The 219393-nt window shown below is 30.2% G+C and overlaps 34 protein-coding genes and 5 long non-coding RNA genes across 110 annotated transcripts; 19 read left to right on the plus strand and 20 right to left on the minus strand.

Moving 5' to 3' along the window:
• Window positions 1-30198: 30198 nt before the first annotated feature.
• On the minus strand, window positions 30199-31411 carry LOC100642304 (exosome complex component CSL4). The gene is made up of 5 exons (XM_003401505.3): window positions 31270-31411; window positions 31084-31199; window positions 30619-30867; window positions 30461-30542; window positions 30199-30406 (listed from the first exon to the last, which is right to left on the minus strand). Exons 1-5 carry the CDS (start codon window positions 31304-31306, stop codon window positions 30294-30296), a joined length of 597 nt encoding a protein of 198 aa, XP_003401553.1. The 5' UTR covers window positions 31307-31411; the 3' UTR covers window positions 30199-30293.
• A 380-nt stretch (window positions 31412-31791) lies between these two features.
• LOC100642422 (TBC1 domain family member 7) lies at window positions 31792-33494 on the plus strand. Its single transcript, XM_003401506.4, has 5 exons — window positions 31792-31933; window positions 32047-32396; window positions 32488-32772; window positions 32846-32975; window positions 33055-33494. The coding sequence occupies exons 1-5, from the start codon at window positions 31892-31894 to the stop codon at window positions 33139-33141; spliced, it is 894 nt and encodes a 297-aa protein (XP_003401554.1). The 5' UTR covers window positions 31792-31891; the 3' UTR covers window positions 33142-33494.
• Window positions 33284-41516, minus strand: LOC100652259 (hippocampus abundant transcript 1 protein). 4 transcript variants are annotated; one of them, XM_012317443.3, is made up of 7 exons: window positions 41213-41516; window positions 37426-37827; window positions 37127-37348; window positions 36646-36929; window positions 36202-36505; window positions 35970-36126; window positions 33284-35507 (listed from the first exon to the last, which is right to left on the minus strand). In XM_012317443.3, the coding sequence occupies exons 1-7, from the start codon at window positions 41336-41338 to the stop codon at window positions 35401-35403; spliced, it is 1602 nt and encodes a 533-aa protein (XP_012172833.1). In that variant the 5' UTR covers window positions 41339-41516; the 3' UTR covers window positions 33284-35400. The 4 variants fall into 4 exon arrangements, with proteins under 4 accessions (XP_012172833.1, XP_020722378.1, XP_020722377.1 ...); XM_020866719.2 differs by lacking the exon at window positions 41213-41516 and adding an exon at window positions 38049-39547 and having other exon boundaries at window positions 35991-36126; XM_020866718.2 differs by lacking the exon at window positions 41213-41516 and adding an exon at window positions 38049-39547.
• A 151-nt stretch (window positions 41517-41667) lies between these two features.
• Window positions 41668-58338, plus strand: LOC100652059 (protein split ends). Of its 10 annotated transcripts, none has more exons than XM_048412444.1 (22): window positions 41668-41895; window positions 42242-42536; window positions 44206-44773; window positions 44924-45063; window positions 46354-46615; window positions 46700-46970; window positions 47054-48204; window positions 48277-48449; window positions 48532-48910; window positions 49006-50831; window positions 50906-51134; window positions 51215-51412; window positions 51830-51904; window positions 52585-54788; window positions 54868-55312; window positions 55380-55511; window positions 55599-56000; window positions 56087-56243; window positions 56316-56401; window positions 56479-56546; window positions 56629-56801; window positions 56902-58338. In XM_048412444.1, the coding sequence occupies exons 3-22, from the start codon at window positions 44540-44542 to the stop codon at window positions 57576-57578; spliced, it is 9282 nt and encodes a 3093-aa protein (XP_048268401.1). In that variant the 5' UTR covers window positions 41668-41895; window positions 42242-42536; window positions 44206-44539; the 3' UTR covers window positions 57579-58338. The 10 variants fall into 10 exon arrangements, with proteins under 10 accessions (XP_048268401.1, XP_048268402.1, XP_048268399.1 ...); XM_048412445.1 differs by having other exon boundaries at window positions 56138-56243; XM_048412442.1 differs by having other exon boundaries at window positions 55383-55511; window positions 56084-56243.
• On the minus strand, window positions 45169-46820 carry LOC125386386. The gene is made up of 2 exons (XR_007226482.1): window positions 46688-46820; window positions 45169-46601 (listed from the first exon to the last, which is right to left on the minus strand). It is a non-coding gene; the product is annotated as an uncharacterized LOC125386386 (long non-coding RNA).
• Window positions 58339-60910: 2572 nt separating the features above from the next.
• Window positions 60911-62842, minus strand: LOC100652176. Its single transcript, XR_132301.4, has 2 exons — window positions 61634-62842; window positions 60911-61189 (listed from the first exon to the last, which is right to left on the minus strand). It is a non-coding gene; the product is annotated as an uncharacterized LOC100652176 (long non-coding RNA).
• Window positions 62843-62991: 149 nt separating this feature from the next.
• Window positions 62992-67269, plus strand: LOC100651937 (zinc finger protein 425). Of its 5 annotated transcripts, none has more exons than XM_003401502.4 (7): window positions 62992-63128; window positions 64073-64880; window positions 64957-65157; window positions 65255-65488; window positions 65560-65810; window positions 65885-66278; window positions 66530-67269. In XM_003401502.4, the coding sequence occupies exons 2-7, from the start codon at window positions 64113-64115 to the stop codon at window positions 66800-66802; spliced, it is 2121 nt and encodes a 706-aa protein (XP_003401550.1). In that variant the 5' UTR covers window positions 62992-63128; window positions 64073-64112; the 3' UTR covers window positions 66803-67269. The 5 variants fall into 5 exon arrangements, with proteins under 5 accessions (XP_003401550.1, XP_012172828.1, XP_012172829.1 ...); XM_012317438.3 differs by having other exon boundaries at window positions 65885-66215; XM_012317439.3 differs by having other exon boundaries at window positions 65885-66131.
• Window positions 67270-67688: 419 nt separating this feature from the next.
• LOC100645271 (prestin) lies at window positions 67689-72282 on the plus strand. 4 transcript variants are annotated; one of them, XM_020867799.2, is made up of 11 exons: window positions 67689-67874; window positions 68220-68427; window positions 68504-68776; window positions 68990-69165; window positions 69227-69391; window positions 69472-69576; window positions 69650-69783; window positions 69861-70023; window positions 70104-70304; window positions 70424-70672; window positions 70752-72282. In XM_020867799.2, exons 2-11 carry the CDS (start codon window positions 68325-68327, stop codon window positions 71187-71189), a joined length of 2007 nt encoding a protein of 668 aa, XP_020723458.1. In that variant the 5' UTR covers window positions 67689-67874; window positions 68220-68324; the 3' UTR covers window positions 71190-72282. The 4 variants fall into 4 exon arrangements, with proteins under 4 accessions (XP_020723458.1, XP_048268410.1, XP_048268409.1 ...); XM_048412453.1 differs by having other exon boundaries at window positions 68220-68240; XM_048412452.1 differs by lacking the exon at window positions 67689-67874 and having other exon boundaries at window positions 68290-68431.
• LOC100651023 (phosphate carrier protein, mitochondrial) lies at window positions 72049-75254 on the minus strand. 2 transcript variants are annotated; one of them, XM_012317440.3, is made up of 6 exons: window positions 75095-75254; window positions 74863-75023; window positions 73748-73908; window positions 73166-73402; window positions 72712-73008; window positions 72049-72625 (listed from the first exon to the last, which is right to left on the minus strand). In XM_012317440.3, exons 2-6 carry the CDS (start codon window positions 75002-75004, stop codon window positions 72398-72400), a joined length of 1065 nt encoding a protein of 354 aa, XP_012172830.1. In that variant the 5' UTR covers window positions 75005-75023; window positions 75095-75254; the 3' UTR covers window positions 72049-72397. The 2 variants fall into 2 exon arrangements, with proteins under 2 accessions (XP_012172830.1, XP_020722381.1); XM_020866722.2 differs by lacking the exons at window positions 74863-75023; window positions 75095-75254 and adding an exon at window positions 74063-74252.
• A 560-nt stretch (window positions 75255-75814) lies between these two features.
• LOC100651737 (28S ribosomal protein S18c, mitochondrial) lies at window positions 75815-76637 on the plus strand. The gene is made up of 3 exons (XM_003401501.4): window positions 75815-76051; window positions 76132-76339; window positions 76434-76637. The coding sequence occupies exons 1-3, from the start codon at window positions 75920-75922 to the stop codon at window positions 76523-76525; spliced, it is 432 nt and encodes a 143-aa protein (XP_003401549.1). The 5' UTR covers window positions 75815-75919; the 3' UTR covers window positions 76526-76637.
• LOC100651505 (swi5-dependent recombination DNA repair protein 1 homolog) lies at window positions 76550-80316 on the minus strand. 4 transcript variants are annotated; one of them, XM_012317433.3, is made up of 4 exons: window positions 80249-80316; window positions 77207-77341; window positions 76930-77137; window positions 76550-76852 (listed from the first exon to the last, which is right to left on the minus strand). In XM_012317433.3, the coding sequence occupies exons 2-4, from the start codon at window positions 77335-77337 to the stop codon at window positions 76667-76669; spliced, it is 525 nt and encodes a 174-aa protein (XP_012172823.1). In that variant the 5' UTR covers window positions 77338-77341; window positions 80249-80316; the 3' UTR covers window positions 76550-76666. The 4 variants fall into 4 exon arrangements, with proteins under 4 accessions (XP_012172823.1, XP_048268415.1, XP_048268414.1 ...); XM_048412458.1 differs by lacking the exon at window positions 80249-80316 and adding an exon at window positions 77695-77716; XM_048412457.1 differs by lacking the exon at window positions 80249-80316 and adding an exon at window positions 77691-77716.
• Window positions 77784-79262, plus strand: LOC100651267 (U1 small nuclear ribonucleoprotein A). The gene is made up of 3 exons (XM_003401497.3): window positions 77784-77962; window positions 78112-78353; window positions 78438-79262. Coding segments are annotated over exons 1-3 (702 nt in total). The 5' UTR covers window positions 77784-77961; the 3' UTR covers window positions 78897-79262.
• Window positions 79792-82398, plus strand: LOC100651621 (high mobility group protein I). Of its 2 annotated transcripts, none has more exons than XM_003401500.3 (3): window positions 79792-80097; window positions 81208-81449; window positions 81538-82398. In XM_003401500.3, the coding sequence occupies exons 2-3, from the start codon at window positions 81228-81230 to the stop codon at window positions 81667-81669; spliced, it is 354 nt and encodes a 117-aa protein (XP_003401548.1). In that variant the 5' UTR covers window positions 79792-80097; window positions 81208-81227; the 3' UTR covers window positions 81670-82398. The 2 variants fall into 2 exon arrangements, with proteins under 2 accessions (XP_003401548.1, XP_048268417.1); XM_048412460.1 differs by lacking the exon at window positions 79792-80097 and adding an exon at window positions 80710-80886.
• Window positions 82399-82820: 422 nt separating this feature from the next.
• LOC100651388 (uncharacterized protein C3orf18) lies at window positions 82821-85063 on the minus strand. 3 transcript variants are annotated; one of them, XM_012317430.3, is made up of 3 exons: window positions 83828-85060; window positions 83370-83513; window positions 82821-83299 (listed from the first exon to the last, which is right to left on the minus strand). In XM_012317430.3, exons 1-3 carry the CDS (start codon window positions 84161-84163, stop codon window positions 83243-83245), a joined length of 537 nt encoding a protein of 178 aa, XP_012172820.1. In that variant the 5' UTR covers window positions 84164-85060; the 3' UTR covers window positions 82821-83242. The 3 variants fall into 3 exon arrangements, with proteins under 3 accessions (XP_012172820.1, XP_003401546.1, XP_048268413.1); XM_003401498.4 differs by having other exon boundaries at window positions 83822-85059; XM_048412456.1 differs by having other exon boundaries at window positions 83278-83513; window positions 83704-85063.
• An 814-nt stretch (window positions 85064-85877) lies between these two features.
• Window positions 85878-90232, minus strand: LOC100650905 (adiponectin receptor protein). Of its 4 annotated transcripts, none has more exons than XM_012317427.3 (7): window positions 90210-90232; window positions 88598-88868; window positions 88389-88487; window positions 88131-88302; window positions 87644-88041; window positions 87362-87526; window positions 85878-87282 (listed from the first exon to the last, which is right to left on the minus strand). In XM_012317427.3, exons 2-7 carry the CDS (start codon window positions 88841-88843, stop codon window positions 87148-87150), a joined length of 1215 nt encoding a protein of 404 aa, XP_012172817.1. In that variant the 5' UTR covers window positions 88844-88868; window positions 90210-90232; the 3' UTR covers window positions 85878-87147. The 4 variants fall into 4 exon arrangements, with proteins under 4 accessions (XP_012172817.1, XP_012172814.1, XP_012172816.1 ...); XM_012317424.3 differs by lacking the exon at window positions 90210-90232 and adding an exon at window positions 89581-89794; XM_012317426.3 differs by lacking the exon at window positions 90210-90232 and adding an exon at window positions 89351-89469.
• A 144-nt stretch (window positions 90233-90376) lies between these two features.
• LOC100651144 (GDP-fucose transporter 1) lies at window positions 90377-92443 on the plus strand. The gene is made up of 5 exons (XM_048412467.1): window positions 90377-90673; window positions 91119-91173; window positions 91263-91467; window positions 91525-91663; window positions 91724-92443. The coding sequence occupies exons 1-5, from the start codon at window positions 90571-90573 to the stop codon at window positions 92320-92322; spliced, it is 1101 nt and encodes a 366-aa protein (XP_048268424.1). The 5' UTR covers window positions 90377-90570; the 3' UTR covers window positions 92323-92443.
• A 73-nt stretch (window positions 92444-92516) lies between these two features.
• LOC100650258 (glutathione hydrolase 7) lies at window positions 92517-95174 on the minus strand. Of its 4 annotated transcripts, none has more exons than XM_020866727.2 (9): window positions 95039-95174; window positions 94423-94589; window positions 94192-94349; window positions 94055-94134; window positions 93718-93990; window positions 93340-93630; window positions 93188-93254; window positions 92885-93118; window positions 92517-92812 (listed from the first exon to the last, which is right to left on the minus strand). In XM_020866727.2, exons 1-9 carry the CDS (start codon window positions 95055-95057, stop codon window positions 92602-92604), a joined length of 1500 nt encoding a protein of 499 aa, XP_020722386.1. In that variant the 5' UTR covers window positions 95058-95174; the 3' UTR covers window positions 92517-92601. The 4 variants fall into 4 exon arrangements, with proteins under 4 accessions (XP_020722386.1, XP_048268421.1, XP_048268420.1 ...); XM_048412464.1 differs by lacking the exon at window positions 95039-95174 and adding an exon at window positions 94868-94972 and having other exon boundaries at window positions 93718-93975; XM_048412463.1 differs by lacking the exon at window positions 95039-95174 and adding an exon at window positions 94868-94970.
• LOC100650016 (DNA repair and recombination protein RAD54-like) lies at window positions 94694-100658 on the plus strand. 4 transcript variants are annotated; one of them, XM_020866726.2, is made up of 13 exons: window positions 94694-94859; window positions 95390-95560; window positions 95640-95837; window positions 95917-96031; window positions 97448-97657; window positions 97746-97936; window positions 98016-98218; window positions 98302-98744; window positions 98835-99096; window positions 99176-99341; window positions 99426-99831; window positions 99909-100072; window positions 100152-100658. In XM_020866726.2, exons 2-13 carry the CDS (start codon window positions 95484-95486, stop codon window positions 100342-100344), a joined length of 2628 nt encoding a protein of 875 aa, XP_020722385.1. In that variant the 5' UTR covers window positions 94694-94859; window positions 95390-95483; the 3' UTR covers window positions 100345-100658. The 4 variants fall into 4 exon arrangements, with proteins under 4 accessions (XP_020722385.1, XP_048268419.1, XP_012172812.1 ...); XM_048412462.1 differs by lacking the exon at window positions 94694-94859 and adding an exon at window positions 94985-95103; XM_012317422.3 differs by lacking the exon at window positions 94694-94859 and having other exon boundaries at window positions 95394-95531.
• Window positions 100659-101242: 584 nt separating this feature from the next.
• LOC100649901 (protein suppressor of sable) lies at window positions 101243-109968 on the plus strand. Of its 3 annotated transcripts, XM_048412710.1 has the most exons (9): window positions 101243-101342; window positions 102397-102569; window positions 104888-105260; window positions 105342-105573; window positions 105644-105996; window positions 106081-106303; window positions 106374-106693; window positions 106769-106997; window positions 107076-109968. In XM_048412710.1, exons 2-9 carry the CDS (start codon window positions 102526-102528, stop codon window positions 109004-109006), a joined length of 3705 nt encoding a protein of 1234 aa, XP_048268667.1. In that variant the 5' UTR covers window positions 101243-101342; window positions 102397-102525; the 3' UTR covers window positions 109007-109968. The 3 variants fall into 3 exon arrangements, with proteins under 3 accessions (XP_048268667.1, XP_003401534.1, XP_012172808.1); XM_003401486.4 differs by having other exon boundaries at window positions 101249-102569; XM_012317418.3 differs by lacking the exons at window positions 101243-101342; window positions 102397-102569 and adding an exon at window positions 103542-103694.
• Window positions 109969-110199: 231 nt separating this feature from the next.
• LOC100650791 (U6 snRNA-associated Sm-like protein LSm8) lies at window positions 110200-111765 on the minus strand. The gene is made up of 4 exons (XM_003401493.4): window positions 111437-111765; window positions 111321-111361; window positions 110956-111083; window positions 110200-110624 (listed from the first exon to the last, which is right to left on the minus strand). Exons 1-4 carry the CDS (start codon window positions 111465-111467, stop codon window positions 110534-110536), a joined length of 291 nt encoding a protein of 96 aa, XP_003401541.1. The 5' UTR covers window positions 111468-111765; the 3' UTR covers window positions 110200-110533.
• Window positions 111766-112154: 389 nt separating this feature from the next.
• LOC100650503 (transcription initiation factor TFIID subunit 8) lies at window positions 112155-113946 on the plus strand. The gene is made up of 5 exons (XM_003401491.4): window positions 112155-112415; window positions 112754-113040; window positions 113165-113315; window positions 113435-113578; window positions 113659-113946. Exons 1-5 carry the CDS (start codon window positions 112286-112288, stop codon window positions 113820-113822), a joined length of 876 nt encoding a protein of 291 aa, XP_003401539.1. The 5' UTR covers window positions 112155-112285; the 3' UTR covers window positions 113823-113946.
• Window positions 113835-123725, minus strand: LOC100649713 (vinculin). 20 transcript variants are annotated; one of them, XM_048412722.1, is made up of 22 exons: window positions 123414-123725; window positions 122939-123300; window positions 122166-122273; window positions 121941-122086; window positions 121555-121831; window positions 121268-121468; window positions 120948-121188; window positions 120628-120860; window positions 120473-120493; window positions 119957-120323; window positions 119457-119885; window positions 119267-119358; window positions 119101-119194; window positions 118729-118773; window positions 118280-118399; window positions 118036-118107; window positions 117477-117509; window positions 117234-117358; window positions 116920-117159; window positions 116749-116839; window positions 116555-116590; window positions 113835-115378 (listed from the first exon to the last, which is right to left on the minus strand). In XM_048412722.1, the coding sequence occupies exons 3-22, from the start codon at window positions 122223-122225 to the stop codon at window positions 115209-115211; spliced, it is 3093 nt and encodes a 1030-aa protein (XP_048268679.1). In that variant the 5' UTR covers window positions 122226-122273; window positions 122939-123300; window positions 123414-123725; the 3' UTR covers window positions 113835-115208. The 20 variants fall into 20 exon arrangements, with proteins under 20 accessions (XP_048268679.1, XP_048268677.1, XP_048268678.1 ...); XM_048412720.1 differs by having other exon boundaries at window positions 122939-123303; XM_048412721.1 differs by having other exon boundaries at window positions 122939-123307.
• A 330-nt stretch (window positions 123726-124055) lies between these two features.
• LOC100650621 (ATP synthase subunit C lysine N-methyltransferase) lies at window positions 124056-125286 on the plus strand. The gene is made up of 5 exons (XM_003401492.4): window positions 124056-124205; window positions 124314-124415; window positions 124494-124666; window positions 124743-124931; window positions 125002-125286. Exons 1-5 carry the CDS (start codon window positions 124202-124204, stop codon window positions 125155-125157), a joined length of 624 nt encoding a protein of 207 aa, XP_003401540.1. The 5' UTR covers window positions 124056-124201; the 3' UTR covers window positions 125158-125286.
• On the minus strand, window positions 125005-130011 carry LOC100650379 (sodium-coupled neutral amino acid transporter 9 homolog). The gene is made up of 11 exons (XM_003401490.4): window positions 129869-130011; window positions 129526-129737; window positions 129226-129394; window positions 128842-128900; window positions 127020-127177; window positions 126782-126946; window positions 126651-126710; window positions 126407-126586; window positions 126118-126320; window positions 125942-126046; window positions 125005-125858 (listed from the first exon to the last, which is right to left on the minus strand). Exons 2-11 carry the CDS (start codon window positions 129690-129692, stop codon window positions 125451-125453), a joined length of 1674 nt encoding a protein of 557 aa, XP_003401538.1. The 5' UTR covers window positions 129693-129737; window positions 129869-130011; the 3' UTR covers window positions 125005-125450.
• On the plus strand, window positions 127783-137009 carry LOC100650132 (phosphoglucomutase). Of its 3 annotated transcripts, none has more exons than XM_012317406.3 (8): window positions 127783-128140; window positions 131512-131791; window positions 131928-132366; window positions 132437-132639; window positions 132714-132915; window positions 133001-133193; window positions 133286-133469; window positions 133554-137009. In XM_012317406.3, exons 2-8 carry the CDS (start codon window positions 131543-131545, stop codon window positions 133776-133778), a joined length of 1695 nt encoding a protein of 564 aa, XP_012172796.1. In that variant the 5' UTR covers window positions 127783-128140; window positions 131512-131542; the 3' UTR covers window positions 133779-137009. The 3 variants fall into 3 exon arrangements, with proteins under 3 accessions (XP_012172796.1, XP_012172797.1, XP_003401536.1); XM_012317407.3 differs by lacking the exon at window positions 127783-128140 and adding an exon at window positions 130317-130450; XM_003401488.4 differs by lacking the exon at window positions 127783-128140 and having other exon boundaries at window positions 131407-131791.
• Window positions 137010-137136: 127 nt separating this feature from the next.
• LOC100649641 lies at window positions 137137-138150 on the plus strand. Its single transcript, XM_048412729.1, has 2 exons — window positions 137137-137536; window positions 137640-138150. The coding sequence occupies exons 1-2, from the start codon at window positions 137138-137140 to the stop codon at window positions 137883-137885; spliced, it is 645 nt and encodes a 214-aa protein (XP_048268686.1). The 5' UTR covers window position 137137; the 3' UTR covers window positions 137886-138150.
• LOC105666586 (U3 small nucleolar ribonucleoprotein protein IMP3) lies at window positions 137905-139393 on the minus strand. The gene is made up of 4 exons (XM_012317404.2): window positions 138835-139393; window positions 138435-138749; window positions 138259-138331; window positions 137905-138173 (listed from the first exon to the last, which is right to left on the minus strand). The coding sequence occupies exons 1-4, from the start codon at window positions 138969-138971 to the stop codon at window positions 138150-138152; spliced, it is 549 nt and encodes a 182-aa protein (XP_012172794.1). The 5' UTR covers window positions 138972-139393; the 3' UTR covers window positions 137905-138149.
• Window positions 139293-139856, plus strand: LOC100649599 (small integral membrane protein 8). Its single transcript, XM_003401483.4, has 2 exons — window positions 139293-139417; window positions 139528-139856. Exons 1-2 carry the CDS (start codon window positions 139316-139318, stop codon window positions 139681-139683), a joined length of 258 nt encoding a protein of 85 aa, XP_003401531.4. The 5' UTR covers window positions 139293-139315; the 3' UTR covers window positions 139684-139856.
• Window positions 139752-144129, minus strand: LOC100649476 (aspartate aminotransferase, cytoplasmic). Its single transcript, XM_012317405.3, has 6 exons — window positions 143748-144129; window positions 143118-143408; window positions 142791-143047; window positions 142418-142695; window positions 142191-142333; window positions 139752-142104 (listed from the first exon to the last, which is right to left on the minus strand). Exons 1-6 carry the CDS (start codon window positions 143857-143859, stop codon window positions 141938-141940), a joined length of 1248 nt encoding a protein of 415 aa, XP_012172795.2. The 5' UTR covers window positions 143860-144129; the 3' UTR covers window positions 139752-141937.
• Window positions 144130-144628: 499 nt separating this feature from the next.
• LOC100649004 (protein draper) lies at window positions 144629-173209 on the plus strand. Of its 4 annotated transcripts, none has more exons than XM_012317400.3 (18): window positions 144629-144797; window positions 164934-165180; window positions 165701-165827; window positions 165918-166086; window positions 166433-166679; window positions 166765-166885; window positions 166967-167104; window positions 167225-167404; window positions 167496-167823; window positions 168324-168431; window positions 168693-168857; window positions 169160-169366; window positions 169769-169924; window positions 170126-170302; window positions 170391-170501; window positions 170568-170777; window positions 170855-171037; window positions 171115-173209. In XM_012317400.3, the coding sequence occupies exons 2-18, from the start codon at window positions 165089-165091 to the stop codon at window positions 171396-171398; spliced, it is 3003 nt and encodes a 1000-aa protein (XP_012172790.1). In that variant the 5' UTR covers window positions 144629-144797; window positions 164934-165088; the 3' UTR covers window positions 171399-173209. The 4 variants fall into 4 exon arrangements, with proteins under 4 accessions (XP_012172790.1, XP_048268329.1, XP_048268330.1 ...); XM_012317401.3 differs by lacking the exon at window positions 144629-144797 and adding an exon at window positions 164835-164858; XM_048412372.1 differs by lacking the exons at window positions 168324-168431; window positions 168693-168857; window positions 169160-169366.
• On the minus strand, window positions 154552-162626 carry LOC125386377. Of its 4 annotated transcripts, none has more exons than XR_007226454.1 (5): window positions 161842-162626; window positions 159578-160462; window positions 159344-159443; window positions 156604-159256; window positions 154552-155860 (listed from the first exon to the last, which is right to left on the minus strand). It is a non-coding gene; the product is annotated as an uncharacterized LOC125386377 (long non-coding RNA). The 4 variants fall into 4 exon arrangements; XR_007226452.1 differs by lacking the exon at window positions 154552-155860 and having other exon boundaries at window positions 156119-159256; window positions 159578-159737; window positions 160121-160462; window positions 161842-162017; XR_007226451.1 differs by lacking the exon at window positions 154552-155860 and having other exon boundaries at window positions 156118-159256; window positions 161842-162027.
• Window positions 171494-175362, minus strand: LOC105666585. The gene is made up of 6 exons (XM_012317403.3): window positions 175134-175362; window positions 174541-174679; window positions 174057-174474; window positions 173455-173972; window positions 173174-173365; window positions 171494-173075 (listed from the first exon to the last, which is right to left on the minus strand). Exons 1-6 carry the CDS (start codon window positions 175251-175253, stop codon window positions 172933-172935), a joined length of 1530 nt encoding a protein of 509 aa, XP_012172793.1. The 5' UTR covers window positions 175254-175362; the 3' UTR covers window positions 171494-172932.
• A 150-nt stretch (window positions 175363-175512) lies between these two features.
• On the minus strand, window positions 175513-177555 carry LOC100649119 (phospholipase A2 inhibitor). The gene is made up of 4 exons (XM_020867065.2): window positions 177307-177555; window positions 176700-177016; window positions 176239-176609; window positions 175513-176167 (listed from the first exon to the last, which is right to left on the minus strand). The coding sequence occupies exons 1-4, from the start codon at window positions 177553-177555 to the stop codon at window positions 175926-175928; spliced, it is 1179 nt and encodes a 392-aa protein (XP_020722724.1). The 3' UTR covers window positions 175513-175925.
• Window positions 177556-177756: 201 nt separating this feature from the next.
• Window positions 177757-181672, plus strand: LOC100649236 (ATP-dependent DNA helicase Q5). Of its 2 annotated transcripts, none has more exons than XM_048412374.1 (10): window positions 177757-178086; window positions 178270-178391; window positions 178471-178645; window positions 178733-178909; window positions 178978-179157; window positions 179222-179327; window positions 179402-179510; window positions 179590-179817; window positions 179891-180043; window positions 180109-181672. In XM_048412374.1, exons 3-10 carry the CDS (start codon window positions 178622-178624, stop codon window positions 181022-181024), a joined length of 1893 nt encoding a protein of 630 aa, XP_048268331.1. In that variant the 5' UTR covers window positions 177757-178086; window positions 178270-178391; window positions 178471-178621; the 3' UTR covers window positions 181025-181672. The 2 variants fall into 2 exon arrangements, with proteins under 2 accessions (XP_048268331.1, XP_012172786.2); XM_012317396.3 differs by having other exon boundaries at window positions 178481-178645.
• A 2727-nt stretch (window positions 181673-184399) lies between these two features.
• Window positions 184400-199399, minus strand: LOC100648884 (CD9 antigen). The gene is made up of 4 exons (XM_003401478.4): window positions 198974-199399; window positions 190382-190693; window positions 189202-189474; window positions 184400-188567 (listed from the first exon to the last, which is right to left on the minus strand). The coding sequence occupies exons 1-4, from the start codon at window positions 199037-199039 to the stop codon at window positions 188415-188417; spliced, it is 804 nt and encodes a 267-aa protein (XP_003401526.1). The 5' UTR covers window positions 199040-199399; the 3' UTR covers window positions 184400-188414.
• Window positions 199400-199852: 453 nt separating this feature from the next.
• On the minus strand, window positions 199853-201322 carry LOC100648723 (39S ribosomal protein L21, mitochondrial). Its single transcript, XM_003401477.4, has 4 exons — window positions 201139-201322; window positions 200596-200742; window positions 200171-200491; window positions 199853-200091 (listed from the first exon to the last, which is right to left on the minus strand). Exons 1-4 carry the CDS (start codon window positions 201236-201238, stop codon window positions 199991-199993), a joined length of 669 nt encoding a protein of 222 aa, XP_003401525.1. The 5' UTR covers window positions 201239-201322; the 3' UTR covers window positions 199853-199990.
• A 350-nt stretch (window positions 201323-201672) lies between these two features.
• On the plus strand, window positions 201673-212750 carry LOC100648463 (cholinephosphotransferase 1). 7 transcript variants are annotated; one of them, XM_012317392.3, is made up of 11 exons: window positions 201673-202052; window positions 202352-202499; window positions 202684-202806; window positions 202883-202986; window positions 203955-204089; window positions 204991-205125; window positions 205845-205976; window positions 207146-207304; window positions 207387-207512; window positions 207598-207736; window positions 211297-212750. In XM_012317392.3, exons 1-11 carry the CDS (start codon window positions 201816-201818, stop codon window positions 211371-211373), a joined length of 1515 nt encoding a protein of 504 aa, XP_012172782.1. In that variant the 5' UTR covers window positions 201673-201815; the 3' UTR covers window positions 211374-212750. The 7 variants fall into 7 exon arrangements, with proteins under 7 accessions (XP_012172782.1, XP_048268334.1, XP_012172777.1 ...); XM_048412377.1 differs by lacking the exon at window positions 204991-205125; XM_012317387.3 differs by lacking the exon at window positions 203955-204089.
• On the minus strand, window positions 209323-211297 carry LOC125386379. Its single transcript, XR_007226456.1, has 2 exons — window positions 210163-211297; window positions 209323-210030 (listed from the first exon to the last, which is right to left on the minus strand). It is a non-coding gene; the product is annotated as an uncharacterized LOC125386379 (long non-coding RNA).
• Window positions 212751-215183: 2433 nt separating the features above from the next.
• On the plus strand, window positions 215184-215591 carry LOC125386376. The gene is made up of 2 exons (XR_007226450.1): window positions 215184-215325; window positions 215416-215591. It is a non-coding gene; the product is annotated as an uncharacterized LOC125386376 (long non-coding RNA).
• Window positions 215592-219393: the final 3802 nt, after the last annotated feature.

A 219393-nucleotide genomic window follows, 5' to 3' on the forward strand; every position in this document is an offset into this window, starting at 1 on the left:
CATGCATTTTTGTTCCTCCGGTCACTCAATCATGTCGTAGGATGAAAGGTCCAAATCGGCACGGGTGACCGGTTGTACTACGTAGAAATTTTTGCGAGCATAGTGACCGCGGGTATTTTTATACCCGTGAGTAGTAACACTCTTTTTTCAAATTTATTAGTTTAGGATAGGTCTTCTTGCACAGCGCGATTATAATAATTAGTTTTTTAATAATTAGGTTAAACATATACACTCGAGAATATATTCGTGTTATTTATAAATGTGCATGTTAATATTTTGTATGAATATTTGCAAATGGCAAATATCTACACGAATATACCTGTATGACATACATATACTTGATCTTAAGTAATGAATTAATCGTGACAATATTAAGTCACGATCGTTTATTTCATTTCGGTTAGAATTTAAAATATGAGTCAAAATTCATTTTTTTCCGTACAAAAATGTGCAAAATTTTACGTGCAAGAAGACACTTCGCGACAGGCAGATTTTTTAATCAAAGCAATAATTTTGAACACTGCTTCTGCACTTTCGAGTATATGCTTTGATAAAGAGATCGCCTGAGATTATTTCTTTCTTAGTAATATATTTAGAGTCAATAATTCTATTTGCATGAGTCTCAGTCTTTTTCTACTAACGCTACTTTTTTCGAAATATTAAAATTTTGTTCTAATTTATTAAATTAATAAAGTAGAGTTACTTAGTTACTATTAAATTAATAAAGTAAATTTAATCAGATGCAAAGTAGTAAAATATAAACTCAAAGAACGTTAGTCCGTTAAATAAAAATTACACAAACTAATCATCTTTTTAGATCAGGATTTTCAGGTTTAACCCTTTCCGTGCCCATTGTCAGGATCTCATTCACGTGCCCAGGTGCTACTTGAATGGGAGAAAGACATTGGGCACGATGGTCTAGAATTAAGTAATGTAATAATTTCTCAGCGACTGACGATGTGTTAGTGTATCGTGCACGACGTATTTTCCACATTATGTGTGTGTGTGTTGTTAGGCCGTGGAATTGCGTCGCTTTTTCTCATTCGTTAAAACTTCAAATATTAAAAATGTCGAGACATATATCGATTCAATTTACGTCTCGATACAATCACAATTTGTGATAATATCATCCACGCGATTAAGTGTAACCACGCTTTTTATATTGCCATAAATTACAATTATAATTCCAAGTTTACTTACATTTATTTTAACGATATCATTTCCTCAGACGTGTTTTATCACGTTTTACGCAATGGTCACTAGCCTTCGTCAGTCGATTTCAGGAAAAAGGTAAGTACCTTAGAGTGTGAATGTTGTATTAAGCTCGGGTGTCGGAGGCGTCCCGGGACGTCCTCTCTAGTGTAGGACCTTTGCGCCCGGGTGGTATGTGTGAGAACCGTGGAGTGAGTGTGTTGGTGTGCATGTTTTGCCATTTTTTAAATATAGCGTTAGGTAGGATAGGTAGTATACTTTCTGGTATGTCTGTTAATTATAAGTAGGTAGGGCCGGGCAGGTTGGCACAGTCTCTAGTCGGGTAGGCGCGTTTTCGTGTGACCAACCTGTTTCTGGAAATCTAATTTGAAAAATCGACGGTGAAACTGGCACGAGTAGAGCATGCACTCGTCTCTGGTTTTGCCTTTCGATTTTTCGAATTTCGCGGTCGCGGTCGCGAATGGTCTCGAAACGAACGTTTATTGCTCGAGCACGCACATGCGAGTGAGCAACGATCACTGTTGTGATCGTTGGTCAGTCCATATGCACTTCCATCAGCTTCCGCGGTTTATATTTTTATTTTATAAGTTTTTTTTTTGTTTGCGATTTAGAAGTCTCGAGCTTAGATTTAAGTTTCAGCGGGCATTGCGCCCGAAGAAAGAAGAGGCTATATGCCGAAGAGGCCCGGCAAACTGCCACTCAAGAGGGCAACTACTAATGGCTCCCCATCCTCTGGGTCATCCAGAGCATGGGAAGTCATTATTGTTACTACTTTGTCACTATGCTCGATTTTAGTATTAGTAGTAGTAGTAGTAGTAGTAGTAGTAGTAGTAGTAGTCTTTGCTTTTTTGGCCGATGTATATATCGGTCCATCGTCCCATTGGGCAAATCGCGATTTTTCTTATTAGTGTTGCGACAAGTTAATTACGGGTTGTATTAGAGTTACGAAATAATATTGCTATTTTTCATTAGTGTGGCGAGAGAATGATTACGGTTTGAATTAGAGTTGCGATAAAATGATAATCGCGTTTGTTTTAGAGTTGCGAATTACGATATCGCGATTATCTTTTGCAATTTTTAGAATTTTTTCTGTTTTTCTGTTTAAGTAGCAATACTAGGATATTTAAAGTAGCTTTTTCAAATAGTAAATAGTAATTTTCATTAAATTCACTTTAAGAATTAGCGTTGCGACATTGTTCCATCGCGAGTTCTACTTATTTTTCCTATTAGCGTTGCGATAATGAATGCTCGCGTTTTGTTAAGTAGAGTTGCGTTCACAAACTGCCCAAACCCTCCGACTGCATTTGTCGGACACTGCTCCTGGATCACATGTACAGCCTAAAGAGCTGTACAAGTGTGATCGTTCATCCGCAACCTCCTAAATGGTTGCACTGCGATCTCTCGCTATTAGTGTTGCGTATTGCTTAAATACGAGTGCGTAGATTTATACTTATTAGCGTTGCGTATCAGATATCGGGAATTTTCAGATTTTTCTTTCTTTTTCTTTTTAATAGTAGATTAATTGATATTGCAGATATAACGAAGCACTCGTCGCGTTTGATTTTGAGAATTTTCTGCTTCATAAATATTAGTAGTAAATTAGCGTTACGAAACAAGAATATTCAGTTCCACTCTCGACGTGTTGATCGGGTTTATATAGAGTGGAAGACGATTGAATTTTAGTAGCCCTTCTGGCTACTGCTTTGTTTCTTTTTCAGCGCCCCTTATTAATGCGCCCCTTATTACTACGTTTATTACTGAAAATACTGCTATAAGACATATTCCTTTGTCAGCGTTAACGTTACCATGACTGCTAAAATACAGAACTTTGTTACGAATGTATAATATATATATATATATATATATATATATATATATATATTTACATGTATGAAATTGTGAGCGATTTCATGCGCAACAAAGTATTATAATGAAATATCTTAATGTTGCTATGAAGGCTTGAAATATTTTTTAATATTTAATTCATTGCAATTGGTATTAGTGCTGGTGATTGTTCGTTCTTAGAACCATAACTTTTAGAATTTTTTCGACCGCGATATTTTCACTTCAATCCTTTAACAGTAATGTAGAATTTTATAAATATTCGAATTTCATTTGCACGAAACAAAAGTTTCGTCACGAAACAAAGACATCGTCACGTTTGTAACAAAAATTCTGCAAAAAATGACTTATGCACATACCTTTCGGTTTATTATGTTGCAAATCACTATGTGGTTGTAGAAAATAACAGATACTGTTAAAAGTTAAAAGATAAAGCAAGTGATTGTATAATAACCGGGGTTTCTCTCATCTTAGTTATTCCAAATGAACTTTTCAATTTTTAATTCAGTTTAAATTCAATTACTTAAAATTCTTGTTTCCAACGTAACCCTAGTTTCGATTAAAAGATACACATGATTCTCTATATTTGCTAAAATTCAATCAATAGTAATTTGATCTATAATTGACCATTATTAATAGTTTATTTTTCATAAAATGTTTCATAAAATGTTCTCGTTTTAAAGATGTCTGTTTCTTCCATATACCAAATCCAGTAAATGAGTTTGATTCAGATTTATCAATTTACAGAAAATACGTTTCAGTTACATATATGAACATTTCATAGCATATTAAATATGTATGCTAGATGCCCAAATGATTTTTCTTCGATCGTCTGATTGTTCAGGCTTCTTCCCGTTTTCCCATTTTTAAAAGAAGCATATCGCGGTCACGTTGGAGTATATAACTTTTCGATATCTTCATAAGTTTAGTACAACGAGTCGTATGTCTCTTTTGCAAAACTCTAAATTGTATATACAGTGTCAGTACTTTCATTTCCTTTCTGTGGTTCCAAGTTAGACATAAGTACCATTGATACCGAATGTTGCCAGTACGGTTGCGAATTATTGTACAATGTTTGTATCGATCGATGTAATTGTTTTCGCAGATTAATCAGTTGATTAATTTTCAGAAAACGACTACATTGATAAGTACAAACATTGCACAATAATTCGATACCAAGCTCAGAATCACGCTAATACAGTCCATTTTGGATTACGAAAAGCCACGAAGAGAATTTTGGATAATCTAAACTGGACTGCTACGTGGGACGACATTGGACACCGTGGGTCGACATTGGACGCCGTTGGACACCGTGGGACGCCGCTGGACACCGTGGGACGCCGCTGGAAACCGTAGAACACCGTTGGTCCAGTGTAGATCACCAAAAAACGCGAAAAGAATTTTGGATGATCTAGACTGGACTGCAACGTGGGACACCGTGGGATTCCATTGGTCCAGTGTGGATCTCCAAAAGCCGCGAAAAGAATTTTGGATGATCTACACTGGACTGCACCGTTGGACATCGTTGGACATCGTTGGACACCGTTGGACATCGTTGGACATCGTTGGACACCGTTGGACATCGTTGGACACCGTTGGACATCGTTGGACACCGTTGGACATCGTTGGACACCGTTGGACATCGTTGGACACCGTTGGACACCGTTGGACACCGTTGGACATCGTTGGACACCGTTGGACACCGTGGGACGCCGCTGGAAACCGTAGAACACCGTTGGTCCAGTGTAGATCACCAAAAAACGCGAAAAGAATTTTGGATGATCTACACTGGACTGCACCGTTGGACATCGTTGGACATCGTTGGACACCGTTGGACATCGTTGGACACCGTTGGACATCGTTGGACACCGTTGGACATCGTTGGACACCGTTGGACATCGTTGGACACCGTTGGACATCGTTGGACACCGTTGGACATCGTTGGACACCGTTGGACACCGTTGGACACCGTTGGACACCGTTGGACACCGTTGGACACCGTTGGACACCGTTGGACACCGTTGGACACCGTTGGACACCGTTGGACACCGTTGGACACCGTTGGACGACGTTGGACGACGTTGGACATCGTTGGACATCGTTGGACACCGTTGGACACCGTTGGACACCGTTGGACACCGTTGGACATCGTTGGACACCGTTGGACGACGTTGGACACCGTTGGACATCGTTGGACATCGTTGGACACCGTTGGACACCGGGGGACACCGTAGAATGCGAGCGTTTTAGGCTTAATTAATAGTAAGATAGATACCTATGTTAAGTTCATTGTGAGCTCATTCTGTACAACGATACTTATCCATCTTGGGACGAAAAATGAAAAATCTCGTCTCTCTCCCGTCGCTTATCACACTGGAGAAATTGTACTCGCGATTTGTCGGTTCGCGATCACTCAGTTCATTCAAACTGTCGCGTGGCGTACTCGCTCGCGCGTATCCCGGGTGCGTGCGGGTCAACGTGCACTAGGTAACTCTTTGGATTCGTAAGACGGCACAAGGACATCTCACTCTTGGTGACTGCTCGACGTGTGCATCGCGTCACGGGTGTCACGTAAAAATACAGAGAAATTTTATAAGGAGGAAGAAAACTTTATTTTTACTTCGTTTATACACTTATAAGACACTTCCGAGCTCTAGCTCTCATCGAGATAGACGAAACAATGATTATTAATTAAACCTCTTAACGCGGTGTCCATCATTCTTTGAAAGGTAGCGGGTGCGTTCTTGAGCCCGAATGGCATTCTGTTATAGTGAAAGTGCCCTTGTGGTGTGCTAAATGCGGTGTACTTCCTCGAATTCTCTTCCATGGGTATTTGGTGGAAACCCGAGGATAAGTCTAAAGCGGAGAAATATTTTGCGTTCCCTAGTTGCGATAGTATATCGTCAATGTCGGGTAATGGATATGCGTCTTGGTCCGTTAATTCGTTTAACTTCCGAAAGTCAATCACTATTCGCCACTTTTGTTTCCCCGACGCGTCGATTTTCTTTGGGACGACCCAGACGGGAGAGTTATAGGGAGAGTCGGAGGGTTCTATAATCTTTTTGTCTAACATTTCCGTCATTTGTTTGTTTATTTCGATTTTATGGTGTTCGGGAGGACGGTAGGATTTTACGTTGATGATTTTATCTTCTTTCAATGTAATGGAATGTTTAGCAAGAGATGTACACGGTAATGTTTCGCTGTCTAAATTAAATACATCCATGTAATAGAGAAGAATCTTTTCTATAGGTTCTCTGAAAGGTTTTTCTATGTGCGATAGTCGAATCGAAGATTTGAATTTTTGGATTTGATCTATGGTATTTGTATTTTCGATAATGTTAGAAACTTGAATTGAGGACTTACCACCATTGATAAAGCACACTGGCGTTGGCTTCCCTTCGAGGTATACAATTTTTTGAATGGTTTCTCCTGGTGCAAGGGTTGGTTCTTGTTGCAGCAGAAGGGTGTTGTTATCTAATTTCAATGTTTCGTTGGAGAATTCGAATCGATATTGATTCAAACCGGGTAATCCTAATACGCCATCTTCTATAATTGGGAAATCGTCATCTATTAAAGAGAAGTCTATCTTTTTGTCGAACAAATTCAATTTGACTTTGGAGTTAGATTCGTATTCGGAATGTCCCATGGAGAATTTCTTTGTGTCTGGTATTGTTGTCTTTCCTGGGTAGCAAGCACCTTTGTTTAAGCAAGTTGATTTCTGCCCCGGAGTCAACGAGAAATCGCAATCCTGGTCGTCCTGGTAATTGTAATAGTATTGTGGGTAATCTTCCTGAGGTAGCATTGTTAATTCTGATTGTTCTTGAACGTGGTTTATTCCTGGAGGGGCTTTTCTTTGAGGCGGTATCCGAAAATTTTGGCATTGATTGGGAAGGTGTCCCAATCGATTGCATTTGGGACATTTCGCTTAATGGTCTGTTCCCAAACTTCGTAAAATTGTTCGTTCTTGGTAGAATAATTTGTGTGAGTGGAGTTTTATTATTTGTGTTACTTGTAATAGCGAGGCGATTGTCTACTGGATGAAAAGCCTGGTTACGATAAAATGGCGGGGCGGTTGTCTGTCGCGTCATTTGTCTGCGAGAGCTGTGCTCGCGAAAGTATCTTTCCATATTCATTGCTTTCCTTTCTGCTGCGATGAGATTTGGGGGGAGATTAACCATTAGCGTCTGCCCTATTTCTGGACGAAGGCCTCTTATATAGTCGGCCACAGAGTCCATGTATAGTTGCTCGTTCATCACCCGTCGAGTTAGTTCGTCTCTATACTCGTTGGTAATGCTGTGTTGGAGTTTGTTAAAAATACTTCGAAATCTGATGTTATAGTTTTGCACGCTTTCGGTTAATCCTTGCCTCATTCCTCTTAATTCGTCCTGTTGTTCTCTCACTGATACTTGCGCAGCTACATTACGTCTCAATGCTTCGTACAGAGATTCGAATTCGGTAATACGAATATTGCGGATTGCCATTGCGGCTTTTCCTACAATCTTCTCTATTTTAATCATTTTTAGTAATAGTGTTGGTTCGCTACACATTATTCTTACTTCTTGTATTTCATGAATAAAATCCTCCACGTCTATATCATCCTCTCCGTTTAATATCGGAATGCATTTTAATGCACTCTCAGCTTTTAGCTCTGGTTGCGTATATTGTTCAGGAAAAGTCCTTTCCCAGGATGGTTGAGGTGGTGTTTGAAGTAATGGGCGAGGTTCTCGAAGGACCGATTGATCTTTAGCGGTGTGGGTTACTTCGTCTACGGTTATTAGGGAACTGGCCTCCGATACATTTCCCGTTTTTGTGTTTGCTACAACTTCATCCATACGCAGTGTAAGCATACTCATTTGTTGGGTCAGTCTCTCATTTTGCTTCTGCATTGCATCAAGCAAAGCTTTAACTGTTGGGTCTATTCCGCTGTTAGTTAAAGCGGCGCTAACAGTTTCGGTTTTGTCTTCTCGTGGCGTTGCCATTGTTATACTAATTGTCCTGTCTGTTCTCGATCTGTATTTGACAAAAGAATCCAGGGCTTGCTCACCTTGATCGTTTAACCCGTAGGAAAGGTTCCGTTGCGGTGTTCCTTTGTCGAAACGTCGAAAGTGTCTGCTCTGTTACAGTGGTCCACTGATCCTCAATCTTCAAAGTTGACCGTAGCCCGAAATGCGTAATTTCGTTTTCTTGAAGTTGATGGATCCTGGCAGGATCGCCAAAATGTCACGTAAAAATAAAGAGGAATTTTATAAGGAAGAAGAAAACTTTATTTTTACTTCGTTTATACACTTATAAGACACTTGGACTTTTTCATCTTGGTCTTTTTCAACGGGCCTATCACATCCATAGCGATTTTGTCGTTAGATTCTAACGGGGTGTCGGTTATCTGTGGTTCCCCCTTTCCTCTTATCCGAGTAGTCTTTGATGTTTGACATGTCGCGCAAGTTCCTATTCTGCCTTTTATTCTGTCTATTAGGTGTGGGATATCATATTTGCCTCGGATTCTGTCGTACGTCTTTTGTATTCCGGGATGTCCTACCAAGTCATGATTTTCTTTTAGTACTTGTTCTATTTCCTCTTCGCTTAAACTCTGTATTGGTTCGTAAGCAAATTCTAGGAAAACAGGCGAAACAGGAATCGAGTTATGGTCAATACTTGGGCTGTCCGCTAATCCTTCGGGTTATCCGGTGCACGGGGGTACGTCGCGTAAGTTTGTTAGTTCGTTCGTTAGCTTCATTTTCTTTCATTCGTTCCAAGTTAGATAAATGTGTCTTTGATACCGAATGCTGCCAATAGGGATGCCAATTATTGTACAATATTTGTACCGATCTATGTAATCGTTGTGTGAGAGATGGATGTCGCGTTATGTATGTTTTGTACTACGTTTGTAAAGATTCATGTAAGTGCTGCGTTGGAGATATGTGTTTCGCAGTTCGACTACGAAACAACTATTTCTTTACGCAGGCCCATGGGCAAGTAGAGTCGGAACTCGACATTCTGCCAATAGGTTGAATGTCGAGATCGATGCGTAATGTTAAATAACCCATGGGCGGGTCTCTTGCGTAGTCACCTCCGCGTGGTGAGACCTGGTAATTGGCATCGTTTTCCAAAAAATTAATCAGTTGATTAATCTTTGGAAAACGATACCAAGCTAAGAACTACGCAGCAGTCCGGTTTGTATCTCCAAATGCCGCGAACAGAATTTTGGATGATACAGACTGGGCTGCCCGTAGGTCACCGTGGGACAACGTTGGACAACGTGGGACAACGTTGGACAACGTGGGACAACGTTGGACAACGTGGGACAACGTGGGACAACGTGGGACAACGTGGGACAACGTGGGACAACGTGGGACAACGTGGGACAACGTGGGACAACGTGGGACAACGTGGGACAACGTGGGACAACGTGGGACAACGTGGGACAACGTGGGACAACGTGGGACAACGTGGGACAACGTGGGACAACGTGAGACAACGTGGGACAACGTGGGACAACGTGGGACAACGTGGGACAACGTGGGACAACGTGGGACAACGTGGGACAACGTGGGACAACGTGGGACAACGTGGGACAACGTGGGACAACGTGGGACAACGTGGGACAACGTGGGACAACGTGGGACAACGTGGGAAAACGTGGGACAACGTTGGACAACGTGGGACAACGTGGGACAACGTGGGACAACGTGGGACAACGTAGGACAACGTGGGACAACGTGGGACACCGTTGGACACCGTGGGATATGTCTTGTCTCTCAAATCCATTCTGAGCCCATTCTGTATAATGGTACTTATCTGACTTGGAATCTAGTATAAAAATCGATTCTTTTTTTGCATTGAATCTTGTGGTTATTTTGTGCACGGGAGTGCGTTGCGTAAGTCCATTGATTCTTTGGAAAGATCGCGAACGAACGAGTTCGCGCCGCGATTTTTCTTTCATTGTCTGTTTGTTCGGGCTTCTTCTTAGTTTCCCATTTTTAAGAGAAAATTATTGCGGTCCTGTTAGAGTTTATAACTTTTCGATATATTCAAAAGTTTTGAGCCGCGAAAATAGAACGTTAAACAGTTTAGAACAATGACTCGAATGTCCCTTTTTCAGAACACGAAATTGTGTATGCAGTGTCAATAGGTTCGGTTAAATAAATTATTGTTTTATTTCCGATATATGAGATCATTCTCTTATTTCAAACGAATTTTTAATAAGTTATTTTATTGTTTCAAATTGAGTTATGTCTCAATAATTCACTTATGGAATTCAATTTTTTTTTGTTGTATTATGTGTATTTGCTTCAGTTAACGTCATAAACTTGCAACATAGTAACAGTTAGATTCAAATACCTCGAAACAAGTATTCTTTAAACATATTTAGTGGCGAACTTTTGAATTCTTGCAAATATTTTCCAATATTTATAACAGGCGACTATAGTGTATTAGTGCAATGTATATTTCGTATTCTAATAACGAAAATTCACAGTATATATTCTAATTGCGAACAGTATAATTCTTGAAATCGATTGCATTGCATTCACGGTATTCGTAAGCATTTGTTTGCTATCGAGAAATATCTCACAATTTTCAACTTATAGTTTCATACTTGTTCTAGTTTCTTAATAATAATTTTTAAGTGTAAAGAAATAGCAGTATTTTCTAAATAAACGTACAATAGGAAAAAGGAGAAAATTGTCGAAACAACGTTTCGCTTCTTTTCTACCCCCCCCCCCCACCTCCGCCCCTAAACTGCTTTATTTTCAGGAAATATTTGTGACCGCGCGCAATGCGGTTGTAGAGTCAGTGTTTGCTACGCAATAGTTTCTTTTCAATTTTTTAAAATCACGATATTTTTGATTAAATTCGATCAAATAATCACACGCGAAAGTAATAAAATTTTATCAATTAAATTTGTACGCGATATTAGAGTCCTTGTTCGTCGATCATAATTTAAGCGGTCGTGGTAACGTAGTCTTTTATTTTTTTTTTTTTTTTTATATTTATTGTTTCGAATATTCGTTTTCGGTATTAGAGTCAGTGCCTCCCTCAAGAGGATAAAGCCTCTCCTGGAACTCAAGAATGTAAGTAGTTTTATATATTGTATTTCAATTTGTTCTATTTATTATATTTTGTTTGAAATATTGACTAACAATTAATAGACACAATACGATTGAAAATTTGGGAGTTTAGCATTTTCTGAGGTTATTCTTTCATTGAAATAAAATAAGAGTTAAAGTCTCAATACCGAATTATGAAACAAATGACTAACCTATTTAAAAAATCATTAGATTCTTAATTTTTATATCTTAGACTTTCATATTAGAGTTTTAGTTTTTATACTTATCAAAGTTTATTAGAATTTCAATCTGTATTACTACTAATATTACTAAAGTTAATAAACCTTCATTTTTCATTATCTCCAACTTTTCAAATAATCAGTAATCACTCATCGTGTTTTGTTCTGTAACAGATTTTTCGCAACCTCCATTTCCACCACTGGACCTTACACGATTCCTGCCTGATGTTAGTCTCCCTGATTATCCGCAGCATCCATGGTACATCTTCTGTTTCTCCGCTTCGAACGGTGAGTCGCATGCATTTTTGTTCCTCCGGTCACTCAATCATGTCGTAGGATGAAAGGTCCAAATCGGCACGGGTGACCGGTTGTACTACGTAGAAATTTTTGCGAGCATAGTGACCGCGGGTATTTTTATACCCGTGAGTAGTAACACTCTTTTTTCAAATTTATTAGTTTAGGATAGGTCTTCTTGCACAGCGCGATTATAATAATTAGTTTTTTAATAATTAGGTTAAACATATACACTCGAGAATATATTCGTGTTATTTATAAATGTGCATGTTAATATTTTGTATGAATATTTGCAAATGGCAAATATCTACACGAATATACCTGTATGACATACATATACTTGATCTTAAGTAATGAATTAATCGTGACAATATTAAGTCACGATCGTTTATTTCATTTCGGTTAGAATTTAAAATATGAGTCAAAATTCATTTTTTTCCGTACAAAAATGTGCAAAATTTTACGTGCAAGAAGACACTTCGCGACAGGCAGATTTTTTAATCAAAGCAATAATTTTGAACACTGCTTCTGCACTTTCGAGTATATGCTTTGATAAAGAGATCGCCTGAGATTATTTCTTTCTTAGTAATATATTTAGAGTCAATAATTCTATTTGCATGAGTCTCAGTCTTTTTCTACTAACGCTACTTTTTTCGAAATATTAAAATTTTGTTCTAATTTATTAAATTAATAAAGTAGAGTTACTTAGTTACTATTAAATTAATAAAGTAAATTTAATCAGATGCAAAGTAGTAAAATATAAACTCAAAGAACGTTAGTCCGTTAAATAAAAATTACACAAACTAATCATCTTTTTAGATCAGGATTTTCAGGTTTAACCCTTTCCGTGCCCATTGTCAGGATCTCATTCACGTGCCCAGGTGCTACTTGAATGGGAGAAAGACATTGGGCACGATGGTCTAGAATTAAGTAATGTAATAATTTCTCAGCGACTGACGATGTGTTAGTGTATCGTGCACGACGTATTTTCCACATTATGTGTGTGTGTGTTGTTAGGCCGTGGAATTGCGTCGCTTTTTCTCATTCGTTAAAACTTCAAATATTAAAAATGTCGAGACATATATCGATTCAATTTACGTCTCGATACAATCACAATTTGTGATAATATCATCCACGCGATTAAGTGTAACCACGCTTTTTATATTGCCATAAATTACAATTATAATTCCAAGTTTACTTACATTTATTTTAACGATATCATTTCCTCAGACGTGTTTTATCACGTTTTACGCAATGGTCACTAGCCTTCGTCAGTCGATTTCAGGAAAAAGGTAAGTACCTTAGAGTGTGAATGTTGTATTAAGCTCGGGTGTCGGAGGCGTCCCGGGACGTCCTCTCTAGTGTAGGACCTTTGCGCCCGGGTGGTATGTGTGAGAACCGTGGAGTGAGTGTGTTGGTGTGCATGTTTTGCCATTTTTTAAATATAGCGTTAGGTAGGATAGGTAGTATACTTTCTGGTATGTCTGTTAATTATAAGTAGGTAGGGCCGGGCAGGTTGGCACAGTCTCTAGTCGGGTAGGCGCGTTTTCGTGTGACCAACCTGTTTCTGGAAATCTAATTTGAAAAATCGACGGTGAAACTGGCACGAGTAGAGCATGCACTCGTCTCTGGTTTTGCCTTTCGATTTTTCGAATTTCGCGGTCGCGGTCGCGAATGGTCTCGAAACGAACGTTTATTGCTCGAGCACGCACATGCGAGTGAGCAACGATCACTGTTGTGATCGTTGGTCAGTCCATATGCACTTCCATCAGCTTCCGCGGTTTATATTTTTATTTTATAAGTTTTTTTTTTGTTTGCGATTTAGAAGTCTCGAGCTTAGATTTAAGTTTCAGCGGGCATTGCGCCCGAAGAAAGAAGAGGCTATATGCCGAAGAGGCCCGGCAAACTGCCACTCAAGAGGGCAACTACTAATGGCTCCCCATCCTCTGGGTCATCCAGAGCATGGGAAGTCATTATTGTTACTACTTTGTCACTATGCTCGATTTTAGTATTAGTAGTAGTAGTAGTAGTAGTAGTAGTAGTAGTAGTCTTTGCTTTTTTGGCCGATGTATATATCGGTCCATCGTCCCATTGGGCAAATCGCGATTTTTCTTATTAGTGTTGCGACAAGTTAATTACGGGTTGTATTAGAGTTACGAAATAATATTGCTATTTTTCATTAGTGTGGCGAGAGAATGATTACGGTTTGAATTAGAGTTGCGATAAAATGATAATCGCGTTTGTTTTAGAGTTGCGAATTACGATATCGCGATTATCTTTTGCAATTTTTAGAATTTTTTCTGTTTTTCTGTTTAAGTAGCAATACTAGGATATTTAAAGTAGCTTTTTCAAATAGTAAATAGTAATTTTCATTAAATTCACTTTAAGAATTAGCGTTGCGACATTGTTCCATCGCGAGTTCTACTTATTTTTCCTATTAGCGTTGCGATAATGAATGCTCGCGTTTTGTTAAGTAGAGTTGCGTTCACAAACTGCCCAAACCCTCCGACTGCATTTGTCGGACACTGCTCCTGGATCACATGTACAGCCTAAAGAGCTGTACAAGTGTGATCGTTCATCCGCAACCTCCTAAATGGTTGCACTGCGATCTCTCGCTATTAGTGTTGCGTATTGCTTAAATACGAGTGCGTAGATTTATACTTATTAGCGTTGCGTATCAGATATCGGGAATTTTCAGATTTTTCTTTCTTTTTCTTTTTAATAGTAGATTAATTGATATTGCAGATATAACGAAGCACTCGTCGCGTTTGATTTTGAGAATTTTCTGCTTCATAAATATTAGTAGTAAATTAGCGTTGCGAAACAAGAATATTCAGTTCCACTCTCGACGTGTTGATCGGGTTTATATAGAGTGGAAGACGATTGAATTTTAGTAGCCCTTCTGGCTACTGCTTTGTTTCTTTTTCAGCGCCCCTTATTAATGCGCCCCTTATTACTACGTTTATTACTGAAAATACTGCTATAAGACATATTCCTTTGTCAGCGTTAACGTTACCATGACTGCTAAAATACAGAACTTTATTACGAATGTATAATATATATATATATATATATATATATATATATTTACATGTATGAAATTGTGAGCGATTTCATGCGCAACAAAGTATTATAATGAAATATCTTAATGTTGCTATGAAGGCTTGAAATATTTTTTAATATTTAATTCATTGCAATTGGAATTAGTGCTGGTGATTGTTCGTTCTTAGAACCATAACTTTTAGAATTTTTTCGACCGCGATATTTTCACTTCAATCCTTTAACAGTAATGTAGAATTTTATAAATATTCGAATTTCATTTGCACGAAACAAAAGTTTCGTCACGAAACAAAGACATCGTCACGTTTGTAACAAAAATTCTGCAAAAAATGACTTATGCACATACCTTTCGGTTTATTATGTTGCAAATCACTATGTGGTTGTAGAAAATAACAGATACTGTTAAAAGTTAAAAGATAAAGCAAGTGATTGTATAATAACCGGGGTTTCTCTCATCTTAGTTATTCCAAATGAACTTTTCAATTTTTAATTCAGTTTAAATTCAATTACTTAAAATTCTTGTTTCCAACGTAACCCTAGTTTCGATTAAAAGATACACATGATTCTCTATATTTGCTAAAATTCAATCAATAGTAATTTGATCTATAATTGACCATTATTAATAGTTTATTTTTCATAAAATGTTTCATAAAATGTTCTCGTTTTAAAGATGTCTGTTTCTTCCATATACCAAATCCAGTAAATGAGTTTGATTCAGATTTATCAATTTACAGAAAATACGTTTCAGTTACATATATGAACATTTCATAGCATATTAAATATGTATGCTAGATGCCCAAATGATTTTTCTTCGATCGTCTGATTGTTCAGGCTTCTTCCCGTTTTCCCATTTTTAAAAGAAGCATATCGCGGTCACGTTGGAGTATATAACTTTTCGATATCTTCATAAGTTTAGTACAACGAGTCGTATGTCTCTTTTGCAAAACTCTAAATTGTATATACAGTGTCAGTACTTTCATTTCCTTTCTGTGGTTCCAAGTTAGACATAAGTACCATTGATACCGAATGTTGCCAGTACGGTTGCGAATTATTGTACAATGTTTGTATCGATCGATGTAATTGTTTTCGCAGATTAATCAGTTGATTAATTTTCAGAAAACGACTACATTGATAAGTACAAACATTGCACAATAATTCGATACCAAGCTCAGAATCACGCTAATACAGTCCATTTTGGATTACGAAAAGCCACGAAGAGAATTTTGGATAATCTAAACTGGACTGCTACGTGGGACGACATTGGACACCGTGGGTCGACATTGGACGCCGTTGGACACCGTGGGACGCCGCTGGACACCGTGGGACGCCGCTGGAAACCGTAGAACACCGTTGGTCCAGTGTAGATCACCAAAAAACGCGAAAAGAATTTTGGATGATCTAGACTGGACTGCAACGTGGGACACCGTGGGATTCCATTGGTCCAGTGTGGATCTCCAAAAGCCGCGAAAAGAATTTTGGATGATCTACACTGGACTGCACCGTTGGACATCGTTGGACATCGTTGGACACCGTTGGACATCGTTGGACATCGTTGGACACCGTTGGACATCGTTGGACACCGTTGGACATCGTTGGACACCGTTGGACATCGTTGGACACCGTTGGACATCGTTGGACACCGTTGGACACCGTTGGACACCGTTGGACATCGTTGGACACCGTTGGACACCGTGGGACGCCGCTGGAAACCGTAGAACACCGTTGGTCCAGTGTAGATCACCAAAAAACGCGAAAAGAATTTTGGATGATCTACACTGGACTGCACCGTTGGACATCGTTGGACATCGTTGGACACCGTTGGACATCGTTGGACACCGTTGGACACCGTTGGACACCGTTGGACATCGTTGGACACCGTTGGACATCGTTGGACATCGTTGGACATCGTTGGACACCGTTGGACATCGTTGGACACCGTTGGACACCGTTGGACACCGTTGGACACCGTTGGACACCGTTGGACACCGTTGGACACCGTTGGACACCGTTGGACACCGTTGGACACCGTTGGACACCGTTGGACACCGTTGGACGACGTTGGACGACGTTGGACATCGTTGGACATCGTTGGACACCGTTGGACACCGTTGGACACCGTTGGACACCGTTGGACATCGTTGGACACCGTTGGACGACGTTGGACACCGTTGGACATCGTTGGACATCGTTGGACACCGTTGGACACCGGGGGACACCGTAGAATGCGAGCGTTTTAGGCTTAATTAATAGTAAGATAGATACCTATGTTAAGTTCATTGTGAGCTCATTCTGTACAACGATACTTATCCATCTTGGGACGAAAAATGAAAAATCTCGTCTCTCTCCCGTCGCTTATCACACTGGAGAAATTGTACTCGCGATTTGTCGGTTCGCGATCACTCAGTTCATTCAAACTGTCGCGTGGCGTACTCGCTCGCGCGTATCCCGGGTGCGTGCGGGTCAACGTGCACTAGGTAACTCTTTGGATTCGTAAGACGGCACAAGGACATCTCACTCTTGGTGACTGCTCGACGTGTGCATCGCGTCACGGGTGTCACGTAAAAATACAGAGAAATTTTATAAGGAGGAAGAAAACTTTATTTTTACTTCGTTTATACACTTATAAGACACTTCCGAGCTCTAGCTCTCATCGAGATAGACGAAACAATGATTATTAATTAAACCTCTTAACGCGGTGTCCATCATTCTTTGAAAGGTAGCGGGTGCGTTCTTGAGCCCGAATGGCATTCTGTTATAGTGAAAGTGCCCTTGTGGTGTGCTAAATGCGGTGTACTTCCTCGAATTCTCTTCCATGGGTATTTGGTGGAAACCCGAGGATAAGTCTAAAGCGGAGAAATATTTTGCGTTCCCTAGTTGCGATAGTATATCGTCAATGTCGGGTAATGGATATGCGTCTTGGTCCGTTAATTCGTTTAACTTCCGAAAGTCAATCACTATTCGCCACTTTTGTTTCCCCGACGCGTCGATTTTCTTTGGGACGACCCAGACGGGAGAGTTATAGGGAGAGTCGGAGGGTTCTATAATCTTTTTGTCTAACATTTCCGTCATTTGTTTGTTTATTTCGATTTTATGGTGTTCGGGAGGACGGTAGGATTTTACGTTGATGATTTTATCTTCTTTCAATGTAATGGAATGTTTAGCAAGAGATGTACACGGTAATGTTTCGCTGTCTAAATTAAATACATCCATGTAATAGAGAAGAATCTTTTCTATAGGTTCTCTGAAAGGTTTTTCTATGTGCGATAGTCGAATCGAAGATTTGAATTTTTGGATTTGATCTATGGTATTTGTATTTTCGATAATGTTAGAAACTTGAATTGAGGACTTACCACCATTGATAAAGCACACTGGCGTTGGCTTCCCTTCGAGGTATACAATTTTTTGAATGGTTTCTCCTGGTGCAAGGGTTGGTTCTTGTTGCAGCAGAAGGGTGTTGTTATCTAATTTCAATGTTTCGTTGGAGAATTCGAATCGATATTGATTCAAACCGGGTAATCCTAATACGCCATCTTCTATAATTGGGAAATCGTCATCTATTAAAGAGAAGTCTATCTTTTTGTCGAACAAATTCAATTTGACTTTGGAGTTAGATTCGTATTCGGAATGTCCCATGGAGAATTTCTTTGTGTCTGGTATTGTTGTCTTTCCTGGGTAGCAAGCACCTTTGTTTAAGCAAGTTGATTTCTGCCCCGGAGTCAACGAGAAATCGCAATCCTGGTCGTCCTGGTAATTGTAATAGTATTGTGGGTAATCTTCCTGAGGTAGCATTGTTAATTCTGATTGTTCTTGAACGTGGTTTATTCCTGGAGGGGCTTTTCTTTGAGGCGGTATCCGAAAATTTTGGCATTGATTGGGAAGGTGTCCCAATCGATTGCATTTGGGACATTTCGCTTAATGGTCTGTTCCCAAACTTCGTAAAATTGTTCGTTCTTGGTAGAATAATTTGTGTGAGTGGAGTTTTATTATTTGTGTTACTTGTAATAGCGAGGCGATTGTCTACTGGATGAAAAGCCTGGTTACGATAAAATGGCGGGGCGGTTGTCTGTCGCGTCATTTGTCTGCGAGAGCTGTGCTCGCGAAAGTATCTTTCCATATTCATTGCTTTCCTTTCTGCTGCGATGAGATTTGGGGGGAGATTAACCATTAGCGTCTGCCCTATTTCTGGACGAAGGCCTCTTATATAGTCGGCCACAGAGTCCATGTATAGTTGCTCGTTCATCACCCGTCGAGTTAGTTCGTCTCTATACTCGTTGGTAATGCTGTGTTGGAGTTTGTTAAAAATACTTCGAAATCTGATGTTATAGTTTTGCACGCTTTCGGTTAATCCTTGCCTCATTCCTCTTAATTCGTCCTGTTGTTCTCTCACTGATACTTGCGCAGCTACATTACGTCTCAATGCTTCGTACAGAGATTCGAATTCGGTAATACGAATATTGCGGATTGCCATTGCGGCTTTTCCTACAATCTTCTCTATTTTAATCATTTTTAGTAATAGTGTTGGTTCGCTACACATTATTCTTACTTCTTGTATTTCATGAATAAAATCCTCCACGTCTATATCATCCTCTCCGTTTAATATCGGAATGCATTTTAATGCACTCTCAGCTTTTAGCTCTGGTTGCGTATATTGTTCAGGAAAAGTCCTTTCCCAGGATGGTTGAGGTGGTGTTTGAAGTAATGGGCGAGGTTCTCGAAGGACCGATTGATCTTTAGCGGTGTGGGTTACTTCGTCTACGGTTATTAGGGAACTGGCCTCCGATACATTTCCCGTTTTTGTGTTTGCTACAACTTCATCCATACGCAGTGTAAGCATACTCATTTGTTGGGTCAGTCTCTCATTTTGCTTCTGCATTGCATCAAGCAAAGCTTTAACTGTTGGGTCTATTCCGCTGTTAGTTAAAGCGGCGCTAACAGTTTCGGTTTTGTCTTCTCGTGGCGTTGCCATTGTTATACTAATTGTCCTGTCTGTTCTCGATCTGTATTTGACAAAAGAATCCAGGGCTTGCTCACCTTGATCGTTTAACCCGTAGGAAAGGTTCCGTTGCGGTGTTCCTTTGTCGAAACGTCGAAAGTGTCTGCTCTGTTACAGTGGTCCACTGATCCTCAATCTTCAAAGTTGACCGTAGCCCGAAATGCGTAATTTCGTTTTCTTGAAGTTGATGGATCCTGGCAGGATCGCCAAAATGTCACGTAAAAATAAAGAGGAATTTTATAAGGAAGAAGAAAACTTTATTTTTACTTCGTTTATACACTTATAAGACACTTGGACTTTTTCATCTTGGTCTTTTTCAACGGGCCTATCACATCCATAGCGATTTTGTCGTTAGATTCTAACGGGGTGTCGGTTATCTGTGGTTCCCCCTTTCCTCTTATCCGAGTAGTCTTTGATGTTTGACATGTCGCGCAAGTTCCTATTCTGCCTTTTATTCTGTCTATTAGGTGTGGGATATCATATTTGCCTCGGATTCTGTCGTACGTCTTTTGTATTCCGGGATGTCCTACCAAGTCATGATTTTCTTTTAGTACTTGTTCTATTTCCTCTTCGCTTAAACTCTGTATTGGTTCGTAAGCAAATTCTAGGAAAACAGGCGAAACAGGAATCGAGTTATGGTCAATACTTGGGCTGTCCGCTAATCCTTCGGGTTATCCGGTGCACGGGGGTACGTCGCGTAAGTTTGTTAGTTCGTTCGTTAGCTTCATTTTCTTTCATTCGTTCCAAGTTAGATAAATGTGTCTTTGATACCGAATGCTGCCAATAGGGATGCCAATTATTGTACAATATTTGTACCGATCTATGTAATCGTTGTGTGAGAGATGGATGTCGCGTTATGTATGTTTTGTACTACGTTTGTAAAGATTCATGTAAGTGCTGCGTTGGAGATATGTGTTTCGCAGTTCGACTACGAAACAACTATTTCTTTACGCAGGCCCATGGGCAAGTAGAGTCGGAACTCGACATTCTGCCAATAGGTTGAATGTCGAGATCGATGCGTAATGTTAAATAACCCATGGGCGGGTCTCTTGCGTAGTCACCTCCGCGTGGTGAGACCTGGTAATTGGCATCGTTTTCCAAAGATTAATCAGTTGATTAATCTTTGGAAAACGATACCAAGCTAAGAACTACGCAGCAGTCCGGTTTGTATCTCCAAATGCCGCGAACAGAATTTTGGATGATACAGACTGGGCTGCCCGTAGGTCACCGTGGGACAACGTTGGACAACGTGGGACAACGTTGGACAACGTGGGACAACGTTGGACAACGTGGGACAACGTTGGACAACGTGGGACAACGTGGGACAACGTGGGACAACGTGGGACAACGTGGGACAACGTGGGACAACGTGGGACAACGTGGGACAACGTGGGACAACGTGGGACAACGTGGGACAACGTGGGACAACGTGGGACAACGTGGGACAACGTGGGACAACGTGGGACAACGTGGGACAACGTGGGACAACGTGGGACAACGTGGGACAACGTGGGACAACGTGGGACAACGTGGGACAACGTGGGACAACGTGGGACAACGTGGGACAACGTGGGACAACGTGGGACAACGTGGGACAACGTGGGACAACGTGGGACAACGTGGGACAACGTGGGACAACGTGGGACAACGTGGGACAACGTGGGACAACGTGGGACAACGTGGGACAACGTTGGACAACGTGGGACAACGTTGGACAACGTGGGACAACGTGGGACAACGTGGGACAACGTGGGACAACGTGGGACAACGTGGGACAACGTGGGACAACGTGGGACAACGTGGGACAACGTGGGACAACGTGGGACAACGTGGGACAACGTGGGACAACGTGGGACAACGTGGGACAACGTGGGACAACGTGGGACAACGTGGGACAACGTGGGACAACGTGGGACAACGTGGGACAACGTGGGACAACGTGGGACAACGTGGGACAACGTGGGACAACGTGGGACAACGTGGGACAACGTGGGACAACGTGGGACAACGTAGGACAACGTGGGACAACGTTGGACAACAAAATTCAAATTTAAAAATTTGAAGATTTGAAAATGCAAATTTGACTATTTGAATTTTTGAAAATTTGAAAATTTGAAAATTCAAATTTGAATATTCAAATTTGAAAACTCAAATTTGAAAATTTGAAAATTCAAATTTGAAAATTCAAATTTAAAAATTTGAAGATTTGAAAAATCAAATTTGAAAATTTGAAAATTCAAATTTAAAAATTCAAATTCGAAAATTCAAATTTAAAAATTCAAATTTGAAAATTTAAAAATTCAAATTTGAAAATTCAAATTTGAAAATTCAAATCCGAAAATTCAAATTTAAAAGTTCAAATGTCAAAATTTAAAAATTCAAATTTGAAAATTCAAATTTGAAAATTTGAATTCTTGAAAATTTGAAAATTTGAAAATTCAAATTTGAAAATTTGAAAACTCAAATTTGAAAATTTGAAAATTCAAATTTGAAAATTCAAATTTAAAAATTTGAAGATTTGAAAAATCAAATTTGAAAATTTGAAAATTCAAATTTAAAAATTCAAATTGGAAATTCAAATTCGAAAATTCAAATTTAAAAGTTCAAATTTCAAAATTCAAATTTAAAAATTCAAATTTGAAAATTTAAAAATTCAAATTCGAAAATTCAAATTTAAAAGTTCAAATTTGAAAATTTAAAAATTCAAATTTGAAAATTCAAATTTAAAAATTTGAAGATTTGAAAATTCAAATTTGAAAATTTGAATTTTTGAAAATTTGAAAATTTGAAAATTCAAATTTGAAAATTTGAAAACTCAAATTTGAAAATTTGAAAATTCAAATTTGAAAATTCAAATTTAAAAATTTGAAGATTTGAAAAATCAAATTTGAAAATTTGAAAATTCAAATTTAAAAATTTGAATATTTGAAAAATCAAATTTGAAAATTTGAAAATTCAAATTTGAAAATTCAAATTTAAAAATTTGAAGATTTGAAAAATCAAATTTGAAAATTTGAAAATTCAAATTTGAAAATTCACATTTGAAAACTCAAATTTGAAAATTTGAAAATTCAAATTTGAAAATTCAAATTTGAAAATTTGAATTTTTGAAAATTTGAAAATTTGAAAATTCAAATTTGAAAATTCTAATTTGCAAATTCAAATTTAAAAATTCAAATTCAAAAATTCAAATTTGAAAATTTAAAAATTCAAATTTGAAAATTCAAATTTGAAAACTCAAATTTGAAAATTTGAAAATTCAAATTTCAAAATTCAAATTTAAAAATTTGAAGATTTGAAAAATCAAATTTGAAAATTTGAAAGTTCAAATTTAAAAATTCAAATTTGAAAATTTAAATTTGAAAATTTGAAAATTCAAATTTGAGAATTCAAATTTGAAAATTCAAATTTAAAAATTCAAATTTGAAAATTCAAATTTGAAAATTCAAATTTGAAAATTCAAATTTGAAAATTCAAATTTAAAAATTCAAATTTGAATATTTGAAAATTCAAATTTGAAAATTTAAAAATTCAAATTTGAAAATTCAAATTTAAAAATTCAAATTTGAAAATTCAAATTTGAAAATTCAAATTTGAATATTTGAAAATTCAAATTTGAAAATTCGTTTTTGCATCATTATTTTGCAGTTCCATTGCAATGCAAATGTAAAATAACTGATACTTCAAATATGAAACAAAAGTAGAATATAATTCATAAGGAATTATACTACCTACCAAATTATTCACTTACTTTCTGCTTATCTAATTTGCATTATTTTATTTTTTAAAATATCATGTTGAATTATTCACACATTAATTCATAGCATAAGTAAGTACTTACATAAGCACAGATTAATATTATTAAGAGGCATTGCTTTCACTACTTTCTAACAATATCAAACCAAAGTTTCCCTATTAGTACGTAGTTACGTGCTCAGATTGTAATTTATATAGTCTATGCATAGATCTAATTAAATATAAACTATCTAACCATATAAATCTTATTTTATTTACAAAGCTTCTACCTAACCACGGGATAATTCAATTTAAGATATGTCCTAGCTGATTCTAAGTCTAATTTAATGTGTTAACCAGAAATCTAAAGATTTTTATATGTCTGACTTACATAAGCACCTAAATATAATAAAGGAAAAGGGAAAGCGTATATTATGTGTATGTATGAAATGAATCATCTATATTTTAAAATCTTGTATACCTTGAATGTAGCTTGAGATAGTCCATATCTGTCTCCGTTGGTCGTACAAAGATTTCTGAAACTAAGAACTCAAATTCAAATTAGTTTTTTGATTTACCGAAAGATCTTCAAGTTGTATAATTCAAATATTTTGTTAGTACATCTTTCCTCACTTTTCTTTACATACTACACGCAATGTACGTGGCATCATTGAATAAAATTTAAAAATTATACAAATTTTAATGTTACATAAAATTTGTATAATTATGTAAAATTAAAGATGTCCATGAGTATTAGATAAATATGTTCATCAACAGTATTTTCGAAACAATACTCTGGAATTAAGGTGTGCTGAAAGAGAAGTGAAAACAATAGCCAGAAGGGCCATCCACTCGATACAAGCCCGAAGAACAAAAACCGTAGTGGACAAGTATTTTTTTCTTTTTCGCAACACTAATTTTCTACGTTCAAATATAAAATAGAAAATTGTTAATATAAATCACGAAGAGTGCTTTATACAATACTTGCAATGCTAATTAATTAATTATTGAAAATAACAAATGCAAAAGAAAAGTTGGAAAACTCTTGAAAGCAAAAGTAGGATATTTTCGTTATAAAAGCTAATCTGTGCACTCATATTTAAATACTCGCAACTCTAATAACGAAACCGAATCTAGTGCAGCCACATCCGGCTACCATCAAGACTACCATCCAAGAACAGGAACGTGCTTCCACAGTCCAGTGGAAAAAAATTGAGCATGATATAGACGCAACACTACTCCAAAAAACGCGATCGTTCATCAGCGCAACTCTACTTAGGAAAGCAATTAAAACAATCGCAATAGACAATCGCCATACCAATGTCTTAAAACAAAAATTAAATTAATATGTATACATATATGAAAAAAAAGATATTTCAAACATTATGTTGCTACAAACTGCAATACTATAAAATTAATGAAACGTTAATATTTCTACATACAACTTTGAATAAAGGAAGAATCTTTAAAGGAAACAAGAAAAATTTCAATATGTACATACTACTCTCTAAGAAATTCTGACAATTCATGATAAAAATTGCCAAGGACTATCGCGATGTCATAATTCGCAACACTAAAACAAACAGGATTATAATTTTTTCGCAACTCTAATTCAAGCCGTAATTAATCTCCCGCGACACTAATAAAACAAAACCGCGATTTGCCCAATGTGATGATGGACCGATATATACATCAGCCAAAAAAAAGAGCTACTACTACTACAAATACTAAAAGCAAGCATAGTGACAAAGTAGTAACGAGAATAACTTTCCATGCTCTGGATGACCCAGAGGATGGAGAGCCATTGGTAGTTGCCCTCTTGAACGGCAGTTTGCCGGGCCTCTTCGGCTCATAGCCTCTTCTTTCTTCGGGCGCAATGCCCGCTGAAACTTAAGTCTAGGCTCGAGTCTTTCTAATCGCAAAATAAAAAATAACGTATAAAAGTAAAATAAAAAGGTAAATCGCGGATGCTATTCCCAGTACACATGGACGAGCAAAGATCATAGCAACCGTTGTCCGTTCGCATGTGTGTGCTCGAGCAATAAACGTTCGTTTCGAAACCTACTCCGTACTCGCGACCACGTCCGCGATATTCGAAAAATCGATAGGCAAGGCTCAAGACAAATGGTATGCTCCATTCGTGATGCCAGCTTCACCGTTAATTTTTCAAATCAAATATCCTGAAACAGGTTGGACACGCGAAAACGCGCCTACCCGACGAGAGACTGTGCCAACCTGCCCGGCCCTACCTACTTATAGTTAACACTCATACCAGAAAATATGCTACCTATCCTACCCGGAAACCTATATTTAAAATTTTTAAATTGGCAAAACAAGCACACCAACACATTCACTCCACGGTTCTCACACATAACCCGGGCGCAAAGGCCTACACTAGAGAGACGTCCCGGGACGCCTCCGACACCCGAGTTTAACACACAACTTTCACACTCTAATTTACGTACCATTTTCCTGAAATCGACTGGCGATGGCTAGCGACCATTGCGTGAAACGCGATAATAATACGTATATGTCTCGATTTTAATTAAAAATAAATTTATGATTGAGAGAGTAAATGTATCTGTTTAAAAAAATTCGTTCGAAATTTAATACCGTTGTTATAATTTTAATATCATTGTGAGATACAGATATACTTATATCTGTAAATCTTTCGGATACTTGGAATTACAGCGAATAGAGTAACGTTGAAACGACGCAATTCCACAACCTAACACACACATACAATGTGGAAAGTACGTCGTGCACAATACACTAACACATCGTCAGTCGCTGAGAAATTATTACATTAAATATGATCATCGTGCCCATTGCCTTTCTCCCACCCAAGTAACATCTGAGCACGTGAGTGAGGTCCTGGCAACGAACATGGAAGGGGTTAGACCTGAAAATCCTGAACTAAAAGGATCATTAGCATATCTAATTTTATATGTGTTTCATAACGGGCTAATATTAATTTGTGTTTGCTCATTTCATTTCAAATTTCAATGATTTTACTTTATATTTTACTATGATTTAATGAAATACTGAAATATTGAATCTGAATGAGTAAATATTTATTATAGTAAAGTAGTAAATATATTTATTTAAAAATAAAGAACAGGAATCAATGCAAGTAATATCAAATTCGACGAACAATGATAGACCATAAGTAAATTAATCCTCAAGCGACTCCTTCATCAAAGCATATTTCGAAACTATACATACTGCGTTCACAATTTATTGCTTTGATTCTGAAATCTGCCTGTCGCGAAGTTTTTTCTTGCACATAAAATTTCATATATTTTCATACGGGAATAATTCAACACTTTAATACTTGTATAGCTAAAATTATACTCGTTTATAATATGAATATCAAATAATCAAAATGTTTAAAATATTAGTATAAAATGAAATTGATGATGAAATGAAAATGAAATTGTAAATTATTCATATATGTTATCATTATTGTGCAATAAGTGCATTTTTTATTGCAATCATTTCAATACTTATCATGTATTAGAAAATTTATATCTTATTTGGTGTATATATTTGTAAATGTCTATTTTAATTATATTCTGATTTTAAAAGCAATTATGTGTTGAATATATTTTCAACCATGCATATTCAAACGTATCATTCATATCATATAATATTATATTAATATTATATATTATAGAATGCTGTATTAATAATGTCAATATAAAATTAATCATCAACGTCATGTTATTAATATATATAACGCGATATGCAAGAAAACCTATCCTATCTAATAGATGAATAAAAACACAGAGATAATGTTACTACTCACGGGTATAATAAATATCCGCGGTCACTATGCTCGCAAAAATTCTACGTAATACAACCAGTCACCCGTGTCGATTCGGACCTTTCGCCCTACGACATGATTGAGTGACCGGAGGAACAAAAACGCATGCGACTCACAATAAAATGCGAGGAACGTGGTCATCGATGCTGCGGTAGCCCAAGGAAAGTCATCGCGAGGGCTTTCATTAAAGAGAAGTCATGCAACTCACAATTGGATGCACAGAACATTGCTACAGTAGTTCGGTAAAAGTCATTTGGAAGGCCATGATTGAGGTCTAGACTATAAAAAATAAATGCAATAAAACATAAAATATTAAAATTTATTTGTAATACTATAGAATTAATTGAAATACAATGTGCAAAGATACTTACATTCTTGACTTTTGTAGCATCACTACCTCCTTTTCAGGGAATAGGAGAAAGAGAGGACTGTGAAAAATCTGTAACAAAATATGGAATATCCTAATTTGTTAATAAAATTTAATATTCTGAAATGTAATATTCTAATAGAAATATAATGCGAAAAAATACTTACAATGTTAGCTTTAGCCGTACCAGATTCTCACCAAAAAGTAGGAAGAAGTAGGAACAGTGAAAGAATCTAAAGAAACATGAAATATTATAATATATTCTTAAAAGTACAAAGTTTATTTAAAAGATTTGAGATAGTAAGAGATGGAATATTTTACTAAACTTGGAACTTCAATAGAACTAAATTCTAATAGCTATAAAAATCGAAACTCTAATTTAAAAGTTTCAAATTTAGACATTGAAAATCTAATCATTTTTTGAACATGTTAGGGACTATTTTTAAATATTGGAAATGTTTACATTTCTTAAATTATATCTCTTTTAATTAGTAACAACTCAAGCGAAACGCAAAGAATAAAATAAAGTAAAATATACGTATATATTTACATTGTTGATATCCTGGAGAAATTACATACTCTTACGAAACCTCCAACTCTAATATCGAAAACGAATATTTAAAAAAAGTAAGGTATAATAAAAACAAAAAATAAATAAAAATTAAAAATAAATAAAAATAAAAAATGACTAAAACGTACGTTTTATTAAAAATCGACGAACAAACACCGAGTCTAATTTCGCATAAAAATTCTAATTAAATTTACAATTATTTAAGAGCTATTGCGCTCTGAAAAATATCACTACTATTATTACGGAACAAATACTGACTTTAATGATCGCATTGCACGCGACCACAAATATTCTCTGAAAATAATATTGTTAGTTGGGGATGAAAGCAGGAAAAAAAGTAAACTTTCCTTTTCCTCCCTATCGAGCGTTTGTTTACAAATGTACTGGTATTCTTATAAAGCTATGAACATAAATATCTATTATTCTTGTTTTTCAAAGTATCATAGCCAATATTACCAGGTTGGAATATGTATCTAAAATTGATATTAATAAATGTAAAATATTATATATGAATATTGTAAAATATCTCAAAATAGCATTCAATTATCAAATATTAGAAAATACTATAAATGCAATATAATTGATTTAATGCTAAATCTAATAAAATTTGATGTATTTGATTTAAAATACAAAATTTATTTAAAAAATCTAAGTTGTTTAACTACTTAGAGCGCTAATTTAGAATATATATTAAAAGAATGAAATAATTCGATCAATTTATGTAAAATAAGAATGATATATTATTCAAACTAACGAAATAATTTCTCTAGTCTTTTCTAATTTGGTCTTAGCATTCTCAAAGAAGAAGAAAATTTTTTATTATATTATTGTATATTATCGTACGTATCAAATATGTATATAATATTATATAATATTACCCAATATTTTACTAATAATTCAATAAAATAACAATATAAACGTATATATAAGACTGCTTTTATCAAAATGAATGAAACATTACCAAATTTCTATCAGAAACCACCAAATCGACTGTCAATCATTATGGCGTCACTTTTTGAATTCTTACAGAATAGAAATCTTTCCCGCCATTAACCAATATCTGCACACAAGAAAATCAACGATTTCAAACAAATATATTGAAATTAAACGATAACATATTTCAAAATCTGTTCCCAAAAAAAGCACACAATATAAGCTATCAATAACTGTAATGATCAAATACATGATCGAAGGAAATTAAAGAAATTTGTTAAATTAATTAATTTATTAAGTTAATTAATTTAAGTTAATTAATTTTGTTATAATAATGTTCAATAGATTAATAGATGAACTTGTGTTAATGAAACAAACCTAATAGTAGTGAATAGAGGCTACAGAATTGGAATGTGGAAATATAACGTCGTTATAACAGGTTACACGCTTCACACAAATTAATAAGTATTGACACTCCGATTTTCGACAAGCAAATAACTCCCCTCGCCTCAGTTTGACCGCTCAATTTCGGTGCGGGGAGAGGAAGTATCGCCAGGCGGCAAATTGAGCGTGTTTGAATCAGTGAATTCTCATTGGCTCTACATTATGTATTGTTTGTAGGAAATACGGTCTTAATGAATCAGACTCATTACAATTTAATTATATATAATTAGATATTTATAACATAGAATTAACATAATATAAAAATAATATAATTAATTTAAGCAAGAATTAAAAGTTTTATAATAAAATAAGTAGTATAATAAGATTATAATTGATAAAATTAAAATTAAAATTATAAATGCAATATAATAATATAACTATAATCAAGTATAATAAAATCTCAAAAAATTTGCTATTTTTTTATATAAGAATAATTAACAATTTTTCCCTCAAAACGGAATTGATGTTGTCTTTATTTTACACAATCTTTATTTTACACAATACAAAACATTCTTTGTCGAGGTCATTCACTTGGTAAGTCACTACTAATCAACTTAATCTCTATTATATAGCTACTTATTTATAAATAAATATTTCGAATAAATTAAATATTAAGAATATATAAATGACACTTGTGTATATAAAACGATGCTTTATTTTATTTCTTTCGTATCTTTTTTAATAAACAAATATAATAAAAGGAAAAATGATTAATGTTAAATTAGTATTCAATTATTGTTCTGCAACAACATGTTCTGGCACAACTTTTGCTACTTTCCTGAATTCTTTTCGCAATGTTTTAGGACATTGCATTTGTGTCCAATTAATGGGTATCATAGCTACACCTGTAACACGAAAATTATTAAGAATAGAAAATAATTTTACCTTTATTTACTTACCTTCCTCACTATGTGCTATCACTACACCTAATTCATTTTCTGCTGTACTTAGTTGATAAGTATGTGCTTCTGTCATTGGCATCTAATTAATGCATAGGAAATTATTCAAAATTTTATCAACAATAACATATCTTTTTTGTAAACGAGCTCAAGGATACAACTCTTGCAAGAATAATATCTCCAGGTCTAAAGCACTTATACATTTGAATATTATCTTTATCTATTACACGAACATCTTCTTTCCTTAAAATTCCTCTGTAAGGTCTTGTCAATACAATATCACCTATACATTTTATACTACATTTACAAAATCTTTGATTAACAATAGTAACCATAGCTGTTACAATATCACCAGGTGCAGGAACAATGCTTTGCTCTGTTATTCCATGGACTTCTATGGTACGAATCTAAAATTTAATATATCATTATTATTATTATTAAAAATAATTATTTAATATTTAATGTATGAAATTTATATAATAAATCTCAATGTTGAACAATATTTAATGCAATTAATAATTAGCAATTACAATAAAGATATTTTATAATGAAACACAGTTTGACTAATATCAAACAATGTCTAATCTGTATTGCTATTTAAATCATTTTAATACCTTACTCACATTTTCTTTTTGTATTAATTTTACTACACCAACTAATTTCGAATAGATATAGCCTTGTTGTTCATAAGTTCCTGGTCCAGCAATATTAAATTTGTCGGAGACACATAACCTCTGTCCTATAGAAATATATTCCATTTTTATTCTTTAACCATATAATTTTCTCACTCATGTTGGACATATAATTACCTGGCACGCATACGATAATGTCTTTATCTTTGTCCATATCGTTATAACATTAAAACGAATTTATTTCGTGCATCTAACGTGTCAATGAAGTAATAAACATAGCTTGTAAATAGTTTGGGTGTTATATACGATTTAATGTAATTTAATGTAAAATATACTATTATTAGCTGGTAGTTACTAATAAATTATGATTTTTAAGGATAAATTTGCATTAAAAAAGTTTGATATATTTTATACTTTTTTTACTTAAAAAGCTAATATTTAAAAAAGTAACCTTTTATGTTATCTCAAATTTGTGAATTCGATTCTGTTTCCCCTAGATTTTGATCACGTGAATTTATTTACTTCTTCTAATTTGTTAGAACACCCGTTGACTCGCTGAACAAAGAATAAATTTAATAAACAGAAAAATATGATATTTCAAAAAATTGATATCTATAATCACAGATGAGGTTTTAATGGCCAGAATTATAGGTGTATCTCGTTTGTGTAGTAAGAAATAAATTTGTAAAATAATGTTAACATTTAAATTCAAGGAAGATGTGTGAAAATAATTTATAAAACCCTTGTTTCCTAAGTATCAAATAATAGTATATCAATTCTGAAATTTATTAATTAGAAAATGGCTGATGAACGAAATTTTCGCTCGTCTTATTATGAAAAAGTATGCATTTTTACGTGAAATATTTGTATTAGTAACATTTCTTATCGCTTAGGTTATAAATAATAGAACACTAATTATGAATGTGATTAATCAAGTATATAATCAAAATATAGGTGGGATTTCGTAGTGTCGAAGAGAAAAGGTCTTTAGAAATATTACTTAAAGAGCGTCCTTTGGATAAAGCAAAACTGAAACAATTCTGCTTGCGATTTACAGTTCCTACTAAATATAGAAATTTTCTTTGGAAAGTATTATTGGATGTAATACCAATTTATATAGATAGTCATAAGTTTATAATAAGTCAAAGAAAAGCAGAATTTCAAGATCTACAAAAAGCTTTAAAGGTTACAAAAATTTTGGATGATTGTACAAAACCTCATTTAATGCTCCTTACTATGTGGTTATTGCGCACTAGAAGAGCAAAACTTGACATGAATACTCAATTAGAAGTTCCCTTGCACAGGTATCAACATTGGTCTCATATTTTTATTAAATGTAGCTATTAATTATAATCTATTAAATTATTGTCTCATTGATAATTATATTTTCTTTAGAGCTATGAACAGATTGGCTGAAACATTATGGCACATTGTTGACATAGATTCATATGAGGAAAAGTTAGTAGACACATATTGGATATTATGTGGACTTTTAGATCAAGTACAAAAATTTCATAAAGAAATCAGTAGATTACAAGAATGCACTTATACTTTGTTAGAGAGAGAAGATCCAGAATTATACAAGCATCTTATTAAAATAGAAGCACTTTACAATATTCCATATGACATTTGGTTTTCTTCATGCTTTGCAGGAACAATATCTAATGGTTCTATAGCAAAGTATATATATTTAATATACTTTAAATAAAAAATAAGAAATATATAATTGTAAAAAATAATCTATTTATTACAGAATATGGGATAAAATAGCTGTAGGTGCATATAGAACTTTAATCTTTGTCACTGTAGTCACCCTAACAACTTTAAGAAGACTTTTATTGAGATGTGAAAATATAGATGGTATTTTAGATACTATTGCCAATGTATGGAAATATCTATATGTGTTTATTTGTACGAGTATGAATTATAACAATTGTTTATAAGTAAATATTTTTATTCTAGATAACAGAAGAAACATCTGAAGTAATTGTTAACAAAGCAATTGAATCTTGGCAACAGAGTGGTTCAACACTGACAACTATTTCATAAACTATTTAAGAAATTAAAACCTTCCTCTTATGAACAAAATTGTATCAAAACAATTATATTATAAATTACAAAGTATAAAGTAACTTTTAACTTTAACCATTAATTTTTTTAAATATAAATAATTGTATATCTATAGAACATGTTTCCTTATATTTTAAAAATAATTATTTTATTAATGCATCCATCATACATTGTACATATACAATTACTTACTTTATTGAGGTGTTAAGTCTTAAACTGGACTTTGTTTTTTATACTGTGACTCTTTTGTTTGTTTTGCAATGTTATATTACAACAGTGTTGATGTACTTCTGTGTATAAGAGCAAACTTTAATAAATAACTTTCAAATCAAGCAGAAATATAAAATTATTGCATGTTATACTTATATTCTCCAAGAAATTTAACACAAATAAGTTATCATATATTCTCAAAATTTGTTTTACATATTTTATCACTGGACATAATAATCTTATCATATATATTTATGTTGTGCATTTGTAATGGAATTTTATTCCACGACTTACCTTAACAAAGAGATATAAAAAGATATGTATAACACTTTCTCAATACCAAAGTAATTTCAAAGAACAGAATAGTACTAATGGGATTAAGATTTCATATGAATTGATTAGCCCTTCTTTCGAATTTTTACAAAAAAAACCATATATAATGATTTATTTACATCTTTCCTGATTTAAAAAATAGCATTCTTGGAGAAAAGTGAGATCATACAAAATTTTATTTTTTGCTCGCGCATTGCACCATAATTTCATGAGTTCCTACTGTTTTCTAATATTACAACTCTTGAATAGGATATCTGCTACTAAGTCGTTCTTTGGTTTTCGATGGGATTTGAGCATCCTCTTTTATCGTGAATTATCTCGTAACGAATGACAGTTATAATTTCATGTATACTAAACAAAATTATGAACAATAAAGCTAATTTCATTTCGAATATGTTAAATAGTCTTACATCTGTTATAAAACAAACATAGTATTATGCAAATTTTAACGCAACATCGAAATTTATTCTAAATAATGTTGATTTCAAATTCAGAGAGTTATGTGGACTATGGCAATGCACATATAATTCCGCAAACACTAATTCTTTCAAAGTACAAGTAAAATGCACAAATACACTACACTATTGTATTTTGTTAACATCAATGACTCCAATTTATAACATGCACATTTTAACGTTTGAGTAACGCTGTCAGCATTCGACTAATAATGTTCATAACATTCATGATCAAAATCTACCATTGCCTTCAAATGGCAAAGTATAATTTCATATAAATTGTTTTTTTTTCTTTCTGATTAAGGCCATTGAATTCATTCTGTTGATGTCTAATTATTAAAATAAATATTTATGCAAAAAAGATAGTTAACGTACTTACAAACATCAGCTAACTCTTACTAGGTATTATATGCGATTGGAAACTTATTCTCTATTTCAACTACGTAAAGTTTCATTTACAACGTCTTTCCATTTTTTCCGCAACTATTGCACTCTTCTTTCTTCGTTAATTCAAAGGTATGCTTAAAACAAAGGAATGCATGAAAAATGAGACAAAGTACATCCGCAAATAAATAAGATTTTGTTTTCCAAAGACGATTCACAAAAATGTCAGAAAATATCCTAAACTAAAAATTTATAATGCTGGTGATCAAAGTAACAGGTGCTCTTGCCTAAATTATACAAAATTGTTGCCCTTATGTGATCCTAATAAGCGATGAATAACACATCATAAAAAAAGTTTTTACATAAAAAGTTATAGAGTTTTTACGTTATAAGTCTAGTAAAAATACTGGTTACAACTTTCATTCGTTTTATCGTTTTATGCATTGGCAAGCTACACAAACCAGGAGTCACTGATAAATGAATCAGAATGAATGAATGAGGTGTCTGGTACTTGGTACAAGATAATATTACAATCTCCTTTTTTTTTAAATGTAAAATTTTAACTTTTTATATAACAAAATATACCTAAAACGATCGAACTTAATGTTTAGCTCAACCTAAATGTCATTAAAACAGCACTGCTTGTAAAATTTTTCGTAACCTAAACATTAAGTGGATTGATAATCCTAAGATAACCTCAGTTATTGACTTAAAGATATAATATAATACAATATAGACAGCTTTTTTAAAGTCCTTGTGTAGTAGGTGCACTTGATAGTAACCGTTCCTCTAAAGATAGTTTTATCACAAAGGTACATGTCCCTCTTCTTGTAGCTCGTCTTAGTTTTTACAATAGCTATAGAGCAGCAGAGTTGCAATTGTCGACTAGAGGTGACAGCGGTCCTATTTTTCCTTTCCCGCTTCCCAATTTGTCTCCCTCATAATGTACATCCAAGGATAAACCTTAAATCATAACAAAATTTAATATAACCATGTATATATAAACATGTGCACACACGTGTGTATAACATACAAGACATTTCTTATGAGTTACATATATGTTATATAAAATATAGATGTATTTTAATTATATTAATAGCTAAGATAATAATTTCCGGATAAGCGATCACATTGTTAAGCGTGATGTTAATGAAAGATTCAAGTCTTGTTGGTGAGAAACAGCTAGTAAAGAACGAAATCTATTAAAAAGAAAATTCAATCTTAATAAATTAATTACGAGCAAATCCATTTCCCGGTTGGTTATCCGAAGATTATTATGATATCCCTTTTTATAAAACTGATATACAATCTTGATATTTTACTGTACCATCGTTCGGCTACTATTGTTATCCAAATTGACTTACAATAAAATCCACCACCAAAAATACATCTGAATTTTAACATAACTGACAACCTTTAACGTACATTTCTGATATGCGTATTTACCGGAGAGCCTCCGGGAGGTGGATGGATGATGTAATGGACCAGTTGGCATTGTGTTTGATTCAGGTATAAATGCAGCTACTAGTAATGCACATATCACAAGTAATGCACCAAACACAAATGGTGGTCCTGGTACAAGCTGAAAATATAGATTTTGTTGCAGTACTTACATCAATTTAACTATAATCACATCTTAACTTTTAATCAAATCTACCTGGGTTACTATTTGTGGCATAATATCAAGATGTTGCGTGGCAGTTCCTGTTTTGTTATTTTCATCTAATGGAGATGGCCTTGCAGGAAGGGAAGAAGAATTGTCGTTGAGATCAACGCGAAAAAGATAAAAGATTACTCCAAACATTGCTGGCCCTAGACCATTACATAATCCACGCATTCCAGTTACCATGCCTTGTACCAAACCTTGTTTATCTGCATCAGAATGCATGGATATAAACGCAGAGATTGCAGGATATGTAATACTTGACACAGCAGCAAGCACTCCAGCTGCCCACATCATCCTTAAAATTACAGAAATATCTAATAAAATTCATAAAATTCTATTTTTATTAAAATCAAGTTGTAATAGAATATAAGTAATGTCTTACTGAAACTTTACTTCACAAATTAAAAGTTGTAAGCATGAACAAGAAAAAATTACCATGTTTGTGAACCGAAGCCAAACCACATGAGTTGTAACATCTCAAATAGAAGACCTAACATTATAGTATGTTTACTGCCAAGTGTCTTTATCAAAACGCCCAAGAGAGTTTGAGCACCAACGCTTAAAATTCCAACCACAGCAATAAAAAATGCTACCATTAAAGCAGTAAATCCCATAACCTTAGTCAAGTAGACAAATATACAACTATACTGTCCTGCTTCAGGAAGATAGCTCAGGAACACAGTAATACACAACATTAAAATAGTGTGATCTTTGCCAACCTAAAATATCAAAATTATATTAATATTTTAATTTTAATTATTATTATGTCAAATAAAGATAAGTATCTTTAATTAATTCAAACATCCTATTTAAAATAGAATATAAAAACTTCTAAAATAGTGAAAATATCTATTTTTTTAACATAAATTCAGTAATTTGGGTCGATTCCACTTTTATATATGATATTTCAAATTACCTTTCCAAGATAAGCAAAGGGGTCTGCCTGCTCCCAAGAAATAGGTGCTGGTGGACGAGCTTTTTCAGGCAAACTTTCAGGTACAGCCACTAATATAAAAAACACATCCAACACTGCAATAGCTGTTGCTAATGCAACCACAAGATTTTCTCCATACACTTTCATGACATAATCTCCCAATGCTGGGCTTATTACCATACTTGCAGCAAAAGTTGCAGATACCTAATAAAATAAATTTATGAAGAAAACGGTATAAAATACTATAAATTATATAATAAATTTTGTAATAAAATACTTACTAAACCATATGCTGGAGATCTTTGATGTTCCTCAGTAACATCAGCAACATATGCAAACACCACTGAAAATGTGCAAGCAAAGACACCACTGATGGAGATCATAGCAAAGAACCACCATGTATTAATGCTCATTAGAGGAATCGGTGCACATGTGAAGGCTACTGTGATGAGTAGAAAGAATTTTCGACCCCATACATCAGACAAGGCACCAATTAATGGTGCAGAAAGAAATGATAAGATTCCTTTAATGCCCATTATCAAACCATTCATCAGGAACGTATGATTTGGAAATGTAATATTTAATACAGAAATAACAGGCATGGTTAATAAACCCCATGCAAAAAATTCCAAAAATATTACAACCAGAGCATGGTATACACTTGCCTCTCCTATACCGGAACTCTGTAAAACAAAAATAATAAAATATATAAATATTCTTTGTATGCAAAATATGTGTATACTACTAATGTATGTATACACAGTTCATAAGCAGCCATGATATCTATTTGCTATACCCAATAAATATGAAACAATAAAAAGATCATTTTTACAAAAGTACAATATCAAAAGTTTCTTTGGATTTATGAAGAACTATAAGCACTTTGCAAATTGTGACAGCTGACCTTAAGATGTCTGTAGCATTGCTGAGCAAATGTAAGAGAAGGTGTGAGTTTAGCAATAGCATGTTCTTGGCTGTTGTGAATTTCAGAACAGGAGGGGCCCAGGCCCTCTGCTCCACCTTTTGCCCCAGGGGGCATGACCCCTAAGAAGTGTTACTATATATATTTCTTTCCATACTTATGATTCTATCAATATTTCATTTATCAGTTGTTCAGATCCATATAATACTGTAATGAATAACCTTGACTTAGCATCATATCAATTTTTTATTTCCACATATTCAACCTAATCTTCACGAATAGTTATTTATTATTACTGAGTTCTTTCTTAATTACATTTATGTGTTAATTCTAATTGAAAGCTCTATTTTTATTGCATTTCCTTGTGAATATTTTTCTAATATATTTAGTTTTAAATTCTACGTATATATATTTTTTGTTATATCACAAATATCATTTTGCCTAGTAAGATACAATCTTTGCATGTTCCTATGGTTTGTATAGAGATTGTATTATCCTCAACTATATACATATAAAATATTTGAGTTATTAATTGCAACAAGCTTCTTTCTTATTTTCATTAATACTAATCTGTTATTATCATAATTTGTGCCATTAACAAAAAGTTAAAAACTATATTAGAAATACATAGTATGACCTATTCACTATTATAACTTGATCTTCATCATTTAAACAATTTTACAAATATGCTTTAGTATCATTACTTTTATTTTTGGTCAATTTTATGTATTTTTTCCCATCCACACAAAGTGTATTTTTCTTTGTTTCTCTTTTTACATTTCTCAGCAATATAAAGACACAAAATTCCTTATGTACATAAAATATTGTGCTAAAATCATTAACATTGAACAAAATATCTGTGTATGACCATCTTAAAAATATACTCTTCTATCTGTATACAGGATTTTCAAAACATTCGGATTCTCTTATCACATATTGTAGTCTGTAGCTATTAAGGGCAGCTGGTTTAAAAAGCACTACATTGTTGACAGATTAAATTTCTTAAAATTTCCAGGATTTCTTTCTTTTTATGTAGTATCATTTAAACATTTCTTCTTAAACTGTTCTCCTTTTTTAGGAAAAACTGTCATGTTTTCGTCAAACATGATCCGTTTTGTTATCTGACAGTAGTGCGACGAAGTTTTTCATAATAAAACTATCATTCAGCATAATGTCATGCGATTTTTGTATCATCGGAAGCTGTCACACGAAATATTCATCGACATTTCATCTTTTCGTAAAACTTGTACAAGTCACAGTATTATATTAAAGTGTATTAAAAAATGGTATGATCGGTAATAAAGACTGACAGATCGAGGTGGAGTAATTCGTCCCGTATTTAATATTTCTTGGTATTATAAATTATTGTCAACGCCTCTTCACTTAAGATTCTTGAAACCACATATCTATTTAATAATTTCCTGATCTTTTTACTGTCCACTCTTATATTTTTCAATAGAATTATTAGAAATTTTTTGAAGAAAAACCTGAATCACTGCATTGCAACTCTTCCACCAAACCCCCCACTTTTTATCATAGTAGCTGTTCTTTCGTCATAGCTTTAGATTGAATCTAACCTAAAAATTTAGTAACGAACCGATAATTCGTTCGTCGTATGTTCATAATAATACACTTGGAAACGAAAAACGGTCCAACTTTGAAAAATTTTATATAGTCTTTTTCTCATTACTCGTTTCGTGTACGAAAAGCTTAGTTGTTCTTATCAACTACACATTACTGGCAGCTGATCAATATGCGCAAGTACGATATTATTCGAAGGACCTGTATATACATAATAATACTTTAATAAAAAGAAACAATTTAATTCAATTCTAATAAAAGGCAAAAATATTGCAAACCAAGATAAAATACATTTATTTTCACAAACATGCGTTTTATGTTTTCCTTGAAAAATCATGATCATAATAATATGTTGCATTTTAATAGTTTGAAGTGTTTTATTATTTCAATAACTACAGTGTATTAAAAACATAAAACATTTTCCTATATTCATTTAAGATATATATTTCTAGTGTAAAGCATAAAGAATTTATAGATTATTATATTGTTTGTACAAGTATATTTATTTTGAAATTAAACATTTAATTGTTTATTTCTTTGTACTGTGTATTTCATAATATTGAAATATATTTTTGACTTAATACTTTATCACAAACGGTAACAACAATATATCAAATATAAAATAAAAGCATTATATTATAATAGTTTTTAATAAACTTTGCAGGATATAATTTATCTTTTTTGTATTATAAAAGATAGCAATAAAGCTTCTAATTCTAATTAGTCACAAAAAGAAATTAATCAAAAACAATAAAAAGAAATAGAAAATTGGTATAATTTAAATAAAATTAATTTCACAATTATAAAATAATATTGAATAATGTTCTAAATAAAATGTAGTATATTTGAAAGAATTGTAGTACTATTATATATTTCATACCAGAAAAACATTGTAAGCTATATTAGGAAATTAACAAATGAAATAAAGAAGCTGGTTGCAGGTTCTAAGTACCTCATTAATTATAAAGTACTAGAAATGAACAGAAGATTAAATAGTTTAATATACATTATATTTAACTGTTAACAAGATTATTATTGATATTACCATATATTACAATTAGCATCTTACTGATCAGTTAAGAAACAAAAATCATAAGAGATACAGGATTGAAATAAAGGCATACAAAGATTCATTATACTTTGAAGAAAAATTCAAAACTATCTATGAAAAACGTGTCAATTGTATTTTATAACAATCCTCTACGTGAAAATGAATTTTACTAATATATAATGTATAAAGAATGAATAAAGATTCAGCCATGTGTCAGTGTTATAATTACAATGCAATTACGCTAAAACTCATATAACTTTCGTACCTATTGTTTCTGAGGATAAGTTGAATGAGTCGAAGTCGCGCTTTTAGAAACATTTTAATCATTAAATCCACTATTATCGCACTACTTGGTAGGAGATAAATACAAAGTAAATTCGTTATTAAGAGTTTGTCATGCACCGAAACGAAAACGTACTTACTTCCAATGCGAAATCATCGAAAACATATATAGAAAAAGATGAAGGTGTAACTTAAAAATCTAATAGGTATTAAACTGAATGTGTTTCAGTACCGTAATGACCCCATCCTTAATAATGAATTTTCGGCTTCGTACGATCATGCCCACGACCTTCTTTGAGACCTTGGCGGGCATATTCACGCACTGCGCGCACAGACTCTTCCGTTTTTTCAATTTCATTAATTCCTAAAAATTCGATAACACTGTGCGAGTCATTTTTTCTGGTTAAAGCCTCACACGGACACAAACAAGCGTTATTAGCTTTTAAGTCGGCCTTTGTAATCGTATTCTACATAATGCTACAAACCACAGTTAACCATGTCCGCAGACTACTACAGACTACATCAGGCAAATGCAATATGTTCTAGAATGAATATAGAATCGAAAGTGTAGCATAGAAATTGCGCGCGACGATGGTGCTACCTAGCAGTGACACAAGAAAATCTTCTCAATACATTCCCATCTAAATAAATATTAAGTTTCGGGTTGCATATTAATGCATAGTCTCGTATCGAGATTAATGCGTGTGAAAAAATAAAAGTTGCTCGATGCTCGACGAAAATGTTTTTATCAATTTTAACGTGTCTTTATGTCATACAAATTTCATAGAAGTCTGAATTGAAACAATTTTGCCATCTGTGGAGGATTCGTTTTAAATATCATATATACAATCGTAGTGTACTTTACTGCATGTGTGCATCACGCAATTCCTACACTAATTAGATACGTATTTTCCTGTACGTAAATTATACTTAATTCTTTAGTTATTTTAGTTCTTTTATGTGACGCTTTTATTGTGTAAAACATTTTAAGTATGTAAATGGATTTATATATAATATATGTATATCATACAAACATTTAAAGTGATCAAAAAGTTTATAATATACGAAATAAGTCTATTATAAGTTTGTTTTAATTACTTAAAAAGTTTTACAGGAACAAATAAATATATACAAAATTAATTAATAAAACATTCAATCGTAAGTAAACGTTATTAAAAAGAATAAAACCTATAAAAACAAATTTTCAATGATTAGTGTTACATACGTAGAATAAATTATTGAATAAAACACTGAATCGTAGGTAGGAGAATGGTTATCAAGAAAATAAAACCTACAAAAACAATTCTCAATGATCATTCGGTGTTATATGATAACATAAACGTGATTGGTGTGTACGCGGCATAAATTTATAACTTGATCATTGTTGACGCATAGCACCGCGAGAGTGCGCATTACTCAGTGAAAAAAAATGGTGGTTATTTGGGTGTAGTCGGACGATTTTCTGCATCACAAATGTGAGTACCGGCTGACTAAGAAGTTACGAGTGCTGTTTGTCAGTGCGTCGCGAAGCTAATATGATCAGGTCGATATCAGAGGTAATGAAACAACCATATAACTGAACAAATATCTTATATATCCGTACGAAATCGCTGATTTTAAGTAGATATTGTTGTTCACGCATCTCCGCATGACAAGTATACTTGCTTGTCTTCCCCATGTATTTTATCAGACAAAAATCATGGATAAATTGGTGACGTTCATAGAGAATGAAAAGATTCGAATTTATTCATAGGTCTCGAAGCTATTCGCCGCCAGACAATGTGTAAAATATGCACTGACGCGATATTTTTGGGATAGATGTCACATTATCTCTTTGGTGGTCTTGACTATATGCGCGCGTACGAATGTGTGCATTTATTTGATTTGCGGTATACGTGTGTAGTACTTCCTCTTCACCCCTTAATACGCATGTGTTCGGCATGCATTGTAACGGTGTGTCCGTGAGATACGTATATCACAGTATATACGTAAGACCTGCTACTTGCTATATACTGTCAACATTTTTCAAGTGACTGTTCCACGATGCTTGACAACATACTGCGATATTTAACGAAGTAAATTTTATTCCCCACCTGTTCACGTTCAATCTCTTTATTTCAACTTATTAATACTTCTTGCAGTTATTTCGTTGAACAAGTTTACGAAATCCATAAGTAATAATAAATACATAAGTGTTCGATTTATTAATAAATAACGAAATATTGTCTAGACGATATATTTAGTATATCTAAAGCACTAATTCTGAGATCGGCTGTCCTCACATTTATTGGCAGTCGACATGATCAACATTAGATTATTGATGTTGTTAAATTTATATAATCCGTCTGGTATATAAAACTGTTTGCAAAGTAGGGATTATAGTGAAACCAGAAGGACTAATACATACATGCAATTCTGCCCTCTGTAAAATAGATTAATTCAAGCTTTATTGATAGAATTCTATTTCTATCACAAAATGTTCTTTTATGTAGTTCTAATTTTGTTTTTCATTCCTTTTTTAAATAAACAATTTACTTCGCTTGTAGTTTTTTGCATATTCGTTACTCGAATAATTTGTAAATTATTTGTGCATTTAACATATGGTATGATGTACATATATAATATAAAATTATTTTAATAAAATTATTAATTTGCATTTAATGCAAACACCCGTAAATTATTAATATTATTTAAAATTACAATAAAATTGTAATGATAAACACAATGAATTAAGCATACATATTTATTAATATTTAAAGTATGTCATATAAAATATTTAAATAGAATGATGTAAAAAAGATGTTTGTTATATATGAGAAATATTAATTTTAAATTATTTTTTTACTCACAACCTTCAAACCATTAATAATAAACAATATTTATAACTTATAAACAAAGTAAATGTATAGCTTGCTTGAAATAATGAATTATTTTTTAATATATATAATATTAAAACAAAATATACTTTAAAATCATCAATCTATTTTGAAAACTTATGTTGAATTAAAAATGAAAGATAAGTTAAAAGATAAATTAAATATTCATATAATATTCAATCAGAACTTCAAAATCAAAAAATTTGTCTCATTTTATAAAAAATAGAAATTATAATAAAGATATTATTATAAACAAAATAAATTCTTCATTTATTTATGAAATTTTTGTCATTAATATTTTATTATTATTAATTACTATTATTAATATCAATATTTTTTCTGTTTTCAGAATCATTTAACTTCTTTGGTATTAAATATTTATTAAGAAATTGAAGTAACAGAGTATATTTGGTAAAGAAAGGAGGAAAAGATCTGTGATGAATATAAGAACCACATACTCTGTGCACTTACATAAATGCATCCAGTATTTTATAATTTGAAAGATAAAGTTAATTAAAGATACTGTTTTTCTAAAAATCTTTATCTAAATCAAACTGAGAGAGAAAATATATATATATATATAAAAATTTATATATATATATATAAATATATATGTACATATATATAAAATAGAAGACAAGGATTTTTATAAAGTGAATTCTTTCATACGTTGGTTATGTGCAATGCCGAGATGCTGCAATGAAAACAAGGCAGTGAGTTCGGTTGGCACTAGTCGGGAACATAATACGGAAGATATTTTGTTAACACAGAGTCGTTCTTTTACAATTGGAAGTCAATTGGAATTAGAGGAAGATCCACCAATTGTTGAGAAATCACACAGAAGAGTAAGGTGTGATCTAAGTCCAGTTCCAACAAATACAAGTACTAATTTGAATATAAAGCTTTTAAGTATTAAGGTAAACTTCTCATAAATTAGTTTTAGATTTATATTTTATCTTTTTATATACATGTTGTTAATTTCGCAAATTTATTACTGAACATTGTTAATATCTCTGTGCACACTTATTATTACATTGAGGATTATAATACTAGTGTATTGATTACAGGCAGATAGAAATAGTCGTCAAGATCAAGTGGAGACTGGATCTGGTGGGTACAGAGAACGGAAGAAAGAAATTAAAAAGAGAGCAGCTATAGGCAATACAGTGCGTGGATTCCTCTCATCTGGCCACAGCAGGCAGGACAGGTATAATGATGTCTGTATCAAAATCATGCTTCTTACATTGTCATTTTTTATCTTCTGTCATTTAATTTCTTTGCTGTAATACATTCTTTGCTTTTCATTTAACTATACATGTTCAATATATATGTATATGTTTAATTTGGAATGCACTTTATAAAGATTGTTCTTTAATATATTATTTTACAGATTCCGTTTTCTAAATAATTATTCTATTACAATACATAATCTGAAACATGTCTCTAAGGAACAGAGTGTTTGTGTACCTCTAACTTTGAATTTTTGAATTATTGAATATAACAAACTATAATAATATATTAAATATTAAAACTATACATGCACAGGAATCTTTTGTATATCTCATCTGTACTGTACATGTACATATTGAAATTATTACAATCTTTAAGAAACATTACTTTAGAAAAATATATTAATTAAAACATTTTATGTGCTAAAATTAATTGGAAAATTAGTGAATGCTGAAGTACTATAAAATCTAATCAAGAAATTTTTTCCACATGAAATTAGAAAATTTCATCAGGAAAAGTATAAATCCCAATATATTTTCAGAATTACTGACCCTGAACTTCAAGTATGAAATTTTATAAGTACTCAAAGGTTAGTAATTATATGATTTACATTATTGTCATACTGCAACATAGAACTATTCAATTATTATTTATTATCATTTAAATGTTCAAGAAAAAATAATAATTTATCAACAACTATTGATTTAGCTTTTTATGTTTTGGATTTTTATCATTATTATAGATTTGTGTATATCTTAAATTTATTTTTCAAACATTTTTCATACTTTTGCCTCCTTTAAGATTAAGTAGTACTTCAAACCATTATTCATAGCATTTCAATATTACATAATATAACGATTTCATAGTTGGTGTGTATGTACGAGTACATTTAGTACAGATGAGGCTAAACATTAATTTCTTAATTTAGATTTACTATTCTTCATAGTTACATAATAAAAGGTATTTGATTGCAAAATATATGTGTGTGTGTAACATTTTCCAATTTTTATCATATTCATAAAACGCAATGTAATACATGAAACATTTCATGATGACAAATATGACTTTAATTTGGTGTAATCATACTTTCTGCTATAGTTTGTATTTATATTTTGTATTACAAAATAAAGGCTTTCTACATACTTTAAACGTAAAATTTAAACTTTGTCTTTTTTTAACAAAGAAAATAATATTTAAAAGAAGAATTTAACAAAAAGAAAAGGAAATATGGTGTAATAATTATGTTGTATATTTAATGATGTTTTAGGTATGAGACAAATAGACAACAATCTTCAGGGGGAAGTGGCCTGTCAAGTTTATGTCCAAAGCTGGTGGCCAGTGGAGGTGGCGGTAATCAGAGTGGGATTAGCCTGGCAGTGGGCCACTTAGCCTCTCAAGAAGGAGTAGGTCCTTGCTCAGTCGTAACCACTCAAAGAATCCATAATCACACACATAATCACAAACGCCAAAGAAAATTATCTATTGTCTCACAAGCTGGCACTAGTGCTCATAGTTCTGGAGATAGAAAAGTATGTTAGAAAACAAAAGATATTTTATATGTAAGTAATATTTTCATATAAGTATAAATTGTATGTTTTTACCTATTTTCTTAGACATCAAATCTAAGCCGTTCCTCTACACCAATTTGCAAAAAACAAGTGCGGACACAAAGGGCTGATCATACGGATTCATTATCGATAACAAGCAACGGAGTCGCCAGTAGTTCACCTTCTTCTAAAAAGAAAGTTTTATCTGCGTTACGAATTTGTGAAAAATCATCATCTCGGAATCTCAATTCACCATCTTTAGATCATGAAAATGATCGCAGTTTTAGCGATGCAGAGGAAGCTATTACAGCAACAGAAAATGTGTTCAATGTGCCAGGTATTTTATACTTGTATTCAGCAACAATTTTTGTATACAGAACGTTTTACAGATTTTACTACGAAGTTCGCTTTTATGTACAGGATCCAGTTCCACACCTTCAACACCACTTAGTCGATTGAAATCAAAAAAATCGGACGAAGATGAAACGAGTGTGGAATACAATATTGGTAAAGAAGGTGCTGATTCCTCACGGAAGCCATCAGACAAAAAAGGATCACTAGATTCCAACGAAGAAAAGACATCTACATTAGAATGTTTCGAATGTTCTAAAACTTCGAATATTATAAGAAAAATATCGGCAAATAGTATCGACGAAGAAATAAGTGCGCAGAATAAGCAAAAAGTAATTTCTACTTCTTCCACAAGTACGAAATCCAGCAATATAAAATCTAGAAACAAATATGTTGCAGAAAAGATGATTGAGCAACACAATAGCAAAAATTTAAAAGGAATAAATATGGAAAAAAACATAAATACAAGTTCGTCCACAGAAACATCTATGAGTTCAGCAACTAATAAAAATAACGAAAAAACCAAACGGAAAACGTCTAACGAAGAGCCGAAATCTACTAATATTGCAGAGAATGAAGACTTAGCTAAAAATTCTGAGAAAAATGTGATAGATGATAAAGATGACACGCAACAAAGTGAAGAAATGGTGAAAAGCTCAAGATTTGTAACATCAAAAGTGTCAGAAGAAATTGTGGAAACTGAGATTAAGGATATAGATGCGCAAAGAGAAGTAGAAGAAGAAGTGACGATATATGATGAAGATGATAATGGCACCAGTATCAGTGATATTGTTGCTACTCAAGCGCTTCATGAATCTCTGAGTAAATTAGGTAAAGTACCACCATTAGATACTGAGTTGAAGAATGTCAAGGATACGAACACCCAAGACGAAACCAAGATGGTAAAAGAAGAAAAAGAAAAGGAAGTCGTGCAAGAAGAAACAGTGGAAGGATTTATTGGTCCTTTACTTGATGAAAATTTTAAAGCAGATGAAAAATTAACACAGAAAACAATGGCTATGGAGGAAGTACGAAATTTATTGATGAAAGTTAAAGTGCAAACTGTTGAAGATGATGATGATGAAGAAAAGGCTATAGGTATATCACCAGATGGTAGATTTTTAAAATTTGAAGAAGAAATTGGTAGAGGCAGCTTTAAGACTGTATATAGAGGTCTGGATACTCAAACTGGTGTAGCCGTTGCTTGGTGTGAATTGCAGGTCAGAAAAATGTGATTGAATGTTTGTATTACTTTTAAACAGATTTGTATATAATTATAACTTTTCTTTTAGGAAAAAAAATTAAATAAGACGGAAAGATTAAGATTTCGAGAGGAAGCAGAAATGTTGAAAGGTTTACAACACCCAAATATTGTCAGGTTTTATGACTATTGGGAAGTTACACTTACACGTAGAAAATATATTGTGCTAGTCACTGAACTTATGACTTCAGGAACCTTGAAAACGTACGTTTTTAAACTCATGAAAAATTTTAAAAATTCCTAATATTATAATTATAATTCTAAATTATTATGCAATTCCATATAGGTATCTAAGACGATTTAAAAAAATTAATCCAAAAGTCGTAAAATCTTGGTGTCGACAAATTTTGAAAGGCCTTAGTTTCTTGCATTCGAGGTCACCACCGATTATTCATCGTGATTTAAAATGTGACAATATCTTTATTACTGGTACCACAGGAAGTGTAAAAATTGGCGATTTGGGACTTGCTACTCTTAAAAACAGGAGTTTTGCAAAAAGCGTTATCGGAACACCTGAATTTATGGCACCAGAAATGTATGAAGAACATTACGATGAATCCGTTGACGTTTATGCGTTTGGAATGTGTATGCTTGAAATGGCTACTAGTGAATATCCATATTCAGAATGTACTGGACCGGCACAAATATATAAACGCGTAGTATCGGTAAATTATTTAATGAACTTTTTATTGTTTATATAGTATTCATTTTTATTCAACGTATCAAACAACATATTAAATAATATTTGTATTATACGCAGGGTGTAAAACCGCAAAGTTACGATAAAGTGGAAAATCCAGAAGTACGTGAGATTATAGAAATGTGCATTCGATTAAAGAAAGAAGAACGGCCTTTAGTTAAAGATCTTTTAAATCACGAATTTTTTGCGGACGATGTTGGCTTAAAATTAGAAATGGTTTCAAGAGATTCAGCCGTAGCAGATGCGGAATTATCACGTGTTGAATTCCGACTTCGAGTATTGGATCCCAAGAAACGTACTAACAAACATAAAGAGAACGAGGCAATACAGTTTGATTTTGACATTCAAACTGATAATGCAGAAGAAGTAGCCTCAGAAATGGCTAAATCTAGCCTTATACTTGAGGAAGATGTCAAGGCTGTAGCAAAAATGTTAAAATCGCAAATCAGCACTTTGTTACGAGAGAGAGAAGAACGTAAAGCCAAAGAAGAAAAGGAACGTTTAGATCGAGAAGCAGATAGTGCTAATACAACCAATGAAAATTTGTTACAACAACAATTATTACTTCAACAAATGCAATTGCAACAGCAACAACAACAGATGCAATCAAATATGAGCATCCAAATGCAAGGTCAAGTACAAATGCAGTTACAACAGAATCAAATACCGTTGCAACAACAACAACAAATGCAAACTGCTGCACAACAACCTCAGCAACACAATTTACAACCACAACAAGTTCAATTGGTTCAACAGCAACCATTAATGCAGCAACAAACGTCTGTTGTTCAGCCACAGCAAGCACAACAAATGCAACAAGTGACTCAGGTTTCACAACAGCAAGTGCAGTACCAACAACAACAATATCAGCAACAGTTACAACAACAATATCAACAGCAGCAACAACAGCAACAACAATTTCCTCAGCATGTTTCACAAAATTTAACTGCTACTTCTTCACAATGCTCTACCCCTCAGACTGTACAGACTCAACCACAATTTCCTCAAGTATCTCAACAAATACAACAACAGCAACATTTGCATCAGCAACAACAGTACATACAACTGAATCAAATGAATGTGCCGCAACAGATGGGTCATCAAATGCAACAACCACAGATACAAATTTTATCACAACCCCAACATATGCATCAGCAAATATCGCAACCTCCACAAGTGCAATATTCTCAACCACAAATACAGCATGTTCAAAATCAGCAGTACTATCAGCAGAATACGGCAGGAACTTCAGGATACAGTACGCAACCCCTATATCAGCAAAATATATCTCAGCAAGTGTATCATTCATATGCCAGCTCAAGTTCCTCTGGCCATGTCGAGATTTTATCATCCAATCAGCCTACAGCCCAAATTTATTCTCATCCAAGTATCCCTCAAAATACAGCACCTCCAACTTCACAGCCTTACATGCAACCACAGCCAGGACAAGTGCAAGCATCTGTACCAACTGGTCTAAATCTTCAGAGTACGTCATCAGCGACTCATATACAAAATACAATAACATCAACAATTCCAAATATGCAAAGTGCACCTACTCTTATTTCGAACAGTGGACATCAATCTCAGCCTCAACAAAATGTCTTAGTTCAAATGAAATATTCGCAAAGTTCTAGTATCCCTACTTCTGTACCTATATCATCTGGGATTTCTGTGGCATCAACAACAGTGTCTCAGCAACAACAGCATTTCATTTCAAACACAGAACAGCTATGTTCTAACACAGAAAGATCATCTTTATCTAAACAAGATACAATGGATTCTGTGCAATCTTTGCCAACGGACGTACCACCTACTATTCAGGATCAAGGAAATGTCTCTAACGTGTCTAACATAAGCACATCTCAAGCAGCAATGCCAAATGAAGGGTAAATATATAAAATTTCAACGATTCTTTAAATAAATATTGTTTAAGAAGCTGACCAATATTTTGTTTATATAGAATAAATCAAGAAAGTGCAGAGAATGTCACTTCATCCGAAAGATCTAGAGTAAAAAGATCCGGTACGAAACGTAAGAAGCCTGGTATCAAATTAACAGTTTTGTCTGTAAGTAGTAATGAGGGACAATCAATGATTGTTGAATGTCAGTTAGATACCAGCAAACAAAAAACTGTGACATTTAAATTTGATAGAGATGATATGGTACCTACTGACATTGCTAATAACCTGGTAAGTAAATAATAGAATTTTATATGTTAATATTTTTATCTTCAAAATTTTTATTATTATTCTATTCTTATTTTCTTCAGGTTGCTGAAAATTTATTGCCACAATCTCAATGTGAAACGTTCGTTGAATTGATAGAAGACATCGTCAAACAGTTACGTTTGGATCCTACACGGGCTTTACCTTTAGTAGCACATGGTCCACCAGATCAATCTGCCGGTGGTAGTCCAGTTACGAGTCGCCGACCTAGAGATCGTGACCACAGTCTTGATACAGCTAAGGTAATGGTTTTCTTTCCATTTTTTCAATTTGTTTTATAGATGTTAATATACTACGAATATAATGAAATTTATACAATTTATCTATAAAGGAAATTCGTTTTCTTTTTTTTCTTTTTTTCTGTTTTTTTTATCAGAGAAACAAATAGAAATAAATTCTGAAATAGAAGTTTTCAACAAAGATCATTGTCATTAGTATTATTACTTAAGAACCTGATACACAAAAGTCCATAATGCATATCATAGGACTATTTTGCTTGTTGTAAGTTCTTTTCTTGAAATAATAGAACCATGTTTCTTATATATTTCATATTAAAATAACGTTGTGGTTATGCTCGAGATGTATATCTCGTGATCCCATAAAAAAAACACAAGGGTGTACCTCCAAGGTATAATTGGTGTGTATCGTTTTGGACGCAGCAGGTGAGACATGGCTCGCTAACTCGTCAAAGCAGCCACCGATCGTCGTACAAAATCCATCGTAGACACCGTTCGGTGAGTTCATCGTCCCCTCTATACCTTATCCTGTTTCCTATATTTCATCGTATAATCGTGGACGTTTGTGCATCCTTTTTGATTCATGATACATTGTGTTCGGACATTTGTGTATCTTTTGAAGTACAGCAATATTATATGACGACATTTCCTGCATATTAAATTCCTCCCATAGGTAATTCGTATAACATAACGGTTAGACTATGGCCAGGGCGTACTTTATACTTTAATTTTTATATATTTATTCTTAATTATATATTACATTTAATTTTTTACTTGAAAATTTTTCAGGAAAATTCACTCTTATGAAGATTATAATTTCCATTAGCAGTATATTACAATACATTTATATATAAGAGAATCCTATATATATATGAAATAATAAACAACATTCATACAACATTCTTTAGAAATGAATGAAATCGTACTTATTTAAATAGATTTTTTTGTAACATAATAGCATTGTAAGATATGCATTCATTATTAAAAATACCTATTTGTGTTTCCCTTTTTAAATTTATTTTAAATATACTTAGTAATGTAACTGACTTATATAACTGTATTTTGCAATAATTATTTCATTTATGCCGCTATTTGGTTTTGTTTACGTGCATTGTAATTATTTTATTGGTAAAAGGTAAACTTTGATAGCTAGATAATTATTTTTTGTATGATTCCAGAGAGACGAAACTTCCAATACTTCTACACCTACGAAATTATTACCGATTGACCAAATTCTTTCTCATATTACGGGCTCCACCTCCATGGATAAGCAACAAAATGTGCAAACTCCTGATAGCCAAATGGGTCCTGAAAACACATCAGCTGAAGCATCTAGAAGATCATCAACCTCTACACAAAATACGGATACATTAACACCGACTAATTTACCAAGCGATCCCACTGATCCAACTCAGGAAACCATAGTTTCTGCAACAGCAGACACAGTGTTAGACGCGCAAAGTATACTTAAAGATGAAACAGCTAAATCAACGTATATCCAAAGTCAAATAACCGATTCGACTGTAAATCAAATAAATGAAAAATCTAAAGAATCCGTCGTTCAAGATACAATGGAACAAGAGAAAGAAATGAATAAAGAGACACACTTTGATCCCATAACTGCAGAAGTAGCTACATTAACTGCGCCACCTCCAGCACGAAAAATTTCTCGTTTTTTAGTTAGCCCTGTAGTTGAACAGAAGATTGTTACAAATGAAGAAGAAGGATCTACTTCTGTAGAAAATACAGATAAATCTAACGTATTAACAGCTCAGCCTAGTTCATTATCGCAATCAAATACGATTGATGAGGGACAAGTAAAACACGATGATCTAGAAGTGAATGTTTTAGAAGCACAAGCTGTGATTCCTGAAAAATCTAATATCGAAGTCGTTGCGCAAAATCCTCAATGTATCGCAGAACAAGTAGACACTGTTCAAACAATTCAACAACCGGTACAACAATCAATTGCTCTTCAAAGTACTGTACAAGGGCAAGCAATCCTACCCATATCACAAATGCAACAGAATGTTAGTGCTGTGCAATCTAGTCAACAAAATGTAATGGTTCCAGGATCAGCAATAACGCATCAATCGCCTCAACAGATACAAGTTATATCTCAAAACGTAGCCATGCCACAAAAGGATCCACAAACTCAAGTTGCATCGAGCGGAATCAATATATCAGGACAATATCAAAATCAATCTATGCCATGCAATATTCTATTACAGCAACAACAAATTCCTATACAACAAAATTTAACGCAAATGCACATTCAACCTGAACATCAGCATCAGGGACAAATGCAAGCTCAGCGACCATTGCAACAATTTCAACATCAACAAATACCGCAACAACATCAACAATATGTGATACTTCCTAGACATATTCCACAATTACAACCAGCCACAATTATAGACGAAAGAAACCGCAGGATTTCTAATATTTCTACAACATCGAACATGTCTACGGATTCTCAAATTTCGGAAGTTGCTAATATGACGGACGATAAGAAGCAAACAATGATCATGCCCAATTTATCGATGCCCCAAACACAACATGTACAATTTATTTCTCAACCAGATGGTCCAAATATCACTCCTTTACCACAGACTGTTTTGGAACCAATCCAACAACTTCAAACAGCACCTCAAGCTACAGTGAATGTCCCAACAAATGTATCTGTACCTGTTTCAGTTCCTGCCCATCAAGCTGTCACTGTAGAAGTTGCTCCTAAAGTTACACTTAAAACTAAAGAAGTTTCATCAACGCTTCCAGATTTAGCACAAAATTTAGCAAATATACTTTCGAACCCGAAATCGAAATCTGTAACTCCTCATTGTTTAACTACCCACGAACCAAGCCAAACTGTAAATATCCCAGGAACTACAATACTCGAATATAAATCTACTCTCCAGTCTGAACAGTATTTTCAACCTATTCAACCAGAAGCAAGTCAAATACAAATACAACCGCAATTACAGCATAATTATCAAGTGAACACAACACAGCAAGGAATTCCACAAACGTTTCAATTTAGTCAACAACCTCATCAAGCTCAAATACCTCTGCAGCAAACAATGCAACTGAATGCAACACATCAGATCGACTCTCAGTTACAAATGGCGCAACAAAATTTTCAACAGAGCAAATGGACTGCTTCTATGAATCAAAATATTATACAGCAATCTGCATCAATCAGACATATTCAACAGATTCAACCACAATCGCAACAAACTATCCCGCAACACGTTATACAAGAAACTCAAAATGTAGAAAGTTGCATTCCTTCCGACCAATCTCAGTTTCATTTAAAGCTCCCTGATCAACAACTCTTAGGAAAAGTATCCGAAACAGAAGTTCAAGAAGCTAATTCAACTGGGTATGTATAGTATATATAATATTGCCGAATGTTTAATACAGGTATGTTTATGCATTAATTTATTTTGTCTATATATTAGGCGTACAAGTTCTGAATATCCTTTATTATCGGAGAACGAAAACTCTAGCCATGATATAACTCCTGAACATACGATCGTTGAATCTGTAGATTCGGTATTATTTACACAAAATCAAGCATTGCAACAACAGCAGCAACAGCAACACCAACAACAGCAACAACATCGAAAACTTAGTCAACAGAATTCACTAGATAAAGTCTCAGATACGACTACTGGAACTAGTGTTCCAGGTGGAACAGGTCCACAAACAATAGCAGATCTCCATCAAAAGCTTGTTCAATTAACAAGTCAGCCGTCCGAAGCGCTTAATGTAGGCACACCTCCTATAAGTTATCCAGCTACTCCTCATAATCACCAGATAGTAGGTGGATATGATGCCTACATGCATTCTTTGCAACAGAAACTTGTTAATATTGGCATGCCAATTTCCACTACACATGGCATAGTAAGTAATTTAAAAAATATAAAGAATTAAATTTTTTTGTATTTTGTATTAATAATATGATAAATAGCAGGGTCCTCTATCACCTCAGACTACAATACAATCGACTACAAACTTGGCTGATTCAAATGTTCCAACAAGTGTGGAAAGTTCTGTTTTAACTCAAGAAAGCTCAATTCAACAACTTACGCTTTCTCAAACTGTAGGTTTTATGTTAAGAACGTTATATACATTCGTCTTGAAAGATTCAAATTAATAAAATGAAAATATAAAATTTTCTTATGTTCAGCATGTAGATTGCTCTCTCGATAGTCCAACTCCAACACCTGGAGGGGCTCCTGTAGGGTCTGAAACTATGAGTCCGAGTAAAGAGAGTATAAAAGTTCGAATCCAAAGACCGGGATCTCGTCTCCAAGAATTAGAACAAGAATTAGCAAAAATTCACAGAGGATCAATTCCAGCAACAGCTTCTCCACAACCTTTAACACCGCCTGTATCCATCAGTTCTGTTCCGCCGTCGTCCGTTGGTTCTATTCAGCTGCAACCATCGTTACAGTCTACTCAAAGTTTATTGACTACTGTTCCACCTGTAACTGCTGTACCTGTTGCTACTGTTACTCCCAGTGTCTTTACATCACGCTCTGATACGAACACTCCAGTGCAAGTAGAATCTCAAGAAAATGTTTCTGAGGTACATATAGAGTATATTTAAGTATAGTAAATTTTGGTATTTTCAACGAGCGTTCTCAAAAAATAACTAACTAATTTTAATAGAAGGTTAGTACAACACAACCTGTTAGAAAAATATCAAGATTCGTGGTTTCCAAGGTCGCAGGTCCTCCTAGTAATGCTGCTACACCGATTCAACAACATACCGATATGTCAAAAAATCAAACAGAAGATTCGAAGGTTTATCATATAGATGACACACAGGGTAAGTATTCTAAAGATCAATGAAATAGATACATTTAGAAATGTTCAAAAATTAAATATTCATGAATTACAGGTACGCCAGTACAAATAACTCACAGCCGTGAAGGTTCTCTTCCACCTACGCAAATTACTCAGCCTATTAATGCTCCTGTCGTAGAAGTAAATACATAGCTTTTATCAAATATATGTTTAATTAATTTATGTGCCATTAATCCAACTATTAATATTATTTATAGCAAGCAGAAAAAGATGAGAGATTTTGGACATTAACACCAAGTGAAGAATATCAATTGCTTATAAAAAAGTAGGTTTACATCTATAAAAATTTCATCTTACAATTTTATAATAATTAAAAATTAACTTCTTTTATTTCTCTCTATATATAGGCAAACTATGGAATTGGAATCCCTGCAAAGAAGACACAGAGAAGAATTGGAACGATTTCAACAGCATCAATTGCAACTATTAATTCAACAGCAACAGCAAGCAAGTGCACTTCATCAACATCACCATCAACATCATCCAGTGCTTTATCATACTGTTACGACTAGTGTGCCAGGTTAGTAATTAATAGTAACTTTAAAAAACTATTTTATACATCCCATTTCAATTATTATATTTCATCTTCCCTTGTAATGACATAATTCTTTTCCTAACAGGACAAACTAGACTTCCAGGTACAGAAGACTATTTAATGTTTAACACAACGCCCCAAACTCCTTTACAAAAAGCTCCAAGTAATTATCCAGATACCGATGAAACATTACGATTAGCTATGCAGAAATTGAAGCAAACTCCTTTGCAACTACAACCACAACAGGCGGCAACTGGAATACCACACGCTTATGTTATTCCAATTCCAGTAGTGCCTTCTGAAACTATGCAAAACGTGTCTACTCAACAACCTACTAGTTATACAAGTGAACTAACTGAATCTCTAGAGCCAGCACATAATCCGACAATTATAAATTCAACGCAATATCAGTTCACGCCTATATTACCAGATGGAACAAATTATGCAGTATCCTCTACTGGATCATTAGTTACACCTATACCGATATCAAGTTCAACGGGAAGTGGAGGTTACATCCAGTATCACGATAATCAAACATTATCAAATTTTCAAACATTTAGTTGCACACCACATGGCGGTTTCTTTTTACCAGCTGGCTATCGGCTAATATACGCTCCTTCTGGTGGAACGTCTCAGTCGCAGCCAGCTACACCAGCTACCCCACATATAGGAAATTCTCATGACGGTACACCGCCGGCAGAACCTTTGCACGCTGCAAATGTTGACAATTCAACAGCTCCACCTTCCCATACCGATCAATAACGTAATCTTCAGCAAGTTATGATCTATATTTTTCGATTTACTCATTTTCGTAATACATTCTTTATTTAAACGTGTTGCCCTTATCCACTAGTATGAGAATCATGCATTATTACAATTGTTATTCTATTATAGTTTTGCTAATACCTATTGCTACCCTCGTCTTCGTGGATATGTATGCGAGGAGATGCGAATGAAAGTATTTAGGATGTATTTGATATTGTAACATCCGTGCGTATCGCTAAAATATTCTCGTTATCTGTGCATCAGCATATTAATTATTTGATATGTGCCTCGCAGCAAAATTAAAACTCTCAATTCGTACACGGAGAATATTTTGAATGAACGAATTAAGCTTCTGGACAAAAAAAAACATAGGAAAGAAAAAGAAATAAAATATTGAAATTGAGGATAGAGGCCTTTACATGTACTGTGCTTATATCTTATTGTAGTAAATATCCTTCTTTAGTAAAAATGCTTATTGAAAGACTTTTTCTGCTCTCAATTTATTGATAGCACAGTCCACATTAGTACAGGCCTCAGCTAGTCTTACAAATGATGGCATACAGCCATTCTGCTCGATATATATGTATAACTGTTAATGTATACTGAATGCTTCGGAGAGAGAATGTATGTTTACGTGTGCATGGATGTGATTGCAGGAGTCAGACAGAGAAGAAATATGATTAATATAGTCACTGTTATGCTTTAATGTATTTCTAGCGATTTTACCTATTTCAATTAAAAAAAAAGTCATGTGTTACTAGTTAGCAGTTTCATGTATCTTATCTAATATTATATCAACTATTATCTTTTTTAGACTTGATTGTGAATATTTTTATTATTGCATATTTAATTTATCGAAGTTTATTTCATTTGAATTGGCATTTCATTTACAATACGTTCTAAAATACATTTGCACAATCCATTCCTTTGAATATTTTAGGAATTTTTGTTATTTAGCACTTCAATTTCTGATAAAATGGTGATGAAAATAATGGTAATCATCATAGATATTGAGAATCTAATTAAGAAAAAAAGAAGCTCAATAGGAACATGACATATGTATGAAATTCATACATGTTTTAACAATATCAAAAATAAAATAATCTAGTGCTTGTGTTACATCCCAAAAAATATATTTTAAATTTTCATCTGTGCTATCACATATTGCATTTTGCAATATAGTTAAGAATAGCTTATTTGTATAACTACAAATATTACTGCTGTTTATTGGTGATTATAATGTTATCTTTATTTCGTTCAAATAATTGCAGTTCGCGTCGTTTTTAATGTTGCGATTTACTACTGCTTTAAGCATGAATTTATTATTATCAGTATTAGAATTTCGAAAACTATTTTAAAATTTTAAATATGAAGTTTTTTCTTGTAATTTCCAAGTTATTCATACTTGATCATGATATTATATTAAACTACACTCAATTGTTTCATATACACATATGTTTTATTTCTAAGTTTTGCATACCATAATTCCGTTATTTCGTTTTCCACTTTATTTGGGAGAAAATATAATTATACCTTTAAATCCAGTTAATCCACCTGGTAATAAATTCATGTGGCTGTTGAACGAAACATTATAATATAGGTAATTGTATGTATTTCTTATGGAAATGCATTGCAATTATTCTTATATAGTTACTTTTAAATAAATTTATTAGATAATACTCAAAGAAAATGCATAACATGTAATACTTAATGTACATATTATTCATTTACTGTTAGGTGGATTGGCTTTTGATAAAGATGCAGCTTCTATGTTTGTTAATAAAAGCTGAGTATATGAAGTTTCTAAAATAAACTATATTTAAATGTAATAATTTACAGTGATATAGTTTGGTAAAAATTGATTTTTAATTTCTTAAACTTATTCATTGAATGTGATGAAATGCATGAAATAAGACAATAGAAATGAATATTATTTCATTAGCAGCATTGCAACGGACTACTTCCTTCCAAATATATTTTACACAATGTGATTTTAAATATACATAGTATTATAATGATAATGATGATGATATAATTGGAGTAAATTTTTGTAAAACATTATTGTTGTTTTACCAAAGAATACCAAACCGCATTGTTACATACAAGAAAAAATCACAATATGAATTCATCATAATTCTCTTCTACTAATATGGCATCTAACTTGATGGAATTGAACAACTTAGTACATTCAGACATAGGTATTACAATATATTTTTCAGAAAATATGACAAAAAAACAAGTAAATCATATTTTGCTACCTTTAAAAGATTCACTCATAAAGTCTTAAATATTGATGGATCAGAATTTAATGAACTAATTTATTAAAGTTATTTAATTTATTTAACAGATTCATATAATTAATTTTCAAGCATATATAGATAATTTGTTGATTTATATATATATATATATATATAGTATGTACTGTATAAGCATACTGTTCTAAACATATGAATATATCGTATGATATTTTAGAAATGCAATTGTGAAAAACACATCTTTCTTGTGTTACATTTTGCTTTTTCAAATTTCGAATGTAAAAAAACAAAACTTGACTTGAATAATAGAATGAATTAAATTTATCTATAAATTACCCTTAAAATTACACTGTACAAAAATTTGAAGCTCACTAATTAGAGCATATAAAAAAAGCTTTTTAAAAGAATTGTATGTAACTATTACAGGAAGGTTTAATTATGTTCTAAAATATCTTGTACTAGTGTTTAATTACCTTGCTTGTAATAAAAATGAAAAATATGAAAAAAGTTTAGACAAAAATAATCGAAGAGCTTTTCCTGTGCTAACTAGTGTATAAGTTCATACATGCTTTAAAATTTATGTAATCTATGTTGTGTGAAATTCTATAAGAAATTTTGTAAAGACTGATTAGATATGCATCAGCATTCAATAGATTGCAAAAAAAAAACAAAATTAATTTAAACCATTCACTGTATGGGGAAAAAGTTGTAACTAATAGAGATATATAGAAATTAATACAAAGAAACCTGAAATAATTTAGATTCAACTCAGAATAATATTATCTTCCATTCCTTACTTGAAAAGTAATTACATCAAAATGTAGTTTGTGATGTTAATTGATACATTGTATATTTGTGAAATTTATGAATATATTATGTAGACAACAACACAACTTTTTTAATTAGTATTGCATGTACTATATTTTTAAACAATATTTTTCTATGTCACATAATTAATTCTAAACATATTAAATTATAAATTTATTGAAATTCTTTTACATGAGTTCTGTTAAATTTAAATTATCTATTGCAAAGATTATAAAGAAAATTAAAAAATAGTATATCTTTAACAAATGATTGTTTCAATAATGATATCTACATATCATTACCATTTTTATTTACATTTGTTTAATAATTATCTTACAATAATAGTATAGTAGATATAAAAATAGCTTGTGGCGACAAAGATGTTACCTTATATTTATATTGATTAAATTATAGAAATTTCATTATAAAAAACTTTTAATTTCTGTTAGTTTTAAAGCAATCTTTATATAAATTTTATATTATCAAACATATTCAAAACAGTCACTTCAGGCATTTTCTTCATTAATTCTATATGTATTGAATAGCCTGCAATTTAAATGAAATAAGTTACTAATGAATCATGCAAAATCAATGAAATAAAACAATTCACTATATAAAGCACAAAAGAATTATTCATTATTTTATTAGAAAACAAGAAGATCATATTGAAATAAAAATTATTAAATGAATTAAATAAGTAAATTGACCAAAATAACCAATTGTGTGTATTATGAATAAACTATGGATATTTACGAACCACAAAAATAGGACCCAAATAGAAACTTCTTTCATTTCTTAAATACTATAAGGAGTATTTTATTTTGAATATCTTTTATATTTTTGTACAATATATAAAATAAAGTAAATAAAAGCATAAAAATGCGCAGTATAGTTATGAATAATTGCAGGATCAGACAACTTTTATTAAAATATCTTTTTAATGATTGTTCATATTTTTACAACAAAGGATTAGAGAGACGATATACTTACGATTAATGGAGTTGTGAAGTGCTTATAACAATTATGCTATTGCTTCCATACGATTTCGATGCCGTGCGTAAGCACCCATACAGGCAAAAAATCCAATGATTCCAATAATCAATCCAATGATCAATGCTAAGGTATCTCCAAAATCAAAGCTGGACGAGGCCATCGCAAAATTAAATGTCGTAAAAATAACAAGCAAAAGATAAAACCACATTTTTGCAATATAAAAAAAATTTGATTATTCGATATGATAAATAACCTTCACGATGATAGGTTTTAGTAAACACTACACTTGTACGATAAGATTCACATATCTTGCGCGTTTATTAAATCAACTTTCAATTCGCTACAAGTTACTATTATTTTTTTTACTTTGTTACATCATACACACAAAATGAATAAATCTTTATTTATCAGATTTTCATTCGATGATCAAACTAGTATTGTTTAGTCATTTCCTTGATTTTAAAACGTAATACAACGGTTAACATTATGATCCAAATTTGACAATTACAAACTATACAGTTTCTATATTAAATTTTCGTTTCTTTAACATTATCAAAGTTAATTATCTAAAATATAAAGTCATTATATGTATATAATAAATGATACTTTGCGTTTAACAAAATTTTATTATAAATACAACATGTATATATGAGAATAAATAAAACGTCAATTTTAAAACGATATTGAATAGATATCATTAAAAAATATATTTTTATAAAATGCCTGTTTTCTGCATGTACTTCCATGTGTCTTATTTCAGAACATATGCATATATCAAATACATGTAACTTTTATACCAAATATTTAGTTTTGCTTAATTTATATACAAAATTCCATATATCATTTTAAGAACTTTATCTAGTTTTTTTTGGTTATTATAAAACAATTTAAATGTTTTCAGGAAAAGTAAATTTCTTTAAAAATTTTATATACATGTTCCCTTTTTTACAGGGAAAAAGCCTACAGAAAATATATTACAAATGTGGGATAAAATATGTTATAATACATTTATATTTTATACTATAGTACAGTAGTATTAGATCACAGACATAAATGTCTATGTATTAGATAATATTGTATATGTAGTATAGTATAGTTAAGTATTATAGTACAGTACACTATATAATATACTTATAGTACACAATATACACCAAAAAATATATACTATGCTATAAAATATAACTAGACATTTAAGAAATGACACATACTTTCCAATTATTTTTGAGGTTTTGAAAATTTTTGTAAATATTTCCCTAACAATAGTTGCCCAATCAAAAGACATATTCTGCTCATAATGTTCAGATCAGCCTATTTACGAATACAACGAAGGCAACCTATTTTGACAAAGATAAAGATGTATCTGTGCGATGTTTAAGGTGGCGTCACTTGCTTACTGGGGAAAGTATAGAGAGAAATATTACATTGGCGCGTATCGACCGAGCAAAAACAGTTTTTCCCCTCATCGCTTACACATTTCAACTATTTGACACAGGTAGAGTGAATAAAACTGTACGAATATTTGTTCGTTTCTTAAATGAGATTTTTCACATTTTAATATATTAGCATATACCTTTTTCGAAGGGATAATCGTTGCCGTTTTGTAGCCATTTTGCTATCCGTTGATAAATACAAGACATATTCGTACCGACTGGTGAACCGCGTACCTCTTGTCACATATAAAATGCTAATGCTTATTTCAATGTTTTGACCGATCTTCGTCTACAAACCTTTTCTTTTTTTTTTTAAACACAATACTATATCAAAGAGTGTATACGTGTAACAAGTACATGCACAATCACGCACGATACAGAATATCCAAATGCTGTGTAAATCAATTTAAAAGCGAATAGACGTGAAGGACACAATCGCATTTATATTTTTCTTTCGATATAATTCTTTAATATTGTTTGTACTTTATTTCACTATGTGATTGAAAAAGATGTATATAATATTATGGTTTTGATAGATATGTCTTTTATATATACAGAAAACTTAAAGAATAATAAAGTATATATTTTTGCAATGTATAAGGCAACATATTTATGCACTCTATAAAAAAGGTATGTCCTAATTGTTAAAAATTATAAAGTAAATGCTATGCTTTTTAGTATATGTGTCATATATATCGATTATATATATTATTGCATATATAATAAATATATGCTTGAAAAGTAAGGAGCATATATTTAAAGTGTTATCGATTGTATTATTATTTTTATTTTAATAAACAAATCATTTTTTAAATATAAAGCTTAATTTTTTGTGTTTTATATTGTTACATTTTGATGTAATTTTAATGATTATAAATACTTATATTTGGTTTTTGATAAAAGTCAGTTTAAAGATAATTAAATAACATTTAAGTAGTTTGCTTTCTTTTTGAGATACTGTGAATTGTGATATATACAATAAATCTAAATAGTATGTTTTTTTAAGTGCCACTTTTTGGACATCAGAATTTAGAACCAAATCTATTATGGAACTGTCACATGAAATATTGGATACAATAGATATTAACGATGACAAAGATGTGATGGAAGTATTGAAGCATGCGATCACAGAAGAAAACATTATAGTAGAATCAGAAACTACAGAAGATTCTGTAGAAACGGAAATAGAAGAAATTATAGAAATAATAGAAGAAATAGAAGAGGACAAAGAAGAATCACCACAGGATGACATTATTCTTATTGAAAATAATAATGGAAAAATTAAACCAGAGATGGAAGTCTATGCTTTTGACGAAGATAGTTCTATGTTTAAGACACATACTGATAATGAACACGAGAAGAAAGAACAATATGATAAAAGCAGTAATAAGCAAGTTATAGCATATGATGTAGATGAAGATTGGCAAGACGAAGATATGGAAGAAGAAGAGTATGAACTGAAGTTTGGACAGAATTCTAATGTATTAAATCACTGCACAGAATCTTTGCAAAGTCAAAGAATACTAAGCAGTGATAAAAAATATGTAAATAATCAAACAACCACTTTACCATTACAAACAAATAAAACAGAATCCAGGGATAATGTAGAATCTTCAGACAAGGTAGAAAAATCTAAATTAAGCCTAGAGTTTAAAAATAATATGAATAGCGACGAAAATATTGATAATAATATAAATCATGAGATTGTAAAGAATGTTGAGAATAATCTATTATACACTGTTCTTGGTACAAAGAAGCAAAGTTCAGTAAAAACATTTCAGGCAGATAAACTGTCGGATACTCATTATATCAAGGTTTGTATTACCAAATTGTTTCATTATACATAGTTGCTATTATTTGTCTGTATAAAAGTAATAGTTTTATTTTTAGATGGAACAACTTGACGAAAATACTATACCAGTTGGAGGGACAATTTATTATGAAGCAGATAATATAGAAACATTGTATGTTGCACAAACAGTAGATGATAGTGAACAGTATTATGATACTGTAGCAATGGAAAATGAAGAACAAGTATGGGAAACAATTAATTCAGATACCAATCAAAGCCAGGAGAAAGAAAATTCTCAGGTATTAATTTAAAAACTGAATGTTTAAACTTATTTCTTTGTTTTTCTTCATTTACTAAATAAATTTTCATTAAATTTTCATCCATTTTAAATTTTAGGATCAAATATTTTTACATGAAGATGAGGATGGTCAATTATACTTCAAAGATGAAACTGGTACTTTACAGCCAGTGTATTTGACTGAAGATGGACATTATGCTATTGCAGAAAACAGTGATGGTTATGAATGCAAAGAATCACAAATGAAATCTGACCAGAATGCTAGACAAATAGATGAAGAATCTTACTCTATGCCAGATAGTGAACTTAAATCTACTCATAATAATAAACAGGTATTTGTAATAAATTCTAAAACGTGCAGTATCAAAATCATTTTCCTATTTTCATCAGTGTTACTTTTCAGAACTCTATAATATCTGCTGCTGAGCTAGATAACGAAGATAATACTGTGACTATATCTCTGATAATATCTGAGGATGAACATGGACAAAAAAGAACTCAAGTTATTATACCAACAACGGATAACTTAAAGTGTGATATTTGTAATAAAAGCTTTAAAACGTCGTTCCAATTACTTCGACACAATAGACTGAAACACGCTCGGGAAGAAGATATTACAACCAGAAATTTCCCGTGCGATTTATGTCCTAAAAGGTAATTCTTTATATAAATTAAATTTGTTTTATTAGTTATAATAATAATAATCAATTTTTTTATTCGCATTTCAGATATCCAGATCAAAATTCTTTAGCTCGACATAGAAAGACTCATACTGGTGACCGACCATTTCAGTGCCTCGAGTGTCATAAAAACTTTCCAACATCTACCGCTCTACGTCGTCACTTGACACTTCATAATTCACAATCTCGACCTCTTCCGTGCATTTACTGCGGTCGCCGCTTCGTAGATAAAGCTAGTCTGGTTAAACACGAGCAGTCGCATTTGGCTGGTGATCAGCGGACCCACACATGCGATGTATGTCATAAGTCATTCTTACATGCAACTGATCTGAGTCTACATAAAAAATATCATGATCCTGATAAGAAATTTGACTGTGAGGTTTGTGGTCGAGAGTTCAACAGATTGAACAATTTGCAGAGACATATGATGGTACATCAACAAGTACGTATGATCAATACGATCTTAGTGTTTAAATTGTTCGGGTCTCGTAAGAAAAAGAAATGTTTCCATATACTTTTTGCCATTTCTCTCATATTTTCTGCAACTTGTACGTACTACGTAAAATTAAGGAATTTATATAATATAATAGGAGTTGAAATATCTTAAATTATATAATTATAGGTGTTCTCAACTCTTTTAAAAGTAGTAATTTAATTATAATGTATGGTATTTCTTTTATTTCCACATTTTAGCAAGGGGCAAACGAGGAAATACTTTCTTGCGACGTATGTGGCATCACCTATAAATTCATGAGTTCGTTGACGAGGCATATGGTGACGACACATATGAATCCAGAAAAATTAAGGCAACAAGCGGAAGAACAACGAAGGAAGCGTGAAAATAATTATCGTCGTTATCTAGAAAATCGAAAAATGTACGAAACTCAACATTCAGGAGGATACGGAACAAAACGGAATTATCACAACACACGTATACTTAGTGGAAGTAACGACGAAGCAGCTTGATTTGCATTTTCAAATCACTCGATGACCGCTAAGAAAAATACCATAATAAAATCATAGTTTTTCAAAATAAAGAGACATAAATATGATAAATATTTGCATATAACATAGGGATATTCCTCTATTACTTTCTTCGCTATAAATAATTGAATAGGTAAATATTAATTTAATAAATATATGAATTGTGTAGTGTTTGAAATATTCATGTATCTTTATAAAAATTCAGGTATATGCTTTATAGAAAAATATAGCATACGTATATGTGTTTAAAATAGAATATGTATATATAAATACATTTCATTTTTATTGTACACTAGGTATTTACATTGTAGATACAATTGTTATTAGTAACGTTTTAATATATACATATTTTATTGTAATTTTCATGTAATTATAGTCGTGTAATGTAGGTAAGTACAAAATATTGTAAGAGTAACAAAAGAGAAAGTTTATAAATCAAATTTTTCGTACGAATGTCTCTTAATATGGGTCATTATTATTAAAACTAAAAGATAGCTAAAAATAATTTTTTTAATTCGAATTTGTATAAAAATTATATTAAAATATGAGAAATAAGTAATGTTAATGTTTTGATATTCATATTATTTTGTAATTATTCTTCTTTTATTGTTTGTTCACAATTAAATTTAATTGTCGGTTCAAATTTGGATATATATATATATATATATATATATATATATATAAATATATATAATGTGTGTGTGTATATATATACATTTATATATTAATGAAAATTAAATGTTAAATTATGATAAATAATATTTTTTCCCAACAATATAAAACTGCAAATATAATCTATCACTAACTGCTGTTAATGTACTTATTTTACCCCCACCATATTTAGTTTGGTCAGTCACGTGATAAATATGATGTGATTCGATAACAGTGTATTTATATGTTTGCGCAATACACATCAAGTTAATTTAGTTATAGATTTAGACCAGTGTCTTAAAACAAAATGAAGAAGGATAGTTTTTGTAACTATATTAAAATACAAATTTTATAATTTCTTTGCAGTCAAATAATTTTACAAAGGAATATAACAACACGACAGGTAAACAAACATATAAAATATTCGAAGTACTAATGAAATAAAATAATGATTAAAAAAATATTTTTTAAATTAATTGAAGGTTAATTAAAAAATTTGAGAATAAAAATTCAAGTAATTATGTTATGATCATTGAAAATATATGTTATATTCTATTCAATAATATAAGAAATTATCCTTTTCTTAAGTATTATTATATAATAAAAATTTTACATTTGTTTTATATAATAAATGAATTTATTATTTTTTTTATAAGATAATGATAATAATATTTAATATCTTAATTTAGCAATGACCAAATTTTATTTGAGATATTGAAACATTAACATTGTATGTTATTTGTTACAGATCTACATAGATATCAGTAAGGTAAAAAATAATAGATAACAAATCAAGTTTTGAGTAATTCCTCTTGAGCAAAGTTCATAAGCCTCTATATTAATTGTTATCAATATGGAGAAGCATGATGCATTCTTACAAGTACATTTAGAAAGACCTGTATATGAACAAGAAAGTTTAAATGAAGATTGTCATTATGAAAAACCAAAAGGGCTTTGTGTGTAAACAATAAAATTTCATTATTTTATTATTAATATATAAATATCATATGTAAAATGGTAGTTTTTTTATAGGCTTCCAAGATGCAATATGTGATTTAAAACATAGAAACTGGAGATCATGTTTTACATCTGCAATTCCCTCAATACATTGGCTGAGACATTACAATTGGAAAGAAAGTATAATGCCTGATATAATTTCTGGTTTGACTGTAGCAATCATGCATATTCCTCAAGGCATGGCTTATGCACTTTTGGGGAACGTCCCTCCTGTAGTTGGAATATATATGGCATTCTTCCCTGTCTTAGTGTATTTTTTCTTTGGCACATCTAGACATGTATCCATGGGTAAGAAAAAATGTATTTTAATTTTGAAGGTTTAATAAATTCGGAACGATCATTAAATATTTCATTAAAGACAAGATCTCTTTAGTGTTTTACACTTGATGCATACAAGCTTTGTAAAATACTACTTCTATTACAGAAATGTTACAAATATCTCCTTTTAATAAGAACTTATTAGACAAGCTAGAACAATGAATCATTATTGGCACTCATCAGGAACATTCGCTGTGGTTTGCTTGATGACTGGGAAAACAGTGGCATCTTATTCGGTATTGCACAATGATATTGCAAATCCAAATGCTACAACTACATTGCCCAATTTGCCTGGAGAATATTCCTATACACCAATGCAAGTTGCAACAGCAGTGACACTCATGGTTGGAATATTTCAGGTAATATTTTGTAGATTCATTTTATATCTTGCAACAATGAAATAATAATTACCTTTTTCAGATTATAATGTATATATTTCGTCTGGGTATTATAAGCACATTGCTTAGTGATCCATTAGTGAATAGTTTTACAACTGGTGCAGCAGTCTGTGTTTTAATATCTCAAATTAAAGACCTATTTGGTTTGAAAATACCAAGACAAAAAGGATATTTCAAGTTCATTTTTGTATGTATAAAATATCAAACATTATCTAAAAATAAACAAATTAATTAAAAATATATAAATTAAATTATAAAATATTTCAGACATTGGTAGATATTTTTAGAGGAATACAAAATACAAATTTAGCTGCTTTACTTATATCAGCAATAACAATTGCTGGTCTTGTACTTAATAATGAATTTTTAAAGGTAATTTTTAATCGTTAGAATATTTTTGTTTCAAGATCTATAAATAATAATTCTATTGTTATCTTAATATTAGCCGTGGGCAAGCAAAAAGTGCAGCATTCCAGTTCCAATCGAATTGATTGCAGTTGTGAGTGGAACTTTAATTTCAAAATATTTTTGTTTTCCTACCATGTATAATATTCAAGTTGTGGGTGATATTCCTACAGGGTATGTTTAATGTCTATTTTTTATTTGATTATTTTTCGTAAATATAATTAAGGTTTTTTAATCTTTTAAATTAATAGATTACCAGCACCAACAGTTCCAACATTTCAACTCTTACATTTAGTAGCAACAGACAGTATTGCTATTACTATGGTATCTTATACTATTACCATATCAATGGCTTTAATATTTGCACAAAAATTGAATTATAAAATTAATTCAAATCAAGAACTTCTTGCTATGGTAAAAGAAAAAATCCTTTAATATTATTTTAAAATCATATAAATTAATACACTATGTATATTTTTAAAATGTAATTTTAGGGTTTGAGTAACATAACAGGATCCTTTTTTTCATGTATGCCAGTATCAGCATCTTTAAGTAGATCTTTAATTCAGCAAACTGTTGGTGGTCGGACACAAATAGCTAGTGTTGTATCATGTATAATATTGCTTACAATCCTTTTATGGATTGGCCCATTTTTCGAACCTTTACCAAGATGCGTTCTCGCATCGATTATTGTTGTAAGTATAAATATTTTGAAAATCTACCTACAAAATCCACTTATAATGCACTTATAAAAATGCTCATATCAAATTTCGATATTATTAACAGTTTCGTAATATTTAATTCTTTTCTTTAGGTAGCTTTAAAGGGAATGTTTCAACAAGCTAACCAGCTTATAAAATTCTGGAAATTAAATAAATGTGATGCACTAATTTGGATTGCAACATTTTTGACCGTCGTAATAGTAAACATTGATATTGGTTTGCTAGCTGGAATAATAATATCACTTGCAATTATTTTATTGCAAAGTCTTAGTCCTTATATTTGTTTATTGGGATACATACCAAATACAGATTTGTATTTGGATATCAGTAGATTCAAAGCGGTATATTATTTTTTATAACTAATAATATTTTTTAAATCAAAAGATGTATCTATACTTAGTATATTTGAATCATTTTTAGGCAATAGAAATTCCAGGAATGAAAATTGTTCATTATTGTGGAACTTTAAACTTTGCAAACACTAGTCATTTCAAAACAGAATTGTATAAATTAATTGGAGTGAATCCAACAAAAATTATAGAACATAAAACTAAGTTAAGGGAAAAGGGTATTTATATGGACACTGAAGATTCAGAAGACAAACAAGAATTACGATGTGTAATAATGGATACGAGCGCATTAAGTTATATTGACTCTAGCGGTGTAATTACGCTAAATTCAGTAATGAAAGAATTGCAACAAATTGATGTACATTTTTATCTTGTGAGTTGTAGAACTCCCATTTTTGAAACTATAAAAAAATGTGACCTGTATTTACATGGAACACTTACGTTTAAGATTTTTGCAACTATACAAGATGCCAGAACATACTTAGAAAAAGAAATGTATTCGAGATAATACATGTAATTTTGCCAAGCAGTTACAAGTTATATTACGTTTATAAGCATATACATAGAATTAAATCAAATTCGAATTGGTTCTACAAAGTATACAATAATTAAATTTGAAACTACTTTTTACTTCTATTACACTTATTTCATATTTTGTACTTATGCTATTTTAAAAAATTATTTTGGACAATATTTTTAATATCGATTACATATTTAAAACAGATCAGTTTTTATATACAAAATAAGTAAATATCAAGATTTACTGAAGAATTAGTACTTATTTGTTAACAACTCTCTCTCTCTCTCTATATATATATATATATATATATACATATCTTTAATTTTGTATATGATACTACTCAAGCTTTACATAGCTATGCAAACGTGACAATAAAATTTATGTCTAGCTTTTCATAGTTAGATACTTATAAGATTAACTTGAAACATTAAATGAATTTTATCATTTTAGGAAAGTTTATTGAATTTTAATAGATTTAGTTTAAAGATAAAGTTATTAAAGCGTAACAAAATGTTATGTTTCAGTTATAATCGAAAAAAATTATTAATAGAAAGCAGATTAAAATGTATTTTTTGCTTGATGTTCCATAATTGTAATTACATATTTCGTTTATATGTACTATATATACGTATGTATATACAAATTGTATTAAATATATATGTGCTATATTTTTTCTATAGATGTATTTATGTTTATACAAAACTTGTATATAATCGTAAAGTATATAAATTATATTTGAAAGATTTTAATAAAAGAAATAAGTATTTAATGTATATCTCTTAGTGCGATTTATACTGTATAAACCAAGGTATATATACAAGGAAAAGGGCAAAATTATAGATTATTATTATTTAGTAGATCACAGATTATTTATTTACGGTGATCACTCTATATACAAAGTAACAGTTTCTAGTTACAATAGGTAACTCACTGTCACTGTCAGAGTTTTATAAATGTGCTAACCTTTTTGTAATCACAAAACAGGTAGCAAGTTACTATAATTTGTAGCACATTGCTATATCTAATTTAGGGGCAGTGATGACCTGCACTGATATCTGTATTACAGAATAAATACTTGAAATGTATGGCAAAACATTGTTCGACAATGTGTACTGTGAAGGAATAAGGTAATTTATCTATGCTCTTTTTCTTTAACTATAATTGATTCAATTGAAAATATTGTTGACGTCTGATAATTAAGCTAATCCATACTTCTTCTTGAGGGATTCTGGCATTTCTGGTGGTGGTGGGCGAGGCATTCGGAGCCATACTTTAACTGCATCATAAATGAACCATTGTGCTCCTGTTAATGTACCAATCATAACAATACGTGGGCCAAGACCTTTCCATACTCCAGTGATGCCCATCTTTTTCAGAACATCAACAGCTGATGCTCCTTTTTCTTGATTCAATTTTGATACAACCTGTGTTACAAATATATAAGTCGATTAAATTATGAAATTAGACGCAGATAGAAATAAAAATGCACGCATATAAGAAGTATACTTACAGAATCAGCAGGATGAGATACAATCGCGCAAAATACACCAGCAATATATCCCGCAGCAAAAGTAACAACCAACTGTTCATTTTTTGTACATTCTTGCCTTGGTTTAGGAACTACATACTTGTACAGGAGCTCAAGAGTACGTTCAAAGCAAGCAAACTTCATCATCGTGTATGGAATCTGACGAAGCCACAAAGGTACCAATCCTTTATAGAAACCACTAATACCTTCTTCACCATATATCTTTGGCATAGCTTCTCTTAAAGTATTTGCAAATCCTGGTGTAGTTTGAATCTTCACCTATAAACATAGGAAATATGTTTTGTGCATTATGATTCATGCTATGTTACAAATGTTTAAAGAAACTTACAATACATGATATAAGATATGACATATTCTTTTTTTAGGTGTTAAAACAGTTACATATATCGTAAATGCAAATATAATTTATACTTACTTTAGAAGCTTCAAAAGGAGCTAGACCGATATCAGCAAAAAATTCTGCAGATGCTGATGAAATTAGATACAAAGTTGTTCTATACTCATATGCCTTTTCCTCTCCAGCAAGAGCTGAATAATATACTTTAAACACTTCATAAAGTCCAAATTTGAACATTCCTTGGATGGAGTAACCAAAGAATGTTGGAGCCCATCCTTTAGCCAGACCTCGAGTTCCATCTTCAGCCATAGTTACCTGAATAATAAAATGTTCAAAATTAATCTGTTATTTATAAATAAACAAGAATAAGTATAACCGTTTGAGTCCCAGGGGTCATTGAAAGAACAGGATCGAAAAATCCTGAACAGCACGATAGCGCTCATCATATTTGTTACTTTATGAAATACATATATATTATTATATATGCGTACTATTAGTTTATAAATATTTCAAATTTTGTTCAATAAAAATTATTGAGAAGATAACAATGAAATATAAAAATCCGTCAGTCGACCGTAGCGTTCCAATGCACTAAGACTTTTCGACATAACTGGAACTCAAACGGATAATGAAATAATATCAATGAAATAATTTGCTTACTCTGAATCCATTGAAAACTGATTTGTACTTTGCAGGGTCTACTTGAATACGGCATTTTACCAAATCTAAGGGAGTAACCATAGTATGGGTGATACCACATGACAAAATACCACCCAAGCCACATAGCATAAAGTATTTATTTGATCCAAATTCACAGCTATCTAAAACACAAAGAAATCTATTATAATCCAAATATGTTATATTAATTTTTATTTAATCGACAATTTAAAAAACTATCATAGGACAACCGTTAGAAAGTGCGTGTGGAATTCGAATTTGGCAGTATTTCAGAATTGGTATGAACGATCTTGTTACCTTGATCTAATCCAATAATAAACTTTTCAAGTACAGTAGGATAATTATGTTCTCGGTCGCGGTCACCGTACTAACGTACACTATTATTTTTATTCGAATGTCAAGCAAGGCTATGAAGACGAGATTTCCACGCATAATTTTCGACAAAATGGCTGCTCCTTATGCAACTCTTCGCATTACTAATAACAATCGAATGTGAATAACTTCTTATTAAATCATTTTAAGTCAATATCTTGTATTAAACAATATTCGAGAGTCTCAAAAATGCTAGTTTCACTAAAAAGAAAAATCTATTAAAAAGAAAGACAACAGAAATATGCATATGAACCGATAACGATATAACTCACCATGCGGCCAAATCTATATTCATTATATAATTTTTATCATGACAATTAAATTAACAAATTTACCATAATTTGCAATAAAGTAATTGTTAACGCTGAGACATTAACTTAATTAACTTATTAATAAAACTACTAGAAGGCAATTAACTTAGATGTGCAAATTTATGTTAAAAATTTATCTAAATCACAAGACACTAGTAACAATTCTATAGAATACTAGGAACAATATTTTAGATTATGTAATAACGATTATTGATTTGAAATTTTTTTGAGATATTGTCAATACTTTCTTCCATTACAAAGAAGAAAAATTAATTCTCAATAAATAGGGGTCAATAATCTATAATTATCGTTAAGATAGAGTAGTTATGTATCTGTCCAAAGCCAAAAAATCTCGAATTAATGTTAATTAAATTACTCCAGCTATACATAAAAGTTATTTAGCAAATTACTAACCGCCTGATGATACAGAGGCAGCTGCAATATGACGATTTCTAACGAGCGTTTGTGTAAGTTCATTCTGGCCCTGACATTTAGCTGTCACGAAAGGAGTTCCGAATGGATTCGTTTTGGCTATGTCCAATATTGAAGGCCACATCTTGCCTACTTCACTTCACCTGCATACACCACCAATTGACGTTAATTTCTATAAAATAACTATATTAGTCTAAATTACTATCTACAAGACCTTGATAAGTAAGACTCCTGCCTCCACCGGCTTCGCCCGATAGGAAAAGAGTGGCAGACTTGGCTAACGGAATCCGTTTAGTAACATAGTCCACTAACCATCATTCTATAGATAGGAAATCAAATCTCTGTGCATGACAACGCCATCTGGTAAGCTCTATGAGAACTAAATTCTACTAAATGTATTTTTCATATTCACACAATATAGTCTGTCCAGCACATAGTGTATACGGCTGTGAACAGAAACAAAATTTGATTACTGCAGTTGTAATTTCTTAATCTTTTACAAAATTAAAATATCTGATACTTTTTAACACTTTGTAATTGATTCTATGCCATCGATATTTTGAAAATATGAGTCTGAGAAAATGAGCAAGGTAGATTAATTTATGTAATTATGTATCTATGGAGCTACCATACCATTGAAAAAAATTAGATTTAAGTAGTAGAAAAAGAAATTGTTGAAAGATTTTTAAGAGTATAAAAATATTTACCAAAAAATTTTTGAAGCAAACGCATATACTTATAATAGTACTATAGATAATAGTACTAAAGATTACAAAAAAGAATAAAAACGGAAATTCATAAAAATTAAGATAATTGTGTTTTCTAGGAAGCATATTAAACAAATATACAAAATTACTATATAACATAAACGTAATTATATATAATAAATATTACAATCGCAAAATGTAAATTTCCAAGACCCGAAGACAGTGTTTAGTGTTGAAGGATTCCTCGAAACGTCGATTCTATTTGAAATATATTCTTAATGACTGTTGTATTTTATTTATAATACTGTGAACAAAATTCATTATAATCAAATATGATTCTTACATTTATTAACGTGCAAGCTTTGAGACATGAAATAAAGAGAATTCCAACATTTTTATTTCGTAGCAAAACTAGCGAAGCGTGTGCTCTGAATGAATTAGATAATTCGATAGACTCAGACAGGGTAACCTGTTCTTATATACTTACATGTTTGATGAAAATATAACAAAGTAACAGGTATTTTAACTTATTTTTCTCTAACAGCCAATTGACATTAAAAATCCATATGAAAAAGAACGACGATTATGTATTTTATGTAAACTAAATATTAATCCAGATTATAAAAATGTACGTTTATTATCTCAATTTCAAAGTCGTCATACAGGTAGAATTTATGAAAAACATATAACTGGATTATGCGAACATAAACAGAAAAAAGTGGAACAGGAGATAAACAAAGCACAACAATGTGGTAATAATATATTTTCCTGTTTTAATGTTATTTTTAAACATATTTTATAATAATTTGTGGTATCTTATTGTGTTTAATCATTTTTTTGTTTTAGGTTTAATGGGTTTCATGACTAAGGACCCCAAATTTGTTAATGATCCAATGTTATTCGATCCTAACTTTCCATTTAAGCCTCATAAATATTAAATGTAAAGTACAAAAATTGTAGGCTTTCACATTTCTACTGATCCATTTTTATTTAAGATATGTACATATGTATTATAAAAATATAACAATAAAATAGTTACAATACAAATTATTATAGGGTATTTCTTTTTTAATATTTAATTAATAAAATGTATCATCATTAATAGAGAAATGAACTATATCAGGATTAATGTTAAATGATGACAAAATTTCAGACATTTTTACTATTTGACCACCTCCTTGCAAAATTTTTTGATAGTCTATAAGAGCACTTTGACAACATTCTGTCCACTTTTTTATAGCATCTTCTAAATTTTCTGCTTTGTTCTTTAATTATAAATAATTCATTTATATAATAGTTATTTATAATACAATTTATAACTAATATATCTTCTTACATATACCTTTTTTTTATATGACAACTCAGTTTCCAAAATTTTAATAGTTTCTTCTTTCTCCTGTATACTCTTTCTCAATAATTCTAAATCAGTTTGATATAATTTTTCTTTTGCTTCAATGTCAATCTCCTTGTTACAATTTTCTGTGTCTAAATATAATTTTTTAGGAGAAGGAGATTGTTGAAAAAGCAGTCTTTTAGCTACAGATACTTTTCTGTTTCATAACAAAATAATAAAAATTATAACTGAACATCAATTTGTTATCATCTTTTTTTATACTTACAATGGTGTTTTATATGTACTTGTTTCTGGTGCACTTATGTTATCTTTTTTATCATTATTTTGAGGGGTACTAAATGGAGACCGAAAGGGTTTATTTACACCTTTACTATTTCTCAATGGCTTAGCACTCATATTTCTGAAAATAATACACAATTATTTGATATGTATTTGCAACGGATTTTATTATATCTATATTTAATGTGATTATGATATATCCAAATAATTTGATGAAGTATTCTGTATTCAAACACTCACATCAATGTTACATAAATATATTGTCCATTATAATTATAAACAATTAAATATAATAATATTTATCAAACTATTTCAATTTAATACCGGTATATCTCATATTATTTATTTATTTCTTTATAGAAAATATGCTTTTACGAGCGGTGAAGTATCCTAAATGTACTATAGTTAATTTATATACAATATATTTTCTTGAATGGAAATACAAAAATGATATTTTTAAGTAACAGTACCTACATATCATTATTATAAATGTCTAAATATATGAAATATCTCTACAATAAATAATTAAAATTTTGAATCGTAACTTAACATAAATTTAATATAAAATACTCTTAATATTAAGTTTCCACTCTACATTTATATAGCTCATTGTTGTACTTCATTATATGTACTCTAACCTCTATGAACTAGTGACGCCGACTAAGTACAAGTATTTAGTACATAAAAAGTATAGTTATTAAATATAATTATTATATTACATTTGTTCTTAAATATTATTTGAGTAAGTTAAATTAAAATTATGGTTGTACTTATTGTACATTGTGTTGAATTTATATGATTACAATTATCTCTGTCTTTCTCATCATGTTTTTATTGTCAATAAATATTGTTAATTCTGATTTCATTATAAAAATACTTTTCCATTTACAGTGGCAATGGATATTAGGCCGAATAATACAATTTATATTAATAATTTAAATGAGAAAATAAAGAAGGATGAATTAAAGAAATCCTTATATGCAATTTTTTCTCAGTTTGGTCAGATATTAGATATTGTAGCATTAAAGACATTAAAAATGCGTGGGCAAGCATTTGTTATTTTTAAAGAAATTGCTAGTGCTACAAATGCCTTAAGATCAATGCAAGGATTTCCATTTTATGACAAACCAATGGTGAATGTTAATTATGTGTGAAAATAATTTCTTTATTAGTGAAGTATTAAAGTTGTTAATAGTTACTAATTAATTTCATTTTAGAGGATACAATATGCAAAGACTGACAGTGATATAATTGCAAAAATGAAAGGCACATATGCAGAAAGACCTAAAAAGCCAAAACGAGTCGTACCTGCAGCTGATGAAGAAGCTAAACGTGCTAAGAAACGTGCCAAAGAGCAAGCTAAACATTCACAGCAAATTGGTTATCATGCCGGCGTGCCTCAACACCCAGGTTTAGTTAATACAGCTGTACCAGAACAACCACCAAATCAAATACTGTTTCTTACAAATCTACCGGATGAAACTAGTGAAATGATGTTATCTATGCTTTTCAATCAATTTCCTGGTTTTAAAGAAGTACGTCTAGTACCGAATAGGCATGACATTGCATTTGTTGAATTTGAGAATGAAGTTCAGTCTGGGGCTGCAAAAGATGCTCTTCAGGGATTTAAAATCACACCTTCTCATGCAATGAAAATTTCATTTGCAAAGAAATAAAGTATATAACATTATTGTGTTTGTATGAACAAACATATTGTTAATGAATGGAAAACTGTGTGTGTGTTGTAATACATCTTATTTAGACATTTATGAAAATACATGCAAGTGTAATTAAAGATTTTTCGGACAAGGATTTATAAATGTGAGTTAACATGCTATGTAGATTCAAGAATCATCTGTGTACAAAATTTTGTGTAATGTATACATATGAATCAAATTTTACACTGTAAATAGCAATTGAAAAGATATATTACATTTTTTCAGCAATATTTTGGTTATATAGAAAACTATTTTTCACTTAATGTTATAATGATTTGGAAGAGAAGTTGTAAGACCTTTTAATATAAATTAATTTCAATTATAGCAGTTTACATATATATAATTCCTATTATTCTTAATTTTCATTTTATGTATTGAGTATCAGTATATTTCAATTAACTTTCTTCTTATATATTATACTAAAATAAAGTAAAGATAGTAGAATATCTTAATTACTAGTTAGTATAGTTGAAATTTAAATTATATGAGAATACAAAAATTAAATATTTTTTGAAGAAATTACTTTATTCGCTAAATTAATTTAATATAAACTAAAATTATAGAATTAATATAATGTTCCCGTTAATAACATATAATTATATTCCCGCCAAATAACCAATCTTATAACTTTCTTAAATACTGTATCACTCTTATTTCATTGCTCGTTGTTTATCACAGTAATACAATTTTTACAATATAGTAGTAATATATATGTAGAATAATAAAGAATAAAAATAATTAAAGTCCTAGGAAATATATAATTTTAAGTAATGTCATAACATTTTGGCGGGAATCAGTTGGCGTGATATATAAAGAGTGGGGGTACGTTTCTTAGGACCGCGAACGAATCGGAGTACAGTCCATCATCTCGATCAGGTCAGTCGCGTCTCGCTATTCGCGCAGTGTATTGTGAGTTGATGCGTTACGGCCCGTTTACGGAGCTTTTAGCTTTGTGTAACGACGCGCGCGCGTTGGTATTAAAAGGACGCTAAGAAGTGAAAATATTTGAGCAGCTTGCATTCATACTTCATACATAAGATAATTAAACATTTTCATATAGATCATACATAGGAAAAGACCATAACCCGGTTTTCTTACAGTACGACGCGCGCGCCGACTGAACGATTGCCTTTGTCTTCATATACACGAGATATTTCAGGTGAGTGCTTGTCAATGACTTTTTCTCCGGTAAATATTACATCCATTCAGACTGTATACGCATTCGTTCTTATGGAAGATTAAAAATCTTGTAAATGATTTCATTAACGATATTTTCGTCAATATTTCGCGGGGAATCGATTACTACTTACAGAGATATTTATTCATTTTCTTATAAAGAAATCGGTGTGGTGGACGCTACCACGACTCTGGTGTTGCCATGATTTGTCGATCATGGCGTCCCTAAAAGCCAAGTGATGCTATCATATGTGCATTTAATAGCGACTATTCGTACAATAATCATTATTTACTTACAAATAAACGAGAAAAATTGTTACCTTTCTGTATAATTACATATTTCCATAAAAGAATATATGGAAAAGGATACAATATATAGGACACATAATATTTTTGAAAATGGCGGGCGCGGACGTTTCAGAAAGTACTCCTTTATTGTTGTAAATGATTATTTTCTTCTACAAATTGATAATAATATTTATTATAATTTTATTGTTTTGTAATAAAACAATAATATTTTATTTATATATTTACACTTACTAAGATTTTAGGTTATATAATTAATTCTGCATAATTATTTTATTCGGTCGCAATTAACCGGTTAGCAAACCGCTAGTAATGTTCGATATGAATGTACATTAGGCGCGTAATTTGTTGAACTTTAGTACACCAAAACTCAATTAGTATTGATAATTTTTGTTTTATCAATTCATAAAGGAATATATGTATATGTTGATATAGTTATTAAATTGTTATTAAAAATTCGAATTAAGTAAGTTTTATGAGAAAGTTTGAAAATCGATAGCTTGGCAAAACTTTTCATATTTTCCTATGAGAATGTTTATATTTTCTATACTATTACAAAATGTTATAGCATTATTAAACGTTTTAACAAATTTCTACGTGGTTTTTTAAAGAAATATATATATTTAATTAATCTAAAATATGAATATCTTTTTTATTGTAGATTTACTTTCATTGAACAAATTTTTTTTAAATCTTAAATTTAAAATAAATGTTAATAATTACAAAATTCTAACATAACTAAAATTTTTAAATTTTATATTGTAAGAAAAAGTTTTTGGTTATACAGTGATATATAAAGGATTAAAAATGTCAGACGACAATTCGCCTGTTGTTGAAGAACAAAAGAAAAAACGTGGTAGGCCAGCGAAAACAGATAAAAATACTGTTAAAGAACCCAAAAAGAGAGGCAGACCTTCTACAGATAAAAATAATGCAGTACGAACTGCAAAGTCTGATAATGAAGATGATGCATCACCTGTGCCTGTCAAAAAAGGTAGAGGGCGACCAAAAGGATCTCATAAAAAGAAGGTATGTGTCATTTTTTAAACAGCTGCACCAGAAAGAAATGTTTCTTTTCTTTAAGTAAATTACTTATTATACAAAAAATTAATTACAGCAAGGTACAACTAAAGGAACTCCTTCAGGACGAGGCCGTGGTAGACCTAAAAAGAAAGAAGAAAAACCAGAAAGTACTGGAGAAGAAGAAGATGAACAAGAGGAAGAAGAAGAGGAGGAGGAGGATAATTGAATGTAAAAAAATAAATTCAATGTATGAGAATTATTCTTTGAAAGTTTTTAAAAAACTGATAACAAATTTAAAACTTTTAAGTTTGCTTTTTATATGATAATCTGCAAATTGAAATAGTAAAGTGGTAACATTTTGCTTTTAAAAAAAGAAGAGGGAGAACAGAAACTGCTCAAGTTCCAAGGAAGTTGTATGAAAATATGATTTTTAATAACTACAAAAAAAGAAATTGCACAGATACGTGGGTTGAAAATATGTAAAGCACTTTGTAGTATCTACTTTATGCATTTTTATTATAATTATTATTAATATAATGATAATTATTAGTATTACTTTTATTATTATTACTATCATAATCATTATGTTTTAAGTATCAAAATGAAAGATACAAGTATTTTAATGAAAGAAATTTTAAACTTAAAATATTCAGATCTCATAAACTAACTTGGAATTAAGATAATGAAGACTTTATCTAATTTTAAGATATGTGGTGCACAATTACATCATATTTGTTACCTCCTTTGCTCCTGTGTATGTATATTTTAATTCTTGAAGTCAAAGACTTCATATAAATTTAATACTGTAAGAAATACTTTTTGTGTGTACTATGTACAAGAAATATCTTTTTTTAATTACATTTGAACAAGTGAACATTAATGACATTTTTGAAACAAACATATGTGTGAATGTCAAATTTGTATTAAAGTAAATAAACTTATAAAATGACTCTTATTAATCGCTACATTATACACATACCTTTCATTAACAATATTAACAATATACTTTATATTCTAGTTAAAATTATTGTACTGTTAAAATTTTGTTACTATATTACAATGTTAACAATACATCTTCATGCATTCTCAATTGGTCATCTTAAAAATTATGTTTGAAACTATTTAATTTTTAATCTTTTAATACTATGTAATAAATACTTAGAGAAAAGAAATTTAACAACATCAGATAATATCTATTCATAACTACTTAGGAAGAAATTTTTGGTAATATTTGGAAGTATACTTGTAACTTTTTGTTGAACATTAAGTACCTAATTTTTTTATTCTCTAATACTAGAATTTTCTAATATTAAATATAAATAGAACAAAATTCGTATCTTCGAAGGAAAGGATATGAAAAAATATACATAAGTGAAATTCAAGTACATAGCAAAAATTGTACTTTTATGAAAAACTGTTATAAACAGTATACAATAAATATTAATGATAAAATGAAGTCTTAGCCATTTTGGTCTCATTAATTCTCTATTATGGAATTTTTAAATTAAGCATTATTCATTTTATGAATATTATCTTATTGAAACAAACAAAATAAATTCTATTATATTTTCACGTAATTTTTGTGATAGGATAAACTCTCTAATATTTAATTATATTCTGGAATACCTCTTCTCATATATAAAATTTATGAATTTAAGTTTTATCCTTTGAATTGAAAGTTATATACAAACTATTTAAATGTTAAATAAATATATAAATCTACTAAATAGTGTGATTTTTTAAATCTAAGACAGTTGTAGATAATACAAAGGTTTTAAAAGACTACTATAAATATTTCGTCAATGATTTCCAAAGAGTTCTGCATTTTCTTCTGTATCCATAGATTGATATCCTTGCTGTAAAATAAAGTATTCTATATTAACAATATATATTTATCAATTTGAATATATAGATTTTTATACATACACGTCTTTGATGATTATTGTAACATTCTTCTAATAATTCAGTTTCCCAGTCATCTTCCTCTTCTTCACCAGGATCAAAATTATACATTGGCATAAGTCTATGTCTTAAACGTTCCAATTTTCTTTTCCTTGAGATAATTATCACCTTTAAAAGTATTATACATTGTTAAAACATCTATATTTTGTCAAATATTATGCAATCATCTAACTTTGTTTTTAATAGTAAAAGAAGTTACTTTTAATAGGAAAAGCTACAAACTAATAAAATTTTAAGTATAAATTACAACATTAACTGACCAACAAACTTAAACTATACTACAAAAAGGTAATAATACCTAATGTAGAAACATTTATCCAAGTATTATAATTTGCTGAATATTTTATACTTTTTTTTTTGTTTCTGCAAATGAAAGTTAAAAGATTAAGAGTTAAATACAAAAGTGATATCGCTACCCATACCACAGCTGATAATACAATAACAAAGACCACTACACCAAGTGGTACAAAAATGTATTCTATTCCATCAGGTGGGCCAAATTCGTCAAAAATTTCTGTTGTTGTAGATACATATGTATTGGTACTTGAAGCTTCAAATGAAATTAGTGTATTATTAGGCAATGATGTTATAGGTTTAGAAACATTCCACGATCCATTTTCTTCTGTAGAATTCATATATGCTTCAGATATTTCACTGGATGTATTAATCGCCATGGTGGTAGTGTAATTTTTAATGCTGTCAAGTAGTATTCCAGATGTTATAGAATTTGTAACACTTGTTGAGTTCATCTCATTCATTGCTGTTAATTATAAAATTGTATTCAACCTTTTGTGAGATATAACTCTAAATATATTGGAAAAGAACTCATTAATATCTACATTATTTTATCCTACAGAAATTGAAATTTTTCAAAGCATACACTTTCTATTGTCACTTGTTTTACTTTGTTGTATCAAATATAGTGAACATAATGTACAAGAAGCATAACAGTAAATATTGTTTGTTATTAACGTATCAATACATATATATGTGTGTATGTGTATATATATATATATATATAACATCGATATATCAATATATCATTATATGAGACACTATAATTCTATGTGCTTTGAATAGACATAGTAGACAAGTATATCACTTTTTATTTCACGATATCCGCGATTATAAAATATAAACCGTTTGAAATGAAAATCACTTTCATCGGTTTAACTTCGTAAACGAGTGAAGAATTATTCATTTTGATCAATTTTCGTGTTATACTCTCGGTAAAATGCAATAAGAATTTTGTTCCATCAATGATGTTGTCGACTTAATTTTTGTGCACTTTTTTCGAAAAATTTTTTTTTCTCTTCAACAATTCGTTGATCACTCGTGACAAAAATGTTAAAATATGTTTAAAATACAATTATGTGTTTTCATCTTTCTTATGACTGATTTGCCGAAATAAATATTCTTTCCCCGATTCATTGATTCTACAAATAGACCATAGTTCTGTTCGGGACATGATATTCATCCTTTACACAAAAGCAAATGTTTCTGTAATTGCGTTTTCTCTTTTAGTTTTAGCATTTCATTTCAATATCGCAAATCGCAATGCAGTTTTCTTTCATAGATACACTATATGTATGTTGTATAACTTGTATATGAAAGCGTATGTGCCAAACTATAACGAAATGAACCATACTATCTATCGATGTCTTATCGAGATATTTTTTCATATCGATTTTACTATCTTTCGTAATATCGAGATGTATGAAATAGTTGAGTAATTTTAATTTTTTATTTAAATTGCATATTTATACGTAGAAATACATAAATTTCGAGTGATTTGTTAAAATTATAAATGTCATATATATCATTAATAATTTGTATATTTATTTACACAATTCAGATTATTTATTTACTTTATAAACGCATAGTTACAATAAGCAATAGCAATTTTTATTTTATAATTAAACATTTCTTTATTTAGTATTTTTAAATTAAAAATAAATTAATAATTATATATGTACAAATTCTTAGTAAATACGGTTTTATATAAGATGAACAATTATTTTTATTATAAAATTTTTAATATTTTTTTACATGTTTACAAATACTTTATATAAACATTATTTTATACATCAAAAACATAGAAGATCGTCAGAATTATTTCCAATTTTAATTTAGAAAAATGATAGAAATTACAGATCTAACAATTCTTATTACAGCATAAATAAATAAATGAATTAACCACAATCTTTTTCTGTTCATTGTAACTATTTAATCTAATAGTAAAATTAAATTACATATACAAATATGCTGAAACATAAATTCAACTAGCAGCTTATTATTTTTAATGACAAGATTTAGATTTTTTTATATGTTACATAATTAATGAAACAAAGCTGTTTCATTAATTTCTGTTTAATATAAATTAATTGATTTTATAAACCTTATATTTTTTCATCTGAATATCTCGATTGTCACTTATTACAGTGGATAAAGATATTTCTAATACAATTTAAATAGTTCACAAATGATACTACAACATTTATTTAGAAAAATATATTTTTGGGAAATTACATAAAGTAGGATAATTGTCTTTTTACATGTGAAATTCATAACTTCCTCCTTTATTAATTTACCAATAGTAAGAATTATTTATGTAAAAAGTTCAACAATATCTCTTTATATTAGTACTAGATCCTACAATAATAACAAAAGTATTCAACACTTTTTATGCTAAAGAACAACAGATCTGCAATGAAATGTATATTTTACATAAACGTAGATTTACATAGAAAAGATAGATAAAAAGTTATGAATTGAAAAGTTTAGCAAGAAAACGGGACAATAAAAGTTATTTTACTAATATTAAAAAGTGGAAACCCTTCTTGTGATCAATATAGGGAATAGAAAGTTAAAACACAAATTATGATACATAATAAATTTTGAAGATATAAACACTGAAAGAAATTAATGTTTTACTTTCTATGTCCATATGTGACGCAAAAAAAGTTGAATTTATATAATTTACACACAATCGTTACAATAAATAGTTTTCATTGCTTTAACAGTGTTCAAAATATATTATAACTTTTATAGTGCTTATACTATAAAATCATTTGTATTTGCAATTAGTTCCTAAATCTTAATTATATTAAGTTTTGTTCGTTGCCATATATCTGTACTCTGTTTTGTTCTCGTACAATTTTTTTCAACTTGTTTTCAATAAGTAAAAGAACTGCACGAAACAAGAGATCAGTCGTTATCAGTTAATAAAATGATATTTATAACTTTACATTCATTTTGTATATAGTGAAATCATTGCACAAGGAAATTGCATTATTTAAATAAATTATTCACATAAAGGAAAAAACAACAAGTGTAAATAATTATTATTTGTTATTTTGTACTGCCGAAATTTTTGGTAAATATGACAAACGTTTTAAACGTTGAACTCAATACAAAGTTAACTATATTTTCCTTAAATTCAGAATTACGAAAGTGCAAAAAGTTTCATTTAATTAAATGTTATAAATTCACTAGTAATAATCTTCATTATCACGTATTGTACTTCATTATTTAAATCTTTGTAAATTTTCTTGAAAATTTTTTTTTAATTATGATGAACTAGAAGGAAAATCTTGTGTTATTCATTTTCATGATATTGTTTCCTGCAGTTCTTTTGTAGTACAGATCTACCAACATACAAAGATTTAGGAATCTTTTTAAGTCTCGATAAAGGTACATAATGTGAAATCCAACAACACGATATTATATGCTCATTGCATAATTAAAAAGCCATCACCTGTGATGGATTTGTACAATCTCCTATTGTCATTCTATACATAGCCATCTCTGTTATTCCGTGGTAATGAACAAAAGCTGCTGCAATTACTAACACGTGGAAGATTTGATGACTCTGAAACTGGATAGTATGGTAATTTAGAAATTCATGAAATTGATGACTAGCAAGTACACTTAAAAATACAAAAATAAATATTTACCCAAATATCGAACTTGCCAGGGAAAAATCGTTCAGGTACTCTTAATGCATAAAACATTGCACCTAATATATACAAACATCCCATTAATATTAACCATCCAAGAGATGCCTGACTAATCGCCTTAAACCAACCCTCTGCAATAGCATAATGTACTGCTGGTATTACCTAAAGAGAAAAATGTAATATCTTAATTATGGTGTATTATTTAATACAATTTATCATTTGTTATCAATTGTCATCAATTGTTTGTCACAGGAATGTAATATAGCACACAATACTCACTCCACTAAGACCAAATCCCATAAAAACGCCTGCCCTTAATGGCCTGTAACTTGGTTCACCAAATCGTTCCCATAATGATACGACGATACTCGTTACACCAAGTATTACAACTACTGATAAATAAATAAGCTTAGGTTGGTAATCACAGTAAAAACCATAGTAAAGCCATGGTACAAAACTACCCATAATTAACATAGCTATTCCACAGTAATCTAATTTTGAAAACAACTTTCCAACACATTCACTGTGGCAGTGTACAGTATGAAAGGCAAATGACATTCCTAGACATATAATAGCACCAGCAAAGAAGGTACCAAATACTAATTTTTCTTCCAATTGTATTTCTATAGGAGGTTGTGTTATAAAGAAGATAGCTATGCCAATAAATGCCACACATCCTATAGAAAGAATGAAACATATTAATCTCCTAGAAAAGTCATTGAAGAAGCAAATTTAAATATCTTCCAGGATAAATATGAAATTTTACCAAGTAAATGAGTCCAAATATTTCCTGTCTCTGTATGAATTCGAAATATACTTTTAAAACAAGCATAAAAAGATGGTAAAGGTGGTCTGTGACCAGCATGTAAGAAATCATTATCTTGCAACCACTTTGGAAGATTTCTAAAATGACATTGCTTCCAGGATGCTTCCCAAACCTTTAAAAAGTAGACAGTTAATATTGTAAATACAAAGTTATTTACTAATCATAACATAAAGATATACTCATATAACTTCTAGATACCTTACGAACAAATTCTTCTGCTTGCTCTGCAGCATTATGTGCTAATGCACCAAGATCAATTTCATCACTTAACACACCAGCTTTTAACACTTCTGTCATCTGTAAAAGGTAGCACTAAAATCTATAATCTGATTCCTTTTTTGAATAATGCATGATATGGGATAACCTATTAACAAGTACTGCTAATAATTAGAATTACGATTATATACCTCACAGTCCAGAAGATGATCATCTTCAGGAGTTGAAGGTAATGGACAACCAACTCCATCTTCTTCTTCTGCTAAACAGCTTGCATCATCATCTTCCAATAGCTCTTTAACTTCATGTAAGCCTGGTATTTCACTGTTTAATAACACGCGTTCACTCCATGGGATTCTATGCCGAATCTCTGATTCTGGTATGGCACTATCATCACTCCTTTTGTCTTCCACAATAACATCCTCATATTGTGACATGTTGTGGAATTTTAATTACTAGTTTCTAAAACATATAAGTGATCACAAAAATAAATGTTATGATTTAAATATTAATGTCAAATTTACATGTTTAGAATAATATAAAATCGAAAAATGATATTGCGTATTAATAAACGTTAATACACAATATTAAATAAAAAGCGATTTACCCTGTAATTACATGTATTAAGAAATTATAAATTTCCCGATTATAAATATATTTATTTCGAAATTATTTTAATTTAATTATAGGACTCGATTAAAAAATAAAACATAATGTAATAATTAAGTTCTTAAATTAATGGGTTCATGAGAATAGAAATCAATTAATTTATTCAGCTTCGCACTATTAACTGACTATATAGTTCGATTTTTAAAAAAGCTAATAAGTAATTGCCAAGGTCATGACTTCTTATCAGAGTGAATTACATAAATGTACACGTATGATGATTATTGCGAAATGGCAATAAATAATAATTTAGTTAATATATAAAAGTTAAATGACACCTATGTATACATATTTCCAAATAGAAATTAGGAATTATATCGAAATATCATAATCATTGTGCGTATGATCGTTATATAATAAAAACCACTTATATTCAATACATATTTGAAAACTGTAATTTTATAATAAACGAGAAACCACAACAGAAGAAATAAATTTCACAAGTACATAGTACAAAGTTCAATTAACAGATTGAATAGAAGACATTGCATTTGATATGCCAACATACCCGTTATATGACAATTCTTCAAAACTGTTACATCGACGCCATAGATATTTAAAGTTTTCCAATAGTAAATAAACTGAAATAATTCAAAACATATTTCATGAGAGATATAGATGATTTTTACGCAAGTACTAATTTTGGTTGTTCATCGTTACGACAATAGACGGAAATACCCGAATACTACATAGATACCACGTGTCAACATTTACATATGTATAATTGTCAGTAGTCAGTAGCGATATCCACTTTGCGACTATAATTTACTATCTATTAAACATGTGCGTAAATTGTACAACTACATTATATGTTAAAAAATTTATCAAGGCGAAATAGATATTAATATATTTACATTCATTTTCAATTAAATGAAATTTAATTAGATTATTTATTTTTAAAATATATTACTTTAATATGAAGATCTGTTTTTAGTATAAAATTAATTGAAGAACTTAACAAGATAATGAAATTTCTTATTTAAGTAAACTTATGTATCCTTAATTAAAAAATACAATGAACTATGTCAGATAGATACACAAAAGAATTACATATGACGCATATGAATTTGTCACTTGTTTTTATCTGTGATAATTATCCATAAGAATAATTAAAATAATAAATATATATCTACTTACTATAAAAGTATGTTTTTAAAAAATATGTTAGCATCTTTATTTAAGATGAAGGTGTATTTATGAAAATAGGAAATAAACATAAATATAATTATTAACTAAACTAAAAATATATACTGGATATATACTAGAATAGTGTAAATACTGAAACGTATATATACATATGATTATTCTAGTTTCTAGAGTAATGATCGCAACCACGATCATATAAGCAGATCTCGACACTTGCTAGGGAAAAACCATCCGAAAATTGAGTCGTGTCTAGTCGTGAAAAATCAACATGGACAGTCGACAAAGTCCGCATTCTTGCGAAACAGATAGAGATGAGTAGAATGTCTCTATCTTTGTCTGAAATATTAATCGCATGTCACGCATGTGCAGAAAGGGGGTTTTCTTGTCTTCCATGTTGATTTTCCGCGATTCAATTTCCGGATTGCTTTTCCTAGGCTTCTGTACACGAGTGTCAGGTATCGAAATCTGTTTATATGATCGTGAATATCGAGATCAAAAATCGTAATGTTAATGTCATAGATTAGTAGTGAGCAATGGGTTATGTGAAACATAACCTCAAAAAGGTTACGCACTGATAACAGACTAAAAATGATAAAACATATGCTATTTTATAGCTATAGACTATTTAATAAAAATTTATATATTTAAAGTGCTTACATCAAAATGTTTAAATAATATTATTTATTACTTGTCATAAAAATTATATTCATTAAAAAATATATTAAAATTGTAAAATCACAGTATTATTGTAATGATTTATTAAAAAATTGATAAAGAATCAACATTTTTTTGATATTCAATACTTTAATAGTTTTAGTATAGTTTAATATTGAAATATAGTAATTATTGTAATGTAATATTTAACTTATATAAATAAATATATTTAAAAAATGTTGTTAGAAACTGGATTATTGACAAAATTTATATATATTGCAATTGTGGTTACAAATTATTGGTAAGTTCGCCTAAATTACTTTTTAGTAACAAATGAAGTTACTTAATTTCTGTTACTTTGTACATATAATTGATTAAATATCTTTGCAGGATAATTTCTATATTGACTGTATTTATAAATAAAACTCTTTTATCCAGTAATACTATAAATTTGGATGCACCTCTTTTTATAACATGGTGCCAATGTATAGTATCTTTAGTTATGTGTGTAATTCTTAGTAATTTATCAAAATGGTTCCCAAAATATATTAAATTTCCAATTGGTAATCCATATACCAAAGAAACCCTTAGAAAGGTAAATTATAATTTTTTGATAATAATTATATCTTTATTATTCTCTATATATTTATAGGTATTACCATTGTCTCTCCTATTTACTGGAATGATTGCAACCAACAACTTATGTTTAAAATATGTTGACGTTTCATTTTATTACACAGGACGTTCACTAACAACTGTATTTAATGTTATTTTCACATACCTTATGTTAGGTAAGAACCTCTGAAAATAAAACAATTTGGCAAGTATAATGACTTATGAAAATTTTACAGGTCAAAAGACTTCCATAAATTGTATTGCATGTTGTGCATTTATTGTGATTGGATTCTGGCTTGGTGTGGATCAAGAACACATTGCTGGTTCTCTATCTATTCTGGGAACAATTTTTGGTGTACTAGGATCGTTAACTCTTTCTTTATATTCCATTCACATGAAACAAGTTCTTCCTACATTAAATCAAGATATTTGGTTACTCTCTTATTGTAACAATGCATATAGTGTCATTATATTTCTTCCATTAATGTTAGCAAATGGAGAACATATTACAGTGTACAATTATGATAAGATTGGATCTTCATATTTTTGGTTGGCTATGATTGTTGGTGGTATTTGTGGATTTGCTATTGGTTTTGCTACAGCACTTCAAATAAAAGTAACATCTCCTTTAACACACAATATTAGTGGAACTGCTAAAGCTTGTGCACAAACAGTTTTAGCAACTTACTGGTTTGATGAAAAGAAATCATTCATGTGGTGGATAAGTAATTTTGTTGTACTTAGTGCTAGTGCAATGTATGCTAGATTGAGACAACTTGATATAAGTAGAGAATACAAAGAAGAAAAGCAGCAATTGCAATGTGACAAAATGTGAATGAATTTATAATTTAAACATTTCATATTCGGATCAAAGTATATATAACATAGGTTACATTTTATTGTATAAGATTTATATAAAAATAGTTAAGAAAATAAAATTAATTATTTTTATAAAACAGTATAAATTATTTTTCATTCCATTTATTTTATAAAGTTATCTAATCATAATTAGGATTAAAATTTAAAACGTCATAAAAAATCTCACTTTATTATATATAAATATATAAAATATATAGATATATTTAATAAAAAAAAAATATAGATGAATAAATTATTAAAATCTTGATGCAAGGCCACCTCCACGACTATCTGAATGACTTGACATTAGATCTTTTCTTTTTATGATTGCATTCACGCTTTTTAATACTGAATCAGTCTTTAAATGTGGTGCTGGTACTATTAAGTTTAATTGATTTCGCATTAATGTATCTATAGAATGTTTTGGATCATTTTCTATCACAAATCCATCTGATGAAAAATAATACCTAAACAATAAATTGTGGTTAAGAGATAACATTTCCACTTTTATATTATAAAAGATAAAATCTATTTTCTACCTTGGATATTCAATAGCTTCAGAAACATTTAATTGACGCACTATAATACTGTACAATAATTGTCCAATAATTAATGTATCATCAGTTCCAAACACTCCTCTTAATCCACATAATGCTTTTTCATTATGAAAGATTATGGGAACAAGCATAGATAAGGTATTATTGGTATCAGCTTTATCTAGCAGGAAGCCAACAGTTGACATATATCCAAGACCAAATGGTGCACCAAGTCCACTGTAAGAAGTGTACATTTATATCACTAAATTTATTGAACGAAATATATTAAATCAATATAATACTAACGTTATAATACAAACATAAGTATCTTCCCAATCCATTGCAACAACTCCAGTATATCTTTCTTCTTCAACTAAAATTATTACGGTATGAAATCAACATTGTTGTAAAACATATTTATATATATTTTAAAATGAAAACAGTGAAGTATAACAAACCATGTTGTTTTAATTGTAATGGCATTGATACTGAATTTATTAATGTTTTAGCTATTTGTATATCTGCTCCTACTATGGATGCATTATCAGTAGATATGTTAAGATCTTCCAGTACTGCAATCATTGATTTTAGTAATGACATATGTGGAGGATAATATATTACATGTTTATAAAAGCTTGACTTTTTTGCTATATATACATCAGGTTTATAATTTACTAACTGTGGAAGTAGCTTTGATAGTTTAATTCTATCATGTAGAAGCTTTTGTGAAAAAGTTCCATTGTATAATACTAAAAAAGAAACAAGTAAGTAAATGTATTAGAAGATATTAATACAAAATTTTTAATTTAGTTATAATAATGATAAAATTACTGTACCATTAGTTCCTTCCAGTCCTACAGCATTTAACAAATTGCTAAGATCGTGTAATTTTAGTATATCTCCTGCACTAATGTGCCCATATAAAATTTCATAATCAATATTTTTTGATACTTCACTTGCTAGCTCCTTTGATACAACAAATCCTTCTTTGGCTAAAGATACAGAAGGTTTAACAATTTCACTCCATGGTAGTTTACCCTTTAATGTATGTGCATATTCTAATCCTCTTAATACTGCTGGTATACGTATCCCATCTTGTAAAAAATTGTCTAACATACAATACAAATAATGTAAGATCTGAAATACTTTTGAAAATATTATTCAAATACATACCTTTAATTGTATTATTAGCAAAATCAATAATAATTGGTTCTGTTTGTTCTTTATGATTATATAACATCATATAACCACCTCTAAAATAATAATTATAAATTATTATAATTATTAATAAAATTACATATATAACTTACCCACCCAGACCAGTCTTATGTGGAGCAACTACTGTCATACAAATAGTAGCTGCTACAGCTGCATCTATTGCATTACCGCCTTTTCGTAATATTTTGGTTCCAATTTGTGAACAATTTGTATAATCTGTTGCAACAGCACCATGTATACCAGCAGTATTCTGAAATAACACAACATTACACATAACATCTATAATTTGTTGTATGATATGTTTTTTATATTAATTTAAGTACCTGTGGGCTCCCATCAGCATATAATATTTGTAAAATTAATGTTGTTGTAATAGAAATTGTCAAAATGGTGAAACAGCTTATAATGAATTTTAAACCATCTCCACAATACATAGTTAACGTGTATTTGTAACTTCTACTTTTTGTTAAAGGACATTCTTCTCCAGAGCCTTTAAAAATTAAAATAATATATGATAGGATTTCTTACAACACACTGTGTTAAGTAACACAGTAATAATAATTAAAACAGTAATAATGAGATACTTTTGTAATATGTTTCGAAATTTTTGTGTGTATAAAGATACAAGAAAATTTTATACTTAATGAAATTATTGTGAGAAATAACAAATGAAGGTTAAGATAAATGTAGTTTAAAAGGTGGTTGCTAAGAATAATTACTATTTATAGTGAACATTAATTTTTATTTAATATTAAACTATGTAAGTACATGTAAAAAATATAGTACTCAAAATAATAATCATTGTGTTTCACATTTCTTTCGAAAAATATCACATGCTTGTAAATAAATGCTAATGAGTGTAATAAGGTTACGTATAAATAAAATTTTTCGAATGTTTATAATAACAATAAGAAAACAAATGAAATAAATGGTACTTACAAGAATTATTATAGCGCATCGTAAATACATGAATTAATTTGAATACGGATTGAAAAGAATTAAATGTACGTAAAATTGTTTAATGGTATGCAGACAACGTATCTATATCATGTTATAGACAGTGTATACTTTCCTCTAACTGTAAATTTAACTGATTTTTTGTACTGTAAGATTAATGGAATATAATCGAAAGTATTTTAAAACATTTATACACATTACTACTATATTAAAAAGTTTGTTTAATTACATGCTTATGTTATTTAACAAAAAGTTATATCTACTGCTTTATTTTTAAATAAAGAAAAGAAACAAAATTTATACAAAAAATAATTACTCTTATTATTTTGGCAGAATATTCTATGCAGAAACAATTTGTTATATTATACACATATGTATATGACATTTAATTTTTTTCTTTGAAACAAAATACAAAATATAAACAAAAATGTCCATTGATATAGCAGAAATGTTAAAAGAACCAAGAATGATAAAGGTATGTGCACCAATGGTTAGATACAGCAAGTAAGTAATAATAAACATTACTGTATTTGTAGTATTTTTTCAGTATATGAAAATAAAAAAATAATATAAATATTAACAGATTACAGTTTCGAACTTTAGTAAGACAATATGATTGCGATATATGTTTTACACCTATGATCTTAGCTGATTCATTTGTACAATCTGAAAAAGCCAGAGACAATGAGTTTTCAACTAATAATGGAGATAAGCCACTAGTTGTTCAATTTGCTGCTAAAAATGTATATGACTTTCTTAATGCAACAGAATTGGTTGCCCCGTAAGTTCATCCAAAATATTAAGACTAATATCTGATAATCAATATTGGTTTGTATGCCTAATGAATTATTTTTCTATAGATATTGTAATGGAGTTGATTTAAATTGTGGGTGCCCTCAGCGTTGGGCATTGAAAGATGGGTATGGAGCTGACTTACTTAAGAAACCAGATCTTGTAAAAGATTTAATATATCAAGTGAGAAATCGTATTCCATATCCTTTCACTGTGTCTGTAAAGATTAGATTATTGAAGGATATTCAAAAAACCATTGATTTCTGTAGAATTCTTGAAAAAGCTGGTGCTTCATTTCTTACTGTTCATGCTAGAACTCCAGAAATGAGATGTGAACCAATTGATCTATATAACTTAAAATTAGTAAGAGACAGTGTGAAGTTACCTCTCATTGCTAATGGAGATGTAAAAAGTTTAGAAAGTGCAGAAAAGCTCTATAAAGAAAGTAATTGTGATGCAGTGATGTCTGCAAGAGGGATTTTAACAAATCCAGCTCTTTTTTCTGGACATTCAGTTACACCTCTTAATTGTGTACAAGATTGGCTTGATATTACATCAACTATACCAACTCAATTTATATGTTTTCATCATCACCTTGTATTTATGTTAGAAAAAATGCTCCCCAAAAAAAGTAGGATGTTTTTTAACAATCTACAAAATAAAGTAGCTGTTCTGGAATTTTTGGAAGATACTTATGGTATAAAACCCAACATCATACCCAAATTATTTGATCTTACTAAATGCACCTTTAATATTTCAAATAAAAAATGTAATAAAAACATTATAAAGGATGATGATGACCTTAATACGAATTTTTTGGGAAACATATTTGCAGAACATTAATTTTATTTATTTATATTCTTAAATACATAGAGAATATTTCTATAATTATACTGCTATGTAATTGCTAAAAAATTCATGAATGTCTCACTAGTGTATGTTTTTTGTATATAAAGAAATTAGTGACATAATCATGAAACATAATAATTAATATCATTTAAAAAATTTATATATAATATATGTGATATCTATATGAATCAACAACACATTTAATTCTGATAAATTTAACTTTAAACGTTTTTGCTTTAAATATTTCGTACTTGAGATTTAAATGCAGTGGTGCTGTATCAGCTTTCAATAATGGACGATAGGTGTGCTAGAATCTAAGGTAGAAAGTAAAATAAACTGTATCACTTGTATAACCGCGAAACTTGTAAAATTTGTTATTGTCATTGCTTATTAGTCATTAGTTCAAGAAATGAAATGTGGAAAGTAATAATTTTACAGAGTAATGATATTACGAAATAAAGTACACTGAAATTTGAAAATGACATATCTTATTTCAAAATGGTATGTTTTTATAAAATTGGTTAAAAATTCTTTTATCAAAATTACTTTAGTTTTTATTGAAAAATGATATATTAAAATTACAAAATTAGTAATAATTAATGTACTAGTATAATTTTAGTACTCTTTCTTTCAATTTTCAAAAACATGTTCGTGCTTATTATTGTCATTGTTATTAGATTTAATTTTATTATATCCTATATAACAAATTTTTATTTTGTTTTTAATAATCTTATGTTTATTGTATATAAGAATCGATCTTTGGCACCCAGTAAAAATGGCAAACGCCCATTACTATTTGATATATCCAATAATGTGACAATACGTCAGGTTGTGTCACCAGTTCAACAAACTAAAAAAAAGGTTTGCCGTAATGTCAAAAATGTACAAATACCAGAATACAAAGCAGTTGCTCTTTCAGCTAATGATGTGCAAGCTACCCAAGAAGTAATTTCTGAACATGTAAGTATTATACATTAAATAGTAATCATTAATAACAATCTTATAATAACATAATATCTACAGTAAAAAATTATAATTGGACTTATAGGAAGAACGTATGAAAAAGATCTTTAGTAAACCATTTAAGATACCAATTCCTGGTTATCAATTATCTGGTCGTGCATTAGGAATACGTTTATCTGGTCCCCGTAGACCTTTACATGATCCTGAAGAAGCTAATGCGCTTGTTGTTTATTCACCCCCTGAATTATCTGAACATGAAAAATTGAAAATAGATCAGTAAGTATAAATATTTTGTTTATTTTATAATTATTAAACTTTATCAACAATTTTTTATAATAGTTCATTTATATTTCAGATCTAAACAACTTGTACATGTAGTAGTGGATCCTCTATTATGTAATATTTTAAGACCTCATCAAAGAGAAGGTGTGAAGTTTATGTATGAATGTGTAACAGGAAAACGTATTGAAGGTGCCTATGGGTGTATCATGGCAGATGAAATGGGTCTTGGAAAAACTTTACAATGTATAACTCTTTTGTGGACTTTATTAAAACAAGGTAAAATAATATTATATACATTATATACAATATGTAATTACATTAATTGTTAATTACGTTAATTACGTAATTGTGTTTTGTAGGACCCGAAGCTAAACCACTTATAGAGAAAGCTATTATTGTTGCGCCAAGTTCATTAGTTAAAAATTGGTATAATGAGATCTTTAAATGGTTGAAAAATAGAGTTCAACCATTAGCCATTGATGGTGGAAACAAAGTAGATATCGACACAAAACTTACTGGATTTATGAAAACTTACGGCCGCAGGTGTATAAATCCTATTCTGATAATCAGTTATGAAACTTTTCGCTTACACGCACAAGTTCTTCATCAAGATGAAGTTGGACTCGTATTATGTGATGAGGGACATCGTCTAAAAAATTCTGAAAATCAAACATATCAAGCGCTTATAAATTTAAAGGCTAAAAGAAGAGTACTACTCAGTGGAACACCTATCCAGAATGATCTTTTAGAATATTTCTCTCTTGTACATTTTGTTAATCAAGGATTATTGGGAACTGCACAAGTATGTTAATTAATATGTTTAGAAAATTAAAGAGATTTTTCAAATATTTCAATGAGAATATTAATGTCATATTAAAATTTCATTTGTTAGGAATTTCGAAAAAAATTCGAGATACCAATTTTACGTGGTCAAGATGCAGCTGCAACAGATACTGAACGTAAACTCGCTCAGGAACGTTTAGCGGAATTAGTAAGCATTGTGAATAAATGTCTTATTAGACGCACTAGTGCCTTACTTTCGAAATATTTACCTTTAAAATATGAATTAGTGGTGTGTATAAGAATGGGAAAACTACAAACTGACCTTTATAACAGTTTTATACAAAGCGATAGTGTTAGAAAATCAATGGAAGGTTTGTTGTTTATAAATTCGTTATTATTTAAAATACTTGAAATCTCTATATTTAATTAATGTCTATTTTTTCGTTATAGAAAATTCTGCCAATTCTAAAAAAGGAAAAAGTTTTTCAACACTTGCAGCAATTACACTGTTGAAAAAATTATGTTGTCACCCTGATTTGGTATATGATAAAATATTGGAAAAATCTGATGGATTTGAAAACGCTGCAAAATTAATGCCTCCAAATTACAATACAAAGTACATAGTATTAAAATTATTTTATAATACTGACCTAAATTTACCACTATTTTATAATATTGATCTTTATAATTTTATTTCTAGAGAAATCATGCCAGAATTATCCGGAAAGCTAATGGTATTAGATTGTCTCTTAGCTTCTATTAAAACAACGACGAATGATAAAATTGTATTGGTATCTAATTATACACAAACTCTCGATCTGTTTGAGAAACTGTGTCATAAACGTTGTTATAACTATGTTAGATTAGACGGCACTATGACTATTAAAAAAAGATCAAAGGTAGTAGAAAAATTTAATGATCCAAATAGCAATGACTTTATTTTTATGCTCAGCTCCAAAGCTGGGGGCTGTGGATTAAATCTTATTGGTGCAAATCGACTTGTCATGTTCGATCCTGACTGGAATCCTGCAAATGATGATCAAGCTATGGCAAGAGTTTGGAGGGATGGTCAGAAAAAACTTTGTTTTATATATCGTTTTCTCTGTGTACGTAAAAGAAAAATTTTACAACAATTTTTGATCTTTTAGAAATCAACATTTATGTTGTCATTTAAATGTTATAGACTGGTACTATCGAGGAAAAAATTTTTCAAAGGCAAGCGCATAAAAAAGCATTAAGTTCTACAGTCGTAGATCAGGAAGAAGATGTTGCAAGACATTTTACATTAAATGATTTACGAGATTTATTTAAATTAGAAGAAAATACAATATCAGATACTCACGCTAAGTAAGCTTAACATTATGAAAAATTATGAATGTCTATATGAATAGTTATTAGTTAATTATATTTATTGCATGTACTTTAGGTTCAAATGTAAAAGGTGCGTCAATGGTATAGAAGTAAAAGGACCACCCGAACAATCTGACTGTAATTCAGATTTGTCAGATTGGAGGCACATCTATAATCCACGACATTTACCAGATATACCATTACGACAATGCTGGTCATGTGGAATTTCTTTTGTTTTCTGTCATCGATCGCATGAACAAGTTAAATAGGATTACGATTTTTAACTATTTGCACATATCTTAATAATGGGGGCGACATTTTTTATATATCAATGTTTCATATACTTCTGTACAAAAGTTGTTAGGACGAAGTTTATATAAACAAATTCATAACAAGCATTGTGTATTTGTTTAATAATAGAAATTACATTGTATGTTGAGTATATTAAAGTTAGTTTGTACGGACAAATAATTAATATATTATTATAAATATTTTATAGAACAGGAAAAAAATGTAATTTAATTGTATAAAAATTGCACAAATTGATTAATATGTAAAATAAATTTTTGTTTATGAAAGATTATTACAGTTATTAAACATTTTTAATAGTTCCAATGTTTGATTTTCTTTTTCCTTTTTAATACAATTATTTTCATTAATTGAAAAAATTATTATATCTGTAAAACTTGATAATTCAAATTACGGTCAAAGTCAGAATTCAGCAAGTATACGATAATGAGTAAATACATGAACTAAAATCAAAAATATAATTTTTCAAAATAATAATCTAAAAAACATTTATATTGAAAAATAAGAAAACTTCCAAAACGTCTGCAAATAATATGAATACAAAGCGTGAAATTCGGGATACAATGTTTTTAATACGGTTAATATATCTACAAGCTAGCTTTCAGACGAATTGTGCGCAGAAAACCAAGGGTCAACGAAGGCTTGAGGAATTTGTTCTACATAAACAGAAGCAATAAAGAGAAGCGGGGAGGGAGAGGAAGCAAGAGAAAATCTTAGTGGGGGAATGCAGGTAATGGAAACGTGAGCACGTGATCGTTGAATACGATTTCTGATTGGTTAAACGGAATCAGCGCTGCTTTCCCTCCCAGCTCGGTACCCGTTCGCGTTGCCCTTCTTCCGAGGTTTCGTACAGCTGCCCGCTCAGAATAGTTCCAGATGTGGCCATGTTTAGTTTGATCTTTGAAGTTTTCGCTCATCGTCTCATAACTGATACATTTTTATACAATCTGCTGACATAGTAATACGCTCTGTCCGACCATCGTTCTTTTTTCGCCTGCCTGCGACTAGTCTCGTTCATAATAACATATGTTCTTCTTTTGCTGAGATAAATAATCTAAGTACGCGGAAGTACACGAGAGACGTAAAAAACGCTGTCAATCCATCCAGGATAGACACGAATCGCGTCGAGTCCGTGCATTAAAACATTTTATTTCTCGATCAAATTTCAATAACAGACGCGCGTCTGATTAAACTCGCAGTTGTTTTTATCGGCAAGGCGAGACGAACAAATTTATTCGTTGCTCCCTTTCTCTCTCTCTCTCTCCCAATATATTTTCAATCGAAAAAAGAGAGCGCTGTTATCAGATTACGGAACACACGGGAATCGTCGAAGTGGAAGCTACGCCTTTACATTAACTCTACGAAGCTTCGAGTCGTATTTTTGGGGAAAAACGCTTTTTTCCTTTTCGTTTGATTATTACGAATTTTAAAAAAAGAGAAAGAAGTACGATATACGTATTTCCTATCGAGCTCTGCTCTTATCTCCGTATTTCATTCGATAGTTAAGAGCGTAAGGAAAAAGAGATAATTCTGAATCGCCTACGAGAGCTTATGGTCGGTCAGCCATTTGCCACGTCATGCCACGACGTTGCAGTGGTAAGATCACGCCATTTAACGAAATTTAATAGCCAAGGAGAGGAGAGACACACAGTGAAAATCTATCCATTTCTTCGCCGAATCGAGAAGTGCAAATAGTAATTTACGGATAAATCAGAGAAATAAAAAGACATTTTAATTAAACGAGATATATTAGCCTGAATATTGTGCTCAGGCGAGAAGAATTAATTTGGGAGGATAAAAAAGAGGTCAGAGACATGTAACTGAGGCAACGATAGAAAAAAGATACAGAAAACGTTTTTAATAAAAACCTCTGGTACGTTCGGTTGTTGGGTGCGCGCACGCGCACGCAAGAGAGAAAGAGAAACGGAGAGACACACGAGAAACACGATTCTTTGTAGGCTAATTAGTGTCCTAGTAAATTGAGTATTTTTGAAAATTTTTTCAAATGCTAGAATTCAGGCACGCGATTATTTTCCAAGCAAAGAGCCATCGAGTGTGGTCGCGTCAATCGATCGAATGATCATCGTCGGGCCACAGTGCTATATCATACGGTACAAAACACGATCGATCGGGACAAAACAATGGCATTAGAGAGTGTTTCCGCGGCTGAGACTCTAATCCAAAGGTTTGCCTCCAACATTTTTTATTCACCAGTTGAAAACAGTCGAAATTTTTAGGACTGTTTACCAATTCACGTTACACACATTTGAACCCCCTCTCCAGAAGCTCCGTGCTGGTCCCCCGCTTTCGTTTCGGTATATACCATTGGCACTATGAGAAAAAAAGCGGAGTCATATTACACTGTTCGAATACGCGTAACTTACATCTTTTTGTTCTCTCGTGTCTTCTTTTATGGTTCTTCATTGCTCTGAAATTAAATCAGCTCTACTCTAGAATTATAACATAAGATAGTTTAAACGTTGAGTACCTTGGCACGGTTCTTAAGGCCAAGGTTATCTTCGTGACAAAGAAATTCTCCGATATACATATTCCAATATTAAATAGCAGAAAGTAAATTCAACTTTTTATGGAATTAAAAATGTTCCTTATGATAGGCATTAATAAATTTACTTGAATCAATATTCAAGTAAAATTCCAAATAAAAATGTTAGCTTTGTGGTGATTCACAAGATATGTGTGCAAATGTTCGTGCGTATATCTTAATTCTTATATATTTATGACGATATTTATTACGGTAGGATATAACGATATTTATAACGGTGCAAATTTTAATGACATATTTTGACGAGCATTGAAGAACTACATAAATATCGGTATAAAATTATTTCAGAAACGGAAGTTTGTATTAAGTAAAAGAAATATGCACGGGATCTTCGGGGAGACGATATACATATACAGAAGATATATACATATATACATTTCCCGGTCGAGTACGACGTATTTATACATGTACCTAATACACATTCAGAGACTAAATTTATACACAGCGCGCATGTAGATATGCGTCATGTACATATGTACAACCTACCTTACGTACACATGTGTATACCTACATACATGTGTATACACGTGAATGAACGAGACAAACGGGGTCTACACGCGAAGAAATTCTGACGTACGATTATCGAAAAATGTTACATGCACTGTTGATAATGCTGTAACGATGACGATGAGATATGCTGTAGAAATAATGTGATATGTTATATATTCGTATTCATACTATTGCATTGATGATGAATTATGGTAGTTGATGATGAATAATGATGTTAATAATGAACACGATTTGTGGGTAAGGAAATTCCAATTTATTATTTTCCTTCGTGATATACAGATATCATGCGTTTTTTTACTGTGCTAATTTAACAATCTTTTAGCGCCTGCAATTTACATATTACTTTTTCATTTTATATTCGTGTATTTTATTTTAAATATGTGGGAATGGTTATACGCTTTATTTAATAATATGGGTTTTCTTCCTCTTCATTTGTAATTTTGTGCTTTTATATACTGTACGATTGAACGTACGTTTCTAAAGTATGCTATTTTCCGGATAAATCGGTGATAACGGACATATTCAGAAAACAGTTATTTCCCAAGCATATGTTACGTTAACTAGGTATATATTTCAAAGTTGCATCGATCGATGCTTACTGTACTACAACGTGTCGTTAGTCACCTCCCAAAGCAGCCAATGTTTTCAGGTCAACTAGTAGCGGAAGCTTCTTTCAGCTATACTCTGCTCGACCAAAGTTCGATGTTCCTTTATTCAACGTACAACATGTGATGTATTTAATGACCATTGCTGTTAATGCTTTGACAGCTTTTATGAGCACAGTCCAATTTTGTTCTAGCAACTTTTTATCTCATTTTATTAAAGAAATGCATTTAGCGTTTCTTTAATGATTCTTAAATGATGATGATGATAATGAATAATGACGATGATGATAATATTGACAATGATGATGATTATGATGATGATCATCATGATAATGATAAATGATGATGATTTTAATGAAATAAAATTTTCGGTTTTACCTCATACATAAAAAAATGCAGCTTTGAAAAATGCATAAAATGATAAATATCTGAGGATGTAACATTTTTGTATAATTTAATTTACTTTCATTTTTTAATTAATATTACAAATAAATTCTTTATTCATTAGCATAGAATTCTTTAAGATCAAAATTTATAGACCTTTTAAGTCTCTCAAGAAAGAGATTTAAAATATATTCAAAATAATATTATTAATAAAGCATATCAAGCAAAATCTGTCATCGATACAGACATTAAACCTTCTATTTTTAATTATATGGAACAAACTATACATATACATATAATATATATAATATTACATACACGATATATAAAAAATTATTAATACTGTATAAAAATATTTTAAACTACATAAAGTTTATAAAACACTCAGTTTGAACGTATTATACATTTTTAGCTAACAATGTATTTTTAATATATGTATAGTAACGATGATAATGATTTGGAAGATGGGGAAATTCCTTCCGATGAAGATGATGAACCTCTGCCACCACCAGTAAATAATGATGCCAATAAAAGTGCATCAAAAACAGATGTACCAAAAACTAAAGCTTTCGATACTAAATTCAATAAAAATAAGAAATCAAATGTTCAAGGAAGTAGCAAGCATGATAGATTTCTAAAATATAAAAATCCATCAGAAGATTGGGCAGGAGATGTGGAAAAAGCAATTAGGGCGGCGTTAGAGGAAGATGGTACTAGAAATCAAGATTCCAAATCTAAGAGTAAAAATAATAGAAATAAGAGTAGAAAAAGGATAAGGGATGAAAGAGAGGAAGACCGTAATAAGGATCAAAAGGTTTCATAATATTTAATGTTATTAGTAGAATTAATTTAAATAATATTTTATATGGATTTATAAGAAATATGTGATTTACAGAGAAGAAAAGTGAGCGACGACGAAAATGTCAATGAAGATGAAGATGAAATGTTATTTGTTAGGGGTGCTTCGCCTGTTAGGAAGGATTCGCAAGAGAATAATTCTCCAAGACATACAAACGAGCATGAGAATTTTGATAGTAATTCAGATTATGATGATAGGCCTAATGTAAATCGACATAGGGATAATGATAACAAGCGTAGTAATTCAAGAGGAGGTGGCGGTGGGGGAGGTATGGTAATATTATATAATATTATTAATCAATATTATTAAGTTATTACAAACGATATTTGCGTTTATAGGACGTAGAGGCGGTAAAAATGAACGCGGTGGTAAAAATAAAACCCGTGGGCAAATGCGGAATGATAGAAATGGACGCAGAAATCAAAATAATGACCACAATCAAGATCCAGATGCTATATGTGTTTATTACATGCAAGGAAAATGCCATAGAGGAGATGATTGCCCTTTTTCACATAATGCTTTACCACCTCGAAAGATGGAACTCTGCAAATTTTATCTTATGGACTGTTGTGCAAAGAGAGATAAATGCCTTTATATGCATCACGATTTTCCATGTAAATTTTTTCATACAGGATTAAAATGTAGTCAGGGAGAGAATTGTAAATTTTCACATCAACCTTTAAATGAGCAGGTACTTATTATATTTCAGCTTTTATATCTTCTTTAATCAATATAGTTTAGAAAAGCGTATATTAAATAAAATACTATTATGCAGGTGAAAGGAATTTTGTTAAAACACTTAGAAACAGCACCAAAAGAAATTCTTGGAGATTTTCCACGTTTAAGTAGAGAAGGGGCAATGTTAATGATAAATAATACAGCTAGAGCATTAGCGCAGGGTCAAGAAACTACAAATCAAAAAATTCCCAGTCTTTTTGAACTAAATATATCAGCTCCAACTGGTACCACAGAAAAGAATAATGAAAGGGAAGAAAAAGGTATTTAATGATATTTTTATTTATATTTTTTATAGCATAGTTTGTATTAAAAGTTAAATTTATTGTATAGAAGAACAACAGCAGAAAAGTGTTAGAGAAAGGAAATCGTCAGGTAAGAAAACTCGATGGGGTTCAGATGAAGATAGGGTTCCATATGAACAAATCATGTTGTTACAATCATCAGCCAATGAACTTGGTCTGCAACTTCCTAATGCTGCATTGGGTCTAGCAACCCAACACTTACAAAAACCATTAATACCCCAATCTATGCCAAATATGGATTTTTATACTGAAGCTAATAACCTTGAATTGAATAAAATAAATTTAAACAAAGCAAGAGACAGAGAAGATTTCACAAAAGACGTAGAAGAAGACGAAATACTAGAACAGGTATAGTGATTGATTATTTCATTTAATAAATTTTTATAAATAACTATAATATTATGTAATGCTTTTCACTTTCAGGCAAAAAAGAAAGACACGACACTACTTGAAGATTCAAAAGATGTAGATTTAAGGCAATTGCTAAATACGCAAAAACCGCCACCTGTTTTTAGTATAGCTGATGAAGTAGCAAATCTTACTAAGTCTAAGTTCGATGAAGAAAGTGATCAAGATGAAGAAACAGATCTTGTTATAGAAATGCCAATGGAAGATGACGATAAACAGAAAGACAAAAATACAGATCAGGAAGGTAGGACCAGTTTTCATTATTGTATAAAGTAAAAACAAAAATAAAAAAGTAAAGCGAAAGATTACTTAATTGTTACAGAAACAAATATTGCGAACGAAGGAACTAATAATCACTGTGATACTTCTTCACCATGTACGGAAGAGCAAGAAATACCGGCTCATTTACCAAAAAAGGCACAGGAATTGTTTATGCGTATTCAGCAACAACAACGGGCAGCACAGGATAGTTTTAAAAATATAGAAAATGAGTTCTCTGCACTTTCGTGCAGACGTACGGATCAAATTTTAGAAGATTGGTATTCGGACGATGAGGATGACGATGACGATGATGAAAGTGGAAATCTTACGATAGTACTTTCCAATAAAGATACGTTGAAAGAAGAAAATGAATCTGCAGAAAAGTCACAGAGTATTGTGATTAAAGAAGAATTTCAAAGTACACCTTCTGCTCCTACTATACCTCAGCCAGCAGTTATTGTGGACAAACTTGGAGATTTAAGTAAGATTGACATTAGTGCTGAGGTATCAAAGTTATTATCGTCACTAAAGGCGACGACTGGTAAATCTTTCCAACAAAATACCACACAAGATTATTCCTCAAAAGTTAAATCTTCACCGGACAGAATACCATCGGACGAATCAAACATTCACAGTAAAAGTATCAACACATTTAATACTTCAAATCAGTTATCAAAAATTGAAAATGAAACATCGAGTCCACGTTCGTCCCCTGGAACAAGTTCTATACCTGTTTCCAGAGATCCCCGTATGTCACGAGATCCCAGACAACGTCGAGACGAACAGAAATTGAGTAGCCCTAATAGAACAGATAGTAAAAAAGAATCTAAGCATCTTAGATTGGAAACGAGTATCTATAGTTCCGGCATTACTGCTGTTGATACTAACATGGACACAGATCTCCGAACCAAGACAGATCAGGATCTTCGAAGAAAGGATATGGATTTCAGACAACAATTCCAAACTGGTTTTGGAGATACTGATCTTCGAGTTGTCGGGGCAGGATTCACCGATGCGTCTACCAAATCTGATGTGGATTTGCGACAAATGTTGAGCTTGCCTTTTAAACCGGCGCCATCACACGTACCTTGTACGGAAATTGATGCAAGTATTTCTTCACATCCTCCAATGACGTATAAAGTATATGTTGTTGACATACCAAGACCTGATTATACAGGTCTTAAACTTACTAAAAATGATGCACAGGTGAAATACGATCCACGATTACGTAAAATTTTTAGAATCGGTAAAATCGAATTAGCTGATTCTCCCATGTCTCCGCCTCCAATTAAAATGGATACTCCAAAGTCACCTCCACAAATCCGATCCGATCCACGCCGAAAAGCTCTTGAAACTTCCAATCTATCTTCTCAAAATATAAATGCTTCCATAATAAAGAATGTTCAGCAGTCATCACTAGAAATATCGAACATGGGAATGGGTCCTGGTGGTATGTCTGTTCCTCAGGGTATGCCTGGACCACAAGGTATGCAAGGAGGACAAGGCATGATGCCAATGGGTCCAAATCCAATGCTTGGAAATATGGGGCCTATAGGACCTATTATGAATACTCCTATGGGCCCTCAAAACATACCACCTATGGGTATGACGGGAATGTCCAACATTCCTCCGGGAATGACCATGAATGGACCAGTTGTGCCTCAGAATCAGATGAACTTTGATCCACGTTTTAATGTTCAACGCAACAATGGGGCTGGGTTGTTAGGCCCAGCACCTGGTGTAAGCTTCGGACCAGACGTTAATTCTTCGTACGATGGTGCGCCATCGTACCCTAGTGGTAATTTCAATAACTTTGGTCCCGGTCCTACTTCAGTGCCTCCAGATTCTGGTATGATGGGATTTAATCCGAATGGTCCGAATCCAAACTTCGGTATGGAGGGGCCTGAGTGGAATGGAACAAACCAAAATAGACGCGGTGGACGTATCAGACGACGAAATCGAAATAGGACCAATATCGTGACTAATAATTAAGGCAATAAGCAATTTCAAGTAGGTACATAAGCGAAGTACCTGGTGATAATTCTCATTGTAATTTAAATTTGTACAGCATGCATTAATGATAATGCATTCATTTATGGCGGTCCAGATTAATGATCTTTTGATTGTGTCAATTGTACATGGTGTCAAATGCTCGATAGTGGTTAAATAGAAAAATATAAATTTAAACTATTGGAAGAAAAATATTAAATATTGTACATGAATTACACATTTTGAAGCATTTCTTTGTATGAAGTATACATACCAATGAATGATATAAGTAATGCTCATAATTACGTGACACTCTATATTTTATTTAAAAAATATAAATCATATTATATACATGAGAAATATATCAAATATATCTATGAATAATAGCAAATGAAATTTTCAGCGGAAATGTATATGTATATATTGAACATCTTCATCCATTTAAAAAGACATTTAATATATAAGATATGATGAATGAAAAATCTGATTATATAGATTGATTTATATCTTTTTTTTATGTCTTCCATGTATGATACATAATGGAAATACATACATACATATATATGAATATACATATGAATATATGTATGTGTGTGTATAATTTATATGCAAATAGTTCTTGAATTCTAGAATGCATATAAGTTTTATTAAATTATGTTTAGACAGTATCAGAACGTCATAAATTCATTAAACATGAAACGGCCTAAGGCCTATTATTATAAGTCAAAATACCAATAAAATGACATAGTACATGATACAGTATGAAAATGCAATATTTTATAAAAAACTAATGTACTTATAAGAGTTTCGAAAATAACTGTACATGGACATACTTTTTTACTTACATTAGAAGAGATATAGATAGATATCAAAAGATATTTCATTTCAAATTTTGTAGGGACTGCAGATTAAAAATGTATTTAAATAAATGTGAACCTTATGATAATCTAGGTTTTACACTACTAGCAAAATTTTTACCCTATTATTACATTTACCCGTTACGGCAGTCATATGTTCCATGTATTAATATTAAATTCATCTCTGCTAAAACGCAGGTTAAGAAATACTTCCTCTTTGAGAAATAATATTAGAAACAGATTATATGTTTCAATTTAAAGAATTGTTCAGCCATTATTCAATGTTAACTTATTGATATTTTCCTTTATTATTATACCTAGAAAGTTAAAAAATGAAAATTACATTTGTAAAAAATATAGTTTACTATCATTTAGAGAAACTCTTTTGTACAATTTAATTATTAATTCTAATACGTTTTTCTACTATTACTCATAACGTTGTAAACAATGGTTGTATTTCCCCACTGCACTTTGTTTAAGACACAAATATTTTAAATATGGATATAAAAAGTGATAAAATTTATATAATGTACAACCCATGTAAGAGAAATTGTACTTTCATTTGACTATAATTCACTATTACAGATTCTTGTTTAATTATTATTATTGTTGTTATTGTTTACTTATACTATTATTTTCAAGCAATAATAATTATAATTGTAATCATTTTCCATCAATGTACAATAGAACTTAAAGGATCAGCTCTTATAGCTGATAGATCTAAACGTGCATCCATCTCGTCATCCAATTCTCCTACGATTGCCCTAAAAGAAAAAAGAAAACTCTACTAAAATTCTTTGTATTTTTTATAAATCAATTTTTTGAAATTTGATTATTAAACAGTTATATACTATAAAATGTACACTAATAATTTACTATTTATTTATTTATTGAACAGTATTTGTGTTGTCTGTTAAACTGCCAGAATAAAAATAAAATTAATATCATCTCCTGTTTCATATATTTATATATATTATGTATAATATACTCTTAAATAATATTGAATGATTAATGAACATAGTTAAAATGAATAAAATAATATTATGGAAGGAACCTTTTGAACACACTGAAAGTGAATTAAGTTAAATTACTTACACATTGTCACCTCTGATGATATGTAAACCTAATACTACTTGCTCTACACCTTGCGTTGTACTGTACACACGTTCATGAGATTCATCTAATATTATATTAATAGTTTGATCAAATCCCTTTAATGTTCCCTGAAAATATAAAGATCTTAGTATTTACAATTTCAACATAGGAACAATTACAATACAGTTTAAATTGAGAAAAAGAACCTTAGTCATTTATTGGTATGAGATTAAACTGACTATTTAATTGGTTATAAATGATATATTTCTCTAGATAATAATGTATACATAGGAATCTGTGATAATAATTATAATATAATGTAATTCATGTAGAAATTATGTACACATTAAAAATAATTTACTTACGATGAAGTTTCTGCCATCAGAAGTAATAATAGAAACAGTGTCTATAAATTGTTAAGGACAAATATAAAAACTAAAAATAAGATAATAAATGAAAACACAAATTAGATAAAGGATACGATTTACGTAGCTTTCTAAACCTGACGCCATAATCTTAGTTATTAATTATACATTAAAATAATTTTTCCATAAAAATCTACGATTTACGTGCGTATATGTACTTAACGTTTGTTATGGTAACAAATGCGTATCAATTAAGTTCACTGTTCTACAAGTACATACATTACATTATTACGTTTTGCATAAAAATTTCCTTCTGCATTAGAAATTATTTCTTTTGAATTTATCAGATGTTCGGTCAACTGCACGATCGGAATATTAAACGAAAGCTCAACAGATTCACTGTTAAGTAATTATTGTTAAAGTTCCAACTGATTGGTAGCATGATCATGTAGTAAAAGAATGTAAATATTATTCTACAAAATTATTATTGCAAATTTAAGGGTAATGGATTAAAATACATCTAATATTTTAGTCTTAGTGGATGTTAAATATAAAATGAAAAGTTTAAAATGTGCTAGAAAAATAAAATGACTTTTAGTTAAATTCTGATAGATTTAGGAATTCGTGATTACCATATATAGAATCATTATTAAATAAATTATTCTCTTCTACTTGCATGTGTTTCATACAAAAAATAAATAATAATTTTTTTAAAAAGGTTTAACTAGTTTAAAAATTTTTTAAATGTCAAATCTGTAATCATACAATATATTAATTTATTAAAAATAAATATATTGAAATAGAAATAATGCATATAAAAAAAGCGTATTTATTAAATTTTTTAATTATGTTGTATTCCGCATTATTTTGAAATAATTTTGAGTTTCTAGTGTATAGTGCTTATACATATGTAGCTACATATGTAGTAGTTTGTAGTCACCAAACATTTGTTACTACTAAACAACATGGACATTCAAACAACAAATACGCGAAGGAAAATATTGAATCATGTAGTTTGTAGCATTTTAGTGGAATGTGGTTACGACACTTGTGAGAAGCAAGCATTAGAAATTCTCACAGAAATGTTACAGTCTTGTAAGAATTTCAATTCTAAAGTCCCTAACCTCTTCTTATTCAAAATTTTAATTGTTTATATTTCCTTTGATATATTACTTTTTACTTTTAAGAGATTTTTTACTTTAAATAGATGTTTTGATTCCATTGATAGATGTGGTAAAGAAGATGAATATTTATTATTACTTTAATTTTATTTTATTGGTTTTGTGAAAAAGATAACATAATGAATAAACATTTGTGAAAATGAACAAACATTCAAAAGATCATTCTTATATTAATTTTATCATTTATAAGATATTATAGTTCATTTAAATCGTACTTGATAAATTTGTAATATATACATGAATTACTTATAGTTCTTATAGAGGTTGGAGAATCTGCAAGAAATTATTGTGAACTGTCTGGTAGGACGGAACCACTTATTGCAGATGTTATAGTAGCATTAATAAATATGGGTATAAAATTAGATAATCTGGAAAGTTATGGCAAGAGGGCTAACAGAACAGTTTTGCCTCAGCTTCAGCAACAAACTCAGTCAAAGCAATTAAATATTTTGCAAGCTGGAGTGAAACAAAGTCATCCATCTCATATACCAAGTTATTTGCCACCTTTTCCTGATCCGCATGCATACATTAGAACACCGGTAAAGAGTAGTTATGAAAATATTATGCAATTTATATATTTATTAATATTTTTAGTTACCTTGAGATATTTATTGTGCACAAGTTTTTAATTATATAGTTTTTACTTACACTACTTACTTATAGACACATAAACAGCCAGTAACAGAATATGAAGCAATAAGAGAAAAAGCAGCAACGCAAAAACGTGATATTGAAAGAGCTTTGACAAGGTTCATTGCAAAAACTGGAGATACACATAGTCTATTTTTAACAGAAGATAATAGTATGTTTCCATGTAAGTAGAAATCTCATACAATTCTAATTCAGGTAAACTAAAATATTTCTGTACAAGTAATGTACATTTAATTAAAAATTGAATCTTCAGTATTATTATTTTATCATTTCTGTTTCCAGTAATATCATGTAAACCACAATTTCCTAGTTACCTTTCTGCACTCCTTCCACAAGATCAAGTTTTTGAAACCGATCAAGATTTTCAATTTGAACCAAGTCCAATCAAAAAGAGAAAGGAACAAGAAAGAGAGGAATCAGAAGAAGGTCTTATTTCGTTCTAAATAGATATAAAAACATTTACTTCTTTGTTAAAAACCAATTCATAATATTTTACATTTTTATAGGTATGAAAGGACAAAATGAAGATGTTGAACAAAATGGAGAAACTACAACACAACAAGATGTTATAGATAATCCTTACTTAAGACCTGGGAAGATACCAAAAAATAAAATGCCAGGAGTCTCAGTTCCTGGATTACATTCGATAAAGAGGGATTCTCTTGAATGATATTTTTAATGGTGACGGTTTTGTTAATTTTATTATTTCTTAGGTTAATGTTGTGTACATAATAGTATACCATAAAGTAATATTTGTATTTGTATTGCATAATAAAAATTAATCTTTATTATAAGTAGCTTTATATAAAATTATTTTAAATCATATTACTAAAATGAATATTACATACTATAAATATTCCATGATTTCATTTTACAAATTATTTACGCTAATATTAAATCTACAATTTTCTTTAAAGTATATATTAAATTGATTCCACATACATATTTGGTTTTACATTATTTATTCTTACATTATGTCTCAGTATATCAGATCTATATTGCACGTATATAGCACCAGTTTGGAAAAGGTAAGAATACAGAGACAGCTATATAAATCCTCTAAAAAGGATGATTAGGTAAAACTTACAAAAATAGATTTCCTTGTTATAGGTAATATTGCATGTAAGATTTTCTACGTGTATATTGTGGTAAATAGCACCTATTAAAATTATATTCATACATTTTCACTTTGCAAAAATACATCATACTATTATCATACTAAATTAATATGGCATTTCAATGAATCTAGACAAAAATTTGTTTTCTTATTAATTGTGCTGATTTTAGGCTGACAGATGTATGTATGTATAGGTGTGAGTGTGCGCGTATGAGCGCGTATGTGAAGTATACTTATTGCTAGTATACATAAAAATATATAGCAAATTGATAATTTGTATAAGGCATAAGCTCTATCATCTCTATATTACTTTCCTATTTTCTGATTCTTAATGAAACTATATAAGAGAGATAGACTCTGAAAATTGTTAATTAAGCATTCCCTTCAATATATCATCTGAAAATACTTTCCGATTATAGTTTTTAATGACTGAGATATGTTTCTCAATTTGAAAGAAATATTTTTTTAATATTAATCACTAGCTCGTTTGTTATGTTATAAACTATAACTTCTATATTATGAATACAGCATTTGTCAGTACATTTAGAAGTATAAATTATACAATTATAGATTTATATTATTGAATATTTTGGGGAATATCATTCAAATATCTAAAATGGATTTGATTATATAAAACTGTATAAATTTAAAGATTATATATATATCTTTCTTATTCACAATTATTACAAAAATTAACAATTACCTAACTTTTTAAAATATATAAAAATCCATCATGAATAAAAATACTCAGTACCTTTCGGATTCTATTATGTACTTCACTGTTAACCAAATCAATTTTAAAAATTTGGATGTTATTCCTCGTTAGAACACTTTTTCATGACATATATTGTGGAATCAGTCAAAATGTATCTAATATTTAAGAAGTCTTACCCATCTGTTACATTTCATTTTCATTATTTAATTAGCAATTTTTTTTTCTTAGTACTGATACCAAGGCTGTCGTCGCACCCAGCGTAATTTCATACCAGATGCAGTACGTATCTTTATACTGGCACATTCTGCAGCACGAACAGTTTCTTTTACGCTTTGCATAAGATTTTGAGCATTTCCAACTAACATGTCTGTTGCTTCCTGATCTTCTTCTGTACCTACAGTTTAGACATGAATTAGATATTAAATAAACTTAAAACATTGAAAATCGTAAGGAAAATAAAAATTAATTTTTAACATGTTCCATTACCAGAGAAAAGAAAGTAGCAACAGTTAAAATAGAATAAAACATTTACACCAAAATATTTAATTAAAAAAGAGATAGTATTTGTGCTAATTTGGTCTAAGTTTGTTTCACAAAAGTTTTAAAAGGAATGTGTTAAAAAATAAAAGTATTCACTTCTACTACATATTAAAATCTATAAAATATATACTACATTATTTAATTAATGTACATACAATACTGAACTACAATAATGAAATAATTTATGAGCAACTTTAATGTAATGAAAATTTAGTTCTTAACACATATGTAATGCGTGCTATAAAAAAATTTTTGTTTGCAATTGTAATAAGAAATGTGTGAGAATATAATAATTGAATAATATTATACATAATGAATTTATCATTTGTGTTGGAAAATACATGCAAATATATGAATAATAGATGCTAATATTAGCATATAAAAATAGTGTACGTACGTGTTCATACACACACATGTAATACAAAAGAAACAAGAAAACGTAAAAACAAAGGAATATCATGCTAAAAGAATGAAGTATGTAAAATGTAAATAACAATATTGATAAAATGAATGATACAAATAGAAAGTAGGAACTTTAGACTAATTTAAATTAATATTAACAGTTTACAACCATGAACTGTATTATATGTATATGAAGTATGTATATCTTTTAGAGTACAATGTTGCTTTTTAAATATACACAACATTAATATCCACGTATTAACTTTTTTAACTATATTTTCTATGCTAACTTATACTTATTTCATCAACTTACTGCAGCCAATCAATTCGTCTACATCATGATGAGTAGGGGCATATCAAACACATCAATATTTAAATTGAAAATTAGAAAATTAAAAAATTAAATTATGCATTTTATAATTTGTTGGGTAAGTACATTTGTTTTATACGTTCTTTTAACGTTCCTAAATTTCATGTAATAAATTCTTTCATAGCATATTCCGGGGAAGACTAAAATATGCATGCATTGTAATGCAAATGCAAAACTGTGAAATATTGAAACAGTTAAATAAAAGAAACTTTAAAGAGAATGATAAAAACATCAAGCATAATTTATCAACATTTTTACCATAAAGCATCAACTCTTCCCAGGTGGGGAGCGTTTCTATGTATAAAAAATGTCATTAATAGCTGTTTTCATTAAGTGATTCTTTAAAATATAGAACTCCCCCAAATTCTATGACTTTTTATTAATATTCTATTCTCAGATAATTAAAATATGTTTTATTATATGTAGAAAATTAAACAATTTGTATACTGTACCTTGTGCACCTAGCATTGTAGCTTTCACTGTAGATAATATTTTTAATTGTGTACCTATAGTAGGTATTCGTTCACAAACTTGAAGGAGATTCTATAAAACAAATTTACGAAAAATATTAATTTTAGCTGTATAACATAATATAAATCGTAATAGATAAATCATATACATACAGTACGAATACGTTTGTCGGTACATTCTCTAGCTAATTCCTTAGCTAAACGAGTTACTTCCTGAGAAGCTTCTGCAATGGCCTTAGCACATGCGATCAGATCCCGTTTATTACCACCTTCTCCTCTAACTAAACCTGATAATCGACCCATTAAGATAGCCATCTTCTTCGCAGCAGCAATAATTTCATTGTCTTTGCTTGACCATTGTCGTACTTCTTGGTGCAAGCCATGAGCAGCCATCTGAAATTTTACTAAAATGATACGTCGATCTTGCATTTTTGAGAATAAAGAATTAAAACATAAATTGAATATACCATTATAGGTTGATTAGGCTGCGGTGCGTGCATAAACATTTCATCCTCATCATCCGTTTCCGGTGGTGGAGGTCGTGGAGGCGGAATATCTCCACCAGGCAGAGGTGGACGCGGTGGGACGACTTCTGTGTAAGTTATAATAATATATGTAAGAATGATAAGTTTCCTCAAATAATAAATTCTTTGACAATACAACCATTGTACACTTAATATACATAAAAACAATGCACATTTCATAATTACCATCATTATTACCATAATCATAGTAGTAGTCTACTATTCCACGTAGCATTAAAGATATAAACACATATTAATTTAAAATTATATATTAATGTCATATGATCATAGTAAAACATGCACCAATAAACAAGACAACTATGCAATGCATTAAAAGAAAAATTAATACTCATATTAATTATTTAAAACAATGAATGCAATTGTTAGTATAGAGAAATGAAAAGTAAATTTGTTAACTGAAGAAATATAATGTAAATTGTAAAAAAATAATAAACTATTTGATACAATGATTTTTTCTAGATATTTAATAGTATACATATATTTATAAAATTCAACGAAAATAAGTTCAATGCCCTATTATTTTTTCAGTAAATAAAATTTTTTTTCTATTTTTACTTAGAATTACGTATGTTTTATTTCTTTAAACCTCATTGTTAAAAGGATGCTATATAAAATAATATATATTCAATTTCATTATACACATGCTTTGCTCCCATGGGTAAACAGAATTTTGAGCACTAGACACTTGCAATTTCAGTCCTCAAAAATACTAATTTTAAATTACCTCCATCGTGAACTGATTTTTCTAACTCGTTATCAGAAGCCAGTTCTTGATATAGGAGATCAGGGTTATCTCCTGATAAAAAAAAAGTAATTACTTCTATGTCTTGACTTTAAAGAACAAATGATTTGGAAATTCATATATCTATTTTCATTTTGAAGCAAGATATTTAAAAATATTATATAAGAAGAAAAAAGAATTAAAAAATATATTCTTGTTTGATTTCTTTTCAAATAATGGTAAATACCTTCACGTGCCCACTTTGGTAATGGGCTGATAGAGCGATGTTGAGGTTTATTTGTGTTTAAATTGGAGCTGACGACACATAAATTGCTTGGCGATGGTTGATTTCTTAAAGGTTCACCAACTAGCATTTAAATAAATGTTTAAAAATATTCTCATTTTTTATTAAAATTATAAAATAAAATGTTATACTGAAATATCCTATTTCTCTTAAACAGATACCATGTGTCTTATCAAATATTAATATTAAATTGTGAAATGAATGTATTACACATGATATTCTCGATTTATTAATACTGTTCAGTTGTGCATATCTAATGAAGTCATAAAAGTAGTATTTAATTAATATATTTATATATAATAATATAATTAACATAATTAATATAATAATATTATAAATAATATAAAGATAATTAATCATGCATAAATTATCTTTATGCAGGTGTATAGTACCTTTGTCAATGAAGTAATTATATTGATGGCTTGGCAATTGTTTTTCTGGAAGAAATATGTTAAGAACTTTTGTGTTACGGAAAAACAAATGTTTGAACTTTGCCTAAGAAAATATGTTATAACAAGCGAATTTTATTTATCTCGTTGAATAATTAAATATAACTGTTGGAGAATTATAAGTGGATAGAAAAATGAGATAAATGACTTACGATAAATGTTTTAAATACTAACTCAAAGCATGAGTAAATATACTATGAAGATAAAACTATAAGGAAACATAAATTTGTTAAGTGACTAAATTGAGTACCTATTTCCAAAGTCCCATTTTTAGAAAACATGAAAGAATATGTACAAAAAATTTTATACACTTACCATCATTAAGATGTAATTGCGATACCTCTGGTGGAGGTATTAGATCTGGTTGAATTATGATAGCTTTACGGACTTGTCCAACATTAGACAAAAGCTACAAAAGATAACAACAAATAAGCTAATTATAACAATAATTAAAACTTGATTCATGTTTTATACTACTCACTGCGCGGTTACTTTCTCTCCAACGGGAAACTGCATTACTATCGTTAATATTAATCGCAACTAACTTTGCATCTTGGACCATTGGAGCAACACCTAAATACAAGTATTTTTTATTAAGTTTAGATAGTATTTAAACATATTTAAAAGAATTTAATTAAATAATTCATGTGATATTATTGTGTATCATTTACTATTTTGGAGAATGTCTGTAGCTTGATTCACTCTTTGAATGAACGCAGGATCCTCGCTATTATCACTTTCTTGTTTTGCCACAAGTATTACTCTGTTAGCTAATCTAGCAATGGCAGCTGTATTGTCAACCATTTTTTGTGGATGACTTTTTGCTATAGCTTCCTCACATAGGAACGAATGCTTTTGCATTTGTTCTTCAGAAGTTCTAATGAAATCTCCACTATCAGTTGCTTCATCGCATAATGCACGTGCTCTCTGCATTGTTTCTGCATATTGCTGTCGCAAATTTTCAAAATGTTCATCCGCAGCTTTGCTGTCCGGATAAGTCATTCGAATTCGTCCAGCATTAATTAATTGTGGTGTTAAAGATTCAACTTGCGAAGCACTTGCAGTTAACGCTTCCGCCAATTTTTTGTTACCTCCACTACCTAAGATTTAAATAAATTCTATTATATGAGTAAAACAATGATAGGACTACAATAATAATATATCCACATACCACCAGCAGCCACCATTCTGGCTGTTTTTGCTGCCCTATTGGAAAATGTTTGAAGAGCATGCGTTTTATCATTGAAATTTTGATCGCGGCCTAAAGTGCCTTCCGGAGCTAATACAGCGTCCGTGAATTGTTTTAAAGGCGTCGTTATATCGATGAAATCTTCGACTACTCTCGACACAACGGCTTGTTGTATTCTATTTTTCAGTTCATACAGCTTATGCGACAATTGACGAGCGATTTCTTGGGCACGAGGTGTGTTCCCTTGACCATGAGTGCATAAATCTCCAAGTTGATGAGAGAGATTGTCAACTTCATCGCAAAGCTGTAGAATTTCTGCTTTATGTATTCCTGGTAGACCTTCGGCAACCTAGTGTTTAGAACATAAATCAACTAATAAACACGAAAAAGGTTAGAAGTTCGTCGCATATATAAATATCGTAATACCAACAGAATAATTAAATTAAGTTTTTATTGTTAGCATTTAAAAGGAATACTCAAATTGCACACGTAACTTACGCTTGCTACGTGTTGCTGATTCTTCCCATTTGCGGCATTTAAATTATTAAAATTAAATGATAAACTTCTAGATTTATATAGTTATAACGTGCCCATACATTCGATAGCAAAAAGAAAGAAAAAAAAAAGTAGAATGTAATATTTTATTTATATACCTTTTTTCCTTCATGTATAATTAAAGCTATAGCTCTCTGACCAAGTCCTTTATCATCATGTTGTGGATTAAGAAGCCATTTATTCGCTTGCTCTAAACGACCTGCAACTGTGTGAGCAGTTTGCGTGGTACCAGATTTATCAGCAGCTTCTATAGCAGAGGCAATAGCATTGCGAAGTTCGTTTGTTTTTTCTTTTATACCACGCGCTAATGCTTCCGCTTGTGGTGTAGTTCCTTTGAAAATAAGAATATCATAAGGAATCAGTACAAAAAATTCACAAAATACATTTTATATCCAGATATAAGTACGTTTATATAAACCTTTTTCATTCTGTCTTAATTCACAAAGTGCATTGGTCATAGTAACAATTTGTGAAGTTAATTTTTGCAATGGTTCTGCCTGTGAAGGTGGGAGATATCTTTCTGCCAATCGTTGTGCTTGTTCAACTATTTGACGAAGACTCTTTTCCCCTACTCCACCGCGCAAAGCAAGTCCATCATCTAACCAATCATAAGCAGCTCTTATCCTAGATTCTATAGCACTTTGTGCTTTCTTTAATACCTTAAAAAGAGAAATAAAGATATCAAAATATATTCAAATTTTATATACCATACTGAAGTTTTCAATAGTTGATACACACTGTTAACTGATCAGCATCCCATTCTTCTTCATCATATGTAGTAAGTTGCAATACCCTAATAATTTCATTTAATTCATCTGACATTCTGCCAGCTAAATAGTTACGATTTTCAGCTGCTTCTTCTGCTCCTTTATTTCCTTGAGAAATAATGTGAATAAATATTTTCATAGAGCAGATGAGAATTGGTGCAAGTGTTTTTACCTATTACATATTTTAATTTATAATATTTGTTACTAACATCAATATAGTTTATATCATATATTAACATCTATTATCTCTGTACTTACTTGCTCTAAGCAGCGTACTAGAATTTCTCTATGTACTTGATGAGTTAGTTCTTTTTCACGAGCACTCACTTCTTTTGATACTTTGCTGAGACAAGGACTTAAATTTTTAAGAAAATGAACCAAATCTTCCATTGTTTCAATAACTTCTGTTACTGCCAAATAATCTAATACTCTTTTGCATTCCCTAATAATTTTACGTACTTCACTTTCATCAAAGCACAGAAGTAAGGAACTAGTTCCTTGCAGGATCCCACGTGAACCTTCTATTAGCTTTTTCCTAATAAACAGATTACATTTTTATCTCAATATATTTTATAAATATTTTTAACTTCCTAAGATTATGTAACAGCAGCTCTATAACATGAATTTTGTCTTAGTTTCAATACCTAGCTGGTCCAGAATATGGGTCTTGTTTTAACATAGCTGATGCCTCTTCCAAGAGACGTGAAGCTCCTTCAACTCGTTGTAAAGCAGCAGGCATATCTTGTTTAAGCAAAGCATCATCAGAAGAATTAATTGTTTCTTTTCCTACCTACGTATCAATAAAAAATTTAAAGAAAAATGATGAAATTATTTTACTAAAGTAAATTTAGTTTCAAAGACTAACTTACCTTAACAAGATTTGCCACTGCCATACTAACTGCTTGCACAGGCCTTCCCAAATCAGGCATTGCATTTCCATCTTCAGCTTCTTCATGTAAGATAACAAGTCTCGAAACCTGCAATATACAAACATCAATAACACAAAATTTTTAGGAAATAGTTTTGAAAAATTTATCTAAGTTAATAATGTAACTTTTATAATCTTTTTATGTTTACTTCATATATTTAGGAGATAAACAAACATTTGTCATATAAACATGTATTAAAAAAAGTATTTAATCTATATCTGAACAACATATAAATAAAACTTAATTCTAAATGAAATTTCTAAATAATTATAAATATTTGCTATATATTTAAATATATCATATAATTTTAACATAAAACAGTTAAATATTAAAAATTGACAATATACAATAATTCTAAAGAAAAATATATTTATTCTAAATAATTTTTGGGTACATTAGTATAATTGAAAGTATAATCTATGTCGTATAATTTATATCTATAAATATATCTATATCTATAATCGATTAATATAATTAATAAATATATCCATGTACATGTTTATCTTACATTAACATTGGAGTTATCTAAATTAGCATATTCAGAAAGACAATCAATTTAGAGGACATTAGTAATTTCATATGTATAATGTGTAGGATGGTTTAATGATTGGTAGACTGGAACATGTCCTTTTTTAGAAATACAGAATGATCTTAGTTTAAATAACATGATTTTTCATAATATCTATACTAGGATTGAATTTCATATAGCCAACCTTTTAGACCTAAAGATGAATTTAGTATCCCTGCCCTATATTTGTAGAATGATGTCATAGTTCTATATAAAGAAAGACAAGTCACTTGGCAGGTTTACCATGATAATAACATCATTCATAATAATTAATGGCATAAAATCAAAATTATAAATTTTATAACATGTATTAAATATTATGTTTTTAACAAATAATTCTAGTTTGACAGATCTTAAATTATATAAATATACTTTACAAATAGATCAGATAGAACATATAAAAAACATTTGCTACGTATCTTATATTATGACAAGTGAATTATTTTTAAAGATGAAATTAATTAATGAATTCCTTTTATTGAAAATCTGTCTCCTTCTATCTTCAGCCTTCTCTCTCCATTCCAAGTAAGAAATATCCATGACATTTTTGGAAACATAACAAAGTTAGTGATGATTCTATAAATATAACAATTAAAACATTGAAATATAAATATATTTACCTGCTGTGCGACAGGCTCGAGGATACTTTCTATGGTTTTTGTATGAAATACCGGCATCTTAGCTGCCTTTGTTACGAAAAAACGTAAAAATGCCGATTATTAGAACGTATGAAAACGAAACAAATTTGCTTGAAAATTTAATGAAATAATTACACGCGAAAACATTAACAATGCGTTGCAAGAACCAAACAGAACTATATCGAGAAATAACGCGAAGTAACTTATCCGACGTACTACTAAGATGAGAAAATACGTAAGTAATTATGCAGTGATGGATCACGAATCACGATTCATGATCAAGAATTACGATTCTGTATTCGAGAAAATTGTATCGATACAAACATAGAAATCTAGGGAATATTGCGTATCCTTGCCTTGTTTTGATCTTGATACATCACGAGTTATGTTTGCAAATTATGAATTAGTTTGAATATTTTTGGCATACACTTTAAATGATATGAAATTCTAATGAAATTTGAGCAGTATAACATTTAATAATAATAAAGATTTTTCTTTTTATACCAAGATCTACATAAAAATGTTACGTATAAGCTATATTGGTACAAATTAAAACACTAGTATTTTATAACGTTTAAAATTCGCGCCAAATATATTGAACTTGTTTCGTAACTATGTTCGTGATGTTTCAAGGTAGATACGCAATGTGTATGCAAACGTGTTTTGAGGTTAGTACTTCACAATGCTCGTGTGTTGCATCTTATGTTCGTGCATGTTATAAAGATAAATAAAGAATTTTTATATTGCCGACAACTATACAAATATACAAAATGTGTAAGATTTATGAATTACAAATCATAAAGTAAAATTTTAAGATTTGTAAATTTATTTCCAAATGTTATGTTACATTTGCAAATTTTAATTTTATGTCAATTTAATTAGCAGAGGTTAATGAAATAAATGACATAATTAATAATATCAATCCATCACAAAAAATACCACAAAAGGCATCAAAACTTGGCTTGTATCTTATTGGAATAACAGGTAATATAATAGAAAATATGTTACGGAATGTAATTATATTAACTTCCATAAATGTGATTCATCTATGTTATCTTTTAGGAGGCATTGCGACAGCTATTAGTGTGATATGTATTCCATTTGTGAGTCCTGCCTTTCGCAAAATATGTTTGCCTTATGTACCAGCTACATCTCAACAAATAAGAAATGTATTGCAAGCTTTAGAAGGACGTACTGGTTCTTTGATTGATCTTGGAAGTGGTGATGGGCGTATAGTAAGTATTGTCTTCATATAGTGTAAATATTGAATTGTTAGTAAATACAAATACAGTACTATAATTTTATAAATAGGTCTTTGCAACAGCAAAAGCAGGATTTAAAGCCCATGGAATTGAATTAAATCCTTGGTTAGTATGGTACTCTAGACTAAAAGCTTTAATCACAAGTTCATCTTTGCAGACAAAATTTATAAAACAGAATTTATGGAATCATAACTTGAAAAAGTATGATAATATTGTGTTATTTGGTGTCGATCAAATGGTAAATTTTATATATTATTTTTTATATAGCTTCTCTTGCACAATGTAATTAATGTAGTATATATTTTCAGATGAAAGATGTTGAAATAAAGTTTATTAAAGAGCTACAAGAAGATGCTGTTATAATTGCTTGTAGGTTTCCACTTCCTACTATAAGTGAAATAAAAACAATTGGTGAAGGTGTTGATACGGTTTGGATATACAAGATTTCAAAAAGTTTAAAATAGTATAATTAGATATGAATTTTAAAATATTTATAAACATTGTAAATATTGCATAATTATAAATAAATTACTCTGTATAAATCATGATACATATCATAAGTAGATAATAAATAAGCTTTTTGTTTTATAAAATTTATATGTTGATATCTATATGCATTCCTATCAGTTAATTAGATATTTTACATTTATACAACAAGCATAATTATATTCATACAATTATATTCAATTTCGTAATTATTCATTTGTTTAACTGTATTGTAATACTAGAAACTTCTCAAATTTAAGTTTCAACATTTTTAATATTCTGCAATGAAAAATTGAGCTAATAAATTTAAAAATCCAAATATTGGAATACTTGTATGTAAAAGTGTAGAAAATATTGTTAATTTTTTTTGTTGTTTCAAAATTGCCAAGTATAATAAACTTGGTAAAGTAAAAACATAAATAAAACCACTTAAGGCACCTGTATATCGTATTATTGTACCAACATATGGTACAAACACTGCAAATAAAATGCATATAGATACCAAAATAACGTTAACTAGAATAACACAACCTGTATTAAATGTCTTACACATTGATGTAAGTAATTGAACACGTAACATGTACGCAAGTAACGGGTAAACGGTTAATAGTTGGAAAAGAAGAACAATTCGAGCACCTACTGTTAAGCCATTCCATTTTTGAAAATTATTCAACAAATTCTGTAAAAAAGATTCAGTTTTACTTGTTGTTTTCTTTCCTAAGGGTATTATACTTTGAAGGTTAATTTTAATATTTTACTTACATCTTCAATGCATGATTTGTTCAGTGGAAAACATATATAAAATACTACACCTACTATAATATAAGTTAGAGTAACCAATAGATAGGCTATTGAAAGATCTCTTCCCTGTAATTAAAAGATAAAACTTTTCAGTAGTTTAATTATATTTATGCCAAAAAGGAAGTAAAATTATTTACATTTTTACTTTGATCATGATTGTTCTGCATCACAGTAATTATAATGTTGTGAATGAAAAATGACAATGCTAACATTCCAGAAAGTGCAGGAAATGAAAATTTCAACGTCCAACTTATGCTCCACTCTATTTCATTCATATTAATACCCCATGAGTACGATTTAATCAAAACAAAGGTAATCAAATATATGATTGACATGGTTCCTATGATACATACAAAAAAATCATAATTTTATAAATCAAATGTGACTTAAAAAAATATTAAATCTACAAATCATTTGCATACATACCAAGAGAATTAAATTTTGTAAAAAAGGTGGGACTATTAAAATTTAAAAACGGAAAAATTAATAAACCAAGGAAAATAGGAACTGTTTTATACAGATCCCAAATTGGTCCTAAAGTATTATATGTATAATCATGAATTATTAAATTTGTGCTATTATAAATTATTCTTTTTGGGCATAGTACTAGAATTAAAATAAATAATTGACATTAATCTTTCAGTGTATATCATGAATAAAATATACTTACCTTCTGATGTATATGAAATATTATCATTTGTATAGTACTGGGATACTCCGACTAAACTATCTATAAAAAAAAATATTATTCAATTTTTTTAATGAACTTTACATAAAAAGCAAAGATTTATGCACATTTACCATATATGAAATTTACAGAATTATATAAGAAATTAGACATTAGAACCCAGTAAGCTATAGTTGCACCTATTAAAACTGTAATGCTAAAAACTTTGGCAACATATTCTGCCCACTTGTTAAGATATATCCGACATAATTGAATTACTTCTATACCTTTTTGCCCACCTAAAACATTAAATTATTGTAAACATATTGTTGTATTAGTTTCCCTAAACAAAAAGAATTAAGTATTTTGTACCATAATATTTATGTACAAGTAGGAGACAATAAGCAGTATATAGACATAAACCACTCATCACAAGTATTAAAATAATACCAGGAAAGAAACCAGCCATTTGAATACCCCATGGTATTGTTAATAAGGAGGAGCCTAATATTGTGTTCCATATTGAAAATCTATAAAGATATGAAATTATATAATTACAAATAAATAATATTCTTTAAAGATTCCTATTAATCATTAACTTAATCTGTTATATAAAATATATAAAACGAAAAAAACAGGTATTTAAAAGTTAAAAAATGGAAAGTTGCAATTACAAAAAAAATTAAGCAAAATATATGTAGGTTAATGATATAAAATTTTGTTATGATAGTGTTGGTTGTGCTTATAAATAAATTGCATAACTTTTTATTCTTTATTTAGTTTATAGTTTAGTAAATATTGTTTAAGTTAATACTACAACTACCAATGGCTAAAAAGATATATGTATATTGCCAGGAAATTTTACAGAAGATTATAAGAAAATTCCTTCTGTAAATTTATATAATTTTTGTAAAAAATTATGAATTGGTAATTTTGAGAATTTTGATAATTTTAGTATTAATGTTCATCAATATTCAATCATAGCATCTCATGTGGTTCCCTTGTTATTCTTCTTAGGTACCAGCTACGGGCATTGACCTTTCGGGTGGCCGTCTGTTGCCCAGGCAACCGACGGAGCACTAACCCCTTCTAATGTAAGTATACTGTGTAGTCGTCGTCATCACAACCACCCAATGGTGGTCGAAACGTGAGCGACTGTTAACCATATTAGTTTGATACTCTTTCGTTTTCATATCTTAAAATCATGCATCCGCTTTGATCTTTTACATTCTTCTTCCCTCTTTTTTGTTTATTTAAAATGGAAGAAAGGCAACATATCAATATGTATAATTTAAAGTTTCTTTGTTCTATTATTCTACTGTGTTAGGTGCGTGTTTTTAAGATGTGAGAACGAACGATGGTGTATACGATTTTAAACATTAATTGAAACATTGTATAAATAGTAGTGGAAATTAATATCATAAAAACAAGTTTAATATCCTTTGAGATCTTATTTTGACGAAACTTAGCGAAAGGAATTTCGATTTATATAGGTAAGTTTTCTTAATATGATATATGTAATAATAGTTTACAACAATGAAATATCTAACTTGTCAAGAATTATTTATAGAATGGATGATGTTTAAATATAGTATCCTAATTAAACATTCCTTTGTTTGCTTTTAAATTTTGAGTTCATAATTTTAATTTGCAGAGCTATATTGAAGATTTAGTGAATGAAAAGAAAAGATCACAAACAATATGTAATAAAAAAGCATAAAAATGTTATTGTAAATACAAGTTACTTTTTATATGCATGTATCAAATGAGAGGTGAAAAATGATGGAAATGATATATTTCTTATAAGAAACAAGTTAGTCTTTCATGTTCAAAATGCATACAGGCATTTCTGATGCAAGATTTCATTTTTCTCTCATCATCAACCTACTAAAAATACGACTACAAAGAGATAACAAAAAATTTATGAATGTGATTAGATTTCTGAATACTGTACTAAGAGAATTGACCCAGAACCCTTTCTTGATGATAACATGATAGCTGATAATAATTTATAATTAATACTATATTATGCTATTGATGCAAAAGTTATTAATACAAGAACGACATTAACAAAAATTTTCTTTTGCTGATTGGTAATCATGTGAAGCATGAGATTTTAGAAACATTTTTGCATAATAGTATATTGGAAAAACATTATTGGATATTAAGAACTAGGTATTATATTGTTACTTACATTGTGACTAGAGAGCTTTGTTTTGATTTAATATCCTTGCATGTAGCTTCTTCAGCTTCCTATTGCAATAAAATTAAGATAACAATTCATTTATAATTTGTTTAACATAGCTGTTCGTATCTATGTTACTATATATTTAACAAAATAAAAATAAAAATGTTACAATAAATTATCACAACTATTTCAGTGTCAGTAAAAATTTTAAATAAGAATATGTTTGTACCAAGTAGAATTTTATGATTGCAATAGAATTTAACTAAGGATAATGAATATTATTTCTTTCTATATTATTCTATATTATTTCTTTTATTTTAAAGTATCCAACCTTGATATAAATATTATATACTGAAACATGCAATTTTATATTGTTTGTGATGTTCTCACCAGATCAGTATTATGGATTTCATAACATCTATCTTGTTTTACGTTTAAGGAGGAGGAAGTGTTTAATACTAAAGGTGTAACTAAAGTATGATTTTCAGCAAGGGGTGGTGGTCTCTTTGGTACTACAGTAATGTTAGAATGGTGACTACAACTTTCTAAACTACCATACCTATGAAAAATTGACTATAATAAGCAATTATTATCAATAATAATATTAAAAATGATACTTAGCAGAAAAAGTAATATTATTTCATTTATGAAAAGAAGTATTGTTAAAGGATAGTAAGAAAAAATTGATACTTGAAGTAGCTATTTGTAGGAGTGCTGTCTAAATCACTGGTTTCAGAATCTTGAAATATACTGGGATCTATACTAGTATGTGATCCTGAAGAGAATAAAGGTGCACTTTCAGATCCACTATCATGCTGTATAATACAAGATTTCCAATCATTTTTACATCTATACATGTTATATTTAATTTATGCATATACATGCATGCCATATAAGTGGAACTATCAAAATAAAATATATGCGTTATTAATCATTTATCCTATAATTTTTAATTTTTTAAAATTATTTTTCTTATTATTTATATTTTTTATTATCTTTAATTGATAATTTAAATACCATAAAAATTACTTACTTGCAACGTTTATCAGTGTGTTCAAATGTTAAATTTCACACTAAAACTTGTTGAAATTCAAATTTTGCGTATATTCGTTGTTTATAATATTATTATAATATTTTTGAAAATTCGTATAGGCATATTAAAAGCGTTGATTAGAAATTGAAAGATATATTTATATTTAATTAAAAAATTTCACTTATTTTTGAGATACTATGTGATTACACTATCAATGATACAACCTATGATACAATTTATAATACAGCTTTCACGAGCGAAACTTGGGGAGAACTGTTGTTTTAAACAATTATACGTCTGTTTTGTAAAATCGCGTACTTATATCAGGCATTCTTGACATAATAAGCTCCCTCCTCCTTATTTTTCTTCGCTAATGCTGATCGTCATAATAAGTAAATCATCATCTACGCGTGCGTGTACTTTTTACTCGACTTTTCTCTCTACATTTTCGTATATTTTGAAAAAAAAGTTGCCGAATAACAAGATACAACGAATTTAAATATCGTAACGTATTTGGAAAAATAGTTCATTTCTTCTGTGATATAAAGAGCAGACTTCATTTCTGAGTTACGCAAACGTTAGGTGTATATATATATATATATATGTGTGTGTGTGCATGTATGTGTGTATATATATATCCATTCTCTATAATTTTTCTCTCTAAAAATTAAGTTTTTAAATGTTGTCTAACAACCTATTATACCGATAATATACTAAATAATTATTTCATAAACATAATTGTTAATTTATAGTATTATTTGCAAGTCTATACATCAACAATTTTACGGAAATCTTAAAGCAAAAATCGCAAGATTCTAAAATTAAGACAAAAGTCGTCCAGTTTTAAACATCACACATTTAATTAATTATTATTAACACGTTGATTACCGTGGTCATCAGTAACCCACGTTACTAAATCTTTTAGAATGATTAATATAAGAGAAATTTCATAGGCCAAATAATTCTCAACAATGTAGCCGACTTGGATAATATTGTCAGAGATAAAGTACACAAATACAATATAATATTTTGTGCAAATTAAGTATTATGGTGTAGTATATTTTAAACTATTGTGGTTCCCAGGAAAAAATATATTATAATATAAATATAAATATATTTTATTTAATTATAATAATAAAGATACGAATAAAATTCACGTGGATCAGAATTATTAAATGAATCGTTCCTCATAAATGAGAATATTATTAAGGAAGTTTGTATGCGCTCGACTTAAACTTATTTGTTTAAGACAATCGAGAATGATAAGACTCGTTTAATTTAGCATTTTTACCCATTTTCCGGATTCACATTATCCGGAAACTACTACTAAAATCAATAAAGACATCGATATAAATTATAATCATTGAAATTATCAGATGTTTATGTTCTATTATCAATTTTATACGGTATAGAATATTAGTGTATCGCGTTTGGAAGAGCTATGTTCTTCATAAAGACAATATTATTAGAGAGTGGTAAAGCGCGGGCGCAATGTTTCAAAGATGGTTGACCCATGCCCTTGTGTGTCATTGGTAGGCAAAGTTCAGTCTGCTACCAAGCGTCGAGGACGTGTTATGAAATTCTCAAATCTGATTTTTCTCTACTGTTTGAGTTCAGATACGAATAATTCCATTTTATTTCAGTTGATATCACATTAAGTGTAATATTTGAAAGATGTCAAACGCAGTGTCGAGCAAAATTGTAGAAACCCGAATATACGATGGTCAAAAGCCGGGTACGTCCGGATTGCGAAAAGCGGTGCGGGTATTTATGCAAGAACATTATACAGAAAATTTCATTCAAGCAATATTGCAAGCTCTAGAAGAACAATTGCCTGGTAGTACGTTAGTTGTTGGTGGCGATGGAAGATATTATGGAAAAGATGTGGTTAGAAAGATCATCAGAATTGCTGCAGCAAATGGAGTAATTTACTTAAACTAGATTTACATTTCGTTCATTTATATATTATGCTTCTTTGTATTTTATTTCATTAAAAAACTATTATCTCTAATTTTATTATTTTAATTTTATTATTATAAATGACTATTTGTTGCATTAGGTAAAAAGATTAATAATTGGGCAAAATGGGATACTTTCGACTCCAGCTGTGTCTACCATAATAAGAAAATACAAAACTCTAGGAGGAATTGTTCTAACAGCATCTCACAATCCTGGTGGACCCAATGCTGACTTTGGCATTAAGTTTAACTGCGAAAATGGTGGTCCTGCTCCAGATAATGTCACAAATAAGATTTATGAGATTACTAAAGTGCTCAAGAATTATAAAATTATACCTGATATAACCATAGATATAGACAAGATACAAAGTACTACAATTCAGGTGGATGGAAATCCATTTACAATAGACATAATAGATTCTGTGAATGATTACTTAGAACATATGAAAGATATATTTGACTTTTCTAGTATTAAAACATTATTACAAGGAAGTAACAATCGTCCTCCTTTTAAAGTTCTTATCAATTCAATGAATGGAGGTACGTAAAAGTTATATTAATAAATTTAATTCTTTGATACATTTGTTAAATAATAGTTAATCACTTCTAGTTACTGGTCCATATGTAAAACGAATATTTAGTAATGAATTAGGTGTCGATGACTCAAGTACTGTTAATGCAATTCCGTTAGAAGATTTTGGTGGGCTTCATCCTGATCCAAATTTAACATATGCCAAAGATTTAGTAAATGCTATGAAAAATGGTCCATATGACTTTGGTGCTGCTTTTGATGGGGATGGAGACAGAAATATGGTAAATAAAATAATTATTTGGTATAGAAAATAACTGTCATGAAAAATACAAATTTATGCTCATTGTCTTTGCAGATACTAGGCAAAAATGCTTTCTTTGTTACACCTTCTGATTCATTGGCTGTATTAGCTGCTAACTTAAATTCAATACCATATTTCAAAAAGACTGGTATTAAAGGATATGCTAGATCTATGCCAACAGGTGCTGCTATAGATAGAGTTGCAGCAAAAACTGGTGTTAAACTTTATGAAGTACCCACAGGCTGGAAATATTTTGGTAATAATATTAATTTTTGCATATGTTTTTACATTACGTTTTAAACACATGAAATTATATTTTATCAATAATGTTATGCTATTAGGTAATTTAATGGATGCTGGTCATCTATCACTTTGTGGAGAGGAAAGTTTTGGCACGGGTTCGGATCATATTCGTGAAAAAGATGGAATATGGGCCTCTCTTGCATGGCTTAGTGTAATTGCAAGTCTTGGGAAGTCTGTAGAAGATATATTATTAAATCACTGGCAGATATATGGCAGGAACTTCTTTACAAGGTATTATTTTTATTATATTGTATATCATTAATTGTTGTACTCTGTTTTGCAAATTATATTCTAATTTTATAATTTTATACTATATGAACCAGATATGACTATGAAAATTGTGATTCTGAAGCAGCAAACAAAATGATGCAACACATTGAATCAGAAATGGAGAAACCTGGGTTTGTGGGTTCAAAATTAACATCTGAAGGGAAAACATATGTTGTAAAATTAGGTGACAATTATTCTTATATAGATCCTATTGATGGAAGCCAAGCTAATAAGCAGGTATTGTATTATGATTCTACAAATTCCACATAAAGTAACAATATATCATGACAGTATAGGTTACTATGCAATTTTGTATAACAGGGATTAAGAATTTTATTCCAAGATGGTTCCCGTATAATTTACCGTTTATCTGGTACGGGAAGTTCTGGAGCTACTATTCGTGTGTATGTTGATAGCTATGAAGATGATCCAGCATCTTTAAACAAAGATGCTCAAGACATTCTTAAACCGTTGGTTACTATTGCGTTAGAGATAAGTAAATTACGAGAATTTACTGGTCGTGATGTACCAACCGTGATTACATAATACTAATGATTCTTGATCGTTTATCGTTAACAAAGATATATAAAACAAAGAAAAAAGAGATTGTTTTACATTATAAGCAACTTAAATAAGAGAAATGTCATGCCTTGTATAATGACATTATGAGTTGCAATTATTACGTAAAAGATCGTTGCATAAATACATGAATCACAAGTTCGATAACATTTTTCCTAAAATTGTATAATATATAGATAGAATTGAAATAATATTCAGTAATATTTTTATGATTTCGATATGAAATATTCGAATATTCATCGTAGTAATAGAACTTGTTTTAATCATTAAATACTACAAAAAAAGTTTTAGTGATATAATTCATAATGTCGCGCGTACAACTATTAGATATTAAATAGCCTGACAAAACACCCAATATTATAAAAATGAACGGCAGCGTATTTCATACTTTTTTATATAAAATTTTTCAAATTTTTCAAATTTTTCAAATTTTCATTTGATTATAAAAATCTTTCATATGGTTGTTATATTCAAAATTAGTTTACAACAAAAATATACTTATGCGTAGAAAAACCTAAAAGAATGTAAAGTCAGTAATAAATCTAAGATCACGCGTATCTTTATACGTGGAACTGTTGTTTGCCAAAGGTGTTCAAGCATGCATAAAGATGGAAATAGTTTAACCCTTCGTTATTTGTATAATGTTGCATAAATTTATAAAAAATGTTCGCTTAATGATAATTTGTAGATTACATTAAATATTAATTTTACAGCAGAATTGTTTTATATTATAAAAAATATTAAATATATCTAGGATTGAATCTTTTCATGTGTAAAATAATAAAGAATCTGGGTATATGACATTGTACAATTTTTATCGAAGGGTTAACAAAAATATATAACTTCAATCATAATTGAAAGTAGTATGTTATATTATTCATTTTTAACTATATTTTAATTTGTTTTATGATTGTTTTTTTAATAGGATGGCAGTTGCTCGTTTTAATGAAGTAGGATTTGAAGTTTGTTATAAATTTCATAATATTGTTTTTGTAATACTATAAAATAGAAAAATGATTTCTATTATTTTGATCTAATTTATGTAAATGGAGGCACAGGATATAACAAAATTTATGTAAAATACTTTATTTAAAAACAGTTGTATCTAATATAAGTTACATGTGAAAGATGTAAATAATTGTAAAATGTTAATTTTTATAATCAAAACAGAACATTTATTTTCGACAAAATATATTCAAAACATATGTAACTTATTTTTTATTATCTATAATTGATTTATCAAAACTTTATATTGTAAAATACTTTCTATGTAAAAATGCTTAAAAGATACAAACATTAAATCTCAAAAGTAAATATTTTTTAAATATTTAGTTTTGTATATAAATACCAATTTCGCTCAATGAAAAATGTTATTAGCTTTTTACGTTATTGCTGTATATTTTTACTAGCCATTCTTTATATTGATAATTATTTCAAATATCGTCTAATATAATCATTTAGTTCTATCTCTTACTTATTTATATAGTGTAAACAAAATAATTATGATATACATTTTTTGTTCTATCCTTTAATTATAAAATGATATACAAATTGATAAATTAAACAAAAAGCAAGGATGCGTGTAGAAAGTGCTGTTTCAAATTTCAAATAATCATGAAAGAGATATTTTTCGATATCATGATTTAACGAAATTTGAAATTATGAATATATTATTGTAGATTGAAAATTTCTGCCAATAAGGTATTCGGTACATTATAATAATATCATGTTATTGATATGAAATAAATATAATTTTTAACAATATTGCATTAAATGGATATATAAATGATTTTTATATAAATCTGTTTTATTTTACAATTTTGTAAATTATGCCGAATATCTTATTAAAATTAATTGATAGAATAGGATATGCCTAAAAATTTGTAAAAGTAAAATCAATAATAAGATTGTGAAAGTATAAGTGATAAATGCGAGGAAAATATAAAAAAGTTAATTGGTATGTGTAGCCAAAATTTATAACTGATACGATCAATTGAAAAGATATTATATATCTTATGATAAAAAAAAGCAACGATAATTCTGTATGCGTTACTTCTATTAATGTAATATTTTCAAGTGTTTTATTTTATTCTTCTATTTTCAAATATTATATTCGCAATGGAAACGAAAGTATGAAATCGAAAACATTGTTGAAACCTGATTCTAAAATTTTAATTTATGAAGGTATCAAATATTCATGAGAAGTGTATCATTCATCTTACATACATTTATTCACATTTGCATATAAAGTTTTAAATAATGGCAGTATGCAGCAATACATATTTATGGAAATGGAATGCATCCATAAAATGAAATTATGATACTGTATTGATATATTGGTGAAAATTTTGAACACATTGTAACTGCAGCACTTTTTGAGAAAATTTCAAAAAGAATTTTGTAAATAGTTGAAGGAAGAGGGAGGATACTTGGGGACCTGAGTCGACGCAATGCCCATTCTATTTCATAGTTACGTCACAGAAATATGTGAAAAGAAAAGTAATTCATTTATACTCCACATCTTTGCCATTTCATTATTAATTTGCATAACATTGATTACTGATAATGAATAGTAATACATTAAAGCAAATAAGAAAAAAGTCTAATATAACAAAATTGAAATATAATTAACATCCTAACTGCCCTATCGAATATAACTGAGTTACTTTTTAGATAAAAAACTTCTCATATTTTATGATGTAACATGAATATGTAATATGGTAATGTGTCATAGAGACCAGCAATGACTGCCGATTTTAATGTAAATTAACATGTAACATGTATATCATATTGAAATACTAATTATTCATTGTAGGTATATGAATGAGTGGTTCTCCATAAACACGTGATCTTAGATTTTAAACAGGCAAAGCTATTAATTGTCAAATTATCATATGGATTTTTTTCGTTTATTAACATCTCTTTTATTTGAAAAATTATGTAATTACTACCCATATTTTTACAAATAATACTTATTTAATCGATGATAAATAGCAAACGCCAGTATAAGAGATGTTTTTAAACGGTATCTATCACTTAAAACGCGGTATATCATTTCTGTAAGTTCTGTATAATGAAATACGTGCGTTGTTCGTTGTTAAAACAGTTTTTTTATAGCATACTAGAACATAAACAGCCTGAACTTGAATAAAAATATGGATGTATTTGAAATCGAATAATTAAAAATTTCATAATTTATACCTTGTGATGCGATCAATATGATTTTTAATAAATCAATCTTTACTAAACGAATATATTATTATTACATAAAATTGCTTTTTTTTTAAACGTTTTCATTTCCGGTTCGATATGATTTGGGATCCAAAATGGAGAATTCTTTTAATATTATAGAAGACGAAAATGTTAACGAAGAATACTCTAGTTTTTGTTCTTCTTGCAATTCTCTCTTCCAATCTATACGTAGTATCGGAATACCATCTTTTCATGAATTAAATGATGAAAATAATATAATATCGCAAATTGAAAAAGATGAAGACATTATAGAACATATCGATACGATAACTGAAGAAACTGGGAACGTAAATGAATATACGTCGGATATTAAAGAAAAAACATTTGTTAAAAATAACAACAATCCTACTAAAAATTCGGTGATACCAATGGAATTTCATACATATAGAAAACAAGAAACTAACAATAATAATGACAACAAAACTGACTACTCTGTAACTAAAAAGATAAAATATATCGAATTATTATATAAAGTAAATATAAATATTTATTATAGTTATTTCTATTAAATGTTTAAAATTCAAAAATAATTTAAACAATAACATAATTTCTAATAACGCAACATGCATTAATTAGGATTTACAAAAAAGAGAGAATTATGTTACCTTACCTGATGATAAAAATAAACCTTTCATATTGATGAAAAATAATTTGGACGATATATTTAATTATGAAATGCCAAAAACAAAAATATTAAAACTTACAAGGAAAAATTCATCAATAAAATATGTATCATCTAGTAATGATTATATTGTAGAAGATATTCTAAGTCATCGTAAAAAGATACTAAAAATTATGAAATCAATATTATATCTTTGGTAAGTAATTAGTGATATACGAATATTTTCAAAGTTCTTAATTTATTGTTTCTTTTTAGTAATTACATGGATACAATTCGTGAAGTTATATTTCAAGAAATTCATATGAAACAATCTCAAAAATGTCAGAAAGCAGTTCTTAAGGACAATTAAGTTCTATAGATATTAATTAAATGATTTATTGAACATATAATTATTTTTTACGTATGAGAATTTTAATAGTAGTTATTAGAATTAAGAAATTTTGGTTTTAATATCTTTAATAGATTCATGCCATATCAAAATCATCTCTCTGTAACAAAACAATACATAAAGTAAATGAATGCGTTAAATCTAAGTAAATATAAAATACTATAGAATATGGATTTATTACTTACAGCATCATTGTATTCCAATATATGTTTCTTAATAGCAGACGTATCTACCCAAGTGACAAAATCTTCCAAATTCCTAGAAAATAATATTTACAAGAATTATTGTCACGTATGTCAATTATGGGCTGATTGCTTTATTTTGTTTATTTATATTATTAAAAAATATTTATATTTAATACCTTGTTACCAGAAATGCTGGATCTTTTACAACTTCTACGCCAACTCTAACATGACCTTGTTCTATTAATTGTGTTGCAATTTTTAAATTTTGGCTCATTTTATTTCGCACCATAATAACTGGCAATCGTCTTTTGCAAAACGAACTTGCACTCACTTTTTGTGTTAGTGACAAATCCCATTTTGTATTTATAAGTCCCATTATATATAACTTTTCCAACAATAATGCACTCTGTTCTATTCGAAATGGATGATCTGCATCAATTTCTTTAATTTTTTCCCCTAATTCACGAATTTCCCGTGATAGCTTATTATACCTGAAATAATTAAAAATTTATTATTTGTTTAACGTAAGAATATAGTACAATCGTTATTTAATTAGTAATGTAATAATGGACTTACTTCGTATAATCTTCCCTTTTTTGTATTCGATAACGTTTCAAAATTTTCACTTCGTGTAGATTATTATCTGCTTCCCATGATATAAAATCAACCTTTTTCAGCAACTTCTGTTCGTGATATTTTAATTTTCGTACCATGATGAAGCAATTGTTATAGCTATCACGTATAGGACACCTTGAATATACTTTGTTTTTATAGAGAGGTTAGAAGGTTAGAAGAGGTTAGAAGAGGTTAGAAGTTCATATAAAAGGAGGCCAGATCGTCATTTATTTATATAATATTAAAGATGATCAAATATATCATCTTATATTAATTTAAGTAGGTAGAGACCACTCTTTAAATATTTTTATGAAGAAAGATATAATGATCACAAATTAAAACACATCATATATTCTCTTTTATTCAATGATTAAAAAGGTTAGATGTAGTAATTAAGAGTTAAGACTGATACTTGTTAGGTTTTATGATATAATAATTAATAATGGATAAGAAAAATCATAAAGCAGAACCTGGAGATGGCTTACGCTCCTTGAAGAGTACAATGTTATTTCGTGCAATTAATTACGAATTATATGTTAGACCGGTAAGATTACGCAAAAAATTAAAAATATTAATGGAATTATAAAAATCAATATATCTAACTGAATATAAATATATAGTAATAAAATTAGAATAATTAAATTTATTTTCCAGAATAAAGTAATAATGATTTTTGGAGCTATTGCAATGTTCAGTTGTATAGGATATATGGCTTATATGCGACGTAATTCTGATAATACAAAATATCTTGCAGTTACATCTGATGGGTCAATTGATTCAAAAAAAAAAACATCAAAGTGGACAATGTAATTTGCTACATTTTATATGCATTAATAACAATTATATGTTTAAGAATTTACATTACATAAAATACACAATTATTATTTATATATTCTTTATTTCAATACTAATTGCTAATTAGTTATTACTCCTTTTCTGTGTATATTTCAGTGATATGTAAATAAATGTACTTAACAATTTAACATCTCCTGTTAAAAGTAGTCTGCTGGACCATTCATATTTTTCAGTTCTTATTATATTTAAAATTTAAAACTCATATAAATGCACATTAGTGTAATATTATTTGGTAATATTTATAAGTTCAGAAAAATTATATGTTTTATAAAATATGAGTTGCTTTCTGTATTACATTTATTTTATATAAATACATAGAAAATTAACTTTTTCATTGTATATTCAAGTTATTTTGGCAGTATATAGATAGTTCAAAATTTAAAATATAGTTAGGTATGCTACAATGAACAATTTTTATACATACAATTATGATGTTACAACGAATGCAGAAAAATATCATCTAGATATACATATTTTAAAATACGCTAGGAAGTATAGATGCTATGGAACAAAATCCTAAAATTAATTATGTTCATTCTACCATACCCCGTTATAATTTGTATGAAAATTTAAGGATTCTGAATTTGGTCCAGATTCTTGAACAAGGTGAGTTCGAAGCTTAAATTACATAACAATGTGTACTAAAAATATATGTATATATTGATTTATATGTAAATATTACAAATGTATATAATTTTTCTTTATTTGATTTATAAATGTTAAATGTATTATATTTAATATATAGAAATTTTAAAAAATTTATTACATGCATTGAATTTTAAAAATCAAAATTTTTTAGAATACTTGTAAGTGAAATACAGAACATTATTATGATACACTAATTATATGCTTTATCGATTTCTGTTGAAATCTCTATTTTTCAAGTTGTATAAGTTTTAGACTACTGGAAGCATTTAGTATACAAAAAATACATTCTACTTCTTATATAGCAGAAGAGGTTATAGCATCTATATTAAACGGAAGTTATATGCTTTTTCTACAGCATTTCTTTGTTTCTTATATTCATTTCCTATAGACATTTACTATAAGAATACAACTGACTTCAATTCTACATACAAAAAATATAGTGTTTCAATTTGCTTTTATAAGCATGGAAAACCATAATAGAACAAGATAGTAAACAGGAACTAACTGTAGTAATAGATTGCATTGAGTTATAATAATTTCGGATATTAATTTCTGTAAATAAACCGCTTATTATTAAAATAATAGAAGCCCTATTGTTATTTTTAGATTTTAAGTTTTATCAGTCATCAATATTTTCGTTAATAAATTGTATTTATATATATTAATTTATTGTTAAAGATATGGTATGTACTGAATATAAGATACTATATAAAGATAATATCTTATAACGCATACTCGTTGATAGAAAAATTGTGTTTAAAAAATATCCTTGGAAATACGTAAAAAATATTTCCATTTTTATCTATAACGAGGATAATTACTTAGAATGTAAAGTAGTTTTAAAAATTTGGTCTCATTTACTAACAATATCACTGATATGATGTGTATATGTATATATAGTTCTGAAATTATTTACAAGATTATTGTTACATATGATAATTTCAAACTTTAGTTTTCTATGTAGTGTATATGATTTATAACCATCTCTTTAACAAGGGTTTTAAAAAACTCTTGTTCATATTAGTTAAAGAATAACATTATTTGAAAGCAGAGCTTATTAATGAGCTTCTTAATTATATTAAGATTGTAAAATGCATTAAAAAATCATTTATATCAAAATGAACTTCTATTGTAAATATTCTTATTTCCCTACAAACTATTAAGCTCAATGAAAATTATTTTAATAATAAGCGATTGCACTAACACATGTATTAAAATTTGGCAATTCATAATACTTTGTTGATACTTTGTACTTTCATAGACAAGGCGATTCCTAACAAAATGGTTCAATTTCTGTACGAAATAAAATTTACAATTTATAAATGTATAAACAGTAAAATTTTTTAAAACAGAGAAATTTTTGACTAAATAAACATTGTGATGAATCATATTAAGCGGAAAAATTATAACAAAAACGTACCAAAAAATACCAATATAGTACATTTTTATAATTCTAATATAACTTCAATGCATATAAAATATTGCCATATTTTAACGACCTTCTCAATACTTCAATAACAATTTATACTTATTATGATACGATATCTAATCATCCAACCTTCTACTTGCATGAACAACTTTCCTTATTTTGTGGATACAGTAGAACAGTCTCATAAATCGCACTTGCCACATAATCTAAGTTAGATTCATTGAGTCCACATATATTTATTCTACCGCTTCGCAACATATAGATATGGTAATTATTAATTAAACACTCAACTTGTCTCTCTGAAATGATGATTAGTAAGAGTCATTAGTAAGATAATGATGAGATATAGAATAAATATGACAAAATGGTTTCATTGAGTACTTACCTGTAAGACCTGTATAAGAAAACATCCCAATTTGTTGAGTAATATGTTCCCAATTACCTGGAGTTCCTTTCTGAACTAATCTTTGATACAAACTCATTCGCATTTCCTTTATTCTTTTGGACATTGTGAGAATATGATCTTTCCTGAAATATTTTGATATTTCAACTTAGGGATTTTAAACATGTATTGTAAAACGAATTAAATTAATTTTATCCTTTACACCATACCATTGTTTATAGAGGTCTGGATTCTGCAACACAGTTGCAACTATTCTTGCTCCATGATTAGGTGGATTACTATACATTCCTCGAACAATCAAAGTTAACTGAGACTTAACCTGGGCTAATTCTTTTGTATTAGACATAACAACTACCATATTTCCAACTCTTTCATTGTACAAGCCAAAATTTTTGGCAAAGCTTTGTGAACACATGAATTCTATTCCACGTTCTGCAAATAATCTTACTGCATATGCATCTTTATCTAAATCACCAGTTGCAAAACCCTATAATAAAATCTTTTTTAAAATTATTTCTTTTATATTACTCTTAAAATTATTCTACTCTAAAAATAGAGAATAATATACATTATTTATAATACCTGATAAGCAGTATCGAAAATTGGGAAAAGTTTTTTCTCTTCTATTACATCTCCTATCTTGGCCCATTGCTCAGGAGTTGGATCACATCCAGTAGGATTATGTGCACATGTATGGAGAATAATTACAGAATTTTCTGGAGCATCTCTAAGATCTTTAAGCATTCCTTCTATATCAACACTACGAGTTTCTGGATTCCAATATGTATATTCACATGCTTTTTTAAACCCTCCATTTACAAACACAAGTTTATGATTCTCTATATATGTAATATATATTAAATGGAGTAAATGTTTATTTTATTGTTTGAAAAATCTATTGACACTTACCCCAAGTCGGTTTACTGTAATAAAAGGTATCATAGTGTAGAACGTGACTTAAAAATTCAGCTATAATACGTAATCCTCCAGTACCAGATAATGTTTGAATGCCAAAAGCACGACCTTGTGCAATAATAGGAGAATCCGCACCCAGCAACATTCTTGTTGCTGCTTGGCTGAAAGCATCCAATCCCAGGACTGGAAGATATTCATGATTTTGCAATTCATCTGCAGCTAATGATTTTTCCACTTTTCGAACAACTGGTAATACCCAAGGTTTTCCTTCAGATGTACGATAAGCTGTAAATATAAATTTATCATAATTTTCGAGAATTATTTCGAGTTATTTAATAATCTCGTATCATTGTTCATTGCTCAAATAACGATTAAACTTTATTACAGCTATACATTCATATTTGTGAGATACGTTATATAATCATCAGATATTCTGGAGGTCATCCAAAAGCAGATTCATTACAATATGAAAGAAATACAAAAAAATTTCATCTCAAAGGTTGACATTTCATAGATATTTCAAATGTTTGTTTTTAAATTTTTTAAATTATTAAAGAAAATTTGTGCTATATTTACATTTGCTCTCTACGATACCAAATATGAAATGAAATATATGCAACATACCTCCTATAGATAAATTCACTTTTTTTTCGTAAGCATCTTCTATGAATGCTTTATGAAGTGCAAAAACTTCTATCGGAGGTCCTAGTTTTAATCCACTGAATCTCGTATTCATCTTCGGAACGTTTAAATATCGGATGATCAGATGTCTATGCAGCGATGTAAAATGAACGTTAATCTGACTATGTCAATTTATATGGAATAACAAACACATTTACAAATCTTGTAATCGCTGTATGTGGGCAACGTTATTTGATTTTTAATGTTAGATATTACGAATAATAATAAATTTCAAAGATCCACGTTTAATGTCATGAAAAACGACATAATGCAACAACTGCGCGAATTTCTGGCGCTAATGAATTTAAATTGACTTTGTACGTGGTATTTAACAGATGTGATGTTTAACATGCATTCATACACGTCAATTATATTCTATGTACAAATTTTATTTTCGAAATATAAGATAAATATTTTAAAATATATAAATAAATTATATATAGTCATAATTATAAACTATAGATATAAATAAAACAGAAAAAGTTTTTAATTATTCGTTGTTTAAAATATGCGAAACAACATTATGAATATTATGAATATTAAATTCTATATTTTCATATAAAAAAGTATACATTATTTACAAAATATCAAAGAGTAAGGTTATATTTGTTTTTTAAAATAACTAAAATTGTATTTTAACAAGAAATTTTTTTACAAATTTCACTTAGATAAATGAAATATTGGAATTTCTGTTTTATCGATTAATCATTTTTACCGTTATGAGCTTATTATTGCTGTAGAGGTCGCCAGTTCAAGTGTACCATTATTTGAACGCATAGATGTGTAGTTTGGTCGATGCACAAGTATGCAACACAAGACGCGATTGGCAAGTAGCAGCGGCATACATTCTATTGTAGCTTAGTTTAGTCGAAAGCTGAAGAGTGAGGTATATACGTCGTGTGTTAGTTGCTGTGCTAGTTATTACGTTTTTTTCTGTTGCATTTTTTGTGTCCATGGCTGTATACTATCAAGCTACAAAAAAACCATATCAGAGTAAGTAAAAACGCGAATTAAAAACATTTATCTTATTACAGTTTATCTTTCCGATTATAATTAAACATTTTAAAGGGATGCTGTGTGTTATCGCGATAGTACTGTATCTACAACGTTTTCATGAAAACTGTTCTTCGCATTAATCATAATTTAATTTTTTAAAGTAGATGATATTACTTCATTTAATCATAGTTCCCAATCATTTAGTCACCGTCATAAAGATTGTTAATATATTGCATAGAAATAATGTGAGCTCTATATCGAACGATTAATACAGTTATTATTAACGAAGTAAATCTTGTAGTATCGTGACGTAACTGTATTTGTCGAAATGAACTCATTATTTGATTTTATTGTTAAATGGAACATTATATTTTTCTAATGTATGTACTATTTGTTAAAAAAATTGTTATTCTCTGTTATTCTCTTCTCTGATAATATTTAAGATAAACAAACAATAATGTTTGTTGAGATATTTGACAAAATTTCTCTGTTGTCAAATTCGGCTAAATTTGGAATATTGGATCAACAGGTTTTACTTATCCTCTTTCGTTGCTTCGTCTCAACATAAGCAGGTCAAACATGAAATGAAGTGTGAAAAGAGAGCAGATGAGGCGCTGAAATGTATAACTTTTGATAAATTGACGGTCATCTTGGAATTAGTATTTTGTGGTCTATATTTAGCTTCTTCACGGATGTAGTTTTGAAATTTTTAAATATTTGTGGGAAGACAGAAAAAACTATATATTTCTATTGTCTTTCCACGCTCCATTTTATATTTGACCTCCTTATGTTAAGATGAAACGAGAAAAGTTTATTTTAGTAAAATGAATTAATTTTTGTTTGTGTTATGTATTGCAATAAATATTAAAATTAAGGTTAGTAGGTGCTGTTAACATATAATAAAATTTAATTGTTTTGTTCTCCATGATTATACATGTATATGTATATATATAACAACACGCTCCAGAAACAGGAATATATCTTCACATTGCATAAGCGTAATGTTAATTGGTGGGAAAAATAATTCCCATGAAAGTGTTAATGGCAGCTTCAATGCTATATGTCTTTAATATGTATTTGAATTATGATACAATCTGTCGATAACGACTTGTATCGAACGTTTTATTGATACACGTCATTGATACATTGATTAGTTAGACATATTCATTAGCAGAATGACATTATAATAAAAGGCGGCAAAGATCCAAAAACATTCACATCAATCGATCGTAATTGAGCGATTATAATCAAATATATTTCAAAATTTTGAATTTAGGACATTGCACATTCTTTTGGCATCGTATTCTGGTAAACATGCGTTCGCGTTAAATCATCTTTAATTCTGGGGTTTTTTTATATTAAAACCTGCACAGCAGAATTTTGCTGTATATTTTCAATGAGTCAAAGGCAAGGTATTACTCTTGAAAATATGTAATCGGAAATACATTGTAAAAAATACATTGTAAACATTTTCTCATATGAAGTAAATAAATATCCTATGACATTGTTAAGTCACAAAATATAAAAGAGGTATAGGAAAAGATTATATCATTAATAGTGCTTAGTACATTTATTACCAGATGGCGTGACATTTTTCATAGCGTCTTTTTTAGCTTTTGATTTCCAAATATAGATCATTAGTTTATTTATGGTAAAGTATTATATTTGGTAGAGTTAAAATACATTGCAACAGGAGCATTCTGTTTCTCGGAGAAAGAACAATGCTTTCGTTATTAGCAAAGCATAGTATTAGTTATATAATACATACATATATGAGAATGTTCTTTACATACAGAAAATGGTTTAGTATATGGCCATATTCGGCACATGAATTGTACGCGAATTCTTGGAATTAAGATTACAAAGGATCTTAGTTAATAGTTGAACAATTTATTTAACATATGTAACATTTATTTTAATAAGATGCAATTTAATGTACTAATTGTTTTTCTGTATGCTATTCATAAATTATATATTTAATATATACATATACATTCAATATAATTTTACTTTTATTAACTTTCATGTAGTCAAATATATGTATATAAATGTAATAAATGTATGTATATATTATATATATAGCGTATCGCACTTTAGCATTTTAAATAAACCATTATATTTTTAAACGGAGGGGACCATAACATAACAATAACATATATTACTGTGACTGTCTTCTGAATTGATAGGCTCAGAAATTAATTGGGGTAGTATACGTATTACTGTAGTATCAAAGGAAAGCGAAAGACTTCACTTCCTGAAAATGGTGCTAGCCTTGATGAAAGGAAATGTGAAGAGAGAAGAAACATTTTGTCCGTATGGCTTTAGCTGAGAGCATCGTGCAATGAAAGCAGCTTTCGTATTGGTGGTTGCTTACATGCGTACAATAAGGACCGGTCGCGATAACATACTCTTGTATAGGTTGCTCCAAAATTATCGACACATGTGTTTCATTGTTTAGTACAGTTTAGAAGAGTCGAACAGAAGCACTTACGCTTAAAAAGTTGACCAATTTATAATTGAAAATTTCTGTGTGTACGGAAGCTCAGCAAGTTTGAATAGTGTGTTTCCAAATTTGCGATAATATAATATAGTATGGGGATTATAGTAACACATATAGGGTTCATGAGGAGCGCACGAAAGCATCTTAATAAATTAAATTACCTAATTTAGAATTGGAAAATTTCCTGTGACAGAAATAGAGTACATACATAGTATAATGTTTCAAAGCTATAATATTATTTCATTGAAAGATATAATTTTTATGAAAATTATTTATATGTCATTATTAATATAAATCTTATTTATAGATAACGTTTTGTTGTACCAACATATTTTGTCCTAACATCACCTTTGCTTCGACAAAGAGACTTTTAATGTTTTAGGAAAATCTTTAACATGAAATTGAAAATTTCAATTGAAATTTTATCATAGTTTCCTGGAAATTAAGAGATTTTTTGATGATAGAGAAAATACAATTATATGGAGAATGATTGAACGAAAAAATAGAGTAAAGAACGAAACAATGTTGAAGAGTTATGCAATTAATTGGAATCAATATTTTCAGCATATGTATAGCCTTCGTCAAATATTTGTAATCAGCATCAGCGTTCTAAATGTGTAATTTGATTCTACTGGCCTGCGCCGATTTTTTTGCAACCTGTTGCACTAATGATCGCGGAGGAATTTTGTGAAACTTGTTAAGTCTTGCGTGAATGGAAGGACGCCATAGAACGTATTGAGAGATATGCATATATATATATATATATGTTTTCTACGGTTAGGTTAGGCCGTTACTGAAAGTAGATAGAGATGTAAAAGATAAGTTATATTAGATTTGTTTTGTTTTAGAGCATTAAGAATCAATTTTTTGTTTAGTACATATTACATGCTTTCAATTTGTTTTAGGTCAAACGAATTTTCCTTCAATATGTTTCTATTTGATTGAAATTAGAAAATTCTAAATGCAATTTAAGATGAGCAATAGATGATTAAATGGAGAATCAATTAATTTCATCTAGCGAATAATTTAATTTGTCGAATCGTTAATTCCTTTACTCGTGACTCGCCTTCTGTTAGTTGCAAAATTTATTGTAGTACCAGATACGATATGACGTATTTGATAAACGCATACTAGATTTTCTTGACTGCGCTTGAAATTCAAAATAACAGGAAATTTTATATTCTGAAGATACTAACTGGGTTTAACTGATTCAGCGTGGATCGTGTAGTATCATGTTCCGATAATTTAGCAAATGAGATCACAATGTAAAATAAATGAAACAGAAGACATGAAGCTCGAGTATAGAGAAAAATTCTATTTTTAAATATTTCAAACGAAATCAAGATTATTTCGAATAATTTGTCTATAGACCGATCCCTTTGTTTAGAAAACGATCCCTAGCATAATTTTAATATTTAAAAATAATTATCCTTCAAAAATCGATTAATTATAAATATCGTTAGTATTTAATACAGAAACTCGATCTTGTTTATCTTAAGAAAACAAAAGAAAAAAAGCGAAATGAATATTATTCTACAAAAATCATAAAATTGAATATATGATTTGCGAAGTGAATAACTTTTATTGTTTGGTAAAAACAATATCGAAATATAATACGATAAAAATTGTTTCTTGTTCCGAGTTAAATTAATAGAAGTAATTAATAGAAATCTCAAAATTACTTTCATTTTATTTTATTTTAATTAGATTGTAAGTTTTGCGTCTTTTATCGTAGCAATGGTAGTTGAGACGGGTTTGATGAACGATAATGAAGGTTATTGAAGGCCAAAGAAGGTCATAAAGCCTTCTGGTAACAAAAGGTTACTTCAATTAATGAAATTTATTAATTAAGACGCATTAATTAGATTAATCATCAGAGGAATTAAATATTTACGTTATGATTATGCAGATAATATTGTTAATAGATAAAGTGATTGATGCATACTATGTCTTAACCAAAAGTTTTAACCAAAAGATATTTTTACACTTTTAAAATCATGACTTTTAAAATCATGTACTATTAATTAATTTATCAAATACATTTATATAAGTACTTTTACTTATAGTTATTTATATTGATCTTTTTTCTACTTCGTTTATAATTTGTAAGGATGATATTTCATGAAATTGTTCTATATTATTAAATTATGCAGTCTAGAACGTTGTTTACAAAATTAATTAGTAATACAATAAATAAATCCTGGCATAATTTTGGAACTTTAGGATTACCCCTTGAATGAATCAAATTTAAAAAGGGAAAAAGAGATCGTGGGAAATAAAATCATTTGATTAATATATCTTATACCGAAGGAAAAGAATACTATTTTCTTCATAATAATAAATCTATTAATCCAATCTGACAGAAACATACGCATCAATTTATCAGAACTATATCTTTCTCTCCCTTGTCCTTTTTGCATATTAATCCTCCTTGAGTCATAAATAATTCCGCCTCTTTGTCCCGTTCAATTATTTGTTTTTCACGTTCGAGCCTCCTTCTAGTACGGTTCCTCGAACAATGAGTTTTTGTTCAGAGACACATCGTTGTGGTCATTGTTCGAGGATAATCGCAAAAGCAAAGGTGACTCTCTTCGTTTATCGATAAAAGAATGCATGAGAAAGAATAAAAGGTCCAAGGACAGACGGACGCGACGATTTTGATGGAATACCAAAGTCCCAGTTCGATTCTTTTTGTGGATTGTTCCTCTTGTGCTTTCGTCTACTTTCGGTCGTATTTTATTGGAAGATCAGCGTTCCTGTCGTTCAAACTTATTGTGGAACTTCATTAGTCTTTTACTAAGTATTTCGCAGATGAAAGTACAGAAGATTATTGGTATTTGAGATTTAAAATTAGAATCTTAGATAGATTTGTATAGGATGAATGTTTGTTTCGAAGATTTATGAAGGTTTGTGATGATTTATAAATATCGAAGAGAATATGGTCAAGATTACGTGACAGAAGTTATATAAATCACGGATTCGTAAAACTTGATGGGATGTATTGTAATAGATAATTGCGTGTACCGTGGTTAGTGGAAATTAATATATAGATATAATATAGCTATCGGCTTTGGTGGCTTTCGTGATGATTGAAGTGTAATTAGTAACTTGGGTTTGTGGTTTAGCAAGTGCGTAAATATTCTTCTTTGAATCTTTTACTATAACGATTTACCTCGTTTCTGTAGTAAAAATTATTAAGTTGTTCGTTCTTATTATAATAATATGTAATTTAAATTTAGAGCCTTAAGCTTTTTAAATTTTCATTTTTAGGATCTAAGTTCTTAGGAACTTTGGTTCTGCGATGTTTTCTAGCCCTTAGATTTTCACGTTTTAAGTTCCTTTTAGAGTGAGAGTTCTAGATCTCAATTTTTAAATTTTTTATTCTAACCCTTAGATTTTAAAGCCTTAGTTCTAGATTCTACCTTTTCGGTTCCATATTTCACTGTTTCGACCCTATATCCTGAATATTAGGTTCCAAATCTTTAATTTTACATTTAGGTTTCAAAATTTAGGATTTTTAAATCGTAGATTCCACTTTTTAAGATTCATCTCCTCTGCCTTATAAAGCAAACAACTAGATTTCTTTATTAGGCCTACATTTGTAAATTGTAGTTCCCAAGCTTTAAATTCTAAATAAGCCATAGCTTTTAAAAGTTCTATGTTCTAGATTCTCTGTTCTACATTTTGCTTTTCACATATCAGCTTTCAGATTCTAGGTTTTAGATTTTAAGACTTAAAACCTATAATTGTTATGTCCCAGTTTTTAAATTTTAGATTTTATGTTTCCAGGCTTAAAATCTAGGTTCTGAGTTTTAAATTTCGAATTTTACATCTTTCGAGAGCCGTAGGTTTTTTTATTCTAAATCGTTTTCAACATCAAAATTTATGCAGATATAACACGCTACTACTAGTCACAAACACTTTTTATCCAGGGTTAATCAATGGGTATTATTAAACATATGTTCGTCCTATGCGCAAAGCGAATATCTGGGTCGTGTAGCGAACATTTTGCGTTCCATATACACTGTATAGTTGCAGCGAAAACATTTCAAAGTTCGTGCAATACAAGGTTCCTCTGTGTTCTTCAAGCATAACACTTAATAAAACTCCTCCATGACATTCTTTATTCTTCATTCCTTAAATAAATTCTCAACCTCTCTCCAATTTCAATAAAGTCATCCTTGAAATAATCTGTCGTCAAATTCCATTTACAATGTAATAGTACAAAATACATTTATAATGTTTGTTAATAAAATGGAAAAAATTATTCACGAAAAACTTTTGGCAAGTTAAAAATTATTTCATACTTTTCACGGAAAATTTTTCTTATTCTTGTAAAAAAATATTCAAAATGTTTGTGACATCTTTTAACGAGATAAGAAATATCGTTTAATGAAAAAAGCTTTAACAACTTAAAAGTTATTTCATAACTTTTTTAACGAATTACGTTTGTGATAAGATCTTTAGTAAACAAATTTTTTCTAATTAACGCTATACATCTTCTAAATGGAGAACATTCGATCGTTTTGTTCGCTGCAAGAATTCGCATAAACAAGGACAAGATCGTTTTCTTTGGCAAGATGCAGCATTTCTCGTGAGTTAGTAGTCGCGTGAACTGCAAAGATATAGTGAATGAATCGATACAGAACTGCGGCTGGCTGTTGCCGCAATTGATATGCTCCATAAAACACACAGTCGCAGCACTCGGTGGTCAAGGATTTTTGCTGTAGCAGTATGAAAAAAAAAATAAATTGTATCGGATATTGAATAAGAAAATGGAGGCATAATTAAAATAATCTTGCACCAGTAAATTGTTCTTACTCATTCAAATCCAACATACAAATTGAGAAAAAAATGTTTTCTTGTGTTTATTTTGCTCTCGTTGTATACATTAATCAATTTTTTTATGGAAATTAATTAATTGAGATAGAATGAAAAGATAAAGTTAGTAATTATCTGCATGATTAATGGTTTTCTTATTAACTTACTAATGAGGATGAAAATATAGATAGATTTATCAATTAGAATTTTTTATGGATGGTATTAAATTCATTTTGTTCTCTGGTGATAATATTATCAGAAATATTTTTGATATAATAATGGACATTTATAGCAGTTCTTCCTCCTACTATCTTCTATGTATCGCATTACATTTGTTTAAAAATATATCCTATTGCAACCGGGTTATTTTCACTTTTATTCATTTTATTCTAATGGGTATCATTGGCTCGTAGAAAATCTTCAATTTGGATTACGTTAATTTATCTTAATTTGCATTCTGCAGAATGCATTACGTAAAATTAAAGCACATTTCTACAGAATCCTAATATTCTAATCCTTTGCAGCGTATACAATTAGCAGAAGCATCTGCATCCCAAGAATGCATCTCACAATGGGTTCACCATTGAAAAATGCAGAGTTCATAATCTTCACTATTCTTTTCCGCTTTCAAAACACGATTAATAGCTACGATAAATATAAAAATCTACGCTTGAAACTCTCATAAGCAATTGAGGAAAGAAAATACAAGAGTTTTATTAATTTACTATTCTTTAAAAACCTTACTACCATATCACTATCATTTAAAAACGTATTCGAGGTGCATGCCCATTTGGAATGGAAATCAAAACTCGCACACCGGATAATCACCAAGTGAGCTGCACGATTTTTCTTACATAATCGGACCACGAGGAGGTAGATAGAAGTGAAAGCCCACACTGACTATACAACTGGACAGGGCAGGTATATCATTTTTTCTCCATTTCGATAGTGTCGTTCCTTTGTTAGATAATCGGCGAACGAATTACGTGCACGCGAAAAGTAGCAGGTTCGTAAACGTTGCCTGTCTCAGTACTATGACACGCTTATGTCATGCAGAACTTCTGACCCCTGCGGCAATGTAAAATTATAAAATAGTCCGTAAGTGGAAGTTTAAGCGGCAATCTCTTGACTTATCGCTGGTCTTCTTTTGAACACTACGGTACTCTATTGTTTGAAAATGAGATTGGAATTTTGACGACACTTTGTGTAACGTTTTTACGTCTTTGGCAAAGAAGAGTTGTTGAAAAATTTCTTCTCTGATTAATAGATTGCGGGTTCTTATGCATATTTAGCATTTATTATAATGTTTGATAGGTAAAACAAATGACTGCTTGGATCCTATTCCTTTCTTTCCCATTAATTGCTTTATAAATGCTTAGTACTGTATTTATTAATCTAGTCTAATATAATTAATCTAATATATTCATTAATATCATAAAATCTAGAAAATTTCTTTATAAAAGCATGAATTTGCGCAAATAATCGCAGTCTAAGTATTTGGAAACCTACCGCAGGGAAGTTTTATGTTCGTATGTTATGTGTTATATGAAACATTTTGAAATTTTATTATATAACACTTGTAATGTATTCGTAAATAGAATCTACAAGTGTTCTAATATTTTTCTGAGCCTATGTACGCATTGATAAAACATTTTACAAATCTGTCTGTTAACGTGTCGTAAATTCGTGACTAGCCAGAATGTTGTGCGACTCGATTTTTATGAAGCATTTCCTGTACTTTAATGAGCAGCGTCGAGAGCTGACTTCCTCGTTTTCAGTTGCCAAACTCTATCAAATGTTTACTTCTATGTAATTCGAATAAAAAGAAAGAAAAGGAAAAAGAAAATATTGTATATACTATTATATAAATATCACTGGTTACTATTATTTATTATAGTTAACTTCTTTTTCAGTTTTCTTATATCTTCTATTAGATTATAGTTTACCACAGTTGTAATAATATATTATTACCATTAACAATTTTTTTTAGTCATTATTTCCATCGTTAGATTGTGGATGTTTATGTAAATTAAAAAAGTAACTCAATTGGTATCGTTGGATAGACAACCATATAGAAAATATAAATTAGTTTATGTTAGACTTTTGTTAGGTTACTTAATTACGTGGAATTTTCATCTATACTCTGTATTTTATGCGATTAATGTTATCGGTGAATGAGATACATAAAAGCGTTTATGAAATAATCGATAGAGGAAATTGAATTGAAAATAATTCTGTTGAGAAATATTAATAATGAATGTAGCAGTTATCTAATCTTTATTTTTATTTGTGGTAGACCCCAGTTATAAGCGGTGTGCTACGATATTTTTGTTATATCTCACCCACAGACACGGACAACCGTGATTAGATTAAGGATCCTGTGGTGTAAAAATCGTAGTTCATTGATCGAAGAAATTTATTTTTATTTTTGGACGTCATAATTATTCATTTCTACTTTCTATCTTTTTCTAATTTTTCCACATACATACGTACAATAATAATACAATCTTTTTGCTTTTTTTAGATGTAATTCTCATTTATTTGTTACTCGTTAGAAGATAACATTATACAAACACACACGCCTAAAATAAAATATCGTTGATATTTTACTCCTTCTTAATCAGTAATGTAAGTGTTTATTTCTTTAGTCACTTATTTATTTACCATTTAATTTGTTTGCAGTAGAAAGCCTTCCTCTCCTTGTAAGAAATGAATTAAATGCTGATAATTTACAAATCACCACTTTCTCTGTATCTTACGTAAAGTACAAGTTATAAGTTAAAGTACAAGTTTGATATGCAACTGATATTTAGTCAACTGATATAATAAAATCAGTAACTTGCAAAAATTCTTGCAAAAACACGAAATATGATTACTTTTTGTTCTAAAATAATCATAAAATATATTGTAAGATACATTTTGATTTAATCTAACATAAACAGAAGTTTCAAGTCTAAATTGTTAGAGCTAGTACACGTGTACTCAACAGACATTCAAAATCGAGAAAATGAATTTTAATTGCACCGAACTTAGTGCATGAAAAAATTCATTGCATGGTTAACAAAAACTTAAACATTAAAAAGAAAGAGTGTAATTGCATCTTTCCGGTCCACCGTTACGTGATTATCATACCATTCAACTTTTTTTCCTACAGTTTTTTTTCTATCAACCTCAAGATATGACTCGGCTCAATTGCGTAACGTACTCTGTATATCAAATTTACTCCATAATCATCAAGCCACGATGACAACATGCAAATTACTTCGCAGAAACAATTAAGTTTTCGATGAAGACAGAACTAAACGTTTCATCCATTTGTGGTTTTGTCTTTTGTTTTAAAACTGTGATCATTAGAAGAAACAACCGCGTTTATATGACGCTCGATGATGCACATCCCGCGTAGACAAATGATAACTCTGACGCGTTTTATCTGGAGCTCGCTACACATCCTGTGACTCACGTATATACCAGTCGTTACGGCCCTGAAACTCTTCTTTCGTTTCATTTTTATTCCTTTTTCTCTTTCTTTTCGCTTTTTTTGCCCGCCCTATAAACGAATTAACTCCCTTTTATGGTAGAAGGGTCGAACCCTCTTTTTCACGCGTTCTGCCCGCAGTTTGCCTGTACTGTTAGGCTCGTTACGGGTCCCGTTTCTGTACAGGCCGTGCTCGTTTTCATAGTTTAATGGGATTATTTGTACGTTCGATCGTGGGACGCGTCGGCGGACGCGACGACGTTCCTGGTAAATGATATTCAATTATCTTCTACTGGTTGGTCCTTTTTTTTAAATTTTATTTGGAAGTCGAAGTTACGAAAAGTATGTTTTAACAATTTAAAAGAAATTATTTAACCTTTGGTGATTATTTGAAATTCTCTTTTTCCTTTTTCTATCAGGAAAGAGGGACTTACTTTTTCATATAATAAAATATATATATATATATATATTTCCAGATTGTTGTCAATTACATTGTAACATATTTTATTGCATTATAAAGGTATAAAGAAATTTTAGTTGCTTAAAGATAGTGTGGAAAAGGTATCAGATATGAGAATTATTATCAAAGGATAATGTTAATGATAAAAGATAAAATTATACTGATAATCTTTGCACGCTATGATATTAGAGAAAATAATTATGAGTAATCGATTATAAGAGATTAGTTACAATTATTTATTTCGCTAATATATTAATATTTCTTAAATTAATTACGCTCTACTTAAATAGGCATAAAAAAGAAATCTATGTCATAATTTAAAGAATCACAATTAATTATTCCCTTCCTCTCTAATATATTAAAAAATACGGACTTTCTTTATGCAATATTAAGGTCTGGTTTAGTAGCCCAATGTTACAAAAGATTTACATGAAGTTTTGAATTAAATAATTTGATAACAGTAATTGGATTTGCTGTCGCGCAAGTTAATTATAAATACGACGTAATTGACGTGGAGAGTGTAACCATCACTCGGTGACCAACTTACTCTTAAATTGCGAAGTCTCTCCATTCACTGCTGAGAATTATACAATCTTCAGCTATGTTCCCGCGGATACAATGAATAATATCGTGTCAGTAAGTTCCTCGCTGTTCCTCGAAGCAAAAGTTTTCTCAGATTTCGTTAATACCAAGATTCCCTTAAAAAGATTTACAAGATCGTATTAACAGGCTGGAGTAATTAAAAGACTTGCGTTTCTAGACAGTTTAAGTGATGGACTACTTAAGCAAGGAAACACTGATTTCTAGAGTGCCTGATTTGCTAAACGATATACCTTAATCTAAATCTAAATATTCTGACTTATTACTGTTAAAAAGATTTCTATCTTTATCAATTCTGAAGCCATTAAGTTTCTAACTTTTCAATTCTGGAGACTTTAAATTTTCAATTTTTCAACGTTCAATTTATCTTGCATATTTATTTCAATCTTATATAAATTACTATTTCTGTATCCGCTTAGCAAGTAATTAAAAGAAAGTGAAACGTTGGCCCAGAAACGAATAAATATTTCTATACAATATCCTATCAATCTTAAATTAGCACTTTCACATATAAAAATGCGAAACTTTCATAACAATTTCCCACCATCATGTTGAGGAACAGCGTATAGGCAAAAATGTTCTTTATTAAATAATTCATCTCCTGACCTTGCTTCAGGCTGACTGATTAATTAATTGATTACGCAAATAGACGAGTCACGTCTGACTCGTATCTGTTTCTAGCAAAATGACATTATCGTAGCTTCTAACGAATAATTTCCATACATCGGTATTTGGAACATTTAAATCATATTAAAACTATATTTAGAAAAATCTATTGATTATGCAAAGATATCGACATACAATAATATAATGAGATTCAAGATCTTTATTACATTGAAATGTAACCAGGTATAAAAGTTAAACTTACTGTTTTACAAAGGATATCGTGTACGTGAGTGATCGAATACGTGACCAGGATAAGTTCCATGTATGAATACCTTTGCCAGATATATACTGATTATTTCTGTACGTAAAACAAATACCGATTCAAGTTTAATTCAAGCATAATTTACAAGTTGCTGAAACTTGCGTTACTTGCTGCGAAATAAGTTTCATTTGTTATAGTATTAAAGAAAAATCTTTAGAATCCTTCGCGCTTAAAAAATATTCATTCTTTATCTCTTACGGCTTTAAAATTGTCGGATTTCCAATTTTCGAAATTTCCGACTTCGAATTTTGGAGGGTTCAGATTCTCGTAATTCCAAAATGTCCAGTTTCCGAGTTTTGAGGCGTGCATATCTCCGAATTTTCAAAGTTTGTAATCTTCCAATTTCCAATTTTTCAACTTTTAAGCTTTCGAATATTGGAATCTTCCCATTTTTAAGTCTTCCAATTTTTCAACTTTAAAATTACAAATTGTCCCTGCAAGCATTCAACTTTCGAATTTTCCAATTCCGAGCCTTCCCGAGTTTCGAATCTATTTTTCAAAAGATAACAGAGATATTGGGTAGATTACTTATCGGTGCATACTACAGAACGATAGCTTCCAGGATCTGGCAATGGAAAAGTTTGGAATGTAAGAGCTTGCTCAATGCATCGTGCACACATGCGTACGTATAAGCATTCATTCAGGTGTTCGATGAACGCTCGTCGCATTCTTTCAATCGGCCCTTTCGATCGAAACTTCGGTATGCACTACGTTTCTACAGGTGCACGATGTGCATGTCAGGTTCCGGCGATCAATTAAGATACTTAAACGGCCTGTTCTGTTTTACTGCATAAATAAATGTGCCGTAGAGAAGCCGTTGAATTGATTCTTCCGGTGGTATCTATGTTCGTGCATGATATACGTTCGCAAGCGTTTATTGCGCCCATCCTTGACGTGTTTCGAACGTGTATGGACATTCAATGAATACACGAATTACATGGAACTTGCCTTTGGTTTGGTGAAAGTGGTTTTATAAAAATCTGAATAGCAGTGAGTCTGAAAAGAACCTCTTCGTTGTTTAAAAAATTGATTTATAAAATTGTTTCTGTGTAATTGTGATTATAATTGGTCGTTTGATGAATATAGAAACATATGGAAGTTATGTTGCGTGGAAAATGGTTCTATAAAAATTTTAATAGTAGTAGAATTGAAAAGAAGAAAAACGAAGCAAGCTAATGAAGTTTTAATTAAGCTGTCGTCTAGTAAAATCTTTACTATCTTGTACGCACATGCCCTTCAATTTTATAATTACAATAAAACAAAATGCTAGGATATTGTTTATCATATGTTCTGCATTGTGAACAAATTGAACAAGTTGTATCTATGAAATGTAATTTAATGGTGAGTTGTAAATGTAAAGAGAAGTCGACAGTATCCGAGAGACTAGTATAAGTGAGAGGATAAATTCCATCAACCGACTATTTCTATTGCATTTCATGTACTTGATACATGAGTAGCCAGCCTACGCGTCAAAGAGTCTGCACATGTTAAAAACGACAGGTTATTTTCTACTTGATACACATAAAAAGAGTAATCGATGAAAAATGCGGGCCTGTTTTCCGCTGCAAGAATTCTTGTGTTTGGCAGCCAAAGTTGAAGGATGATGGCTATTTCGGTTTCACTTCAGCCTCAGGGCTTTGTAAATTTAACTACGTTTCATTTTCAATGATTCCTGTTCTTACCATGAAAGAAAGTTTCATAGAATTTTTAGTATTTAGTATATATAATTTTTAGTAAACAAACTACAAATAATATTAACCTAATTGCGCAGAAGGGCTCCGGAAACTCTTCTTTATCGCGTATTCATTAAATGTTCAATTACTCATAAATTGTACTCTTCCTCGAACAGAAGCCTGCAACTAGTGAATGTGCTTACGTAGAATTATTCTCAATTTAATTCCCGGTAATAACTCCTGATGCACTCATGATACCGTTGTATCGTGTGAACGGAAACGTAGGAAACCCGACCCGTTTTCTTTCAGTCGTAACATACCTGCTTCTGAAATATTTGGACTCTTTTCCTCTCCCAACTTCTTCCCCTCGAGGAAAAAGGTTGCCTGTCATCCATGCGCCTGATTCTTATATGAGTTAACAGTCGACTATCTTATCATGCTTTGCATTGACCAAACAGGACACTTTCCCTTTTTTCGTAACTAAAATCATTGAAACAAACATATGAATCCTTATACTATAACTCCTTTGACTTGAGTTATAATTAGACTGTGGATTTTTGTATGTTAGATAGCATCATTTCTATGCGTAAGAAATTTGAAAGCGCAAAATAACACAGAATGCGCATACGTAACATCGAAAAATACATAAAATATCCAAAGCATGATGTTTTCTGTAATATTTGGTAGGATAAAACAATTTTCTACCAAGATAAACTTCTTTTAATTATGTTCTCAAGAATATGAATTTGCTTAAAAATTGCAATCTAATTATAGCAGTTACAATCCCTGATTTATATAGCAAATGCAGTTTCCAATAGAAACTAGACTAAAGCTAAGGGATACTTGGTGTATACTCCCCTTACTGGAGGATCTTTATCTTCTCAGGTTTCCGTCAACTGGTTTGACCAGACCTTCGAACATGTAAACTTTATGCTCGGTTTTCTGACCTCACTTGATCGTCGAGCCTACTACATATACGGAGCTTTACAGCGTTAATTCGTGCGTGTATATACCGGCTCGTTTGGTTTTTATTCGACTTGCACCATTAGAGTGGCCTCTGTAAGCACTGTTGGCTTGTTCCACGTTGCAGTACATGTACATTGTACGAGAGACTTGTCTGGCTCTGGATGATCATCACGCTTACCTCTAACTGGATCTTATGAAACGTTCCCATTGGCGTAGGTGTGTAGAATTGCCACATCTTCCTATAGTTAGATAGGATCTGCGTTCAATATATACATATAATGGATCTACTTTGTAATATCTTGTATTTGGTATTACTTTAATTACGAAATAATTTACTGAATTGTAGGCATAGAGTAATTTTTAATACGGAGTAGTTTACAAACTAATTCTTAGTGTAGAATTATTCTTAAAATTCAGAATAATTTACAGTGTATTTTTAGCATAGAATTATCTTTGATACATTTACAGAATAATTTTATATCAATTGTAAAGAGTTTATATTGTTATAATACAGAAAAATTGACAGAACAATTCGTAATGTAACAATAATTCTTAAATATTTGATGTTTTTAAAAAAATCGTTTTAAGGAACTTCAGAGTTTTTTTTATTATTTGTGGACAACTTTTAACGACGCTTTTAAGTATGGTTTCTAATGTAGGACTTTCAAAGATTAATGTATTCGCTGGTTTTCTCGCAGAACTATTTTTATTATATGGAAGAGCAAAGTTAGGTCTACATCGAAGAGCAAAACATGAGATCATTAAATGTTATACATTCATAGAAATGTAGAATTTTCCAATCACAAAGTTTTAATCGATAACTAAGATAAGGAGATAACTCTGAGGTTTTAATACCACAAATTAGATTGTCAAAGATACTTTACGACATATAAACATATATATAAACGTATTCGATAATACATAATATCCAACGGCATATAAGCAAAGTATATAGGTATAAATAAAAGTGAAAATACAAGCTGGGGTTGAGGAACAAAAGAAATCAAATACTACTGTGAAAAGACAGAGAGAGTAAGAGAAAGATATACTGATACTTGATTATTCAATTATCGACGTGATACAACGCTATACACGGTAGAGAAGAAAAAAATAAGATAAATATAGAAAGTAACGTGATCTCAGATATGGTAATCACTATGGCGCGCATGTAATCGATTGTATCATTGGAATCTGTATATATTTAGAAATTTTACTTGAAAATGTATCTTCCCTGAGAAAGCGTCTATGTTGTAATATTTTTAGTACGAGCTAGTAAAGTATCTCAGAACTGACATGCTATTGTTAAATGAATTCCATAGCTTCCATTGAGTTGGTTAGCTGGAGTGACATTAATGGAACACTCGGAAAATCATGAGTGGAATACACGAAACTATATTGATAACTATAGCGATTTAGTGGTATATAAAATTGAAACTGAAAACCACACGAATCAATAACGATTATTTCACACTTTTTTTCAAACAATAGAGATGTTTTAAAAGTAGAAGGGTACACGATATGATTGCGTCGAAAATGACCTAAATGACGTAAAAACTATGATTAATATAGATGTTCTATTCAATGAAAATCAAACGATTAAATATTTAAATAATTCTACCGTTTAAAATTATTCTTCCAGGCAAATTATAAACGAGTTAGTAAAAACGACAACGATTAACGATCAACGTACAGCTGTTGGCAACGTAGAATAAAAAACCGTTCGTTGCCATTCAGCAGAATCTTTGTGAATCACTTCTGTCACGTTGAGCTCACGTTTTTTCAGTGACTGCCGACTTTGTGATTCATGTGTAAGCATATGTAAACCGTAGATCGAATGATTCGCGACCGGAAGTGACGAAGTGTCAATCGAGCGAGAAGATTGCCTTCAGGGAACATAGATTTATATAGATATATTTTTTTTTATTTAATTAGATAGATATATATACATATATAATTATTCCATACAATTTATCTATGTGGATATTATATAAATTGTTATATTTATAAATTTATCACGTTTATGTGTAGTATATCTGAACGACTAAAAGGGTCAAATTATTGAATCAGCTGTGTAAAGATAAGTCTAAATATTTACAGACTTTCGTATTGCTTTGAAATGTTCATCATTTGTGTACATAATTATGTACATAAATAAGCGATTAGTACATATTATCGATTCGTCATCCCTTATAAATGTAATCATAGTTTGGGAGATACGCAGAGATAATAATATCAATTTAAATACCTCGTAAATTGTTAATCATTGATTTTGGAGTTTCAGTTTCTCGAATTGAAGCACATGCAAATTTTTATTAGATTTGCAGATCTGTTTAGTGTCATATATTACATTCTTTTAGGGGTTCTATATGTAGAATAGAAATGGTACAAATATATTAATTACTAACAAGGGAGAGAGAGAGCTTTAATAATTGCTTGTTCTTATCTTGGCTCCATGGAAGGTGACTGTAATTAATATTGGAGAACCATATACAAACAATAGGCCCGGACGTTGAGATAAAGAACTTCTATTTTAATGTGTACTGTATAAAGTACAATAACATTGACTTGCTATAAAAAGTTTCTTCATATAGTTCTGGCCGGGATTTTAGATTTTTACATGCCCATCTTTCAGTCAATCCTTTTGTACTGACACAAAGATTTCAAGAGACTGTCGCATCGTAATCAGTTTTGTACTATCGGGAATAGTAAATGAATCCAGTGACTCAGATATGATAATAAGCATGGTCACTATCATAAGCGAGATAAAAGTTTGTTTTCGTTAGCCTCACGATGATTGAATTTATCAAAATTGATATTCGTGTGTTCGTGCTTAAGTGATAAAATTCGATTAGTTAACTCTCTTTTTTACGACATACAATATGATAAAATATGCTATACAATTAATCTATTAAATTGCTCGCTAATTGCCTTAATGTAACATTTTAATCAATTTACATTTTTTTTACTATTACGATCATAAAAGTAATTGCAGCATTCACGTAACGCAATTGGCACAAACGAAATTTATTTTCAAAATATTAAATTACAAAGTTAGGTTTGACAATTGTTGAAATACATTTCAAAGAAATATAAGGAAAATTTTCTTCCGTAATTACTTCCTACATCCGGTGTCTTGTTTCTTTACTCGCGTAATTCCTTTTATGCTACGTAAAATTCGATCGATATGTGTGGAATGCAAATAGCCAAGAAGAAAAAACACCTTGTCCTTCAGGAGCGATTCAATGCTATTTGATTTCGATAAAGAGCCTGGCACGATGTACTCATGCCTTTGACCCATCCAAAGCAGAAATATAAAATATGAGCCGACCTTTTTGTTCAAATTATTATCAAATAAAATAATTTCGTCTGCGTTTGATGATACCTCTATAGTATATCCTTAGCTTATAATTATTTGCCTCTGAATTTACCTCTATGTATAGTTGGGTATTGCTATTCTGTAAATGTCGACAAATAATAGATGACAGACATTTCATACTCTACTGTATAATTTTTATTTTTCCGAGTGTACGCTATTGCTGTAAGCGTGGTTGGCGTTAAACTTTCTATTCGACAAATCGAAGACGACAATACGGAAGTTGTAATCAGTCTTCAAGCGGCCGTACGCAATTTTTTCCAAGCTCCGTGTGACTCAACGTGCAATACGAACAATGGGCTTGTCATCCATTCAGCAGCATTCGTGTCGTACTCAATAATTCTACTACTTGACAATTTTTAGAAAGTTTCCGTAAAAAACGTAAATAAGCGTTTCTCTTTCGGAAGTCTTTAAATACAAATTTCCAGTGATGTACATACATATTGATATTTCTCGTAGTATTTTCAGTATTCGATGGAGAATTATGAAAGAAATTTTGTCTATCATTAGTAGATTACGGATGTTTATACATTTTTAGAAAGTTTAGAAGATTTAAAAAAATACACACATCTAAAACATTTTAAATATAATATCTGTATACGTACAAAAGATATGAATCTGCAATGAGCATCTTACTACTATAATACCGTTATTATTTACATTGCATTAAAAACTGCAACTGAATTATATTATTGCTCGTGTAAAATATATTTTTCGAGATCTATGTTATGTAAAACATGGGTGATGACAAACACGCTAAGTGCCTCATAATGTAGTAACCAGGTGCTAGGTGAAGTGGCACTTATAGCCCTGCATGAAAATCTCTATCACTCACAAATGTAAATTCCGTTATCGATCGATCTTTGGATCCTCCTAATAAGAGAAAGCGGAAGAAATATCTTATTGGACGAACAGATCCCTTTACGGAGTCATTTCCGTAGTTGATAAATATGCAATTTGTCGCAAGTCGTGACTGGTACGTGGAATTAAAATGGATAAATTGCGATATGTAACTCAGGGTACAGAGTCTAAAGTCACGAAGAATTTCTCTGAATATTTACGTGACAAACGAGTCTTAAAATCATTTTTTTATCTCTTGTCATTTTCAATACTTTTTCACTTCTTCAAAGAATGAATAATGTTCGCAACCGATTAGTTTAATACCAGACAGCTGTAACGTTATTGCTCTCAGTACTTCAGGCAAAAATTTCATTACGTTCGCTATTTCTGTTTCCTTCTGTTTCATATGATTTGACAAAGTGGTATTTAATAGAATTTTTGATTAATAATATGTTTGTCAAAAATGTGTTTTATTAAAAGTACGTTTGTATTTCCAGACTCAAAAACATGTTGACTATCTGGAATGCTTGAAAATCGTCCGAAGGGAGGAAGGAATATAATACTCAAAAACATTGAGGAATATTAAAGCAATGTGATATACGCGCGAATCTGTAGACATAACTGCATACTATATCAAATATCATAAGTCAGGATGGCTTTATCCATCTATTTGTTAGCTGTTATTACAGTTATGGGAACGGTGTACGGTTTGGAAGGGCCAAACATATGTACCAGGCAAGAAACGTAAGTGGATTAGATTTATTCAAGATTTATGAAAGTGCAATGGTTAACAATATTACATAAAATGATAAACGATTATCTACTTAACTTATTTTCTCAAATCGTTATCAGAAGATGGTGCTCTTTATTCGAGAAGATATTTAGCAAAACAATGGATTTCTAATAAATATTCAAGAAAGCAAGTTCACATATATTTAACAAATTTTAGAATTCTAAAGAAGGCCATAAAAGTAAATTCCTACGCATCTTTTTAAGTTTTCCAATTTCTAAAATAAACATAAACATAATTAATATTTTGTATCACTAGTTTATTAATTTATTAAGAAGTTTTCCTCTTAAATTAATTGAGAAGTCTAAATTAAAATTTAATTTAATTTATTGAGAAGTCTATTAAATAAAGTTTTTCAAAAGCAAAATTATAATAGATTTAGAAGATCAGTTTTATTTTAATTATCAACCTTCCGATGCTACCTATTCTGTTTTCACCACTCAGTGCTTGTTTTTAACACTTGGTTGATGTTAGGTATACGATAACAGTGAGGATATCGGAGCAGAAACCTTATACTGTACGAGAGAACACTTGGTGCTTTAGTTTTCCTCCAAGGTGCTCCAAATATAGGGTGGTATTCAAGACGATATTCAAGGAACAGGTGAATAGAATATTATTAAATATGTGAAAAGTACTAATTAATTAAGAGAAAAGTTTTCGAAAAATTAACGTTTTAACGTTGTTCGATTAGGAAATAACAAAACAGAGACCAGTAGAAGAATGTTGCAAAGGCTACACAAAGACCAATGATGACAATCGTTGCATTCCAATCTGTTCCAAGGACTGTGTTCATGGCACTTGCATTGCACCAGACGTCTGCAAGTGTGAGTCAGGATATGGGGGTCCGTTATGCGATTATAGTAAGCATTAGATTTTGTTATTTATCTAACATATTCCTTAAAATCATCGAAATACTCAAACCAGACATCTTCAGAAAATACTTTCACCTTGTCTTTTATTCTTGGTACAGTATTCAGTTTTCATTGCCTAGAAATTAGTTATAGAACTGTTTGTGAAAGAATAAAAGTTCTCATTTCGTTAATTAATTAATTATTCATTCATTAATCTATTTTTGTTACTTTAAATACTGAGTACCATTCAGGATACTTTCTTAAAATCAATCAGTCAAATCAAAATTAAAACGATTTAAGTAATTATTTCTTTTACTTACTCATAGTAAATATAAGCATATTTGTAACTTAACAGAGTGTCCACCTGGAAAATGGGGCAAGTCTTGCGAAATGGATTGCATGTGCCAGAACGGAGCCACTTGTGACCCATTCGACGGCAAATGCTTGTGTAACAGAGGCTGGACCGGTAAATACTGTAGCCAAGAATGTCCTCCTGATCGATATGGTCAAGATTGTGGTGAAGAGTGCCGTTGCAGAAACGGTGGAAGCTGTCACCACATTTCTGGCGAGTGCCATTGTGCTCCTGGTTACACAGGGCCCCTGTTAGTTGATTTATCTATTTTATTATTGAAATTGTATAAAATATTAGAACACAATTTTGAAATCACTTTAATAATTCTTTTTTAGTTGCGACGATTTCTGTCCGCCGGGAAAACACGGCGATGAATGCAAATCAGAATGCAAGTGTCAGAATGGTGGTTCCTGCAATCCTACAACTGGCGAATGTTATTGTACACCTGGATGGACTGTAAATATTAATTGATATTTTACGAGATTTTATTGTAATCGTGTCGATGCGTGATCTAAAATAGATTTCATTTTAAAATAGGGTTCAGTCTGTGCGAACCGGTGTCCGGAAGGTTTCTGGGGTAAAAACTGTTCTCAAGAGTGTGATTGTTACAATGGTGCTGGATGCCATCATATCACTGGGGAATGTGAATGTAAACCCGGTTATTATGATGAAAAGGTGACTACTCTTTCAGAAATACTTAATTATTCTTATTAATTATTGATATTTTAATATATATGTTACTTAATGTGTTAAATACAAATAACAAATAATTTTGAAGATAAAAATCTTTTGCAGTGTTTAAAAATTTGCACGGAAGGAACGTTCGGTTTAAATTGTACAAGCAACTGTAGCTGTGAAAATGGTGCAATTTGTTCACCGATTGATGGAACTTGCACTTGCAGTTCCGGTTGGATGGGTGAGAAATGCAATAAGCGTGTTTGTCAGAATGAATTCTGGGGACCCAACTGTACAAAAGTATGTAATAATACAGATAATGCGATATTCACTTTTCTACGATGTTTTTTTAATATTATAAAATAAATACTATATTTATAAACGTTGCCAGGTTTGCGAGTGTGAGAATGACAATACAGAAATGTGTCATCCATGGATTGGAAAGTGTATTTGTAAACCAGGATGGGATGGCGATACTTGTACCAGACCTTGTCCGTTTTATATGTACGGGAAAGGCTGTCAAAATCGTTGTAATTGCAAGAACAACGCGCAGTGTTCACCCATAAATGGAACTTGCATTTGTGCACCAGGATACAGAGGTGAGGACTGTAGTGAAGTATGTCCTGACAACACTTATGGCGAAAATTGTGCACAAAAATGTGTCTGCAAAAATGGTGCCACTTGTTTACCCGAGAATGGCCGATGCAACTGTACAGCAGGTAATAAGTTACACTATTACGAGCACAAAAATTAATCAATTAATACGAATTAATATACAAAAATTGAATAATTCTTAATTAAAAGTAAAAGATGTAATTTATCACTTAATCATGCGTGAGTAATTAAAAAACAATCAAAGGAAGTATCTTTAAAATGATAAGCATTTTGTAATTGTATGATTTAGTATTTTTGTATCTTCATTTTACGTTGTTTGCTTCAAGTTAATTCATTCTTTAATTGTATGGTCGTGTGAATTGCATGAGCAATTACTAACTGTAGTTTTTAATAGTATGCCATTTTCGCAAATTTGTGGATTTTTGTTTTAAATATATAATTGTAGAGTTATTATTTGAAATTAATTTATCAAAATAATAGTAAGGTAAGTAGATCGTATTTAGTGAGAATTATTCAGTTTAGATATTTTCTTTAGAATGTTTTTTTTGTTTCTTATGTTACATTCAATTTTGTTCCTGCATGTATCGTTATTACATTTTGTTAGGATGGGTTGGTGTTTCTTGTGATCGTCCCTGCGACGACAAGTCTTTTGGCAAGGACTGCGAGGACAAATGCAAATGCTTTAATAATGCTGCCTGCAATCCACAAAATGGTAAGGGGGCTGGTTGCAACGATTTCTTTTAGTTCTAGAGAAAGTTAATGCTTCAAATCATTAACAAAAAAACGCATTAATTTGTATAGATCCATGATTAGATGGTTTCTTTTATTTCTCGATGATTGTATTTCCATATTTTTTTATTCTTATGTAATTTAATTTCATACATTTTGAGACTCACGTTTCTTAATTCTTTGTTTCCATTTTCATTTCGTTGCACTTGCACCAAAACACGTTACCTTTTTTAAACACCTGCAGGCACATGCACGTGTGCAGCTGGCTTCACCGGCGAATTTTGCCAAGATCATTGTGAAAAAGGATTTTTCGGGCTGGGATGTACTCAGGTCTGCGATTGTCACAAGGAAAATAGTCTAGGCTGTGATCCTGCCACGGGTCGTTGCATCTGTAAGCCAGAATGGCGAGGTTTGTTTCTTCTTTTAATTCGTCGATCAATCGCCATACATTTGAAAACTATAACAATTACCCTTTCCTTGTGGTACCATTTTAATATCTTCCTTACATCATTATTCATATTTACCATATAATGTACAAAACAGAAATTTTGAATTACTAAGTAGGTTTCCTGTCTATTCCTTTAATGTACCACGTATTTTAACGTAGAATTTTTTAAAAGAAATTGAAATTACTGAGAAAGACTGGGAAACTAGTTGTTTAATGGCGACTTGGTCTTCGATAAAATTTTCATTTTTAATGACATAAAACAGGAATCCGTTGTGAAACCAAGTGTCCAGAAGGCCTTTATGGTGATGACTGTCATTCACAATGTGAGTGTATGAACAATAGTTCATGTGATCCAGAAACAGGCACTTGCATTTGTGCCAGAGGTTGGGAAGGAATTGATTGTTCTCAACCCTGTAAAGAAGGGTGGTATGGTGTGCGTTGCAAGGAAAAGTGTCCAGAAAAAATGCAAGGTAAAAACAACAATTTTATGTGGAGATAAAATAAATCAAGCTTTCGCAGTTCTGGTAGAAAATAACTATTGTTAACATTTGTAGTCAGTAGTATCTAGTACATTTTTATACTTTAGATTATGTGGTATTGTATCATATGTATATAAAAATTTATTAATTCAAGTAGTACTTCAGCATGTTCATGATACGCACGAAAATAACAAACTAATGCTTTGATCATTGATGTGAAAAATATAGTCACTTTTATTTTTATACCCTTACTCAAACACTTCAATAAAAGTGGTAAGTTGCCAATTCATTTAACTTTTATTGTAACACTCTTCACACAAACTAAAATAAGGTACTAATAAATAAAGCTAAAACTATTTATTCGAAATAATAATCGTATAATTTATTTTTTAGGAAACATGACATGTGATCATGTCTCTGGTGAATATGTTTGCCGACCTGGATACTTAGGATTAACATGTGAGCATCCTTGTCCACCTAATCGTTATGGATTAAATTGTGCTAGTCATTGCCGCTGTAAAAACGGTGGCGAGTGTCATCACGTTACAGGTAAAAATTTTACTTACCGCTTTCATAATTCATTCGAATCTAGAATTTTATTACAAAATAATATTTACAAATTCATAAGTTTTTTAGTCCTAATAGCTCTATTTTTCAAGATATTGCACCATCAGTTATATTAGATACATAATGTAGGGTTCATACTAGATGTTATATGAAACGAATTAATGGCTTCTTTTACCATTTTAGGCGTGTGTCAATGTCGACCTGGTTGGCAAGGCGAATTCTGCCAAACACCCTGTTCAGATGGGACATATGGCATGAACTGTAGTCAACATTGTACATGCCAGCACGGAGGAAAATGCAGATCTAATGATGGTCATTGCCGTTGTGCACCTGGTTGGACTGGCACCAAATGTACTGAGAGTACGTGAAAAAAAAATTATACAAATAATATCGAGAGAGGCTAACAAAATATATATAACATAAATGTTTTTCGTATTCGTAAATCTAGTCTGCCCAGAAGGGTATTATGGCGATCACTGTATGGAACCGTGCGACTGTAAAAATGATTTCTATATTTGTCATCCTGTTGAAGGTTGTGTCTGCAGACATGGATACACAGGTATATTATTTCAAATCTGTCAGTATCAATATATCTTAACTAATACTGGAATATATTCCCTTTTAGGTCCAAATTGTGATGAAGAATTATTTTCACGTAACATTCAAGAGAGGGATGGAACCGGCTATGGCACTATAGTAGCAGGATTTTTATTTGCTGCAATTGTTGTTATTGCAATGACATTCGCAGGATGGGTATATCATCGGCGCAGAGTAGCAGATTTGAAGAACGAAATTGCGCAAGTGCAATATATCGCTGAACCTGCTTCTCCTCCAGGTATTTATTTCAAATAAATCTATTATTTATAGTGGATTATAAAATACTTATAGTCAACAATGATATCTTTTGTATAGAGCAAACTCAGTTTGATAACCCCGTGTATGCCTATCAAGGCTCTTCGAAATTCGATGATGGAACAGCTACTTTATTGAATAACTTCCAATTCAGAAATAATCTTGGAACAAGCAAGAAGATAAATAATGAGAAAGCTAAACTTGGAATGAACAGTTGTACGGATGATGAGGATGATTGTAAAGGTATTGTTGGCAATAGCATAGTACACCAAATTGTAATTTCTGTAAAATGATTTTATGTTTTCTTTGACTGTTTTTAGGATCACTTCGATATGATCTAAAGAACAGAGATGCAGATATGGGAAATCCAAACCTTAATGTGTACCATAGCATCGACGAAATGGATGGGAAAAAGATCGAACATGTTTACGATGAAATTAAGCAAAATAACGACGAATCAGAATACGATCAGTTAGATAATCCAAGACCAGTTAGCGGTTACAAACAGTACAGTCGAATGCCAAATGGTTTCTGCTCGAAATCGTCGGACAGTGCAGGACCTAGTAGTTTGAAAGATAAGGATCCAGAACTTGGTGAAATGTAAATTTATCTTAGATCTCAGGCTGAATCATGTAGGTTTAAAATTTTAATATTATATGTCTTTGATGTAACTTAAAGAAGCAGATTTTGAATGATCACTTATCATTTTGAATGATTAGTCTGTTGATACCTTTAAAATTTTCACACGTTATTAATCTGAGTTTTAAGAAAATCTTCAGAAAATCTTAAAAAACCTCATAAAAACATAAGTATTTTCATTTAAAAAATACAAATGTATTTTGATTGCTCAGTATATGCATGTACATAGTTTTATAATAATGCTGCGAATAGTCAAATGGATATTTTATTTATAAAATCGTATATTCATAGTGATTGTTTATCCTGAACGTGTTAGGCTGTCTCTTTTCGTAATATGATGTTTATTGAAACTTATATGATAGAACATCTGATGCAATATTATTAATATGAATAACAATTTGAAATAAGTAACTGTGTCGTAAACAATCTTAAAAAAACTTATTTAATAGTAAATTCAGTGCCTTTTTATTGTTTATGATCGAAAAGATAATAATACAATCTAGATAGGAGTAGGACGTAACAAAATTGTACAAAAGAATTTGTGATATTTACAAGAGTTGTATCAAATTTATTACTTAAAGTATCAAATTTTACTAGAAGAAATAAAATGATAGTTGATTACTTTTGCATATGAGAATGCCTTGTAGTGCCTTGGAAGAGGCATGCATTACAAAATTTAATAATATAGTTTATTTTCTTTTATCTTTATATACAAAAAATGTTGGAATCTAGAGATGCAATAATGGAGTTAAAAATACCCAGTATGTCTAAGATATCTATCTTGTCTTGTAAAATTAGATCACTTATAATGTAAATTGGCAAACAAGGTACAAAATCGTTGTGTAAGTCTGTTTAAGCAATGAGAAGCCGATTTCACGATCTCAAAACATGCATATGATATACGTTCAAATGATCATTAATACTAAAAAATTTGCCTTTTTTTGTTTCTTTGCATTTTGTGAAGAGACATACCTACGCGGTATTTATATATGTTCACCACACGTGTAATGATAGAATGGTTCTTATTTTAAGGACAATTTATTTCGTATATGTGCAAGAATATATTTGTAAGTAATTTAGAAACAAACGTAGCATACTTGTTTTATGATTAGTATAGAGTATCATCATACATTAAGAAATGCATATTTTATTCGTCTATACGTATATGTTTATGTATACACATACATACACATATAAATATACACTCATACAAATAACAACAGAAATCTATTTAAAAAATCATTCATCAGGTATCGTCAAGTGGAATCGTATTTATATCTTTTATATTAGACAATATTCTATGCCTATTTTTTATTTTCTAAGAAATGTCTATTTTTACGATTTTATATATACACTATTTTTATTTTTAGATGAATTCAGAGAAAACAGATTGTTGTGATCAATATAAATACTTTTGTAAATATCGTTAAATTAGGATGTAACGTAAAATCAATAATTCCTAAATATATGTATATTAATTCCATAGAATATTATTTTAATTACGTCTCGTCTCTGCTTTCTCTGTTCATCATGCGAGATCTGTAACGAGTGGCTTTAATTAAGTTCAGAGTAGGCGACGAGATCCAGTAAAGTCCACCAAGAAATTGTAAAAGTGCCGCGAAACTCAAACAGAGATTTGTGTCTGTAATCAGAAGTTCATTTCTACATGATATGTTTTATTGATCACCCCTACATTTGTAACTTCTTTTACCAAAATAAAATTTTGTTACAAAAACTTACCGTGTATAAAATAAAAACCAAGAATGCATAAACCCACGATAGTTGAAAATATTTTGTAAATAGAACGAACCATTTCAGATCCAAGAACATCATACAATGCCAAGTCTTGACAACTTGATAAACTGCCAATACTGGCACCACCCAGGAAGGTAAAAATCATCATCCACAAGTAACTACTTGCATAAGTTAAACCTAGAAACATCTTTTTTTTCAGAACATAAATTCATTAAAACTTACTTTTCAATAATTACAAAAATATCTTACAGGAAGAAATTATTTACCTACTAAACTGATACCACAAAACCAAGATGCTATGCCAAAATATAGCCTTCTATTCTGATTTGTAAATGTCAATACTTTGTAACTAACAAGATTTGGTGGGAGGGTATTGAAACCAGCCATGATGGATAGAAACATCCAGAAATGGGAACTACTTGTATTTTCATAAGACAAAATGGGTAACAGAAGCCAGAAAAAGAGAGTAGATACTTTCATTCCAACCCAGCCAATTGTTGCAGCCCAAAATCGGAAGTTCTTCAGAATTTCAAATTGATGCTGCCATTTCTTATTCGAATGAATCACTGGATTTACAAATAAGTCCACATCTTCATCCAAATCTTCATAAGCATAAATATTGTTTCCTTCATTTAGTAATCCTCCTCCATGTGTATTTTCATCAGGTTGAACATATTCAAAATTTCCTACGTCATCTTGACCATCTGAATGTTGTGAATTCTCATGAGCATTAAAGGAGATTTTTATAGGAAGTTCAGTGTCTTCTTCAGTTGATAAGAGTAGACTGTAACAAAATAATTTCTTGTATATTAAATATTGAAAGCTTTATTTCTTATTAATTATTATTTAAGATATTCTGAACAAGAACCTATAAGGAGAAATTTGCTGTGGAGGAGGAAACCGAAAAGTCATTATTCCAAATGCAGTAGGCAATAAAACCATGGTTATCAGTTGTAAACCAGTTTTCAACTTAGCTTCATGCAATAACAGATTTGTGATACTCGGGATAAACAGAAGACCAAAAGAAACTCCAACATTTCTTAACATCAGAGCTATAAGGAGCTTCTTTCTGAAATACTTCCTCAAAACATAGTCACTCAATAGCATAATAAAACTGGCACCTATACCCATTACTGCACCAGCACTGGTGCTGGCCAAATAAGCGCCAACCCCGCCAGTTGCAAGATATCCGGATGCTATAATTCCAATCATCAGGAGAAGTACTCCTATTATGCCTACTAAACGGGGTATCGGCGCCATACTCACGATCATTCTTGTCCAAGGATCTAAAAAGGTTGAATGGATTAATAATAATTGTATGAAAATTACAAGTCACTAAACTGTTTATATACCCGCTAGATTCCAAAAGGCAATAAATAGTATAGGCGTCAAAATAATTTTTTCATTCCATAAATCAAAATCAGTAGATTTAGTTTCATGAATATATGCCAGAACTATTCCATACATTGCTAGTATACTTGGAACAGTCATCTGTAAAGATAATAATACAATTTTGATCGCAAAGTAAAGAACGAAAAGATCGAAGAGAAAAATGTATGAATCAATTTATTATACAGGGTGTTTAGAAAAAAGATTGACAACACAAAAGATTTTGTACTTACCTAATTTTTTAAAATGGTAATATTTACAAGTATTCATAATAAAACGATAGAGATTCATTTTAATCTTTTGAAAAATATCGACCGATACTACGGCTCTTAAGATGATCATGTTATAATATGTACCTGTAAATAGATTATTTAAACTTGATCGTTTTACGAACATCTTTAAGATTATTTTACGTTAAACAATATATTTAATATTGTGGGCATAAATTACTGAATGTGAATGTTCTAAATACCCTGTATAAGTAACACATAGTATCGAGAACTATTCAATTTAAAAAAAAACTGAGGAAATATATTGTTATAATCAGATTACTAGCCTGGACTAAAAATACTCCACAGAGAACAATCCATGCGTAACCACCGTCTGGAACTGTAGGACCCAGCTCTGGAAAAGACGTGAAGACTTCATCGAGACGAAGACGTTTAGCTGATGACATTATTTATCACATAAAAAACAAACAATTCAGTCAAACGGATACAGTTGAAATGCAAGAGTAATTTTGACGCATACTATGAACATTCAGGCGTTTCTGAAATATTATCTAATCTTGCTTAAGATGTCAATGGTCTGATAGCCAACGATAAGGAATAGCAAACCTAAGAATATTGTGTGTATGTATTTTTCATTGAAAGCATTCAATTGATCAATCCACAAGTAAGGGGAAATTTAATAAGGTCAGTGAATACACATTTAAATATAAATATATATAACATTTATTCGGTACTAGACATACTCGAGACAATAACAATATCAAAATTACATGTTCTTCGTTTATAATTATTAAGTTAATAAATTTAGCGTGTTAATGTCGTAACAAATAGCTTGTAAGAATATTCAGTGATGGTTCTATCCCTTTTTTTACTTCTAAATTAATCACCACATATTGCATTATAAATATTAATGCCTCATTACATTGTTAAACATACCTTATTATATTTTAAATTACTTATGACAAAAATGAAATTATGTACTTGTGTGTTATATAATAAAAAAGAATGGAACTTCTCGAGAGTTTAAAAATGATTGACAATTTTAACTAAAGAGCGAGTTTAATTAGCGTTAAATCTCTTCTTTGTTAGTTCTTAATCGAAGAACGTTTTCATTTCATTCATAAATCTTCTCGAGTATCACCAGTTGCTATCGAGGTGTATCGTACCCTTTTGTTCACCGAATCTAATATAGGCTCAATATTCTTTTGTAATTTCGTGCGCTGTAGATAAATTAAAGCGCACACCAGTCCTATTAACACCATACAGAGGAAAAAGAGCAGAACAATTGCACTGCGTGGAGTTGATGAGAACAATTTCGGCGTACAGTTCTTTGTTTCATGTATTTCATGATGTATTTCACCTATAAAAGTAAATTACATTTAATTTCATATCGTGTTTGGCAAAAAGATAATTTTTATCTAATACAAGTACCTTCAAAACATTTCAAATTGTCTTTATTACGAACGAACACTTTTGTCTTCCTCATCCACTTTATAAAGGGATTTAATTTGCACGAACACACAAATGGATTTCCAGTGAAATCTACAGCTATGCTTTGATTATGCTTGATAAGCGTGTCCATAGCGTGCAGATCATGATCGACCACTTTTGTGAACTTATTTCGTTGAAGATCCAAGAAACGTAATTTGTGGAGACAGGATATATTAAAATGCAAAGCGGTAAGTGCATTATCGCCGAGATAAAGGTCCAAAAGATTCGGGAGATCGCAGAATACATTACTGTCCCGAAATTCTGATATTTCATTTTGTTCCAAATGCAGCTTTATCAGTTGCGTTAAATTACTACAATAATTACAAAACATTATTAACAATTCATAAATTTGTCGATCAGGGAATTAAAATTAAAGAAACTGAAATTTATGAATCCGATACCTATTGACAAAAATATCATGCAGTGTCGCTGCAAGATCTCTTGGTGGACCATCCTCGAAGGCGTCAGTTAAATGGAGTTCCAAGAGGGAGACGAAATTAGAGAATACCCTGGGATGACTTCTTGCAGGATCCAACGATAATTCGTTGAAATCTAAAATAAGTCGCTCGACGTGTTGGACGTGATGGTATGCCTTCCCTCGAATTTCTCTTATTTTATTGTTAGACATATCTATCACTCTTAAGTGAGGTAAACTATCCAGTGTGCCGAATACGTTCCATGGAAGCTCTCCGAGATTGTTCCCGGTAAAAATAAGTACCTAAAAATAGCACAAATATATCAATTGGTTTACCAAATTTTATAACTAGACCGCGGATATTTATGCAAATTCATATCTTTATAAATATAATTAAAACAATGGGGCCTAGCTATAAATTGCCCTTTACACATTATGAAAAGTAATATACATTGGATATCTTTTATATTTTTGCACACTATATGGATTCTATGCATTAGTGCAGTTTTAAATTTAAATTTCTCATAAATACATAAAATTCGTAGTTTATTTACAACTAATACAAATATTAATTTTCAGAACAATGATTTTACTTGTGTATCGTTCGGCAAGTGCGATAACGGCGCCGCGTTATGAAATCCTGATTCAGTACAATTAACGACATACTGATGGTGATTCTCGTAGCATGTCCTCATGCAATAGCAACGATTTTCAAAAGATGGTCCACACTCCACTTTGGCGGTTTCTAACGTTTCCAACGAATGCCAATTAGGGTCGCAAACATTGGAAAAATCAGCGGTGGATGTGCATATTAAAAAAAATATTGCATAAAATTTCTTCATTATGCATCTAAAATGAATAAATAAATCATAACTTCAACATATCGATACCAATCTTATCTAATTGCAGTCTTACATACATATAGGTTCATTTATCAATACAATAAAAATTGTTAAACTAAAGACGTTATATCTTTTTCATCTATTATTCTTTTCAAACACTATAACTGTAGTCCATTTCATTTAATGTCTCAATATTTTGATACCTGTAATAAAAATTTTTATTTTAAATATTGCCGCGTAGAAGATATTTAAAATTGCATCTTCTGATTGGCCGAAGCAAAATGAATTTTAAATCTAACGCTACACTCGACCAGTAAGGTTAGTTTCTTGTGATCAAGCGTACGAGATATGTTTTGAATATTTTTACACGTAATAGTTCTACGTAGGCAAAAGTTGAATGTTATACTTTAATGAAACTTGTGCAAATGAGTAATTATGAAGGTCATGTAATGAGTGTTATGAAAAATGTTTTTGGCTACGAAAATTTTAAAAACAACATTCAAAGAAATGCCATTATTTCTATTTGCGAAGGTCAGTATTTTTTAATATAAAAATTTGTATTATGCATTAATTGCTAAGTTTATTAAGAACTGTATAGTTATTAAGAACTGAAAATATATTGCAAAGACATAAAAATACTGTTCCACTATAATTATTAATATTGCAAAATTTGATTTAAAAAAACAGATTAAAAAGTACAATATAAATTTGTAGGTACAAAATATGTATTTATATCAATGCCTCCTGGGTTTGGTAGATCTCTTTGCTATCAACTACCAGCACTTATACAAAAAAAAGTTGGAATTATTTTTTCTCCCAAATTATCTTCTATGAAGGTAACATTTCTGATACTTTAAAAAAGTTAATTGAATAAACTAGATTAATTAATTTTTCTAATATATACTAAATAATCAGGTATTTTCAGAAAGAAATAGATTTTTTAAGAAGCAAACACATTAATGTTGGTTTGCTATCTAGGAGCTCCAAAGAAAAAGAAAGGTATAATATTTTAAAAGATTTGACATCAATATCTCCAAAAATAGTATTATTATATGTAACTACTGAAATGAATACTTTAACCTATTTTAAGGTAAAGTATTTTAAAGCTTTAACTTTACAATATAAGATACCCTTAATTTTTTTAAAGCTTTCAATTAACTTAACAATTTATTAACAGAAACTTGTCATTTTATTACAAGAGCGTAACTTATTGTCTTATATTGTATTTAATGAAAGTCATTGTTTAAGTGAATGGGGATATGACTTTAAACCCGGTTACAAAGATATAAATGCATTTAATGAAAAACTGAAATTTGTTCCTAAAATTGCAGTAACTACAACTGTTACTGATAAGGTATTAAAGGAATAATTTGAATTATTTACAGCAAATATTTGGTTGTTCTTAATTAAATATTTTAACAGGTAACCGAAGATATTTGCACATTTTTAACGTTAGAAGACCCAAAAGTTTTTAAAATACCTATACAAGAAATTAATGTACACCTTGATGTGTGGTTTTTAGATTTACTTTCTGATCCCTTTGAACATCTTAAAACATTTATTGTAGGAGTACTTGGTCTTTTTAATTCATCTGCTCATAAGGTAAATCTATGTGCTCTTTTATGGGTCTATAAAATAAATATTTATCAAGATTATCTGTATTCAGATAGATGAAGGTTTTGGCATTATTTACTGTCGAGAAATACCTACTGCAGAGTTGTTACAAAATAAATTAAGTGCTCTAGGAATATCTACGCTTGTCTGTCACCATGGTAAGAAAATTGTGGATTAATTATTAATCTTTATATTTCTGAATCTCAGATTTCATGGTTACAATATATTTTAGGATTAAAAAAAAATATCCGACATATTATTGAAAGTGAATGGGTATCTGAGAAAATTCATGTTATCATTACAACATATGATTATGGATTTATACATAAGAAATCAATCAGGTTTACATATATCACAATAAAAGAAATGATATTTATTATTAATATATAATTCCAAATAATTTATAAAATATTTAATTAGGTGCATAGTTCATTGGACAATACCTGAAAATATTGCCAAGTATTATAGAGAATGTACACAGATACATTCAGAGAATGATTATACATATTGTAGAATATATTTTAGTATGAAAGAACATTCTTCTGTGAAACATGTTATTGAAAATCGCAAAATAATGAACGATGTAGAATATATTCGGAAACGATTAAGTGAATATGACAAATTTGTCTCTTACTGTCTTTCAATAATGTAAGGAGTTTAAATTCGTCTAAATATTTCTTTTCTACAATTTTACAAAATTAGATAATAAAATTTGGCCTAGGTGTCGGCATGTAGCTGTTAATCAATACTTCGGGCACATAATAGCATCTTGTAAAACGAATTGTGACGTTTGTAAAAACGAAGAAATAGTAAAGATCAGGGTACATAAGTTTATTGCATATTCAGAAAGCCTTGAAGGAATAAAATACAATATGTAAGTATCGTTAATACTCAATCTTCAAATCTTATAATAACTTACAAATAGCTTTCAATTCTTAGCTGCGATATTAATGAGGATGTGAAGAAACAGCAAACAATAGCCGAAAAGCGATCGGATACAGTTTCAAAATTTACGGAACAATCGGGTATAATTCCACAAGTTAAGGAAGAACCAAAAAATAGCTCAGAAATAAAACATAATTTATTAAAATCGTGCAGTAAAAAAATTACTGTGAATACGGATAATGATGTAGAGTGTATCAAGCAGTGGAATGATAAGTTTTCGCTAAACAAGAAAGAACGGTTATTAGCAGAAAAAATTTCTCTTAAAAAAATTCACCAGTTAGTAGAGAGCGGCATTAAAAGTAACGCAAAGAATACGGCGAAAACCGCGAAAGATAATTCACGTATGATACAGTTAAGTCAACACGCGATAGCGCAGTCTTTGCTGGATAAATACAAGTTAGACAGTACAGTGGTATCTTTGAAAATGATATCTTGTAACTCGCAAAATAATATTTATCAATCTACTAAACCAAAAATAATTGACATCAATCCCTGCAATAATAAACATAAAGATGAACAAAGGTGCAAGTCTAGTTCTTCGAAAGTTTTAAAGAACGATGACGAAATAAAGGTGTGTAAAGAAAAGGATCGTGTTTCAAAACAAAATTCTAGCGGGTCTAGCACTATTGAAGATAAACAGTTAGATAAAAATTTGAGGAAACGTTTCGCCAGCGCAGATACATGTCCTGAAGATTACAAATTGAAAAGAAGAAAATTAGAGCACGAAAATGAATCAACTACCGGGACAGGAATAAATAGGGATAGAGGAAATGCTTTTGATTCGTGTTTTGAATGGATCAAGGATGATTCAAATGAAAAGCCGACGCATGAACATGTAACGATAGAACGTGTGATGAATACATTTTCATTGGATAGACATTCAATAACGATAACAATGCGAAAGAAGTGAAGTTAGAGCGAACTAACGCGTACGCTTTGAAAAGTACTCGTTGCAATATTGTACATATTTGTACTATATTTATCAATGTATTTGTCAATCACGTAAGTTAATCAAAGGTGCAATTGTACTTCAAATAGGACACAAGTCATATATGTTACAGAATGGAATTATGTACATAGAATACAATTGTTAAAAATAAAATGATTAGTATTAATTATTTATTAGTATTTATGAGTATGTTAAATGGTAGTCACGATAAGAGATATATTGCAATAGTTATTATAATTATCATGTTATTACGTAAAAGTGTATCTATTTTCACGATAGGTAATGAAAATATTTTGTAACACTACTAAAATAATGGAAGAATATTAGAAGGAAGAATATTTGTAGGTTGATGATATCTCATGCAAGATAACTTTTATTTTATCACGATAGATCGAACTGTACCGCATCAAAGTTAGAAGCGAAGTAGGTCGTCGAGTCATACTCATAAAACGTCAAACATGCTTACCCACGCAACAGGTGATACTGAGTACAAAATATCGTCATGGTAAAACTTCTCTAGTTTTACGTTGTTAAATGTTTGTTTTACATATCTGTATCTACTTGTATTAGTAATTAAATTTCATTTTATTTTTATACTGATTATAATAATTAAGCTTCATTAATTAATTAAACTTCCAAATCACCCATTTTAATAAAAAAGTGAGTTATAATTTCTATATTATAATTTTAATTAATATCATTGAACAGAAGTTACCTACATATGATATAGTCACTTTCCTAATAAAAGACAAGAAAAAGAGGGAAAAAGAATTGTTAATTTCACTATTTCGCAAGTGCAGGAATTAACAATAAAATTCAGGGACAATGTCTCGCCGGTCCAAAAATAAACAATTATTTAAGCATCATTGGTACTCACCGCTCGAAGCAACAGGAGGTAGAGAAAGATGAGAAAGAGGTGGAGGAGGAGGGATGAGATCGTGATTCACCCGAGTTCACCGGTGAATTCGTTTCAGAAATCACTAAAGGAATCTCTTTGTTTTCATCTTTCCCTGGTCCCCTTTTTAAACTTGAACTTCACCTTAATGGTTTCAACAAAATTTCAAAGTTACGTTAACATTAACAAACTCTTTAATAAAAGAATATAAACAGTAAATGTATTAACAATTTAAACTGGATTGAAGTAGCAGGAAGTTCCGTTGGCTAGCAACGTGGAGAGACAACCTGTTGAAGGAACACGACACCGAAACGAGTCACTGGATGCTCGAAATATCATGGCAGGCTGGAACAAAATGGAAAAGAGGACTTCACCTCACTGCGCGACGGACAACATTACACTTAGAGGCGGTCCGGACGTAGCAGCCGCACCTGTGCTCCCTCCTTCCAACCCTTCCTATACTTTTTCTCACTTTCTCCTTGTACCTTCGTGTCCCTCCTTTTTTAACGAATGTCGAGCTCGTGCTTTTCTCTGGGCCGTTTTTTATCTTTCCTTTTTACCTTCTTTCCGGTCATTCGTCTTTTTTCATCTGAATGCGCGTTCTTTTTATAGAGCTTCGCTTTTCGACGACGATCAGGCTGGCCCAAATTTTAACTGCATGTGTTGCACTTCCTTTAAGTGTATATACTGTTGACGGAGAATATAGATCTGTTAAAGATAAAGGAATTAGATCATATCCATAGCTTTTAACATGCAGAAATGCGGAGAATCTAAATTTGAAAAAAAATTATTTACATTAATGAATAAATCATGTCATATAATATAAATGATAGTAGAAAAATTAAGATTTTATTCTTGAAGAATATACATTAAGAAATGAGAAAAAAATTAGGATTTTCTAAAATATTAAAAAATTTCAGAGACCCAATAAATTAAAAGTTATGCTTAATTTTTTCTTGTAATGCTAAATGAGTTTCGATATATCTTCGAACGACTAGTTTATTGAATGCCTTGCTTTACCTTGTACGTATGTGCCTTACATATATATGTATATGTACTTACACATTATGTACATACGACGTACCAGTTCAAGGAGATTAAAATTTAAACGCATGAGGTAAGCTTTAATGATTGTGAGTTATTCTTTTAGTTTATCACTTTGAAATGATTTAGATTTATATTTGCATTATAAACAAATCTTATTTTATACTGCCATTTTACTAATAATTTAGTAACATGAGACCATAAATCTATAAAATAAAATATGAGAAAGTTTTATCGGTAAATATTCTTACTTCAGTCGGTAGAAATCAGTGATTGACTAAAGTTAATTATTTTAGCCGTTTCGCTCAATAATTCTAAAATCTTTTTTAAAAGTTAGTTAATCGAATCTTATGGTCTGCTTTAAGTAGAAAATGAATAAACATTTACCGATCATTTTAACGCTAAGAAATTTCTTGGACACGTAGGACACTGGATGAAAACCACTATAATACGCAAACATTTGAACAATATTGCCAAGTAAGATCATCAGTTAAAAAGGAGATTGTAATACTCACGGAAGTTGTAATTTTTAACCTTACGAAGTGATCTTTGATTACATATAAGCTTATTTTTCTAATCTTTTACCAAGGATAAAATACTTAGATTTTTGTAGAAGGAATATTTTTTTATCAAATATTTAATTTCGTCTTTTTTTGTGTTTCAAATGTTTTGTAATATAGTATGAATATGCGAAATATATTTAATAATGAAACTCTATTTTAAATTTAATAATAGGGAAAGAAAATCTGAGAAACATTATGTTTAATTATATTATGAGACTTCCCTTGGTTGTAGTGTTGGCTTTATTTATCTTTAGCAAAGTGGCAAATAACAGAGAATTGCTATATACTGGATTGTCATTTGAAATTTAAGCTTAAATTCTTTTTAAATTATTACATTTAAAATAATGTTTGAATTCAATTTCAGATATATAATATTGTTATATATATATATATATATATATGTTTACATAATAATAATTGATATCTATATTTCTGATAGATGTCTAAAATTTGAAGCAACAGTAAATAGCAGAAAGGATGTATAATACATTATGGCGGACGTTTTAGTGAGTACTAGGAATTTAAATGAATCTTCAGGCTATATAAATTTAATAAAAGTTACATGCCATGAAATATTAACGAATAACGAATTTGTATGCGTGAATGCGTTTCTGTGGTCGTGATTGCTATCTTAATTCTTCACAGTGCTTATAGAGCTCCATTTGTTAAAACCAACTCATTAGCTTTATACTGAAACGTATATTATATAAGTAATTTCTTAACGAAAACTAATCTAAATAATAAAAAATAAAAATAAATATTAAAATTTATAGAGACAATAAATAAAATTCAAAATAGTTAAGATTAGAATAGGAAAATAACTTATTGTCAGAATGGTTCCATTAAGTGTATATTGAACTTTTTGAACATCTTTTATAACATTTACTTGCGTAACATACATAAGTTTGCAAATGAACGCACACTTGGAAATCGCATATATGTCAAGATGCTAGCTTTGCTCGCTAATTTGTAAAGTATGATAAAAGTAATACCATTCGTCGTTTTATATTCAAAAGTGCGCAGGAGAGACCTTTTCCATAGAAATATTTGCGAAAAATTCATTTTTTAGTACGTCTTATCATCTTATTGTATAATCCTATATTACATAGAATTATGTTAAAGTTTAATTCGTGTGTCTCTCTTTCCTTTAAAGAAACATACAATATACAATGTACAATCATTCTTAAAAAGAATAAATGATAAAATCAAGTGAGAATAAAAATATTTCGCTCAAAAACGAGTAAGAAAATATGTATATTCATGTATATATACGTTTATGCAAGTGTGTGTGTATATATATAAATATATTAATATCAAAATCAAGAGCATTATACGAGTGATAATTTTTCACGTGTTGTATGAATATACCTTCTTTTTTCTTTTTGATTTCTCGAATATGGAATCTTTTTTTCTCTATATGTTTTGTAACATCAGTATACTCGATTTTATATTCATTTTCGAATATGTTATTTTCTTTTTTTGTACGTTTATTTCATTTTATGATTTCTTTCACTAAAATCGTATTTACTGCTCGTATGATGTCTTTCTTTATATGAAAGATCACGCAAGCAAAAGACCGACGGAATTTATAGTAATTACAACACATGTACAAAAACGATGCGATGACATAGGTGCACCGCCAATCACAATTATTAATTCTTAGAGATTTTTGTCGAACTTATCCTCCAACAGAGTGCAATTGAGATTCTACATCACAACGAGTAAAATAGTTACGTCAGCAAATAATGAACGACGTAATGAAATTACTTTAAATTCGAATTTATAATATATGCTTGAGCTTCATAGCATTGTCTCTAGAAATGTTATAACCACAAAGGATTAAGTTACAATTCAATTATTTTGATGAAAATCGAAACGATGAAACAATTTGTTCAACTTAGCTTATTTAAACTAAACTAACACATTGTACGGACTCATAATAATTGACAAAGAAACTTTGCGGTTTACAAGGTCACTTAACAAACAGTTGGAAATTATAGAACCCGTAATTTATAGCAATCGAAACATCGCCTTCTTAATTGCTCATTGGGCAATCATTTTTTTCTTTTATATTCGATATAAGCGCTTTCATATTCTTAATTCTTAGTCATTTTTACATACATAACATCAGATATATATGTGTGTGTACATACGCATAGACAATTATCTATCGATTCAACCAGAGTTTCTTAAATATCACTATTCACGAAATAATAATGACACTTGTAAAAAAAATAGAAATTAAATTGTACATACTACGCAATAAAATCAGTTCGATATAATTTCATATTAGTGTAAGAATTTCTGGTTAATAAAAAAGCAATATACACCATCGTTGTGTATATCGTTATTTTTACATACATAAAAGAAGAGAGAGAAAAGCCACGGAAAATAATATTACAACAAAGTGACCGATTAACACATTGCTTACCAGTAATGTTATTCAACAAATTTATATTTACACTCCCATAAAACGAAGTACGTATTACATTTCATTTTGATAAATAGTAAAATTCTTTGATATTCTGACTTTCAATCTATTGATCTATTAGAAATGTAATAAACAAAGTGTTAATCCGTACACGAAATAAATTTGATAAATTAAGAATTTAATTTTTACAGACTAGATACTATGATCTGTACTCTGTACGTTTTTGATTTGCTCAACGTACATATGCTCAAAATGAAAAGAATTTAAATACTTCCACAATCTTGCTTTGTACCATCATATTCATCACCAGAATGAATGTGCAGACTCTTTTTCATTTTAGCCTATATTAATTCATTTGACGATGAATATTAGTGGAACAGTTAACGAATACCTGCGCTACTCGTTATTGTTACACATTATCTATACTAAAAATTCATCGTCAAATCTGTAAATCACCTCTATTAAGACACAACTATTCCAAAAGCAGCTCTTACTCGTTATGTCAGAATTCTTCTTAAAACATTTAAATTCTCAGTAAGATTATCAATTTGTTTAAGGTACAGTATATTTTTTTAACATATACATGCGTACGATTCATTATTTATCTTATACATATGAAGAGCGGCATTTTTAATACATTTCACGAAATTTTACTTTTACAATTTCTACAATAAAACATTTATATCCCTGATTGATTCACTGCTAAATAATTTCTTCAATAATTAATAACTTCATTTGCTAAAATTTCTTGTTAAAAAAATATTGTATCCAGAAAGCGTCGAACACCGATAAAATAGATCACATGAATTTTCGCAGTAACGAGCTAATTCTTATAAAATTAGTTGCTTCTGTCTAGCTATGTCCTCTTTCTCTCTCTCATCGCTTTTCCTCTTAAAAGTTTGCCACTTTCTTTTTACTTTAAAGATAACATGGATAGACTATAACGCTACAAGAGATAAAATCGCTTAGTAGCATTCTTGTAATAATATAATCTCATTTGGACATCAATATTAATTATCAGATCGATTTCCTCGGAGCATTTTTATTATTTAATATGCGTATATATTTATATATTATATACTTATGTATGTTAAAACTGGTATATTGGCAACAACTGAATAATTTTGGACTAACTTTCCGTTACAATTCTATATTAAACCTGGCTAACCTAAGTTATTTTTCAATCTACTTGCATCATATTAAATAAAATAATATTAAAAAAATGAAAATAATTTTTTGTCAATCTACACCAATAACATATCTATTTTTCTTTGATTACTTAATTTTTACAAATTCATTTCTATATTAAAAATCATGTAAAAATTACTATTAAGTTGATCAAGTTCACTTTATTTCTTTTGTAAAAGTGAATCGAAAAAGTGGAGTGAAAAGTCAAAGAAGACTTCAAAAATGTTTCCAAAATACATGATAAATAACGAATATAAAAAGGGTTGTGCCACAATGAGAACATTTTATACCTACACAAAAAGAATAAAATTATTTTACGGCAGTCCGGAGAATAGAACAAAGTTTGAGAGAATTCGTAAGTATAAGCATATCTTCCTGCATATACCAGTTGCAACAAAGAATTATCGACATCTTTATTGCTCACGCGAAATCCGATCAACTCAGCCCTTTCTCTCTCTTTCTCTCCCTCTCTTTCGTTCCTTGCTTCATTAACACATTAACGTTAGTTTGGTTTACTACTTTGGCCTAACAAAAATGTAAATCATATAGGTACTCTGTGAAATATTAAATGCTCATTTAGCGTAAGTCTTTAGCATGGAAAAAGATATACGGATGAAAAGAGCATTTGGCAGTAAAAGAAAAACAAAAATTGATTTCTTTGTATACACCTTCCTCGACACTAAACTGAACGTTTCCACTGTGATTTCATAAGTATTGTTCGTGAGTTAGAGTTCATTACAAAAATAATTTCGGGATCGATGAACGTGTTATTAAAGAGTACAAATGCACAGGGTGATTCATAAATTAGCATCTCAAGTGACGGGAAATCCTGTACATCCTGTACACATGTACAAATGTAAATCACGAACATATAAAATACACGAGTAAAAAATCGATAGTTTTCCTCCCTGAGCAGGATAGTAATAATACAATGTCTAAAAATCTTGCGAAGAATACGCAAATAGTACGCAATACTGAAATCATATATTCAGAACATTGTTAATGCAAGAGATTCGATTTGAACGTTAAAACAGAAGCCTCACTTTAGTAGAATTCCAGCTTGGGAAGCTTCTTTCTCATTCCGGTCGGTTACTACGGACAGATACCAGAAATCCACACGGATTGGCACAGAGATCAAATATCGCGATACTGGTTATAAGATTGTGACACAGCGATATGTGGCGTTAAGGAAGGATTATACATACATTGCCGCCTAACAACGTATTACGTTCAAGCTTTGTACCTATCAGAAGAACCGATTGTGCAGCACAACATTATAGAAAATATCAGTCCAAGGAGTTCCAGAATGCCTACACCAGCGGTCACGCCAATCACTATATTCTTCTGGCTGTTCAGTGTATCCATTAGCTTGTTTACGCAGCCCTAAAGAGAAAAGAATCGGTCAAAATCGATCGAGGCTACGCTTTCACGACGATTGGCACATTAATGCGCTCAACCAGCCGTGATTCCATCAGTGAATCATAAGACTCTGTTCTATGGTTTTAACAATAGGTATTGGAGGAGACGTTAAATGCTTTGGCAAGTTAATTAGCTTTAAGAAACTCTACAACAGAAGAACAATTTATAAAAAGAATGTACATTAACTTGAATGATTCATACTTTTTTTTTAGCCATTGTTGTGTAATATTCAATACTGTTATACATATATAATATTAAAGAATATTAAATATATATAATATGATAAAAAGAATTGTTAACAAAGAAAGTAATCCGTTACATGAATATCTTCCCATAAAAAAATCAAAGTCGTATTGAATTTTCTAAATGGAAATGAATGACTATTTTGCAAAGGTAGGGCTAATCAATTGTTTACTTCGGACTAAACTCTATTAAACTTTAGTTCAACGGGTACATTTGAGGTGGTCAACTAACTAAAACTAATTTCAAGCCGAAATTGCTTCCCTTTAGATGTCATGAAATATTCTCGTGCACTGTAGTGTTTTATCGCTGATGAAGTTACATACTGCTTGAAACAATATAGAAGAAGAGATATTACCTCGCTGTAAATTGCCGACCTAACTACACCAGCCACTTTAATTTTCCGATCTGCTTTGCATGCACCGCTGCTTCTGTCTTTACAGCAGGATTCGGGTACTTTGTACTCGTTATTCGCGTCCTCAGAAACGGTTAAACTGACAGGATTCGAGGGGTCTTTGGTCGCATATTTGCTACCTGTCCAATCTGCTGGACCGGTTGCTCCACAACATCCCAATTCTGATTGGAAAGCATCCACAGTATCTGTATGAGTAGCGTCTTCGCCATATTTGTTCTAAAATGAAAAATGAATTAAAATAAATGATGTTTCTATATCTATTTATTTATTATAGTCTACTTGTGGTGTAGTTAAATATCATATGTTAATATAGTAAAATAGAATTTGCATTTATGTACTTGCCATATTTGTTCTTAAACGAGAAATGAATTAAAATGAATGATGTACCTACATCTATTTGTCTATTATATATAATCTATTTGTAGCTCTGTTATATTGTTAAATAAAATTTGCATTTTAATATGTCGATATTAGATAATAATAGACTATAGAGTAGTTCATTAAGTATTATAGAACATCAATTTTCTTTTATGTTATGTAACACTGTATGAGATATTAAATCTCCCAAACTCCACACATCTTCTATAAGAACTCGATAGTTATTATCACTAGATCATAGATATTTATGCATTTATAGGAAATTTAAATTTGTGGAATAGACAGAATGCGTGTAATATGCAAAAATATGCAAACACTAAAAACAAATGACTCATTATAATATTTAGAGATTATCTTTTAGTTATTCATAAAAATTTGAATTAACATAAATATCTACAGTGTAATTTTAATACCCAAACAAGATTCTTAGTGTCCATAACTAGGACACTAACTCATAGAGCGTTAACTCGAACCCAGTCACGCAGCAAGAAATATTAAAAAGAAACGGGAGGAGGCAATAAGGGATACGTTTGAACGACTAGACGTATCAACAAGTATCTAATTCAGGATGATGAATGGAGTAATTATAGGCGTTTGAGGAGGCAATTCAGAGAGACAAATGGACTAATTATAGAAGGTTAACACGGGCTTAGAGTACGGCGGGTCCAGGTTAATTACAAATTCCCTTTAACGGATAGTGGCACGAGCGTTTAGCTCGCGATAAAGTCGAGTAATTGTCTGATACCTTAACGGTATTTATCACGTTAGACTTGACCAGTTCCTCGAGGCGATTGCTATTGGCGTACAACCATGCTCCAGCCGCGATTTGTGCGACGATAACCACCAACAGACAGCTGAAGAAAGCGACCAGCATGCATTGAGATTCACGGAAGGCGCCGCAGCAACCGAGTAGAGCGACTATCAGCATCAGGAACCCGGCTGAAAACAGGATGTAAAGGCCGGCGTTGAGATTATGCTGTTCCTCAGCCAGGGACGTCAGGAACGTCTGTCCTGTTAACATCCATAGTGCTAGAGCAACTGCTGCTAGACCTACAGCCTGAAAATTAAAGTTTTAGTTAATTTTTATTGATAATTTATATTATTGTATATTGTAATATTGTATACAATTGTATATCATTGTTATTGACCAGTTAACTGCGTTTGAGTTTTGTATACACGTGAATCCAAAACTTTATTTCGGTGCGGTTAACGTGTATACTCGTCACGTGAAATCAAAAATTATCAGTTAGTATAAAAACTCAAAATTTTGATAAGAAGTAATATAAATGAAAGTAATATAAATTTCCTTTGTACTTCTAGTAGACCCATTATGTATTTTATAAAAAAAATTTGATTATTTGATTATTTTTTTGGTATATCGGTTATTCTGCGTATAATGTACTGCTTTTTATAAATTCAACATATAAGTTGAAGTATATTTGTATACTTTATATAATATAGGCTATATCCTGAATTGTTTTGTGTACTTTTGGCAATTTTTAAATTTGCAATGACAATTCCTTCTTCAACAATGATTTTTGAAACTAGACAAATTTTTTATCGAATAAGAATGTAATCCTTCCTCGTTTTGCTTTATTTTCTTCGTAAAATTTATAATAGGAGCATTTGCCCTGTGTTCGACGTGTATATTCGTCATTGTTTGATTATAACTACGCACCCTGTAAGAGATTTTTCAAACTAAACTACGCCGTTAACAGATTAATAGACTGTGGATGTTTATGCATCTGTGCAAAAATACACAGAAAACACATAATATGCAAAACTATATGAAATATCCATAAAGTATGCTACTGATTAAAAGTTCAGAAAATAAAACAAGTCTATTTAGGTTCCATTTCTTTACTTGCGTTCCTAAAAATATGAACATTTATTATTATTGTTATCTTGTCAATTATTTTGAATTAATTAATTCATTTAGAACTTACTAGATTGTATAGAGGCAAAACATTTCATTTGTAATTATTTTCCAGTCAATTTACGTTATTTAATTCCGTTCTTTGAAATTACAATTGACAAAGGGAACTACACGAATTTATTTAGTATCTTCTTTGCTGGTATTTTTTTTCACTCCTGTGGTTGATATATATCCAAAAATTTGATGAAGTTCGAAGCAATTGAATTATTTATAATATGAAAATTAATCTTAATATTAGTATTTATTCCTTCATTTTTCCATAAATCTGTTATATATTTACACGCAAACAAATTAGATCTTATTGAAAAATTTCTTATAAGAAAAATAATAAAACTAGATCTTCTATCTATCATTTTTTCTTTGATGAAGAAACAAATAAAATTATTATTTTAAACAAGGTCATGTGTAATAAAAGATCCAAAAGAAGTTGATAATTGTAAGTTAAAAGTAATATATAAATTCTCAAACAGAAACTAGTAAGGAAGATCTGAATTCTTCTTTTTCTCTTCCTTTTTAAAAGTTGTTGTGGAAGATTGGTAGAAAAATGTCGATATGCAGAGATGAGCCAGTAAGAGGTTTTACAAGCTGTTTTCTAGGAAGCTAATGGAGTGCAACCACGGCACTACAAACAGCGATAACTTTTTTCGAAAGATAGTATTTCAGGGCTCAGTGGGACCCTTCTCATGATAAACAGGGTACCGTTGCCTGGCTCCCTAGGAAGGGAACAGAAAGTTACAACATAGCTCATGTTCTGAACGGAATAATATACAGAAATTTTACATGCTTACATTATTCCTTTTCAAACAGTAACTACAATTTCTTAAATTACATTTTTGAATTACAATTCTTTTTTTGTTTCATACACTTAAAGATAAACTTCATAAAAAAATTTTTTTAATTTTTAGAATTAAAATATTTGAAGTTAAATTTATGAAGTATAATACATAAATATTCGCATAAATAAAAACTAGTACTAGTTATGAATCTATATCTTTTTGTTCTGAAGGAACAATACTACAAATGCAAATGACGTATTGTATAGGCGAAACGTTTTTCTACTCTGCCTGTAAAAATATGATCTGACCTTCTTGGCCCTATTGAGACAGAAAGAACAGGGAACGAGTATTGTGGTTTACGGCTTAAGCGTCGTTCACAATGCGCTATATGGATAAATAATGAAGTATTCTTGTGGAATGCTTTTCAATGGCCTATCCACCAGATGTGTGCGCTTCCATGTGAAAACATGGCCCTTCTCATTCTCCCCTTATTGCAACAGCAACCGTGTAGCATTTTCGGGTTTGCTTTACTTCAAGATTTCCAAGTAAAGACCCGTGTCTTAGTATTTTTGTCATGATAAATTCTCTTCCTTGTTTATTCATATCTTATTATTATGCAAAAACCATAATAAATTACAGAATTTGTTTAGTTCATCATATTTTATGTTCATTATTATGCAAACGCCACAATAAAGTAAAAAATTTATTTAATTCATCAAATAGTGTAACTTATCCTTCTTCTACTTTTTGATAAATTTATAATCTACAAAAAATAAAATGCTTAGAAATAATAACGTGAATATCCTGATGTATATAGTAAAGAGTACATAAATAAAGAAATTCAGCTGTTATGAGATATTGTATTTCTATTTTTCTTCTATAATATACCTATAAGATTTTCTATAATATTTTCTTAATACATTCATGTTTTCTATAATGTCTATATTTATTGCGTACTCATTTTGAAGAACATGTATATGTTCTCGTATGCAGGTGTGAAAGAGATGTTATATGTCACGTGCCCACTCAACGGCCAAGTACAGACTTATTTCCTGCGCGTATAATAACACACTACGTTTATCAGTACAACGAAACTAGGCTACACTCAATCTGGCTATATACAGAGTTTTCTTATAAACATTTCAACAGTCTGTAAGTAGTGTTGCACTCGAACACGATGTTTACAGGGGTTGGAATAGGCTTCAAGATTGAAGATTCAGTGGGTTAACCTAACAGAACACGTTCGAGATTTCCACTCAACATATAATCCTGGCAGAGGCGTGTCGTTTAAACAGAGGACTTCCTGTATTCCCGGCTCGTTTCGTGTTCGTTCGAGCTGCGAATGCTGATGTAAGAAACAGATGCAAGATCTCTGGTGGATCGGTTGAGTCAAGCGGATTCTTTACCGATACAATCAGAGATCAGACATAGCGTAATAAATCAAATCGCAGGCGGCTCGAATTTAATCCTCAACCGTTATCATCGGGCTATTGGAGACTATGACAATCTAGGTTTAGATTTAATTTTGGGTGTTTCGATTAGATTTAATTTTAGTACTAGATTACAGATTTTTATGGAAATTCATATTTTTTATTTTTTTTTATTTTTTTTTTAAGAATATGATAAAAAGGTAGAAGCTGGATAGAAAAGATTATTTTATCTATCAAGTATTATACTTACTTTGTACTTTGAATATTTTATGTATTCTCTTATATATTCTTTTTAATATAGTCCGCGTTATAGTTTGCGCTTCCAAATTTTTTATAAACGCATAAAAATCTGCAGTCTATTTATTACTGTCCGTTATCACAGAGAATGTACCCTAGTATAGTCTTCGAAATACAAAATGGAGGACGTACAAATATTTAAATTATGTTTATTTGTAACACTAATTCCACGAATAAAATACATCGACTAACGTTGTTGAACTTGACATAGTTGGCGCGAAATCGAGGAGCCAAATGCTTTCGACGAAAAGCTATGATACGTGCCACTACGCTACATATTTTCATACATTATTTTCTACCGTGGGTTCGGATATTATGAATTTTTAAAGAACTCGGTTTAAGAATTTTACGTTTGATAACTATAATTTAATCGATAGTTTACCGCCAAATTTGATAGTCTTTAGATTATTTGCGAAAATAGAATCGATTGACTTCCCGTTTAAAAAAATCGGTGATGAACTTTCGAATGTTTATTTTTATCCTTTAGAAATGAAATCATAGCGCCGAAAGGGAACCTGACATCAATTGAACGCCTCTGTGTATTTAGATTGTGTATATTACCCGTGACAGTAAACTGTCTACATAGGAGAACGAGGAATATTTATACAGGTGTTAACAAGCAGCTAGTTTCCCTTCTATAGACTGGCACAACCCTAGTCATTTAAGTCGTTAATCTTTAATGAGCGTGGGTATTACTCATATACGTAAATGTCACTGAGTTTGAAAATTGATAAATTCATCCGTTCCATCGATGTCTAATTTTAGAATCCCATTATAGCGATCGCTTTTTTTACGCAAAATACATAAAGAGTAAGCAGAAAGAACAAAAAATATCGCAAATCAGCTACATTGAGAAAATTAAGTTTAGACATTTTGGTCCACCAGAACAAGAACAACATGTTGTATGAACAACATCACTATATTGTTCATAAAACGAAGTATAAATACTTTATTTTGATTGATGATTAATAAAATATTAATTATTTTTATCGGTGTTTGTGCAAAAGTAAAGAATGATTATTTTTTTAACTAGAATACCAAATCTTTAACGTTACCTCACGAAAACATTTTGAACGTTGTAACAAACCTATTGCGATTGAATAATTCTTACGAACAGTTACAAGATGGAAAATCACCAAAAGCAAACATTCCTTGTTTTCCTCCTTTTCCTTTGTACGTAATTCTAGCGATTCACGAATGTATCCGAACATTCCTAGAAACTTTTTATTTAAATATATAGTAAAAAACATTTTGAAATCTCATTAATACTAATGCAGCTATTATGGTTATATCGCTGAAATTTGAAATGTATATAGAAAATGTATATAGTTTGGTTTGAAAATGTATATAGTATATGGTTTGAAAATGTATATAGAAGTTACCGAGATATTTATTGGGTAGCATAGCACCTCGCAAAGGTCGCCGAAGTGTTTGAACAGTCAATTGTGCACTAGTTGCGCATTAATAAGCCATGATATTTAATGAGACCACTTGTACCGTTGATTGTACGTTTAAGACTATTGTTCATGCTGCATACTAATTGTCCACTAAGTGTATGTTTGCAATAAATGTTTTGTAACCTTTACATACATTTTCGGATTGCTTTCAATTGTTACTGTTATAATTACGATAGTAGTATCTCGTTACAATGCTAAAGCAATCTCACGAAGTTTCGTATAATGCACATGATATATTCATAAAAAAATTACGCGGTAAATGTTCCAATACGTTTGTGAGCCTCTATGCATGTTGTCTGGATAACTCGTCCGCCATGTTTGATTTTGGATCGATCATTCTTTTGAAGTTCAACAACTAATCATCGATGAAAACGAGTAGTACACGCATTGATATGGTGAATAGACGGGTTAAATGGGAATAAACTGGGGCATAGTGTAGGATGCAAGCTCGTAGGAAGAACATATTCGTTCTGTGACTGGAAATCTATATTTAAACGCACTTATTCCTCGTTGAACATTTTCAAACTAGACGCGATGCTTGTCTCGGTGCTGACATAAGCACTATTGTTAATTCCTCGGTAAAATATTGATGTGCAATAGCTCAGCTACTGTTCGATCTATGTTCGCGGTTGTAGTTTAATAACCAACGAATCTGAGTCACTCCTACTGATTCTTAGTTTTTAACAGCACATCATTAAAAATGGCATACATGATTCATTTTTAAACGTGATTCATAAATATTAAGATGTACCTTGCCAGTTAAAAAACAAAAATTGAAAAAAAAATTTTTTCGTGCTTCGTTTTTAGTTCTGTACGTAGAGAATATCGTAGCAAAAGAATTTCTTGACATTTTTGTAACTAGGGAAGTTACCAAAAATGGTCGCTCATTATAATCGTAATAAAAAGGTATTATTTCTTGGTGCGTCGTGAAAAAAGGACATACAGCAAAAAATACCTCTTTTGATATTTGTCAGCTGGTCATTTATCATCGAAAGAAGGCTAAATCGGATATATATGCATCGAGTGGAATTAGCTAAACCGATTACGTGAATCGGTGAAATATAGGGCATACAGCGATAAATGCGAGATACACGCATCACCCAGATGCAATCGATTCAGCTGCCCCCTTGAATTACCTCACCTTACACGAAAAAACTGAGGTATAAATAACAAGAGTTTTGACTATTTAGAGAACTTATCGCGTTAATTACACGAATATTATTCAAGTGATACTAAATGAACGAAGAAAAATTCGTTTAAAGCGACCCATTGATAATCGTGCGAATGTCACAGTTTATCAACGTTAAAATTTTCATGACATACTACTTAAATTTTTCACGAATATGCCATATTTACAATATCAGATTAAGAGGTTAGAGGAAAAGAAAGAAGAAATGACGAAGAAACAAATTTTTCATGAAAGATCTAGCACAAAAAGATGAATTTTTTTTAGAGGAAACTGGATTCGAAGAAAATCCTTACGTACCTAGATGTAATCGATTCAGCTTCGCAAGAGTTACGTTCAGTTATGTTCAAATTAGACACCAAAACAGGAAAGTAATAAACTAGAAAGAAATCCCTAAACTTTACATTTGTTCATATATTCACGTCACACTTTTATTTTTTGTTATTCATATCTTACACCCCAATGAAGCGACTGCATTCAATTATTTTGAAGAATCTAATATCTTTAATATGTAGTATTTTGCTATTCAAGTTATGAATGTATAGACATAATATTGTTAAAGTTAAACATCATTTTATGATCAGTTTGCAATTTTGTATAAATTATAAAACGGAAAAAATGGTTAGTAATTTCTTCAAAGGGGTTTAAAGTCACTAAAAAGGAAATTGCGTGGTATGGTTTATTTTATTCGAACTAACAGACCAATTTCTTAATGCTACTTTAGCTTATCCGATTATGTTACAAATTCAGACGCCTCTTACTTTTATTATCTTTGAAATAAGTTCGCGTTTGGAGATAAATTGGAGGTCACCGGGTTAACCGACTGTAAAGAGTGAATTAAGCAGAGTTGTTGGCACAGAAATTATTTTGCTCTTTTTGTCCTTTATCTCTTTATCTTTATTCTTACATATATATAATATCTTTATTCAATAGCAGATATTGTCAAATTTTTATTTCGTATGTTATCGCCAACATATTTGTTTAAATTTAAAAAAATAACCATCATACAAAATTATATATGGGTAGTAATACGTAAATCAGAAGTGACAAATTACTAAAATTACATATAATTCTTACGCGATATTTATTTCTTAAATTTCATACAATTTTTCTATTAAAATTATTAACTTTTGTAAAAACGTTTGCGTGAAAACTCTTGAAGTTTATTGAACCAAGTCACACATTATCACACGAGCCGTGCGCGTACTTAACGGTCATAACGCTCGGTAAATTATATCCCCTTGTGAATAAAGTTACCCTTCATTATTAAATGGAATGCAATAATTTTATTGATTAATCCAAATCGCTTTAAATATAACACCACTGAATATTTTGTTGTTTCCTTATTCCTTTTCCGCCAAATTTTGACTCAGATATGCCCGAAATTTTTTAAAATATATTTTTCAAAATGATATCAAAATGGTGGAATTTAAAAAGAGATACGGCCATCTATTCCAAACAATATTGGAGTAATTGTAAATTAAATTAATTGTTGTAAAAATCACAAAATGTATCCATGTTTTTGCAAAAATGACAGGCATATCTAAGTTAATGGTCAAATTAAGTATGAAAATTTATCAAAATGGTATTGAGAGAAAAAGTGTAGTAACAGACCATGAAACAATTGTTCAGTTAACTACAGCTATTAGCACATTCACGACCAGTAATTTTACGGAAGTCTTAAAGTACAAAATCGCAAGTTTCTGCAATTAAGGCGATGACAAGAATTTGAGGAGTTACAAATATAGTCCGTATCGCTTACTATTATTAATTCAAATAAGTACAAAAGATTCTCCATTCCTTATTCACTGATAGTTAAAAACTTGAAACGGCCAATGATGTGATTTAAGTGAAGAATAAGAGAAATGAGGAAAATTAATCTTGTCATTTAAATTGTTTATCATTTGAATATTATATATTTTCAGCATTTAACAAATTAATATATCTGGAGAAAAATACAAATAGTAAAAAATAGATTAGATTAATTACATTACAGATTGCTACCTTCTGCGTTTCAACCAGTAGTTAAAATAAATTATTCTAGTACGTACAGTGTTTACCACCATATTTAGTATGCAACTTCATTCATTTTCATTAAAATAGTTATTTGTTTAACACTTACATCATTTACCATTTCAAATGTTTAATTAATCTATTTGATTAAGTATAATCTACTTACTGAAAAATGTAATATTACGATAGCAATAGAGTTAACGTGTTAAAATATTTTCAAAAAATGCATTGTTTGAACTTACCCAAAATATAAGGTTCACACAGACTAACGCATACTTGACGAATCCGTAACATTCCGAAAGCACCATCTTCTTCCGAATTATAATATAACACTTTAGTTAGGTTACTTTGGTAGGTTTATGGAAACTACGAAATTTCCTAGCCCGACGAGGAATCGTTTACATTCAATTTGGACGCTAATACACGGATGAGGGAGGGTTTCTTATTTTCTTTTTATTTATCTATGTAATAATAATATATTACGAATTATTTAATATTGTGCTTGCATATTATCGACAGGAAAACACCGGCCCATTCTATGCAACGATTTATAAGCAACTGTCATGGGGCACGACGAACGTACGAACTATTGGCGTTAGTTTTTATCGAGAGTGCAAGGTATGAAGAACAGACTGGTACTCTCGTACTCTCGTTTAAACCTCCTTGAAGCTGCAGCTTATGACGTCATTCAAATATTCTGTCTTCGTCGTTCGTAATTCATATCAATCTCTCTCTCTCTCTTACTTACAAACTAACCTCACTTTTTATCTCGTTTTATCTTACGGCATTTCGCTTAGTGTTATCTTACTCATGCACTACTCCCACTCTTCTCTTCCTGTCATACCACATGCGCGAGCGCGCGGAGCACAAAGTTCTATTATATTTTTCCTGATACACTTTTTTTTGGATTTTATTTTTTCTTATTTCTGAGGTTTGATATTTTAACTTCAAGATACTAGATCGCCGCGCGAATTTTGTATGTTTTGTACGCTTACAATGCTGTAATATTATTTCTTATTTCAGCATGATGTATTGTTATTTCCTTGCATATATATATTTTATTAAAAAAATTAAATTATTAATAATGAACATAATTGTAGTAATATTGAAAACATTAGAAATATTAGTAATTTTATTTATTGTATTTTATAGCAATTTAAATAAATTTGAATTAACATTAATAGTAGATTTATTTCAGAGGATTAAAATTAAGAAATGTTGTTGAGTGGTATGATACTGTACATTATGCTATTTATTATTTAATATATTCTATCTAAGCCTTCGACTTCTTTCTTTTTGTCGATATCTCCATTTATAATTATAGAGTTTATTCTTAACATTGTTCTGGGTATTCTGATAACTGTAAAACAAATAGATGTGTTAAATTTAATAGTTATACAATGTTTTGATTATAGCATTAATTACGATACTGTTCTTACAATTTAATCTCTTATACTGTTTTCTTGGTCTCATTCTGAAATGACTTATAGTGTGAGACAAAGTCTTTTGGATTACAGTCGCATTAACTGACACCAATTCCTTATTCAGTATGGGTCTTCCAATGAGTGTGAAATCTTTACCACCAACCAATAATACTTTTTCCAATTTTAATTCATCTCCTGGTTGAGGTGGCCAATGACCCTGAATGGTTATAACATCACTTTCCGTGACTTTAAATTGTGTTCCACATAAGTATATGACCGCAAATAAGCGGCCAACCGAATTAGTAGCTATTTGTCTGTTAATTTCATTGATCACATCTAAAAAGAAGAAGAAAGCTATAAAATTATCTAAATAATATAATTAAAAAATTAATATGAAAGTACATTTCATTAATATTTCTACATTTAATATATATAATTACCAGCAGCTGCCTTTTCTTTTTCTTTATCATAATTTTCAGGTATTTCTTCTTGATAGCTTGGCTGTGGTTTAAACCAAGGTAAACTATATCTGATTGTTTGCCTGCGACAAGCATAACCAGCTACTTCTATCTCCCACAATTTTAATCCTGTAATAAATAATGCTTTTTTTTGTATTTTGCACAAACTTGTTATTTACTTATCCTTAATCGTTAATTTTTATGTTTTGCTAGTATACAAATCAATATATAGTATAATATACAAACATATAATATTGATAATAGTAAGAATAATAAATAATCTAATAGGAAAATGTAGTAATACAGTATTTATATTTTATAAAAAACAATCACAGAATGTATAGTTAAAAGAACGATAATTATAAACCATTCAGTATGGTGTGGTTTATTAAAAAATTACTACTAACGCTTACTAATAACGCTTTATCAATTACATCAAACAAATTTCAGGTTATATAACCTAAAGTTTCATGCAAATAAAGAAGCGAATCTTGTATTGCTTTTACGGAAAAAATATTGACAAACCCGGATAGAATTGTTTGTTTATCGAAACAGGAAGAATCCTTCTGATACAGGTATTTGTGGCGAAATTAAATAGCCTGCTGAAATTACTGAGTGCCGCCATGATTTTGACTATTCGCTTTAAATTCGATAACTTAAAGGTTTAAGAATTTGAAAGAACAATATCTAAAATTGTAGACACATTTTATGAAATAAGAAAATAAATATAATAGAAGAGAATAGAAATGTCTTTCTCAGTAAAAGATATAAAAATAAAATATAATTATAGGAATCCGCGGCAAAATTTTAAATAGCAACTTTTAGTATATACATATATTTTTATCCGAAACATTTCTTCTCTGTCGAAATTAGAATATTTATATAAAAGAAATCATCGTTAATGACACATTATACAAATATTGTAATCTATAACGTCTTTTTCGTGAAATTTTTGATATAATACAAGTTGTCAATGTTATAGTTGATGTATAATTTTAAAATGATATTTTGCACATGTGGAAGACATGTAGTATTTTTGTTGATTTGGTTGTAGTTCCGGTTTGAACTAGTATGTAAAGAGATGTCGTACATGTTGGCGAACAGTTACTTGTTATGGTTAGCCATTGTGTTTTGAGATATCGATGACTGTTGAAGTATTATAATCATTCTTAGTGTTCCCAATAATTCGGCCACGTCGAATTATGCAGTTTTATAAAGAAAAGCTTCTGTCACCTGGACAATTGAAACGTCTCAGTGAGCATAAGTACAGCTGCACGACAAACAGTCTTTTGGATGGATTTCTTCAACCCTGGTGGGACTGGCTTGTTAGCAAGGTTCCACTTTGGCTTGCACCAAATTTAATCACCATCGTGGGACTGATTGTCAACATCGCGACTACTTTGATCCTTGTATATTATAGTCCAGATGCTAAAACCGAGGTATCGTCTACATAACCTATTTTTCGTACTTACACATCATATCCTGGATGACAGTGTAAAAGGTTGTGAACTTGAAAATTTGATACATATTCGATATAAATGTAAAAAATAGAATTGTCAACTTTTACAGTTTTACATAAAATCATTCGTTAGAAAAAATTTTGTACATAATGGAGTATGACTGCGTATGTGATGTTTGTATAAAAGATCTGTACTCATGAAAACCACATTTTTTTAAATGAAATGAATATCTATTTATTACTTTAATATGTAGATATAATATTACTTTAATATTTTAGGCACCTAGGTGGGCTTGTTTTTTATGCGCACTTGGTTTGTTCATTTATCAAAGTTTAGATGCCATAGATGGCAAACAAGCCAGAAGAACAGGAACTTCGACACCATTGGGTGAATTATTTGATCATGGGTGTGATTCCATATCAACCGGTATGTTGCTTAAGTTGATAAAATCAATGTGACCTTTAACTTATTATGTTAAAAATCCATATTAAAACTAAATATAGTACCTCTATAAAATAGTGAAGAAAAAAATCTCTTTTATATTTTATATTAAATGACAATGTTAAATTTCTATTATAATGAATGAAAAATTGTGTTTTTATTTTTCCAGTTTTTATTGCTCTATCAGCGTGTATAGCAGTACAATTAGGATATTATCCAACATGGATGTTTTTCCAATGCTTTTGTGCTATGACACTTTTTTATTGTGCACATTGGCAGACATATGTTTCAGGTAAGAAGTTTATAGATGTTAATAAGGATGATTTTATTAAATTTATTTATTTCACAATGTTATTGATTTTAAATAGGTTCTTTAAGATTTGGCAAAGTGGATGTCACAGAAGCACAATTTACTATTATAATGATTCACCTTATTTCTGCAATTTTTGGGCCACAAATATGGATGATAGAGGTTGTATCTATTTTAATAATTCTAATTTTACATTTATATAACTTTAGAATATCTCATGTCAATCAACAAAATTATCTGATGTAATTTAGAAAACATGTTATGTTTAAAATGTTTCATTAATTTATTCATTAACGATTTAAGAGACGTACAGGTTACATAATTATATTTTATGTCAATTAATAAAACATTACAACTTTAATGTTATACTTATATGTTATACTGATTGACTAATTGGTTTATCAATTTTTTGAGATACACAAATTATATAATTAAGTAACTGATTGTCATAAGATATTTTTCTTTCCTTATTTTTAGTTCTTCAAACAAATATAAGCTTGTTTAGTATTAAGATTATTTAGTCACAGAAACTCGTTCTTAAGGCATGGTATCAGATTTTACAGTAAATTTAGGGGGCTTGTAGATATTCTGCATAATTACATTTAAAAACTTCCAGTATTATAAACTTTTATAAGATATTAAGAACACAAATATTGAATCTCTTTTTTGAGTATACTATATTATCATTTATTCATATCAAATTCACCATGATTTTTCATTCAAACCTTCATCAAATGTTATTTCCTACTTCTGTTATTATCTATCTCATAATTTTCTCATGTTATATACATTATTATGTCATATATATATATATATATATATATATATATATATAATATAAGAATATCATTATATGTGCATGTGTTATATTTGTTTATTTTCGATTCACTTCGTCAATTTATGCACTGGATAAAAAACGAATAGTAATTGAAAAAATTGTAATAGTTAAAAAGTTAACTACTTACTCAATTTCTAATCTAACTGAAGATTTTCACTTTATGCATTAATGATTTTTGTATATAAGGAAAAACTAACGTTTCTAGTGAGTTCTGCATTTTTATCTCAAGACTCATGTTTATAAAAAATTTGAGAACATCTTTGGATGAGTCTAATGAGATTATTTCTTACAGATACCATACATAGATGGTTTTATGTTTAAGTATTTAATAGGAGTTATGACAGTAATTTGTGCAATGGCAAACTTATATTTCATCTTTTCGGTGATTTTCACCGGAGGAGTGGGCAAGAATGGTTCAACTGTGGCTGTAAGTTAGTCAATTAGACTTTTGTTTTTGGAAGTATGGAAATGGGAGCAGCATGGCATGAGGAGCAGCGCTGAAATTACCTTTTTTGCTATGAAACTTATTGTAACATGCATTTTATTTCCAAATTTCTTACTCATTTGTTTCCCTTCATCCAATTCTTTCTTACTTTCCTGCATCACATTGTTATTCATCATAAGTGCATCATAACTTACATTTGTACCTACAATTGTCCATCAAATTCATTCATATAGAGAATACATTAAAAGGTATTAGTAAAATTTATGATATAATAGAGAAATAATATTTAGAATATATTCCTGTACTGTGCAAGGCTATGTGTAAAAATTCAACTTACTTTTAATACTTGGAATTATGCTTTTGAAACAATTTCTATCAAAAAATGTTCAATAAATAACAATAAAATATTAGATAATATAATTTAGGTATATAAATTTATCATTATACTATGTAAATGCCTTAAAATTAATATATACTTTTAAAATAATGAAATATAGTTTGACATTAGAAAAATTTACATTAACTCCAAACAGTAAGCACACACATAAGTATGTAATTTAATATAAAATTTATACTTTGTATCATGATCATAATTCATTAGTTCAAAATGTAATTTTTCATCTCAATTATCAGTTAAATTACTATAACGTAAATATTTAGAAATGCAGGTAGAACATTGAGTAAAAAAGCAGCTCCTTCGTGCCTGATGTTTTTAATTTATTATGATCTCATGTACTGTAATGGGCCACAAGTGGAACTAACTCATATTGAAAAAAATTGAGAGTTACATAGAATAAATGTAAGATACAGAGTAAACTTAGATTAAATTTTAATTGCATTTCTGCAATTTTTATAACGAGCGAGATTTTATGCGTTTGTTTAGATACCAGTGCTTGGTGTAGGCACAATCAGTAACTACGTAGCAGTATTCTTTTATGCAGGCTACATTCATGTATTCCTTGAATTCTGTAAAGTCTTTGAATCTGGTGGGATTGGAAAGAATGGTTCCACAATTGCAGTAAGTTTCAAAAATATAAATTCATCAGTTGTATATATGTAAATTTTCCTTCATTAGCATAGTAATCAGATCTTTCTTCTTTTATATTGCTTGCCTATCTAGACCATTCAGTTATTGCTATTCATGTTAAAGGACAATTTCTGCATTACTAAATCTTATTTAATAATCTATATGCACATTACTTTACTACAATAAGAAATTCTTGTATGGTGTGCAGGCTATGAAAAATACAGCTTATGTTTTAATATTATCTCCAAATGTAATCTCTATTATGCAAATTTACCTTTCACCTTATTTAGGTGCTTACTAGCTATGGAGTTTTGCTATTTTAATGTAAACAAATAGTTACCTGTGTTGAATAGTGATTATATTATCTTTATATTAAATTAAAAAAATAAATTTTTTAGAAGCAAAGTGATATTCGTGAGAAAGAGTATATCAATATTTTGTTAGATGTAAGAACTTTAAAATAGATTTATTTTTTTTGTTTTTTATTAAATTAAAAAATGAACAAATATTTTATATGAAATTAAAAATACAAAACCTTTAATTAAATGATTTTAACACCTTATGAAGTCACACAAATTACTTAATGTATATGTGTTTTGAAGATTTGAAATTGTTTCAAAAGCAAGAAGTTCTCATCGGTATGTAATGAAATATGCTAGAGATGTGTTTAAAAGTAACTAATAAAAAGGTTTTTCGTGTCGCTTGCACAGTTGCCATACACTGGCACAGAGGTCAAGGTGTTTCCATTATGGGCTGCTGTGGGCATCGCTATTTTACTTGCACAGAGCAGCATATCCGTCATTCTTGCCGGTGGTGTCGGCAAAAATGGCTCCACCGTCGCAGTAAGTCAGTTCAAAAGCAATAAAATAATTGTGTAGTGCACTTTGCATTTTATTTTGATTTAGGCCCATGTTATAAAGGATTACTTGCTCTCTTATAAAAATCTTGGCATATATAATATATTAACATAAAACATCAATTATCTTGAGCATTATTACTTAATATATATTGTCTGAAGTATTCGAAATTATAATGTTAAAAACATTTGTTATCTTTGATCAAATTAAAAAATTAAAATTTAATTAATATATTATTACGAGATTGCAGTACAGGACGAATATTCAATATAACTTATTATGTCATTTGTGTGGGTCTAAAATTTGCAAGAGCATCACACAGAACTGTTTACTGTATTTTTATTTCCACTCTGGTTAACACCTTTTCCTAAATATTTAAGAATCTGTATTGATACTCCATACATATTTTCTTCTTTTTAATATTCCCATCCATTGACTACTCCTTTCCTTCCACCAAATACCATTTTAAGAAATTGCATGAATCCTTAGAAGTATATAATTTTATATAATTAATATAATAATTTTAGTTACTACATATATGCTTCTTTGTAAACTAACTTAGTGACTCTTTATGTACTTAGATGATTTTGATAATTAGTATAACAATCTCAGTTACTGTATGTTTTACTGCAACTAACTCTACATGAACTCTAAATAACTTTGCATTTACTATGTATGTTAAACCTAGGATTTACACATTGTAATGTATTATGTTTCTTCCTTTCATTTTTATATTTATTAATGTCTAATAGAATTTTATATAGTCATATTGTAAACATATAGATGCCTTTTTAGTGTTTATAAAGGTTTGCATTTTACATTTGAATATACAAGTTGGACTATTGGTCCATCATATATAGCATGTAGCTTTATAATAAAGATGTAACATTTTAATTAAGTATATATTATACAAATAAAGTTTTAGTAAAAAGTATAGTAAAAAAAGTATAGTTTCCATATAAAGCATATTTATATATTGTTCCTTTTATTAGAGATTGAATATTTTTAAGTAATCTTTATATTGTTTATTATCGAATACTTAAACATTAAATTATAGATACATATTTCATTTATAAAAATATATTACATGTTCAAATATTTTTTTTGTACATTTATTGACCATTGATGTCTTCATAATACTTATTCCATTTCAGGGAACATCAGTTTTATCTCCAATTATTCCATTTAGTTTCGTGGTAGTACCAGCTTTTATAATTTATAGAAAAAGTGCAGAACACGTTTATGAAAATCATCCTGCATTGTATATACTTGCATTTGGAATGGTTGCAGCTAAAGTTACCAATCGACTGGTGGTATGTATATCAACAACCTAAATATCGATCATTTTATTCAATTTTTATGTTCTATATTCCATAGTATTGTTATTTATTATAGGTTGCTCATATGACAAAAAATGAAATGGAATATTTAGACAGTTCATTGATTGGACCAGCAATGCTGTTCTTAAATCAGTATTTCAATTTTTTTATCAAAGAATATTATGTTCTTTGGTTGTGTTTTGTAAGTCTTCTAATTTTTGCATAAATTTTATTGAACTTTTTTGAAATATCATTTTTATATATTTTACAATTATATGTGCTTTTAGATTTGGGTTACTCTGGATTTACTACGGTATAATACTCAAATTTGCCTTGAAATTTGCGATTATATGAAGATCAAATTATTTAGGATACCACTAGGAGATCATCGAACTAGTCTGGTTTCTAATACAGCTGAGAAAAATGGTACTAACAGGTCCCAACGTAATAGATTGCAAAAGAAACATCACTAGGATTTATTTGTGATAATAAATGTGCTGTATGGTTCATTTTTTGTATAAAGGAGAGTTAACAATATAAGAAAATATAGAGATTTGATAAATTTTGTTATATCACAATTGTATATATACAAATTTCATAGTACAGTTCATTTATTATCACATTAATTTCTAATCGCTGCATCTGATTAGTATTGAACATAAATAAAAGGTCTCATCAACATGTTGGTTGAAAGTTTCTCACTGCTTGCCATCGATTGCAATCAGTTTGTTATCGACGAAAAAAGAATATATCATCATGTACCTAGTGATCAGAGTTACGATTAAAATCGGTAAAATCAATAAGATATATGAAACAATACAATATAAATACAGGAAGTGATATATAACTATTATTAAAGAAAGATAGAAAAAAGACATGACATAAACTTTAAGTAACTTTATATTATTGTTATAAGTATTATAGCAATTTAATTAAATCAGTGAATGTGAATGATTTATTCAACTTTTATTTATTAATAACTGTATAAAGTTTATGTTTGGGAATGACGCAATTATAACGAACATTTGTTCTTTTTGCTGACCTTTAGATTACAAGAAAAATTTTTGAAGATAAACGAATTTAGAGAAGACGTTTTAGATGAATTTAGAGAAGTTTTTATTTATAATCATTAAAAAGAAAATAAAATTACCTGATTGTTTTTTTTTAGAGATTGTGTTTAATGATATTGGTTATTTTTCGATTGGAGTACTATAGTCATGATTTCATATAGAATATATTAGTAGTTCATTTACATGTTTGAAATTATAGGAGAGATAATTATTTCCTTTTAAAATTACAAATCTAATTTAAAAATAACATATATGTACGTAACTATATAATACGAATATTCCGATATTTCCATAGTCAATTATAAAATGTTTATAGTATAAGTAAACTACCAAAGATAGTTCATTTGAGCCAAAACGATTCAATCTATGATTTATCTTATTCTTTTTTAACAATTTCAATTTTATATCATTCAAAAATTGTAAGGAATTGATGGAATGTTACTGACTAATCATTTTGTGTTTTGAAACATTTTTTTTTTAGTAAACATCGGTTTCTAACGAGTAAGGAACTATGCAAGGAAAGGTACATAGCACAGGAAATATGCATATTGCTCAAGCAGTATGTAAATTGATATAATGTATTCTTAATTTACAATGATTTATATTCAGATCAGGTCCGTGGCCTTAATATACACTTATGATTGCAACTGTATGAGATAGTTTTCCAGGTAGAAGACAAAATAGCTGAACAATTTTTATTTAAGATGATTCTGCGTATATATTCTTATATTTATTTAGCGTAGCGCATTTTTCGTGGTAAAATCTCTTTTGTTTACAAGACGTTTGTTTATCTAATATATAGATTCAACAATATCAATTATAAAAGATAATAATGCTTTAAACAGAAATTGTTGCTAACTATGTGCAGTAAATATACATATTTAGATTTTTAATACATTGTAATCTTTATGACTATTGGAAAGCAAATTTTTTATATAAATGTGCATCACATAATACATCATATAATTTCGAAACTAATTACGGTATAGATCATTAAAAGTTAGTTTAACAGTTATTTAAAGTATATTAATTAGACAGAAAGATCTTAGATCAGTGATATATCTATTATAAAATTTGTGACAAGTAAAAAATTATGAAGATTAGTGATATATCTTTAAAATATAAAGACGTATTCTTTCACTACATTGTATTTTAAGAAATATCCGAAGTTGTTCAAGAAATGGTTTCTTTACAAACATAGTTACAAGCAAACTAATTACTGTGCATGAGAAGTTGTGCAAGGAAATTACTGTTTAGTTCAAACGTTTCATTATAGAGTATTACAATTATATAATTCTGTTGTTTTACAAAAGTTTTGAATTTTTACAAGATCATTTGAGATTTTCAGAATGACAATATTTCAATGAGACTTTCCTGCAACATTGCCTGATAAAATAAATAATGTATCTAATAATCTAATGTAACGTATCTTGGTTTTTGTTCACAAAATGTAATATACTTTCCTGATAAATAATTTTCGTATCACATGCTATCTTTTATTTGTGCGTTTTCATTGAACAAAGCTTGATGTAATGGTCAAAATCTTTGGAGTTACGTTCCCATTCTCCTATCTTCAGATTTAATCCGTGTTAATCCTTCCAAAATGGCTTGCAAAGGTGATTCTTTCAAATAAATTCTAAATCTTGCTTTCTAAATAAAAAACATACCATTATAGTTTTCAAAATATTAATTTGCATGCTGCATTATTCTATTTTATTTTAAATGTTTGTATTGTTCCTTATAAATTTTATAGTAGCACATTAACAATACTTGAATTTATACCTTTGCAATTATATTAACCAACAATAGCTTGAGAAATTGTTTTTGCATTGAACCGCATTGTTAACATTTAGCATGTTTGTGGAACTTTTACACAAGCCCATACTTTATCAATTCACTAATTGATAGTATACAAAATCATATCGTTTATAATTTCATTTTGTGAATAATACCTAATACCTATTTTCTCATATAGCAAAATGTTAATTAAAAAGTACGATAAAATAATGCGATAAACACATTATTCGATATTAAAATATATGAAGAACTAGTATCGTTTTAATATCTTATTTATGTTTTGACATCTTATTTTTGATATGATAAGTTGTAATAATATGAGATATAGATACAAACATTATGAGGTACGTAATAAAGCAAGTAGAGAATTGATGCATGTGAAGATTGCATTTGCATGACTCTGCTTGTTTGCTTGGTCCTAACGCCTTGTCGAACGCGTTCAGGATGTTGTACGATATCTTTAACATTTTAATTTATATAACACAAACCATTTCAATATAAACTGTACAAACTATAAGAAATCAAAAAAAAAACTTCTGAACACGGTCGTTGATTGATATACATATGTATATACGAAACGCTGCCAAGTATGAAGAGGGAAAGGTTTTGGCAAATCTGTGCTACTTTATCTCACTTTTATCAAAAATACAAGCGTAGAACTGATTACGATATCTTTTCAATCAAAATTGCTCTCATTGATTGCCGAGCCTTAGTGAATATTAATGTAATGCGTGGTCTGTTACAATATTGGGCATAATATTTATTTAATATTAGGCAGTGTTATAATGTGTTACTATATTTAGTATAACATGTTAATCAAGTATGTGCGAATAACAAATTTTAATATTTTTATTGTTTGCTATATTTTGATAATTTTAAGTATAGTAATTATTTTAATGGTTTTCCACTATTCTAACTACTTATGTCTTATGTTTTGTATACCACTATAATTTGGATTTATATTTTGGATATATTTCTTAAATTATAGACAACAGATGCAAAACATCTAAAAGAAGATTTTACGTTTCTTTAAATTATTCACATTGTAACAAGATATTCGCACATGCAGAACATCAATGTACTTTATTCGTTGGTATGCATGAATAGTTCTGTTCACAGTTCGCGCGATGGTGGAACAAGAGCCTCTGTTAGACGAGGATTATCATCACGGATCTGATACTACCCTCGACCTATGACGGTTGAAATTCATCAGCGTAAAGATAATTATTTCGAAACGCAGGGTTACGTAAAACTTTCTTTGCAACTTTTATCATTACTCTTTCATTGCCCATTAACAAGTACAAATACTAGTCTCTTTCTAGAATGAAAATTAATGTATTATACTGTACATTAGCAGTACTACAGTTTCACGTGGCCTTGATACCCATCTTGAATCATAATAATTTTATTATGAAATTTGAGATGCTGGATAAAGGAAAGAGTATAGATTATATAGCAGAATGAAGCAGGGTAGTTACATTATAGGAAGTGAAGTTTAAGTAGAAGAGAAAGTTTAACCCTTAAAAGCTATTATCGAAATTTCATTTTAGTATTTCAGTATTTTAATTTACATGGGCAAAATTTCACATATTGTTTATTTTAGAAATTAATAAATTACCATTGAATATTGGATGAAAAATAGACATTGTTTCAATCCTATCATATGATAGTATTAAAATAAAATTCGCACAGCATGAAATTTCATATATATTAGCCTGTAAGGGTTAAAGAAAGTTTCGCGTGGTCCTCTTCGGCGTAGGAGAAAATTAAAAATGAAAATTCTAATTTTATTGATAAGTGTATCGTGTTGTACGAAACTGTTTGGTTCAAAGATTTTCGATGAAGTAAGATAAGAGTATTTCCTGTGATAGTTTTATAGAGAGACAGCGAAGTACATTTTCATTATTGATGATCAAACAACGAAGGACTATAGTTATTCCTACAGAGTCGGAGGCATTTCGAATTGTAAGATAAGATTCATGTATTATTCGTAACGTTTAAAAATTCGTACAGTTTTATAGAAAGATATAGAAAGGATAGAAGAACTTGAAGAAAGTAGAGTGGCTTTCTTTTTAAAGAAAAATTGTTGAAAACAATTCTAAAGTGGATAGGATGAACATTTATTAATGTTGTCAGGATGAAATAGCATTTAACACTAGCACACTAGCGTAATAAAGAGATACTTGTTCATTTTTACCAGTTGTACGACTTCCAGTCTTTATCAACATTTTTGTGATCTCTTAAATGGAGATGACAGTCGAATTATTTAACTAAAATACTAACGACGTCACAAATGTTAGAGAAAAGAAATAAGAAGGATAATAATAATAGAAATAAGTTTGTATAAATAAACAATTTGTAATATATTTATTTAATAAGAAGTAAGATATGAAATTTTACCAGATTTAATTTTAAGTTAATGTTAAGTTCAGAGAAAAGTTGTAGGTATTAATTATATGGCAAATTATATGGCAAATTATATCAGAAGTTTTATGTTTATAGATTCTATATACTGTAAACTGCGATCATTGTAATTTATGCGATCAAATAAAATTTTAATTGCCATTCTGTTACTTTCTTACGTTTTTTTTTTCGTTTCGTCGATGAATTTTCATCAGTGTCTAGTGAAATGAATTTTGTCGAATCGTTGAGAATATTTTCTCGCGTTCGAAAGTGGAACAAATTCGAATAACGATTAAAAACTGGTTCAACCCTCGCGCCGGAAACTGGGCCAGGAGTAATCACTATTTCCCGGGAATTCGGTCACCCATAGTATTTCATGATGCCTTGCAAAAATATCCTTGGGATAATCCTTGCAGGAATGTACTTTATTATAATAATATACCACCTACGATCTAATATATATCGCAGTTGAATATTTGTTTAGAAAATCTATTTGCAATTTACTTTACAATGAAAAATGGAAAAAAAGCAAAGAATGCTTATGAAGATATATATAAATATTATTTTCTCATTTTATCGATAATAATTTTTTTATTCGCTGTAATTCAATAATTATCTACAATCTATTTTACAACTACTTCGAAAAGTTTCTGGGAATTGGGAGATAAAAAAATATTTCCTTTTGATTTTATAATCAGGGGAAAGCGACATTCGTTTACACGGCCTATTGGCAAATGAAATATTAAAATAGCTATTTATATAAATTTGAATTTTTCTCAATAAGCATGTTAAATCCTTTTACTTATATTTGTAAAAAGAAGATATATGTCTTATTGATTTCTTCTGTTTGTATATCTCCGATCTTCATTCCAATAACATTTTATTCGTTATTTTTCCATTGGGAATCATATTTTATCTGATAGTACTATATCTTTGCGAGACACCCTGTATGGCATGTTAGGCAATGTTACATTACGTAGTAGTGCGATATTGATCAATCAGATGGCACGTAGCGTGTCCCTTGATCCCTAGGTGTATACTTTCTGTGGGCCAGCAAAAACGTTAGGGAAGTAAAATAAATGCTCGTACCACGCCGCAACAATGAAATGCATAATCAATGAAAGTGCATTACATGTTGGCTCTTTAGTGGTTCGTTTTCTCTCTTCTCCGCTTTTCACGGAGTCCGAAGACCTCGAAATTTCGTGACCGAGCTACGTACCACCTCCTACTCTTGTTCGTCTATTCGACCTGGGCCACGTTCTGAGACGTTCCCCTTCCCTAATACCAAACCCGCAGGAACGTAATATCCTCTTCAAGGATCCTTGGTGTTCTTAAATTCAATCATGGTTGCATTTTAATGAGATTATGAGACTTTCAATCAAGTTTGAGGGAGTCCAAACCTGTTTCACGGTGAAATTAATTAGAGCAGTAATGGTAAATAAATGGTTTTACGGGTTATCGTAAATGTTGGACAAATTGTGTTGCAAATTGAAATTTAACAATGAAACAGTTTTCTGTACATTTTCGCTGATAATTTTATTCGTTCGGTAGTAAATTACAGATGCTTCATGTAGTGTTATATTGTTTTGTTAATTCTGTGAGTTAGGTAATTAGTATTGTTTTACTTTTAGTATGGTTCAACTTTTAATAACGAATTTGTAATAAATTAATTTTATTTGTTTATTATTGAACTATATGAATTTTGTTCATCCCCCGAAATGATTCGATTTTTTTATACAAACATTTTTCAAAAAGTGACATATCCTTTTTTGGATATATTACTGGAGAATGTATGCGCATGCGCGTCAGACGATAGGGGTAGTAAGTAGAAAAGTCGAAGTTACGATCGACGAAGTGAATCAGTCTGCGTTCGGCGACGTCCGAGCGATCATTCATTATGATAATATTTTAGATTTGATAGTAAATAGACTTTACACGTCTTTAACAATACCCTATTTAACAATAGCTTAAGCTGGCAATAAATGAATACATAAAAATAAATGAATAATAATAACAACTCTTCTATTACTATTATTACTAATACATAATAATTATTCTAATAGCATTATTAATAATTACAGTATGAATCATTTCACACTCCCAAGCAATACCACAGTAATACTATACATCATTATACACAAAGACAAGAGATATCTTCTTCTTTAATGCATCAAACGTCCATTATTTTATATTCAACCTTCTTTTTTCTGGCCTCTAGATAAAGACACCTTTGAACTGACAATTGAACGGATTGCTCCACGTAACCTTCCTAAGCAGTTTGAGTAAAATTTAATCCAGTCAATATCGACTATCGTACAGTTTCGCATAAAGGATTCCTGTTGAATTTTTAGATTCTACAGTGACGGATAAAAAAAAATTTTAAATTGATATGCTTATTGTTAATAACTTTTGTACTGAAAATTTTTTGTCACATTGATAACTGGTATACTATATTCATTAATTGTTCCTATCAAATATAAATCCATTTTGTAAAATGGTACTTTTTTTTTATTTTTCATGGTGCCTTCTTATATCTCATGTTTTGTAAATTTTCTTTTGTCCGCCACGGTACGTCCCTGTTCTTCTACCACCTCCACGTTTCCCGAACATCCAGCTAAGCCTGTCAGCAGCGTTATTGATCCAGCTGGTAACGGACCACGTCTATGCAATGAGGCCATCTATTCCCGAGAATCGTATATGTATATGGGCTCGCTGGGCCAAGCGTTCAGGATAGCCGTTCAAAAGGTGCTAACGTCGTATTACGTAGACGGCGACATTACTTACGTAGACCGTAATCATGTTAGGCTTACCTACGCCTGTTTCTGGGTTTTACAGCTGTCAGCCTTCTCCAGGTGCGACTCTTTCTTCTGACAATTGGGCTTTTTCACGGTCATAAATCTCTCTTGTTGTTTTCAGTGGAAGAATTTCGAAATGTATACAACTAGAGAGTAGGAGAATTATTGTGATAATGTTAAAAATTTAGAGTCAAATATACTTGAATGTAAAACAAAGTAAGATAATTTTATATCCTAACCTCCTAGGTAACAATATATTATCACACATTTTTATTTTCTAAGTCACTCTGTTATCTATCTCCCTGCAAAGTTTATTAAATAACAATCACCTTCAAAAGTATTCCTTACTTTCTCGGGGAAATTCTAAAAAAGGTGTCAATGTCGTTTCCACATTTTTATAGTGAAATGAAATACCGTTCCAATTCCACGTACATATATGTAAAACTATCGTAATGTTCACATTCATTTCCTAATCTTTATTTTTAAGAGAAATTTAACCATTTCAATATACTTTCCCAGTACAAGTACAGTGGTTACAAAAAGATGTTGTCACACTAGTACATTTCTTACAATATTTCCACGTTGAGTAATTAGGTACAAATATATTATAAGTATATTAAACTTCGTATCATTCTGTAGCACTTTCGTATGACTGCAAAAATTTCATATTATGAAAATGATATGTATAGAGCACGATAAAAAGAAACTGTTTTATTAAGAAATAAGTGTACGTAGCCAGTGTACTTAAAGTTTCTTTATGATAAAACAATTGTGCTGACTTGTGAACGAGCGTTTAATTGACCTAGAGGGACTGAAAGGGGTCCCGGTGTTCCATTATGTACCGGCAACAATCAAATTTCGAAACTATTAACAGGCATTGAAACGGGCACGTACACGCGGTCTGGTGCACGCGTGTGTACGCGTCTAGGTGAAGGATAAGTGCATTAGACGAGGTCTGATAAGCTGGTGTGCGCGTGTGCATAGTAAAAGTCGCGAGGAACAGTAGCGGCAATTAACTTGCCAGCTGGTAGGCTATAAAAAGCGCAATTTCATCCAGCTCGTTGCAATGTAACCGATAATTACAAAAATTTGTACTTCTTATCGGTCCTTCGTTTGTTTCTTCGTTTCAATTTTTTAGTTTATTATATTTTTCTCTTTTCATTTTGAAATGTATTTTATTTGTCGTATATATTATATAATATGTAACGTTATAATATTACAAGCGCGACACGGGATTCAGCAGCCAAACTTTCCCAATATATCTTATAGGTCCAATGAAGCGGAGAATGTTATATCAATCGTTTCAAACTTTATTAAAATGTTATAATAAAAATACGAAAGATACGAAGAAGTAATAAATTGTCTAATTAAGAATCTAATAAAAGACGCCGAAGGAAAAAGGAACGAACGCTATTGTGTGTTTCATTGTTATTAAATAATTGCATATTATAACGGTGGAATGGATAAATGAAAAATTGATTCTAGAGTGAGCTGTTTCGAGAAAACGATAATAACAAAAATCCCTTTTAATTATTTAAGAAACATATACAAGCTTTAGATAATGTATTGATACTGTATTGATTTATTGAATGTATTGATTTAGAATTTTTTGCTTTTAAGGATAGAAGAGACGAAGAGAAGAAACGAGAAGCGAAATAAAAAGAAGGGAAGAAAGTGTGGGGAAAAGTGTTTGCTTCTATCGTAGAAGGGCGTGGGTCGTTTTTTTTTCTTTTTTTTTGTTTAAGTTGTTACTTTGTAAGGACTTCCCTTTTCGGGTTCCCCTCGCGTAATTTCTGAGCGGAATTATCGAGAGAAAAGTTCGTCGATCCCCACGGTCCAGAACTAAAGGCTAAATTTCCGGCTAAACTCTCGGTTTCTCTTATTCTCTCGGATTCTGAAGTAACGTACTCGCGCTTATTTCTCTCGACATTTATGTTATACGTGTTGCATAACTTTTGTATCTGGTCAGCTAAAAATTGGCAAAAATAATATAATACAAGTATAAATAATTTTTTTATAGATTATTTCGTATAGATGTATTAAAATATGGGGAAAAGGAGTGTGGCTTGCAAAAGATATTTTTAAAAATTGTCAATGAAATATTTTTATTGAGAAGAATGATGATAAGAAAGACGACTGGAAGTGTAATGCAACGAAATCCATTTTAGTGTGGTACGTTGAGAATTCTTAAATAAAATATGTATGACTCAAAACTTTTCCTTTCTACGTTCTCCTTAACTGTAATAAACACCTCCTCTTTGTATGTTCTTTTTAAATACAGTAAACACATTTCTTTTGTACGTTCTTCGTTAATAGAATACAACAAAAATATGTACTTTTTTAATGTCATTCCTTTATCCATATTTCTTAAGGAAACTCTCAATGGAAAATTTTTATTGAAAAGAAGTAATAAAAAGATACGAATGAAGTATATTCTGTAATTCACTTTATACCTTCTTCTACGTTTCCTTTCATTGGCATTGAAAAGATGTGATCAAAAATACGAATGCAAAAGTAATTGGACGGAGGATTGTTTAATTTTATAGACTGAGAATTATTTTATTTGTGCACAACTTCTGTCCCAGGCCAATTAATCATCAATTCGAAGTAAGCTAATTCACAAGTCCTTTAATTTCTTCTCTGTTCTATGTCAAGGTAATGCTCGGACTGCAAGTGTTACCCTTGAACTGAATAATTAATTCATCCCCATCGGTTAATTAAACAGCAGTTGCATTGGAAAGTAAACTTCCCATCATTGTTGTTGTTTAAACATTTAAAATCGACGCTTTGCAAAGTTCTTCGATCAAAGCGGTCACCTACTTTCACGCTTAGCCAATTGCTCAATCAGCACGTAACAACGTGTGCTCCTTTGACGCTATTATACAAATTTTTATCATTTATTTTATTTTTCTAAATCTAACTAAAACCTAAAAATTGGTACGAAATATTACAATTTTCTTTAATGTCCTTATCTCATCACTGTTTTTACCGAATCGATACTTTGCCAAAATTGTATATAATATGTTTTAACAATTGGTGTCTTAAGAAGAATTTAATTTCTATTATTTTTAATTTCGCTTTAGGAACAGCAGTAAGAAGAATTGTTTTAACGATAATGTGTCAGTTACTGTCAAAAGATTTGATGTTAGTACATAAAAAGAAATGGCCAGTAAAGGTGTGCTCTCTGTACAAGTATTTATGAATGAGTGTTACCCTTAGCTACTGCTCAAGAAAACACCCTTTCAGTCGTATTCTGCTTTTCAGAGCAGAGAATCCAGAATTTTCCTCCGGTTATTAATCTCAATTAAAAGATACGTATAATAGTTTCCCCAGGAAACATATTCAATTATTATAATCGTATAATATTATATTTACCATTGTAATTACTGGAACAATTTCAGATGTCTGGATTTCTTAAGGAATTATATTTAAACCTACCAATTATGCAACATTGTTACATTAATTCGAGTACATGTTTCTAACAGCCTTCATCCTTTAAAGTTGTATATTGAAATACGCAATCCAATTACACAATATTAAGTCAGTTTCAGTACTGTCACTAAAAACGCATAAAGAGTAAAATTCAATCTCTTGTTTTCCTTACTGCAAATTCCAACTTCCCGTACTAGAATGTATAATCTTTTCATCCTTCTCAATAAACAAACTCTAATTCTTCCAATAGATATTTAAAATTATCGAGCAATTATATCATTACAGTCGAAAAAAGTCTACCACTCACCTCTTTCTTCTATCGCCAATTTCCTTCATTCTTCGTTAATTTCCATTAAATTTCACTTCTGAATGGAAACATAATTCGAACTTTGAAATATGAGAACAAAAAAATTAACGATATCACTTCAGGAATCTAGTCTTCAAAATATATTAAATAAACGCGAACTATCTATAATTCTATGCTATAAATGTAAAATCTATTACATAGAACACAAAAGCTTAAAATCTGTTTAATAAGTATAATTCAATCTTATCATTTTATCACATAATTCTTTACCATTTCTCT

Source organism: Bombus terrestris, chromosome 15 (assembly GCF_910591885.1).
Source record: "Bombus terrestris chromosome 15, iyBomTerr1.2, whole genome shotgun sequence".
NCBI lineage: Eukaryota > Metazoa > Arthropoda > Insecta > Hymenoptera > Apidae > Bombus > Bombus terrestris.

What these genes read in the sequence shown, in the direction of transcription:
- LOC100642304 (XM_003401505.3), bottom strand. Translation starts at nt 31,306, where the DNA reads ATGGACAAAGATAAAGACATTATCGTATGCGTGCCAG. An exon ending in CATTATCGTATGCGTGCCAG is followed by an intron (nt 31,200 to 31,269) that starts GTAATTATATGT and finishes ATATTTCTATAG; the next exon opens with GACAGAGGTTATGTGTCTCC. An exon ending in ATATTATTCTTGCAAGAGTT is followed by an intron (nt 30,543 to 30,618) that starts GTATCCTTGAGC and finishes TGCATTAATTAG; the next exon opens with ATGCCAATGACAGAAGCACA.
- LOC100642422 (XM_003401506.4), top strand. Translation starts at nt 31,892, where the DNA reads ATGGCTGATGAACGAAATTTTCGCTCGTCTTATTATGAAAAA. An exon ending in TTAGAAGTTCCCTTGCACAG is followed by an intron (nt 32,397 to 32,487) that starts GTATCAACATTG and finishes TATTTTCTTTAG; the next exon opens with AGCTATGAACAGATTGGCTG. An exon ending in TTTTAGATACTATTGCCAAT is followed by an intron (nt 32,976 to 33,054) that starts GTATGGAAATAT and finishes TTTTTATTCTAG; the next exon opens with ATAACAGAAGAAACATCTGA.
- LOC100652259 (XM_020866718.2), bottom strand. Translation starts at nt 38,183, where the DNA reads ATGCCCCCTGGGGCAAAAGGTGGAGCAGAGGGCCTGGGCCCCTCCTGT. An exon ending in GATCTCCAGCATATGGTTTA is followed by an intron (nt 37,349 to 37,425) that starts GTAAGTATTTTA and finishes TTATTTTATTAG; the next exon opens with GTATCTGCAACTTTTGCTGC. An exon ending in CCTTTGCTTATCTTGGAAAG is followed by an intron (nt 36,930 to 37,126) that starts GTAATTTGAAAT and finishes TTGATATTTTAG; the next exon opens with GTTGGCAAAGATCACACTAT.
- LOC100652059 (XM_048412440.1), top strand. Translation starts at nt 44,540, where the DNA reads ATGCCGAGATGCTGCAATGAAAACAAGGCAGTGAGTTCGGTTGGCACT. An exon ending in ACAGTCTTGATACAGCTAAG is followed by an intron (nt 51,413 to 51,829) that starts GTAATGGTTTTC and finishes TTTTGGACGCAG; the next exon opens with CAGGTGAGACATGGCTCGCT. An exon ending in TCCATCGTAGACACCGTTCG is followed by an intron (nt 51,905 to 52,584) that starts GTGAGTTCATCG and finishes GTATGATTCCAG; the next exon opens with AGAGACGAAACTTCCAATAC.
- LOC100651937 (XM_003401502.4), top strand. Translation starts at nt 64,113, where the DNA reads ATGGAACTGTCACATGAAATATTGGATACAATAGATATTAACGATGAC. An exon ending in CGGATACTCATTATATCAAG is followed by an intron (nt 64,881 to 64,956) that starts GTTTGTATTACC and finishes TTTTATTTTTAG; the next exon opens with ATGGAACAACTTGACGAAAA. An exon ending in AGGAGAAAGAAAATTCTCAG is followed by an intron (nt 65,158 to 65,254) that starts GTATTAATTTAA and finishes TTTAAATTTTAG; the next exon opens with GATCAAATATTTTTACATGA.
- LOC100645271 (XM_020867799.2), top strand. Translation starts at nt 68,325, where the DNA reads ATGGAGAAGCATGATGCATTCTTACAAGTACATTTAGAAAGACCTGTA. An exon ending in TGAAAAACCAAAAGGGCTTT is followed by an intron (nt 68,428 to 68,503) that starts GTGTGTAAACAA and finishes GTTTTTTTATAG; the next exon opens with GCTTCCAAGATGCAATATGT. An exon ending in TTAATAATGAATTTTTAAAG is followed by an intron (nt 69,577 to 69,649) that starts GTAATTTTTAAT and finishes TCTTAATATTAG; the next exon opens with CCGTGGGCAAGCAAAAAGTG.
- LOC100651023 (XM_012317440.3), bottom strand. Translation starts at nt 75,004, where the DNA reads ATGTGGCCTTCAATATTGGACATAGCCAAAACGAATCCATTCGGAACT. An exon ending in CAGTTTTCAATGGATTCAGA is followed by an intron (nt 73,403 to 73,747) that starts GTAAGCAAATTA and finishes TTTATTATTCAG; the next exon opens with GTAACTATGGCTGAAGATGG. An exon ending in CTCCTTTTGAAGCTTCTAAA is followed by an intron (nt 73,009 to 73,165) that starts GTAAGTATAAAT and finishes CTATGTTTATAG; the next exon opens with GTGAAGATTCAAACTACACC.
- LOC100651737 (XM_003401501.4), top strand. Translation starts at nt 75,920, where the DNA reads ATGATTCTTACATTTATTAACGTGCAAGCTTTGAGACATGAAATAAAG. An exon ending in ATTCGATAGACTCAGACAGG is followed by an intron (nt 76,052 to 76,131) that starts GTAACCTGTTCT and finishes TTTCTCTAACAG; the next exon opens with CCAATTGACATTAAAAATCC. An exon ending in AAACAAAGCACAACAATGTG is followed by an intron (nt 76,340 to 76,433) that starts GTAATAATATAT and finishes TTTTTGTTTTAG; the next exon opens with GTTTAATGGGTTTCATGACT.
- LOC100651505 (XM_048412457.1), bottom strand. An exon ending in AGTACATATAAAACACCATT is followed by an intron (nt 77,138 to 77,206) that starts GTAAGTATAAAA and finishes GTTATGAAACAG; the next exon opens with AAAAGTATCTGTAGCTAAAA. An exon ending in AGTTGTCATATAAAAAAAAG is followed by an intron (nt 76,853 to 76,929) that starts GTATATGTAAGA and finishes TTATAATTAAAG; the next exon opens with AACAAAGCAGAAAATTTAGA.
- LOC100651267 (XM_003401497.3), top strand. An exon ending in CATTTTATGACAAACCAATG is followed by an intron (nt 78,354 to 78,437) that starts GTGAATGTTAAT and finishes ATTTCATTTTAG; the next exon opens with AGGATACAATATGCAAAGAC.
- LOC100651621 (XM_048412460.1), top strand. An exon ending in AAGGATCTCATAAAAAGAAG is followed by an intron (nt 81,450 to 81,537) that starts GTATGTGTCATT and finishes AATTAATTACAG; the next exon opens with CAAGGTACAACTAAAGGAAC.
- LOC100651388 (XM_003401498.4), bottom strand. Translation starts at nt 84,163, where the DNA reads ATGAATGAGATGAACTCAACAAGTGTTACAAATTCTATAACATCTGGA. An exon ending in TATTATCAGCTGTGGTATGG is followed by an intron (nt 83,514 to 83,821) that starts GTAGCGATATCA and finishes ATACTTTTAAAG; the next exon opens with GTGATAATTATCTCAAGGAA. An exon ending in ACAATAATCATCAAAGACGT is followed by an intron (nt 83,300 to 83,369) that starts GTATGTATAAAA and finishes TTTATTTTACAG; the next exon opens with CAAGGATATCAATCTATGGA.
- LOC100650905 (XM_012317427.3), bottom strand. Translation starts at nt 88,843, where the DNA reads ATGTCACAATATGAGGATGTTATTGTGGAAGACAAAAGGAGTGATGAT. An exon ending in CAGAAGAATTTGTTCGTAAG is followed by an intron (nt 88,303 to 88,388) that starts GTATCTAGAAGT and finishes TACTTTTTAAAG; the next exon opens with GTTTGGGAAGCATCCTGGAA. An exon ending in TATTTGGACTCATTTACTTG is followed by an intron (nt 88,042 to 88,130) that starts GTAAAATTTCAT and finishes TTCTTTCTATAG; the next exon opens with GATGTGTGGCATTTATTGGC.
- LOC100651144 (XM_048412467.1), top strand. Translation starts at nt 90,571, where the DNA reads ATGTCACGCATGTGCAGAAAGGGGGTTTTCTTGTCTTCCATGTTGATT. An exon ending in CTTCTGTACACGAGTGTCAG is followed by an intron (nt 90,674 to 91,118) that starts GTATCGAAATCT and finishes AAATGTTGTTAG; the next exon opens with AAACTGGATTATTGACAAAA. An exon ending in TTTCACATACCTTATGTTAG is followed by an intron (nt 91,664 to 91,723) that starts GTAAGAACCTCT and finishes AAAATTTTACAG; the next exon opens with GTCAAAAGACTTCCATAAAT.
- LOC100650258 (XM_048412463.1), bottom strand. Translation starts at nt 94,901, where the DNA reads ATGATTATTATTTTGAGTACTATATTTTTTACAT. An exon ending in AGGACTGGAAGGAACTAATG is followed by an intron (nt 93,631 to 93,717) that starts GTACAGTAATTT and finishes TTTCTTTTTTAG; the next exon opens with TATTATACAATGGAACTTTT. An exon ending in GAAGCTATTGAATATCCAAG is followed by an intron (nt 92,813 to 92,884) that starts GTAGAAAATAGA and finishes TTTATTGTTTAG; the next exon opens with GTATTATTTTTCATCAGATG.
- LOC100650016 (XM_020866726.2), top strand. Translation starts at nt 95,484, where the DNA reads ATGTCCATTGATATAGCAGAAATGTTAAAAGAACCAAGAATGATAAAG. An exon ending in TAAAAGATTTAATATATCAA is followed by an intron (nt 96,032 to 97,447) that starts GTGAGAAATCGT and finishes ATTGTATATAAG; the next exon opens with AATCGATCTTTGGCACCCAG. An exon ending in GTGGACTTTATTAAAACAAG is followed by an intron (nt 98,219 to 98,301) that starts GTAAAATAATAT and finishes TGTGTTTTGTAG; the next exon opens with GACCCGAAGCTAAACCACTT.
- LOC100649901 (XM_048412710.1), top strand. Translation starts at nt 102,526, where the DNA reads ATGGCATTAGAGAGTGTTTCCGCGGCTGAGACTCTAATCCAAAG. An exon ending in TAATGAAAGGGAAGAAAAAG is followed by an intron (nt 106,304 to 106,373) that starts GTATTTAATGAT and finishes TTTATTGTATAG; the next exon opens with AAGAACAACAGCAGAAAAGT. An exon ending in AAGACGAAATACTAGAACAG is followed by an intron (nt 106,694 to 106,768) that starts GTATAGTGATTG and finishes TTTCACTTTCAG; the next exon opens with GCAAAAAAGAAAGACACGAC.
- LOC100650791 (XM_003401493.4), bottom strand. Translation starts at nt 111,467, where the DNA reads ATGGCGTCAGGTTTAGAAAGCTACGTAAATC. An exon ending in TTTAGAAAGCTACGTAAATC is followed by an intron (nt 111,362 to 111,436) that starts GTATCCTTTATC and finishes AACAATTTATAG; the next exon opens with ACACTGTTTCTATTATTACT. An exon ending in ATCATCAGAGGTGACAATGT is followed by an intron (nt 110,625 to 110,955) that starts GTAAGTAATTTA and finishes TTTTTCTTTTAG; the next exon opens with GGCAATCGTAGGAGAATTGG.
- LOC100650503 (XM_003401491.4), top strand. Translation starts at nt 112,286, where the DNA reads ATGGACATTCAAACAACAAATACGCGAAGGAAAATATTGAATCATGTA. An exon ending in CACAGAAATGTTACAGTCTT is followed by an intron (nt 112,416 to 112,753) that starts GTAAGAATTTCA and finishes AATTACTTATAG; the next exon opens with TTCTTATAGAGGTTGGAGAA. An exon ending in ATGCATACATTAGAACACCG is followed by an intron (nt 113,041 to 113,164) that starts GTAAAGAGTAGT and finishes ACTTACTTATAG; the next exon opens with ACACATAAACAGCCAGTAAC.
- LOC100649713 (XM_048412711.1), bottom strand. Translation starts at nt 123,470, where the DNA reads ATGCCGGTATTTCATACAAAAACCATAGAAAGTATCCTCGAGCCTGTC. An exon ending in TTATACATGAAGGAAAAAAG is followed by an intron (nt 120,494 to 120,627) that starts GTATATAAATAA and finishes GCAAATGGGAAG; the next exon opens with AATCAGCAACACGTAGCAAG. An exon ending in GGAGAGAAAGTAACCGCGCA is followed by an intron (nt 119,195 to 119,266) that starts GTGAGTAGTATA and finishes TATCTTTTGTAG; the next exon opens with CTTTTGTCTAATGTTGGACA.
- LOC100650621 (XM_003401492.4), top strand. An exon ending in GTATCTTATTGGAATAACAG is followed by an intron (nt 124,416 to 124,493) that starts GTAATATAATAG and finishes GTTATCTTTTAG; the next exon opens with GAGGCATTGCGACAGCTATT. An exon ending in TATTTGGTGTCGATCAAATG is followed by an intron (nt 124,932 to 125,001) that starts GTAAATTTTATA and finishes ATATATTTTCAG; the next exon opens with ATGAAAGATGTTGAAATAAA.
- LOC100650379 (XM_003401490.4), bottom strand. Translation starts at nt 129,692, where the DNA reads ATGTATAGATGTAAAAATGATTGGAAATCTTGTATTATACAGCATGAT. An exon ending in TTCTGTAAATTTCATATATG is followed by an intron (nt 126,711 to 126,781) that starts GTAAATGTGCAT and finishes TTTTTTTTATAG; the next exon opens with ATAGTTTAGTCGGAGTATCC. An exon ending in ACAAATCATGCATTGAAGAT is followed by an intron (nt 125,859 to 125,941) that starts GTAAGTAAAATA and finishes TCTTTTTTACAG; the next exon opens with AATTTGTTGAATAATTTTCA.
- LOC100650132 (XM_012317406.3), top strand. Translation starts at nt 131,543, where the DNA reads ATGTCAAACGCAGTGTCGAGCAAAATTGTAGAAACCCGAATATACGAT. An exon ending in TATCAATTCAATGAATGGAG is followed by an intron (nt 132,367 to 132,436) that starts GTACGTAAAAGT and finishes AATCACTTCTAG; the next exon opens with TTACTGGTCCATATGTAAAA. An exon ending in CACAGGCTGGAAATATTTTG is followed by an intron (nt 132,916 to 133,000) that starts GTAATAATATTA and finishes TTATGCTATTAG; the next exon opens with GTAATTTAATGGATGCTGGT.
- LOC100649641 (XM_048412729.1), top strand. Translation starts at nt 137,138, where the DNA reads ATGGAGAATTCTTTTAATATTATAGAAGACGAAAATGTTAACGAAGAA. An exon ending in ATATCGAATTATTATATAAA is followed by an intron (nt 137,537 to 137,639) that starts GTAAATATAAAT and finishes TGCATTAATTAG; the next exon opens with GATTTACAAAAAAGAGAGAA.
- LOC105666586 (XM_012317404.2), bottom strand. Translation starts at nt 138,971, where the DNA reads ATGGTACGAAAATTAAAATATCACGAACAGAAGTTGCTGAAAAAGGTT. An exon ending in AAAAGGGAAGATTATACGAA is followed by an intron (nt 138,750 to 138,834) that starts GTAAGTCCATTA and finishes TAATTATTTCAG; the next exon opens with GTATAATAAGCTATCACGGG. An exon ending in CCAGCATTTCTGGTAACAAG is followed by an intron (nt 138,332 to 138,434) that starts GTATTAAATATA and finishes ATTATTTTCTAG; the next exon opens with GAATTTGGAAGATTTTGTCA.
- LOC100649599 (XM_003401483.4), top strand. Translation starts at nt 139,316, where the DNA reads ATGGATAAGAAAAATCATAAAGCAGAACCTGGAGATGGCTTACGCTCC. An exon ending in ACGAATTATATGTTAGACCG is followed by an intron (nt 139,418 to 139,527) that starts GTAAGATTACGC and finishes TTTATTTTCCAG; the next exon opens with AATAAAGTAATAATGATTTT.
- LOC100649476 (XM_012317405.3), bottom strand. Translation starts at nt 143,859, where the DNA reads ATGAATACGAGATTCAGTGGATTAAAACTAGGACCTCCGATAGAAGTT. An exon ending in AGTGAATTTATCTATAGGAG is followed by an intron (nt 143,409 to 143,747) that starts GTATGTTGCATA and finishes TTATATTTACAG; the next exon opens with CTTATCGTACATCTGAAGGA. An exon ending in TTTTCGATACTGCTTATCAG is followed by an intron (nt 142,696 to 142,790) that starts GTATTATAAATA and finishes ATTTTATTATAG; the next exon opens with GGTTTTGCAACTGGTGATTT.
- LOC100649004 (XM_012317400.3), top strand. Translation starts at nt 165,089, where the DNA reads ATGGCTTTATCCATCTATTTGTTAGCTGTTATTACAGTTATGGGAACG. An exon ending in ATTGTACACCTGGATGGACT is followed by an intron (nt 166,886 to 166,966) that starts GTAAATATTAAT and finishes ATTTTAAAATAG; the next exon opens with GGTTCAGTCTGTGCGAACCG. An exon ending in CTGCAGACATGGATACACAG is followed by an intron (nt 170,502 to 170,567) that starts GTATATTATTTC and finishes ATTCCCTTTTAG; the next exon opens with GTCCAAATTGTGATGAAGAA.
- LOC105666585 (XM_012317403.3), bottom strand. Translation starts at nt 175,253, where the DNA reads ATGTCATCAGCTAAACGTCTTCGTCTCGATGAAGTCTTCACGTCTTTT. An exon ending in GTGGAGTATTTTTAGTCCAG is followed by an intron (nt 174,680 to 175,133) that starts GCTAGTAATCTG and finishes TTATCTTTACAG; the next exon opens with ATGACTGTTCCAAGTATACT. An exon ending in TTGTGGTATCAGTTTAGTAG is followed by an intron (nt 173,366 to 173,454) that starts GTAAATAATTTC and finishes AGATGTTTCTAG; the next exon opens with GTTTAACTTATGCAAGTAGT.
- LOC100649119 (XM_020867065.2), bottom strand. Translation starts at nt 177,555, where the DNA reads ATGAAGAAATTTTATGCAATATTTTTTTTAATATGCACATCCACCGCT. An exon ending in ACTTGCCGAACGATACACAA is followed by an intron (nt 177,017 to 177,306) that starts GTAAAATCATTG and finishes TGCTATTTTTAG; the next exon opens with GTACTTATTTTTACCGGGAA. An exon ending in CAATTTGAAATGTTTTGAAG is followed by an intron (nt 176,168 to 176,238) that starts GTACTTGTATTA and finishes TTACTTTTATAG; the next exon opens with GTGAAATACATCATGAAATA.
- LOC100649236 (XM_012317396.3), top strand. Translation starts at nt 177,966, where the DNA reads ATGAAACTTGTGCAAATGAGTAATTATGAAGGTCATGTAATGAGTGTT. An exon ending in CTACAACTGTTACTGATAAG is followed by an intron (nt 178,910 to 178,977) that starts GTATTAAAGGAA and finishes ATATTTTAACAG; the next exon opens with GTAACCGAAGATATTTGCAC. An exon ending in GAAGGAATAAAATACAATAT is followed by an intron (nt 180,044 to 180,108) that starts GTAAGTATCGTT and finishes TTCAATTCTTAG; the next exon opens with CTGCGATATTAATGAGGATG.
- LOC100648884 (XM_003401478.4), bottom strand. Translation starts at nt 199,039, where the DNA reads ATGGTGCTTTCGGAATGTTACGGATTCGTCAAGTATGCGTTAGTCTGT. An exon ending in ACGTGATAAATACCGTTAAG is followed by an intron (nt 189,475 to 190,381) that starts GTATCAGACAAT and finishes TTTTCATTTTAG; the next exon opens with AACAAATATGGCGAAGACGC. An exon ending in GGTCGGCAATTTACAGCGAG is followed by an intron (nt 188,568 to 189,201) that starts GTAATATCTCTT and finishes TTTTCTCTTTAG; the next exon opens with GGCTGCGTAAACAAGCTAAT.
- LOC100648723 (XM_003401477.4), bottom strand. Translation starts at nt 201,238, where the DNA reads ATGGCGGCACTCAGTAATTTCAGCAGGCTATTTAATTTCGCCACAAAT. An exon ending in AAACAAACAATTCTATCCGG is followed by an intron (nt 200,743 to 201,138) that starts GTTTGTCAATAT and finishes TATTTATTACAG; the next exon opens with GATTAAAATTGTGGGAGATA. An exon ending in ACAGTATAAGAGATTAAATT is followed by an intron (nt 200,092 to 200,170) that starts GTAAGAACAGTA and finishes TTTGTTTTACAG; the next exon opens with TTATCAGAATACCCAGAACA.
- LOC100648463 (XM_012317392.3), top strand. Translation starts at nt 201,816, where the DNA reads ATGCAGTTTTATAAAGAAAAGCTTCTGTCACCTGGACAATTGAAACGT. An exon ending in GTGTGATTCCATATCAACCG is followed by an intron (nt 202,500 to 202,683) that starts GTATGTTGCTTA and finishes TTATTTTTCCAG; the next exon opens with TTTTTATTGCTCTATCAGCG. An exon ending in AAGTTACCAATCGACTGGTG is followed by an intron (nt 207,305 to 207,386) that starts GTATGTATATCA and finishes TATTTATTATAG; the next exon opens with GTTGCTCATATGACAAAAAA.